General features: G+C 40.9%; 8 protein-coding genes across 8 annotated transcripts; 6 read left to right on the top strand and 2 right to left on the bottom strand.

Annotated features, from left to right (window-relative positions):
• Positions 1-971: 971 nt before the first annotated feature.
• LOC139739289 (lipid droplet-associated hydrolase-like) lies at positions 972-9,726 on the bottom strand. Its single transcript, XM_071649903.1, has 6 exons — positions 9,688-9,726; positions 4,594-4,795; positions 3,662-3,799; positions 2,883-2,999; positions 1,991-2,220; positions 972-1,307 (listed from the first exon to the last, which is right to left on the bottom strand). Exons 2-6 carry the CDS (start codon positions 4,763-4,765, stop codon positions 972-974), a joined length of 993 nt encoding a protein of 330 aa, XP_071506004.1. The 5' UTR covers positions 4,766-4,795; positions 9,688-9,726.
• A 1,589-nt stretch (positions 9,727-11,315) lies between these two features.
• LOC139739303 (acyl-coenzyme A diphosphatase NUDT19-like) lies at positions 11,316-15,095 on the top strand. The gene is made up of 3 exons (XM_071649918.1): positions 11,316-12,014; positions 13,100-13,307; positions 14,872-15,095. Exons 1-3 carry the CDS (start codon positions 11,316-11,318, stop codon positions 15,093-15,095), a joined length of 1,131 nt encoding a protein of 376 aa, XP_071506019.1.
• Positions 15,096-22,134: 7,039 nt separating this feature from the next.
• LOC139739290 (uncharacterized) lies at positions 22,135-51,188 on the top strand. The gene is made up of 8 exons (XM_071649904.1): positions 22,135-22,888; positions 37,998-38,167; positions 38,619-38,850; positions 42,861-43,045; positions 48,708-48,876; positions 49,680-49,718; positions 50,245-50,333; positions 51,002-51,188. The coding sequence occupies exons 1-8, from the start codon at positions 22,405-22,407 to the stop codon at positions 51,056-51,058; spliced, it is 1,425 nt and encodes a 474-aa protein (XP_071506005.1). The 5' UTR covers positions 22,135-22,404; the 3' UTR covers positions 51,059-51,188.
• On the top strand, positions 51,166-85,119 carry LOC139739304 (uncharacterized). The gene is made up of 30 exons (XM_071649920.1): positions 51,166-51,181; positions 51,894-53,978; positions 54,322-54,486; positions 54,892-55,145; positions 55,420-55,603; positions 56,229-56,332; positions 57,011-57,077; positions 58,323-58,495; positions 60,733-60,955; positions 61,928-62,055; positions 62,489-62,714; positions 63,657-63,737; positions 65,281-65,417; positions 66,040-66,198; positions 66,667-66,875; positions 67,156-67,335; positions 67,708-68,111; positions 70,878-71,140; positions 71,451-71,664; positions 72,345-72,482; positions 72,849-73,562; positions 73,979-75,538; positions 76,028-78,328; positions 78,783-78,956; positions 79,736-79,888; positions 80,559-80,943; positions 81,857-82,046; positions 82,639-82,847; positions 84,122-84,300; positions 85,034-85,119. The coding sequence occupies exons 1-30, from the start codon at positions 51,166-51,168 to the stop codon at positions 85,117-85,119; spliced, it is 11,361 nt and encodes a 3,786-aa protein (XP_071506021.1).
• A 127-nt stretch (positions 85,120-85,246) lies between these two features.
• On the top strand, positions 85,247-137,825 carry LOC139739305 (uncharacterized). Its single transcript, XM_071649921.1, has 43 exons — positions 85,247-85,422; positions 87,712-87,903; positions 89,492-89,660; positions 93,903-94,043; positions 95,386-95,541; positions 96,174-96,359; positions 96,786-97,039; positions 97,770-97,948; positions 98,787-98,988; positions 99,973-100,099; positions 100,709-100,936; positions 101,581-101,745; positions 102,355-102,844; positions 104,321-104,459; positions 106,510-106,674; positions 107,269-107,500; positions 107,983-108,173; positions 108,825-108,930; positions 110,990-111,229; positions 112,339-112,518; positions 112,965-113,594; positions 114,117-114,262; positions 114,879-114,990; positions 115,816-116,126; positions 116,579-116,797; positions 117,566-117,829; positions 118,513-118,822; positions 120,267-120,499; positions 122,414-122,564; positions 123,908-124,158; positions 125,552-126,041; positions 126,543-126,652; positions 127,177-127,353; positions 127,938-128,061; positions 128,523-128,786; positions 129,588-130,057; positions 130,759-130,940; positions 131,774-131,999; positions 133,144-133,348; positions 134,048-134,197; positions 134,981-135,195; positions 136,667-137,287; positions 137,754-137,825. Exons 1-43 carry the CDS (start codon positions 85,303-85,305, stop codon positions 137,823-137,825), a joined length of 9,795 nt encoding a protein of 3,264 aa, XP_071506022.1. The 5' UTR covers positions 85,247-85,302.
• Positions 137,826-138,802: 977 nt separating this feature from the next.
• LOC139739306 (uncharacterized) lies at positions 138,803-181,741 on the top strand. The gene is made up of 20 exons (XM_071649922.1): positions 138,803-139,023; positions 140,241-140,446; positions 141,508-145,552; positions 146,349-146,707; positions 147,121-147,313; positions 149,274-149,454; positions 149,977-150,200; positions 150,751-152,649; positions 157,738-157,869; positions 158,365-160,397; positions 160,906-161,080; positions 161,389-161,625; positions 162,089-162,450; positions 162,806-163,166; positions 163,698-163,994; positions 164,500-170,733; positions 171,824-171,945; positions 172,419-172,575; positions 177,817-178,100; positions 180,908-181,741. The coding sequence occupies exons 1-20, from the start codon at positions 138,942-138,944 to the stop codon at positions 181,739-181,741; spliced, it is 18,417 nt and encodes a 6,138-aa protein (XP_071506023.1). The 5' UTR covers positions 138,803-138,941.
• A 364-nt stretch (positions 181,742-182,105) lies between these two features.
• On the top strand, positions 182,106-214,430 carry LOC139739307 (uncharacterized). Its single transcript, XM_071649923.1, has 20 exons — positions 182,106-184,160; positions 184,646-184,985; positions 185,608-185,794; positions 186,318-187,213; positions 188,049-188,222; positions 188,723-189,232; positions 189,928-190,089; positions 190,593-190,982; positions 191,668-191,964; positions 192,579-192,858; positions 193,975-194,098; positions 194,623-202,506; positions 203,038-203,993; positions 204,801-204,898; positions 206,589-206,862; positions 208,209-209,885; positions 210,142-211,946; positions 213,222-213,439; positions 213,689-213,979; positions 214,158-214,430. Exons 1-20 carry the CDS (start codon positions 182,253-182,255, stop codon positions 214,428-214,430), a joined length of 18,744 nt encoding a protein of 6,247 aa, XP_071506024.1. The 5' UTR covers positions 182,106-182,252.
• A 9,163-nt stretch (positions 214,431-223,593) lies between these two features.
• Positions 223,594-234,326, bottom strand: LOC139739292 (tRNA (guanine-N(7)-)-methyltransferase-like). Its single transcript, XM_071649905.1, has 6 exons — positions 234,213-234,326; positions 229,967-230,079; positions 228,264-228,448; positions 227,374-227,487; positions 224,844-224,945; positions 223,594-223,981 (listed from the first exon to the last, which is right to left on the bottom strand). Exons 1-6 carry the CDS (start codon positions 234,296-234,298, stop codon positions 223,844-223,846), a joined length of 738 nt encoding a protein of 245 aa, XP_071506006.1. The 5' UTR covers positions 234,299-234,326; the 3' UTR covers positions 223,594-223,843.
• Between the last annotated feature and the right edge of the window lie 21,302 nt (positions 234,327-255,628).

The following is a 255,628-nucleotide window of genomic DNA, read 5'->3' on the forward strand; positions in this document are numbered from 1 at the left end:
TTTGAATGAAAAGGTAAAACTGATGCATGATCTACCAGTAATAAAGAGTCAGAAGAGATGGCAAGAAGTGTCGTTCATGCACACAAACTAATAGAGTGAAATGTTTGTTAGGAGGTTGGATATAGCGAGATATGCTACACCTGTACAATGAGATAATTTTGCAGATCTCATCCCTTGTACAAGGGAACCTCTTTCATGACGAACTGCTTGGGACTACTGGAATTTCTTCTTAATATTTGGTACCCTGCTACATGAGGGATAAAGCCTACAGATTATAAAAGGAAATGGACAGGCAAAATTACCTCGCTATGTCGAGTATTGCTCTACATGTTGTATATCCGACCTCGTTAAAAACAAGGTTGCACTGTTTATTCCTACAATTTTTATCCCTGATATACATTGTAAGGACAAAATTTCAGTGGTCCAACAGCAGCTCATTTTGACAGGGTTCACCGTGTACTATTTACCTGTCCTCTATCAGTTTGTTTTATATTATCACATTAAGGGTGGCATAATTGGGCAATGCAAATGCACAACAATACTCATCTATCAAATTTGCACTTCTCACTGTAATACTGCCACTGTTGAGTCATACAGCAAATCTTGATTCCAATTATTAATCAGCAACACTGATTTAACCCTGAAGTCAAATTTTGTTTGAAATGGGCATAGAATATGGAAACTGCAGCAAGATTCACAGGGCACAGCAAATTAAGGTCTCACTGCTTTACCTGGTAATGACCCTGTCTGAATGAGGTACTGGTGTACACATCAATGCAATGTCAATTTCAATATTATGAGTCTAGATCTCTGATAGCAAAATGCCTGCAGTCGTAATGGAGTGAGGTTTTGTGACTGACACGCACACACCCGTCGGCACGAGTGAGATGGGTGATGATATATCGGACCACAATGCTCCTTGCACAGGCGGCATCACAACGGAGCAAGGCCTGGTCAAAGGGGAGCCATTGTCAGTGTCCCTCCATCACAATGGTCTGGCTGCACCAGTTCCAGACCAAGTCTGCCACGAGCTCGCTCGACTCCAGGCAGAAAGCGTGCTCCAGTCCGCGGCGGCAGAGCCGAACGTCGGCCCCGGGCAGCCGCTGGCGCATGCTCTCGTAGTGGCTCCGCGGCGCCCAGCCGTCCTTGGCGCCGTAGTAGATGACGAACTTGTCGAGGTGCGACTCTATGGTGCGGTGGTCGGCGTGGCCAATGTTCTCCATCTCCATGGCAGCCATGTACAGGCAGTTGTGCAGGCGGGCAGGCTCGGCTAGTTGAAGCAATGCATGGAACACACATTCTGGAATCTGAACAGAAATGTGACAGACAGATTGAATGGGGACCTAGCGCTGCACACTGGCACTGGTCGGCCAGTCCCTGACAAGTAAAAATCACTGTCAGATCAGGGACTCTTTCAGGAATGACAAAGTAAAAAAAAATGGAAAAAATGGGAACCTACCGGTCTGACACACAGGTTAGAAAAAATGGGTTGGTATGCAACTCTGATTTAACTCTTGATATTGTTGTAGTCTATATCTTCTGTGCCAGGTCTGATTAGCTTCATTAATTGAATATTTCAGGTCTTCTTTATTATTTTCTGTATTGGGAGTGCAATCATTGTCTTGCACATACAGTGGACTCCCGTTATAACAAAGTCCTCGGGACCGGTGTTTGTTTGTTTTTTTCTTTACATCAAAATTTCGTTATAACCGAACAAATAAACAATAAAAATACATAGAGTGGATAATCTTGCGGCCTGAATATTTCCTTCCTTTAACCAGGATTTTGTTAAAACTGTGTTCGTTATTACGGGAGTGCACTGTACAGCATATATTTAATATTCATCAAGTGCTTCCATTCTACTACTGATTGTTGGACTACAGACAGCTTGACATTAACATCGTCCGTGTGACCACACAAACTCGAAAGTGAGGCCTTCACTGTGCCCCCCCCCAATCCCTTTGAAACCGGTCGACAGATTTCTTCTTACTCTTCTGCCCTTGAACCACCACTGCACCATTCTCCACTTCACCCAGTCCGAGAGGTAGTAGTTGATGTGGCACAGCCCCACCAAGGCCCAGCGCAGGTAGACGACCATGTTTCCGATGGTCCTCCCGTTGGGCGTGTCCCATATGTGTTCCAGCGTCGGGAAGAGGAGGACAGCTTTGAGGAGGTTTAGTTGAGGCATTCTTCGGATCAGCTCAACAATGATGTAACAACCTGGAGCAAATAAGGAATGATGAAACAGATTCTTTGGCAACTGAAATGGAATCAAGTAAGATTTTAATGATGTATAGTACAAAGTACATCATTTACACATTAACAAAAGAATAGTGCACAATAACATGAATGATTTTAAAGATTGCACTGCTTCAACTACAAATAATGATATGAAAAACAATACTTCACAATTTTCCTAAATACTAGTAAAACAATGAACCATGCAATGCTTAAACTATGCAACAAATCTCCAACACGTGATGATACGTACTGCTTTTAAACTGCACATGCGAGTTTCGAAATGATCCTTTCTGTTTACTCTCCAAACCATGGTACGTATGAAGGAGGAAAAAAGGATAATCAAAGGCCACTCTCAGCCTAGCCAATCTTCAGAATCATTGTTTTACGCTGCAATCATGTCTTCAGAAATCAGAAATGTTCATTTCTATATTCTCAAAATGAAAAAAAAAAATATTTACAGCTTGATGTGACTCACCACACCATCACCACATTTAGAATTGAAATAATCATTCTCACAATACGTCCATGTCTCAATTCCCATTAACCCGTTGAATGGAGGGACTGATTTTGCTGTAGCATTCATTTTCCATAGACACCTACCCAAGTATTCTCTGGACTTGTCTCCAAAGGGTTAAACTCACCTACAGAATGACCGATGAGAACCAGCTTGACCCCTTCTGGTACGTGGTCATCGATGAATGCCATTTTATGCTCGATCTGTTGTCTGAGGTCATAGATCTCGTCATCTCGATCAACCGCTGCAAAGGGAACAAAAGCCTTGAAGCGTGAATCAACGTAGGAACGTGACTATCAAATAGAAAAGAAAGAAATGAGAAGCTAATGGAAGCTGAAACTGGGGACTTTCCAATTAGATTTGCTGCTCAAGGAATTGCTGTGAACAATTCCTCAAAGACAATGCCATTATTAAAATCAAATTGACTTTGTCATTATGTCATACTCTTGGCAAAATGTATATAATTAAAGGCAAAGTTAGAAAATAAAGCATACTTTCCTTCACACAACTAGAGTATTATTTTCCTGTTTTGTTTTGCTTTGTTTTAAGGTATCATAAGGGCAACAGGCACCTTTTAACACTTTACATAATGCCTGAAAAACTATATATACCCATATTTTTTAGTGATATTGATAGAATTCACTAACTACCAACATTCCATTTGCAGGTTAGTATTTATGGCCCACATTGAAGTTTGTAGTACTTAATATCATCATTTTGTAATTTCATTTTTAAAAAGAAAGTGAAGACAAATATCTCTGATTTCTTCTTTTTTCTTTTCTCACAGGGGTATATTGAGCAATTTGTTCCACATACATTTCTAGGCCCCAGATGCTCAAAGTGTGTTGAGAAAGTGTGATGCTTTGGGGTACTAGTACATTGTAGCATTGTTCAACTTCAACTCACCTTTTAATTTCTCCTGGATACTTTGAGGAACTTCTGCATGTCCAGCATGCGACACCACCCATGCTGGTGTCGTGTAGCTGCTTGCTTTGTAGAGTGTCTGACAAAATATCTCATAGAAATCAGGAACACCTGGATTGCCTTCAAACATAAGAATAAACAAATAAAAAAGAGGTAATTCCTTCACACACAATCATTAAAAAAGAATACAACGAAGGTAATATGATAGAATTAATTAACAAGCAGTGGTGTCATTTGCTTGACTTTTTTTGTGACTTTTCGAAGTGCATTTTACAAAGGATCTTAAAATACAGGAAACAAACTCATTCCTTGGTGTTCCTGTCCATACAATTCTGTAAGATGTTAACTGCCCTTTGCACTTTAATACTACAGCATTATCCTTAAAGTTATCCCAGATGTAATCTCCCTACACCTACAGGTGTTACTTAGTAGCAAGAGAGAATACAATGTGGCCAGATGACAGAGAAATCGATCAATACAGACTGAAGGACAGACGTAAACCCCAAATCAAATGTCTCACATGCACAACATGACAGGAGAGGAGGTTATGCTTTTCAATGACAAGCACAATAATATACGATTTTCAATGATTCCCGCCTTTCCAGTTCTTCAGAGGTATTAAAAACTTCCTAAGACAAGGTGGCTTATTTTTTTTCTATGAAGGTTGTTGCTGCTGGCACTGGTCCGACAGTCCCTGACCATTAAAAATCACTGTCGGACCAGTAACTTTTTTTCAGGAATCGGCCAGTAAAAGATGGAAAAACTGGGTACCTTCTGGTCTGACTTGTCTGTCGGACCGGTATAGAAAAAATGAGCTAGGATGCAGCACTGGATTAAGTACAGTTTTAATGACAAATGAAAAACACAGAGAGGAAGGGGAAAATAAAAGCTCCAAAAAGCCGACAACATCTTACCTGGTATGACAAGGAAAAGTACTTTCGGAGATTTCGTGCTCTTAGGGTCAGAGAATCCCCCGCCAACCTTGATGATTCTGGTGGGCATGCCATCCACTAAGACATTCTCTGTGATGGCAGTGGCATCCTCCTCACAGGACACGCCCGACGACGAGATAGAGGACGATGCCATTTTCTCCCAAAAGATCCAGGTTCGAGATGTCTGGGATACGAGATCAACACAAACATACAGTGAACATTTCAATCAGTATCCTAGCCAGAGCAAAGAATGCGATCATTTTTGAAATGCATGCATGACAACTGCAGTCTTTGTACAAACTATACTCAGTAGTGTAGACAAAGACTTCATGCATTGCAATCTCAAAAGTAGTCTTTTCTTTTGATAGTGAAAGAGAAAGGTTGTGTAAATACGGAAAATAATCTGATGCATAATCAGAGAGACGCTGTTTCATTGTTGGGTGCCTTAGTTTTTTCTTTGCTGGGCTAATTTTTTGGAAGATAAGATAGGATGCGCCGGATATGGATCTGGATGTATAAGATACAGGGCCCTTCAGGGCATAAATGCATTAATGTAGAGAGAGAGAAAGTGTTCTAAAGGTATATCTGTCAATGGCCGTATTGACGGACTTTAAGTAGAAGGCGAGTTTATGACGCTGTCACTTTTAGATGGGGAAATAAGAGTGCCTCAACAACTGATCAGTTCAATCCCAGATGGGATTAGAGCACTTGTCATACGTATGTTGTCGCATGATGTTGTTACTTGTTGTCACTTATCCATCAATAATATTCAATAATTGTAGTTAAGTTTTCAAATTGTTGTTCACAGATATTTTAGGTTGTATGGGGAGAGCACAATTTTGTACAGTGCACCCTTTTATAAAGAACATGGTTATAATGAAATTCCAGTTACAACAAAGTCAGAATTCAGGCTGCAATGTTATCCACTCCATGTATTTCTGTTGTTTATTTGTTCGGTTATAACGAAATTTCTAACGAAAGACAACAACCGCCCGGTCCCGAGGACTTTGTGGTAACAGGAGTCCACTGTACAGGAAGATACAGAGCTGGCACCAACCCCCGACCACTTTAGAAAAGGGTGAGTTTGAGGTGCCTCCTTCGTTTCTTTACTTAGGATTGGGAGCTGGTGTTCATCCAGCTTGCGAGTAAAACTTGGTGTAGAGTGACAGGGCTGAGTATATCATAAGCCTACAATTAGGTAAATCAAGTTGCCCATAATTTGACCATAATTCGGTCCAAAATTGAACTGCTGGCTACATTGAGAAACCTATGCTTTTGCACGCAGTCAAATTTTGGCTCCAGAGATCAAAACTTGGACCTTGTGGCTTGGTCCCAGTTTATTGAGTTTTGTGCTATTGTATTACTAATGGCATAACTGCATCAAATATATCCGTCAAAACTTAGTAAAATGAAGTTCAAACTCATGTGAGTGGTCTGATACACTTTTGAAAATATTTTGTGTGATTTTGATGCAGTTTGGTCAAGAGGAACTCGAGATAAAATCTAATTTTGGAAGTAAGTGGTTTAATCATTTGCTTGTAGAATAGTGAAACTGCTTAAGCTCCTCTTTCGCAAGTTACAGTACTACAGAGTAAGAGGCCAAAACATCAGATGGATAATTAACTTCCTCAAAAACAGAAGAAGGCAAGTCGTCTTAGACAGAACTACCTCATCTGAAGTGGAAGTTGAATCTGGAGTCCCACAAGGATTGGTCCTTGAACCCTACCTCTTTCTCTTCTACATCAACGACTTGCCCACAGAAATGTCCACTTCATCCGCGATCAGTCAGACTAATTGCAGACGATACCATCATGTACATTGTATATGACCATCCAGTCAGATGAAGATGCCAAGCTTCTACAAGAAGACTTGGATAAACTCAGTATCTGGTCAAGTGATTGGCTGACGGAACTCGACCCACTTAAATGCCACTCAATCACAGTCACCAGAGAGAGGACAAGATATCACCATCAATACACTCTGAATGGCATCATATACAGTCCTGGGCATTGTCACATCTGCTAAGTACCTGGATGGCACAATTGAAACCAACCTCAAATGGAACCAAGAAATTTCAAACATCTGACAGAAGGCAAATAACACCCTGGCCTTTCTCTGACGAAATCTACGAAACCACTCGACCCAACTCAAGATGACTGCACACCGGGCACTTGTGTGCCTTCTCGCAAACCATGCACTGTTTGGGATTCCTACATAGCTGGATGTGATTTTGATACATTGATTTGAAATGACCCAGAGACGAGCAGCGCCATATGTGCTAAACCGGTACCATAATACCTCAAGTGTATCGGAAATGCTTGCACAACTTGGCTGGCCTTCACTTCATAAAAGAAGAGAAGTTTCCAGGCTGACCATGTTGTACACTACAAGATGCACAACTCACTGACACTGGTAGACTTATACTTTACTTTACTTTAATCCATCGATGCTAGTAGGTCCGGGCCTGTTCATCGATCGATTGGTAGTCATTTGAATTAATCTTTCAATTACGAGTGGTTCTATGGCAAGGTGTGTGTGTGGAGAGAGAGGATTCAGGACATCTGTTAGTATCCTTCAGGGTCACATACAAATGGCAATTCTTTCCAGTAGTTGTCTGGTCTGTTTTTGAAGGAGTTCACAGATGGGGCACTGACTACATCTTCTGGTAGCTAATTCCATGATTTCACCACTCTATTTGAGAAGAAGAATTTTCTAACATCAAGGTGAGCGAATGTCTTCTTCAGCTTCAGAGTGTGACCACGTGTTCTGTCTTCATTATTGAGATGTAGCAGGTCAGTGTCAGTAGACCTCAACATATACCACCATGTCCGGCCCATCACAAAACAAACAGGAGAGCACATCATCCAGATAGCCATTTGCATACGATATGGCTATCTGGTTCTCATCTCCAGGACAAAGGACAGAGCAACATAAACAGTCCTTCTTTCCTAACACAGTACAGCATGGAATAGCCTACCTCAAGAGCTCATTCTGGCACCAACTGCACTTCTGTCATCGCCTGACGGATTTTACCTGCACCATGTACAATGTACAATTAGCTAGCTAGACCTAGTAATTAGTAATAAATTTACTAATTAATAGTAACTAAAGTCAACTGATCGACCACTTATTTTTAGATTGACCACCCTCGCGCAAATTCAATGGCCTTTTCATGGATTCAAGATATCTATGCACCCAAGATCCAGACACTGTCTTGCATTGCATGCTCGGGATCAGGTGCCGTGCCCTTGTTGCTTTTGCCTGTGGTCTTGACTCGAAGGGTGCGTTCGAGCGCTCTGAAGCGAACCAAAGCGAACTGAACTAAAGCGTACCGTACCGTACCATGCCAATTTTGGTGCGTTCGAGCGCTCTGTGGAGAAAGCGTACCTAACAAGTTATTTTTAGAAAGGTCACGCTTGTTTACAGCAAGAATGTCATTCACCTCTCGCTTGAACTACTTACAGCTGTCCCGAACAAAGAGAATGATGTTTTTGCATTGTGACGTATGCGCTTGATATGCGCATGCTTTACAACGAACTTTTGGTACGCTTTGGTACGCTTTTGGAGCACATCGGGAAGTGGTCCACTTTTGGCTTGGTACAGTACGGAACGGTACACTTTAGGAGCGTTCGAACGCTCCTCTGGCGCGGGTACGGTACGGTACAGTTCGCTTTAGGAGAGCGCTCGAACGCACCCTTAGCCTTGACTTGCATATGAATTATGACATGATATAGATACTCTATCTATGCGTGCACACACATATAGGTCCTACACATACACACACACACACACACACACACGAGATCAGAATTTTCACCTTTCAGGATTGAAGGAGGCAAAATAAACACACTACCAATTTGCTACAGTGCAGAGTAAATTTACTAGGTCTATTAGTATTAACTACGCAATTCAGTTCGGGAAACCCACTCACAAGGGGGGCCCCTCCTTATAAGTAACCCGTCCCCCTTTGTAACCCCGTCCCCCTTATAAGTAACTCCCGGGGCACCCCTTATAAGGAGTCTCCACGCTTTTTTGCAATGCAACGCGAAAATGAAAGGACTGCGGCAATTCGCTTGATTATGTCCATAAAGCTTCACAAGTTTCCTAGTTACTCACGAAATTTGAGCAAAATCGGTTTGAGGCATCATATCTAAAATCATGGATTTAAATGCGATGTCAAACGACCCATGCGAATGCTGAAATGCGAGCGATTACTGGCGTGAGTGTCGCCAGGCGCGGCGGCGCGGCAATGCTTGAGTGCAGATGTGGCGACTGAGTACGGAGACTTTCGTACTCAGTCGCCACGTCTGCACTCAAGCATTGCCGCGCCGCCGCGCCTGGCAACACTCGCGCCAGTAATCGCTCGCATTTCAGCATTCGCATGGGTCGTTTGACATCGCATTTAAATCCATGATTTTAGATATGATGCCTCAAACCGATTTTGCTCAAATTTCGTGAGTAACCAGGTAACTAGGAAACTTGTGAAGCTTTATGGACATAATCAAGCGAATTGCCGCAGTCCTTTCATTTTCGCGTTGCATTGCAAAAAAGCGTGGAGACTCCTTATAAGGGGTGCCCTGGGGGTTACTTATAACTGAAGGGGGACGGGGTTACTTATAATTAAAGGGGGACGGGTTACTTATAAGGAGGGGCCCCCCTTGTCACTGCTTGTGAGTGGGTTTCCCGAACTGAATTTGCTGGCGCTATCCTCGCTCGTAGAAGTTCTCGACATCCCATCTGCTAAATACACTAGTTCTCCTTGACCTTGGCCTATAATCCTATGCTAGTATGCTATACTATATAGAGTCTAGTGATGAGAGTCTAGAAACAATATTGTTCAATTCGTGAATAGGTAGGGCACCTACACATATTGCAAGGTGTGGGACTGTACATTAATAACACATGCCATACCAGCAGCCAGCCATCCCGTGATCCGGTACCTGCCACTGCACAAGTGCACATCTGCTGTCAAATTACATTCATTACCTTTTCTGAGATTCTTATTACATTTCATGAAGTAGTGAGTAAGTACCGTATGTCTAAAAAGTGGAAAGTTTTGAGACCAACTAAATTTACCTTTCATACACCAACCTCACACATTCATCGCATAGCAGGCCGGCAGCAATTACGTAACAACAGTAACACAGCTCAGACAGCTCGACAGTTTGTGCCTTCACTCCGTAATTTACATGCACTCAAATCAAAAGGTGATTTCTTGTTGACATACATCGCGGTTCCGTAAGTTGAGAGGTAAAACAAAATCATAAAGTCATTATACCATCCCAGTATAGCTTCCCACGAAAAGCTGCAACAGAGATAACTCCTTCAAGGTTCAAGGTGCCAGGAAGGACGATCCTAGTCCCATGCGCGCATTTTTATGTTACTGCGTTATTGTAAGTTCGTGGAGCATTCATTGGCATTGCATTGCATTTGCCATCGGCATTGGGCAATCCATGGCCAGGTTTTAGCATTAGTTTAGGGGGCCAAATTACTTCTAACTTCAGTACATCCCCTAACCTAACCCTAAATCTAACCCTGTTAAGCCCTAAAACCATCTAAGTTTAATCATAGGCAAGATACACAGTCTACTACTCTAGTTCTAGACTACACTAGAGTCTAGGCCTAAATCTATTTAAATTTACTTTGAAATATTTTGCTCCTTTTTTTTTCTTCCAATTTTAGCAGGGCAGAGGTAGATCTGCTAGTACTATAAATTATTCTTAATTAATGCATAATGGCAATGGCCCGATGCCAGTGGCTGTGCTGAAGTGAAAATCCTGAAATAATTTGGCATTACAATATTAGGTGGTTAGCCTGCAAAATGTGTTGAGAAATGGATGGGATGTCTGACATCAGACAGTGCAGTGGAGAGCAGGGAGACATCTCTCCCTGCTGGCAGATCTGGGCTACTACTAGTACTAGATGGATAAGCAGCAGTTGGGGAAGTGATATGGGAATCAGCCAGGCAGTATGTGTGACGTGTGTCTGTGCATTGATGAGTGTCGAGTGTCATTTGATAGTTCTTCAGCTGTGTCGGGAAATGTTTCTGCACACACCCGCCCATTCAAATACATCCTTTTGGCTTTGAGGGAAGGAGATAGAGAGGGCCAGAGAGGAGGAAAAAGCAAGATGTCGTGCAGGTTTTTGTATGGATTTGACCAAGTTTTGATGCTTTGAAAAGGAATTTTGATTATAGTCTAGAGTCTATGGCTAGTATAGAGTCTATGGCTTACTCAATGCTGTTTGAGCGATACCCGTAGAGGTTCTCTGCTTTGTAGTTGTACATCTATGGAGATCTCTAACCAGGCACAAGAGGCCAAATAATTTCATTTTTCATTCTTAATATATTGAGTATTGTGCTTGCAACTCCTCAAAACCTATACAAAAGTACTGCTCCAGTCTGGGAGTTGTACATTTGTACAATATATTTTGTGTGACACTCTTCAGGGAGGTAATGACAACAGTTATTTAATGGTGTGGTTGTTTCATTGTTGTATTTCTTTAAACTTGTACAGGAATTAACAGACATGTGCAAGGTGTGTGATATTTCTTCCCTTTAAAGGCATTGATTGAGAATAGCCCTCCCGCCCATTAGATGTTCTAGTATTAAATGTAGTACTTGTACTGGGTATCTGTAAATTTTGCATTGTGTAACAAAGTTCATCACACTGTGCTTTATACCATTAGGTTGATTACACACCACCATGGCGAGTGGCCTAAAGTACTGGCGGGAAGCTGCCACGCTGATTCTCGCAGCCAGAGTCAAGAGCCCCATCACCAGTTACCTTGGCAACAGAAAATTTGTCTTTGACTACCAGATCCTCATGCTTCAGCGAAGCGCCAAAAGCGGTTTCTTTCCATCTGCACAGGTGTTCCCAGGTGGTACGGTTGAGAAGGCAGACTTCAGCTCAGAGTGGCTGGGCATGTTTCGCAAGTACGCAAATGTCCAGGCTCCGTCAGACTTTGGCCCTATGGTGCAGATAGAGGGGAAGCGGCCACCCATGTTTCTGCGAGACCATGGGTCTGAATTGCCACCAGCCGTCGCGTACAGAATATCTGCCATACGCGAGACTTTTGAGGAGTGTGGGATATTGATGCTGAGGGATGCGTCACAATGCAGAACTCTTGCCGGCGTGAAGAGACCTCCACTCGGAGCGAGCGTAACCATGGCAGCGCAGGACCTACGCACGTGGAGAGAACGGATCCACAAAGATGCAGGGAGCTTTCTTTCCCTGTGCCAGGAACTCCAAAGTGTGCCAGACATCTGGTCACTGGAGGAATGGTCCAACTGGCTGACCCCTTCAGACATGATGAAGAAGCGATTTGACACAATTTTTTTCATCTCTTGCCTGGACCATCTTCCCGTTGCAGTTGAAGACAATGCCGAAATTAGCCAATGCAAAGTATGTGAGCAGTAGTGATCCTTCCTGTAAAATGCTACATAACCATGAAAGATTGACAAGAACAGATTTGCATCCCTATCATTCATCTACCATATATGTAGATGACAATCACAAATATTCAAAATTTAAGATGGAAAAAATACTAATCAACTTTTTATGTTTATCAAAAACAATACACTTAAGATAATAGCAGATATGAAAGGATGATGAAAAAAAAAAGCTCAATTGTCAAGGTAATTCATCCTGATATCATGAATATATAAATCATCAAAAATGTTTACATAGATCTGTCAAAAATGTACACCAGCTGAAAAGCAAATTTTTATCAAACTGAGCCTTATACAATGTAACATTCTTCGTAGAATAAGTGAAAAAGTTGATATATTGTAGTAGGGGCTTTGCATGTCTTGTGTCGCACTGGAATATCAAGATCTGGTATCACACACACACTCACGCACACACACTCACTCACACACACAAAATAAACATTTTCTCAAACACCAATGAATTGAAGTCAGAATGACTTCCCACCACTGGTTAAATATTTTTGACTACTTACAATGTATACATGTAGTTGTATTTTTTAATTCTTATTTCTTAGTCTTATTTTTCATGCCATTTCATGCATGTGGAGTGCTTATACAATTATGAGTTACACGCACTAAATGACAAGTGCCCATCACGATGTTTTGCCTCTTGCTATAATATGTGAACAGCCTACTTAAGACAGGGTTGGGGCTTTCCTGATAATCTACCAAAAATGTGTTCTTTTGTTAAGTGCAGTCTAGAATACCAACTTCGTCCAAAGTCTGAAATTTGCATGCATCTTTCTAGGATTTATCCTCATTTGCATATTTTCCTGAATTTCTTCCTAAACATAGGAAAAAAACAACTATGAAAGATTTTCAGAAAATCACTGAGGAAAAAAATCCCTGACTTTGTAAGAAATATCTCCCCAGGAAGAATTTCAGAAAACAACTCTTGGTATTTTAACCCAGATGTCATTTGACAGAGAATTCATTCCACATTACCTTAGAGTACATGTACATCTGAGTCCACTTGTACGTTTCCTCTTCCCTTGCTAGTGGATTACTCCACTGGAAAGTCTGCAGCTGTACTCCGACGGCGTCACCTACCTGCCTCCGCCACAGGTGTACGAGTACAGGAGACTGCTGAACAAACAGCGCTTTGATGACCTCGCTCAGTTCTGCCAGAACAGAGCCTTCCAGGGCATGGAGAGGTTCCTCCCAGTAAGGTGCAATTGCTCCAATGGAGTGGCATCCCTGTTCCCAGGTAATGAATACAGTCAAACCTGCCTTAGCAGCCTCCTGTCTATAGTGGCCACCTGTCTGTAGCGGCCACTGAGAAATCCTCCCAAGAGAAAAGCCCTGTTAAAGACCCTATGTATAGCGCGCGGCCACAAATTTTGTTTCCTGCGGTAGATTTTAACCTGTCTTTAGTGGCCGCAGACCCACATGGAGGGGTAGCCGGAGCCAATAATCCAGTTCACTCTTTTCGTCTCCCTTGGGTGGCTGCTATAGACAGGTGTGACTGTATATACAAATTACTTCTGCTTCCTGGTGGATTTTCAATAATCTTACATGTTCGTCAAAAAGATATTGCAATGGTTTGAAATATGGATATGTCCAAAGTGCCATCAGGAAAGTTATGATTGATATTTTATTTAGTTTTGTCAGTACAAATATGTTTCATAACCAGTCATGCTTTTAGGAATGCTTTAAATGATAGGGGAAAAACAGGTAAAACATATACATTTTTAGGAAATGGTATTACGATCAATGTTTAACACTGCAGTCCTTCTTGCAAGCCATGGTAGAAACTTCACCAAAGTTCAAATTAATCGAATTACCTTTGTGGTTGACCTTGCTAAAATATTTGGTGGAGTGAGATGTGCATTCTCCTGTTTGCAACTCACTCCTGTTATTTTGAATACAGGAAAATGTAATTCCAACTAAGGTAAAAATTCAGCTTCCAAAATAGTTATCCATATTATCATCCTTATCCTGCTTTATTGTTTGGCAATAATGGAATTTCAATATATTGAAAGAAAACTGCTGATACCGATCTAGGACTTTGTTATAACTGAAGTTGTCTGTACTGATGATGATAGGTAGCAATGTGTCTTGCTCTACTTTTAGGTCTCACAGATAAAATCCAGTGAGAGGACACAATATTACCAAGTGTTGTGTATCCAGTTGTCATGTACCATGCCATCTGTTAAATGTGATGCATCCCTTTTGCAAATGCCACAAACTTGTGCATGGTTGAAGAGCAATGTCTCCCAACATTGGTTGTCTGATGTGATATCAATCTTACGGTAATACATTTACATATCTTAGTTTTTCAAAAAGAAAGAAAGAAATGAAAAACTAACCCTGCCACTTGAGAATACTGTAAAACGAGGAATGTTCACGTGCATTTTAATTTCACAAATTTCGCGAGCGCCATAATTCGCAAAATTAAAATGCATGTGAAAGTTCTTGCCTATACAATATGCATTGGATGCCAGTGGCAATTCATGAAAATTTCATGCTGCGAGACAGCCCATCGACTCCAATTCATGAAATGTTCATGCCGCGAATATATCGTGTTTTACAGTACTCTCCCTTTTCTGCCGAGAATGATAGTTGGAATATTATCAGGGTCTAAATAAAGTGACTGGAAATCTGTAATATTGTGTGAGTTGCATGATTTACCAAATTAAAGTTTTCCATAGTTTCATAGAAAGTGATATCAATCACACAAAATAATGTTATTATGTGAAAAGAAAACCATTTACTTTCCCAACTTCATTATTTTTCTTGTCATTGTTGTTGATTTTGTTGCCGTTGCCTAGGAGACGAATATTATCCAGAGCATCCAGCGGAGGACACCAATGAGGGCAACCTGCTGCACTACGACGGCACCGTGGAGGACCACACCCAGTCCTCGGCCCACACGAACAGGATTCTCTTCCACAGCGTGACAGACTACCAGCTACACGTGTCTGGCCCGGAGAGATGCGGGCACCCTCATCCAGTCACTGTCCATATACCAGCTCGGGACTCCTCCAAGATGTGAGGGGTAGTGCTAAAATCTCAGATGCCGTCCGAGTAGATAGGGAGGGGTGGCAGGGAGCTCCATCTCTTCCACATTTCTGGGCCAAGTATTAGAGCTACTGAGTCTGTACAAGTGCTCCATATAATTATGCAATTTGTATTCAAATTGCTATACATATATAAACTGTAAAGCAAGATATTTTTTGCGGCATGAAATTTTCATGAATTGCAGCCGACGGTCTTTTTCTTGGCATGAAATTTTCACGAATTGCCAGTGGTTTTAAATGCATATAGTGTCCAAAAATCTTGGCTTTCAAAAAATTTGCAGAATTAAAAGGCCTGTGAATATTTGTGGTTTTACAGTATCTAAATTGTCAAAATATCTATTAATTTATGAAATTAATCAGAATTGTATAACACATGTTTCTTTAAACTTTGCATGGAGCCAGTGCAATTATTTTGCCATTGATACTCCAAATGTTACAAGCTTGAACTGTTTTTCATTAGAATTGGGTATAAACATAATTTCAAAGGCTTGCATTGCCATTTTTCAGTATCTACTAAAGTCCTTAACTCAAAAATGTTCCAAATAAGTTTATAATGAGGACATTGTAGTGAAGTGGGTAAGACTCCTAGCTTTAAAACAGAGGTCCTGAGTTTACATCCTACCAAGTGCCTACTTGTACATCCTGAGAAGGGAAGATTTACCCACAAATGTCCCTCTCTATCCAGGCATATTGGTGGGTACCAGGCTATTCTTGGAGCAAGGGATAATGATCAATGATAATGGCAGGACTTTTGTGTAGGGCAGTGATAACAGGTTTCCCTTGGCAAATAGGACCATCAATTTTGTCGAGCCCACCGGAGGGGCGGGAAGACTAAGGGATTGCCTGCGGCGTCTGTCCGACTGTCGTCCGTCTGTAATGCTACAAAAACTTGAATAACTCTCTACTGAGGACTTTAATTTCAATCAAACTTGGAGAAAAGAGTGGTTAAACAAAGTTACACAATTTACCAAACGTGAAGGTCACCTCAAGGTCAAAGGTCACAGGCAGGGGTCAATGAACTTTAGGGCCCAATGTTAAGTTTTTACAATGCATTTTGATTATGGCTCATAACTTTTGATGTATATGTCCATTTGTGACCAAACTTGGATGGTCGATGTCCCTTGGGGATTTCAAGGTCACCACAAGGTCAAAGGTCACAGACAGGGTCAACAAACTTTTAGGGCCCAATGTTACGTTTTGACGGTGCGTTTCGATTATGGCTCATAACTTTTGATCCCTATGTCCATTTGTGACCAAACTTGGATGGTAGATGTCCCTTGGGGAGTTGAAGGTCATCAGAAGGTCAAAGGTCACAGACAGGGGTCAACGAACTTTTAAGGCCCAATGTTAAGTTTTTACGTCGCGTTTCGATTATGGCTCATAACTTTTGATCCCTGTGTCCGTTTGTGACCAAACTTGGATTGTAGATGTCCCTTGGGGAGATGAAGTTCATCACAAGGTCAAAGGTCACAGACAGGGGTCAACAAACTTTTAGGGCCCAATGTTAAGTTTTTATGGCATGTTTCGATTATGGCTCATAACTTTTGATCCATATGTCTGTTTGTGACCAAACTTGGCTGGTAAACGTCCCTTGGGGAGTTGAAGGTCACCACAAGGTCAAAGGTCATAAGTGGGGTCAATGAACTTCCGGGATTTAGAAAAACATTAATTTCTTCTACGCGAATGGGCGAGACACAGTTTGGCACTTGCCTTGTTTTTATTTATCCTCCTGGCCGTCATACCAGCTATTAAAAAACAGCAGGGTAGACAAATTGATGTGTGGTGTGAGAGCAAATGACCACAGAAATATTAAATTTTTCATGCTGGATGTTTGATATCTCATGACAGCCTATTGATCTATGCCAAAATCAATTTGTTTTTTGTTTTTTCATAGATTCATGTAGTCCAGCGAGAAAATTCAGGAACAATGTGTTATCAGAACTGTACCATGATGTCGTGAGAAAGTACAATGACTTGCTCACAGCAAGATGTGGGTATTAAAGAACACATCCAACTTCACAAATGTGTAGATTGAGAGAATGCAGCATTATTGGTAGAACACATATGTGAAAGTTTGAGTAAAATTGGACAATCCATTGAAAAGTTGTACATTTTTGAAGTTTCAGTTCCGTGATCGCTGGATTTGAAGACTACTACAGCTTGTGATGTCCTATGTGTAGAACAATGTAAAGAAAACATAAAGAAAATTCAACATATTTTCACTTTTCTCACATAATAAGAGAGCACATGACTTACCTCTTTCAGAAGGCAGGAGGAGTAATACATATTACCCTTAACATAGGTCAGTTACAAGTTGAGGGAGTGTGTACCTTTTTTCGAAAAATGAAATTTTGGGGAATTCTATCTATATTTTCCTGTATATCATTCTACGCATGTGACATTATCAACAGCGGCAGTCTTCTCATCCAGCAGTGACTGCATTGAAACGTTACAGAGACTCCAACTCTCCCATTTTCGACAGGAGATCTCCCGCCGAAAGCCCATTTTTGCAAAATCTCCCGTTCTCCCGCTTGAGATTTGATTTCTCCCGCCCTGGCTCTGTGTCTCCCGTTGGAAAGGATTTCTTACTTATTGCTATCGTATGTTGAAAAAATAAGTCTTAGACGTAGTAGCACCAAAGAACATATAGAACCCTAGGATCGAACTTCGCACACATCAACTTGAGGTCTCCCATTTGCTAAGGTTTCGGGCGGGAGAATCTCCAGATCAGAAGGTGCTTGGGGTTGGAATCTCTGACTTTAACAATTCATAGCTTTCGAACGGATTGTTCATTTATTTTTCAACCTTTCACTGATGTATTTCACCTATATTGCTGCATCATCTCAATCCACATGTACAGTGTATATGAAGGTGAACTTGTCCTTTAACGTGGTCATGCTGTTGATATGGGCTGATAATATTAGTGGGGGAGGAAAGGGTTATAACTGGGATGTTTTGGTCCTGAAGTTGTCCGGGTGAGGACAGATTAGCCCTTTGAATGTGCTTTATAATTTCTTTGCTGATCGGCAACACAAGTGTCTGCAAACCATTTTCAGTAAAATAGTACCTAATCTACCTTTGTAGTACAGTTGTACAGTGCACTCCTGTTATAATGAACACAGTTATACAAAAATAAGAAATTCTGGTTACAACGAAGTAAAAATTCAGGCAGCAGCATTATCCACTCTATGTTCTTCTATTGTTCATTTGTTTGGTTATAACGAAATTTTGGTATAATGAAAGAAAACTGCCGGTCCTGAGGACTTCATTATAACAGGAGTCCACTGTAATGTGCAATACATCACCATGGCCTTCCTGTTGGACTGAGGCACATTGCTAAGCTGGAGTGGTCTCGCTGTAAAACTTTATATGTCGATTAAGTTTGAATATATCACTGAATGCTAATGAACAAGCTTGCCTGGGCATAGGCAAAAGACACACTGTAGTCACTTGCTGTATGCTACCAGAATTGTGCAGGGAACTGTGTGTGATAATGCATACAGTGCTTTTTTAATATCAACAGACGCAAGTTTAACATTCGTGTGCGTTGCAGGGGACCTGTGAAAGGCCATACAAGAACAAAAAGGCAGAGAGCACAACTATTATGACAAAATGTAATAATTAAAAAGTATAAAGAATGAAAGTGATTCTCAATATTTAAGTAAATGCAATGTTTTTCTCCCCAGTTTTGTTAACTATCTTTATCATACACTGTTTCTTATTGTTTCATTTTTTTTTCTTTTCTCATGACATATGGTCCATGTATTATTGCATGACAGTGTCAAGTCATACTGTAATGTCGAGTGTATTCATGTTCACCATTATGTCCAAGTTTATTGCTGCATTTTGCATTTCTTACTTCCATCTGAAATAAAGACGTCGGATTTATGTTTCCACTAAAAAGCTAGAATGCAAAATCTTGTAAATGCCGACTAATGGAGATAGCATGTACTCCTGTATTAACAAACACGGTTTTAATCAAAGTCATGTTACAATGAAGTAAAAATTCATGTCCCTAAATTTTGATCTACAGTATATGTATATACTTTGCTGTTCAGCTATAATGAAATTTCAATACAGTGTATAATGAAAGAAAACTTCCACTCTGAAAGACTTTGTTATAACAGGAGTTGCCTGTATTATCTCTACATGTATTATTGTTTTCATAATTATTATTATGATTACTATTTTCAATTATATTCTCATTAGGAATGCAGTTTCCTCTTGATTGGTACAGTTTGACACTGTTTTAGATTGTCTAAACTTATGAATGGAAGAGCTTGGTCGTATGAAACTGCTTTTTCTGTCACCGTGTGCCTTTATAAAGTCCAGTTCATGTGTTGACGAGCTTCGATGTACCGTTGGTTGGGTAGTTCTGTCTTGATTGGACAAATTTGTATAGATGCATGTATGTGTGTGTGTCTGTGTGTGCCAGTGTCTGTGTAAGCAGCAGACTTCCGAATATACAGTCAACTTTGCTTGAAGTCGACCTCGCATAAGTTGAATAATCATCCAAGTCAAAGGTCTTTTCGAGTCCTCTTTATATTCCATTGCTTTTAATCCCGCATAAGTTGATTTCTCTCTATGTCAAAGCTATTTCTTCAGTCCAAATAGATTCTACTTCTAATGCATGTATAGGTACAACACGACTGAATGTGAAGTATATCATAATTTAATATGTGTATTCCATTCATCTTTATTTGAGCGAGCATCATCTAAATGTAACAGTACTTGTGTACAATGTGGATTAAGACTGCTCTTTGAAATTAAAATTAAAATATTGAAAGAATATATGTTAAGATACACACTGGTTATTGTTTGCTTATTGCAGTATGTCTACATCTAGTCAAAGTACTGAATGTTCAAATGAAATACATGTACACACAGTGTTCTGGAAATCCAAATCAGAAAGAGACAATGAGATAGATAGATAAATAGATAAATAGATAGATAGATAGATAGATAGATAAATAGATAGATAGATAGATAGATAGATAGATAGATAGATAGATAGATAGATAGATAGATTGATTGATTGATTGATTGATTGATTGATTGATTGATTGATTGATTGATTGATTGATTGATTGATTGGTTGATCAACTGGTAGGTAGATATTATATAGGCCTACATGTAGTACAGGTAGATAATACTATTTGGATGAGTAGACAGACAAACATACAGATACAATTGTAGGTAGAACAGAAGGCCCCATTGAAATTGTCAAAAGCTACAAACAAACAGCTACCAACGAACCAAGAAAGACTAATCTGTACCACCCCCCCCCCCCCCCCCCCCACGAACTAATTGGCCCACAACGAAATTGTCCTGATACAGTGGTACATCACAGCATTCTGCTTGAATGTGGGAATAGTCCATGTGCAATGCAGCGACAATGGGGGCGCCCTCAATAATTCTCAACTAGAGTACCTATGTATAGGTATTCTATTCTCAACCAGAGTATACCTATGTAGGTATTCTATTCTCAACTAGGGTCACTTTGTACAGCCTATTCTACCCAGGCTATAATGAGCAGCAGTTGAAATTCCCCGATCAGGAATCAACCATGCAAGACGAAAATTCTATGCATAATTATTTCGCTGCTTTTTTGGGACAACGTGACCCTTGGAGCAAGCTCTTCAGGTCATAACATACGAGTTGGGATTCCTCGGAGATAATGTCAACAAAGTCCCGAATAAAGTCGGTCATTATCTGTTTTATGTTCGCAAAAAAATGGACATGAAATCCTATTTGGTCTATGGTGATCGCGCAAGCTAATTCACGCACTCTGAACAAATAGCGTCCTCTTAATAAATTGTTTATGATCATAATGGACTTAAACCTTGATAAAGTCGGACAAGGGTCGCCTTTTTTCGCGCTATCGAGCCATGGAAGGCCAGCGGTTAAAAAGATGGTGACTTGATTAGCGTATGGGACGGTTTATTACTTCAAGGTGTGTAGGTACCACGCCGAAGTAGGTCTCCACTATATTGTAGAGCACTTGAATGTATTAAATGTGTATGTCCCCAATATGAATCACTCAAAATCAAAGATTATAATACTATGAGATATCAGGAATATCAGAATGAAATTATACATGTAATGCTGCATTAGTTGAAAGAAAGACATACGGGTGAGGGTTCAGGTGTAAGTTTCTTCAATTTGTCTCCCTCTACAAATTGGATTTGTTAAGATCGCAACTGTTGATATGTATTTTTTTCCTGACATATTTGTTAATTTGCAGATGAGCAGTTGCGATCAAAACAAAATTTAATTTGTAGAGGAAGACTCATTGAAAGAGACTCACACCTGAATGTTGCATTAGTGTCTGTCGCAGATAATAATAGTAGTGGCAATACAATAATAGCGGGAACCATAATCATAGTAGAGAACATTATTGTTTACTGCATTATCATTATAGTAATTGTTCATTGTCATCAATCTTTGATTTGTTGATTTGTTGTATTCTTGTGTTAGGGCCTATGTGTGCGTGGGGGGGGGGGGGAGTGGGGCATGGTAATAAAGGGCATCTTACACAGCTGGATGAATATATGAAGAGTTTGTTTGCAAAAACCGATAAGTCCATATTTGTCAAATGGAGATATTGCGATTAAAGGTCAAGAAAAATAAAGAGAATAATAAGAAATGTTTTGCTTCTTTTGACCGTAACTTCAAAAATGTACCTTTATGTGCAGTGACCAATATATCATTTAAAATGTATTATTATGTACTTTATGACAGATACCGTACTTCAAAATCTTCAAAAATGGACTTATCGGTTAACAAACTCTTCATATTCTCAACTCATAGTATTTCCCTCCAAGATTTACACAAGTGCTAACTTCATTACGGTCATTTCAAGTAGTGATTAGGCTCCTCCCGATCCCGTCTTATATCCGGGCCTAGTGATATCTGAGCATGCGCAGGTTAGATACTAAAACGCATCTGATTCGATCTGTCAGTGACAGGATATTATGGTGGGTGGTATACAGCGAGAGACGCACCTTTTAGCTCCTCCTATTGTGTTCGACAAACAACGCCAAACATTTGATTTGTCTCGGCAGCAGTGAATGATTGCGAAGTTAGGATTGAGTTTGCGAAAAGAGCTTCCGACTTGCCGAATCAGTAAAAATCGCAGCAATGTAGAATTAATTCACAAGTTTCATCTTGTCAGCACTGATGTCAGGGGGAAAAAACAACTAATTTAAAAACAGTTTTTCCTATTTGAACGGCAAACTTTTGGGGAAAATTACACATCCAAGCACTGGCTGCCGTTAGGTAGCAATGGATTGGCGAGAGAGGGGATTTCCCCTGATTGAGCAGGGCCAGGGCCGAGTTACCTCCAACGCTCGTGACTTGCCATCGCGCCGTTGCGCGGATGCTCGAAACATTTTGTTCCGTAACGACGCATCGATGTCATTGACTTGGAAACTGATCGTGGTCGCGTCCTTGGTCGTCCTCGGCGTCCAGTCTGCTTTGAGCACCTGTCCGGGGTCAGCTGGAATCTCAAACCCTCATCTTAGCTGCCCAGACTTCAGCTCGACACAGACACCGATCACGGTTGGCGCCAACCAGCGATGCGAACTCGACATCGCACCAGACCTTGGAAGCGCCACGCTCATTGTGGAAGGGGAGCTCATTATCCGTTTCGAGGAGGATCTCGTCGTTGATCAATTGATCGTCGCCTCTTCCGGATGGATTTCGGCTGACGGGCAAGGCTTTACCCCTGGTAACGGTCCGGGTAGAGGCTCTATTTCCGGTTCAGGAGGTAAGAAATTGGACAAACTAAAACAAAATCTGATACTGTTTCCCAGACTTGCAAGACCTACTTTATCACAAAAAACAAAGACAAAAGCAAAACAAAACAAACAAAGACGACGAAAACAACTGAAAGAACCGCAACACAAGCTATGTTCTCACGGATATTAAGTTAAACATGATTGTGTAGATTACCTCCAACAGTTTATTACAGGAAGTATTTGGCATGTGATGTGATTAATCTTTGCACTATTCATGCACAAGAGACTTCAAATGCAATCATGATACTATTATGACTTCATAACTTGCTAAAATGTGTTGCAAAGACCACTGAATTTTTGAGCAAGATTGTTGATGAGACAGGCAATATAAGTTGATTTTTATAATCCTTCATTTTTACATATTTTGCTTTATTTTTAGAACACTAAAAAATTAATGCATTCCCTTATCATGACCTGTACTTATGAACATAAGTGTATTGTCCCGTAATGACAAGGTATAAAAAGTCGAGACACGTAGGACTAAGTCATTTTTAAACGTTTTAAGTCAGATAGAGTAATACAGATGTATTCACGTTTCTAGTGATGCCCTACTTGTAGAGCATAACAAGGAATATGAGTTATGACTAAAGATATTCCGTATTTCATATTATTTCCTCTCTTTTTAAGCAGCTTTAAACTCAAATATCTCAACTTAACAAGAATTGAGTTAGCTTCAAGTTGTTTTGCGATACAACTCGTCAATTGATTATTTTGCTGGCATGGAACCAAACGTCCAGTGAAAATAAGACAACTGAAAGAAACAGCCATAACATTTTTTTTTTCACACACCCAAACAGTTTTACGTGCAAGTATGAATTTAAACACGAACACACATAACGGATCATTTTTTTTCTGTGTTTGTTAATGTGCTATTTACAGTACATATAAACTTACTTTGAAGATTAATTGCCGTCTAGGGCACCAGTTTCTCAAAATAAAATCCTAGTCTTCATCTTTACGGCAGAATTGAACTCGAAAACGCATACACAACAGGATCCTGTGTTTTAACTTTCACCCATCGGATTTCCGCCTGCCATTTGCTGGCCTTGATCGCGGTATAAGGGGAAGAGGAAGAGGAGGAAATTTTGTTGATACGTCCGGAAACTTTGCGGACAACAATACAGGGAGATCAACACACTGAAGTACACCGGTGTGGATTTTTGGTTCTTTTTTTCTAAGTTAATAGCGTCAGATTATCAAGAAGACCGCAAGCAAACAGGGGAAGAAATAAAATGAAATGTAATATGTTTAATGCTTGTAATATGCAACCTAGAAGCAAATTCAAGTGATAACGCTTTTCACAACGCCGACAATTAAAACAATGGGGAATGCTTAAAACTTCACCTATGTGGTTTTCGGTGTACTGTACTTTTTAAGCTCTCCCGTATTTTTATTCATCTGTTTGTGTGTGTAGTTTATATTTTCCTCACTCTATTTCTCTTTATGTTATGAACATTTCTCGACCGGCTCAAAACACGTCCTCTGCCTTCGGTACGTGCTAAACAGGTTGAATGCAGTTTTAACTGAATGTTGCTACCTTTATGCCTGCCCTACTTATCTTTCCTTAGAGCTGTGTGTTGAAATTACAGATGATAACAGAGATCGCGACTGTCGTATAGAATTCCCACATCTGAATTTCCAACAAAGCGTGTGTGTTTTTGTTGTTGTTTCCTTGTTTGTTCGTTGTTTTGTCTTCGACAGTCAAGTTGTATCTCCCAGGAACAGTACACTGTTGTGCTCTATTTGTATTTACATTTTTAATTGTATTGTGTTCATGTGTTGTCATACACTAGTCGATTTCGTGTTAACCCCCGTCCCCGTTTCTTCTTGTATCATTTCGTAGCTTTCAGTTCGGGAGTGTTACATAATGTTTCATCGGTGATATCCATTTTAACAGCATTCCTTTGCGTTGATCTTTTCATTCATGACAATGAAAACAAGGATTGTGTGAACTTAATACAGTGCACTTGAAGGTCGATGAATATTGTCAGGATTATGCGGTGTTAATTCTCACAGAAGATTTTAAGTGTCACCGAAAGAAGAAATTCCTCGCTCTCTTGATCTTTCCTGGTTCGATAAGGCGAGGTGATGAGATGATAATGAGACTCATAATTATTCTCTCGACACCTCGAGGGGAGGGGATTTCAAGAAGAATTTTGTCGGATTTTTTCCTGATAAATCATTGTTATAAACTACTGAAATTCTTGCATCTGACTGGCTGAGAAAAAAAAAATATTGTCAGAAAAAAATATCCAACAAAACACTTCATGAAATACCCCCATGTTCGAGAAAGCAAGAAGGCGAGGTATGAGATCTTGTCTTCCTTATATTGCATCAGTTGTTCCAAGCAAAGGTGAGATGTCACTATATGAGATTTCATCTTCCTGCATCCTTAAACTCGAGTACTCGTAAAGACCCTAGATGAGACCGCTTCATCTCGCCTTTTCATATCAAAGAAAATGAGATGGCAATAAGGAGAATTGTGAGATCTCTTCTTCTTAACATCACGGGTCAGAAAAGAAGGAGAGATCCACAGGACATCTCGGGTTGAAGAAGGGAAGAAGGCAAGATATGAAAATTAATCGAGTCTTTTCAGTATTTTCCTTTCAAAGAAGGTGAGATGGTGAGAAGGAGAATGTGAGATCTTGTATTCTTGATAGGCGGGAAGGTAAGATATGACTATGAGATTTCATATTCCTGCATTCTTGGACTCGAGTACTCGAGAAGACCAGATATGAGATCTCGTATTCTCGCCTTTTCATATCGAAGAATGCGAGATGGCGAGAAGGAGAATTGTGAGACCTCGTCTTTTTTACGGGGTAACAGGCAGGGTAAGAAAAAAATACTAATATAAAAAAATACCGGACGCTATCCGAACGTTGTCGCGGTTACTATATAGTTTGAAAGGCTTTCTTGAAATGGGGATTAAGAGTATGATTTAGTAAGGTTTAGGGGATCTCATTCGAACCGCGGTATATCAAATGTGATTTTATTAGAAATGGAAGTATATTGCTACCTATATTATGTTCTAACATGAGCTGTAACGGAGAGGGGGAAGGGGTCACGCTCAACTGTCATTTATGCTGATATTATACTCCTGTAAAAGAACAGAAAAACATGAAGGAAATTGAGCTATACAAATTAAGTTAAAGTTCAAAGGGATGGTATAGTTTTGGTCGAGATGGGGTTTCAGGCTTCCAACGTTCTTGTGAGATAATGAGAAGCTTCTTATGACGTAATGAAAGAGCATAATACACTTCTACGAGTAATTCAAAGTTTATTTGATGAAAATCGGGTTTGAAATTGCTGAGATATCCAAAACAAAGCGATCCTAGTAAGGGTGGAAACCAACCTTTTATTATAGGATCACTTTGCTTTACTTTGCTTATAGATATCTCAACCATTTCAAAGCCGATATTCAATGAAATAGACTTTGAACTCCTCTTAGAATTTTCTCCCCAATCGGTTGACAAGCGGAAAAACATTAAAAAGACACACAAAATCACACACACACACACGCGCACACACACACACACACACACCACACACACACTGAGTGAGACAAAAAATAAAACGTTTTCAAATTTCTGTTGCCACTCCTCTCCCCAAATCGGCTGACAGGCAAAAAAAAAAATGGATTAATAAATGAAAAAAAAATAAATAAATAGAATAGGCATCCATCACATTCTCTGCTGCCAATTCAAGCAAAACAAAAACAAAAACAAAAAACAATCGGCTGACAAGCAAAAAAAGAAAGTCTTCACTTTTTTTTCCTCTTCTCTCCCAAATCGACTGACAAGCAAACAATACCGTAAACAAAAGAAGGTCTTCATATTTTTGGCTGCCAATTCTGGCGAAAATAAATCGGCTGACTGGAGCTTTTCAATGCACATAACATTTTCACGTGGCAGCCCAAGGGGGGGGGGGGGGGGGGGGGAGGGGGAGGGGGAGTTGAATACATACATTATAATGCACATGCCAGAGTACGCAAAATATACATCATGTCTCCATGCTATGGAACCTGAGTAAGACAGTGGTATACGGTATATAGGAGTAATCATTCAATAGGAATTATTTTAATGTACGCTTGAAAACATTTTGAAGAGATGTTGAATAAATTGTATTGTTATCAAGGGTAAATCATTCTGCTTCTTGCGTTCTTGTAATAATAATTGCATTTACAGCGAAAACTATTCGAGTACTTGGAAGGTGATAGGGCCTCAGTATATATTACTCCGCCGAGCGAAATATGTTATGAGCCCTATGGTTTCTTTTGAACACGTATTATGTTGAAAAGTTGCTGGTAATATTCCCAGGCAAAACGTGTATAGGCCCACATGAAAATTCCAGCGTTGAAAACATCGTGATGGGAAATGTAAACAGTATGGTGCAAATACCTAGATGTTCTAGCTGAATTCATTTGTTCGTAGGGGGGGGGGGAAGAAAAGAAAGGTCTCGCTTTGTGATAGATGTTAAAGGTGACAATGGACAATGGGGAGGGAAGATCGCGCTCTATGACAACAGCGGTCGTCTCAGGGTGAAGGTGGGTTGGAGTGTACCGTATGTCCCTCCCCCCCCCCCCCCAAAAAAAAAAAGAAGAAGAAGAAGAAATAAAACGGTACCCTCCACAACGATAACTTTATAAACAGTGAATCAATCCAAATACAATTTCAGGGTGTGAAAGTATAACTCATTGTCCACACCTTACAGAAAACCCAATTCGATTTGCTTCAGTAGTAAAAGAGAAATGAGGAATTTTGTAGAGATTGTCAGGAATCTCTTCCCTCCACGTTTTGTCTGTTGTGTTTTAATATGCTGTTCCAAGAGCATCCAAGCGTTAAACTTGGAAGAATCAGTCTCATGACATGCTTTACAACGATCCTTACTTTCTCTGTGACCGCTAAACCAAATTGAATGGGGTTTTCTGCTCAATAGAGCTAAGATGCTATATTTTAAGACCCTGGAGTAGCATTTAGACAGCTTAAACATATTGGGTGTTAGCAATGCGAAAATGCGATTGTAATTTTTTTTTTTGACATACTGCATTGTAGAGCACCAACCGTAAGGGCAGAATTTAGTGATGGCGTGACATGCCTTTTGTCATGTCTTTTGAAGTGCTTTGTTTCATCACACGAGATGATAGCAAAAAGACAAACGACAATCAGGACTCAAACAGAAGCTTTTCATTGGTGAGTTACAATCTGGTAACTATGTCAATCTTATATAATATGGGGGGGGGGGGGACAATGAATTGAAGGCCACCTACAATACAGCCTCACATTTTCCATTATCACACCGACTTTGATCAACACATTCTATATTTTAGGCAGATGGAGATGGAAACATAGGAAATAACAACATAGAAAGATTAATTCATCTTTTGGCAAGACGACAAACGGAAACTTATTGATTAATGTAAAATCATGCATTTTCAGTTTTCATTTTTTCCCGTACACATCATACTTTACTTTCACACATTATATATAATATTATATACACACATTGCAGTTTCATGCAGTGCAAAATTTGGGAAATGCTAAAAATTGCCCTATTATAACATTGTATAAATGACAATATCTCTTGCAGTATATTGCGATTGATGAAAATACGGAAATTAATCTGATGTAACAATTTTTGCTCCGTTAGATTTATCTGTTTTCTGATTTTCTAGGCATGGCTTTGAGTTGCTTGAGGCTAATTTCAGCACTTACAAATAACTATCAAAATTTTATACAAGAGACTACATAATACAGTATATAACATTTTGATGTACACTGCACTACATATTCAGTCTTATTGGGGCATGCCCAACAGGATTGGCTGCTCGGTGCACTTATCATATAAATTTGTTTTTAAAAAAAGCCAGACGCTTTCAAATTCATGAAATTCTATAAGGATAAGAACCAACACTTGCTGTCGGGCAGAAGCTCGGTGGTCTATAGTGGAGATGACGCCTGTCCGGAGATCCGGAGGTCGTATAGGTTCGAATCCTACTCGAGTATGTACTCCCATGATTTCTTTTATCATGGCTACTACTAAAGCACTGCAATTCGGTGCTTATTTATGTCGATGTAGGGCAATTTGTCAATTAGCAGTGATTAGTCGCAAGCCAGACGCTATCTCTAAAATCAAAAGAAATAAGAAAACGGGAAAGTTGGCTACAGTAAACTGTACTTCGCAATAGGAATGGTGGAATCACGAAGAATTCCGATTTTGGTCTGGCTTGTAACTCTTAAAATTTGCCACTTTGCCCATCCTTTTACTCCATGATCAGACGGAACATACCGTTTTCATCACTTGATTATATGCGAACATTTTCTCCTATCTGATCTTGCGTTTAGATACAGAAAAGTTTAATCAGCTGCAACCGGAAAAAAAAAAATCGTGCTTTTGATAAACTTTGATATTTAGATTGCTGTGTTGCGGGATGAATTGAAGATTACATCGCAGTCTACATCCATTACTACAGCGCTGTTGAAACCATCATTTTAATGTCACACTTACAAAATTCTCTTACTATGAAGCGTTGCGAAGGGAACAAAACTCTGTTTTGTTAAAGCCATATTCAGTAACAAAACTGGTTTGGGCTTACTTTGCAACACAGGTTTGAAACGAACTGTTTGGTCATAACAAAAGTTTGTCGAAATGAAATCTGTCGTTCCAACTTTTTTGATGTCACAGAAGTAGCCGGTTTAAAAAAAAAAAAGTGTATGTGTATGTGTGTGTGTGCACGAGTGTGTGCATTTATGAGTGTGTTTCTTTTCTTCTTTTTAGCTCACCTGAGCCGAAGGCTCAAGTGAGCTATTGCGATCGCCCTTCGTCCGGCGTCCGTCGTGCGTCGTGCGTCGTGCGTCGTCCGTCGTCCGTCGTCCGTCGTCCGTCGTGCGTCGTCCGTCGTGCGTCGTGCGTAAACTTTTTACATTTTCATCTTCTTCTTGAAAACCCCAAGACCGATTTTCATCAAACTTGGCAGGTAGCATCCCTAGGGGGTTAGGAACTCAATTTGTTAAAATGGGCACCATGCCCCACCCAGGGGGCCCCCAGGGGGGGCCCAAACCCCCAAAAATTAAGGAATCTGTAAAAATCTTCTTCTCTAGAACCAGAAGTGATAGAGCTAAGTTAATAATATGAGTTAGTACATTGATGACTGTAGTTTCAAGTTTGTTCATGGCAGAATCAGGGGTGCCCCCCTTGGGACCCAGGGGAGGGGGGTGGGGAAGGGTTCTAATGGGGCCTAAATTGTACATTTTCATCTTCTTCTTGAGAACTCCATGACCCATTTTCACCAAACTTGACAGGTAGCATCCCTAGGGGGTTAGGAACTCCATTTGTTAAAATGGGCACCATGACCCACCCAGGGGGCCCCCAGGGGGCCCAAACCCCCCAAAATTAAGGAATCCACAAAAATCTTCTTCTCTAGAACCAGAAGTGATAGAGCTAGGTTAATACTATGAGTTAGCACATTGATGACTGTAGTTTCAAGTTTGTTCATGGCAGAATCAGGGGTGCCCCCCTTTGGACCCAGGGGGGGGGGGGGGTGGGGGTGAGGAGGGGTCCTAATGGGGCCTAAATTGTACATTTTTATCTTCTTCTTGAGAACCCCATGACCCATTTTCACCAAACTTGGCAGGTAGCATCCCTAGGGGGTTAGGATCTCAATTTGTTAAAATGGGCACCATGCCCCGCCCAGGGGGCCCCCAGGGGGCCCCCAGGGGGCCCAAACCCCCCAAATGAAGGAATCTTTAAAAATCTTCTCTAGAATCAGAAGTTATAGAGCTGAGATAATACTATGAGTGAGTACAGTAATGACTGTAGTTTCAAGTTTGTTCATAGGAGATCCAGGGGTGCCCCTCTTGGGGGTGGGGGGGGGGGTGGTTGGAAGGGTCCAAATGGAGGCCTGAATTGTACATTTTCATCTTCTTCCTGAAAACCTCATGATGGATTTTTGTCAAACTTGGCAGGTAGCATCCCTAGGTGGTCAGGATCTCAATTTATCAAACTGGGCACCATGCCCCACCCAGAGGGCCCCAGGGGGCCCCAATTCCCCCAAATTAAGGAATCTTGAAAAAATTGGGCCCTTATTGTACATTTTCATCTTCCACTTGAGAATGCCTCGTCAAATTTTGGTAGAGCTGTGAATAATTTAGATTAGTGACTGCGTGAAAGGTGAACTTGCGATACTCAGGTGAGCGCTAGACCCGCGGGTCTCTTGTTTTTTGTTCTATTGGACATGCGCTTTCACATACATAACAGCGTCATGATCTAACAGTCCAACCCGCCTTTGTTCTAGTGTTCACACAAACATGACGTCCCTTTTGTTGAAATGTCTATATAGCTCCCAAGGGTCTGTCTACTGTCATGTTACAACTATGAGTTATAGACCAGGCGGTTTTCTAGTTCATTATGTTCAAGTTCAAAGTTCAAAGTTCAAATGTGTTCTTGATTTCCATCAAATAAACAGAGAAATTAATGTATAAGCAGAACATATTTGTAATAATTGCAAAAACGTAAATTACCAAAAAAAAAAACCCATGTGAAAATGAGTAACAAAATGAAGAAAACATGATTATATAATATATATATATATATATATATATATATATATATATATACATTATATCCATAATATACCGAGTACAAATCAGATAAGAATGGGAATGGAAATGGGTCCCACTAAAAAGCAAAGCTTGTATACTACAATGATTATGGTATACTCAGAAAATACATAAGAAAGCGAATGATGAATTAAAGAAACTACAAACCGATATAAAACAAAGTCAAATGAAACGATTTCAACTAAAATGAAACCAAATTAGGTAGGGGAAAAATTATGTTATACTTTATGTGATATTTTATGATCGACTCAAATACACATCATCGTCTATCATCGGAAGCCAGCGTGATGCTGCAATGGTGTTACCATGATATAACCATTGATAACTGCTTGCAGTTTAGAGAGTTCGACTCTGCATTAATGAACTGACTGCATTGTGACCAGTCGCACACCAGTATTCATGTCGACTGTTTTCCATAATGTCGTAGATTCTATAGTCATGGTAATCAGGAATGTATAGAATGTTTTGACCGTAGAGCTGAATTCGATATTTTGGCAAATGTAGTGTATTTCTCAATTTATAACATTTCAAACCCTTTAGAAGGAACATTATGTTTTGTATACTGAGTATTCACTCCCTCGCCAATCACCATTTACGTCATACTGTGTTCATGCCTTATACCTTATAAGGTTAGGCCTATTTGGTACACGCAGTGAAAACAATCTTGGTCTTTTTTTGACTGCATGCAACTGCATAATTGCACGTAAACGAGCAGAGTAGATTAAGATCTCATATGGAATTGCAGTAGTTTTATGGTTAACCCCATTGCAAGTTTGAAGTCCGGGTTACTGACATTATAACGGGTTCATACATGTTGCGGGTAGCACGTGGCGGGTAGATGTCGACATGACCAGGCACCTATTTCGGTATATCACCATGATCACATTCCACATAATGACTTGCTGTTTGGTTTGGTTTGGCTTATTTCTGCATTTTCTTTCTCCAACTACAACAACAAATGAAAACAAAGTGATATAGAGTATGCAACCAAAAAAAAAAAGGAGAGCATAATATACAAATCAACATAAGAAATTTCAATTTCATAACAACATCAGTCTGTAATAACATATGAATGAGAGTAACATGTTAAGGCATACTGTATTTATATATATATGAACAAAGGAGAAATCAATACAGAGGACCGTCATCATAAACAGAGCTTGACGTGGAAGAGGCCCTATCTTAAATATACGAATATAAATCACAAAATCAATAAACCTACACATAAAACTCTTCTTTTAAATCTTAGCGCTATATTCCAAACACATTTGGCTAAAAACCAACAAGAACAACCGAAAAGAAAAGAAAAACAGTGACTAGGTTCTTCAAAGAAAAAAAAGAAAAGTTGAGGGTCCTATTTGTTAATGCTGACACCGGCTATCTTTACACTTTTTAAGAAAGTTCGCAGAAGACTTGCTGCAAGTAGGGAAGCTAGTTGGAAGTGAATAATTTTATCAATGTGCTCATCAATAAGGTTTGGTATCATACACTACATTGAAAAAATAGCTGGCTGGAAAATACAAACAAATAAACAAACAAACAAACAAAGAAAAGCGTGTCAAAACTTATTATTAACAAATTATACTTAACTAGTCTATGTAGTTATGCTTGTTGTTATTCGGTAGCACACAGAAATAGCGTCAACAGCAATCTTAATCTTAGCTGATGGAGATATGATCTTGGAACCTCTACCATTTCAATGTCATTGGCTAAACTTACAACACTGTCAGACTGTTGCTCATCATTTCGAACATTACATCAAACAAACCCCAGAATTGTCATAGCACACCGGCCAGAATGTTTCGCGAAATGATTTAGTGTAATAATCAAGCGTTGTTTATGGGATGCTGCTCTATAAAATTATATGAACAAAAATCGTATTGACCTAAATTTTTGTTGGTCGAACTAAACATGAAAAACGTGATGGGTTGTGTAAAGAGATTTTTATGTCGCAAAGCAAAGAATCAAGAAGATCTTTCCTGCATTGTAGAGTATAATCGTACACCGACCTTCAGCATGAAGAAAACAGGGAGTTAACAGCCAAATACAGCCTAAAACGTCTAGATACCATGGACCTACTACGCACATGGACTAGAACAACGAAGGTCTTTTTTGATCCCATTATCACCGCCGCCACCATTATGTACATATTAATGTATACATTCAGATTTTTGGACAATGACGATTGTGTAGTCTTGCATAGTCACTGACAAAAGAACCGTTTCCTTCTATGCAATCATATCAATTTTTTTTTGGCTGAAGTGCCTCTTCAGATCTCGACTGCCTTTGAATAAACACCGATAGGGAGCGGAAAACCTGAAAACATGACAATTTTCCTGTCACAAAAGTGTTAAAGGAAATCCAAACCCAAAGAGAAATGTGGATTGAGTGAAAGCAGCAACATTAGTAAAACATATTATCTGTGAACGTTTGAGGAAAATCGGACAATCGATGCAAAATGTACAAATTTTTTAAGTTTTGGTGTTCGAACCGCTGGATTAGGAGACTACTAGAGGTTATGACGTCATGTGTGGACAACAATATAAAGAAAATATTAAGGGAATTCCACAAAAATCATTTTTCATGAAAATTACACATTCCATCAACTTGATACTGACTTATGTTAAGGGTAGCAATTATTATTCCCCCTGCTTTCTGAAAGCGGTTAGCAACTGGTTAGTCACGTGCTCTTTCACTATGCTAGGAAAGTGATTTTTTTTTAATTTTCTTTATATTTTCTTCATATTGTTGTCCACACATTATGTCATAACCTCTAGTAGTCTCCTCGTCCAGCGGTTCCAACACCAAAACTTTACAAATTCATAACTTTTGCATCAATTGTCCAATTTTCCTCAAACTTTCACTGATTTGTTCTACTAATGTTACCAATGTAACAACTGCACATGCATTGTTTCTTGATTTAAGGGAGTTATAATATACTATCTTCTGCGCGTATGGTTTTTAGATTTCTCAGAACGCCGTCTTTTTTTTTTCTTTTTTTTTTTTACTCACGCTGGTTGTCGGCGGTGATAATGACATTAAAGCAGGAAAGCATGTTTAAATGTTTTTGTGGCACTTTTGACATAAACAGATGTTTTAATTAATTAACGAGCGATGAACATCCATGTCTGACCAGGTCCAAGGTCATACTAACATACGCCCTGCGCTCACGTACACACCTTCAGATAGGCAATAATTGGCCCTCATAACTCTTTTATCAAGTCACAGAGCAAATCAAGTAGAGGAAACGAAGAGGGAGAAGAAAAGATTCACTAAGGTTGAACTTTACTACTACTCTTGCCTTAGAGAAGATTCACATTCAGGGTTCAAGTCCAAATCTTACAAAAGAAATCAGGAAAGTAAGCACGTTTAGGCAAATTGCCTGATATTGGTTTAGTTACGTTCAGTTTCAGTTCGTTTTATTTGATCAAATTGCTTCAGCAAACCTGTTCTTCTGCAAATTCGTGAACAAACATAATACAACAATAAAGAAAGGTACAAGGTAACTACAAAAACAACGGAAGATGTACAAGTGCGCAAACAAATGCAACAATAAAAGGGGAAATACCTATACAGTAACATAGAACAATATCAAATAGAGAGAGAGAAAAAAAAATCCTGGGCAGTTGCTTAGGCGATAGTAGAAATATTAATTGATATGTTGATGTAATGGCATCCGACGTCTATATTCGCTTTTAGCGTACAACTCCGCGATAAATGTCTTTTTGACATGAACCTAAAAGGGAATAATGATATCCTTCACATCAAACGGTTAAGTAATTGTAATGTTTCAGCAAAAATTTTGAATACTCGTTTCTTGTGGGAAGGAGATAAAAATTATGATTTGAGACTTTAAGGCATAAAATACACAACGAACGGGGAAGACATGAGGTGATGACCTCATTGCCTTCTATAATGCCTCGTAGAATTTTCATTTGTGTTACAGAGACCAATTTATATCACTAATGGAAATCTATCAAACTACGGGATTCTACGAATTTCTAAATTTCTATGTTTATATGATCATAGATGATTTGGAACAATGTTGACACAAAAATTGATAAAAAGATGATTTCTACAGAATAATGTTTTAAAGGCCAAAGGTATAACTCTGTTAAACATTAGCCCTGGAGGTTCATTACCTCAAATATTTTCGAGCTTTGCAAGAAGAAATTGGTATTGATAGCAATGATTACTTGAGGTTACAAGGTATTCTACATGTGTGCTGCTGTTAAAAAGAATACAGTATTTCAGGTTTTATCAATTAGTGCAGAATTGCAGAAAGTCGTAAAAAAACACTGTCGTCCTTCCAGAACGTTTACGTCTGAGAGCCCGATTAAAGAGCATGTATTTTCATGATATATTAGTAGAATCTTATAATATGAAACGCCCATTAATACTTTAAGAATGCACTCTAATTTCGATATGACACAGCAGGATTATGTAAAGCACGCAAACTTATAGTGCAAGCATTAACAGATGCAAGAAGCAGAGAATTTCAGTTCAGGATACTTGATAACATACATTACCAGTAAACTATAAATTGCTTTAAATCAAGTTAGTATATTCTCATTTATATTCATTTGGATGAAACGGTTGAACACATTATGTGGGACTGTAAGATGTTACAAACATTTTGGAGGAAATTAAGTAAAATCTTTTCTTACGAATATGTATTTGTCATTCCTTAATGTGAAGACAGTGTTAACAGGAGTTATAGAGATCGATACAAACAAATTATTGGTAAACCATATTTCACTTGTCAGGAAAAAAGTGTATTTACACAAGCAGCTGTAACGGTACTATTTCCTGCTTGTCCTTTTTAAGACTATGTTATTGAAATCATACTGTGAAGACTCAGTGTCATATGCATAGTGCAAAGAAGTAACGGAAGATTAATTTACATAACCTGAAATGGGAACCACTCAGCGGCATTATCGAGCTTTGATCATTCAGACCGAATGTTTCGCCATGGCATTTTCTTTTTTTTCCTCTTGATATGGCATATATTGTAGGCCCTATGTATACGCGGACCACACTTTGACATGTTGTAAGCAACCTCTCAGCTATGTCAGCTTTTAACATATTCCTTTCCATAATAAACCCACACACTCAGACAAGACACATCAAAAGAAAATGTGAATGTACAATCAACAAGAAGCCGAATAACATTATTTTATTCACTGTCCAGTTTTTCTCAGCTGTGATTGCATAGGCGTAGCGAGGATTTTTTTAGAGGGGGTGTTTAAGATTAGATCTATTCTTTATTTTAACTGAAAATAATTAATTGATTGACAGGAGAAGCGGGAACGCTTTGGAAGTATGGTGGAGGGAGGGGGTGGGAAGCGGGAAGAAGCTCAAAGGAGTTTTGCCGATGAGCCTGAATTACCAAATACAGCATCATTTGCATATAAAAAGACAGGTTTATGTCAGATTTTGATATACTTTTGTAACTCTCTTGAATTCAGTTTGATCCTGCTCTTCCCATCAGGACAACGGGACACACAGTGAACTTTCTTTTTAAAGATAGTAGAAGGCAGAAGAGTAGGCATATGTGAAACAAACGGAGAGCGTTTTTTGAAAAACAATAGTTTGCGTATAATGTCCTTTTTTTTGGGGGGGGGGGTGAGTTTTCTATAGCATAGAGATTGCCTTACATAGCATCAACCGGCTAGATTTTGTTTTGAATTTCCTCAAAATCAACATTTGATATAATTATAGTATTGACTAAGACTATAAAGGAGTTTTAGTCGCGCATAATAACGCCACGTTGGCATGTGTCACCCCACAGATGACAACTTAGGCTGCTATCAGAATAACACAAAGCACTCGAGTATTATACATGACGCTCTAAAATTGGTTTACTGTCTGTAAGCATGATAGACACGTGTGCGTCAGGTGCTCAGCAAGTTACTAACACACCGCCTTGTAGACAGTCGAGGCAAGCGATTGCACGAAACAGAAATGCGTGCCTAGCTTTCACAGGTTATGCAATATTTGCACGAGCCCTGCACGCATACTTTTCCGTAGGCCTATATTCTTATTTCTCTTTTATCCTCAGAGTCTGTACTTTCCTTTCCCGAACAAATCCTGCCTAGACTTGTTTCAAACTCGGTGAAATTTGCTGAGGCGCACAGAATAAAAAAGGATACAGTTCGCAATTTTTACGATTGCAATGTCAGATTGCAAACATCCAATGAGTTCTAAAAGTCCTTAACAGTTTCTTAGTTTCATTGTTGATTTTCACGGTTGTCACGGGATACAGCGCAAATAACGTGCAGAGCCTACGTGAGCTATGTTTGTGCAGACTGGGATGCTCTATCTCAAGGCAATAAAATTACCATGAACACGAACTAATTCGTACATGCGTCGACGTTTAGATGAAGATGATTACATAGGTGACGTAAATGAAGACATTATCTATCTCTATAGTCTACCATTCTTGTAAAACTATCATCCCTAGGGAGCTTTGGGGGACGAGGGGGAAAATCCACTGGATCATTCTTGGGAGCTACGGATGCCCGTTGCTATGGAAACTCTTCCAGCCCCACCCAAAGAGGCAGTCCCGGAGGAGGTTCAAACGGTGGTAGCGGAGGAGGAGTTGTCAGGATTGTCCAAGCAACACAAGCACAGGTAGGCATTATCATTGTTTTGTCAGTTTTTTCATGTCTAGTCGGTTCAAGCGTTGTCTGCGTATTTATTCCTTGTAAGTTATTCTCTCCCTCTTTTTTCTTGATTTGATTTGATTTGATTTGATTTCATCTGATCTGATTTGATTTGATTTGATTTGATTTGATTTGATCTATTCTCAGTATGCCATTTTCATTACAAGTACACTCAGTAACACTGTACAAAATACCAGTGCTATGACTATTTATCAACAACTATCGTCACATACATCTGTAACATAATCACATGCGTTACATCTTAATTTGCATTCTTGAATTCATTGCTGGACATGGCATGTGACAAAAATACTTTGAATCACAGACTATTCATTGGTTGGAAAAGTGCATTTTTGTGTTCACATGGATAAACAAAGACACATCTTTGATGACAAAGAATCTCACTGTCTTCTCCTCAGATTGATGGGATTGTGTCCGCAAATGGTTGCCCGGCAACATCATCCGGAGGAGGCGGTGGAAGTGGTGGAGGCGTGTTCATCAGTGCCACACGGTTGGAGGGGACTGGACGAATTGAGGCCAACGGTGGTCGCTCAGTGGGATCAGGGGGAGGAGGCAGCGGTGGTCGAGTATCGGTCATCTCTGACGTGGCCACATTCCAAGGAGAGCTGGTTGCTGCTGGGGGTCGTCCTGGTAAGAAATCTGACCTTCTCGGCACTGGCGTAGCCAGGGGGGGGGGGGCGATGGGGGCGGTCGCCCCCCCTAAGATTTGGACCGGGGATTTGGGAGGCGGAAAAAAAAATGCGTGTATACTGTATGCACATGAAGCGGGTCTCCTTTGCAACCCTTCATCAAATAAGATATTTTTTTTTAAATATTTCACTCAAAGTGTGCACCAGATCGTTGAATTTCAATTCAAAATATGCAAAATCTCTCGTGCTTGGGAGGGGTGTCCCCTCCCAAACCCTCCCCCTCTGTACCTCTTTCCCTAGCTAAGTACACTTTTTAGATTTACAAAATATTATGAATAATTCTGAGTGCACAAGACTTATCACTTATATTCCGAAAACTCAAGGTTCCCTCATGTATAAGGGTAATTTCCCCTTTTAATCGACCCTTTCCTCCCTCAGCCCCCCCCCCCATTCTTTTTTTTTTTTTTTTTTTTTTGGGTGATTTCCCAAAGGTTGATTCCATCAAATATGCGTATACGATAGATATCTCAATTTCAACCTTACAAAGGCAAAAGCTCCATCGGAAGGGAAGGGTGGAGATAACACTCGCCAACGCCTTCTCCCTGCTTGCCCCCCCCCCCCCCCCCCCCCCCCGCCATGCATAGAAGTAGACTGTGGCTATATACCGATCGCTTTATTTCAATTCTAAAAACGCAAAAGCTCCGCGTGCGGGAGGGGGAATCCCCCTTCCCCTAAGCTCTACCTCACTAGACTTTATACATACACACAGATGGTGCACTTTCGGAATAAGAGCTAAATTCCGTGATTTTAACACTTCGATGAAAAAGTATTGCACCAAAACTTTGCACCAGATCGCTGAATTTCAGGTCTGAAAACGCAAAATCACCTTCGTGTGGCAGGGTATATGCCCCTATCTACACCCTCGTGTGTATGCTTTTTCTGCTTGATTGCTGAACAGACAGCGTTCATGATATTCAGTGTAAGAATTAATACAAGAAGACTAGTGTATTTAAATTATACCATTTTATAGGCAAATTGTTCAATAATAATCTACACTAAAATATACTGCAACCATAAACAAGTGGGACTGTTTCAACTCGCTAAAACACGCAAAAACATGCATCAAATTGCACCATTTGCAACGTCAAAATGCAAAAAGTTCTCACCGTGGGAGGGGGACACCCCCCTCCCACACCCTCCCCTCCCCCTCGCTCGCTCCACTTGCTCGGGTTCAGTCGCGTTCATGATATTCAGTGAAAAGAATTTAATACAAGAAGTGCATTTAGATTACACCATTTTAAAGGCAAATTGTTCCATGATAATCTACACTAAAATGTACTGCTACCTTAAACAAGTGGGACTGTTTCACGTCGATAAAACGCGCAAAAACATGCATCAAAATGCACCATTTGCAATATCGCTCCGCTCGCTAGGGTTCAGTTGCCTTCATGATATTCAATGAAAAGAATTAATACAAGAAGTGTGTTTAAATTACACCATTTTATAGGCAAATTGTTCAATAATAATCTACACTAAAATGTACTGCTACCTTAAACAAGTGGGACTGTTTCACGTCGATAAAACGCGCAAAAACATGCATCAAATTGCACCATTGCATCATCAAAATGCAAAAAGTTCTTACCGTGGGAGGGGGACACCCCCCTCCCACACCCTCCCCTCCCCCTCGCTCGCTCCGCTCGCGAGGGTTCAGTTGCCTTCATGATATTCAATGAAAAGAATTAATACAAGAAGTGTGTTTAAATTACACCATTTTATAGGCAAATTCTTCAATAATAGTCTACACTTAAATATACTGCTATATACCTTAAACAATGATATTCAGTGAAAAGAATTAATACAAGAAGTGCATTTAGATTACACCATTTTAAAGGCAAATTGTTCCATAATAATCTACACTAAAATATACTGCTACCTAAACAAGTGGGACTGTTTCACGTCGATAAAACGCGCAAAAAACATGCATCAAATTGCACCATTTACAACATCAAAATGCAAAAAGTTCTTACCGTGGGAGGGGGACACCCCCTCCCACACCCTCCCCTCCCCCTCGCTCGCTCCGCTCGCTAGGGTTCAGTTGCCTTCATGATATTCAATGAAAAGAATTAATACAAGAAGTGTGTTTAAATTACACCATTTTATAGGCAAATTGTTCAATAATAATCTACACTAAAATGTACTGCTACCTTAAACAAGTGGGACTGTTTCACGTCGATAAAACGCGCAAAAACATGCATCAAATTGCACCATTGCATCATCAAAATGCAAAAAGTTCTTACCGTGGGAGGGGGACACCCCCCTCCCACACCCTCCCTCCCCCTCGCTCGCTCCGCTCGCGAGGGTTCAGTTGCCTTCATGATATTCAATGAAAAGAATTAATACAAGAAGTGTGTTTAAATTACACCATTTTATAGGCAAATTCTTCAATAATAGTCTACACTTAAATATACTGCTATATACCTTAAACAAGTGGGACTGTTTCACGTCGATAAAACGCGCAAAAACATGCATCAAATTGCACCATTTGCAACATCAAAATGCAAAAAGTTCTTCCCGTGGGAGGGGGGACACCCCCTCCCACACCCTCCCCTACCCCCTCGCTCGCTCCGCTCGCTCGGGTTCCGTCGCGTTCATGATATTCATTGAAAAGAATTAATACAAGAAGTGTATCTAAATTATACCATTTTATAGGCAAATTGTTCAATAATAATCTACATCAAAATAAACTGCTACCATAAACAAGTGGGAGTGTTTCACGTCGATAAAACGCGCAAAAAACATGCATCAAATTGCACCATTTACAACATCAAAATGCAAAAAGTTCTTACCGTGGGAGGGGGGACACCCCCCTCCCACACCCTCCCCCCCCCCCCTCGCTCGCTCCGCTCGCTCGGGCTCAGTCGCTTCGCTCCCTCGCAGACTAACCGCCCCCCCTAAGATGAAATCCTGGCTACGCCGTTGCTTCTCGGCATACACGACATCAGAGCGATATAACCCAAGATCATGGTAGACTAATATTGACTTGAAAGGCAAATAAGAGATGATATACATCAATCACAACTGAATAACGAAACAAAAGAAATAATATGTTAATAGAGTATGTGCGTGTGTGTTTTTGTGGGGGGGGGGCGGTAAAGGCACCATGGGGAATGCATGAAAAGAAATAACTAAGTATCATTTGTTAGAAAAGCCGTCTGTCTCATCTGGGAAATTCCGAAACTCTCCGTTATCTAAAGCAAATTTGGTTAACCTTGTTAACCAAATACTGTGAAGTTTACAAATCCTCTCTCAAGCAAATAAGAGCGGCGCATGAATATGGGGCAAATATTGGTTCTAGAGCGATTATCTTGGCATCAAAGCACTTTTGCAAAATGGGATCTTGCTATTTTGAATGTGATTAGAAAGTTTAAAATTCAGTTTGATTTTATTTCTGCAATTTTTTCAAGAAAATCATACTTGAAAATGACAACACGTGTGTCTGACAGCAAAATAGGGGAAAAGTATTACATTTATATTATAGCAATCACAACAATTTTTAATGTTTAAATTTGATGACAATAAGATCAAAGGAATCGACGATACTCTTGTTTCCAGGTAAAGAGTAGGGAACAAAAAATGCAAGCGCTTGATGGTGATGGCAGCCTCTAAGAGTGAATAATAAACATGATAATACACAAAATTGGGCAATTTCGCATTGAACTGTCTGTGCTAGCATTGTGACTCTACAAGGGGATCCTAGTAGGGTAAAAAGAATGGAAAAAAGAAAAAGCAACATGTGCGGAGCAGTGAATTGTATTGCATATTTTATTTTATACTGTATAAGAATTATATTGTTGTAACATTTCATAAGACCCATTTTATTTCCTATCCCCTCTCATTTGGAAAATAAATTTCAATCTCAGTATATTTGAAGAATATAACGTTGAAGTAAAATTTAGGGAATTTGAGATTGTTTCCTTTTTTGCTTCTAACTCTGCTCAATGCGTCGATCAGATCATGGGACGGATGACGTCATCCTGACAAAGACCATACAATCAACTTCAACTGGGGTTCGAACCCTGAGTGCAGGCAGGCCATTCTACTTGACGGCAATACGAACCACAGGGACTTCAAGCCAGTACGTGAATGACTTCACGATTCGAACCCGTGTTGGCAGTGACCCATGGACTTCATACAAGGTATATGACTCAAATAATTTATTGTCATATTTGCTTGAAGTCTCTAACGCGTTGCTGTATACAGCCGTAGTCATAGCAATGACCCTATTATAACACTGTAAACGTCATGTCTATTCTGGTACACTACCTTACTCGTGACTGCATCTAATGTATTTGCTTTTACATTTTTATTGCTTTCCCCCTTTATTTGTGCACATTTTACAATGTAATGACTGTTTGACACTGCGGATTTCCTGGAATGGGACTGTATGAACAAATATTTGATCATGTTAAAGGGTGTGTACAGTTCTGGTCGAGGTGAGGATTGAGCTTTTAACGTTTTGTGAGATATTCAGATACCACTCTATGAGATGTCAAAGACCATGCAATTCTATAAAGGGGTATCAAAAGTTTGTTTGATGAAAATCGGTTTTGAAATGGCTGAGACAAAGAGATCCTAATCAAAGGCGTGGCCTGTCACCTTCATCACCTTTTTTTGTGTGGATATTTCAGGCATTTGAAAACCGATTTTCATCAAATAGCCGTTGAATCCTTTTTAAAATTACATTCTCTTTCATATTTCACAGGAGGTTTCTCATTATCTCACTTAGGAATGTTCAAACCATGAATCCCCACCTCAACCAGTACTGTACAGTCCCTTTAATGTCTAAAATACTGCGCTCGTTATAAACGCAAATAATCATCGACTGCAAGGGCTAAAGGTACAACCTAACACCACCGAGGTGATCCGCGAGGTGTCTTTCAAGCCGAGCCGCAAGCGAGGGTTTATAGACACCTCAAGGATCATTGATCAGGGGCGTCACCAGCTTTTTTTCAAGGGGGGTGCGTTTTGACACTAAATTTTTACGAGATTTTTTGGACAGACATTTGGAATAAATAGGAAGCTCTCAATCCCTAGACTTTTACTGTTTTTTTAGGGAAACCAAGCGGGGAAAGGGCACCGGCGTAGCTAGGATTTCATCTGGGGGGGGGGGGGGGGGGGGGTTAGTATGCGAGGGAGCGAGCAAGGGTGGGGGGAGGGTGTGGAAGTGCCAGAGGGGGTTGTACCCCCTATAAATGGATTATGGAATGACGATGTGAAACGACAAATTACTGGCAGCGATATCAGGAGAATGGCATAACAACTACATGCGAGCGAGGGGAGCGAGCGAGCTTGAAAATTTTGACATTTTACAGTCCAAAAACTGCCGTTTGTAGCCATATTTTTTTTGCTTTGTAAATTAAGGGGGGGGGGGGCGCACCGGGCGCAACTGGTGGCAATAATTGGCAGCAACATCAGGAGAATTGCATAATGATTGAATGCGAGCGAGCAAAGAGAGCGAGCTTGGAAATTTTGACATTTTACAGTCCCAAAACTGCCATTTGGAGCCATATTTTTTCGCTTTGGAAATAAAGGAGGGGTGGGGGCGCAACGGGCGCAACTGCCGGTAATTACTGGCAGCAACATCAGGAGAATTGCGTAACAATTAAATGCGAGCGAGCGAGCGAGCGAGCTTGAAAATTTTGACATTTTACAGTCCAAAAACTGCCGTTTGTAGCCATATTTTTTTTTGCTTTGTAAATTAAGGGGGGGGGGGGCGCACCGGGCGCAACTGGTGGCAATAATTGGCAGCAACATCAGGAGAATTGCATAATGATTGAATGCGAGCGAGCAAAGAGAGCGAGCTTGGAAATTTTGACATTTTACAGTCCCAAAACTGCCATTTGGAGCCATATTTTTTCGCTTTGGAAATAAAGGAGGGGTGGGGGCGCAACGGGCGCAACTGCCGGTAATTACTGGCAGCAACATCAGGAGAATTGCGTAACAATTAAATGCGAGCGAGCGAGCGAGCGAGCTTGAAAATTTTGACATTTTACAGTAAAAAACAAACAAACTGCCGTTTGTAGCTATGCCGTTTGTAGCTATATTTCTTCGCTTTAGAATTTAAGGGGGCGCATCGGGCGCAACTGCTGGCAAATACTGGCAGCAATATCAGGAGAGCATAATGATTACATTATGCTCTTTTACAGTCCAAAAACTGCCGTTCTTAGCCATATTTTTTCGCTTTGGAAATTAAGGGGGGAGGGGCACCAGGCGGAACTGCTGGCAATTACTGGCAGCAACATCAGGTGAATTACATAACAATTAAATGCGAGCGAACGGAGCGAGCGAGCTTGAAAATTTTGACGTTTTACAGTCCCCAAACTGCCGTTTGTAGCTATATTTTTTTCGCTTTGGAAATTGGGGGGGGGGGGGGGGGGCGCACCAGGCGCAACTGCCGGCAATTACTGGCAGCAGCTTCAGGAGAATGGCATTACGACTAAATGCGAGCGAGAGGAGCGAGCGAGCTTGAAAATTTTGACATTTTACTTTCCAAAAACTGCGGTTTGCAGCTATTTCATTTTATTTTTTCAATTTGGAAATTAAAGGGTGGGGGGGGGGGGGGCGCCCGCGCCCGGTGCGCCCCTCCTCCTGGATCCGCCACTGGTAGTCAAGGGTGTGGGTTTATGTTCATGACTGGGGGAGGTATGACCAGCGATGTGGCGTCGAAGTGACCAAGCGGGTAAAGGATGTCCAAAATCTGCACTTTAGAGCACCCCCTAAACTAATTGTGCGTGTTTGTTTGTGTGTGTGTATTACATACATGGAAAAGTTAGCAATTAGCCCAGGTCAAGCCTTTTTATTGGCAATGCAAGACATTTTTATATAGTATGTAAAGCAACACTGCAAAATCAATGATCTAGCTTTGATATAACGAGCGTAAGGTACAAAGGTGTACATTCTACATCACATTGCGCAACATTGTAGCGACTCTTCGTTCGAATGTACTGAGTACACTGATGCGCACTACATCCTGCTTATATGCAGAATGCCAACCAGGAATCACAATCTTTTGTCGGGTCCGGGCTTTGTGAACAATGTTTCACACTTATTCCTATTTAATTATGGTTAAAAGAAATCATAGAAAAATATCTTATATCTGGATCACCCTTTCATTCAAAAGCAGTTTACTAACACTTGAACTACTATTTCGGTAAATCTTTTTTTTTTTAACCAGCGGATTGGGAGGGGGGCGCAACCCCCCCCCCCCCCCTCCGTAGTTACGCCACTGCTTTTGGGTGAGATAATTGGGCAGATTTCTTGAATTCTAACAAAAAAGCAAGAAAATCTTTTCATCGCGGGAATTATGATTATGTGGGATGGGGCAAATGGTGCGCTTGCCTTCCAATATTTTTATGGGGGCAACGTTTTTGATTTCTTTCAAAAGCAAGAAAATCTTCTCATTTCGGGAATTATTGATTATGGGGGGGGGGGGGGCAAAACTAAAATATGCTTGCCCCTTCATTTTTTTTTTCCATTTTTTTTTTTTATGAGGCTAAGGCTCGCTCTTGGGCTGGCAATATGGATTGGTCAGAAGTAACGTACATAGACCCTACATTTATACTTGTAAGTAGCACACGTACATGCAAACGTGTATAAGTGCTCCGTATATCGTACGGATGTACAGTACGGTCGATAAATAGTAAACACTGTAGAATACTAATAGATATGTATAAAATCAATGCTGCCAGAACCAGGGGTGCGAATTGTTTTTGCCGACGATTGTGTGTGTGTGTGTGTGTGTGTGTGTGTGTGTGTGTGTGTCCCTGGAGCAGACTGATTTTTTTTTTTTTTTTTTTTTAGGATCTGAAGGGGGGTGCGTTCGCACCCAACGCACCCCCCCTGGTGACGCCCATGTTGATGTTAGGTTGTATCCACTGCCCGAGAAATCGGAGATGATCATTTGCATTTTTATCCCACATCGATTGACAAACGTGAAGTTAGTGATTCAATGTATTCTATCAACCACGCAGATTTTTTATTTTATAATCGTGTTTGATAATCACAACACAGGCGGTACAACTGCTGTCAGCGACAGTCGAATGAACGAGACTTACATTAGATTTAAGACGATATAAAGCGATACTGATGTATCTATAATTGTGCGATGTGCTCGGATGTGTGCCGTGAGAACTTGCTAGCTACTGGAGCGCCTTTACCGGCCTTTACCTGGTCTGGTCAAACAAACGTATATGGGATATTATAGTAGGCCTAACCATGTCACAGCTGTCTCAGTCACTTTTAATAATCCCCCTTTTTTATTGTGGTGTGTGTTTTAGCTCTATTAAAAAAAAAATCTATCTATCACTATCATTAATGTATTCATTGTTTGTTTGTTTTTTTGTTTGTTGTTTTTTTTTTTTGCTGGTCTGGTTTTCTTGAAATATACTTCCTTTATAACTAATCGATGTGCTCAAATCGTTGTGTTATGCGTATCACATTCTTGCCCTGATCACTGTTCTCGGTCAATCCGGCACGGTGTCTACAGTCCCTACAGCCCACCCCCCCCCCCCCCGAGATTAGGGAGCTTTAGATTTTTGCGACGATGAAATTCAGAGAGAAAAAGAAAAAAACAATGTTCTGCGCATGCTCACAATATATTTGGTTATAGAAATCGACCTCGCGTCGTCTGAGTTTACACAGTTGGTTCTGGGCCATCTTTTCCGTCCGCATTTAATTCACGCCGCAGCAGAGAGCTACTTGACGCAATGATCTTACGCGGACGCCACTTTACTAAGTACAGTAGGCTGCGTCTCTGCGTTATCTAACGCTACTTTGCAACGCGACGCAGGTAGAGAGGAGAACGACCAATGCAGTCGTCGTCCTCAACGTCCGGGTCGCAAATCTAAAGCTCCCTTTTATCAGCCAGATTGCAACAAGAGCGACGCATCCATTATCAATCCACAGGATGACCGTTTGGTTTCCTTTAGCAGGTATCATTGGTTTCATTCTGGTACATGGGAGAATTGTGCATGAAGACAGTGTACGTCTTGCTCACGGGTAGACCAGTGCCCTAGTGAGTTAAACCAAAGACCTCCTCCTTAACGGAAACAAAATGCAATCACATAGACCGCGACAAAACATCCCCATTCCACATATATATTTTCTGATCGGGTCACTCATCGGAAGTAGAGATATTTGCTTCTGACCACCAACCGAAGTGTATCGGATCGCAGTCTGATGAATCCGACTCTAGTATTGTGGGGCTATCGGGTCAGTGTCAGACATGTCGGGCGGTGATCCGAGGAGGCAAGATCGTCCAATGAGAATCACGCGCAACATGTCTGACACTGAAATGATAGTCGACTAACACAAATCGATTCATCAGACCGCGATCCGATTCACTTCGGTGGGTGGCCGGAAGCAACATACTTTGCTTCCGACGAGTGAACAATGAGAAAAAAGTATCTGTGGGATGGGGTGTACATAACCCTTGTCTTTAGCTTTACATTCGAACGTAGTTTGCAGCAAGCACTGCGAGAATTAAGTCAATGAGACCTCAATAAGCCACCAAAAGTTACTTAATGACCAAAGCTCAGTCCCTTTCCATCTAAGCCGCTCAAGCAGTAATTGTGCTAAACCATTTCATCATCGCCTATGGGAACCGGATGATGCTTGTATCAATTCCGTGCACACTCGTCATGCTCGTCATAAGTCTTAAAATTTGATGATGTTAATAAGATTACATCGAACAAACATACAAACAAACAAATAAACAGGCATGATTTTATGTTGATTCATGTTCCGCCATCTACCATTTTTTGTATATAGCAGTTTCTGTTTTAATTTCCACACGAACAGAGAGTGCAGTCTGCGTCAAGTGCCTTTGTATTTCAAGGAAATACGGCCCAGACAACCTCAAGGACGACGTACTTAGACGTACCACTTCTGGCGCAGAGCCTGATATTTGATCTGGGGAGTCGAACGAACCAATTCTATTTGAGGGCAGAACTTCTGGGTTACTACCCTGGTATGTTTCACACTTTCCCCCTACCATATCAGTATATAAGGTAACATGCTAATCATATTATTGTATTAAAATACTGGTACGTCTTAGAATGAAACCATATTATAGGTACAGACATTTGATAATCATCTCTCATTACAATCATAACGATTTCTAAGTGTTGTGACATTGGATGCTGACTCCATTGAGTTGTTTACTCGGCGGTAACCCTCAGATCTATATCTCTTTTAAATCTCTTAATCGAATTCTGATGGACTTGTTTTGGCTGGTTTGGCTGCTTTTGTTACTTTTATTAAACGCCACTTTGAATAGAGGATAATAATAGTGAGGACTATGTCTATAGTATCTTCTCAAAAGTATTGTTTCAGATTTAGAAGAATAACAAGATAACCTATAATTTAAATAGATTATAATATATCATCATCATGAAAATAAAATTAGATATCTGGTTGGTTTGGCTGCTTTTATTGCTTTTATGAAACGCCAGTTTGAATAGGGGATGATAGTAGTGAGGACTATGTTCAATATCATCTCAAAAGTATTGTTTAAGATTTAGAAGAATAACAAGATAACTATAATTTATATAGATTACAATATGTCATCATCATGAAAATGAAATTAGATATCTATTGAATGTAATGGCAGGGAGCAGTATCAAAGAGATACCACATGTTTGATGAAACTCATTTACAGTCCCGGATATATATAGGCGCAGTGCCATTTCATATTTCCGTACTTGCGTGCTTTTAAGTGTGATATTCGAAATGTTACATAGTGAACATTATTTTTGTTCTCATCCTTTACAGTCACCACCGAAGATATTTCCTGTGGCCAGGATACGGATAGTAAGTGGTGTATGATCTTTGTAGATATATAATAATACCAGTAATGAGAACGTCGAAATAATTTCGACTGCTCGACATGATTTACATCCGTTTGTCTTAACTCATTGAGGTTGAGTCCCAGGTGTGCTCGGGCAAGTGTCTCTGGAAAATGCGTATTGTAGCAAAATCAGCCCGTCCTCAACAGGTAATATTAGGATCGGTATAATTCATGATCCTACAGCAAATGATAAAGATTCTTTGTAATGAAAAGTAGTGTGACCTCGCCTTTCTTACACTTTCTCCCAAGTTGGAGACACCCTTTTGTTACCAAACTACTGAACATAGATGAATGCACTTTCAGACAACGTAGAATAAAGCAGTCTTTGATTTTAAATGTATTTATTAGTTTATCGAATAAACACAAAATAAATTAGAAAAAAAAATGTACAATAGAAAACCACAGCTATAGACACAGATTAAAGTCATTGTACCATGCAATGTATGTTTTTATACCAATGTCTGTCTTCGTACCGATCAACTTTGGCAGCATCCGAGGCCGGAGGTCCGGGTACTGTCTACATCCAGGATACAGTTAACCAAAGTATGGTTATTGACAACCTCGGACAAGTACCAGTGGTAAGCAGATCTCCAAAGAAGCTCAACGAAATTGTCACAACAAAAAGAAACGATAAATGACTAGCAAAATGATTTTCACTTAGCGAAAGAAATCGAATGTACAAAATTATTGTCCTTTTAGCTCTGCATTTTATGAGAGCAAAAATATCCTCTCTACGTTAATTCATTTATCATTTGAAGCGATATTTGTTTTCTTAATTCATATGCGTGTCACGCAGTGAAAGTAGGCCCAACCTAAATAACGTTAAGTTAGCAATCATATGGGAAGATCAAAATGATACTATATGAGTAGAACTATGTGTCTGGAGTGTGACAGGTTGTTGCTGAAATACTGCGCTACACTACAAGTTTCACAGCATTCATTCTGACACTGATGTCGAAGAGTAAAATGGTAATGAGCGGCCACATTTTAATCCCACAGCCATCAGTTTTGGTTGAACTTTGCTTCTGGAGGAAGACATTGCTTTCCCTTGGCCGTTTTATAACAGAAACAAAATATTTCTTTTAACAAAAATGTCCTTATTTTTCTTGCAAATATCAGGATGCAACATCTTGAGCCTCATGATTATAAGAAAGCATCCTAAACTAGTTGCTAAGGTAACAAAAATCAAAAACCTCGATGCCATTTCAAAGTTTCTTACTTTCCTTTCTTAACATTTGCTTTATAGTTCAAGTACTCAGCAGACTGTGAAAACATTCTGTTGTCTGAATCTGGTAAGTTTTAACTTGGAATCACCACCTAGAATGTTTGATTTGCAGTTTTGCGAAGAATATTGCCGGCCGAGAATAGTGGTGTATTGTATAGATATCACTTTGTAAGAGAGTCTGTGCAATGGGATTTCCAAGACGTAGGCCAGTGAGCTAAGTTCATGTTATGTATACCAGGCATATGTGTCCTGTATTATTGTATTGTGACAATTTCCTACATATATTGTGTGACTCAGTCTGTTGTTTACTTCTATAGATTTCCATACTAAAAGTGATTTTAACAGTCAAATATCTGTGATCTGTTTTCTTGTCATCACCCATGGGTCCTGCGCATTCTGATTATGATATATTTGTTTTATACCTAATAGTCATTTTATTCCTAAAAGTCATTTCTTTCTGTTTGTTTCGCCTGACGTCATGATGTCAAAATGTTCATACATGGAGTCCTTGACGGGTCTTGAGATGGCCTTATTTCCCAGAGTAATTCACAAAATCTACAAGTTTATGCTTCTCTTGTTATTTCCTCTTTTCCATTTATATAGAGTTGAAAAATATAAACTTGTATCTGCTTACTTGTTTATTTATCTAAAAACAAATTTTATATTATCATAATTGTATCAATGTTTAGTTGAAGCGTATGTGATAAGTTTCCTAAAATATCATGTACTCATGTAAGCGTTATGAATATTGCTTTGTTACATGTAAAATAAAATCATTTGAATTTGAACTTGAATAGACTAGCGGAAGCTTTCCTCATACAAAGTTTGATATTTCGCCTAATCTAGATTTCGTCTAATCTAATCTTATGCTAGAATTGTGAGAATTTCAACTATCCTCGTGTTTCATTTTCAGGTGCATCAGCGTGGCTTTCCCATGAAGAGAACAACCTTATCTTGTCGCAGGTAACTCTCAATCAGGGAGCACATCTGGCAATCGCCAGTGAGACAACAGTCGACACCGTCCAAGGTTATTCAGAGTCTTCTTTACAAGTCTTAGCAGATGCCCGACTCAGAGTGGAGAGTGCTCTTGATGCTGACGTTGCGACGGAACCACTCTCTACGCTCCATTTCTTCCGCAGGACGCCAGGATCGATCACACTCACCCGGAAGGTTGTTGTGCGAGGATCGCTCCTGACGGAGGGACCCATCAGCTTAACGGTGGGTGGATACGGAGCAGCATCCCTTGATGTCTATCCAGATCCTGATGCCGGCCATACCCAGTTCCTTCAGCTACTCGTTCTTGACGTGAGGCGGGAGGCCCAGGTCACACTCCATCCTTCCCCTGCCAGCTCGGTTTGTGGCTATTCTCTGAGAATCAATAACCTGGATGAAGGTAGACTCGTAATGGCACCTAGATCTTCCCTCAAGGTAGCTTGTCCATCGGAAATCATCGCTAGGACAGTGGCACTGGCTGATGTGACATTTGACACAGTTGGAAGCAGGTCCCCATCTCACATAAACACTACAGAACTAGAGGTCATTGGGAATACGGATGCCGGAGTTCTCCAAATTGATGGTGATGACTCATACAGCATCGACGTCACGCAAGATGGTGTCCTCTCCTTTCAGCCAGTGAACCCTGACTTTGTCTTTGGACAGATTTCTGTGGATGGAAACATCACATCCAACCAACCCCTTCACGTAGTGACCTCTGTACTCTCTATTGGTCCAGGAGGAATCTTTCAGTGGCCGGGTGTAAGCAATTCCATCATTCAGTGTCCACATGTTTCCGTAGGAGGAACTCTCTACCCGGGAGAATCCGTTGACTTTCTTGATGGAATCAGAACTTTTAATGTGACATCGACAGGAAGAATCACTGCCTCTCTTGTTGCTCCCTTAAGGGTAGAGCACGTGTTCGTGGACGGAATAATGAACATTCTCACACCAACACTCTTCATTCCGTACGATGACTCTGAAACGTATATTGGTGACTTTGTAGTTGGCCCCAATGGTGTTCTTACGCTGTCTGCCCAGCCAGGTAGTTCTGAGGTTCATTCCATAAAGGTCAGGGATTTAGTCATTGAGGGTTCAGTTATTGCAGAGAACTTTGATATTGGGCGAGATGGGTTGGACAGACTTGTAATCACAAATGGAGGTCTTCTCTGGTTCAGACCAGTTGATTCCCTCATGCAAATTGGTCATATTTCTGTCGACGGAAATATTACCGCATCGGTCCCACTCCATCTGGACTGTTCCTCTCTGTCGGTCGGTCCAGATGGAATCTTGCAGTGGCCGGGCCAGGACCAGTCCATCCTGGAATGCCACAACGTCATCATCGAAGGAGTTCTGTCTCCGGGAGCAAGGGTTGACTTTGGTCGTGGCATCTACTCGTTTGAAGTTGGAGCCGGAGGTCGGGTGACCCTGACTCCAAACTCTCCATTCTATGTAGAGACGGTGTACATAGACGGAGTCATGGACATTCTAGAACCTGTCTCGTTTGTGCCATATCCCGGTGAGGATGTCATCCAGAAGCTCAAGATTGGACCGGATGGGATCCTAACACTGGCTTCCAAACGGAGTGATACCTTGCCAAAGATAAATTCTCTGGACGTGGAGAGCCTCCTTGTAGAGGGTACCTTCAATGCTGAAAACCTCGATATCGGGTCGGATGGCATCAACACCGTCAGCGTCAATGGATCGTTCACTTTTACTGCTGAGGATGTGTACCTCATACACCAGATGGATGTGTCTGGCTATGTCGAGTGTAGCAACGCGCTAACCCTGGTTGGTTTGCTCAATGACTCATATCTGGAGGCATATCGTGGGAGTAATATTGTCATCAACAGCGGACAGCTGGCCAATTTGTCATCATCCTTTGATGTTGCGCTTGACCGTCTAGCAACTAACGGTGCCTTGACTGTGATAGGAAGAGCTGATTTTCATCTTTCAAGTTCCTTTCAGATTGACGATGATGGAGTTGTTCAGTTTCAAGATCGAGGTGAGTTGCATCTTCGTACCAGTACCAGAGTTTTATATTATTTGCAACCATGTACATAGACGAGTTCCTTGTTAGTTCTCTTTTGAGTATCAGGTGGAAACGAAAACAATAGTGTATTTTATAATGTAATATACTTGACTACCTTCCAGGACTTATCAACGAATTAATGTTTGTTGTAATGTTTTTCTGCGATGCGTGAAGTACTCCACTGGTAGTAAACGGACACGAATAAGGATGGTTAGGCTTTTGCATTCTCCTTTCCCTTTGTGTTTTTGAGATCTTGTTCATTTATTATGCTCTCGTACATATCTTTAGTGAACAATGTATGCATTCACAATTACAGGCATTCCATTAGAGGACGCTTCGTCGAATATCTCAACGGGGTCTCTTGAAGTTGATGGTCAATTTTTCAGCCCCGCTCTGAGCATCAAAGCGGATAGTCTGTCCTTAGGGCCAGATGCAGTCATATCGGTCAGTGAAGGTGGTCATTTGTCCGATGATGGTCCAGGTAAGTGCATGCATGTTTAAAACAATGCTAATGAAGCACACGCACACACACTCACACACACGAACACATAAACACACACGCACGCACAGACACACACAAACACGTGCGCGCGAGCGAAACAATTTATTTCTGATTATGTATGTACACTTTGGTGTCCATGCCCTATTTGTCATTAGCAAATGTTTGACATTGTTTTAAAACAATGTCAAACAGTTTTCAAAACAATGTCGAACTGTTTTCTCAGGATATAGTATTTCTAGGAATTTAGCTCATAAGCAAGAAACAGCTAGGTGTTAAGGCTGAATTAGGGAAATGTGAGTTGATTAATGAAGATGATAGATAATGTCCTTGGCTTTGTATTTGGCGATTGTGTAACTTGCTGTTTACATATTTTGGACTGAACAGGTGCGGGAGCAATGAGCTCCTCCGGAGCCTCGGGGGCCAGTCATGGTGGTAGAGGCGGCCATGGAGGTGGAGCGGATGCTACCCAAGCTGGAATGCCCTATGGAAGCCTGTATACCCGGGGTACCTTGGGTAGTGGTGGTGGTAGCGGGACCACCGATGGCTCAGGAGGGAGGGGTGGCGGTTTCATGCATGCCATGGTCAAAGGAGCTGTGACCATCTACGGTCAAGTCAGGGCCAATGGTCAGGCCGCCAAGGCAAGTAAATGGTTCTCTCCTGCCACCTTTCCACTGATTTACAGTTTGTCTGTTGCTGTTTTATTTTCTTTTTCTTTTAGGACCACACCGTTACTATCTTGCCAGTGGTACAATGTGCATTCAAATAGGACTGACGTACATGAAATTAACATCGAAGCAACGACATAAAAAATCGACATATGAAAGCGCAGTATCCATTTACGAGTTATAGCACAGACGTCATAGTGCATGCGTGTGTTCGTTTGCTTATTGAATTCATTGATTTAATATGCAGGGTCTTCATGCCGGAGGAGGCAGTGGTGGAGCCGTTTGGGTATCATGTGACATTTTCCAAGGAAGTGGGCGTGTGTATGCTGACGGTGGGAGTGGCCAAGGACAGGGTGGGGGAGGAGCCGGAGGGCGTGTCTTCGTTCAAGCACAGACGATATCTTTCGATGATGCGAACTTTGGGGCAGCAGGTAAGGCATGTCTCTTTCGGCCATGTTAAACATGTGATACTAATCATCCATTTTATGAACTGTCCATGTAATTGCTTGTGTTGACTATAACAGGGGCAAGGTACTTTTTGTGCGTTTTTATTTCCCTTTGTTTACTGGATTTGTCCACTGAATGCAGCACAATTCATTGCACATACTCGCACACACTTACATGGAAATCTTTTTCTATTATGTATATAAAAACTTTCATATCAAGGAAGCAAGAGCATACTGGAGTACTACAAGAATACATAGAAAAAACAGTGTATGTATAAGAATACCACGTCATCCAGCAGTTATAAGACCATGGCGGCGTTATGCTTCATTTCCACATAGTGAAGCATTTCTTTTTCTTTTTACCACGACAAGACAGATATAGAAGATGCCTTATCAGTTTGAGCTTCAAAAGACGATACAAGAGAAAATTCATTTTACTTACACCACAATATTTCGATAGTCAAGAAAGATACCAGTTACTTCTGACACCAAATCAATGTGTGTTTTACTCCCTTGTAAAATTATTCTCCAAGTGCATTGTCACGTCACAATAGGAAAAGACACACACACACACGCGCGCATAACATTTCTCATGATCCTTTGCCACCAGGTGGAGATGGTGCACATGTCGGAGGCCCAGGTTTGACCTACATAGAGAGCTCCTCACCTTCCATCCGGCTTGTCCGTGTTGATAACAAGTGCAGGAAACCCGTGGTAAGTTTGAAGGCTACTATCAATGACTACGTGATGGTAAGGTTTGGCACAGTATATGTATTTCCTTTCAACACTCCACCTTGACTTCTTGTAATGTGTACTCCCACCTCTCTGGTACATCACAGTGCACTAGTGCAGTACATCTTGATCTAGGAATTGAAAATGCATGGACCTTATGTCCACGGAATTCACTGTTTTGTCACCTATCTAGATTATACAGTTGAAATATCTGGAAAAAAACCCGATAACATTGACTACCGCTCGTTTTCACTGTGCCATTGGCCTAATGAGTAGAAAACAAAGCATGATATGCACGTATATTTTACACCAATGGAGGTGAAATATTATATACAAGATAATTATTCTCTTCCATTAGACTTCATGGAATAAGAAAATACGCGTACACCTGACTTGTTTTGCTTACTTTAGTTTTCTTTCCAAAGGTTAAAATTTCGAAAAGAACAATTTATTTTCTGAAGCTCTTTCTTTGATACCTGGATGAAGTAAAATGTGTCATTATTGTATTTTTACACAAAGAGAAATGTATTTTTATATTACAGCTCGGTCTCAATTTAATGCAAACATCGTGCTGCTTAGTAGTCCGGAGGTTACATCTTTGTATGTCATTTGAAAATGATAGTGATACAATGTGTATTTTTTTTTGTCTGACCGTGACAGGTTGACATGCCAGACCCCTCAGATGACCGAGCAACAGCAGAGAGTTACAACGACTTCACTCTTTCTAGTGAGTTCCTCTTCTTACTCATTGTCGCAAAGGCGTAAGAAATGTGTTGGGAAAAGTGAAAACAAAATAACTAGAAAAGCACTCGGAGAGCACAGACCTCCGCCAAGCCAACAACTCATATCAATTCCACCCTTGCACGCATGTAACTCCCCCCCCCCAAAAAAAAAAAGAAGAAGAAAAAATAGGAGCATTGTTTACGTCAACGCAAGCCAAGTTAGGCGTGAACCCCAAGTTCGTTAACCTAGCTTAGATGCCAAAAAAAGAAGAAAAATCCGTCAGAATAATCCATGAAAATTCATGAATCACTACCAAAATTGAATGAGGTTTTTCTTGTGCCAGTATCGACTATTCATGCAAGTTTCATTTTAATCCGTAAACAACTTTTTGAGTTATTTTGCAAGCAGACAAACCAACGCCGAAGATCATTTAACCTCTTTCCTTGATGGAGGTAATAATCGCCGCTCGTTACGCAAGAATTGGAGCAGGAATGTTCCTTTCTGTACGTTTCATTATTGTCTGTATATTAAAGACGATTTGGGATGAGTGGACAAAATTAACACAACCTTTCCCCTGAATATTTTCACGATGCCACATAGCATCAAATGATTTGTATTTGATATTTCTTTGCTGCATCGAAAAAAAAGATGAAAAATTAAACCTTGATCAACGTTGATGGTGTACATTCATTAGATTTGAGTCCTTTTCTGACGTCACATTGTATTATTATCATTAAACCAAGCATGAGATTAATGACTGTAATCCTAGGGTGAACGCCTAAAGCAATTGTGTATACTCGTTGATCAAATTTACAAGTTATTCTCGAACTCAGTCAAAAATTGTTTTAATTCATTAGAAAATTGCTTACATACGTGTATTGCTGCTTTAAAACAAAGTCTCAATACGTTCGCATCATTCATACTAAGTCTTTGTTCAAGCATGAAAGCAAGATGTATATTACCGGGAAAGTACCCGCCCGCAACCTTACAAGACGGCCTTTTGAACGCATTTGTTGGAAAAGACATACAAGTCCGGCATGATACCCAGTTTTATCTAATCTAATCATCATCTACGAAAGACCTCAAGTTCCTTGTATTTGAAATTCGAGAGTATAAGAATTCAATTCCTACATGCCTATTTGAATTCTGATCTGCAACCATAAATTTTACAGCATTCTGTTAAGATGATTCATCTCTCGTCAGTTTAAATGTCGTGTTGATGGTATGCGTTGTCGGTATGTATTATCAGGTGGCGTGGCATGGCTTGATGAAGGCTTTCACGACCTTACGGCGATCAGAATCAACGGCAGTGCCCACCTCGCCATCTTTGGCAATGGAACTGATGTGAATGTCGGCAACATTGATGGTGACGAGACCGGCTACATTCACGTGGGCCCCACCCAAACTCTTAACATAACAGATGTGAGCATTATTGTAATATATGCCATATGATGTTCCATATATGCCGTATGATATACTATAATACAATATGTATATATATATATATATATATATATATATATATATATATATATATATATAAGATATGAGAAAGGAAGGAGAAATCGGTGCGTAGCTTTGACATCATTATTCCTCTTACTGTTCCTCCTTTTCGGAAAAGCGCAAGAGTTGAAAATTGGTCTCCGCCAGGAATCGAACCCGGGTCTTTGGCATGGAACGCCAACGCCTTAACCGCTCGGCCACGGAGACGTTATAGAGGTTCAGGCAGACCCAAAGCTCGATTACCCGACGGACCAACCTTTCAACTCTTTATGCGCATGTTCCTTTTTGGGGCAGAGAGTATATATATATATATATATATATATATATATATATATATATATATGATGAAACAAGGAAGGAAAAACTGACCAGAAACAATTGTAATAATAAAGAGCGAAAACTTTGAGCAAAGAAAATGGATTTTCATCGGGATTCGAACCCGAGACCTCCGGACTACTAGACCGGTGCTCTACCGACTGAGCTATTGAAAGCCCTAGATCGGTGTTCGTCCCAAACCCTTAACTCTCTTTGCTCGTGTGGTCAGAAGCTATAGTGTGTGTATGTGTGCCACACACACACACACATTAACCTGACATAAACCCAAATGATGTAAATCAACTTTGGAATAAGTAATGTGAGGGATCGCCGAAGCGATGCAGCTTTTTGTAATATATTTTGAAACAAGGAAGGAAAAACTGACCAGAAACAATTGTAATAATAAATAGCGAAAACTTTGAGCAAAGAAAATGGGTTTTCATCGGGATTCGAACCCGAGACCTCCGGATTACTAGACCGGTGCGCTACCGACTGAGCTATTGAAAGCCCTAGATCGGTGTTCGTCCCAAACCCTTAGCTCTCTTTGCTCGTGTGGTCAGAAGCTATAGTGTGTGTATGTGTGCCACACACACGCACATTAACCTGACATAAACCCAAATGATGTAAATCAACTTTGGAATAAGTAATGTGAGGGATCGCCGAAGCGATGCAGCTTTTTGTAATATATTTTGAAACAAGGAAGGAAAAACTGACCAGAAACAATTGAATTAATAAATAGCGAAAACTTTGAGCAAAGAAAATGGGTTTTCATCGGGATCCCGATGAAAACTCACATTTATTCCAAAGTTGATTTACATCATTTGGGTTTATGTCAGGTTAATGTGTGTGTGTGTGGCACACATACACACACTATAGCTTCTGATCACACGAGCAAAGAGAGTTAAGGGTTTGGGACGAACACCGATCTAGGGCTTTCAATAGCTCAATCGGTAGAGCACCGGTCTAGTAATCCGGAGGTCTCGGGTTTGAATCCCGATGAAAACCCATTTTCTTTGCTCAAAGTTTTCGCTCTTTATTATTACAATTGTTTCTGGTCAGTTTTTCCTTCCTTGTTTCAAAATATATTACAAAAAGCTGCATCGCTTCGGCGATCCCTCACATTTATTCCAAAGTTGATTTACATCATTTGGGTTTATGTCAGGTTATTGTGTGTGTGTGTGGCACACATACACACACTATAGCTTCTGACCACACGAGCAAAGAGAGTTAAGGGTTTGGGACGAACACCGATCTAGGGCTTTCAATAGCTCAGTCGGTAGAGCACCGGTCTAGTAATCCGGAGGTCTCGGGTTCGAATCCCGATGAAAACCCATTTTCTTTGCTCAAAGTTTTCGCTATTTATTATATATAATCATATATGATATATATATATATATATATATATATATATATATATATATGCCATATAATATGCCATATAATATTCCCATTTTGAGTGGAAGAGCTGTCAGTTTAGAAGTGGGGAAGTGTTGAGAAGGGATTTGGGGAGGGTTGGGGTGATCCATAAACAAGAACACCAGTCAGAGCAATGTTGCAAAGACTGCATCGAATCTCATGAATGCCTACTCTAGTCTAAAAATCATCATACCATATTCTTGTCAGCGGAAGCAGTAGATATTTAGCTTATTATGAACTTTGCAAGTTATCATCTTGATGTTCCCAAAATATTGCTTTTTAGCTTTTACACTGGACACATTTTCACTTTTTTATTTATTTTTCCGTAATATTTCTTTAGCCATGTCCTAGTTTTTAAGTAATGTGTTTTTGTAAATTTCCTTGGAGTCTGTTGGGTACCACTGATCGCGATTTTTTTTTTTCAGGTGTGGCCCTACAAACGTCACAAAGCGTCATGGCAACCGGTGATTTATGAGAGTGCCACACTAGTACTTCCGGAGGCTACGTTTGAGGTCAGAGCTCCTTTTGATTGGAACGAATTCGCCTCGACGTCACCCTATGCCTGTCCGGCCGGTCATCGCCGAGAACCGGACGTGACCATCTGGGGCATTCTTGATGGTGGCAGAGGCCATCTTTTGGTTGGAACTGGTACGTCTGTGCTTTCGATGGTCACGTCTATATAAGTGGTATTCTATATTTGATAGGGAAAACAGAAGCCTTCTTTCTGCGCCTCTGACTTTGTTTTCGATAGTATTTATGCTGCCTTCTAAATTTTAATATTGGCTTATCATATCATCCAGTCTGTTTTATTTGTAATATTCATACGGAACAGAAGTTGTATGGAATGATAGTCGATGCAATCCTAGTCATGCTGACAGTCATGCTGACTGGAGAATGCCTATAGTGATACGATTGTGAACGAGTGGAATAATTGCAATGGTATACACTTGTACTACAATTATCATTTCTTTACAAATCAAAACCGGAGTCCATGATGACTATCAGGTTCCTCAACTTAGATTCAAATGCAAATAAATATCTGTCTTCCACTGTTAGCCTGAATGAGGGCAGGTAGCCACTTTCAGTGGCGGATCCAGGCAGGGGGGCACCTTTATGTTTTTAAAACAAAAGAAATAAAAAGACAAAATGGAGGGGGCGCGTATGCCCCTTAATTTTGTAAAGACGCCCCCCCCCCCTTTACGGGAATTCCTGGATCCGCCCCTGACTTTGACTTTATTTGCCATAATCACTGTCCAGTAGTTGTCATAATCGTTATGATGTCTTACAAGATTGACTGGGGATGGACACTTGCAGGAGTCATGGAGGTCAAAGAAGAAAGATGCTTAAACCATTTCGAACAGTCAGTATACGATTAATCTCATTATGATTCTTAGAATAGAATAGTAGCTGCATTTTAACGATTTCTAAACTTACAAAAACTGTGCGTCGATAAGGGCGAAATAGCTGTACACTCAATGTGCTAAGATCTGGCATTATCTATGACGCATGCAGCAGCTGTAGGACCAAACATAGCATAGTTGCTATTACTGATTATTTGAAACGAGGCAAGTGGGGATAGTATTCGAGAACATCGACGGAGTATATATTATTTTTCCCCAGGTGCCTTGATCCGTATGGCAATGCCCAGCTATCGTAGTCTCCAGTTTGTCGGCATCACTATCCAAGATGGCGGAATTCTTCAGCTGGACAGCCAGTATAACAGCACTCAAGATTCCTGGCACATTACGGTAAAAAAAAAAAGTTTGTTTCTAGTTGTTTGTTGGATTGTTTGTTTGTTTTTGGTAAGAGGGAAATGTCGATCTATTATGTTTGAAATGCTCGCTGTAGTTACGCTATGTAACAACGCCTAACAGTACTTTTTCTATAAGGAATTATGTAAAAATTATGTAGGCCTAGATATAACCACATACAGACCTATATAATACATATATATATATATATATATATATATATATATATATAGCTATACATAGAGAGATGTCTGGGGTACTTAGAAAAAACACTGCAGAAAAGACGATAACAATTACATTGTGAACTTTTCGAGTGGTTTGTGCTGCCCGTTATTGGGAAAATTAGGTCTCAAGTGTAAAGGTATAGTCAGACAATGAATTCGTAAAATGGCTAATTAAATCCAATATTCTTTCGTTTTCGGTTGAAAAGGTCTCACCTGGTATTGGTGAGGGTCAGAGGTCAGGGACGGTCACTGTTGAAGGTGGTGGACTACTGACGGCGAGGGCGCTAGTCCTCGAGACTCACTCCCTGGTCATCGATGAAGGTGGCCTTCTGTCAGCTGAGGGGCTTGGCCTCTCGGTGGGACCAGGCTCTCCGGGGAGTACGACCAGTGGTGCTGGGCATGGTGGACAAGGAGGATGGGGATCAGACCAAGGTAAGCTCACAACACTTGCTTTTAAGTGGGTAGGCCCCATCTCACTGGCTTGATACGAGGTGGCAAGCTTATGGCGAGTCAGGTCTGCATGGTCGCAGAGTGGTCGCCGAGACGTCACCGGGACGTGTCCAGGAGACTAACTTGGTCTCCTGGAAGTCGCGGGAGAATCGATCATGTTCGATTTTTTAGGAGACTTTCTCCAGTCTCTAGCTGGCCTTGGAGACGTCTCCGGGACGTCTCCTTAGTCGCGGAAATTGATTTTGTCTGCGAGGTCCCTAAAACGTCTCAGCGACTTTGCGGAGACCGATTGGCGACCTAATGGAGACATCGCTGAGACGTCTCCGCTACTGAGAAGAAATCCTGGAGACGTCGCGGCGACATTGCGGCGAAGTCTCAGAGACTTTCCAAAGAGTAATTTGTCACCTTGTTTGGAGACGTCTCGGACGTCTCTTTGTACCCTTTAGATGGTGAGAGCACAAGCCATTTCTTGGTCTTTAGAGTCGTGGCGACTGATCAGTGACGACAGTCGTGGCGACATCTCTTCCAGTGAGATAGGTCCTTTAAGTTATTATAGATACAAGTGGAACTGTTGTGGTCTTGTGGATTTAAGAGGGCACGTTAGCAACAAGACACAAGGTTCAAGTCACACCACGAAATATGTGTCCTTTCAGCAGGATGCATTTTCCTCAATTCTTCTTTTCCCCTAGCTATTGTTGTCCACACATGACATCATAACCTCTAGTAATCTCCTCATCTAGCGGTTCCAACACCAAAACTTTAAAAATTCATAACTTTTGCATGGATTGTCCGATTTTCCTCAAACTTTCACTGATGTGTTTTACTAATGTTGCTGCTTTCACTCAATCCACATTTTTCTTTAGCATTTGGTTTCCTTTTACTGTAGACCAAAAAAGAAAAGACATTTTGTTGTTAAATCTGCAGACACCGAGGTTGGGACTGTCTATGGATCTCTTCGACATCCCTGGGAGTTTGGCAGTGGAATCGGTGATGACAGTAGAGCAGGTAATGAAAATCTTATTGTACAATATATAACACCAGCTTTCGTCAACCAAGAGATAAATAAACTTCTTCTCATTAGTAGGCCTTACGTGGAGTGTCAAGTTTTAGAGCAACTACTGGTGATAAAAAGTTTGTCTTTATCTGTTTATCCGCGGGGGTAAGGGGGTTCAGTTTTGCCACACCTACATTCACTTAACAACCATAATAAACGGGTAGTTTAAACCAATTCTATTCGAAATTGTCCCTGTGCTAGAGAGAGACAGAGAGAGAGAGAGAGAGAGAGAGAGAGAGAGAGAGAGAAAGAGGGGGAGAGATTTCCTCTGGTACTGAGTAAGTCTCTCTAGTTTTATAGTACATGACATACTTCTTAGACAAAAGTGCTATGCTCATACACCTGCATTGTGACGATATTTTTTAAAATGTTTGACTTCGAAATGACGTAAATGTGTTCAGGTATGCGACAAAGAGACGATTCTATCTTTCTGGGAGTGTGTCGAGCAGTGCTGCTTCCAACATCACTCAAAACTCACTACCACATGGATTAATAAAACGTGAACAGCTGCTTTACAGAGGTTATTATAGCAGTCTGTATGAGGAGCTTGAAGATGGGGTCACAACAGTCTCATTCACTTTGAACCATTTTGAAATACCGCCACTGTCTTCTTAGAAATATCTAACGTGTATGTCAAACTGGATCTTCATCATAGATGGGAATACAATGGATTCGTGTCTCACAGCATAATGAACAGTAAGTGTATGAAGAAGTGTCATTATAATGGTGATTGCTTTTCACCATTCCTAAGAAGATGACCGGTACATAATGGTAAAGACATAGGGATGCGCTAATAAAGAAATTGCGCAAAATTGATAAAAAAATAACAAAGGAAATCACCCGACTGGACATTTCTTGAAGCAAATATAATATATTCCTTTATGAAAAACCAGCCTTGAAGATTATACCATGACAGGAGTGTTATTTTGTCGGAATTGATCGGAAAGGTGATGCAATCGGCTTTTCAAGAAGGTATAGTTTTAGACACTTCCCATAATATGCATCTCAGATTTTTAACACTTTTGCAAATAACACTTTTTGTTTGACGAGATTTTTTTTTGTCATGTGATTTTTGTTTAAATTAGCTAATATTTCATTTCAAATAAACAAGCAAATATACCTCGCATTATATAAGAGTTAAAAAAATATATATTTTCAGATTGCTAAAAAAAAAATGGGGGCATCACCCCCACCCCCCCCCCCCCCCCATCATCACAGGCACACATGCACCTGTGGAATTCTTTTGTGCATCCTTAGAAAACTGACAGCTGTTTGAATAATCAAAGCCATTAAAAACTTTAGATCTTACACATCCTTGGCGTGCCGATTAAAAGAACTTGTCTGTATTATCATGATTGTAGCCATGTGAAAAACCGTGTATATTCAAGCATCTCTCGAACGGGGATATAAGAAATTCAGACAGATGCTACCAAACAGCCGCCCAGAACGTTGCAATATTTCTTTTCTTTTTTTCTCCTTTTGGTATAAACTTAGGTGGTGGAATGCTAAGACTGATAGTGGATAGTGTGCTGACTGTCGACGGTACCCTCCAGGCGAATGGAAATTTGGGTTGTAGTGGCGGCTCTGTATGGATCAATACAGAAGAGCTTGAAGGATCTGGTGTGGTTCAGGTACAGTAATCCTACTAAATAGCAGTAACTCGAGCCATTGGATAATGTGTGTTAAGCAGCCCCACGTGATACAAACTTACAAGAAAAATAGAAATAGAATCCATTAAAGTGTTAATAGAAGGGACTTTAGAATTTTCTTTTCAATGAAATCAATTCGTCGAAAATATTCTGTAATATGATGTATTCGCACATGCATTGTAATATCCTTGAGATCATTCTTATATGACATCGATTTTGAAAATATGGAAATATAAACAACAGGACAGCAAATAAGCTTTTTTCCCCCTAATTGACCCCCCCCCCCCCCCGGCCCACACACGGACACACAGACATTTTTTTTTTTTTTTTTTTTTTACACAGGCATATGAAGTTCATAAGGACTACATACTAGGTGACATATCGGTAGTAGAGAAACCACATAATTGAGTCACTCTGCATCTTTTCTTTTTTCATTCTTAAGGTTGATATTCGAGTAATTTTTCTTCAGGGTCTATGCCTTGTGTTCTGAACTAGACTGAAACATCATGCTCGCCAAGAAACCCTCACGTCTCATTTAAACTTGGCAACAAGTGGAAGGTAGTATGATTATCATTACCTCATACTGATGCTTGAATCCCCGCAGGTGAATGGTGGAAGTGGCAGCACCCAGGCCGGAGGGGGTGGAGGAGGAGGCCGCTTGGCGGTGTACTATCAAGAGAAGAGTTGGTGGTTTGGTAAACTACAGGCCTACGGCGGCACAGCAGCTTACGGGAATGGAGGCGCTGGAATTGTCTACCTGCAGGTAAGAGTAGACATCTTCGCCTGGTTGAAGCTCAATTAATCTTGCGTGTCAAGTTCTATGAAGATGGAAATTTGAAGAGTATTTTGAACTTTACACAATCTATTTGCACCTAGTTCATGTGTGTGCTCCTGTATAGCGTTTGATTGAAAGAGGCAAACATCTCGTCTTCGATTATTTTTTGCCTCTCTTGAATCTGGAATTTGGATATTATTAGCTGAATTTATCCCAGACGTAAGACATAAACTAAATACATAATCCAAAACCTACCTGGCTTAACTTTAGAACAACAACAGCTCTGACCATGTGTGTCTTAAAGATATCCTCCCAATAGTTTTAATTACATATACAATATAATAAGTAGAAGGGGGAGCTCATCAATACTACAAGAACTGGGGAGGGGGGGTATTAATCCCCTCTTGTTTTACTCGTGATATCACATCGCTCTCGATATGTATTCATTCAACACAGGATGTAACACCTGGTGTTAGCAACCAGACCCTGTACATCTCTAGCAACAATCGAGCCCCACCTTCAGAAGTCGTCCCCACGCCTGGCGAAATATCCTTGGACTCGAGCCGCACCTGGCTCTCAGATGAAGAGTCCAATGAGACGGTTGCTGTGGATACATTGATGCTTGTTGATGGCGCACATTTTGCAGTCCACCCTGACATTGAGCTGTAAGTGTGTGAATGTCATCAGTACACCAGGGTGTGTTCACAGCTGTGTTTGATTATCAGTCTTTTCAGGGAATACATAAATGGTTAAGACCTTGTCTTATATCTCACTGACTTAAATTGGATACATTATTTTTGCTAACCTGGTGCTGATATCCTTGCTTTTCTAGGACTCATTACGCTATCAGCAAAACACTGCACTTCGAACTTGAAGAAATCAAGAAAAAGAGAGTCAGTTCATTCATTTTACTTCAATTTGATGTGATTGACTCCTCCTACTCAGATTCCACGCTGGAAGATTGATCGGCGACCAATCATCTTTCTTGCACGTGGGACCGGGCCAGGTGTTCGTTGTCCACGTGACCGAGTGGGAGGAGCTTGAAGCCAACATACACATCTACGAGGGAGGGACTCTGCTGTTTCCGCCTTCTTTTACCTGCTACAATGTGGTCATCACCATAAGGTACTGACTGATGTCAACTGATAGACACTGATCTCCATGATATTCAATATGTGGATGTGGATGAAACAAAAAAAAAAGTTTATTGATATAGAATTATGACTCGCGTGACACTGTGTCATCAAAACACACCAAGTTAAATATCTTTCTAATTAGTGTCAGATCATTCTTCGTCATGTAGAGGCGTCGTAGAAAATATTTCGGTTTCCTGAAATGGCAATAATTGAACTAATGTTGAAGTGATGTATTTCAATTTTTATTTGCTGTACTTGATCTTGTGACTTCCTCAACAAGTTGACATCTGCATTTTATAGGAAACGGGCAGTGTAAAATTTTTTAGAGTTTGCCCTTATTTTGCTTGTTTTGTTTTGTCAGGGGAACAATCAGTGCCCATGACATCACGGTCGGCTCTGGATGTCGTCTGCTCTTCTCAGAAACCGGAACCTCGAGTCTCCTTGGCGACGATCTCCAGACATCCCTGGATGTTGGGGCTGGCAATCTGGCCGGTCACTACCGGTTTGACTCCCTCATCGTTGCCGATGGTGGTGAGGTCACGATGGTCGACGACCTGCCCGCCACCAATCGGAGCTTCACGCTGACCGTCGACACGCTGCGTATCAGGGGAGGGGGTCGGCTCCACGAGGTGGATTTCATCATCAACGCCAACCGTCTCATCGTCGATGACCTCGGGATGCTGGTCGCCGATGAGCACGACATTCCCTGCGTTCAACCCGATGGAGACGGCTCAGAAGCCTCGCAGGCAAACACGGGTGCTTCAGGTTAGTCGTACCTATCTCGCCATTCGTGACATAAAATCGCAAAAGTGAAACGCCACACTTAAGTTGACTTTAATAAAGATTAATAGATAAAATTACATACCTCATTTCTAGAATCCTCTCATCTGATTGGTTAAAAGGGGAGTCATGAAAATAGCTGTGCCCTATTTTTGAGTTACTGTGACCGGGGCCCGGGCACATTTAGTAAATAGGTTTGGAGACAGTCGCGACCCCGTACACATAGATCGCTCATAATGTACGCACCAATGATACCACCGCCGCGCATTCGATGAGCGTGCTGTAAAAGAGACTAGCGGACTGGTTTGGAGACAGTCGAACCCCCGCACCCCGTACACTTGCACTGTACACATAGATGATCACTCATACATGTACGCACGAATGATACGACCGCCGCGCTGTCGATCAGCATTGATTACGAGTGCTGTAAAAGAGACTAGAATCTATATTTTCGGTATCTATATTTCGGAATCTATATTTTCGGTATATAAAACAAATAATGACTGCTTGATATTCGGGGTACAGTTAAAATTACGTAGGCCCTCGGTGATGTGAAAACCATAACCATGCCCTCAGCTTCGCTTCGGGCATGGTTACGGTTTTCACATCACCTTGGGCCCGTAATTTTAACTGTGCCCCTCATAGCAGTCATTATTTGTATACTATAAACACAAACTTGGAACAGTAAATGTTCAATTAAAACCACAGAAAACCTTTAAGATCATAGGATTTTCAGACGACACAAACTTTCCAAAAACAATGATATCGCTCAGGGGTCACAATGTGCAGAATATAAATTGAGATGATGACGTCATATTTAGATCTCCCCTTCGTGTGCACGCAAATCTTCACTGAACTTCCTTCATTGATCTACTGTATGAAGAAAAGTATTTTACTGCACATCAAATTCTTCCATTTAACGAATAATCAACGATGGCCTTAAATTGCAAAGGGTGCCTAATTTTCCTGTTCAAATAGTATGTATAATTAGTAACAAACTAGGTGGTGTTTAATCTTTGAACCAAAACTGATTTAGAATTGTGAGGCATACTGTCTGAGTAGCTTGCCGTATATTAAAGGGCAATATTACAGTCTTGTGAAGACAGTCTCTTCACTTAGCTGTCTAATTTTTTGTTGTCTGAGATAATGAAACTTTCCCCTTTACAATTCGATTTCCGTTCCTTTTCTTACTTTCCCCATGAAACAATAAACTTAACTCAAAATGGAAACTAGATCTTACTTGGTTCTATAATAAAAATAAGTTGGACCAAATCGGAAATTTCCCTTCATATGAAACTCGATTAGGGGGACGATTATGAGGTACGATGGGTAAAATGATACTCGATGGCTTTCATACGATTGAGGAACGTGTATAGAAGCTAACGTTTGATGTTTTCGAAAAGTGATGAAGGTTTCAAAAAATGGCATAGAAATATGCACAACATCAACACAATAATGTAGCGACCTTGGAAATAGGTAAGCCTGACGGACATAGGTTTCGCTGCTGATGAAGGACATAGAAAGCACAGGAAGGTGAACAGGAAAGAGCCGTAGAACAATGGCGTCAAATTATTTCTGTCCAGATGCGTTTGTTTCGTGTTCGGCATGTTCGGGTATAAGTGTTAATGTGTGAAGGCAGCATGCTTCCGTTTGGATGTGTGCACGCCGTGTGCTTGGTACAAAATGATTGTATCTGACCACTGACGTGATAAGAGGAAAAGTGGAAGATTAAGTAAGTCCACACACATCCTCACCGAAAGATCACACACACGTGACTGCTAGTATGGTCCTAGAGAGACAGTAATGTATTCACTTTGTTATTCTTATGAGATCAAAGCTGCATTAGCTTCATCACACTATGGATTACAGAAAGGAAAGGACTTGTTAAATAAAGGTTAGCACGACTAAGACTTGAATAACAATCATCCTCACGTCAGTAAACTCATCAAACATTGAAATGCATCACATTAACCAAACTCTTCTGTCTATGTCTCTTCCGTCTTGATGGTGCCAAAGAGCTCAGAGTTGTAAAAGAAGGCAAGAGTATTCTGTCTTCGTGTATTGGAATGAATAATGCCGTATTGGATATGATGATCTGAACATCGATAAGATGAAAACAAAATCATGACAATATCATTCGATTATAATTATAAATTTGAGCAGTGTTGGTTAGAATGCTCCCGGTGTATTTCCGCAATGCGAAGTGATTCAATAAAGTAATGAACGCATGAAACCTTTAGGTGGCAAAATAGTGGTAAGTGTTGATACAGGCTCTGAATTTAATTTGTGTCATACCCATACGTGAGAAAACCCTCAAACTTCACCTTCACTCATGTTTGTGTGTGGGATATGGAAATTAGCAGTAGCATACACGTCCGAGAGAGGATTATATTCTTTTGAGATACTGATGAACGCATCCCTGAATATGATTGCACTCACGTACTGATGAACGCATCTCTGAATCTGATTACATTCACGTACTGATAACGCATCCCTGATCTTAATTGCACTAACGAACTGATGAACGCATCCCTGAATTTGATTGCACTCACGTACTGATGAACACATCCCTGATCTTGATGGCACTCACGTACTGATGAACGCATCCCTGAATAAGATTGCACTCACCTACTGATGAACACATCCCTGATCTTGATTGCACTCACGTAGGCCTACTGATGAACGCATCTTGAATATGATTGCACTCAACATAATGATGAAGGCATCCCTGATTTTGATTGCACACCACAGGTGCTGGCCATGGAGGGAGAGGAGGGCGTGGCACTGGCCAGCGCATCACTGGTGCCCCATTCGGTCACCTCTTTGAGCCATCCCATCTGGGATGCCGAGGAGGGGGCACGGGAGGTGGTCTGGGAGGGGGTAGAATGTTGCTGGTAGTCAACGACACCCTGAAAGTCGATGGAGAGGTCAGCGCTGATGGTGGAGCAGGAGCAAGTTACGCCGATGGAGGAGGTAGCGGTGGATCCATCGAGATACACACCAGACTAATGCAGGTAAGACATTGCCTGCTGGTTGGAAATTGGACAACAAAGATTTGATTCCTAATAGAAACTTGATTTCGTAGGGATCAAGCCATTTAACGGTTTCTTTTTTTCTTACCAGTTGATCACCTGGTCCCGAGAAAGGTCTGTTGATTTCGATCTTATGTTTTTTTTTCTTCATCGTGTTTGTAGCATCCATTTACAGTAGACATCGAATTTCGATCATATTCACGTTTTCCCTATATAGATTACACGTTTGAATGTGCTGATTCAGCCATATCTTTTTTTTAACACTATATGAATATTTCTAATATACACATAGGGTTATGGTAGAGTGACGGCCAATGGTGGGGACGGACAAGGCTACACCTCCAACTTCATCACCTACTACGGTGGGGGCGGTTCAGGAGGGCGCGTTGCAGTTTATTTCTCCCTGAATCGGACGTTTTCTGGCTCCTTTGAGGCCCAGGGTGGATCATCCGGTGGCTCAACAGCAGGACACGGGGGTCCGGGAACCATGTTTTTCTACCATACAGGTACAACCCATCCTGAACCGGTTTTTCAAACTTCTTTTTTAGGGTGGTGTATCTTACTCAGCAGCGATTGTTTGCAGGCGTAGCGAATTCTAGGGAATCTTAGGTTTCGTCAAGATTCGTTAACAGTTGTAATAAAATTCGGAAACAATAGCAATCAAATTCGCAAAAAGTTTTCATTGTCATAAACAGTTTTTCTTGTCACAAGGAAATGAAGAGTTTGTTCGCAAAAACCGATAAGTCCATATTTGCCAAATGGAGATATTTGCGATTAAAGGTCAAGAAAAATAAAGAGAATAATAAGAAAATTTTTGCTTCTTTTGACCATAACTTCAAAAATATACCTTTATATTTAGCGACCAATATATCATTTAAAAGGTATCATTTCGTACTTCATGACAGAGACCGTACTTCAAAATCTTCAAAAAAATCTCCTTATTAACTGCAGCACGAATCACCGTGCATATAAAGTATATGTCAGTAAGCATGGCGTGGCGGTTATTGCCACAATCGTCCTTTCATTAGAAGTACATGTACTACTATTATTTATTTATCAACTATATTGAATCTTAATTTTGTCGTTTTTCATGTACTGTTCACATGCATACAGTTTTAAATGTCAACCAGTTTTGTCGGGACTAATTTTCACTCTATGCCCCCTTCCCTCTATCCACATGCACCAGAATTCAACCATCGCACCCTGATTATTGACAATAAAGGCAAGCCTCCCGTCGAGGACGACATCCAGAACTATTCGGACCTGAGTGAGGACTCGGGCAGGGCGTGGATTTTGCCATCTTCCGGGAATCATAACTTCTCAGGTAGGGACAGTAGCAATGCTGAGAAAGCAAAAGCACTTTGATCAGAAGTTATGTGCCTCACGGTCATAAATTCGGGAGGAGCACACATAATTGATGAGAAATTTTGTGACGTGGGGAGTCTTTGTTTCCCTCATGAAAGACCTGTTACATTATTTTACATCTAAGTGTTGTGCCAATTACAATTTGCTAAAGAAGTATTATGATCAAGTCTTCAGAAGCAGTAATATTGTATCTGTACTTTATGGTGGAACTGTCATAAATATAGACGAGATGACTCTTTGCTTTATCAATTTAATAGGTGAATGCAGACAATTTATCTTAGACTGTCATGGTCAAGGATTGTTTTCTTTTTCTTTACAAATGCAGGGAACCATGAGTACTACTTTGAAGAGTTTCAGTTGCTTGGTAACGCCCATCTTGCTCTCAGAGCTGAAAACGAGAGCCAGACGACCAGTCTCTATTTCGAAAATATGATTGGGGATCGTACTGGCACCCTCCACATCGGACCCAATCAGGTCATGGACCTCTATCGCCCTCAGATTGACCTTCCCTTTAACACGAGGGTCTACTCAAGTGGCACCCTTGGGCTTGCCAACGACACCATAGTACACGGCGTCACCATAACTTTGGATGGCACTCTCGTATTTGTCACCGATATTGTGTTGCACCACGGTGGGCGTTTGCTATTGAATCGCGGCGGAAAAACCGCCCTTGCTCCAGTGGATGGTCATTATGAGTTTAACTCAATCCATGTACAGGATGATGGGTATATCCGCATGACCTCTGACCCCGTGATTGACCCGGGGATGACATTTCGTGTGCGATCCCTCCAGATAGACGGAGGCGGCATTGTGGAGGCCACACACCTCTATATCCATGCGGAGAACATCACCATCGACGCAGGAGGTGTTCTGAGTGCCGATGGACAGGGCTACTCGCAGGATGACGGAGACCCTCGATACCCTAATGGCACCTTCAGGATGGGTCTTCACGGTGTTATAAACTTTGGGAAAGGATTTGAGGAACCTGGTGCTGGGTCGTCAGGTGGTGGACATGGTGGCAGTGGTGGTCATGGCATTGGTAAGTTAACCCAAGCACATGCTTGTAAGGACGATTTGGATATCAATGCTATGATTATAAGATTGCTCTTGAAATTGTTTTGCAAATCATTTTAACCTTAATAGTGGAATATGATAGGAAAGGGTGTATTGTGAGAACACTTGTAGATTATGTGAATGGAAAAGTTTATAAATTGATATTGACTGACTTACCAAAATGCATCTGGAAGCTTGAAATAGCGCCCGTCTTTTCTGTGTTTTGTGAAGATTCAGTTGCTCCCTTATTGACATGTTTTTTTCTTTTTGTACTGCTTTATTTGCATTACTTAAATCTATTCACAGACATCGCCATATTATACGAAATTTCTTTTTTATAAAACACTTTAGTACGAATCGAACAGAAAAGATGTTACACTCGTCTGTTCATTTATAATGCAGGTGTACGTCGAACTGGAAGACCTTACAGCGATCTCTATGAGCCTACGGAGTTTGGGAGTGCCGGAGGGGGCGGTGCAGGAGGCGCTGGAGGCGGACGGATTTGGTTCAATGTCACTGACACTATTCACATTGATGGGGTGGTGTCCGCCAATGGTGCAGTCGGTGGTGAATCCAGTGGGGGTGGTAGTGGTGGCAGTATTTGGATGCACTGCAACCTCATCAAGGGGTATGGTTCCATCGCGACAAATGGTGGTGGAGGGGGTTCTCAGTCCGGAGGTGGAGCTGGTGGAAGAGTGGCCCTGTACTTCTGGCAGAACCGGACATCAACGGGCTTCAAGTTTGAATCTCATGGAGGTGCTCCTTCTCAGTCAAGCCAGGAATGTGAAGGAGGAGGCCCTGGCACCATCTTCCTTTACCACATGTTCCATGATCATAGATCACTGTTCATAGAGAATGGAAATCTTGTACCCAAACAAAAGCTCATCGACTGGCAGAATCTGGAAGAGGATGGTTGCCGAGGTTGGATCCTACCCATTTCAGGATCTCATGATTTTGCTGGTTCCAACAATGAATTCCTGTTTGAGGAGCTCCAGATCTATGATGGAGCTCACGTGGCCATTTTGCCACCTAATCAAACCGAAGACTCACTGGGTGTACAGCATGAATTCTTTAGCCATCCATTTGGAGCTCTGTCGACTGAAGGCTTCACTGTGTCATCTGCCCCAATCCTTCATTTCCTGCACATGATTGGAGACAGGACGGGAGCCGTTCATCTGGCTGACATGCAAGAAATGGATCTTGAACGAGAGGACATTGACCTTCCATTCAGTGTATATGTCTACAGGGGTGCACATCTTGGTCTTGCGCCCAGGACCGTGGTTCATGGTGTTGAGATTTACAACGCTGGTACACTCTCCCATATTGTAAACCTTACACTGCATCACGGAGGGTACATGTGGCTGAGGCATGGCGGCCATACTACTGATGAACCAGAAAGCCACTACCAGTTTGAATTTGTCAGGATACAGGACAGTGGCTGGTTGAACGCTGTCACGGATCCAATTCTTGAACCAGGCATCACTTTCATTTCCAAAGCATTTTTCATCGAGGGTGGGGGAAGGATGCAGGGTTCGAGACTCACAATTCTCTCCCAAAACATCACAGTTGATGATGCTGGACTCCTCTCAGCTGATGGCACAGGGTACTCGTGGCACCATGACAATGTCACCCATGGTAGTAATTCCTTACATGGAACAGTCAACCCCGGTAAACCACCGGATGACCTGGGGTTCCGAGCAGGGGGAAGCCATGGTGGTACCGGAGGTCGTGCTTTCTTGCCCAGTGGCGGATCGGGTCAACAAAACAGTAACTCACAAGGAACCTGTATGTTTGACAATTCTGGCTGCCAGCAACACATGGATTTAATGTCTGTGTCGGGGAGGGCAGGTTTGCCGTATGGCGACTTGTATGAACCCTACGTGTTTGGCAGCTCCGGTGGCTTAGGATCGGAGGACCAACCAGGTGCTGCAGGAGGTGGTATAATCTGGATGAATGTCACAGGTATACTCAACAGGATATGTATATCTCTATTTAATCTTCATTTTTTTGTTTGTTTTATCAGGACTCAAAGAAGAACTTAAATAATCAAAACATGCCATAAACGAAAAACCAAAACTGTTATGAAATGTTAGAATTCTCAGATGTCTAAAGAATGATCAAACTTAACACTTTTGATTCAGGAACATGTTACCATGTTTTCTCGAACAGATTAACCCTGGACAAAAACATTCATCATTGAAAAATGACTTTTAGAACCTTTTGCCAATGCTTTTGTCAGTTGTCAGTTCGCGATATTCAGGAATATGGCAATTTACAATGAAATAGGAAAGACCTGGCAATAATGCAAGAAGTTGTAGGCCTAAATATAGAAATATAAAAAAGATTGGAAGTGATTATTTTGTTGTTTAAGGAGTGAAAACACGGGAGTGGAATGAATTTCGCTGTTTTCCCCATTTTCTTAAAAGTTAAGTCTTTTTTCCCTATCCACAGATACCTTGCATATCGATGGTGAGGTGACTGCACGGGGATCTGATGGTGATGGTGGTGCAGGGGGAGGAAGTGGTGGGAGTATGTGGATCTTCTGCACCACTGTCAAAGGCTACGGAAGGTTCTCTGTGGACGGAGGCAACGGTTTCATTGACTCGTCTGCTGCTGACATTTCAAGTGGAGGAGGGGGCGGTGGAGGACGGTTTGCACTTTACTTCAAGTTCAACCAAACTTCCACAGGTTTTAGTTACCACGCTAGGGGAGGAGAGGGGTGGGCCAGTGCTAGTTCACAAATGGAAAATGGGGGAGCTGGAACTGTCTTTATCTACGACATGACTATTCAGCATCGGACATTGATATTGGACAATGGAGGTTTGCAGCCGCGGACTCCTCACCACACTCTTTGGAATTACGCAGAGATAGCCTTGGATGGTTGCAGGTCTTGGATCCTACCCCAGTCCGGGCGTCACTTTTTTGCCAATGGCACCTACACCTACCACTTTGAGGAACTTCAGGTGAATGGTGCTGCCCATGCTGCTGTCCTAACTGATCCCGTCGACTCTGAAGCCACCTTGTTCTTCCTGTACATGATTGGGGATCGAACGGGCACACTACATATTGGTTTCAATCAAACCTTGGATTTAGAACGACCCGAGATTGATCTACCATTTAGCACCAGGGTGTACCATGGAGGGTACCTTGGCTTGGCACCAGACACCACCGTGCACGATGTCAGCATATGGATGCATGGCACCCTTGGCCACATAATTCACTTGGTGATTCGCCACTATGGGGTGTTCTCTATGGAGCATGGTGGCCATACCGAAGGTCATAACAGCAGTTTCTACAGTTTCAAGACAATCGTTGTTCAGGATTTCGCTTTGATGTCTAGTAGAACTTCAACAACCCTCGATCCAGGCATCACTCTGAATGTTGGAAGTCTGGACGTAGAGGGAGGAGGAGAAGTGAGATTCTCCCATGCATTCATACAGGCAGAAAATCTAACAATCGACGATGGAGGGCACTTGCATAGCGATGGATTCGGCTACAACACTACGAACATTCTAAATGCAACGAATGGGGTCAATATTGGTAGAGGAAATTGTCACATCAGTGGGAGTTCCGGAGGTGGCCATGGCGGCACGAGTGGGCGGGGTGTTGGTGCTGATCAAACTGGTCAGCCGTATGGAAATCTCTACGAGCCCTTTGACTTCGGTAGTGTAGGAGGCGGAGACTGCGGTGGAGGTGGCGGAGGATTTCTGCTGCTCAACATCTCTGACACGGTGAAGATCGACGGTGTCATGAGTGCCGATGGAAAGCCTGGAGGGAACGGACGTAGCGGAGGAGGTAGTGGAGGAAGCATCCTCATGACATGCAATCTCATACAGGGCCGTGGGAAGATCACCGCAAACGGTGGCTCCTCAGGGGACATCACCCAGAGTGGTGGGGGTGCAGGTGGAAGAATTTCGGTGTATCTTTGGAGGAATGAGACCTTTCGAGGCAGATTCGTGGCTCACGGTGGAGTGGGATATGAGCCTGGAGGCCCGGGAACTGTGTTTTTGTACCATCTCGTTCACGAGCATCGCACACTCTTGGTTGATAATGATTTCCTGTCGAGTAGCCATGTCTCTGCGGTTGAATCCTACGCCGACATCACAACGGATAGCTTTAAGGCGTGGGTTTTGCCACAAAGCGGAGAGCATCACTTTGCTGGCGGTAAACATGACTACCACTTCGATGAACTGCAGATCTATGGCAATGCTCACTTTGCTATCCTGATGCCAACTCCCAATGACAGCACCTCCCTGCACTTCCGTCACATGATTGGTGATCGTTCAGGAGTCATTCATGTCGGACCTAATCAAGTGGTGGACCTGAGGCGAGACTTCCTTGACACGCCTTTCAGCTCCTATGTGTACCAAGATGGCTATCTTGGCCTAGGGCACGACACGGTCCTCAGTTACGTCTTCGTCCACATTGCTGGCACGGTTGATCACATCCACAATCTTACTCTTTACAATGGTGCGGCAGTACAAGCGCAACTTGCAGGTTCAACAAACCGTCTTCCAGCGAGACAGTTTAGATTTAATGGCACAGTGACTGTAAAATCGCGCTCCGTCTTCAATTTTTCTTCTCCCTTTGCCCACGGTGATGCATATCTCCTGAAGACGGGGGATCTGATTGTGGAAGGAGGGGGAAAAGTATATGGCAAGAACTTTGTCCTAGAAAGCCTGAACTTGACCGTTGATGATGGTGGCTTTGTGGACGTAAGTGACGGAGGATACCTCGCAGAGCGTGGTCGAGGTAAGCATTTGCTGACACCAAATATAACCATAATATATATATAACCATAACTACTTCCAAATAGTACGCAAATCAAGTCAAACATTTTGTCATTTAGAATATTCTGTGAGTACAGCAAAAGCCTTTATAATATCAAGTATTTCATATCCCACGAGGGGACTTCATCTTTTAACCTTTGATACATCAACTTTTATGCATTTGTAGTCTTCACGCTCCCAGAACTTGGACATTGCCAGTATTAATGGATATTCCGCCACCATCTAAGGTTTTTTGGTTTTTTTATTCATTTGCTTGTTATTAACTTCTCCCAAGACCTGAGACTGTTAGAATAAATTCAGCGGCCAAGAGCCTGGAACCTGAGCCTTTAAATTCAAGACGGGACCGGCCATTCTGTAGAACACTTGAGGCCAGCTAAATTGTGGCTGTCCTCTTATTTTCCCATGTCATTCGGCAGGTGCTGGAGTGCTGCATCATCTAGGGAGCAGCGGCGCCTCACATGGCGGGCTCGGTGGGAGAGGGGAGTGTCGAAACTTCACAACATGCTTCCTACCCAAAAACCTACCCTACGGCTCTGTCTACTGGCCAAGGGACTTCGGCAGTGGAGGTGCAGGAGCTGATGGTGGTATAGGTGTGTTGAAAACCTGTGCAAATTATTACATATATAATATACTTACCTGGAAGTATTACCTCCTCAATCTGCATCACTACCAAAGACTTCTACATGTTGTTAGCGGCCTGCAGACCCGCTCAGATGAATCTGTTTGGAAAGTTGTGTAATGCTATATTATCTTATTTTGGGAGGAGCTTATAGGGCTCTGGCTGAATTAGGACTAGGCCTAAAGGATATTAATTTTGGTGGTAAAATATATGAATAAAGTCGACAATTTGTTTTATGTTACTGATGATTCTTCAACCCAGGGTTCTTTCAGTTTATTACATGCTCCTACAGATGCGTGTAACCTAGGATTTTTTTAAAGAATTTTTTTTAATCATGTAGATATTCAGACAAAAGCATGATATGTTGACCGGTCCATTACCTTTACACAGCTGTAAACATTAACAATTGACTGTATTACAACATGAAAACATTAATGAAAGTTGATCGCTATAAGGATGCACGATCATGTATCGTTGATAAACGCTAAGTGGCTTGATAGTTAGCCTTAGAGGAATGCATTACATGTAACTGTCTTACGGAAGCACAAAACTCATTGGTCTGTCAGTTTAGCTCACTTGGTACCAATGTGTTTGAATGATTCTTCCTAGCCAATGTGCGCCTTAGTCATAAGATCAATCTGCAAGATTTTGGCATGAAGTCTGCAGTTGTATGGTCGTTGATTGTATGTCTATGGCCGTGCTGTAATATACTTTTCAAATACTTCTTAAACCTTTGCGCTTTTCGTTTAGGTGGTGGAATGCTGCACATCATCGTAGAGGACACTCTCCGCGTTGACGGCACGATCGCAGCCAACAGCCTTGACCTCCCCTTGTCCTCCGTAGGAGCCACGAGCTCCGGCGGGAGTGGAGGAAGCATTCTGGTAGAGACTGGGGCCTTTGTGGGTAAGACGATCCACACATCCAACACACACTGACACACGGAACATAAAAACATAGCCGCCAAGTAATCACATTTCTTGATTGCCATAAGTCACTGGCTTTGCTTTACATGATAAACATTATGCCTTGAATAATAAAAACTATTCATATTTCAGTGGCCATGAAAGAATCGTGGACTCCTCCCTCTCCGCTTCTGCAACTCCAAACCATGAAATTAATTCAAATAAATGCAGGCTTGAGAGAATTTTAATGTTTTAACTCCAAGAGTGGTTCTCGTTTTACATAGATCATTAGGTTTTTTGTACTAGTTCGTGATTAAGTAGATAAATATCTTCAACATGTGAAGATATAGAATGATCATAATTATCGAGAATGAGCAGGATTGCGCCCGTTCATCGGTTGTAGAGAAGATGTTGAGGGCTGACCACGTATTGTGGATGTTGAAATGTTTTATGAGTTGTCCATAATCACATCGATACAATGCTTATTTCTTTATAGGGGTGTTGAAGTATGACTGTAATGTTGGGACCCAACATCTTTGTTGATGACCTTGACTGATGATTGCATAGAAGTGGTTTGGAATGTTGCTACTTCATATTGATATCATTTATCGATGTCATTCATATGGATATCGTTTAGATAAATGCGGTGTATGCTCTCCGTTTTACTTCAGGTGGTCACACTGGTTCCATAGAGGCAAGAGGTGGTGCAGCCAGGTTCACTAATGGTGCCAGTGGTGCCGGTGGAAGGATTGCCATCTACCACCGGAGCAACGTCACCCACGGAGAATATCACGGTGCCTTGATAACCGCCGGTGGTGCCATTGCTGCTAGTGGTGCCGAGGCTGGGGCAAGTGGCACTGCGTACCTCCAGCACACAGTAACAGGATACTCTGTCTTGCAGGTGGACAACGCCGGGAGGAGGCCTGTCACGAAGGAAATCGAGAATATTGGGCGCCGTCTGAATATGGACGGGGGCGCCAAATCCAAATCTCGGTTCTACTCGGCGCCCTCCGGCGTAACCGTTACCTCTACCGTCAGTGCGTTTGATGATCACCGGTTAGTGACTAATTATTATTACGAAGAAGAGTCAGGAATAGAAACTTTTGTTGTTTTGTTATTTCTAACCGGTCTGTTCCTGTCTTTCAAGTATTCAATAGAGGAGTAAATTTGTAAGATAAGCCTATTTGCGCGGGACTCACTTTCATCACTTTCCACAGTGTTCTATAACCTTTAACCCCGATGTACATGAGGACTCTTCTTAGAATTGGAACGATGTGCGAAAGTATTTCATAACTCAAGATGACTTACAAGGACGATTTATAGCTCTTTAACCCTCAGATAATCAAATTCAGAATGAAACAAAATTCATCTTCTCTTAGGCAATGTGACCATTGAGACTGGTCTGCATAGTATCCCAGGTGCTCTGCTTAAAGCAAGCCGCCCATAATTCGACCATAACGCCGTCCAAAGTTCGACCGCCAACAAAATGCAAAACCTATGCTTTTGCGCGTGGTCGAATTTCGGCACATGGTTTTTACTGCTATTCCATTTTCAAAGATTGCAATGATAGCCATTTCCATGATGTATGAAAGTCTTTAGAATAATAATAGTAATTTTCTTTGAAAGCAATACTGCACTTATCATTCAATCACCTAGTGAATGTGATAACGATAAACTTGTGGAAGCAGAAAGGCAGTTCAGACATCTTTGCACGTACGGATCATCTCGTCCTAGTCGACCTCCGATAAGTAAAAAAAAAATAATAATTCGAAAATAATGGATGGATATTAACAAGGGTTACTGTAATTCTAATGCGTAATTCGAAATTCACATAAGTCGAAGATTTTCTCAAGTCCTTTTAAAATCGACGTAGGCGAATGTGACTGTATATTCTCAGAACACGGTTGAACCTACAATAACCTTTTTTTTTATCCAGGTTTGAATCCTTGTCTCTGTTTCTGCCCCACAGGACGCACACTGATGACCAGTTCTACTTCCTAGCCTATCTCTTTGACCAGACCTTCAGCAATGACGCCAGGTCATATTATCGCAGTGATTACTCCAGTTCTTCCCCAGTCTTGACCTTTGACCTGGGTCAAGTCTTCTTCGTCAACTTTCTCAGGGTGCACGTGGCTTGCGCTGTGCCGTCAAGTTTCCGGGTAATTATGAGATCAGCTTTGAATTTAGGAAAAATGATGAAATTGTGTGCTCGATATCTACACAAAGAAATCTAATCAAAGAATATTTTACGTGTCGTTGCGGAATTATGTTATACAATTTCAATCTTGATAAATAGTTGTTGTTTTTTAGTTTGATTTATCTATCTGTTTATCAGTCTGTCCATTTATTCATCTATCCGGCTATCTATTTATGCTTTTATCTATTTATTTTGTGTGTCCGGATGTTTTGATCTCCCTCCGAAAATTGCCTTGAGAAGCAGTTGCCTCCAGAAACTAACGATGCATTCGTTACGTATTGGACGTATTTGAAAGTGTCCAACCGTAGAAGTAAGAAGTAACCGACTTCGATAACTCATCGTGATCCAGCTGTAAATGTCATGTGAGACTTTGAACTGGTTTTTGTAATGGCAAACTGTCGAATATTTCAGCATAATTGGCGACTAAGGATACACATTTACCCCATAAAAGTATGGCATTTTAAGGGTTTAGCTTTTACCTCTAATTTCAGATGGAGTATCTAGGTTAAATATGGAGAAGTTCATGTGTAAGTTTTCATAATAATATAACACAGGTTACATCTGCATTATCCGGGGTGTCCCATCCGGTAACCGAAACATGGGTGAGTCCCCCAAGTCCTTGCGAGGGGTCCGAGCCGTTCATTGAACTTCCGGTCAAGCGCAGAGCAGACACGCTGATCATCTCCCTGCAGCGGAGCTCGTCTAGCACAGCAGCCCTGTCAGAGGTTGAGATCTACGTGGGAGAATCACACGTTCACTCCAGGTACACTTTGTTGGTTACTTACAGAGCCTGCATGATTGTACCTCGATGTGGGTAAACACGGACTGTTTTAGGTTTTTCCATGTACCTACGTAATCAGTCATACACCTAAGAATCATCATATCATCAATATCATGAAATGAAAAGAGATGGCATTATATTTCTCTACTAAGATATGAGCTGAAAGCTTCACGCTACTTTCCCCTCCTCAACAAAGTTTATCACAGGCAACTCCCGTTCTAACGAAATCCTCTTTCCTCTCGTTGTATCGAAACTTCTTTGTAGGCAAACTATATATAAAGATAATTATAGAGATAGTAATTTCGGAACCTGAAGTTATACTTCATTGTAACAAGAGTGCAGTTATAACCGTGTTCGTTAATAACGGGAGGGGACTGTGTGCCTAAGTCACCTTCCACCTGGGAGGTGACTTATTATTCCTTTCTTTTTTCCTATGTTCCACCACAGTCCCCTTTGGGACTCGTCAAGAGAGAATAACCTGTAGTCATCACCTAGTGTCTCTACCTTTCTTTTCACCTATTCCTCTGCCTTTCCTCTATACTCTGAGAAAACTACGTTCAACTTAGCATCTTTTGTCACACTTGGAGCACCATTATCATGTTGATTACCCGGTGCAACCTACTTTGCGCCTTTCAGACCAGAAAGGTGCGAAGTTGCACCTTTGAAGGTGCTAACTGGTTTGAAAGGTGCCAAGTTACACCCGTAAATGTGCTCCCAGTGTGACACTGGTAAAGGTACAAGGTTGAACCTATTTTTCTTAGAATATATACCTAACAGACTTACCAGGTTTACCATCAGTTCTTTAATGACCTCTTAGAAAGAATGCATAATTTGTTTATCTGTCTTCTCCTTCTCGCCACCTTTAGTTCTTCCGCTTTCCACTTATTTTGCCTTTTTTTTCTCCGTCATTATCTCCGTCGTTCATCTTTCCGTTCAAATCTTCTCACTCCCCTTTCTTTATCCAAACAGACCTTGTCAGATCTACTCACATGGTGAACCGTAAAACTCTACATCTTTATGTCTTGTTTATTTTCCTCTGTTAATGTCTTTATATAGTTCATTCATTTTATCTGTTTGTGTCTGCCTTTATGTTTCAACTTCTGTTTTGGGCAATTCTTTAGATCTACTTACCTATAAACTTGTTGTATGTCTTTTCTTCATTTACCTACATTTCTGTTTGTATCTGTGTTTGTGTTTGTCTTTTAGTTTTTATTTCGTGTGTCTATTTTCCCCGTTTGCCTGTTACATGTGCGAAGGTATGAGTTCCGCGAACTGGACAGCGCCAGGACCTGGATAGAAGGCGAGAGTGGGACCAACTCTCACATGTTTGACAAACTTCACATCACGGGTGGCGCACAGCTGGCGTTCATGCCAAACGGGAACCTCATCGAACCTGTCACGGTACAGGTTGGGGAGCTGCTGGGGGACTCGACAGGTGGGCGTGGTTCTGTTTCTTTCTCAATGAACATAGCTATATTTTGAGAATAGTTAAACCCTAATCAGGCTTTTTTTTCTGCTGTGCTACGGGGGGGGGGGGGAGGGTTAATTACAGTATATCCTGCAGATTTCGCCCATCGGTGGGGCGATTGCAACAAAATTTGTCACGCACGGCACCCACGTCAAATCTACAAGATTGTGTTGTTGAATTTTTCAAGTTATCAGTTTCTAATTTTGAATCATTGGTTATGCAAATTAAGCCCATGATAAGATCGTAGTTTAGCTTACGAAACAATAAGTAAACGCACCAAGAGTCTAAATTTTTGTTCTTACATCTGCTTAAACATATTGTAACTATTGTACATAATAAAAATATATATTGTTGTTGGAAGATATTATCTATTTCCTTGTCTTCGACGTTTGTTATTTTCTTTGTTTTTCTATCAGAAATTGTCACCGCTTTTCTACCATGTTTAGCATAGGATTCAATCAAAGTGATTGATAGGAAAATGATGATTAAGCTTTTTGAGTTTCATATATGACAGAGCACTATTTCCCATACGGTAAGAAATGTATAAAAAAAATGCGCCCGCTTTGGGGTGACATGCATTTACAAAATGGGCATGGCTTCGGAAGGATACTTACCGACGTCGTAAATTTGGTCTGAAAAGTTGCGCGAGACTTTGGAAAAGAAACAAGAAGGCTCATGTCAATGTCTCCTCTGCTTGCAGAATTGTTGCACCCAACTCAAAAGGGAACTGATTCCGCCCACTCCCTTTCTTATGACTGGTGCAATATGATTCTCTGTGCTGTGTGACAAAACAACAACAACAACAAACAAAGCAAACATCCAATAAATAAACTTACAATCTTAAGCGAATAACGGAAGACAATTTTGATTTTGAAACTTGAAATATATCGCATCTAGTCAAACCTTTAGAGGTGAGTGTGCTTGTCCCCTTTCTACTCAGGCCGTCTTCATCTGGGCTTCAAACAGACGATGAGCATCAATGTGACCCACCCCGACATTTCCTTCAGCACGCGTGTGTACGAGGAAGGTGGACTGGTGATGCCTTCTCGGGCTTTCTTCAAGGGAGTGGAACTTGTGTCTTCTGGCAATGTAAGGTCACCAGTTTCTGTGAGATTAGATTTTTAGAGAGAATTAAGTTCTCCTACAAATGTCATGTTTGTTTCATATTGCTTTTATCTAATGCTTTAAAGCATCGATTTGCATTGCACCCAAGAAGCACCTATACGCTAGAAAAGTTCAAAACTTTTTTTTTTTTTGTATAGGAGACTGAATGAACATTATTGGCAAAAGGAAGCAAGTGACATCGAGTACTAATGCTACAAATAAAGAAAATATGTTTTTGAGTAGGCCCTTCAACATGGAAATATGTGATGAGAAAAATTGCCGGTATTCGTGCAAGTCATATGGTGATGAATTTATGAGAATTCGAAGAATTTTGATATTTCCATAGAAACTCATTATTATGTAACTTGCTTCCTTTGGCCAAAGTATTATAGATTTGTAGCAAACATGAAAAATTGGCAAAAGGAAGCAAGTGACAATCATATCATAAGGATGTTACTTGCTCCCTTTTGCCAAAGTATTTTAGATTGTGTGTAAATTTAAATGATTTGGCAAATTTGTTACCTCTTTATCACGCTATAGTCTTGTTTCCTCTTGTGTCGTCAAGTCATTTTTTTTTCTTGTTTTTCCTCCTACAAGTAGTCTTGTTGCTGTCCCAGTCCTGTTGCATGTTCATTACTCTGTTTGTAGTTGTTTTATGTATATAACTGTTTGTTCGTCTGTCTCTTAGTGGGCTGCCAAACTTTTTTGTGACGAACTTTTTGTGCGGATTTTTTGCTGTTTTCGATTCAATTTTTACATCGGACTTCTAATAAAAGAGGGGCCCACACTCTACAAGATCTGTCTTTTTAGTGGGTCCCTCCGTTTTTTTCACACAGTGCATATATTGAAAACTATTTCACTTTCGTTATCTTAGCAACTATTGCAATGTATCGCTACTGTTAGTTTTTTTTTTTGCTATTATTGTTGTTTTCTCTGTACAATTGTATGCATTGATTTTGTCACTTAAGAAAGTGAGATTTATGTTTGTGTTATATATTGTGGAAAAAACGAATAAAATATGAACTTGAACTTGAACTTGAAGCACGTGACAATCATATCATGAGGTTGTAACTTGCTTCCTTTTGCCAATTTTTTTCACGCAATTTGTGCACTTGCTTCCTTTTGTCACTCGAATATCTCAGAAATGGGCCAAAATTGTAACTTTTGGATTTTTCAGTTAAATAGAGCATGCCTCAAATATGCCAAATCGATAAAAAAGTCAATATCCATAAAAATGTCACTTGCTACCTTTTGCCAAAGTAGGGCAGTACAGTTGTCTTGTCTGATCTATTTTTACTACGTCTATGGTACCAATGAGACCAAAATCTCAATAAGAAATGCGAAAATCAAATTGCGTGTTGACACCTATACTGCTTATTGATAGGAAGCAACGCAGTTAAAAAAAAAAAAAAAACGTCCTCAAATAATGTGATATTGTCAGAGTGTTCTCATGTTGTATATTCTTTGTAAATTTGGCTATAGAGTAAACGCATTCTTCATTTTTTATCTTATTTTGCTTCGTTTAATCAATTTTCTACCTTGTTAATCCTCGTCTATGCCCACGCAGCATAACAGTTAGAAGAAATGCTACATTTTTGCAAATCGCAGTCGTTAGGATTTCGCCATAGGTTCACTGGTATCTATTAGCTGTATCAAAAACAACAACAACAACAACAACAACAACAACAACAAAAACCCAACCGTCATATGATGGGTTGCCTGAACATGAATAATAATATCCACTGAATTATCAAATGCATTCTTCTCCATATCTCTCCCTATACGTCCTTTCCCGCATAACAACGAAAATGAATTATAATATGTGTACTTCCTTGATAACAGCATTTTCGAATGCTATTGATGTAAACGTTTTTTTCAGAATAAATGCACTATAAAGTTAGAGGTACACGTAATATTCGGGATTCAAGAGAGCGCTTTGGATGGCGTAATGACCACGACACGTTCATTGAGAAGATCGACGATGTAAAGCGCTAGTTTACAGTTAATCTTGGGGATCATGGATGCTCTATTAATGCGTGCACAGTTAGCCGACACATCCAGTTTTGTTCCGATGCGTCCAGATGCGTCCAGTGCCGTGATTCGTCTATGCAACAGCGCCCTCTAAAATCCCTAGTCTGTGTACCTTCAAGCTAAGAAAATTTAGACCCCTGTCGTGCGACCTTGTAATTATGAAGCAAAAATGTATCTTCTTCATTTACCGTTTATTTTATTTTATTGTTACTTTTAATCATATTGGTAATGTGCCTCATCCAGGTTGCTGGCATCGACGACTTGTTCGTATTCGATGGCGGGTACGTTCACATCGACTCAAATGGCAGCATGGGATTAAACAGCGCCCCCAGTGAGCACGACCTGTCTAGTCTACACGTGCAGGATGGAGGAACTTTATGGCTTGAGGGCACCACTGTCTATGATAGAATGCAACTCAGTGCCACAAATGTTACAGTATGCAGCTGCTTCTTTAACCCTTATACAGTTGCACTTTGTTAAATTTTGCAAACCCACCTTGATTGCCAGTGGTATTTAATGAATTCCCCGTGCAGTGTTCCTATCATTCTGTCAGAAAATGAATCTGATAAAAACAATGCGACACCGTATAAAAAAGGGGAGGAGGCAGGGTTATCATGATACATTGCAGGCCTCATTGTATAACTATTCTAGATTCTTAGAAAGTGAATCTTTCTTTTACAATACAATAAGGCCTACTTAAAGGACAAGTCCACCTTCATATACATGTGGATTGAGTGAATGCAGCAATATTAGTAGAACAACTCAGTGAAAGTTTGGGAAAAATCGGACAATCCGTTCAAAAGTTATGAATTTTTCTATCTGCGTAGTCACTGCTGGATGAGAAGACTACTATAGTGTATGATGTCATATGCGTACAACCATATAAAGAAAATAAAAAGAGAATTTCACAAAACTTTACTTTTTGATTTAAGTGCACATTTCTTCGACTTGTTACTGACAATATGTTAAGGGTAATATTATTCTCCCTGCCTTCTGAAAGAGAGAAGTCAAGTGTTCTTTTGTAATGCTAGAAAAGTGAGAATATGTTGAATTTTCTTTATTCTTTCTTTATATCGTTGTACTCATGTGACATCACAAGCTATAGTAGTCTTCTCATCCAGTCTTGAGTGAGCAGAAACTTAAAAAATTCATAACTTTTGAACGGATTGTCCGATTTCCCTCAAACTCTCAATGATGTGCTCTACTAATATTGCTGCATTCACTCAACCCACATGTCTATGAAGGTGAACTTGTTCTTTAAGTGTTCGAGTATTAAAGCTGATTGCATCCAGTGACGTTCCTTGCCTCCGCACTTTACTTTATTCCCAAGCTTTTGTCCTTTGGTCTTGTACGTTATGTGTGTATGTGGTATAATGACAAACGAAGCTACATTTCTGGGGGGTTAGAACAAAACACATGACATATACTATGAATATAAATGGATATATACGGGATACATTCATTATATAAATAAAAAAATATATACGGAATTACGAAAATTCCTACAACAGTATAAATCAAGTGATGAGTGTGAGAAATGCTCATACCTGCCAACCTGCCTCTCGTGCGTTTGTGTCTCTCCTCGTGTGGTTGCATACGTGATCAGCTGTATAATATATGCTAGCATAATTACACATTATGCATTATATATATGTATATAATATGCGTATGTAAGTGATGTATTAATATACAAACTGTTTAATTTATTTTTGTGTGATTATAAAGATTATGCAGGTATGTATTTCGACAGATTTAAACATGTCTGCTTTTGATACTGCATAATAACAAAACATTTATCTAAATTGCTAGAAAGAGCTCATAAATACAAGAAATTTAATTCTATAGGCCTTGAGTTGTGTGATTTTTTTTTCAATTTACTGATAAAACAATATTTAAAACTCTATTATCTAAACGCTTGCATCGACCAATATGAGGGGGGGAGTGTCGGAGGGGGTAGGCCCTATCCCCTTCCACATAAGGTTCGCGGCTTTTTACATCCCTTACATTGAATTTTGCACTTCAGGTGTACGGAGGTGGCCACTTTCAGTCTAATGTGGGCCTGAACGTGACCTGCTCTCATCTCTTTGCTGTCTACTCTGGAGGTGAAATCAACCTAGAGCACTCTGGGTTCGGCATTCAGCTCTCGACTGAATCTGGGCCTACAGCAGTTAGAGGACCCGGTCAGGGTTATGGTAGGTTGGGGCTTCTGAATTTTTCATGTGTTCTAAGTGCAGAATCATGCTCAGAAAAGAGCAGCGCTTATAAATCCATATATTATTGTCACCGCCGAACGAGTTCGAGCAGGGGACTATGAAACGAGCTCCGTACGTGTGTGTGTCTGTGTGTCCGTCTGTCCGTCTGTCCGTCCGTCCGTCTGTGCGTCCGTGTGTGATCAAAATGTTCAATTTGCTACTCCTTCGCCATTTCTAACCCGATTTTGATTCTGTTTGCTTTATATGATAGCACTACATGGGAGCTTTGAAACTTCTTTGACCTTTGACCTTGATTTTTTACCTATATTGTACATTTTGCTACAAAATGCTACTCCCTCGCCATTTGTAACCCGATTTCAATTCCGTTTGCTTTAACCCTAACTTACCTGGGGGGGGGGGGGGGGGGGCATAATGGCCCCCCCTCGACAAATTCCGCGACCATTCCGGCGCGCAAAATTTTTTGACCGCGCCGCTCGCTGACTTTTTACTTTCAAGTCTCGCGCAACTTTTGAGACCAAATTTGTTGCGCCCGGGCATACCGTTCCGAAGCCACGCCCCTTCAAAAAATTTTCGTCAACCCCAAAATTGCTCAAAAACGTGATTTTGTGTCCAAAGTCAATACAAATTGTGTTTTTTTCAATTAATTCATATAAAGATTCATATTTTTAATTTTAATGGCTGAAGTCAATTTATTTCAGTATAATTATGCTTCAAAAAATATGTATGACAAATTCTGTTAAAAAACAACAAAAACAAAAGTTCGAAAAAACAAAGAAATACATAAAAAAATGATAAAACAATAAAAAACATAAGAAATTAATTTTGATACTGAATTTTTTTTTACACACAAATGTTTGAAATGTCACTAGAAATATTTACACCAAAAATCAGCATTCCATAAGCTTTTATAAGCCAATTACAGACGAAAATGAGATTTTTTGCATATATTATTTGCATAATTAATTGATTTAAAATAGAAAATGCAAATTTTTTTGAAAATTTAACTTAGCAGACTTGTAGATTACATCCGGCTTTATGTTCATGCAAAATTTTGCGGCGATCGCGCGATCAACGGCCGAGATCTGAAGGGGGGGGGCATAATGGCCCCCCCCCCCCCCCCAGGAATTCAAGCTCGCTAAATAGCCTAGGTAAGTTAGGGTTAAGTGATGGCACCAGGGGGGTGTTTCATAAAGCTGTTCGTAAAGTTACGAACGACTTACGAGCGACTGGTGATCATTTCTTGTGCTGAATTATGGAAATTCTGATAAGTATAGCATATCAGAACTGATCACCAGTCGCTCATAAGTTGTTCGTAACTTTACGAACAGCTTTATGAAACAGGGCCCAGGTGAGGGCTTCAAAACTTCTACACAAAATTTTGACCTTTGACTTCTTTGACCTCTGACCTTGATTTTTGACCTGTTTTATACATTTTGCTACCAAATGCTACTCCTTCGCCATTTCTAACCCGATTTCGATTCCGTTTGCTTTAAGTGATGGCACTAGGTGAGGGCTTCAAAACTTCTACACAGAATTTTGACCTTTGACTTCTTTGACCTTTGACCTTGATTTTTGACCTATATTGTACATTTTGCTACAAAATGCTACTCCTTCGCCATTTGTAACCCGATTTCAATTCCGTTTGCTTTAAGTGATGGCACCAGGTGAGGGCTTCAAAACTTCTACACAAAATTTTGACCTTTGACTTCTTTGACCTCTGACCTTGATTTTTGACCTGTTTTATACATTTTTCTACCAAATGCTACTCCTTCGCCATTTCTAACCCGATTTCGATTCCGTTAGCTTTAAGTGATGGCACAAGGTGAGGGCTTCAAAACTTCTACACAAAATTTTGACCTTTGACTTCTTTGACCTTTGACCTTGATTTTTTACCTGTTTTGTACATTTTGCTACCAAATGCTACTCCTTCGCCATTTCTAACCCGATTTCGATTCCGTTTGCTTTATGTGAGGGCACTAGGTGAGGGCTTCAAAACTTCTACACAGAATTTTGACCTTTGACTTCTTTGACCTTTGACCTTGATTTTTTACCGTTATTGTACATTGCCTACAAAATGCTACTCCTTCGCCATTTCTAACCCGATTTCGATTCCGTTTGCTTTATGTGATGGCACTCGGTGAGGGCTTCAAAACTTCTACACAGAATTTTGACCTTTGACTTCTTTGACCTTTGACCTTGATTTTTTTACCTATATTGTACATTGGCTACAAAATGCTACTCCTTCGCTATTTCTAACCCCATTTCGATTCCGTTTGCTTTAAGTGATGGCACTAGGTGAGGGCTTCAGAACTTCTACACAGAATTTTGACCTTTGTCTTCTTTGACCTTTGACCTTGATCTTTTTACCTATATTGTACATTTTGCTACTAAATGCTACTTCCGGCGGGGACATATATTACGCACCGCGTAATTTTTACTTTTCCTTGTCATTTTTGTGATGACCTCGATGAGACTGGAACGGGATACGGGAACTTTTGAATCAAAGTGACAGCTAAATAATTATGATGAACAATTTTTGCTGAAATATTACTGGTATGACATTTTTCAGTCAACCAAGTTTACTAAGTGTAAGCCTACAGAAAGCTTAAAGACGTAGACCCTAATTCCAAATAATAATAAAAATAGTCACGTTCAGCGGCGTCAATCCGTTTCCACGATTGGGGGTGGGAGTAGGGGAGGCAAAACCGGGAGTTAGAATATCTGTGCGAGGAAGCGGAGCGATCGGCCGGGGGGGGGGGGGGGGGGGAGGCCCCCCTCCTACGCCAGGAAGATTGCGCATTTTCAGACCTGAAATTCAGCGATCGTATGCACATTTTTGGAGATTGTTTTTGATTTTTTCCCCACATCAAAAAAGTAAAAAAAAAATAAAAATGATAGATGTCTACAGATAATTGGATGACTATAAACGCGGCATCTCAGCTCTTCCGCGTATTATTTATGCGACATCCATCGGCCTACATAGTTGACGGGTGGGGTGTGGGAGGGGATAGCCTCTCCCACACGACAGGGCTTTTCCATTTTTAGAATTGAAATGAAACAATCTGATGCGCACTATGGTGGAATATTGGGGAAATTAATTGTCAATTAAATTTCCAAAATGTGCCGACTCTAAATCTATATTAGATAGGAACCGAGCGGGGAAAGGTATGAGAGGATACGGAAACTTTTGAATCAAAGTGACAGCTAAATAATTATGATGAACAATTTTTGCTGAAATATTACTGGTATGACATTTTTCAGTCAACCAAGTTTACTAAGTGTAAGCCTAATGGAAGTCGCAGTGGTGGGTCCAGGGGTGCACTGGGCGCCTGCGCGAGCCCCCCCTTTTTTTTTTGTTAAAGCAAAAGAAATAAAAGAAAAAAAAATGAGTGGAAGGGTATGTGTTCCCCTCCCCCTTTAATTTTGTATATAGCCCCCCCCCCCCCCCCTCTTTACGAAATTTCTGTCTTCGCCCTTGGAAGGGGACCTCATGGGGGAAATCGGTGGAGGGCGTATGATATCCCCCTCCCACGCGAGGGGAGTTTGTATATAATATTCAAAATTGAATACCTGCATACCTGATATAACGAAGTGACAGATCTAGTGCAAAGTTTTGATGAAACATTGGGAAATCTGTCAATCTAAAAGTGTACTAAAATGCTAAGCCTATAAGAAAAGGACCGAACGGGGGAGGGATGGTGTGGGTATCCTCCCCCCCCCCCCCCCCCCCCCCCCCCCCCCCACGCGAGAGAGATACCGGTAATTAAGTTACGGAGAATTATTGCATTTTCAAAACTGAAATTCAGCAATCTGGTGCACACTTTCGGTGGGCAGTTTTCTATCAGGAAAAAAAAAAATCTTCTCATCTCGGGGATCGTATGGGGGGGGGGGGGGGGGGGGGGGGGGATGGTGGGGCAAAATGATGTGTTTGCCTCCCCCACATTTTATTAGGATCGACGCTTCCCTGGTCACGGACTGACATGACGCAATCGAAGTACCGGTAGTCTCTTCTTGTCGTGTTAATGTGTGTGAAGAAGAGAAACGCACGATCGAGAGAATTCAGATGCATGACCAACATCCGGCAACATAGTGTAACTTTTTACTGTTTATGAGCTTCGATTGTCGTGGACACGAACTGAAAAGTGTGAGATGGGTAGGCCGGTATGTCCTCGTGCTGGCTTTAAAATACACGTACTATTTTACTCGTACCCATTCATTCAGGTTCGGGAAGTGGTGCCAGCGGAGGAGGACACGGAGGAAGCGGTGGGCGGGGCTCGGGAGAGTCCCGGGTTGGCCTGGCCTACAGTTCCCTCTATCAGCCAACTGAGTATGGCAGCGCAGGAGGCTTTGGGCGGGACTACGGTAAGGAAATCACATCTTCTATTACTTCGTTTTCTTCTTTACTGAAAGCCTGCACATGGTGTCTGTATCTCATCAGCCCGCATGATTATCAAACGTTATGTCCACTGTATCCAAGATTAAAGTCCAACTATGGTTTAAGATGTAAATTACGATTTAAAATTGTGACTACAAGTACAGACACAGTTCTACACTACAACTCACTAGATCAACACCTAGAATAGGGCCTATATTGTCTCTAGATCTATTCAGACTGCAAACTTAAAGGACAAGTTCACCTTCATAAACATAAGGATTGAGAGAATGTAGTAATATTAGTAGAACACATCATTGAAAATTTGAGGAAAATCGGACAATCCGTTCAAAAGTTATCAATTTTTGAAGTTTTTGTGCAGTAACCGCTGGATGAGAAGACTACTGCAGTGTATGAATAACTTAGATGTCACATGCATACAACAATATAAGGAATATACAAAGAGAATTTCTCAAAATTTCATTTTTTGAAAAAAAGTACACATTCCCTTGACTCGTTACCGACATATGTTATGGGTAATATCATTCCCCCTGCCTTTAGAAAGGGGCAAGTCAAGTGGTCTTTTATTATGTTAAAAAAGTGAAAATATGTTGAATTTTCTTTACATTTTCTTTATACTGTTGTACGCATATGACTCACAAGCTTTAGTAGTCTCCTCATCCAGCGGTTCCAACACAAAAATCTTAAAAATTCATAACTTTTGCATCGATTGTCCAATTTTCCTCAAACTTTCACTGATGTGTTCTACTTATATTGCTGCATTTTCTCAATCCTTATGTTTATGAAGGTGAACCTGTCCTTTAATTCTGTCATTATGAGTACGTGGTAAATGACTAAAAGTCTTTAGCTGATTGAAGGAACTAGATCGACAAAGGAGAATAACAATAAAAAGAAGGAGGAGATAAGAGGAAGAAGAAGAAGAAGAAGAACTGGTACACAAGTGGTAGAAGAAGAAGAAGTAGAAGAAGGAGGAGGAGAAGAAGAAGAAGAAGAAGAAGACCCCCCCCCCATTGCAGCTGAACATTCACTGTGAAAGAAAGATCTGTAGAAAGATGGACAGATGATTTATTGTGTGTATTTGTGTAGACCTATTTGTGATTATGTTTCTGATAATATCTGCAAATACTTTTGAGTGTATGGTCTGCACTGCAAGTCTGCGGAGCAGATTTTTATGATGTGCGTTACCAGGTTCTCAATTGCTGAGCTGTGTTTAGTGCCACATAAACATAGTATGAAATCTTTTGGCACAAATTTCCATGTGATCCAATTTTATCTCAAACTGCGTACCGGTACAATGCCCTGTTTCTGCAGGTCAACTGTACTTTGGCTCCCAGCCGTACAAGAACACTGTCCAGCTGCTTGGGAAAGGCGGAAGTGGAGGAGGAGCTTTAGGAGTGACGTCACGTCACATGATCATTGATGGAGTGATTTCAGCCAATGGAGAATCAACACAAAGCGTTGGAGCAGGTATTGTCTATGACAAATTTATTATTTCGTCAGTTGAGAATAATAAGTGCGTTAAAAACCCATAGTGTTCAAGACAACTTAACGCCTTTCTCATTCTCAATAGACATTTTAACCTGATCCCAACGGGAACATGGTGACCTGTGTACCAAGTCTGTGGGGATTCCAGAATTCACTATGGAACGGGTTAATAATGATAGTAACAATTCCTGCAACAATTATCATTTACAATAAAAACTCATAATAATATACTTTATGATAATGTGATTTAAGTATTGATAGTAGCAATAATCATCATTATTGTCCGTGATGATCATCTAACAGTAACAGTAAAGACGGTGAGAGACCTTCAACTTGCCGAGTACATAATTACAGTATGTGCTTTAACAGATTATTTTCATTTCAAGTTTTGCTTTTTAAATATTCAAAAGCAAAGGTCAAAGGACCTATTCCCATTCGGTTTAGCTCTGGTGTAGTACTTATAAGCACAATGGAGTTTAGGGGAATTATCATGTTCAGCATATTGACGGATGCTGCTGTTTGAACATAAAGTTAGTGTTTCTAGTCATGACATTTTCACTTTTTTATCAATCTTTACATTGTAATCCTGATTTTCTGTCATCTCTGCTCTATAGGGGGCGGTGCAGGAGGTAGTGTGTGGATTGAGTGTGAGGACCTCGATGGCTACGGCCGCATCACCGTGAATGGTGGAGATGGTTCAAAGAGTAGCAATGAAGGAGGAGGAGGAGGTGGTGGAGGAAGGGTTGCCATTAGCTACCAGAGGAACGTCAATTTCAACGGGACAATCAGTGCCACTGGTGGTAGGCCATGTTGTTACGGCTTTTTTAAAACAGTTTTTGAAAATAGTGTCATTGTGTGCGCATTAATTTTCACTCATTCTTTCATCGGTTACCTCTTCATTTGTACACAGTATGCATTTTATGGGACTTTCTCTACTTAAATGCTTTGTAGTGCAACATTTTTCCATGTTTAGCTTAATTCTTGTTTTGTATAAACACTTGATCAAAAACAAATCCGTGCGGATACTTTTATGACTTAATAGCGCCTACTCTTTGTTTAATTTCATTTCAAGTTTTGTATGTATTTGTATGAAATCAAGTTATCAAACACAGTCTAAATATGTAGGCAAATTATCTGTCACATTACTGGATTGTATTGGTAAAAGTTGATTACAAAAAAAAAAAAGATCTATGAAGTATTCAAATGGATGATTTGTTTGTATTTAGGGTCGGGAGGTTTTGAAGATGGCGGAGCAGGAACGATTTATCTTGAACAGCACATGTATGTCAACAATGGCACTGAAAGACAGATTACTCACCGCATACTGAAAGTCAGCAATCGAGAGAACAATGAACCACTTGCAGACGACTGGACCCAGGGACCACGACGCAATCTGCTCGATGGTCGCTATGACGATATCATGGAAGCTGGTGGCATAACATGGCTCTATCATCCTAGCAACCAGTATGAGTTTGATGAGGTGAGAGGAAGGAAAGGTTACAATGAGATTCACAAAATGGTTTCGGACAAAGTTCTCAACACATGATTAGAAGGGGTAAAAGTTTATGATTTGATCATAATGGATATTGATATTTCATGGTGGTTGAAATCTTTATGGCGCCTTTTTCACTGGCTACAACGATTTTTGGCACAGTTCATGTTTTTCAACTTTTGATATGGAGCTGCCCGGCATACACGTTTCATATCTATGTCCCTGCCTAGCTCACGGCACTCTACTAGACCAAATATACGGTTACAGAGTTGAAAGCTGCAACTTCCAAGTTTTGACTTGAGATCCTTTCTTCATGACAGGTCATTTTTTTTTCAAGATGATGCTATCTGAAGAGAAGATGCCGCAAATAAACAAAGTTAAGCCAATGAGAAAAGTAACAGTATCTGAGATTGTTCCAAAGTTAGAAATTAAATGAATATTGTAAAGAAAAGAAAACAACAAATATAACAATTACTGCATCTAGGTATTCTGTGTTGTCACAGCAGTGAGTGGTGTTTCTGTGGTGCAAGATGTATAATGATTATCTTTAGTAATCTGTCTTCAAAAAAAAAGTTTCCTTTGGAGGAGGAAAGTCAAGAAAATATACACTATTTTGCCTAATAGGTATTCCCTTTGCAATGTTTGTCAATGAAGCGAGCCTCAAGTATACCAGATACATTACTAATAAGTTTACCCCCCCCCCCATCTATTTCCATAGGTCCATCTCCATGGTAACGCTCATGTAGCCATTCTCAGCAACACATCCCATGAGTCTGTGTTGGTCAGCGGAGGAGAGTTGTATGGGGACAGATCGGCAGTTCTTCATATCGGGGTGAACCAGTCCGTAGACTTCGACTTTGTAGACGTCTACTTTGCAGCTAATGTCCTCCTATACAGGTTGGTATCAAAATGAGGGATAAGAAGAGCTTATGATTTATGTACTGCAGACATGGATAGGATGGCATCTTTTGTCAGTGTATTGTACAGTTACTATATGTTGTGAATGCAGACAATATGCATAAATTTTTGCATGTACATGTGTGTTTACATATATGACACCTTGCATCGCGAAACCAACAAAAATTTTCAGGCTCCAATTTTACATGAGGACTCAAAATAGGTGAGATGGTCAACGTGGTCAATGGTTAATACCGGTAAGTGGTTTGTTTTTTTTCTGAAAGAGCAATTCTTCTTCTACCTACTTATTAAGTTGGGGATCATAAAGTGATTGGTAAATTGTGAATTGTGAAATGTATGATTATGCATATTTTTCTGCCCCATTACATATCTTAAAAACCCTCTGCACACTCTTCTCTTTTAACTCTAATAACTTTTGAAAGGATACTGCTTCTTCTTCTAAAGTTGGTAGTAGTCATGAAAATGTAGCCTGAACTTAATCATGTCTGTCTCTCTCTCTTCCCCTCCTTGCAAATTATTTGTGTTCAACAGGCCTTTAGAACGAATCTATTTCTGCTCTATTAATTTAGAAAGTGAAGGGAAAACTATTGAATCCTGTTGCAAGGAATTAACTGCATAGATATAGTTATTTCATGACTCAATTCAATTGAATACTGGTAAAAGAAAGAAAAGAAAATGAGATGTTTTCTGAATCATTATTCCTGTATTTTATCAAAGCTGGCATTCATAGATTTGTGCAGTTAAACAACCACTTCCACTTTTTTCATTTTCTTTTTCTTGAGAAGCATGGATAACTTGTAAACATCATAATTAACAGGTATGGAGAATTGACGGTTCCCCCACGACTCAGTCTGCGAGAGGTATGGATGGACATAAAGGGACGGTTTAACGGAGTCGACGAATTTACTGTGGACAGCCAAGGACAGCTGACCCTGTGGTCAGTGGGTCACTCAGATGGTCAGCGGGAGGGGGTGTACGATGCAGTCAATGTGACTGTGAGAGCAGGAGGAGAAATGAAGGTAGAGTGTCCAATGCATTCCTACAGGTAGTCCCTGTCAAGTACAAATAAGGATATTGCCAAATCCTTGAGGTCGGGGTTGGATATAATCACATGTATCAGTGAACTTCTGTGTTAGTGAATAAAATCATCATTTAACTTCTCTGAATATAAGTGAATAAACTTTATCAATAAACTTGTCTGAATATAAGTGAATGGCCACCTATTCAAGGTAACATGTTCTGATCGTAAGAGAAGACGGAGTTATCTTAGCTTAATTGCTCCTCTTATTAAATGAAATGAAGGAAAATGATTGCCTGTCTTGCTGTCAGATCCAGCACCAGATGGAATGACTTGAATGCTGAACATTTATTCATAATTTTTTTTAAAGCAAATTGTAACTAAAGACTGGTCTTTTGGACATGGTGAATGGGATTGCACAATGGTCAATAGGGTACAAATTCAGTGCTACAAATGGGGTCACAAGGACTTGAGGCATCATCAAGAATATATGCCCCAAAGATTTTTTTTTCCATACTGTAATAATATTTTGTATGTGATTCCATACAGAACATGCATAAATGAATCAAGATGACAACATCAAGTGTCAAAGCTGTCATGTGATGTTTTAACATCATCACACAGATAACATGATGTTATACTTGAAGCAATCTTGCCGGATGTTTTCAGTTAATGTGTCAACTACATCAGAGGCGGCTGTAGAAAGCAATAGTATGATTTGATGTCATTCTCCTCAGTATATGATTTTTAACCCATTGAGGATGAGCTGATCTTATTATAGCACACGCTTTCCATGGAACCTGCCTTTAGTATACCCTGGGCTAGTCTTCATTGGGTTCAGTTCACTGATCTGATGTATTTCATATACCTGTTAGAATTAAATCTTGCCACACTCCCCCAAGTAAGAAGTTCTCTTGTTATGCTTTTCTGTCCTTTTTTTCTTGCCTATATCAATACCTGATACAATGAACACCATTCCCACCAGCTCTTGGCAGTGGAAGAAGATGACGACATCACTTTCCAGACCGGACTACTCACGATACACGCCGGGGGTGTGGTTGAGACCAATAGATTGATCCTCAACGCCCAGTTTGTGACCATCGATGCTTCCGGTATCTAATTCATCATACATTCCTTTAAATAGAAATTTCTGTGAACCATTTTTAATACACATTGAAATCAATAGGTGCAGTGGCTTGTATTGGACTAGTAGCGTGCAGATTTTGTGGATTTTCCGACCTGGGAATCCATAATGCGTAGTTGAAAAACACTGCTCATGTGATTGTAGTGAGACTTTTTCTATAAGAGCACAGGACAAAGATGTTTTGTTACAAGAGATTTTGTTGTGAGAATCTCAAGGTTAAATTGTGTATTTGAACTGTATAGTCTGCCAAGTATAATCAGTTATGCTTTGAGATGTTGAACATGAGAGGATTAAGAATGTATTGTAGAATACACCTGTTGTTCTTTGACCTGAAAGTGTAGCTGTAACAATCAAATATGAAATGAAAAATTATGTAGATGTATTGTAGTCTAGAAAGTGATAGGAAGTTACCAATGTAAGTTTTTACTCAATGTACACTTATGCAGATGTTGAACTTCTCAGGAGAAATAAAAAAATTAGTGTACTTTACTCTAAGATTCTTGATGAAGTCAAGTTACATTGTATATGGGAGTTATGTCTTGAGCCGACGGTCATGTTTGCTTTGCCCTTCTCTCAGGAACCTTCCATGCAGACTCTCGGGGCTATCCAACAGGGAATGGTCCTGGAGCGGGACTGTCAGCCTCTGCCTACCCTGGACTCCGGGGAGCGTCGGGGGCAGGGCACGGTGGACGGGGTGGCCGGTCCCACCATGGCATCTATTCATCAGTGGCCTATGGCTCCACCCACTGGCCTAGAGAGATGGGTAGTGGGGGCGGAGTTGGAGGAACTGGTGGTCGTGGGGGAGGTGAGACCATGCCCCTTTAGACTTCTTGCATGCAGATTGTGCCGTTTTGGGCTGTGTCATGAAATTTCAGTTGTTTAACCAGTAAGAGCTGTTTGTATGTTGTAATGTAATGTGTAAATTGGTCCCATTACAGTACTAGAAGTTTTGCACCTTCAAAACTGTCACATTCATTAAAATGTTTTACCATGGCCTGTTCCAAGTCTTTTACAACAAGTTGTGAGATCAACACAGAAGCCTTCAATATTGAAATTCAGTGTTTAAAGAGAAAAGATAGCTAATAAAGTCATTAGCTCTTCACTGATTATGAGTAGAATTATGCACTTTTCAGTCTGAAGATTGTTCAAACATGCATTTTTTACATTAAATATGTTTCCACATCATTTCATATGACAAAATATATCATTTTTCGTACATATTCTACTCAATTGTGTAATATCTGTGACTGGTTGAGTTGCGTGGAAAATACATTTTGTATCTTATTTCTATCTAATGTTTACGGGTCTGGGAAAATGTTTTTTACCGATGTCTGCACCCAGCACTGATAGTATCCCTTGTATCCGTACTAATTATAATTATTGTTATTTTCAAATATACGTACAAATAATCTCACTCTACTTGTCAATTGTTAACTCCCTGTCACCAAGGCACTATGATGCTTCATGTAAATGATACACTAAGGGTCGAAGGTCGTCTCCATGCCAATGGAGAGGATGGCCAGGCAGGAAGTGGAGGAGGCGCTGGCGGCAGTCTTCTCTTAGATGTCTTCCACCTAGATGGGTCTGGGAGCATCGAGGCCAGGGGTGGAGATGGTAAGATCACTGTGTCAGTGAGAACACGATCTCTTCTTCAGCATAGTGTTGTGTGACCCCTATTTCATTTTGTATATATCTGATTGAGTAGAGCTCAAACAGTTTTTAAAGAATGTTATTCTAATCAAGACTAATGTATATAATGTTATAACAGCTAAGATGTGTGGTGCTTTACCTCTCTTGAATTCAAAGAGAATGAAAATAGACTTAAAGGGATGGTATAGTTTTGGTTGAAATGGAGCTTCAAATTTCCAACGTTTTTTGATTGATTTTTCAAGATAATGAGAAACCTCTGATGAAATATGGAAGAGGATGTAGTGGTAAGAGGAATTCAAAGTTTATTTGATGAAAATTGGTTTTGAAATGGCTGAGATATCCCCAAAAAGCAATCCTAATAAAAGGTAGGACCCACCTTTTATTTAAAGATCGCATTGTTTTACTTTGTTTTTGGATACCTCGGGCATTTCAAAACCGATTTTCATTAAATAAACTTTGAATTCCTCTTAGAATTGTATATGCTCATTAACATACAGTATCTTGCCCAAAGTTAAAAGCTAAATCCTCACGTCAACCAGTACAAACTATACCATCGAATAATATTCCTGATAGGTGACTCTGACAGAAGTGGTGGTGGCTCAGGAGGACGTGCAGCTATCTACTACCAACACACCAGCTTCTCGGGGAGTTACATCCTTTGGGGAGGGGATGGCGCAGAGCAGAATGCCGCTGCAGGAACGCTGTACCTTCAGCAGAACTCCAGCGAGGGAATGCCAGTCTACCGCCACCTAGTGGCAGACAATGGACAGGGAGACGCACAATCTTCTTCCATAGTGGAAGAAGAATCCCTGAGCATGGCTGGACCAAGCTCAGGTAGTGGGAGGAGCTACTCCACATACAGTGGAGCACAAGTAACTACCACGGCTACACCATGGTGTAGCATCTTTAACGGCTACTGTCGTAGATACGAATCTCTCAGCAACATTTTCAACTCGGTGTCGGCCGCTTACATCGCTCCAGCCAGCTCTGCTGTAACTATCACTGTCTCCCTCCCTTTTGCTGTCTTCGTTCGTGCCCTGAAAGTTACACCAGTGTGTTCAGGGTAAGTCTGAAAATTCATTTTCGTAAAATACCCAGGGACTTCTGTACTTACCAAAGACGTATGGATTGTGTGTGGTCTTTTCAGAGTACCTGCTAAGTATAGCACGCCAAAAGGCACATGGATATAAAGATGTTTGCATTGTTCTACTATCTAATGGGGGGGGGGGGGGCATGCAGGAGGACTTAGCTTGCATTGATTGCTTCAGGAGAAATTTGCTTTCACAGTAAACTGTAAAAGGCAGAAGAAATGTTGCTCTTTATCTTTTTAATTGAGTACGCTCATGTACAAACTTAAATTCCACAAAGTATTAAAAAGGAAGACATCCTGTTAAAATGTTAAACTAGCAATGTGTGTAAACATGGGATGTATACAGAGCGCTACTGGTAGACACAATATACTGAGGAAAATCAAACAAAATTGAAACAAACCACACATTGCCAGGTCTCTTTGGCATGGATGATACCCTAACCCTAACCAGGCCGGGCTTTTTTGGGTGTTCTGTGGCCGGGGAGGGGTTGATTCATCCCCCCCCCCCCCCCCCCCCCCCCCGAGATCTCGGCCGTTGATTGGGCAATCGCCATGAAATTCGGCACGTACATTACCTGTGGCGTAATCTACCAAGCTATACAAAAAGAAATGAAATTTTTTGTCATATTAATCAATTATGCTAATATATGCATAAAATCATACATTTTGCTCTAAATCAGAAATTAAAGCTCTTAGAATCCTAATTTTTGGTGGAAGCATTCTTTGTAGCATTCCTAACAATATACTTGAAAAAAAAATTGGTATCAAAATCAATTTCTTATGTTTTTTATTGTTTTATGAATTTCTTATGTATTTCTCTGTTTTTTCGACCTTTTGTTTTATCATTTTTTTTTCCGCGAAATTTATGACAGAACCTATTTTAAGCATAATTATGCTAAAATTAATTAGTCTCAGCCTATGAAAGTGAAACTAATCATATTTTTATGAATAAGAAGAGAAAACTCAATTTGCATAGACTTTATACACAAAATCACGTTTTTGAGCCATTTTTGGTCTGACAGGCATGTATAAAACATTATGCAGCGTCGTAACGGTATGCGCGATTTTCGCGAAAATGGTGTCAAAAGATGTGCGAGACTTGAAAGTAAAAAGTCAGTGAACGGCGCGGTCAAAAAAGCGAAAAATGTCGAGGGGGGGGGTTGATTCAACCCCCCTCCCCCAGCCTTTTTAGGGTTAATAACTAAACTACATCTTGCCGACTTGGCTGCATTCAATTTCTTTTGGAACATACATTTATTTTCGTCATGCTTTTTCCTTGTTATCCACTGCTTTCGTCGTAATACAAGTTCAATATTTACATTATTAAAATACATAAATGCAATAAACACTAATGGTTGATTACAAATGGAGACATTACAATGAAGGTGTAGTTTTGTGATGTAATAATGTAATTATGCTTCATTCTTGATATCTGTTACCTGATGGAAGGAATGGCATGGGAACACAGTTCAACATCAGATACAGCTTTGGCTCACAATCAGTCGAGGTTACCGAGGGTTTCGTCCAGACAGTTGGCTGTGTGGGTTCACCCCATGCCACGTACAACATCAACGGATATGTGGAACAGGTGAGTATTCAACATTCAACCACTCATAGAAACACAAAATAAAAGAAGCAAGGCAAGGAAGAATGAACAGCAGGGAATAATGGGAAAAAAAAGGAAAGAAGTATGAAGTGAACCTTCAGAGTTGAAAGCCTTGGCAATATTCAAAGTCAAATGAGAACATGAAGAATGTGAACAAAAAAGAAATTATTCAAGACATGCCTGTTTATGATAGTGTTGTCTTATACCAAGTGACTCATGATACGAAGTATATGCAGGGTTTGACATTAGTCATGGCCTGGGGCCACTAAAAATTGGTATCGGACCACCAAATTTATCTTCTTGTGACCCAATTGGGCAACTAAGATTCAAAATGAATTGTTACCTTTGCTTTTTAGCTCACCTGAGCCAAAGGCTCAAGTGAGCTATTGCGATCGCCCTTCGTCCGGCGTCCGTCGTGCGTCGTGCGTCGTCCGTCGTCCGTCGTCCGTCGTGCGTCGTGCGTCGTGCGTAAACTTTTTACATTTTCATCTTCTTCTTGAAAACCCCAGGACCGATTTTCATCAAACTTGGCAGGTAGCATCCCTAGGGGGTTAGGAACTCAATTTGTTAAAATGGGCACCATGCCCCACCCAGGGGGCCCCCAGGGGGGCCCAAACCCCCCAAAATTAAGGAATCTGTAAAAATCTTCTTCTCTAGAACCAGAAGTGATAGAGCTAAGTTAATACTGTGAGTTAGTACATTGATGACTGTAGTTTCAAGTTTGTTCATGGCAGAATCAGGGGTGCCCCCCTTTGGGACCCAGGGGAGGGGGGTGGGGAAGGGTTCTAATGGGGCCTAAATTGTACATTTTCATCTTCTTCTTGAGAACCCCATGACCCATTTTCACCAAACTTGGCAGGTAGCATCCCTAGGGGGTTAAGAACTCAATTTGTTAAAATGGGCACCATGCCCCACCCAGGGGGCCCCAGGGGGGCCCAAACCCCCCAAAATGAAGGAATCCGCAAAAATCTTCTTCTCTAGAACCAGAAGTGATAGAGCTAAGTTAATACTATGAGTTAGTACATTGGTGACTGTAGTTTCAAGTTTGTTCATGGCAGAATCAGGGGTGCCCCCTTGGGACCCAGGGGAGGGGGTGAGGAGGGGTCCTAATGGGGCCTAAATTGTACATTTTTATCTTCTTCTTGAGAACCCCATGACCCATTTTCACCAAACTTGGCAGGTAGCATCCCTAGGGGGTTAGGATCTCAATTTGTTAAAATGGGCACCATGCCACACCCAGGGGGCCCCCAGGGGTCCCAAACCCCCCAAATGAAGGAATCTTTATAAATCTTCTCTAGAATCAAAAGTTATAGAGCTGAGATAATACTACAAGTTTGTTCATAGGAGATCCAGGGGTGCCCCTCTTGGGTAGGGGGGGGGGGGGAGGGGGGGGGGTGGTTGGAAGGGTCCAAATGGGGGCCTGAATTGTACATTTTCATCTTCTTCCTGAAAACCTCATGATGGATTTTTGTCAAACTTGGCAGGTAGCATCCCTAGGGGTCAATATCTCAATTTATCAAAATGGGCACCATGCCCCACCCAGAGGGCCCCAGGGGGCCCCAATCCCCCCAAATTAAGGAATCTTAAAAAAATGGGCCCTTGATATTGTACATTTTCATCTTCTACTTGAGAATGCCTGGTCAAATTTTGGTAGAGCTGTGAATGATTTAGATTAGTGACTGCATGAAAGGTGAACTTGCGATACTCAGGTGAGCGCTAGACCCGCGGGTCTCTTGTTATTTCTGGCCACTACATATCTTTTTCAGGCCACCAAATTTCAGGCTTAACAGAATTAATTGCTTGAATGGGCTACCAGAGAGAAATATTAGTGTCATGCCTGGTATTGTTTGCGAAACAGAAACTAGAATCATTGCACTTCACATAAACATAATCTAACTTTGAAACAGACTCATCTCCTTTTCATCATAATTCTTCTATTTTCTCTTTACTGTATTGGTCATTCTTCCTCTCAGCTCTTATGTTCTCCTGTTACTGTTCCATGAGGTTATTTTCTGGCTTTTGTTCGTCACAGATTGAGATGAGTTTGCTGCCCTCTGGGGGCTATGTAGGGATGCGATACCTGGAGATTGTTGCCTGGGAAGAGCCTGAATCGTCCAATCAGATGCCGTTTGCCACCCTGCCCGAAACTCTCGTTGTGACTGGAGATGAAAGGGAGTCTGTCTTCGAGTATGAAAAAGTGAGTTGCACTCATGGGCATGGTTGAAATTTATAAGTGCACTTTGAATATAACGGGGTATCAGAATCAACAGGTTATTTATAAAGTAATGATTATCTAATTGGTGTGTTTGCAGTTCTTCCCCAAACTTGGTTATTTGCAATTTTAGAAAGCCCTAACAAACTAAAATTTTGCATAATAATGAGAATGAATCTTAAACGCCTGTGTGATAGTACAGGACTGCTCTACAAAGGTACTGGTAGTGCCAGGATTGAAGATGATACCATCGTAAAAACTCTAATTATGTCATCACAATATTGATGGTAGTGATGATTATACTAATAATATAAATGATGATAATAACAACAATGGTAATGGTGATAAAAGTAATAATGATAATAATAATGATTTTAATTACTATGGTAATGATTGTAATAACAATATTTGTTATTATTGTTACTACTACTACTACAGTGTATTCTTTTTATCTTACTGTAATTATTCTATTTTCTACCATCTCACGTACCTTTTAAAGCATTCCCCTCAGCCACCCCCGCCCCCTCCCCCCAATAAAAATACAAACTTGTATTTTCCAACTCACTATCATTATAAAAGGTGACTGTGAAGGGCCAGGCAAAGCTGAGGTTTACATCAAACTCAACACAAGTGACCATACAGGAATCATTGACGGGAGACCACACCGGTCAGTTCAGTGTCTGTAGCGGTCAGACTCTGGACATCCTTGCCTCCCGCATGTTTCTCGCTGTGTCTCTGCTGGCCAACCCAAACAGCGCCATCACTTTGTCCAAAGTGCTGGAGTGTCGTCGTGTCGGGATGAAACTCTATGGTTAGCTTGGAACATTATATATATTAGTTTACACAGTACATATGATTCATGTGAACATTTCTTTTTTTATAGTTTCTGTATTTATTTTCTTGCTAGCTTGAGGGTTTGTGGCTTTTTATACAGTTTTAAAACTTCAGTTTATGTGCCATGTGTGTAGTCATAGTATCCATTTAAGATGTAATAATCTCTGTACAAAGTATATATGAGCTTGTTTGAGGTTCAAATAAAGTCCATTATTATGTGGAAAAAAAATAAACTCCACTTTTGTGTAGGTTTATTTGAACCAGACATAGGTCTAGTTGGTTCCAAGTGAACATTGCCCAAATTTGTATTGTTGTTTAATTATTCTCCGCTGGATAGGTCTTCCAACTGTGTTGTTTCTCTCCATGAAAGATATTGCCAAATGCAAACAGATTTCTAGGTATTTGTGTGGTCATTCCTCGGCCCATTCCATAATTCCTCAATGGTTCTTTGTACTTCAGGTGAACTTCATGATATGGACAGGATGACCATTGGTTCCCAGTGTAGCGTGAGTCTAGAGAACCCTGGCCATACTCATACAGCCATTGACCGACTGGACATTAAGACACGAGGTTCCCTGGACATCAATGATGAGAGCCAAGGGTTGACCGCCATAAATGGGTCAACGCTGGACGTCAGAAGTGGCGGATCGGTCAGTTCCAAATATTCTTCGTTTTATTTTGCATTGTTCTGACCAGTTGAAGATTAATTATTTTCTCTTACTTCCCCAAACAATGATATCATCAGAGTAAGTACTTAGAATGATTGTGTATGTTCATCACAGAACCAACAAAAAGTCACATGCCCTGATTTTTCATAAGAACTCAAAATAAGAGAAACTGAATGACCCAGCCATTCTTGAGTTTTTCTACTTTTTTTTTCTCAGTAAACACCTGTCCAGAAAGTGTACTTTCTTTCAATTTGTTAGATGGGTGAAAGTCCATTTGTATTGAGTTGTACATCCTTTAAATGCTTAGAATCTGCTCTTTTAGAAGATACCCTTTGCTAAAAATCCATATGTGGTGATGTGCATCGATCCTGAATATTTTTTGGTGATTTGTATATACATGATGTATATTCTCTAGTGAACATTACTGACAGAGTAATTGCAATAAGTGAATGAGAATGAACTACAGTAGTAATCATTTTTTATTTGTTTCCAAGTTAAAATAGAAGAAGATATCACAGATGTACATGTATTTGTAGTGACAGTCGTCTTTTTGCATAATCGAAATCACATCTTCTCCATTGAAATGCCAGGGAAATTCAATAATTTGTTTCCCGTGTACTGACAATGCTGCAGGTACGGTGTGGAGATCTGAAGCTACACTTTGACAGAGTTAGCGTCGAGCCATCTGCAACTATTCAGGCTGGTTTTTCACCCGAATATAGACACAAAAGTGAAGGAGGTACTTACTAATGAGCCTTTTTATACAACAGACACTTTTTCCTCATTATTTCGATCTAAATGGCATTCCGTTTGTATTGCTCTTTGGTTAGCCACATAAATCATTTAATTTTTACGCCTCCGCTGCCAAGTGTCACTGGAGGTATTGTTTCAAGTTTTCCGTCCATTTGCCTTTTGATCATTGGATGCACATGCTCAAGGTCAAAGGTCAAAGTCAAATACTTATAATCCACTATTTCCCCCATGTCTTTGCAATGCTTGAAGGTATTTTTATGAAATGTAGCATATATGTGTACATGTATTACCAGATGAAGAATTGCTAGGGAAAATTTTGAGCTGTTGGGTCAAAGTTCAAAGGTCAAGGGTCAAGTGAAAATGCTAAAATAACATTTTTTTTTTCTCCATATCTTTTAAATGGCTGAAGATATCTTTATGAAACTTTGTATGTATGCATGTGTTGCCTGACAATGATTCACTTTAGAATGTTTCAGTCATTGGAGTCAAAGGTCAAGGGTCAAAGGTGAGGTATACACCCAGAAATTTGCTATCTAATGCTGAAATTACACAGCATTTTTCAATACATTGAAAAGTACCCAGTGCATACACTTAATTAAAATACATATAATATCACACAGTGATTCTTTAACCCGTTGAGGACGAGTCCAGAGTATTCTCAGGCAAGTGTCTGTGGGAAATGCATGTTGTAGCAAAATCAGCCTGTCTTCAATGGTCAAGGAAAGAATCTACAACGTAATAGAATGATTCAATATGGTGGTGGCATATCTGTCCCTATAGCTACATTTCTAATTTTGAATATATATATTTTTCCTGACAAGGGGGTTAACATGCAGTCATGTCAAAGTCATACAGTGAATTTTTTGTCATTATTGATTTGTCAATTGTTTCATATCTAAGGTAGATGTGTTTGGTCATCTGAAAAATCTTAAAAAAAGAAACAGAGTTGGTATGATCTGGTAAACATGAACACATTTATAAACACCTTTTTTTGCAAGATACCTAAATGATCATTTTAAAATAAGCTATCAAGAACAGTGTACTACCAATGTAACCATCCGTACTGAGCAACCATGTTAGATGACAAAATAGCCGCACAACATTTGATAAGGAAATACACATGGACAGTGTACATCTGTGTTGTTTGTGTTGTGTGATCAGTGTTTAAACTCCTCAAAGCCTATTACTGTGAAGTGTTAATGCTTATTTCCCCTGCTTTTGTTTTAAAGCCCTGTATTTACACACACGCCCTGTACATGTACATTCATTGTACGTCCGCCTATGGATTTGTGCTTTTATGTGATATCTATTCCTATACAGTATGATTTATATTTTGTCTCACATTGATGTCTCATGTACTTTGCATTTGTAAGTATTGGCCCTCATTCTTTTGACACTGCTTTACACCAGTTTTATGGCTCTTTGCTTTTACCCCCCCCCCCCCCCATCATGCTGTGGTCATTTCCCCCTTTTCCTGTCCTTTTGCCTGTCCTTTACCTTTGAATTGTTCCTGATCTTGTTTGATTTTGCCTCCCTATTCATCTATAGCCTTCACAGGTTGCCCTGGATGATCCTTGGGATCATCAATGGACCACCTCTTCCCTTCGTTTGTTCACCCCTTTGTTTGGTTAATCCCCCCTCCCTTTCTATCTGTTTGACCCCCCCTGCCCACCTACGTCCATCGTTTTCTTTGTCACGTGTCCCTAGCCCCTCCTAGCCCCTCCTAGACGGTGCATGTTGATTGTTATGTGTAGTCCATGTGTCTGCAAATCCTGTATGCTTGTCATTTTGCCTCTGACAAAGATTCTGTCAGGATCAAAAGCTTTGACCCCTTTTAACCCGTTGAGGACGAGTCCCGAGTACACTCAGGCAGGTGTCTATGGGAAATGTGTGTTGTAGCAAAATCAGTGCGTCCTCAACGGGTTAACTCCAAAGTGAAAATGTTGTTTTATTTGGGAACACTAACTGTCCTTTGCACATTGTAATGATATAGGAATCAATAGCATATCCACCACCACCTATTCATTACTTTTTCTTTGTTACAGCAAATGGAAATGGTCTGTCCGGCAGCACTGGAAGCTCGGGGGCGGGGCATGGTAGCAATGGGGGTCAAGGGTCATCGCAGCCCATTGCTGGCGTTTTGTATGGTTCCTTCCTCACCCCAAGCTCCTTTGGTTCGGTGGGTGGTTCCTCCATCTTTCCTCATCGAGGCGGGTCTCCAGGGGGTCGTCTGTTCCTCGGCGTATCTGATACCTTGCACGTAGATGGCACCATTAGTGCCACAGGTAGGCAAACTCACTCTTAGGATATTAGGTTTAGAGGTACCATGAATATCCTCCTTTGTCTCTTATTTCTCTACAAATACAAAACAAAACAATATTGTATAACACTACAGGCTGTATGCTATACTGTACTATACCATACTATACTAGACAATGCAATACAATAATTACATTTGTATAGCGCTCAAAGAAACTATTCATTGTTTCACAGCGCTTGACGTCAATGGTCTATAGCAAACTTATATCTATACACATAGACTGTATATTTATTTGATTTCTCTGTAATTGTATATAACCAAAACAATTTCAAATTTACAACCAAAAACAACTTATCCAAATTAATACACCATTATTCAGAAACACATAAACTGTACCAAAGAGGCAAAGGGAACAGGAACCCCCTATATCAGCACCCGGTACTGGAGTGCGGGGATACGAATGTGCGCGCCTCTCTATTAATTCATTTGTAAAGAAACCTTGATTGGATCGGTGCAAAGTTCTGGTACACAGTGACTGACTAGTTTAGAAACAAAGGTCTTTGTCATTCAACCTTGTAAGTGGAGCTGAACTTGAGAGTCCGGCCATCTGATGCAAAAAATCAGACCAATTAAATCCATGTGTAACAGTGCAACAGGACAGGGCAATAACATGAACTTTTGATTGTAAAATTGTAGATGACTTAATTTCTCGTAATGTTTTATACACAGGGAATAATTTTCCTGGTATCGCATAGCGATTAGCAATGCATTTTGGTGTGACTGCTATACAAAATATTGTTTGTGTAGCAATTTTATTACATCGAAGTGTGCACTAGTTTTTTGAAAATCTACCCCCCTCGATTAAAATTGCTATTCAATTTTGAGAAGGTAAATTATTCCCTGATAAACACACAAAGTTGTGAACATCCACATTGTAGCAACCTGTTCCCTCTATAAAATGGTTATTCCCACAACTCTTACCTCTGGTATACCAAGTCCCTATGAGTAAAGTGTTAACCCATTGAGAATGAGCTGATTTTGCTATAACTTGCGTTTCCCGTAGACACTTGCCCGAGTATTATCTGGACTAGTCGTCAAGGGGTTAAATTGGGGTATCTCATCTTCTTCCTACAGGTGGGGTGGGGGATTCCCCCCATGCAGGTGGAGGCAGTGCTGGCAGCATCTGGCTGGAGACGGAGACTCTGAATGGAGACGGGTTAATAGACGTGGAGGGCGGGGCAGGAGCGGATACCGGTGGAGGAGGAGGGGCAGGCGGAAGAGTGGCAGTCTACTACACCTACAATCACTACTCAGGTAAACTATTGAGTCACTCAGTGAAGGTGTTGTCAACTGTGAAAAAAAAATTGATTCATTTCAGTCCTCAGCTTTGATACTATAGCTTCATTAAGGTTGTAATAAAATGATCTGTTGATGTTTCTGATTCAACAAATTGTTTGGGAGTAGGCCTACCCTCAAACTCGACAATCATGGAACTAAAATGCAGAGGGCCTTGAGGTGAGGGACATTGGTTGCTGTTTGAAATAGTTGCTTATTTTCAATGTACATTCTATGCCACCCACTTTACACCAAATCTTCATTAAATTTTCTCCGTGCACATCATATGATAAAAACTTTGGCAAAAACATGTAGTCAATGCCATTCTCTATTGTGTCCATAGGCTTCGTACAGGAGAAATCAGTTTCCCGTAGGTCAACCTGTTCTTATTTCTTTGTGCTCTCTTTTAACTGGATGCGTCTTAGGATCCTTTGTAGGAGCAGGAGGTGACTCCCAGTTTGAACCCGGTGGTCCCGGCACCATCTACCTCCACAAGCTCCAGCCGCTGAATACCAGCACACTTCTTGATGCTACCCTACCCGAGGCGCAGATCACCCACGATTCTAACGTCACCGCACCCCGCACCAATCGCACCTTGTACCTGAACAACCTCGGGAGACTGCCTCGCGCTTCCCACCGAAATCTGACGGAGTTTTACTCGGCTTACGAGAGGGCCACGACCGTAACGTGGCTAGAACCTGGTCACGTGGCTGACATTGCGCGATGCCTTTGCAATGAGTCCAGTGATTACGAAGCTGATTTTGTCATCGATGAGTTACACATCTATGGTGGAGCCGAACTGGCCTTCATTGACCCCGCTAGACCAAGCGAGGGCCTCCATATGAGGCTCGGGACGATTGCCGGAGACAGGTCGGGACGGATGCTGATCGGGTTCAATCAGACCATGTTCGTTGCGCAGCCGGACTTTCCCCTGAGCGTGGACGTGTACCGCGGAGGAGACATAACATTGAACGGGGAGCTCATTGTGAGTGGCGTGACATTCAACATTGAGGGCGTCCTTCCACTGGCTGAAAACATAACAATAAGAGATGGAGGTAAATCATGTTTCTGAAAAAAGAAAATAAGTTTTTTCCTAAGAAGTTTGATGTTGTTTTTTTTGTAGATTTTTAAAAAGCCTGTCATGTTTGAAGGTGCAAGCAAATTGCTATTTCACTGTTTTTCTTTGTGAAGTAAATAAAACAGTCAACTTTGTAATCTGGATATCTGTTTATCACCATTATTTGATTTGCAATTTATTACTGTAGTAGAGACTATTCCTACATATCAGTTGATGAAATATTAGTTGTAAGGACTGTTCACAATGCAGACTTTACAATAATTGAATGGAGCATGAAATTAAAGGTTGAAATGAAAAAATGTCTGAACTCGGCTATTGTGCAATGCCTATATCGAAGTCTATTGTGGTACCCTTTTGGTGCAATTGGTGCAGTTGGACTCAAAAACATCAACAGTTCCATGGCATTGCGCCAATACTCAATTATGAAAACAAAAATATTAGAATGTGTTTGATATTGGCAGTCACCTATATCAACGTAATTCCTGCTAATATGTGCTAGGGGTACTCAACATGCATGAGATGGTAGGATTGGACGGTGAGGCCACGGAAGAAGTCGAGTTTAACGCCATTAGCATCAGGAACCATGGTACGCTCCTCTCTCACAATGGGGAGCAGAGACGGACGCTATCCGGAAAGTTTCTACAGGTAAGTTTTTGCACTGTTGGGGACATAGCCAATTATTTGTGGTGCTGTGGGGTGAGGTGGGAGGGGATGAAAACACACCTTCCATTAGTCTGTAAGCACAACAATATAAACATGGGCTTGAAATAGGACTCATGATCAGGCATAAATAGTCATCATCTCTTTCTTGCTGCGTAACTGTGTAAACTGGCATAATGTAAAATGCATATGAAATGACTTTGCTGTGTGATTTTTTTAATTTTTTTTTTACCAACATATCCTTATCCTACAAGATACAGATATATTCTGGATTAATGGGAAGGTTGTCCTGGCATCGCCCGAATGCACTTTGCCTGTATCAGTTGTCAGGCTATGTCAGGAAAGCCTCATACAAACTTGTTGGGTGTCAAGGAAAGTATTTGTTATCTACAAAGGTTTTGCATAAAATTTGCAAAGGAATACAAACGTATGTTACTAGCTGGTATATTGAATGTACATGCTACTTGCTCCTGGGTATGAAAGGTATAACCTTGATAGATATGAAGTTATCAGTACATCATGTATTTTGACGCCTCCTTGACTTACATGTATTGTTGTCCTAAGAATGCCTTTGACCCTTGGTACAATATGAATCCAACAGGTGTATGGTGGTGGCGAGTTGAGGTCGAGAAACCTCCATCTCGAGGTCGAGAGAGCCATAGTGGATTCATACGGCAGCATCTCCGTCAACGGTGGCGGCTACGATGCTGGAGGTAAGGCTATTGATGTGTGCTTTGTTTGTCATTAACCCGTTGAGGACGAGTCCTGAGTATACTCGGGGAAAGTGTCTATGAGAAATATGTGTTGTAGCAAAATCAGCCTGTCCTCAACGGGTTATTGATAGTAATTATCATTGATAGACACGTAGGCACCTGACGGGATTTGAAATCTGGACCTCCGATTAAAAATCAAGAATCTTATCCTCTATATCCCATTGCCCTTAGTTGGTTCATCGACTGGCTTACTTTCCTAGGTGATTGTCATAGGTGTCTAAAAACTGTCCCACTTGCTCTCTGTATAAAATCAATGCAACCCTCTTAACCCGTTGAGGACGGGCTGATTTTGCGAGAACATGCATTTCCCATAGACACTTGCCTGAGCATTTTCAGGACTCGTCCTCTACAGGTTAATATCCTTGTTTTATTCCTCTGAATATTATGCATGACTGTTGCACTGTTAAGAAGCAATGGTCTGTGTTTGAATAGTCAAATTATGGTTGAATTAATCAATGTCAATGCCACTAGCTTGGCAAGTTACAGCATAGTACATGGGACCATAAAGAGTAAAAGAAATATGAATATGACAACCTATATCATGCTTCTCAATTGTGCTCATAATGAAATGATGATATGCTTATATCATCCAGATTGTTATGTTACTATTGTCCCTTATGTGAGTCTTGCCACACTCCCATGTGCATGCTGCCATTTCCAGCCTTTCCCCATGCAATGTTAATGTCATTTTCAAAAGATGGCCACACAATAGTTAAATGGCACTGAGATTACTGTAAAATTTCTTCATACTGTCTTGACTGGTAGAGGGACTGGGGAGAGCCTATGATTCAACTGGAGCATCCCATGGTGGTGAGGGGGGTGGTCAGCATTCCTCAGACATCGTCCCTCCAGCGTACGGCTCCTTCACCCTACCAGGGATGTTTGGTAGCGGGGGAAGGGAGGGTTCTGGGGCCTCCGGAGGGGGAATCCTGTCGGTAAGCGTCAGCGACGAACTGAGAGTTGAAGGTCGCATCTCTGCCGATGGTTCGGACTCGCCTTCCGCAGAGGGAGGGGGAGCTAGTGGTGGAAGTATTCTGATTCGAGCAGAGACCATCCATGGCACTGGAACTATCTCGGTGAGTAACTATGTGATGAAACATCACAAAAGCTTGATGAAGCTACGGAAGATTGACTTCCTTCTTCTATGTGGTAAATGCAGATTGTCCACTCAAGTTTTCATGTGATTAATGACTTATCTGGCATTATTTACCACCCAAACCTGCTTCAAATAGGAAAGAAAGACCGTAGCGAAAAGCACGTGGCTTGGGGAGGAGGCGCTGCTGTTTCCCGCTCTCCCCTCCCTCTCCGTTCTCTGGCTCATGACTTGAAGTCTGCAATTCAGGTAGAAAATGACTGCGCTATCTAGTAACTACTACATGGGTATAACTCAACCTGTACTCTTACGCTCAGAAGTTTGCAGAAAAGCGATACAAATGTATTACTGATCTCTCCGAGACATGTGTAGTACACTAGTAGTGTGTTGAACTGTTTGATAAACACACTGTATGTGTTTGTTTTATACCACTAGTCCAATGGGGGCGCTGGTCAAGGTGGTGGCGGCGGAGGTCGTATGGCACTCTACTACCAGTACCTCAGTGAGGGAATCGCTCACCAGGTCAAGGGAGGTGCCTGTAGCGGGTTGACGTGCGAACATGGCGCGTCAGGAACGGTCTATCTGAAGCAAGAGGGTGACGTGGAGAGGAGAGTCCTAAAGTCGTACAATAACTTTCCAACAGCAAGCTCTCAGGTATGACACTAATGACTGACTACTGACAACACATTCTTGATGTTTAGGTTAAATTATTCTTCCACAATTACTAACCCTGCTATACCAAAAGGCAAAACAAGCATGTGTAGTAGCAACGAAGCTACAGTCATTAGATGAAGCTATATAAGACAGCAGTCCCTACAACTGTATGTACAGAGTTTACCATGATCTATGCATTTGATTTCATCATGTGTTGTGCATACTTCTGCAAGTGATCATAATCATATGAATTTGAATCATTGTAAAAGATTATACTGTATCTTTGATTCAAACATTACTTTTGTCACTTTACTGCTTCCACCAGAGTTTAGTAGTGACTTTACTTGAAAGTTCTAGGTATTCTAATTGCTATGGTCACATTATCTGTAGCTCAAACATCATCCTCAGAAGAGAATTGGACTATCTGGGTGAGGTAAACCCTCAGACCATTTGCAAGAATCGACCTCTGCTGGTTACATTCCAAGAGCAAGATGTTATATTGTTGAAAAATGTGGTATTAAATGTCATTATGTGATACCTTCCAAACTTCTTGGAGGAAAGAGTTGTTGTTTTTTTTAATTTCTTTTCTTCCGTGCAAATAACAACACAAGAGGAAATCAAACTATTACAGAAGTTCAATGTCCACAAAATCAATGCCAACATAAGCACTGGTATCTAAGCAAATCATATCAGTAGGCTATGAAAATAATGGGTCTGATAGAATAGAGCGAATTGGATATTGACTTATCCCTGAATTTTCTTGGCCAGACGAGAAGGACGGTCATTCCCCTCCCACCTGGCTCCAACCCGGACCACGATCTCGACCTGCTGGACATTGGTCAGTATGCCCATGTGGAGGTAGAGGCGGTGGACATTGGCGGGGAGCCCGAGCCAGATGCCTGGCAGAGGAGTCTACGTGTGTCGAATGTCGCGGGAGACTTCCGGGGCACGCTGCATGTTGGAGAAAACGACACTGTGTGGATTGGGGAGAATTCTACCACAAGGATTCCTTTTAGTGTTGTTGTGTATCAGGTATGCACTCTGTTAACTGTGAGGTCTGCTCTTATTTCCTATGGCAGTTTCTTTTATTATTCTACATCTATTCCCCACTACACAGCACAAAATGATTCATTCGATAATTTACTACTTCAAGTACAGTTGCAATTTTGTATTGTTGAAAACCAGAGCAGTGATTTGACTCAGTCAGTACGAGCATGTGTGCCTCCTAATCCAAATGCCCAGCTTCATTTCCCCAAGTCTACATTGTACCTTGATAGCAATGTTGTTGGTAATTATACAGTCCCCTCTGGTAAGAATACAAAATACTCTGTCCCTCAGTTAGGACATAAGATGGAGGTTCCATGTGCGAGAGAGTCATGACAACTCATTCATTCATCTGTCTTAAAGAGCATTCACAAGACAGTTTTGTATTAACCCGTTGAGGGTGAGTCCCAATTATATGCGGTCAAGTGTCTATTGGAAGTGTGCGTTATAGCAAAATTGGCCTGTCCTCAACGGGATAAAATTAGCTTGCCTCACGCTTAATTGGACCCCAAGGAAGACCAGCTAGTGCAGATGAATATGGGCTATTGTAATAGCCATAATTGCAGATGAAAAACAAAACCAATCAAATCAGATTTTCTACTGGGTTTTTGATCTCGCAAGTAAAGAGGAAAATGTATGTCACCTGCATGCATCTATCTGTTTTCAAACAGAATGGCACGGCCCATTTGCCACCAACTTCCCTCTTCCAAGAGGTAGATCTGACCTTGCTCGGGGGTAGCGTTGAGGGTGTGGCTACCCTGGAAATCGGCAAGAATGCCCTGCTGACCTTTGACCCCATGGCTCGTGTCAATGCTGAGGCGGCCAGCGAGATGTACCTCGACTCCTTGCTAGTGCTCGGGGGTGGAGCGCTAGAGTTCACGGGAAGCGTCTCGGCCAATCAGGAGCTCCGAATGAACCTCAGTGGGAAGCTGTTGGTGCGAGGAGGCGGAGTCATGCAAGCCAACAAGCTGTCAGTCACAGGTTTGTTGATACAGTCTGGTGTGAAAGGATCATCACTACTGTGGGATTTACTTGTACATTGTATGTTTGTCTTTTCTGCAAAGCAGAATCAACAGGTTAAGTTGGCTTAATTAACACATGCCATAAAAATTTGTGTTCATGCTGGACAGATTTCCTCACCTATAAGGTCCTAGTATAAGTATGAGCCATATATACTTGTTGTTGATTTGAATAGCTCTTGCATGCAGACACAATTTTCCTGCAATTTTCATATTGTATGACGAGGCACTTCCCCGTGGTACATTGTGTAAGATGAATATTCAATCTAGAAGAACATTATCATTGAATGTGTGTGTGTTACAACATTATGTTGCCTGTTCTGATATTGTACACTTTGCAGAATAAACTTTTTCAGAAAACTTTTATTCTGAAACAAAAGAAACTATATCTGATTTTTTAATGAAAATGAATATATATATCAAAAGCAAATACAACAAAAGCATTTGCAATTGTAGTTTCTCAGCTTACAAGTATCATTTCAGACTTCTCCACTTCAGATAAGATGTTACCTTCAGTATTTGTGAATTCATTCAGGACAATTGATGTCTGGATACCAACCACCAAATATGATTATTTGGTGCCTGAGTATTGATAATGATCAAATATCTTACTCACTGAATTGACTGGGTGTGAATTTTGGGATATTGAATTCTGGAGTCAAAGGGGCCTGAGCTTTTGATCCTTGCAGAATCTTCGTCAGAGGCGAAATGACAAACAGGCAGGGACAGCAATCACATAGAAGGACTACACACAACAAGAACAGTCAGGGGAGGGCTAGGTACCCATAACAAAAGAAAACAAAAGGAGTAGGTTGGAGGTCATGGGCATGGAGCCCAACAGGTAAAGGGAGGGGGATTAAACGAAGGTGGACAGACAAAAAGAGGAGGGTCAGTGATGATCCCGAGGGGGGGGGGGGGGGAACCTCTGAAGGATAAGGATGAATAGGGGGGCAACATCAAACAAGATGAGGAACAACAGAGGGATAAAGAAAGGAAAAGAGTGAAATAGCAATGGCAAGAGTGGGGGGAGGGGCTGAGCAAGCAGCAAGCCCTAACCTGGTGTACCAAGGAGAGACAACAAAATGAAAGTAAGAGTCAACCAACAAATGCAAGTTGTCAAACATATCAAAGTGTACATATAAAAAATATTGAATTCTGATACATTTCCTTTGATACATTGACTCAAAGAAAGCTATGCTATGACACTGTCTAACGATGTGGTTTATTGAAAATTTTTCCCATGATTTCAGCAGATGAGTGTACAGTAACAACTTGACACTAATCCAGGAGAAGTTTTAGTTTTTATATGACTCTAAACAAGATTGGAGTCTATGTAACAAGCAAGTAATGAGTACAAATTGTATGAGGCAAGGTATGCAAATGAGTTTTTGCTTTGATTTGAACAGCGGGAGACATTGAAATTGATCAGGATGCTACAGTGGACGTCAGTGGTCGGGGCTGGCCAGCGGGTATGGGCCCTGGGCTAGGCATCTTTGGACTTCTTGGAGGATCAGGTGCCTCTCATGGGGGCCGAGGTGGCAGGGGCGCTGGTACCGGGTCCAGTAGCCCCGCCTATGGGGATGTGACACGCCCCTTAGAGTATGGTAGCGGGGGAAGTCTACTCAGTGGAACAGCTCAGGTGAGTCATGGATATGGTGTGGTATTAATATGAAGAAATATTTACTTTTTTCTTCAAATTTTGCCTACAAAGATTTCACTAAAAGTCTAGAAGGTTTTCACTCTGTCAAATGTCCTCTATTTACTGGTGACACAACATTTTTGTTCCTGCAACAATAACTATTACTATTATTAATTAACTTAGGGTTAGAGTTGTGATAGCCAAGTTATAGGTTTAGTTTGATGTGAGGATTAGGATTAGGGTTAGGATTGTGTTTGTGGGTAGAATTTATGTTTGGCTTAATAGTGTACAGATATTTTGCGTGAGCAGTTGTCACAGGAGTAAATGTCACGGAACCATGGAGTATGTACTTACATCATGAATTATTGTGAACAATTGTCACAGGAGCAAATGTCACGGAACTATACGTACGTCATGAATTATATTGATAGCTGCTTTATAGACAACTAGCTTGTTATTTTGATTTTAAAGGGATCGTACAGTTTTGGTTGAGACCTAATTTCAGGTTTCTAACATTTTTTTGGTGAGATAATGAGAAACTTCCTATGAAATATGAAAGAGCATGCCTGTAATTCTATGAGGAATTCAACGTTTATTTGATGAAAATTGGTTTTGAAATGGCTGAGATATCAAAAAAAGAGCGATTCTAATAAAGTGTGGGACCCACACTTTATTACGATCACTTTGTTGTCCCCGCTGAACGAGTTCGAGCAGGGGACTATGAAACGGGCTCCGTACGTGTGTGTGTCCGTGTGTGCGTCCGTCCGTGCGTTCGTCCGTGCGTCCGTGCGTCCGTGCGTCCGTGTGTGATCAAAATGTTCAATTTGCTACTTCTCTGTCATTTATGAGCCAATTTTGATTCTGTTTGCTTTATATGATAGCACTACGTGGGAGCTTTGAAACTTCTGCACAGAATTTCAGTTGTGACCTTTGACCTTGACCTTTGACCTATATTGTACATTTTGCTTCAAAATGCTACTCCTTCGCCATTTCTAACCCGATTTCGATTCCGTTTGCTTTATGTGATGGCACTAGGTGAGGGCTTCAAAACTTCCACACAGAATTTTGACCTTTGACATCTTTGACCTTTGACCTTGATTTTTGACCAATATTGTACATTTTGCTACAAAATGCTACTCCTTCGCCATTTCTAACCCGATTTCACTTTCGTTTGCTTTATGTGATGGCACTAGGTGAGGGCTTCAAAACTTCTACACAGAATTTTGACCTTTGACTTCTTTGACCTTTGACTTTGACCTTTGACCCTGATTTTTTACCTGTATTGTACATTTTGCTACAAAATGCTACTCCTTCGCCATTTCTAACCCAATTTCGATTCCGTTTGCTTTATGTGATGGCACTAGGTGAGGGCTTCAAAACTTCTACACAGAATTTTGACCTTTGACTTCTTTGACCTTTGACCTTGATTTTTTACCTGTATTGTACATTTTGCTACAAGATGCTACTCCTTCGCCATTTCTAACCCGATTTCGATTCCGTTTGCTTTATGTGATGGCACTAGGTGAGGGCTTCAAAACTTCTACACAGAATTTTGACCTTTGACTTCTTTGACCTTTGACCTTGATTTTTGACCTATATTGTACATTTTGCTACTAAATGCTACTTCCGGCGGGGACATATATTACGCACCGCGTAATTTCTACTTTTCCTTGTTTCACTTTGTTTTTGGATGTTTCAGTCATTCCAAACCCGATTTTCATCAAATAAACTTTGAATTCCTCTTAAAATGGTATGCTCTGTACTATATCATAAGTGTTTTCTTGGTATCTCACAAAAAGTTAAAAGCCCAATTCTCATCTCCACCAATACTGTACTATCCCTTTAAGGCGCGTGTCATTAAATTGTTGATATTTCCGCCTCAGCAGCTAATAACTATTGATAACTGATTTACAGACATCTAGTGGTGGTGGAGTTGTCAGTTTCCATGCAAGGCGTAATTTTCTACTGGATGGTGAGATTCATGCTAGTGGGAGGGACGCCAACCAGGTGCGGACGGGCGGAGGAAGCGGAGGCAGTGTTTGGCTTTCAGGGGCAACTGTCACAGGTATGCACTACAGTGTACATTTATATATGTACATTAACCCATCGAGGATGGACTGATTTTGCTACAACACGAATTTCCCATAGACACCTGCCCGAGTATACTCACGACTCGTCCTCAAAGGGATAATGTGTACATGATATCATATGTATACATAATTTGTAATATCATATATGTACCTTGGAAGTGGGCATAAGTTATACCAAATTTTTTGCCTCTCTGCACCAATAAGAATGATTAATTTCTGTGTGGTAGGCTCTGTGCAGCTGGAGTACAATGTACATGGACAATATTGAAAACTTCATCCGAGTTAAAGTCATCTATCTTACTTGCCCAAAATTTCTTTAGATTTTATTTTGAATGTGTTGATTGAAGAGATCTCTACTTCGTATCAAGATGGTGGACAGTTACCATATTCCATTACCACTCTGAGAAAAAGAGGATCAACCCAACTTTTTTGCTTCTTCAAACCATTAAATTGATGTCCTCCTGTTTGGCTGCTGGTGGAAGAGTCAAAGAAGTCAGATGACTAAAAATCATTTATATACCCTGTACAATTTTAGAGGTTTGTTTCATTTCTGATCTACGACGTTTGTAGACCAGTGAAGGTACAATTGTAGCTTTAATTAAGTGTTCAAGCTGTGATGCATATTGCAGACATTGGAGGGTGTGCACTTCTCACATAATGTCCATGTGAAGATATCTATTTCCTCCAATAATAATATTTATGAGGTAAAAATGTGTACATTGTATTTAGGCAAAGATAATTGATTTTAATGTGACCAATTGGCTTTCAAAGTGGTGCTGTCCAACTAGTTTATTGAGTAACTGTGTATCTTTTTATACTGGAGTTAAGTTCCCTGTTGCACTGTTTACCTTTGGAGCATTTTTAAAAATGATTTTAAACCTCATTTCCTGAACCGTTACAAGCCTTAATAAGCAAATGCATGCAGGCATCTTGGGGTTCTTTTGTCAGAGCAAACAAGCAAACAAGAAGAAACAAAACCAGACAAAGAAACACAAACACTCCAAACAGCAAAAACAAAACTTAAGTTTTGAGAAATGCAAACATTTTCTGAGTGATAGACATAACAAATCATTATCAGTGATTTTCAGTGATAAAGGAGAAAGAATGAGGGGATTGTTGTTTTTCACTTAAATTGTTAGAACACTAACTGTATGTCAGTAGGAATCAACAACTCCCCTCTGACATTTAAACACGTACAAACACACACACACACATTCTCCCTCACAGAGCAGACCATATCAAGAAGTCACGATCTTGTGCTATTTTTGCTGTGAATTTGAGCCATGTCATTTTCATGTCTTATCATCACTTCGTGTAGGTCGGGGACTCATTGTGTCAGACGGCGGGGACGCCACCTGCGTTCCAAACTGCAACAAGTGCGACGCCGAGCTCCGCTGCCTCGAGTGCACCAACTTCAAGTTCTGGATAGACTACAACTGTGTCGACTCCTGCTCCGACCCAGACAACGAGAGGTACATTTCTAGTCGGTGGTACTGTTACAGGCATTCTTATTTGGATGGATGTGAGGACGGAAGGTACTGCAGAGGAGAAACTGATGGTGGCATAAAGGTACGTCGACATGAAAGCTGTTGTTTTGACAGATTAACACTCCATGTTCCACATTCGCCTGACCGACTCAGACGACAGCGTGCCAAGTTTGCATATTTTGTTCAATCATGCGAAAAAACCCACTTAAACCGATCAATAAATCACCAAATGCCACAATGCAATGAAAGCACCACTCACAGCTTCATTCCTGTTGATGTACAGGTGTGTACTAGCTTACATTATGTGGTGATTAAATATCAAGCGGTGCTACCTATTGGATTTGTGAATAAATTCTAAGTTTTTGTCACTGTCTTGAGTACAAAAGTCATGCCAAGAAAATAATGTACAGTGTAGCTACTGGTCATTTGAAAAAAAAAAATCATATCTTTGCCAAAAATTCACATCAAATCAAAGCTTGGCAATTTCCCTATAACTTTTTACGTTACATGTCAGGCATAGCAAAAATTAATTAAAAGTTACATAGACTGGAAAAACAGAATGTTTTCGTGAAGCATACCTTTGTTGCAGTCTCAGAATAATGTGGCACACAGGGGGGTTACACTGGTGTGTGAAGAGTTAACCAACTATTTGAAATGTGATTACAGCAGCACATACAAAATGTGTACTATAATCACGAAGCCAGAAATGCAGCTGCTACAACACTGCAGTTATATATTTGCATTTTAGATATGTTTGATGAAATGACCATGTAACATTACCATGCAGAACTGCCAAGGCTTTATATTTCCTTATTTCATCCAAGGGTGTTGAGAAAGTGTTAGATATGAAGGTACATTGCAGATATGTGTACAGTTAGCTTCTCCTAAATAGAGCCCTTCATAATTATAAGCTCTTTGATGTCAACACTGCATAGAGAAATATGTAGGATCACTTTAAACATCTGTTACACCAGGATCCTATTCAAAATCAATATTGGGTTTGATTCAGTAGAAGATTGAAATAAAACTGAACAAAATTGAAGTCCTTTGAGGTGTAATTATATATAATCTACATATTAGGCAACATGTTCCTTTATGAGGTTTTTGCCTCAACTTACATGTCTGCTTACATTCTTGACCTGTTTGTGAGGCAAATAGTGTCTATACAATGTACACTGTATATACATATGTGAGTATGTTCTTCCAATATATTTGTCTTACATAACCCCTGGAAAATGTATTCTTGGGTTCTGGATGAGTAAGAGTAGATATAGATATATTGAATCATCTGGGGGGTCATTGTTAATCAATTTGTAATTTGTGCTAATTTAGTGACAGTCAATGAAATTGTGAAGCCATTGAAGAGGATGGGATATTCCAATGTACAGAAGTTTTTGGTAAGGAGGTTTATAATGAACTGAACTCCACTAGATTTGAAACACCTTTGCCTGGCTTGCATGCACACACTTTTGTAGGAAATCGGAGGTGGTGGATCGGGTGGACGCATCGCGGTGCACGCAACCGTCAGAAACACCTTCCGCGGCGTCCTGCAAGCCTACGGTGGCCAGAGCCAGCAGGAGCAGGGTGCAGCGGGCACCATTTACACCACCACGGTCGTCTCAAATGTCACCCAGGGAACCCTCCTCATCGACAACAAAGATTTCCAGCCAATCCAGGAGTTTCTGCCGGCCGATCGAGATCTGGACAGCAGTCGCACGTACGTCTTTGCCAATCCCGACGACCCGCCCTTGCGTTTGGAGTGCCTAGATGTCAGAGGTCATGCGCACGTGGTCTTCGGGAGTACCTCCGATGAGGCAGGGGAGATCCGGTGCAGTGAAGTTGTCGGCGATGGTTCTGGTCTCTTGCACATCACTCCAGATGCTTCTCTGCACATCTCTGACTCAACTTCTGTGTTTCCTGTGTCGTTCAGGAGCTACAGAAACTCGTTCCTGGGCCTTCCAAATGGTGCGTATGGTGCTATTGTGATCCTGGAGGTGCCTTATCATGATTCGTTCAGTAGTTTTTCCACTTCTGCAAACTTTATGCTATAATAATTTCAAGGGTGTTTCATTTTAATTCAAATTTTCATCAAGCATAACAACAATCAAATGCAATCTGAGAGTTTTAGAATATTAAATAATGCCTTCATATAAAACAAGAAACATTAGAGTTCAGACCCATGAAATATCCTCAGATTGAAATATATTCAGTGTGTTGCTTAGTTTGGTGGTAATCAGAGCATAACTCTGAAAATGTGTAGATTAAGTTTTTCTTCAACTGCAAGCAGACATTACAGCTAGATAACATTATCTGTTCAGCCATCCCAAAATTTGGAAAAAGCTCAAAGGAGAGGTTGTGATATTTTGTTGTTGTTTGCAGGTTGGTTGTGAAGAGTTATTTACTACGATGTGTGAGCTGATTTCCATCTTATGTTTACAAATGTGGCTTTGGCATCTGTATTTTCAGTAACATATCTGAGTGACCTGGTCCATGATAAGATCTATGTGGAGGGAACTCTTGATGACGTACAGGATTTGACCATTGGATCTGGACTCCAAGTCCTTGTCCAAGATCAGGTAAGCCCATTCAATGTACTGTCATTGTGTGTATATTATAGACATTGTCAAGTAATACTGAACTTACTTATTTTGAAAGAAAAAAAAAAGTTTATCAGACATTAAATGCATAATTCTGTCAAGAAAGAACATGCCAATTATTTTTTACAGCAATCACAATATTGTTATAGAATTCTTTTTACCATAAGGTTCTTTGAGAAAACAAGGATCTGTAAAAAGAAATGCTCTTAGTCCTTGTTTATGAATTCCATTCATCATTACAAAATGTGTATGTAATCTTGCTACTACCATTCTATTTCTATGTGGTTCACTGTTTTTATGTGTGCTACATGTTTGTATCTACCACTTGTATGATGTGTAAGAAAATATATTCTCCTTATTCTCTGGCAATAAGGCCACACCTCTGCATAGTGACCGGTTAATACAAGAGATAATGTAAGACTGCAAACAAGACTGATTCTAATGCACTCTTACATTCCTTTCATGATAACCAAATCCTTTATTTTGCATCATGGTCTGAATAGGGGAGATCAGCGGGACTCCCAGCCCAGAGTCTAGGCATGAACTCACTGCGGATCCTTGCCGACGGACTGCTCAGTTCTCACTACAAATCTTCTCTTGAGTTTGACGATGTCGACCGTCCGTCCTTGACGCTGGAGCTCACTGATTCTCTCCATCTTCTACCAGGTGGACAACTTCAGGTGAGACATGCTGATGGTTGTGGGAGAGGGGGGGGGGGGGACTAGTCGTCACCTTGGTGCTCATATTGAACAGTAGCAAAATATGAATGTGGAAGTTATTCAGAAGCAAAACAAAGTGCTACACTACAAACAGCATTAGCAGTTCAAGTACTTGGCTATGCATGGTTCATTGTGTCTGAATTCTCCATCGATTTGATAGTATGAACATCTTTGCAGGTGAACGCAGCCACTTCAATCTACCAGTCATCTACAATGCGAGAAAAAAAATATAATTATGTATTCGTGTGACGTGCCGACAAATAAACGTTCTACCAAGGAGGTATCCTTGGTTCTACTTCTGTGGCTGCTATACATGATAGAATATTCCCACTTGGGACTATTGGGCTGCTGGTGTTATGTAACAGTATGTAAGACATGTTTTTTTTTTTTTTTTTTTCTAGTGGAGATTTCCCTAGATACCACAGATGTGTGGTTTAACGATACTCGCTCTAGTCTGTAACTATTATGATAGCTTTGTATTAAACACAAAGAACAATTGTTCGAAGATTTGGAGTAGGAACTTCAGTTTTTCCTCTTTCTGGCAGGGAAATTGGATCGACGTGACAGCAGGCCGAATTGTAGAGGTCGATTCCGCCGGGGTCATCGACGTGAGTGGTCAGAGTCCTGTTAGGCCCACAGACTTTGAAAGCGGTTACCACGGAAACACAGGTATTCTGTCATTCCTCTTTGCTGTCCATACATATTTCTTTTTCAGTTTCTGAATCAGTAACTCATATTAAGATAGTATTGTACAAGACAGCTACTGGCTTGGACAGAAAACTTTGATGAGAAATGAAAGTTAATTCTCCTGAAAAGAAAATGAATTGCATATATCTTCCAAAAGCCCCAAATCTCCCATCATTCACCTGACACTGAATAAACAGAAAATTGTGTTCACTGAATGTCGCACAATTTTCCAGAAAGCAGGACAAGATTTAGAAATATACAGCAGACATGAGTGACCTGAGTTTGTGTCATTCAAACTTGCAACATCACACTTTGATGATATGATCCAGTTGACGTATCATGGAAAAAAACACCTCCCTGATCATAATTCATAACTTTGCCTGTTAGCAGTTGGAGATTAACTAGGTCATGTACTTGTTAAATTAATTTCTCTTTGCTTCCAGGATCATCCGGTGGCAGTCTTGGTGGGACTGGAGGTCGTAGCTATGACCAGTCCATCCCGGCTCCTCCCAGGGGGTCTGTGTTTTACCCCCGGGACTTTGGTAGCTGTGGAGGGCAGACCGATGAGGGAGCAATTGGCTATGGAGGGGGTGTCATCTCCTTGAGTGCGAGGAAGATTGACCTCAATGGCAAACTTCTAGCAGATGGTGCATCGTCTACCGGTGGCCGAAATGGTGGAGGAAGCGGAGGCTCCGTTCTTGTTGACGGTATCAGCAAACATTTCTGAAAACATTTTCATTTTGCAGTAACAAAAAGTTATGAATGGACACTGATTGCCACCTTGAAGATTGATGGAAATGAAATGAATGGTTTCCCTTTCGATAAGACCAGATTTGGAGTTGATCAAATGTTGAGCAGGTAAATGGCACATGTACAATGCAGATCTTATACTGCTGAAAGAGTTTTCCATCTCTTAAAGCAAATGGTGCTTCTGACCAAAATATCTGACCTACCAGAAAATTAGCACTGTAGAGTTATTGTTGGGAACATTTATGGAAAAAAAATGTGTGCTTCTTAATTTATGAGGCATCCAATATATTGCTATTCTTCTAAAGCCAATGCTCAGCTAGTGGGCCATGAAGATCTCTCAAGTGGGCTGTGATGTCAGCCAAAAATGAAATAAAAATGATTCGTAAAATATATAAATGAAAATATCTATTTGATCTATTTGATCTAATTGGGCCTAAAAAAAAATAGCAGAAGCCAAAGTGGGTCTGGGGAAAAAAGGCTGAGAAGCGTGGTTCTGAAGCCAGAGGGCCATCCCAATACTTGTACATCTTTCAACGTACTTCATGGGCAGGTGTCTTTGGATTGACAAACATTTATTTGTATAACTGAGTTAAGGAGAATACTGTCTGCTTGTCTCCTATCTTCTCCTTACGATGATTGTATTGCCAAGAAATAAGATTCTCTCACACTCTCTCTTTTTCCTGACAGAACAAAAGCCTTATCCACTGAAAAACCTCTCTCAAATATTAGCACTGAAATTTGATTCGATTTTTCAACAGCTGGGGTATTCAGCGGACAGGGCTCGGTGTCAGCCAGTGGTGGTAGTGGAGGAACCCACGGTGGAGGAGGAGGTGGTGGTCGCATTGCCTTCCACGTCGGCAACAGCACCTTCCACGGCACCAAACTTGCCACAGGTGGTGCCAGTGGGTACGAGACTGGAGGTGCTGGCACCGTCATGCACCACGACAAAACCGGCGACTGGTGGTCCCTGACGGTGGACAATGGGCATGCCTCTCCGGGCCCACTCCGGGAAACCACTGATTACGACATCACAACGAGCGAGGAGAGCTGCAGGACGTGGCTCCTGCCGTCCTACAACGAGCAGCCGTTTGTCTTCGACGAGCTCAATCTCCAAGGTGGTGCCCACTTAGCCATAGCTGGAGGGGACTCCCTGGACCAGAATACAAGTATCTCTGTAGGCAGAAGCTCTGGAGACTATAGCGGAGTGTTTCATGTCGGCTCACATCAGGTGTGTACAGCATTCAGAAGTTAGGCCACTATTTGTACCACATATATCCGATAACCTTTAAACCATGAAGGATGAATCCTGAGTATACTCAGGCAGGTGTTTATGGGTAGTGCGTGTTGTAGCAAAATATGTCCTTCCCAGTGGGTTAAATGGAGGACACATATAATGCCTGACACTGAGTGTACAATCTTTGTCCTGTTGCAATTTACATGAATATTCTGTGTGGTTGAGTGCCTGCTTGAAAAAGAAGAAGAGAAGGATGGTGGCAGTAATTTTTGTGGTACATTGTATGATGATTGTATGTGTGAGAGAGAGAGAGAGAGAGAGAGAGGGTCTTGGAATAGAGACAAACAAACAGACAATCAGACAGACAGAGCAATTAGTTGGCAGATAGAGAGAGAGGGAGATAGGTCAACATACAAGTTGTTTCTGATTTCTATTTTTTGTTTGAATCTGTTTTATGGTGCTTTGCTCTGATTTATATGACCACAGCCATAACCAGATTTTAAATCCATTTTTTGTGGACTGTGTATGGCACTCTATATTCAGTCTTCATGATCTCACAACCTGTTGGAGGGAATCAGTGAATAGGATATGTTACTTGTGCTACATCACTTTGATGAATAGCTAACATATATTGCTTGAATATGAGAGAGTGGTGGGACATAATACTAAAAATAAGTTTAATCTCTTTTCTCCAGGATCTTCACATCGATCTACCACCTTCTCATCCCCGCGCGTCTTGGGATGTCGTCGTCTACCGCCATGGCGACCTCCACCTGCCTGCCGACATCGAGATACACGATGTGACCTTTGAACTGGATGGTCAGCTGCATGGAGTGAGGAATATCACTGTGGGTCAAGGGGGTGTGGTCAACATCCGGTGGGTCATCTTGCCATTTCATTCGTAGTTTCTATGTGTATTACATCGTCAAAGCAAAAGCTCCATCGGCTGTTGTTAGGCAGAGGCTTTAGCTGCAAGAATTTGTGGTTGACTTGGAAAGCTAAGAAGGATTTGATTTGATGTACAATTTTGTATTTTTTCTATATGAATTGATTTCTTTTTCAATTTGTTACCCCTAAGAGAGCATTGAATGTTCAGATGCAAAAAAAAACACAACAACACAGAACCAATGGCTAGATGTCTCCTCGGGAGGACCAGGAAAGTAGAAAAAAAAGTGTTTTTCATAGGGGTATAAATGGGGAATGGATTGGAATCAGGAACCTTATGGTTGATAGTCTATTGTCTATCCACAACACTTCCTCATTAATAACACTGCCACCCATTGTGTTGATAGTATTTCTCCCCGAGTACGTACCTTAAATCCTGCAAGAATCTTTATAGTTTTTGCTGGCATGCTGAAACCATGATCAACAGATTCCTCTTTTGGCTGGGAGAACAATACCAAAGGTAGTCATTACATTCACACTGTAGTTCATGTCTGGTTCAGCTTGCCACTGAATCAGATCTGTCAACAACTAACAATCTTTTGTTGTAGATGAAAAGTGCTGTCTGAAATATCTACCAGGCAGTAATCAAATTGGTGTGTCTTTGGTACAATGGTTAAGAGTGTTCTAGGTGACCACAGTATTCTTTTGCATGCCTTAAACGAGGCATCCATTTAAAGGAACTTATTCATTGTTAGTCGAGGTTTTGTACCACAAGTGATTTTGACATGTTTTTTTTTTTCTGCATGTTTCCTTGATTCGTTGAAGGCCTTACACCAATGGCTCAACAGACGTTGTTCGTACTCTAGCTTTTGACACCATCATCATTCGTGGCGGAGGCATGATGGTGGTGGAGGGCGGACTGGAAGGCATTTCTCTCGACGGTAATCGTTTCATCGTCCAAAGTGGTGGCATCTTGCAAGCAGACCATCTGACCATCACTGCAGCTGAAGTCACTGTGGAAGAATTGGGTGTGGTCGATCTGAATCACATGGTGGGTGAAGTGCACTCTAAGGATAGTTACATTTATACTGGATGTCACGGTAACATAGTTGGCATCTAGTATTGATGATAATCATATTCTCATATTCTTAATATCTTAAAGATTTAATTTCCTTCCGCTCCTCCACTTCAACCCGTTCTCTCAGTTCTTCCTCCACTCTCCAATTATCATATGGTCCCGCACCTGTACACGTTATGGTGATAGGGCCTTTTCAGTTATTTCCCCACTTCTTTGGAATAAACTCCCTTTTTATATTTGTAACGCTGAAAATGTTGATAGGTTTAAGTCATTGTTGAAAACTCATCTGTTTACACAACCTTAATTTTGCTGTTGTTGTTGTTGCTGTCGTTATCATAATATGTACATAATGCTGTATTTTGTTTTTACGTTATATACAAACGTGTATATTATTTTTTCCCCGATTTGATGCGCTTAGAAACATCAGTATTAAGCGCTAAGTATATAAATGTTATTCATTATCATTATCATTAAAATGTCATTGTCAGTTGTTTTCATTTCTATTTCTTGGCTATCCTTTTACATTCATCTTCCATTGCTAAATCTAATCAGCTCCTCATGCCTATCTCTATGAAAAGCAACCTCCTTCTCAACTGAGAACCTTACAAAAGTGTTTGATATGATCCCAACATCTCTCTATTTTCATCACTTTGCAGATTCGTGAGGATAAAGTACAGTGTAGGCCTACTGTGAATTCAATTCTCACATGACTCACATTTATTTGTACTCTTCTCCGTTAGTGGAACATTTTAATATCATGAAGTATATCAGTAAATCTAGTCATATGGATGACTGAGAACATTCACAGGCATAAAATTTTAGTATGTCTTCCTTTTGAGGAGTACTTGTGTGTACTGTATGTGTGCGCATGCATGTGGATGTGTGTGTATGTATACGTGCGAAAAATGATTGAACAATCATGATATATTCAGAGTAATCAAATAAAATTCTCATTGTTTGTGATTCAATATACATAGGAAAGTGAATAAAAAAATTAATAAATGGACACTAGTCACAGGCATATAAACTTCCCAAACATAAGTGGGAACACGGGCAACAATTTAATGGCAATTACATACGAGACATTTTTCTTGTCATTTGTTTTTCCCATTTTCAGTCAGTGATTTCAGGTAGTGGGCATGGCATCAGAAGTTCTGGCGCAGGCCACGGTGGTTCCGGCGGAAGCACCAATGACGATCTAGGGGGCGCGGCCTATGGTGATATGCTCCGCCCATCTCACTTCGGCAGCATTGGTGGCAGCGAGGATGTAAGAGGAGGGGGTATTCTGCACGTCGTGGCCTCAAACAGAATCACAATTGATGGTGGGTGTGGTCACTTCAGGCACACTGTCCAAGACTGATTCGTTTTCTATAGTTTGCTCATGTTATGGTCATTAGCAATTTTGTCTGAACATAAAGTGCACGATCTTTGCTGGATATGAAAGGACTACTGTAAAACAAGGAATGTTTGGGTGCATTTTGATTTTGCGAATTTCGTGAGTGCCAACATTCGAGAAATTTAAATGCGTTCGAAAGTTCTGTCCTGCACAATATGCATTGGATGCCAGTGGCAATTCACAAAAAATTTTATGCTGTGAGAAAGGCCGTCGGCTCCAATTCGCGAAATTTTCATGCTGCAAATATAACATGTCTTACAGTATACGCTACGTCTGTGGTTTTTCGTTATGTTAACCGTATAAAGTGGATGTTTATGATCTATGGCTTGCTGAGGTATCTTAGAGTAGTTTTACATCAAAGAGAGCCATCGTGTAAAGAGTGTGTGTGCATGCATCAAACATTCTGAATAGAACAAGGAATAGGACGATTATACGTCCTATTTTGTCAACAATTCTTGAATGAAGTGCACACACACAAACACATGTTATGTTTACTTATTCAATATTCTGTTATTGGCTGTAAACTTCTACTTTTTACACAATTTAGGATGATTTGTGTAATGTCATAGGATGCTTTGATTTTCAAATGAAGATCTCTTACTTGATGTTGCATTCACTTGTGTAGGATCCATTGAGTGTGATGGCGCCCCAGGTCTGCATCATACCGGGCACCCAACATGGCCCAGTCGTGCTGGGGGAGCAAGCGGAGGGAGCATCCTCCTAGAGACGATGGTGCTTGCAGGCTCTGGGAGTATTCATGCCAACGGAGGAAGAGGTATCTTGGGACAGATGTGTTGGAGATTGAGATGTAACCGGGTCCTTTTGTTAAGAGAAACAGAGAGAAATGAATTTTGGATATATTCCTACAGATGGATTGACCTCATACACACAAAGACAGATGGGCAGAATTACAGAGAGACGGTTATAGATAGTCAGACAAGCGCTTACAGAAATGGTTAATGGATTTTAGGTGATCATGTAAAGTTTAGATTGACCTGGATAAAAAAAACCAACTACAATTAAACAATGTAATGAAAAAGATTGAAGTAAACATCTCAGTTAACGTTTGCAGCTTGTACAATGTATTGAATCCATGTAAACTATTTTCTATTTCATAGACCTGAAGCCACAGTGTAAAGGATCTTAATCTGATACATCTGATGCATGTTTGTTCCTCATATATTATGTGATACAGTGTACACATGCACAGTTTTAGAAGAGATGGGTTAAGATTGTAGATAAACGTTGCAGACATCATTACCACTGGACTTATGGTTCATGCCTGCAATTTACTTCCAAAGTGTTTCTGGATGCTTTATCACTCCATTTTGTGAATTTACAATTTTAGGCTTAACTCTACTGAGACTTTCAATTTTAGTTGAGGTGAATGATTTCTACTGATATGCTATTCCTGAGTGCAACAGTGATATAATACTCATTTTCAACAGACAGACCAGCTTATATCATAGAGCATGTAGGTGGCATTTTATTTCAGTGGTTAATCACAGGATAAAGGATTATCTATACACCTGCCAAATTTCAAATTTTCTTTATTCAGGCTATGGCACAGAGGGAAGTGGAGGAGGGGGAGGACGTATTGCGGTCTACTATTGGGAAAATTTCTTCATTGGACAGATGGCCACCTACGGGGGGCCATCAAGTTCCCAGGAGCCTGGGGCCGCAGGCACCATTTACACGTTTCGCGAGTCCTCGGAGGCGTCGCAGAGAATTGGCAGTCTTCTTGTCGACAACAATGGACAGAATGTCAGAGACGTAAGACTGGTTGTTTTCATCTTCAGTCTTTCATCTGTCGATTAATTCTTTGTTGTTAATGCCGGAAGAAAATCATTTTGACATTGTGTTTTGTCCTGTTAAGAATGATTTTGAGTAGCATGTGGGACTATTGTTCCTCAGTTTGAAGCATTGCTGTAGACTTATGCATTGCATTCGTCTCTGTGCAAGCATTTGACAGTCAGATATTTCCAATGGATTAGGCAGTATTGATAAGGTGTTTTTTTATGCCTCCGCCAACGAAGTGGCCGGAGGCATGTTTTCGGGTCGTCCGTCCGTCCGTCCGTCCGTCCGTACGTCCGTCCCATTTTGTTTTTGTCGATATCTCAAGAACCGTGAGGTGGTTTTGCATCAAACTTGTTATGAGGGTATATCCTGGGGGGATGATACTTTGTTTGGATTTTAGGGTCACGGGGTCAAAGGTCAAAGGTCACAGGTTATTTTGTGAAAAAAAGGTTGAAATTTCATGTTTTTCTCCATATCTCGCAAATGGTTCAAGGTATCTTCATGGAACTTAGTATATATGCATGTACCGATGGGCAGTGATTATCTAGGGAAGTTGGGGGTCATGGGTCAAAGGTCAGGGGGTCAAAGGTCAAGGTCAACTCCTCAAAATATCACTACTTTCCTTATATTTATGCAATGCCTGAAGGATTTTTTTTTAACTTGATGTATGCATGTATAACCCAATATATATTCTTTGGGAAGTTTCTTGCCAAAAGGTCAAAGGTCAAAAGGTCAAAGGTCAAGTGAAAGTGCTAAATTGCACTTCTTCCTCCATATCTCAAAAGTAACTCAAGGTATTATCATGAAACTTACATATTTATGCATGTTCTACCTAACAGTGATTCTCTTTGGAACTGTGAGGTCAAAGGTCGAAGGCCAGGTTTAGATAATACTATTTTACCATTTGATACTGAAATTAAACTTTTTCTCAATACCTTGAAAATTACTCAATGCATAAACTTATAAAAGGGTCAAAAGTCAAGTAAAAATCATCATTTCCCCCAATACCTGCACTCTGACGTTTTAATCATTCATCCAATTGAACCTAGTTCTAAGAAAGTGAACATTCAGCACATTTGTGGCAAACCTGTCATTTTAATATTTTGCCAATTGTGTGAAACTGTCATCACACATTGTCAAGACATTGTACTATAGACCTATTAGGAGAACCATGCATTATGGTGGAGGCATACACCAGTCGCCGTAGCGACATTTCTAGTTTTCACTTAGATTTCTACACTCATGCTATGTCCTGACCTGATCCATTGTTCATACATTTGTATTAAAGTAGCCATCAACTGGCTTACTGTGTCCAGTTATGACTGCATACAATTTGTGGCAATTCAGTTGAATAGCCTGAATAATATAAAGTTGTACATTGTAGGTATTAATTGTCAAACTGACTCCATCCTTTTGCAGATAACATGTTCCTTTATTTTTCAAACAGACTGAGGTAGAAGACTACACAAACGGAGAGAGGTTGGGTGCAAAGACCTGGGTACCCGTGGTACCAAATACCCTAGAATTCTCTCTGGAAGAACTGACACTGTGTGGATCCGCCCACCTAGCCTTTGAGATAATCGACAGCCAAGGATTGACATTGGAGGTTCGGAACCTTGTCGGACCTGACGTTCACAAGTCTGACACATTTGGAACCCTCCACGTTGGGCCAAATCAGTTTGTGCGCCTGTTCCAGACGCCGACGTACCTGCCCCTGAATCTACGGCTGTATGACGGTGGGACCCTCGTACTCCCTGAGGTTGTCACCTTCCAATCCAGTCACAGCACACTCGATGGGGCTCTAGGGGGCGCCTCGACTGCCACAGTCATCGATGCCCAGCTCTCATTGGGACGAGGCGCAACGTCGCTGCCCGATGTCACGCCCAACACGGTCAAGTTTGAGGTGTTTAACGTCAAGCACGGTAGCGTCATATCAGTTTCTGATGATGATGAACTTTTCACCCTCGAGGCAAAAGAGATCAACATATCTCCTGGAGGCCAGCTGGTTGGACGCTCCCTGTCTATTGTGGCAGATAGCATCATGGTCGAAGATACCGGCATTTTGTCGGTAGACTACGGGGGACCTGATTCTGTTACCAGTGTTTCAGGTATCATTGAATCGAACCCTTCTGCATTCATAAGAAACTCTAGATATACATGATATTTCAACCACTGTCTTATCCTTTTAGTGTACCTGATCCAAAGCCTCCTAGAGTTCGATGTTTATTACTGTTCTGTGTTTATCGTGCAATTGTTTCAATATAGCACCTACAGTTTTTGTACATTTTGTAGCAATCATTTTTGTCTTCCTAAAAAAAGAAAGGTTGATGTTAACCAACTTCAGTAGTTGTTGATCATGGTGGAAAGGAATTTGAGAGGGACCATGGTCAAGGAATGGGACCCATGTGACTATAACTTAACATGTTGATAGAGAAAAGAGAAAAATGTCTGTATTAAAGCACATAGACAAGAAAAAGCATAATCATAAATCACTTGCATGAAAGGTTGTCTATTTGCTCTCCTGCGTTGATTAGATTTTACTCCTGGTGTTGGAGGAAGCCTCGGAGGAGAAGGAGGATATGGGGTTGAAACCAATGTGGAATTGAGTTTGTTGGACTACAGAAGGACAAGCTTCTCCTCACCTACACTGCCCGGTGAAGCAGGCCACTGCAGAGCCACTATAAACAACCAAGATTCCTGCATTACTGGACTAGCGCCCTCTGGTGGTGGAACACTGCAAATTAGGGCATCCGACATCGTCAACCATGGAACAATAAGTGCGAAGTTAGTATGCCAGTATTGTACTGAACCATCAGTACATATATGTAGCAAATATGAATATAAGAAATATCAGAAATATATCTAGCAATATACTGATCTATGATATCAGTATACTGTTTTGTAATACACTCACAGCAAACAAGTCCATACCCATACTGAAAAACAGTCAGGATGTCAATTAACCTTCGTTTGCACATCTGTCGCCAGTTGAATGGTGACAAACACAGATCATTCGCAAATATGAAAATATATATCGTACACCGTACTCTACATCCTTATTTGAACACTTGAAATATTCTTTTTGAATTGTTTCATTGTCTGTAAAGTTAGTATTATCAATTTAATCTAGTTGCAATGAAAATCCCTGAAATTGATGAGATATTAATCGCTAATTTCCAGGGTAGTTGCTCTTATGGTATTAAAGTTGATATGATGAGAAATGATTTGCGATTGCATCCACATTATAGGTTAATGATATGGAATTGTGATGAAGAAAGGTGTGGAAAGCAATGCAGATGAGCCTTAATTGAATCCTGCCTACAATGGGAGTTAATCAAATCTTATGTCAGCACCTACATGTATGAGAAACAACTTGAGTGGGAAATCAGAACTTTTAATAGCTGAAAAGGATACAAGTTTCTGTGTCAACCAGAAAGTTGTCTACAGATATAAATATGAATAAGATTTAGGGTCCAGTCTGAAAACTCAATCCCTATAACCAAAGTAAAGTTCTGATTTCTTGCTGATATGCTTGGAGTAAGAAACTTAGAAATGCCAAGTGCCTTTATCTTTCCCATTTTGCTTGTTTACTCAATCCCCAACCAAAGTAATGTTCTGATTTGTTGTTGGGATGTTTTGCAGTAGGAAACTTACATTGTAGGAACACAGAGTGCTTAATTATTTCCATATTTTATTTGTTTCACAGAGGAGCAAGCGCCACTATGCCGTATATCCACTTACATTCGGGTGGAGGATCTGGGGGTAGTATCTTTCTTGTTGCCACTTCTTACATGTATTCCACAGGTAAGGCACAGCATTCTGTGAGGAAAAAATGTACCATGTCAGTTGTATCTCGATCTACGTACCAAAAGAACCTGACGGACTGTTGCCATCTGATTTTGTGACGGATGTTCTTTCACACAATTTTTGAACAACCCTGCTGCCTTCATATTAACAAACTTCCATTCAACTTCAGATTATTGTATCAGCATGTCCATTTGATTCTATTTTTGTAGACACGTCCGTTATACAGATATGTAAATCGATTTTAAGTCTCAAATTTTACCCCAAGGCCTCGATCCATGTCAAGCTGCTGCTTATGATCGCGGTCTCCTGCTTTTCTTTTATTATAATAACCAAAAAATATTGAATTTTAAAAATCAATTTATTCAAATCCCCTCTGTTATATTCTTTTTTTTTTTAAATTCGCTTAATGAAATGACGTGATATACTCCGAATGAATAATCAATTATCTACATACTCTACAAGTGTTGATTTAACGATTCGCCTCCGAACTTTTTTTGTGTGAATGATATGCTACACGTCTTATACATCGAATACTGTCATGTTCATAGTGTGTGTGTATATGTACCTTGAATTAATTTGCAAGACAGTATATGCTTGCTTAAATGTCATGTAACTTTAATTTCTAAATATGTGTATTCTTTTGTTATGTGTGATTTGGAAAAAGGCAGAAATAAAAATCAATCAATCAGTCAATCAATCGATCAATCAATTTGCATGACGTACTCTGTATATTGATAACTGTAAATGGACATAAAATGTGTCAAATACAAAACAAGGTTAATTAGCCAAAAGAAAAAGAAGAAAATATGACATCATTCAAAAATTCAAAGTTGTAAATCTTATCCTCTGTAAATTTTAAAGTCTTAGAATACTTCCTCATTTCAAAACTTTTTGGCAATTTGAGACATGCCGTAGCAATATGATTTGAACTTACAAATCAAGTTGAAATCCTTTATTGCTGTATGTCCCACATGCTTGGTTGTATTTAAACTTCAGAGCTGATTTATTCAACACCTTAATTGTCTTGCGGTCACTTTAGCTGTCGAGTGAAAGTCTTCTGAAAGAATGTTGAGAAAAAAGACATGTAATGTTCATTTCGAAGAAAAGATTATGACAAATTTAGCCGTACATTAATTAGACTAGGTTTGGGAGCTGTATCAGACTTTGGTGTTGATTAGTCACATGATATTCTCGACCATTCACTGTGTCTCAAGGTGTCATCGATGCTAGCGGAGGAGACGGTTACCAGGATGGATCCACGTACACCGGTGGTGGAGGGAGTGGTGGCATGATCACTGTTTTCTATGCAGACGGTGCTGTGGAGAACACCCCGGTGTCGTGTGGAGGGTTCGGACACCAGTCTGGCGGAGCTGGTATTACTCTGCTGAGGAGGGAGGAGATGGGAAGTCTGGTCTATAATGTAGGTCTTGAATTTCATTGCATTGCATTGCATTGAATTGAATTGAATTGAATTGAATTGAATTGAATTGAATTGAATTGGATTGGATTGGATTGGATTGGATTGAATTGAATTGAACTAAATTGAAATAAATTGGATTGAATTGAATTGAACTGAATTGAAATAAATTGAATTGAACTGAATTGAAATAAATTGAATTGAATTGGATTGGATTGGATTAGATTGGATTGAATTGAACAGGTTTTATTTTAATTGTTGAGGATGAGTCTTGAAAAATCATGGCCTAGAGAAACACTTATTCCTTCCCTTTCCTTTGATCATTTACCATCTAACTTTTGGCAGATGATAGATGAAACATTAGACTATAAAATTACATCAAAAACAGAAAGTCAATGGTTTTAACCGATTTGGATGATCTCACTTTAAACTTGCTTTTCTCAAGTCAGCTGTCAGCAACCTTTGGATCCTTTTGACGTGGCAGGTCACTTATCATAATCGTTGCAGCACGCACTGCATATTTGTATGTACCTACATATAGACTACCTCGACTGCTATCATAGCATTTCAGTGCTTGTGGTGGCATTGTAACCCTAGCATTAGATAATAAAACTTTGGGGGTGACTAGATTAGAATAAAAAGGAATTTTACTCAGAGAGGTGCATATGTGATGAATTAAAGTATTCATGTAGAAACAACAGGAGAACAACAATATTGTGAAATTAGATAAGATTGAAAATCACCCTCTCAATGATAATGTTATCCTGTTGGGACCGTAAAAGATCCATTGTCATCCTGCCTAAAAATGTCGAAAGTATTAAAGTTCATTTAGGGGACGTGAATGCTTTAACAATCTTGAGGTTTTACATGTGTGTTAGTAAAGTTTTTCATGAAACTGGCATGACATTTTATGCATAAGACAACTGCCATGCAAATGATACCACTGTCAACTGGAAAAAAAAAAACATGCCTAAAACTACCATTGACAACTCAATGAATTTACTTCTTGGGACGTGTAGATGTGTGATTAATGCACATTTACGTTTTATTTTTTTTAATTGCAGATTGTCGTCGAAAATTGCAATAAACAAACAGAACGATCTGCCCAACTATTCCTGGAGAACCCCTCGTTCAGTCTTGAGACCTTGATCGTCAGAGAAGGAGGTAACATGAATATTCATAGGAGTCCGTATACAGGTCCATCTGACATCGACACAGGCACCATGATAGGAGATCGATCTGGCACTGTACACACTTTTGATGGTGTCATATTAAACATCGGCACTTGCAGTTCTCCCCCCTGTGTCTTTGGGATGCAGACAGAAGTCGATCTAGCAGCCAGCGTGGTGATTGACCCTGGGAGTGTGGTGCGAGTACCCTCTCACTTAACTCTGAGAGGTGGCATTACCCTGGATCTCTGTGGAGCCATTGATGGCATCCAGGATGGACGTGTTGATGTCCGGAATGGAGGTTCCTTCTTGGCAAGTTACCCAGCCGAGACAGGGTTGCTTACGACGGAGATTGGAACCCTGCGGATCAATGAGTTTCACATATACCAAAACGGTGTCTTTCGGGCATCCTCAAGGTGTGACCCAACCAACGAGGAACTTCACCTTGATTTTGCAGTATTTGAAACACTGTTTGGAGCCCAGTTTGACCCCTCAACTTTTAACCTCACAATGGCACATCCTACACTGGAGCCCTCTGGAAACTTGCTAGAGAATATAGAATGTCCAACAAGTGGACATTTAACACTTCTGTCAGGCCAGAACTGCTCTTTGCCAACGGGATCCTTCACCTTTGAGTCTGTCACCGTCCATGGAGGTGCTTTCATCTCATTACAAGGAAATGTCAATGGAACAGTGCTGACTGGGATCACAGCTACAAGCCTGTATGTTTATCCCGGAGGAAGAATAGATGGCAATGGTGCTGGGTTAGCACACTCTCCCTCCACTGCTGTGAACTCTGGGGGCAGCCATGGTGGGTATGGTGGACTGGCTACTGAACCTCCCTTTGGAAGCATCATCAGTCCAAGGGCTTGTGGAGCACCAGGATATGGATCGCCAGGGGGAGGCCAAATTATGATACAGATTCTTGACTGCATGGTGGTTGATGGCATAATTTCGGTGGATGGTGCTGATGCAACTTCTCCTGGACATGGAGGGGGAAGCGGTGGTAGCATCCTCATCGAAACACCGTGTTTGCAAGGCTTTGGAATGCTGTCCAGTCAAGGAGGGGATGTTTTGTCTGGGTCTGGTGGTGGTGGAAGTGGAGGCCGTATTGCTATTCATCTCAGTGAAGACAAGTATGACTTTGATGGTTCCATTGTTGTTGATGGTGGGGATGGCTCTGAGGATGGCTCTACTGGGACCGTCTTCATACAAGATTCACGTGAACAAACTGAGCTGATCCTCTCTGGGCACACACCAAGAGCAACAAAGCTAGAACAGGCTGCATTAGGAAACCTTCGAAGAATCGACAATCTTCACATTACCTCTGGATACCAGCTAGAAGTAAGTTCAAAACTATCTATTTCAACACTACATGGAGATTCAACTGGACAAGTATTTGTCACCAGCAATGCACTCCTTGAAGTCGAGCGTGCACATGATCAACACCTTGGTACCCAATGCTCCTTTGATGTTAGTGAAAACAGCACTCTGCTTCTTCCAAACAATACTGCAATTTCGTGTTCTGTTCAACTGTGTTTGAATCTGAGAGGAACTCTGTCAACAAATCAGCTTGTCCTTGCTAATGGTGGAAGTGCTCTAATATCTGGTGATCTCCAAGTGACCTCAATTGACCTCAGACGAGCAGCATCTCTTCACGTTCTTGATGGAGCAATTGTAGGTCACATGAGTGAGACCCAAGCACTTAATGTGAGCAGCGTTCAAATTGGAGTACAGGCACACCTCAGTGTGGGAGGAACTCTTACCGTCTACACTCAGGAGTTGCAAATACGAGAAGACTCGATGCTGACTTCCGATCTTCCTCCCGCTGCAGATTCTACCTCACTCTCCATTTATTGCAAGGAGGCCTTCATCTCGAGAGGCGCCGTTGTGTCCGTTGACTCTCAGGGCTTCGTGGATGGCATTGGAAGTCCTCCAGACTCAAGATCAGGAGCTAGTCACGGTGGCCAAGGGGGTGCATTCAGTGGTTCTGTAGGCAACACATATGGGGCCAGTTACATACCCCAAGAACCTGGAAGTGGTGTCCGAGCTGACAATGGCATATCTACAAGAGGAGGAGGTGCTGTCATGTTGCAGGTCGAGGGGAATTTGGTGCTTGATGGTAGGATTTCTGCCAATGGTCAGGATGGTTTTCCTGATGTTGGAGGAGGATCTGGAGGAAGTATCTCACTGATGGTCGGAGGAGACTTCAGTGGTCATGGAAGTGTTAGCGCTAATGGAGGAGCAGGGAGTGGCAGTTCTTCATCAGGAGCTGGAGGAGGGCGAATCGCAACCGCTTCTTCCCAGAGTGCAGGATTTTATGGAGTTCTAACAGCATTTGGTGGGGTGGGTAAAAGCAATGGTGCTGCAGGAACAATCTACATCACTAACTCATTAGCAGATACAGCATCTTTGACTGTGGACAATGGTGGAGCGGCAACAAGCAGCGTGACTGTCTTTGATTCCTCAGAAGATCACACTTCCTTAGACATGCTTGTGATGAAAGGAAATGCTCAGCTCCAGCTGGAGACCCCTCCCAGTGCAAGGATCACAGTTCGAGAACTGGACGGGGACAGGACCTGCGCCATCCACATCATTGATGATCAGAAACTATTTCTTGCAAAGACCCAAGCCACATCCACAACCTACTATCTCTCCTGTGCAGTTACCATTGGAGAGCATGCAGAACTAGCACTGCCACCTGTAGTCTACATTAGATCGTCCCATGCAATGGACACTTCGTTAAGACTCTCTGGCCGCTTGACTGATGTGAGTTCTCTCACCATTGGTGCAGGTGCCAGTGTGTTGATAGATCCCACAGCCCACACTGCTGCCTATGGTACTGGAGGTGAATACCTCTTTGTAGATCCGCAGGGAACACTATCAGTTAGTACAATTCAGTTGCATGGCCATTCAGAGCTTGAATGTGCGCTCTCAACCAGCACAGCTGTTCGTCTCATTCTCGTGTCAGAGCTTCATGTCAGGTATGGGGCTTCGATAAGGGGCGGGTGGCTTCAGATAACAACGCCGATCCTAGACGTGGAATACGGCGGGCAAATCTCAGGTGACGGAGGTGGCTACGAGTCAGGACAGGGTCTTTGTCCAGGTGTGTCTGACCCAGGCAGTGGCTCAGGTGCGTGTCATGGTGGTGCTGGGGGTACCTCTTCCAGTAGTGCAAGCACATCTCCTCTAGTCATAGGGAGTCTGTATGGCACAAAAGAGTTTGGAAGTGGTGGAGGTGATGGAAGTAGTGGGACTGGAGGAACAGGTGGAGGTCTGGTGTCCATAGAATCAGAACATTTAAGACTGGATGGTACCATCAGTGTCGATGGCCTTTCTGCGAATGGTACGAGTGGTGGTGGCAGTGCAGGAGCGCTTCATATATCTACACAGTCAATGTCTGGGTCAGGATCAGTGAGGGCTGCAGGCGGAAGTGGGGGAGATGTTGGTGGCGGAGGTGGAGGAGGGGGCCGGGTTGCTCTCTTCCTAACTTCAGAGAGTCAATTTACTGGCAGCTTTATTGTTCATGGTGGCAGCACTGCAGTGAACAACCAAGCTGGAGCTTCAGGCACTGCATTCGTTTGGACATCGTTGGGAATCACTACCAGGAGAGAGCTTTACATTGACAATGATGGTGCTCTTTCACCCTCGCCACTTCTGACCATACTCAATGAGACGCTGGAAGAACCCCACGTTTTCTCGAAACTCAGCGTACGCAATGGTGTTATCTTGCAAGCAGTAGGAGAGGATGTTGCCATGGTTGTAGACATCCTGGATAGTGATTCGTCATGTACCATTGACGTCCACGACGGCATGATCCTGAGCGTCGAGGCACAGCAACACAGCTCAATCTTTCACTGCAGCTTTGACGTTGAGTCGGACGGAGAGCTGAGACTTCCGTACAGTGTCATGTTCATGGGACCTAGCAATCAATTTTCAGGTAAATTCTGCATAAGTTATGTATGCTACTGGTATTCATTTATGTAATTTATTAAATTCTCAGGGAAACTCCTAATATGTAAACTTTTCAAAAGCAATCAATCATCCTGTGATCTGACTCAGGAAACATGGAAGAACATTATGTGACCCGCTACAACAAAAGGATCCTAAAGTCGCTGACGGGTGAGCCGAGAAAATCGAGTTTAAAGTCAATTCAACAAAATCTGTCAAAACGTTTGGATTTCTGTTTTTAACATAATTTTGTTGTCTAATGTATCTTCTATCATCTGCCAAAATTTTGGAGATAAATGATCAAAGGAAAGGCCTGAAAATAGCATTTTTCTGGGCCATGATTGGCTCGCCCGTCAGCGACTGTAGGATCCTTTTGTTGTAGCGGGTCACATATTATACAACATGTAAAAAACTTTAGGATTTCATATTTCCTAACGGCTTGAATATAAATCTCAGTGAATTGTACTCATAAAGAAATATCAGGCTTCTACAAGGGCACCTTCCAAATTTCGATATATATTTGTCAGTTGTGCACTCATACAAGTAGCAATGTATGACAAGTTAGACATGAAAGAAAATGCATATTTAAAGTGTTTTTTTTTTTTCAAACAAATGATTCTAGTTCTCGAAATATGTGTATTCACACCTTCTGATCAATAGAACAAAATAAGTAGTAGTAATACTTTCTTGGCCATCCTGCACAACACAACAATGTAACGTCTGTATGTCCTTTGCACATCATGAGATAGTCAATGCACTGTTTGTGTGAACTCCCTAACCTGCAGGAACCTTGACAAACATGTTTGAGCTCATCGTCGGTTCCGGCCAGACGCTCTCCCTCTCACCCCTTGCTCGCACAGCAGTGAATGTCGGGGGCGAATACACTTTCATCTCGGAGCGTGGAGTCTACAACCTGGCGTCAATTGTCATCCAGGAGCACGCAGCTCTTTCCTTTGACACCTCTGTGGCAGCAGATCGACCAGCCAGGCTGTCTGTGGGACGGCTACAAGTGGACTATGGGGGCGTCCTCCGCGTTCCCTCCTTAATTTTGGAGGGCAACGAGATTGCTCTGCATCCAGGAAGTTCCATTGATCTGACAGGGGGAAGTGGCAGCTTCTCTACGGAGGGACCAGGTGCTGGGATGGTATGTTCACCAAAACCTCGACACTTGAAATGTACATTTTCATTCTACCTACAACATACAGTGTACCTCATGCCATTGATATGGTAAATTATTGAAGACAGAAGACGTGGATTTGATCAGTTTAATTTCCCAATATGCTCACTTTCCTGCCACTACAGATATTTAAAGCTTTTCCCAAATTTGAAACACTGTTTTGCATTTTTCTCTCCTTTGCTTTCCACCATGAAATTAAAAAGAAAAAATTATATATCAGCGGTACTCTCAACAAATAAACAGATCACCCTGAGCAAGTACTACCATTTGTGTTGATATCACTGACAGCCTCCAATCAGTTTAAACAGTTTAATAGCTTAATGATTAGAAATCTGTAATATGTTTTACATGGCCTTTCTCTTGGCATTGCTCTTTGCTAGAATGGGACTGGTGGAGGACATGGCGGCCTCGGTGGGTCACGGATGGGTGAAACACTTCCTGGTGGTCCGGGGTACGGAGACGTCCTCATGCCCAGCGTTGGGGGCAGCAGGGGAGGTGATGGGACAGTAGGATATGGAGGAGATGGCGGAGGATTTCTGTCAATCACTCTGAGCGGATCAGCATCAATTGATGGTAATGGTTATGATGTGTGTAGTACAGGGTTTGGTGGTGTTATCTATGCCAAACATCTTACTCTCCATTCTTTTCCATAATATTTGCTCCTGTGCCAATTTCTCCAATGAAATATCTGCTCAGTATGCCAAACATACCTTCTGCCCGCAAACATAATTCCGTAACCCTAATCCTAATCCACACATCAAACTAAGCCCCAAACCCTACCACAACTCCAACTCTGACCCTAATTTCTTGGAGAAAATATAAGGGTAGCAATTGTTGCAGGAGCGAATGTCATGTACGGATATCCCTCTATTTGCTTCAATTTTCCTACACAACACCTTTCCCAACACACAGACTTGACACACACCCGCCATGATTTTACATCTTTATACATGCGTAGTTAATCATCTGCTTTGAAAGTAATGCATCATTTTCCTTATGTTTGATATTGATACTTTTAGAGGTATCTAATATAAACTAAAAAATGAAGAATTTGCACTGAACAATCATACCCCCTTCATGTAATGAGTATAAGGATTTTACCTACTGATCCATATGCTCTTTGATTGCCATGCAATGAAATACACGAAAGAATGCTTGTGAGATTTCTAAGTAACGAATGCTCTGATTTACGTTCTTAACAATTTTCCATACTTCTGAAATCACGTTTCATCTCTGTGCAAGATTTCAGCTGTTTGTACAAATATTGAATTCAAAACCACTAATCTTTTAGACAAGTTTGTATTTGGATTGACAGCATTGTACAAAATGTTTATTGTGTAATAAAAGGCCAAGGCAATTTTTCTGTTCTTGTCTTTCATTTCAAATGTTTTAGATGACGATAAGATTAGAAAACAAAAGATGAAGATTGCAAGACTCTTTCCCTTCAGCTAGACTTTATGTGCCACACACAAACATTAAAAAGTCCATAATATTATATTTCTACTTTGCAGACTCCTCAGGTGTAGGTATACACACTAATAGTATGTAATTGATTGGTTAATGGTTGTTGAAACTAAGTTTAGTGGTTATTTTGTAATCAAGTGTACAAGATTCATTTGATATAAGTCATCATTTAGTGGTGTCATATTCAAATTAAGTTGATAGTGCCAAATTAGTTCTGCTGGGCATAATACAGTAGATATTACCTTTCCAAGGGTTCCTCACTAGTTATGTAGCTGCTGGTTATTGCTACTGACTCTTATATGCTGTAATGTATGATACCCGGGCACCTTGTGTAATCTTGGGTTGGCTCTTTCTTATCACGCCACTCTTCCGCCGATCCGTCTCCCGATTTCCACTTCCATTCACACTTCATCATCCGATCATCACACACACTGATGCTCTGTACACACTTGCGCTGCTCTGGCACGGTACGGTACTCACAAACTTGCAGCGAATCACAATCAAGTAACTGTGCTGTGGTATTGTCCACTGTGTTCTTTAATGCATCGTTTCACGTCTGACTCACTATTTTCTACACTTGGACACTTGAGACACGATCGAGCATCAATGAAGGTCAACACGATGAATTCTTCACTTCCTGTCTGTTCTACATCCTTACATAATTACCGAGCAGAAAAGGTGAAAAGGTGGAAAAGCGGTACAAAGTGGGAAAAGCAGGTTGAAAGATTGTGCGCCTCCCCCGGGTCACAATCACAGCATCCCTCCCTGCTTCTGTTAGCCAAGTCCTCTCCTCTGTTTCTATGTACTGCCTATTATACTAGTGAGATACTGTGATGCATTTTTAGATTCGACCACAAGGTGGCGCTATTCCTGTTAAATCTGCAGTAACAAGTTACATTACAAGGAATATTCTTGAAGTTATGATCAAAACTGTCTCATGTTATCTTATTATTTTCTTTAGGTTTTTTTTCAGCAGTTCAATCCGAAATATCTCAAATTAGCAAATACGGAGTTAACTCGTTTTTGCAATCAAACTCTTTAAGTGTACTCTGTCTATCCATTTTGTCAGGTTTAATATCAGTGGATGGGGGATCAGGAACTGGAGACAGCGGAGGAGGTAGCGGTGGTGGGATATACATCCAGGCCCAGGACGTGATTGGTGTTGGTACAATACGTGCCATAGGAGGGGCTGGAGCAGGCATCGGTGGTGGAGGATCAGGGGGAAGAATAGCACTCTACATGCAGAATAGGTTCATTTTTGTTTTGTTTTGTTTTGTTTTATTTATTTCTGTTTGTGTGTGTGTATGTGTGTGTCATTGGTCGACTGATGTAAAAGCTCTGTATTTCAATTGTACTATAGTGTTTGTCAGTCACCATGATTATAATCTTTATAGAGGGAAGGCATAGTTTAGAAGGTTGCAACGACTGGTCCCAGTGTGTTTGAAAGTAAAAAGTGCTCCAAATAAAGAATGTAGATGATGTATTTTATGAAGAGGTACTGATGTTTCAAATTCCCTACCCCCTCAAAGAAAGCGAAAAAGAAAAAGGAAGAGTTGTTGGAATGGTGAGCTTCGTTAGGAAGTATATTTTGGAAACCATCAGTAGCTGTGTGCTGACTGTAGTAGAATCTTCCCTCAGATTACTTAGGCCATGTTTTGTTTCATATTGTTTGACTCTCTGCTCTTGGATCCAATATCCAACATGGTACAGTGTACATCTTTCCCAATTCAATGTTATATCCTACTTGAAATTCTCTTTGTATAATTCATCAGGCTCAGTTTTGCTGGTGACATTGACCTAGCTGGAGGCAACAGTGAAGTTAATGAGCCACAGACTTACAGTGGAGCAGCTGGAACTCTCTATGTCACCGACAATCTGGTTGGGATCCCAAGGCAAAGACTTGTGGTTGATGGCCAACGGACGAGCAGCACCCCAAAGCAAGCTTCTACCATACTTGTATCTGGAGACTTTGAATTTGATGAAGCAGATATAAGAGGTAGGCCCCCTATTATGCTAAACTTATTCTGCACTATCATGTAACTGGTAATCATTCATCTGCCGTAATATTAACTTGGCTGATGTATTGCAGCAACATAGGAACCATTTTGCAAAATTCAGCTCGTATACCGCAGGGTTTTTTTAGGTGAAATGTTAGTAGAAATGATGAGAACATTGCCTAGTTTGGCTGCATTTGAGATGTGGTTTGTGTGGGCTGTAAGGTTATGGTGTTAAAGGCCAAAGGAGCTTAGGCTTTTCAGGATAATAATAATGATAATGATATGTAGTGGCTACTTGTGTAGTGCACAGGTCCACTTTTCAGTGCTCATGGCGCTGATTTTTTGATGATCAAAAACGGAATACAAATCGAAACATCTTACAGGAGCTTTATACTCAAAGAACTCCAATAATCATTGTGTGTACCTGGGAAATTTCCTCATGTATACAAAATGGATAACTTTGCATCCAGCCTGATTATGTTGTGAAATGCCTTGAGTAAAGAAGCGAATTGATTGTAAGAAAGTCGTTTCTATTCATTTGTTGAATAGGGTATGCCATCCTTGAACTTGAGTCCTCATCAGCAATGGCTGTTGGCTCCCACCTTGGGGACAAGTCTGCCACAGTCTTGGTTAAAGATGGACAAGTTGTGCAGGTCGACACATCATTCCAGAGTGATGAGCATTCGGTGACTCAGTGGAACTTTGAGGTCGAGCAGATGGGAACACTCACCTTCCCTGCCAACCTCTCAATTGATCAAACCTCACTGAACGCTGCTGGAAGATTGGCTGTGGAAAATATTGCTGTGGAAAGTGACGGCGTGCTGCAGTTTACAAACTCGAGTTATGTCGTTCGACGCAATGGAACCGGCTTTGTGCCTGTCTCCGATCCCGGCGAGTACTTTTTTACATCCCTGACTCTGAAGAGAGATGCCGTATTCAGCACCCAAGGGGGCCTTGCATTGAGGGGAGGACTCTTGCATCTCAAGAGGGGGGCAGAGATTGAGTCAGACTTCTACCACATTCAGACCAGTGAGCTTCATGTAGAGGATGGAGCACAGATCAGCGTCACAGGTCGGAGCCTGGAGGAATCACTGGCTGAAGGATGCGGTGGCGGTGGCTACGGCGGTCCAGGAGGACTGGCAGATGGTGTAGATTCTTCTCGTGCCTCTCCATCATTTGGGACCATCTACGAACCTACCCTGCACGGACTGCGAGGAGGCGCTGGTTCCGGAGGCTCTGGGGGAGCTACAATCCTGGTAGCGAGTGACAACATCAGAGTGGATGGCGCACTGGTTGCCAATGGGGCAGCCTCGGATGAGGGTGGGGGAAGTGGTGGATCCATATGGCTCACTGCTGGACGGTCACTCACTGGAACAGGCCACATCTCTGCAGAGGGGGGCCCTACCAGCTCATCACTTTGTGGGAGTGGTGGTGGTGGACGCATTGGAATCTACGCCTTGTCTTCCTTTGAATACTCGGGAACCTACAGTGCTGCAGGTGGTTCCGGTGCAGGTAGCAAAGGGGGTCCAGGATCCATATACCTTAATTGGTATGGCGGTGAAGGCTCTGGTTACCTGGAGAAACTCATAGTTGACAACAGTAACCTCCAGACTCATCTGTACTTCACTCTGAATGAGACCTGGACTGCAGGCTCTCTTGATACCCTAGAGTTGAATGACAACGTGCTGTTTCAGATGCTTGATGATAACCTCTCAAGATCCCTTGATCTCAGGAGGGTCGTCGGAGATGGCACCGGTCTCCTGCACGTTCACTCTAACCACATTGTTCTCTACGAGCAGACTCTTGGAGAAAATCAAACACACGTCACAACCAACGTAAACCTGGAGATTGACCAGGGCGGGGTCATCACTTTCTCACCCCTGACCTTCATTGCAGGTCAAGGGTCAGTTCACACTGCTTTAGATCTGAGGGGCAGCATGCTGGGAGTGCATGACCTTGTGTTGACGGAGGGTCGCACTCTGAAGGTTTCTCCATCGGCCATGTCGAAGTCAGAAGTAGACTACAACGTGACGGCTGGTGTATCAGGTGAATTCACATTCGGAAGTGTCGTGCTGTATGCAGGAAGTCAATGGTACTTTGAGACTGACATGGGGGCCGTTCTTACCGTTGGTTCCCTGGATGTGAAATTTGGAGCAACCCTGTCCGCAGATTTCATTGATGCTGAGGTATCATTTCTGGACATGGAAATTGGGTCGAAGATGACGTGTTCTGGAGGAGATAGGCCAGACTCCACGCTGTCTGAGACTGCTGGGAGTGGGCGCACCTCAGCCAGTGGCGACTCTGGTGCAGGACATGGATCCTTCGGCGGGATTGGGCTCAACAATGACGTTCTTGGAGGACATCCGTATGGCTCCCTCTACTGGCCAACCAGAAGAGGTAGCGATAGCATCACTGATGGGAACAGTAACAGAGGAGGCAAAGGAGGAGGTGAGAGTGCATCTTTCTTTTAATAGCCAAAACAATGTTCCAAGCAACACTGTCAGGCGCAATGGAAATGTAGCATTTTGAGAGAGTCGTTTTCAAATTAGGCACTATATGGAAGTGGTTTGTACTGATTCCAATTGAAAAGTAATAAAAAGCAGTTAAAATCCATTCAAGACAATAGAATTAATGCAATACCATGGATATCACATTTACTTAGTTCAAAACTACTGATTTGTCTAAGAGTTATACAATTAGTAATGACATAACACTCGAGTAAATGTCTGATCATTACGAGGTGACTGGTACAGGTTTGTATAAGAGTACTATAGGAACTTTGCACAACAGCTACCAGTATATACGTAGGCATTCCACCAAGTCATACACAATACGTGATGACAAAGCTAGTGGGCTTTGAATTAGTGTTCAGTGTCATATCTTATGAAATAGTTAGTGTCAGCTGATCGAGTTCCATGTTTCAAAAATTTCATGTCAAATTTCCAAAAGGCTGATACCACGAAGGGCACTTAGTCTGGATGCCAGAGGCTGAACCTTGTTTTACCGTCCACCCAATGTTTTTCGATGGTTTTACCCTATTTCGGGGGTGCTGAATCCGAATCTGGACGATGCAACTCTTGCATCCTTGAGGGTTTTGAGATATTCAAGATGGCCGCCAAAATGGCTGCCAAAACCGGAAATTCCCACGTATTTCATTCTAAATGGTGAGATATTGAAAAAAATTGATGGTTTTACCCTATTTCGAGGGTGCTGAATCCAAATCTGGATGATGCAACTCTTGCATCCTTGAGGATTTTGAGATATTCAAGATGACCGCCAAAATGGCCGCCAAAACCAAAAATTTCCACATATTTCCTTCTAGATGGTGAGATATTGAAAACAATTGATGGTTTTACCCTGTTTCGAGGGTGCTGAATTCGAATCTGGATGATGCAACTCTTGCATCCATGAAGCTTTTGAGATATTCAAGATGGCCGCCAAAATGGCCGTCAATTAAAACCGAAATTCCCACGTGTTTCCTTCTAAATGGTGAAATATTGAAAACGATTGATGGTTTTATCCTATTTCGAGGGTGCTGAATTCGAATCTGGATGATGCAACTCTTGTATCCTTGAGGATTTTGAGATATTCAAGATGGCCGCCAAAATGGCCGCTAAAACCGAAAATTCCCATGTATTTCCTTCTAAATGGTATGAAATTGAAAATAATTGATGATTCTACCCTATTTGGAAGGTGCTGAATCCGAATCTGGATGATGCAACTCATGCATCCATCAAGTTTTTGAGATATTAAAGATGGCTGCCAAAATGGCTGTCAATTAAAACCGGAAATTCCCACGTATTTCCTTTTAAATGGTGAGAAATTAAAAAACAATCGATAAATTTACTCTATTTCGAGGGTGCTAAATCCGAATCTGGATGATGCAACTCTTGCATCCATGAGGTTTTTGGGCTATTCAAGATGGCCGCCAAAATGGCCGCCAATTAAAACTGAAAATTCCCACGTATTTTCTTCTAAATGGTGTGAAATAGAAAACAATTGATGGTTTTACCCTATTTCGAGGGTTCTGAATCAGAATCTGGATGATGCAACTCCTGCATTGATGAAGATTTTGAGATATTCAATATGGCTGTTAAGATTTGCCGCCCAAAACGGAAGTTCCCATGTATTTCCTTCTAAATGGTGACAATTTGAAAGCAATTGGTGGTTTTCATCTTATTTTGAGTGTGCTGAATCCGAAGCTCAGGATACAAAGCTTGCATCCTTAAGGGTTTTGAGATGATAAAGATGGTCGCTACAAATGACCGCCAAAAACGGAAATTCATATGTAGACCCCCTATTTCCTTCTAAATGGTGTAAAATATAACAGTTGGGGCCCGTTGCATAAAACTCCAACCGGATTTTTTTTTTTCCGGTTGAAATCACAAAATTCCGGTTGGAAGCTCCCAACCAGAGTTTTTATACAACGGATTTTACATTCTTAGGTTAGCAACCTTAAAAAATTCAGGTTGGGCAAATCCCAACCTGAATTTTTTAAGGTTGCTAAGAAAGTTTTATGCAACGGAACCTTGGTGGTTTTACACTATTTTGAGTTTGCTGAATTTGAAGCTCCAGGGTACAGCTCTTCCTTCCCTTGAGGGTTTTGAGATAATAAAGATGGCCGCCAGAATGGCCCCTAAATGGCCGTCAAAAACGAAAATTTCCATGTAAGCCCTATATTACCTTCTAAATGGTGTAAAATTGAAAACAATTGGCGGTTTTACTCTATTTCGAGGGTGCTGAATCCGAACCTGGTTGATGCAACTTTCGTGTTCTTTTTTAAGGGTTTTGAGATGTCCAAGATGACCACCAAAATAACTGTCAAAAATTGGAAAATTCCAGACCCTATTCAGCACCCTCGAAACTTGGTTGCTGAAATTCGTCAATTCTTTAGGGTTTTTAGACGTCCAAGATGGCAGCCAATATAAGTGGCAGAAATTCCAATGTTAATATATTTTTCTTAATGGCAAAAACTTTAGAATAAATTGATGGTCTTACCTTATTTCGAGGGTGCTGAAGGTCTTTGAAGGTTTTGGGACATCTATAAATGTCCTGCATGAACGGAAACTCCTTAACATTTGCTTATACTTAAATGGTGAAGTACTGTGCTCTAACGCTTTTTAGCAGTCCCCCCCCCCCCCCATTTCCGACCTTTTCTTTGTTATGATTCAGTCACATTTTGTCCATGTATTTCTTCAACTAAAGTATGTTTATTGATTCATGTAAACATATGACGTGTATCTAAATTTCATTTGGAAATGTAAAAGTTACATTGTACTTAATTTGTTTATATGCAATTGTCATATTATATGCTTTGGCCGGAAATGAAATAAAAATGAAATGAAATGAAATGAACGCGAAGCGGGGGATTAAAACCATGCAGGGTGAAAAGCAATAATTCGTATTCTTAAATTCAACTCAGTTAAGCGAATTTGTCAAATCAGCCAAAAGTTATTGACATCCAAAATGACTGTCACAATGGTATTGTAATATACTGAGATATTCCGATATGTCTCATACGGAACTTTAACACGTACTGCAAAAAAAAAAGAAGAAAAGAAGTGATATTGACATCATACTGGAACGTACAAACACAAACATACGAGTGAAAATTTCTTTATGCATAATTGTTATAAAATAATGCTTGTGGTCGCCAATAATATGGCTCCACAGATGTGAAGTTAATCCTTTTCGGCTATCAATAGAGTAAAATTAAATTATGGCATGTTGGTGTTTGGTGTTGAAGCTTGTCTTGTATTCTGACGAGTCTCGCCTCGTATTCTTGTGAAACTTGTCGCATATTCTGATTACGTCATTGGAAATGGTTACATCCATGACCACTATAGTAGATATCAATAAGGGTAATTTCAAAAGCACTCTCTGCGATTATGATACTCGTAAGTACTGGATTATAAACTATTACCCTCCATGTTGTCGTTTTTTTTTATTCAGTTTTTTTTTCCCACGGCGCGTTACCTGTGATATATATATATATATATATATATATATATATATATATATATATATATATATATATATATAATCCATATATACATTTATAATGTTACATCATATTGCCGAAAAAAATTGAAACGTAACTATAAAAATGTCCCACTCGTGTCTTCAACAATGTCATCAAGACCACCAATATAAATCAAATAACCAATTTGAGTGTTCATGGATGAAGAGATCAAAACTGCTCATGGATTAAGACAGGTAATGTTGGGTAATTTCAGTACACTTCTCTACATCACTATCACAATATGATTTAGATGAAAATGTCTTATCCATTGATTGTTAGTGTTCAAAAATTATCCATTATATGTAGAGGAAACAGTGTAATCTTGCAATTATTAAAAAGTATCTGTAGTCTTGAAAGGTTCATTGCTGGCACACTGGTATCGTACCAACTCAAAAGATATCCGGTATAGAGCTGGTTTCACTGTATATAGACTGTACAGCAAGTTCAAAAAATAGGGTAAAACCATCAATTGTTATCAATTTCTCACCATTAATAAGCACGAAATACATAAGAGTTTCCGTTTTGGCGACCATTTTGGGTTCCATCTTGACTATCTCGAGGTGCATCATCCAGATTCGGATTCAGCACCCTCGAAATAGGGTAAAACCATCAATTGTTTTCTATTTCTCACCATTTAATAGCTAATACATAGAAATTTCCGGTTTTAATTGGCGGCCATTTTGGCGGCCATATTGGCGGCCATCTTGAATATCTCAATACCCTCAAGGATGCAAGGTTTGCATCATCCAGACTCGGATTCAGCACCCTAGAGATAGGGTAGAACCATCAATTGTCTTCAATTTCTCACCATTTAGAAGGAAATACATGGGAATTTCCTGTTTTAATTGGCGGCCATCTTGAATATCTCAAAAACGTCATGGATGCATGAGTTGCATCATCCAGATTCGAATTCAGCACCTTCCAAATAGGGTAGAACCATCAATTATTTTTAATTTCACATCATTTAGAAGGAAATACGTGGGAATTTTCGGTTTTGGCGGCCATTTTGGCGGCCATCTTGAATATCTCAAAACCCTCAAGGATGCAAGAGTTGCATCATCCAGATTCGGATTCAGCACCCTCGAAATAGGGTAAAACCATCAATTGTTTTCAATTTATCATCATTTAGAAGGAAATACGTGGGAATTTCCAGTTCGGGCGACCATTTTGGCCGCCATCTTGAATATCTCAAAACCCTCAAGGATGCAAGAGTTGCATCGTCCAGATTCGGATTCAGCACCCCCGAAATAGGGTAAAACCATCGAAAAACATTGGGTGGACGGTAAAGCAAGGTTAGGCCCAAAAAGTGGCTTTGGCACCCAGACTAACTGATATTATGACAAACATTCAAAATTAAACAAGATTTTAATTCAATGCCACATAATGTGTGTATTCATCACATCATATTTGTTTATATGGTATTGCTTGTGGTGCGTGTGTATGCTTTCGTGTGATTTGTATTCACTGAAATAACTAAAGTGTGTCTATACACGTGACAACGAATCTTTTCCCAGGAATCGTGCATCTGCTATCTGATGAAGCCATCATTGATGGCGCCCTCTCTGCCAGCGGGGGTCCAGCCATGGCAAACAATGGTGGCGGTGCTAGTGGAGGAAGCATCATTGTGCAAGCTGTCTCCTTGATAGGTAATGCAATATGGCAATGCTGAAATTCAGTGTCAGGGTATAAAGCAGTCACTGTGGTTTGATACCAGAATGGGTCTGTACAGTACTTGTAAAATGTTATTAAAAGCTGTGTATTTGATAAGTTTTCTTTCCTGTAATTGATATTATTTCTGGTTTTTTTTTACTACATTGTGATATGTATGTGCACAATATCTGATATGGCTTTTACTTTGTTTGTACATCGTACATACAGTATTCATCATTAATGAATTAGGAATATTTCATTCTTAAAAAAAGATTGACTTTTCCCCCTAAGATTTTCCATTCTATTTTGTCGTTACCTTGTTTTTTACTCCATTGATATCTGAAGCTGAGATTATTCAGCTTTATTGTGTAATACATACTAGGTACTCTAAAACAAAAATGTTTTCTCTTGTATTTCAATGTGTAAGTCTTTATAGTTAGTCAATTCATTTGAGTATCTTTTTTAAATAATGTTCATCATATTCTCTTCAGGGAGTGGTGAAATTGCAGTTGCTGGAGGTGCTGGACTTGGCAATGGTGGTGGTGGTGCCGGTGGAAGAATAGCAATTTATACCAACCTGACCAATGGGTTCTATGGCTCATACAATGCTGGTGGAGGATCAGCCAAGGATGAGACAGTGGTTCCCAGAGGAGGAGGCAGTGGGACTGTGTATCTATGGCAACCAAGGAACAGCTTTCCGTACCACATCCTCCAAATTGATAACCAGAATCGCCTTCATTCTCAGTTTGTGACTCTCGACGAGCAACGGGAAGTTTACGAATTTGATGAAGTTCACCTGCCGCGTCATTCGTCGCTCGATGTCAATGAATCTGTCTGGGCCGATATCGTGATTCACAAAGTGGTCGGTGATCGCACGGGCCTGATCCAGTCTCACCATGGCCAGAGATTCCTCCTCGAGGTTGTTGAGTCGATCCCAACGGTCAGCAAAATTCCTTGCAACTTTGTCATTGATGACCAGGCAGAGATGGTGTTTGCGCCTACCTTGCACGTCCTCGGTCTTGGTGTGCCCAACCCCGATGGTAGAGAAGCTTCCCTGAATGTCGACGGAAGGTTGACTGACGTTGTTAACATCGTTGTCACCCAGCACGCGACAGTGCTGTTCCGAGCAAATGCTCACACCGCAAAACGGGAGAATGGAGAATATGTTGAAGTCAATGCTCCAGGCAACTTTACCTTTGGAACGATTCAGCTTCTCACAGAGTCCACAATGTACTTTGCTGCAGATCTTGGTATGCGCTTCCAAGTAGCTGAGCTTCATGCACGCTACGATTCAGTGATATCTGCTGAGCACATTGAACTTGAAGCATCCTCACTTTACATTGAGGATGGCGCTCTTTTGACTTGCTCTGCTGCAGATAGGCCAGAGGATACTGTTTCTTCCATCAAAGGTCAAGGTGCAGCAGCGACTTCCACATATGCTGCTGGTGGGGCGGGGCATGCAAATGCTGGTGGCAACAGCTATGTTGATGCAACCACCGTGGGTGCGCAAGGTGGCCATCCTTATGGGAGCATCTATGAAGCACAAGAGCGGGGAAGTGATGGTGGTGCGGGTAGTAGTGGTCAGGAAGGTGGAAAAGGTGGCGGGTTCATGAAGATCACTGTTGGTGCTGAGTTGAGGCTTGATGGAGAACTTCGACTGGATGGATCCGATGCGGAACAGGGCACCGGAGCAGGCGGTGGCAGTGGAGGGTCCGTGCACCTTCTGGTGAGTCATCTAGATGGGTTAGGATCTATCACCGCCCATGGTGGCAGTGGGGATGGCATATCATCCGGAGGGGGCTCAGGAGGCAGAATATCGGTTTACACCACTAGTGTCAACAATTTCCAAGGATCACTGGATGCCCATGGTGGAGAAGGGTACTCAGGAACAGTTACAGCTAGCCAGCAATTTCACGGCAGCCCAGGATCTGTATATCTCCACGACAGTCCGAATGGCTATCCATACACAAAACTTTATGTCAATAACCTAGATCGATCTTGGGTCCACTACTTTATCCTGAGAGAAACCAATGTCTCCCGGTATTACTTTGATGAAGTGCACCTCACCAACAAGGCTTCCTTGCAACTGCTGGACAATGACAGTGAACAAGAGCTTGTTATACACCATATCATGGGAGACCTGACAGGGCTCCTCCACATCCAGAACCGTCAAAAGCATTCCTATGATGTCATAGAGGGTGAAGTGACGACCATGAAGCTGCCGGTCAATCTTCAGATCGACCCCGAGGGAGTGGCTGAAATGGCAACCACTGTTGACGTGGTTGGCCTCGGAGATCCTGCTTTCAACTGGAATGGCCAGCTGCTCGGTGTTAGGAACCTGCGGATATCAGCCGGAAGGGCAGTGACCATAGGAGCTCACGCTCATACCGCCCTCATGGTTGACAATGAGTATGTGTTCCTTGATGCTCCAGGTACCTTCCGCTTCTCAAGTCTTGAGTTTGGGTCCGAGACTACCATCACCTTTCCTCGACCTTTGGGGGTCACATTCACAGTCGGTTTTTTGGTACGTACACTTACATGCAACTGAGATAATGCACAATAACTGTTTTCAATGATTACATATTTCAAACTCACAATAGTCAACATTAATTTTGCTTATAACAGAAACCACTTCAGCTTAGAAATGAAAGAATGGGTTATAGTCTTATGTTATTGCCCAATCAGGATATCAACCTAGGAAAAGTGTTAGACACACACAGTGTTTCCCAATAATTAATGGTGCAGCGATTTCCGCGGGATGGGTAAAAGTTTGCGCCCCCGGAGGTGAGAAAAAAAAAAATTGCTGGAGTACCTATAGACTTAGAAATCTATGAGAAGTCTAGAATAATTTATGCCCTTTGTTCCTTAACTGGAATGTCAATGATGGCCTTGTAAATGTAAAAATTGGAGGTAAACAGTCGATGTGAAGTAAGAACTATTGCACCCCCAAAATGGAATTTGATTGGGTTGTCAATGAAATTTGACATTCAGTGTATTTTATTCACTTGATGAACATGTGCTTCCAAAAACAGGACATCAAGTGGGCATCCATCTTCAGCGCAGAGTATTTCAACATCACCTCGTCAGACTTCAACCTTGAGACGGCTGCCACCCTCGATTGCCAAGGGCGTGGCCTCGAGGATGACAGCCCTGGCATGGGGCACTACCTTGGAGCTGGGGCGGGGCATGCAACAACAGGTGGCTCTGGTAGGTTGCTTTGGCTACGTTGTATGTCTTGATCCGTATTGGCAGGAAAAACTAATCACTGTACTGACTAAACTCACTGTAACTCTCCAGACAAATTGATTGAAATTACCTACAAATGGAAAGGAGAAATAAACATTCAAGACAAATTTTAGTCAAGTATGGTTTCATTATTTCCTAATAAAATAAATGTAGGTTGTAATTTTTTTATCCCAACTTCCTTATATTTACCTTCTACTTTTATTAGAATGACCTATCAATCTGTAGTGGCAGTAATAAAATGTGGGTACATTTAATTCACTCACATGTAGCTTCAGATGGAAGCAGAGGTGGCAGAGTGTACGGCTCGCTGTATGAACCGACCGACACGGGAAGTCAGGGTGGGATGAATCGCCATGGCAACCCAGGACCGCGAGGAGGAGGACACATACGTCTTCGTGTGGGTTCCATCCTCCATCTTGATGGCATTCTGAATGCAGATGGTCTTGATGGTGACTCAGGAAGTCGTGCAGGAGGCGGAAGTGGTGGTTCGATATGGGTGTCAACTGGTAATTACGTGACAGTCTGTTTTTTTCCTTGTGTTCATTTGTTTTCATGTTTCATAAGTCTTCAGATATTGATTATGTTTGCCTTTATATCATGTATCCAAATTTGTTTGTGTGTATGATTATGTATGTACTGTAATCATTGTGGAGCATACTTGATATCATGGTTTGAGAAAAAGTGCAATGTATTCTCATAAATGGACAATTACAACTCAAACAGAGCATGTTGCAGTGTTCGATAATGAGATGACAGTTCTGGCTATCGGCTCTTTTGATTTCTCAAAAAATAGATTGAGGCAGTGAAGGCATTTTTCCACAGTTATACATCTCATTCAGGCTGCAGTATTTGTACACCTCTACCAAGACTGTGCTCTAGTTGTATAAAGTCTACTTGCTTGATGTATAAAGCAACTCCTACACATGAATTTGATGGCTTTCTTAAACATTATAATTATGTCCAATTAAGGTAACTTCAGAGGCCATGGTTGGGCCACTGTGTCAGGTGGACAAGGTGACGGATCGTCTGGGGGTGGCGCGGGTGGTCGCATCGCAGTGCACATATCACAGAAAGATGAATACCGTGGTGCCCTGGTAGCTCTTGGTGCAGGTGGCACCGATGGTAGTGGTGACGTTGGCGGTACAGGCACCGTCTATGTGGAGGAGTACAAGAATGGCACGGTGTACACACGATTGTACCTGGACAACCAGAATGTGGTGCCGGCTAAAGAATTTGTCTTGACCGAAAGCAATCCTCGGATCCTCTATGAAGATAGCGTCATGCACAGCAATGCACCGTTTGCTTTCGATGAAGTCACCATACAAGGCGGGGTCAGTATTATCAGTATTTGTGTCAATGGTACATTGTGTCTATTTGAGTAACAATATATTCATGTTTTCTTCACTCATTAAATGGAATATGTACTCATTGATGATTGATAGGTTTCTTCATTTTCTGGATTTCTATTGAAATATTTCATGGTTATATACAATGTACTAGGGTTTTACAACTTCTGTCCTAGTCAATGATTATAACAAAGAATAATGTCACTTCTTACAGAACATAATATATATTACTTTTATGTATTCATTCAAATTGACATAAATCTGAATGTGCATACCAAATTCAATCTGAATTGAATCTGATTTCAAATGTAACTGAATTCCAAATGTATCCTCGCTTCAGGCGGTGTTCCAACTTGCTCCATCTGGTCATGAAGATCCTTCTTTGGCCATCCTGACAGTACTTGGTGATTCCACTGGCCTCCTTGACATCCTGTCCAATCAGACATTCTATGTGGAGTACACTGCAGCCGTAGAAAGACGCTCAATCCCACCTATTAACTTTCGCGTGAGCCATGGTGGCCGGGTCTTCCTCCCTGCTGACTTTCGCATCATCGGGGACCGGAGCCCTCCCTTTTTCCTGGATGGCCAGATGATAGGAGTGTACAACCTGACGGTGGGTGAAGATAGGGAGTTTGCACTTGGACGTCACGCCAGCAATGCTCAAATCAACAATGGCTCCTTTGTGTCTCAGCCATCTGAAGGTAATGTGGTTCTTGGGATAAACATATATACACAAGATACAAGAATGAAAGCTAAAGTACACTGCGCCTCTTCATATTTCTCAAGAAAACACTTTTTTTTTCTCTATCGTATTTGTCTACTAAATTACATCATTCACATATTGCAGAGGAGTTGACTGGTGCAACTACGTCTGTGTACTCGAGTTCTAATTGTGTTTGCCGACGTGAAGAAATGTGACAGTGTGTTTTAAACATTCTGTGTTAATAATATATTTTTTAAGAATAAGCCTAAGAAGTTTAACAGATACCTTTGTTTGGACAGTGGCAGTGTTTTAAGCGAGTGTATGTGGCATACATGTACATTGTATATGATAACCTTTTCCCTCTCTTTATGAGCTGACTTAGATATATAACATTTCCAGACGATGTCCGTGGGCACCCATATGGCTATAGCAATAAGAGAGTATATTGTACAATGTAAAATATGTTTCATTTCGATTTTGCTCATTCTAAGCCATTGAAATATGTTTATTTCTGTTCTGAATTTTGCAGGTCAGATTCGAATGGGTCATCTCAAGTTGGAGTCCAGCGCGCGACTGACGTATCCAGCCGAACTGAGCATGGACGCAGCTAACATCATCATGCACTACCAATCCTACATCACCGCTGAAGCCCTGCACTTGAGGGTCAATGACCTGTCAGTTGAAGGAGATGCCCGTTTGGAAGTATCAGGGCGGGGCCCCACTGCGGGCCAAGGCCCCGGAGCGGGCACCGGCGATGGAGGTCACTTCTATGGAGCCGGCCACGGTGGTTATGGGGGTGGAGCCAATTTGCAGAACTATACAACTGGTAAGAAGTTTGGCAATTAGGCGAGTTCCTTTATCACTTTCAGCCGGGGTAATACTCTCATACCGAAGATATGAAATGGCATAAAGTTTACCATTGTGCTCTCATTGATTTAACATTTTAAGTGATTGACTTTCCACCTTTTTGTTCCTACTAAATGCCAGTACTTTTTAACTTTCGTTAATAGAATGAGCATGTGATATATTATGCAAATCATCATCATTGTTTGTTTCATGATTACCGTCTTAGTCTGTTCAGTTTGTTAAATGCATGAGAAAAAAAAGTTTTCTTTTTCTGTGGTTTCTTCAGTTATATGAGTGACATCCAATTCACCATCCTGAATGAACTCTAATATTGAACTCTCTCTATCCAAACTGTCTCAAAACATACAATTCCCAAAGCTATGCAATAAAGATATTGCTTCACTAGTGAAGAATGGATTATTGACACATCTGCATAGTTTGAAGAGACTGTATCAGATGTACTTGATTTCTCCCTATTATTTCAGGATTGCCGTACGGCTCATATATATCTCCTTCGCATCGTGGAAGTGGCGGGGGAGGCAGCGAGGGCGGCAGTGGTGGAAGCACCATCAGACTTGAAGTAGGCAATGAGCTGCACGTCGACGGATCCCTGCTAGCAGATGGTGCAGACGCAGGCGGCTCCGACGGCGGTGGTGGGAGTGGCGGAAGCGTCTGGGTATCGGCACTGCGGTTCTCTGGCCATGGCACAATTTCTGTGAATGGAGGGCGTGGTAGCGGGCGTGGCTTTGGTGGTGCCGGTGGTCGCATAGCGGTGCATGTGTCATGGCTTAGAGAATTTTCTGGTGCCTATACCGCCCTTGGTGGGCTTGGAAGAGCAGGAAGCGGAACAGACAGCGAAGAGAATGCTGCTTGTGGAACCGTCTATTACACTGACACCAACCAGGGACTGACCTATCGGCAAGCATTCGTAGATGCAAACAACAACACTCTCTGGGAGGATGGCTTTACCAAGCTGTTTCTTGACAACCAGAATCGCAACCACCTCTTGCCAACTGTCATCGAAAATGACGATGGCACTCACTTCTACGAGTTTGATGAGGTAGAGACTGTGAATCATGTCACTCTGTGGCTATCTGAAACAGATGCGATCCTTGTGGTCCATAGCTTTGTCGGTGATCGCACAGGCCTTCTCCATCTCAGGCCTGGACAAACAATGTACAACGAGTTCGTCGAGTCAGAGAGTGGCATTTCTGTTGCTCCTGTCAGTTTCCTCATAGATGACGGAGCTGAGGTAATTTGTCCCTCCACCTTCATAATGCTGGGTACGAGAACTACGGTACTGGGTCGCTTAACTGGAATACTGAACTTGTTTGTTGCAGCAGGGGCAGATGTGACGTTTACGTCAACAGCCACAACTGCCTTGCTTGCTAATGGGTCATATGTGTCTGAGACAGAAGCAGGAAATATCTCAATCAGTCAAGTTACAGTGCAGAAGGATTCCAGTGTAGATTTCCTGGAAACGGAAGATAGCTTTACTTTGACAGCTGGCAAGTTTGTGATCAAGTACCACGGCCAGGTAAACATGAACAGGGGAAATATCCACACAGGAGATGCAGTAATTGAAAGTGATGGTAACTTGAACCTGAATGGAACCGGATTTGGCCCGGAACTCGGTCCTGGTCGAGGCTGGACCAACGGACAGTTTGTTGGTCTTGGGGCAGGCCACGGTGGAGCCGGTGGAGCACCTGAGCCAGGTGAAGGCGGTAGCTTCTATGGCTCTCTGTACCAACCACTGCATCTGGGAAGCGGTGGAGGAAATGGTACGGGAGTCGGAGGATCTGGTGGTGGGAAGCTACACTGGAAAAATGGCAAGACGATGGTGATCGATGGCTTTATCTATCTTGCAGGATCAGATGGTGAAGGTGGCAGTGCTGGGGGAGGTAGCGGAGGTGGAATCCTGATAGAAGTCACAGACTTTGCCGGTCATGGTGAGATCAACACTCAAGGGGGCAATGCTGCAGCTGGTGGTGATGGCTTTGGTGGATCCGGAGGACGCATTGCTATTCACGCCAGGCAATCGTTCCTATTCCCTGGGAACTTCCAAAATGCAGGTGGCAACAACAATGGCACAAATTTTGGAGCCGCAGGAACAACCTATGTTGAGGAGACAGACCGTGGACCTCAGTATGCCGACATCAAATATGACAAGGACACAAACACAACATATTCAGTGGCTGACCATCGTTACTTGGAGGTTGATAATAGAGACCAAGTGTCGCCCTGGACCTTTACCATGCTTTCTGAGGGAGACCTGGCTGAATGGGAACTGGATGAAGCCCATGTCACAAGACACGCCAATGTTAGATTTGACCACCCAACAAATGCAGATAGTGTCATCGTCATCATCCACAAATTCCTTGGCGATCAGACCGGACTTGCACACATCCGCGTCGATCAGAAAATATACGTAGAGTTCGTGGAGACAGAGAGCAACTTGACAATTGCACCCTGCAGTTTCAGGATTGATGAAGGCGGTGAAATCATTTTCCCCACAACAGTCAGCATGTTGGGAACGCGGTCATGGTTTGGTGGCCTGATAACTGGGATTCACCATCTCAGCATCGCAGAGGGTGGAACAGCTATTTTTATGTCAACTGCGCAGACAGCTCTTTTAGAGAACCTTCAATATGTTGATGTCACTCCCAAAGGAAACTTCAGCTTTGCCTCCTTTACTGTAGAACGGAATTCCGAAGGGAACTTTTTGGTAATCGTACATCCCCTGGGACTGTTTGTGAGCAAGTTCCGGGTGAAGTACGAGGGGCAGCTGTACATGAACACCGCAGAGATTGAATCTTCGGAGGCTTGGATCGAGAGTCAGGGATGCTTTCACATGGATGGGCGAGGCCATGCCGCAGGAACAGGAAGTGGGGCTGGAAACACCACTCTTGATGGTGTCGGCACTGGAGGAGGACATGGTGGTCAAGGAGGTGGACCCCACCCACAACTTGGGGGTGCATCTTATGACTCTGTTTATAAACCACATGGTACCGGTTCTGGTGGTGGCAACGGCGCAGATGAAGGTTCCATAGGTGGTCATGGAGGAGGATTTTTGTGGTGGAAAGTAGCCGAAGTGCTGTCACTCAATGGTGAACTAGCTTTACGTGGTAGTAATGGCAGCGGCATTGATTCTGGTGGCGGAAGTGGTGGAGGACTTCTGATTGAGGTCACAAACATGACGGGTCACGGGATCATAGATATCAGCGGAGGTCATGGCACTGGGCGAGGTGGAGGAGGCGCTGGAGGAAGAGCAGCAATCCATTGCAGGTGGCGCTATCAGTTTGGAGGCAAGTTTATTGACCATGGCGGTCTCGGCAACGATGGAACTATACTCTCCCATGGCGGAGCTGGTGGAACAATCTACAAGGAAGAAAATATGCGACCGCTGGAATATCGCATTCTCAAGAGGGACAAGGTGCATAACCACACTTTCTTTGCTGTAGATCACACATATGTTCACAGTGATAATGATGGATTTCTTGTTCCTCCTGCTGCTCTGATTCGTGAGGAGGGGAATGTGAACTATGTCTTTGATGAAATGGAACTCACTGGTGCGTCACGACTTCTGATCTATCACCCAGATAACGAAACGGAAGTCAATATCACTGTTCATCGCTTTATAGGGGACCGCACAGGACAGCTCCATCTCCGCTACAATCAAACAGCCTTTGTTGAGGTTACAGAAACAGAGACAAATAAGACAGATGCACCATGTAGCTACATTATCGACCCAGGAGCAACTCTTGTTCTGCCAACAGAATTCCATGTCCATGGAACAAACAGTACGATCAAAGGTCTGATTGCTGGGGTCCACCACCTGTACATTGAAGACAAAGCCATGATAATCTTTGAATCCACAGCAAATACGGCCTTATGGACACAACGACAGTTTACAGATGTTACGTCACCTGGCAACTTTTCATTTGCAACTTTAACTGTAAAGGAAGGTGGACTTGCTGGCTTCCAGAAAATCATGCTCACTGTCACTTTAATGTCAAGTGAAGTAAGAGTCAAATATGGGGGCCAGCTTTTCATGAATGATGCCGAGCTGTTTTCATCGTATGCTTGGATTGAGAGCCAAGGAGTTTTCCACTTGGATGGGAGGGGCTATGAGGCTGAGTCTGGTCCCGAGAGAGGATTTACAAGGTCTGGTATTGGCTATGGTGCTGCACATGGCGGCGAGGGAGGAGGCGCAGACATCCATGCAGTGGCTCAACCGTATGGTTCTATGTTCACGCCAGTCGTTCCAGGAAGTGGAGGTGGGAATGGGCGTGGCCAGGGCGGCAGAGGTGGGGGCCTACTCGAGTGGCATGTTGGTCAATACCTCGAGCTGAATGGCCTATTTTCGCTGAAGGGCCTGGATGGAGATGGGGACGATGCGGGAGGTGGAAGCGGTGGCAGCGCAATCATTGAGACAACCAACATGACAGGTCATGGCGAGATCAACGTTCAAGGAGGAAATGGTACTGGGCTGGGTGGCGGTGGAGCAGGTGGTCGTGTTGCCATACTCTGTCGATGGAGGTACACTTTTGGAGGAACGTTCACAGACTTTGGAGGCAGTGGCGGGACTAACTACGAACATGACCGAGGCGCTGCTGCAGGAACTATATACAAGGAGGAAAACATGCGTCCACTGGAGTACCGGAAGAGCAAATACATTAAAGTTCTGAACACCACCTTGCTCGTTGCCGATCATACATACTTGCACGTGGACAACGCCGACAGGATTGTTCCCGTGGCAACAATGGTTCTTGAAGAGGACACAACTTCATATAAATTGGATGAACTAGAGCTCTCTGGACATGCACGTTTAATTGTCTACCACCCGTCCAATGCAACCCATGTGACTGTGACTGCTCATCGCTTCATAGGAGACAGAACTGGACAGCTTCACCTTAAAAGGAACCAAACTGTGCTTGCCGAGGTAGTGGAGTCTGAGACAAACCACACCGAAGCTCCATGTAGTTTTTTGATCGATTATGGAGCTGAAATCATTCTCCCGTCTGAAGTCCATTTGCATGGAACGCGCACTTTTCTTCATGGTCTGGTAACAGGAATTCATGATTTGTACATTGAAGCGGACGCCTCCGTTACGGTATCTTCCACAGCACAAACTGCACTGATTGAAAGACAGGAGTACATACACATCTCATCTGAAGGCAACTTCTCTGTGGCAAGGATCTATATCAAGCAAGGTGGTAGCATTGATTTCAGACGAGTCTCCCAAGACATCATGATCGACGCATCCTTCCTTGAAATCAAATATAATGGTCTCCTGGAGATGAACCATGGGCTCATCGAGTCCGATATGGCTGACCTTGAGAGTGAAGGTGTTCTTAGTCTCGATGGTAGAGGACATGATAGTGCAACCGGTACTGGAGGAGGAATGAAGGTTTCTTATCTTGGCACTGGAGGAAGCTATGGTGGTATTGGTGGTGGAATTTCATCTGTGAATGTAGCTCCATCCTACGGGTCTGTTTTTCAACCTCACCATAAGGGAAGTGGCGGGGGAAACAGCTACTACGGATCTGGTGGTGCTGGAGGGGGTGTATTACATTGGAAAGTGGGTAAGCTGATTCACATCAATGGCCTTATCACTGCCAGTGGTGTTTCCGGTGGACTTGATGCAGGAGGGGGTAGTGGTGGAAGCATCTTGATTGAAGCCATGAACACCACTGGTCATGGAGAGGTCAGGGCTAACGGTGGTGAGGGAAATAGGAATGGTGCCGCTGGCGCAGGAGGAAGGATTGCCATCCACATTGATCACCAGAACAACTTTGGTGGAGAATACAATGCAGTAGGAGGCCACCATGGAACTGACCAATCTCCAAACCATGTTGGCCATGGAGCAGCTGGGACCGTCTACAAGTACGAGTCTAGGAGAGGGCCACAGTACAGAGACCTGAAGTACCATGACCCGGTGCAAAACATCACGTTCATCAAACCCGAACACAGCAAGCTGTTGGTACACAATGGCATCATTGAAGTTGACCATCCTGCAGTAGTCATGGAAGAAGAAACCTGGTTTTACGAGTTTGACGAGGTGCAGGTTGAGGGGCATTCGTACGTACATTTTTACCATCCCGGGACTGCTCACAATGTCACTGTAGTCATACACGAGCTGACTGGCAACAAGCGTGGACTCATTCGAGTTCAGAGCAGGCAGCGTCTGTATGTCAACATCGTGGAGGCCACTCACACCTACCTCGATTCCCCTTGCGGCTTCCATGTTGATTGGGGTGGCGATTTGGTGTTGCCAACTACCGTGATTGTGTTGACCGAAAGGATCATCGTAGAAGGCCAACTCGCAGGTGTAGAGGAACTCATCATCGAAAGAACTGGAGAGATCGAGTTCCGAGGACGTGCTTTCACATCAATCCTACCACCTAGCTCGGAATGGTACATCGATAAACCATATGACACTAGAGATGAAGGTATCATCAATGTCGGTTCCATAGAAGTCAATAACGAAGCTGTGCTGCGATTGACAACTTCTGTCGCTGAGTCAGTGGTTGACGCGAGTAGCCTTACCATAAGGAAAGGTGGATCCATGATTGCAATGTGTCAGAAGGTTGTAGTGAGTTCAGGCACCATTTCATTGGAGAGTGGTGGGCTTCTATCAGCAGATGGGTCTGGCTATTCAACTGGGACAGGACCTGGAGCTGGAACAGGGAGAAAGGGTGCAAGCCATGCTTCTCAAGGTAAAAACAAATTCTAGCCTTATGATGTCCTTCCCTCACTATCTCGTTTGGGACATATTGCCTTGGTACCCTCATAAACTTGAAATCCCTCCACTGAGAAATACAATGTACAAAAATTGTAGGTCAAATGTCTTATCCCTGGACAAATCATGATCTGAGCTTTGATTTAATTGAAAAGTTTGATTTACAGGTGTAGCAACTTGTGTCTCCTGTGTGAATTTTAAAGTCTTAAAAGTCTTCAAACGTTTTTGAATTGCAAAACATCTCGGTACTGTTTTCCTGAAACATTGTGTCATGATCTTCAAATTGAACACATTCTCTTATCTCCTACACATATGGTTGTACCCTAACTTAAGAAAAATTTCCTTCTAAATATTTCAATGTAGCTGCAAAAATCCCCATATTTACCTGTGTTCCCCAAGATTTAATTTCTCATTTTGTTGTTGTTTTTTGTTGTTGTTTATTGTTCTTTGTTGTTGTTCAAAAATTAGCATTGGCTGTATAGACACGTTGTACTTGTCCCTTCTTCCTTTTTCCTTGTGTCCTACCTGTGTGTGGGTGCGTTAGTATGCATGTGTTCGAGCTATGGTGTTTAGTTCATTTGACTTTACAAAAATTGTCTGACATGGTCTGTAATATAGTTTAAAGAGTGTAAAGTACATTATTTTCATGTACAAGGTATGGGCAACCTACGACAAGCATGAGATACTTCAGTGACACCTGGCTGTTATAGTTAGTGCCAGATAGACATACTTTTGAGCTTCATTTTGCCATAACCTCAATATGTATATGCCTCAATCATAGTTCTCAGGTATAATTAGTAAATTATTGGAGATGCACATCCCCTGAGCCAGTTTTGTTTTTAGAATTGAGTTGTTTCATTACCCCTATGTGCCATTACAAAGAGGTTGCTAAAATTGTAGTACACATGTAGGTCTATCTTGGGTGGATTTAGTCAACATAATCTCCACATCAACAGGAGTATGGTGTGTCATCGGCAAAGGTTGCTCTGACTTCATGAATTTTAAGGATAAAGGTTAAAATGAAACATTCTGAGTGTCAGGTGCTATTGTCATTTAAATGTTCACAGGAGGCAACAATGGAGGATCTGCATATGGTGATCTCTATCGGCCAATCACAGGAGGGAGTGGAGGGGCTTCATCTTATGACGACTGTGCAGGGGGCGGAGTCATTCATATAGAAGTGGGCGGGGTAAGTCTGTGCAAATTGACAGAAAACCATTGAGGATGAACACCTCTGTGATGTGTATCCATGATGTGTCTTTGTTACTATTGTCGCTTGTCAATTGCTGGAGGGCTGAGTGAGGAAAATTATATGAATGTCACCACATTTTGGAAGACAATACATTTTGTACCAAATTCATAAAACTCACATATACATTGTAAGAGCTGCATAGAAGACAGCTGTGCTACGTGTTAATGCAGTGTAGAAAATTTATGATGAAGAATATGCTTTTCATCTTTGGTTTTAGTGGGAATGCATACAAAAATTTATTCATTGTAAATTGATATCATTTTCAGTCAAAAAGTAAGATGATGGAAACTGTTGAACCCATATTTTGCAATAGGTGTTCTACAAACTAGTTTGCAAAATACCAAGGCAGATTATAAGTTAGCATTTAATAACTGGATTCAAAATTGTTTGTATTATTTGCTATAATCAAGGAGCTGACATGCGATGGGTCCATATCTGCCAGCGGACTTGGACCAGTCAGTACCTACTATCATGGTTCAGGAGGAAGTGGGGGCAGCCTGCTCATACAGACCAGCAAGTTCAGAGGTCGTGGTCAGGTGACAGCCAATGGCGGATCAGGAAGGGGAGGTATGTGTGATTGATCTCATTTTCAACAGACATTTTTTAACCGTTGAGGATGAGTCCCAAGGAAAATGAGTGTTGTAGCAAAATCATGCCGTCCTAAACGAGTTAAGTGGGAGCAGTCATAAATATCCCATTGCATTCAGCATAAGTACACTGTATGTCATTTTCTGATCTGTATCAAGTTACTCTCTAATACACCAATGCTATAGATTGCGATATCATCATTAATGTAACTAACAATACTTGACAAGATTTATACTTTGAGCTTGGTGGTCATAATTATGTTTTGAATTGATTTTCTCAGAATGTGGAAAAATATGTTCTTACAGACAGCACATGTATGTACTACAACTTGATGATTAAACTATTTTAGTGGTCACTGAGCAAGGGTAGAAACAGGTAAAAACTTAGTATGCTTTTTTTACCTGATAATTGGATATCCTTTCTGATTTAGATATTCCAGTGGATTTTTTTTTTCCTTTCCATGTACCTGTATTAAGACTTGTTCACAAGTTTTATTTGACTAAACCTAGTTAACATTTTCACTGTCAAGCAGACTTTAACTCGAATATAGAGAAAGCAGTCGCCAAAGTTGTGGACTTTAAGTTAAGTGCACAGCATGGTGTTGACATCGCACTTTTGTAACGTATCTCAGATTTACACTAATCTGTCAACACTTATATGCTTGCATGTACAGGCACTCGATGTTTGTTCTACAAACAGCAATCAGCAAGAATAAATTTAAAACAAAATTTCTGACATGTACAATGTACATGACATTCAACAAGCTTCATGTGATATCAGTGCAGCTTGGTATTCTTTCATCTTATTTGTATAAAACAGAACACACACACACACACACACCCACACTCATTTGTGCTGGATCGATTGTTACCAATGAATATGCACAATAATTATTTGAACAAATAGATTCAAATTGACAGGGAATGCGTAGATGCTCAGAAAAGTATTCTTTTTTTTTGCATTTGCTTTCTGATTTTGTCTGCAAGTCAGGCCATATACATTGTATGACTCTTGTTCATTGTGACCAATATATGGGTGAGAATTTTGAACGATGTACAATTGCCAATTTTCGCACCTTATGACATTTTTTCCCTTAGAACACGCCAGGATGATCTAAGAAACCAGATTTTTTCATGTCATCTCAAAGATTGGTAAATTTCCTTTCAGGAAATGTATGGTTTGGTTGACTTTTGCCTGATATTTTTCATTTGACAAGGACTTAAAGCGTAAAAATACGGTAAAAACGCTATTTTCACAATAATTTTTGTTTTTCAAACTAATGATGTGTCTTTTTTATGATACGTGGCATCTAATATCTGACCATGTTCTGGATCTGACATATCATGGGTATGTACCACAAAATTATAAGAACTTTATTGGCACGTATAAAATCACAGAGAACAATTGAAATATCAAAGCCCTAAACAGACAAACGTCCGTGATGCTTTTATTTCTATCGCTGCTGCAAATTCTACTTTGTTGTCCCAACTGTAATGTATGCGAAAATTTGGTGTTCCACCTAATGAACATATCCTGCAAAATTTGTACGTCTGCTGGCTGTACATGGGACGTAACATTCTTTTATGCAAAATTATACTCAGTTTATGTCACGGACGTGCTTCAGCTATTTTCTGATAAAGATCGTAGCCCATTAAACGTTATTGGCGATATTGTTCTGAGTCGTAATCAACTAACATCTAGCCACACGATAATATGTTTCTTTTGAGTTTCTGTCCATCCTTTGTCAAATAGGAACCGAAATTAGATTTTTGGACAAACCTCCGAGAAAAAAAGAACGTCCATGAAGATTAAAACGTTTTCGAGTGGGACACCATCTTGCTTTGATGGCGAAGGTACATTTTACCTTTGGCTCTCTAGCCGAGGAGCTGCATGTAATTTTTGGAGCTAACAGAGGCTCGTCCGCAGTTTTTGGACCCTGCAATTCACCGAAAACCAAGCAAATAATTAATATTTTCTCTGAAAATTCACCTCCTGATTCCCCTCTGAGCAATGCATATGTTGTAAGGATGTCAAATTTCTTATAATTTGCATTGACAATATCTTTTCAAATTTGTGAAAGAGTTAGGAAGGCTAGGTACACTTTGCCGATTAGTTATCCGTCCTGGAACATGACCCTAGTAGTAGAACGAACGTCCGTGACAATTCCAGCGAACGTCCGTGACGTGTGCAATCCCACCGATAGGGATAACTTGTCCCGAAAGTGTCCTGTATTCTTTAAAACTTTTTGCTCCAATAGCGACAAATAAAGTTTTACAAAGAAAACAATGAGTTCAGAGCAGTAGTTTCAAAATTTTTAAGGCGCTATGTGATCATGATGAACAAACAGTTGAAAATTTACTCACAATTTTACGCTTGTTTTCCCTCTAATTATACAAAAAACAGCTTAACACTGAAAACAAAGTTATAGGAAAATGGAATTTTGTGTAATCTGTAATTTCTGTGCATTTGCATTTCTTTCTAATGAGGTTCTGGAGACAATTTGTACTGTTACAAATTCTGAAAGTTTCGCTCACGGACGTTCTGTCCGAGAAAGGAAATTTCTGATAACTACAAATATATCACTGCACATTAAGTTAATGTAACTTTAAAATATTACCAAATCACCGAGTCGCTCATACCCAAAAGTGAATAACGTTCAGCACTCAATTTACCTGGAATAACAAATGGAAAACGTTTTGGTCACGGATGTTCGTTGGTAGAATAAGTCAATGGATTACATAGTACGAGAAAGAAGAACAGTGCCACTTTTTAGTGACAGATGCTCCAAGTGTTTATCTTTTGAGTATGGTAGCTGCCGTCTGAAACAGAACACATCCAGTTTTGGTCTCCATAACGGACGTTCGCTGTATTTGTCATGATATTAAATGCCTTAATTCATTCTTATTTTTCTCTTCACGACGATTTTTCTCTCATTCCCTAAGTAGCCTGAACATGCTGCAACCAAACAGAAAACATAAACAAAACAAAACAAAACAAAACAAATCCGAAAAGCGATACGCAATCACATTCAGGATAATGACGGAAGAAGTCTGTAATGGGCATGTGTTGAAGAAGAAACGGACAAGTTTCAAAAGGACGTGGAAGCAGTTGAATGAAAATGAGAAGAAACAGAGAAGGGATCGAGCTCCAACACACAGAGAAAAGAATTGCCTCCCTTTATACCAAATTCCTCTGGAGAAGTTTATTTTTTTGTTTGTTTATTTTTTTATTCATCGAAATGCCGTCACAAGCGAACAGATATAATGCAGTATACAATTATTATCTGATGAACACACGCAATTCCTCCGCTTATCATGACATGGTGTTTTTTATACTCATCAATGAAAAGCAATGTTAATTTGTAATTCTTTCCGAGATTTTTTTTTCATGTTACATTTAAGAGACAGAGAGATCGTCAAATTGTTTGTGCTTTTGTGCTTACTTTGAAAACACATGCTAAAGAAGTAATGATTAAGAATAGGTTTAAGGTTGCATTTTGATACATTCGCTCTTCCAAAGATTCGTTACTCCGAATGTCCAAAGGTTTGTTATTCCGAAAATGAAAGAAAAAATGTTCGAAGATAATTCAGGAGGTTTCTCATTAAAAATGTTCTTATTCCGAAAGTTTGTTAGTCCAAAAATTAAATACTAAGGTTCATTATTTTTAGGTCCGTTCTTCTAAAAGTGGAATGGGCCTGATATTCGTTTAGGTGAAAACGGTTATCATGAGGTTTTGAAATTTGGAGGATTTGGTTGTTAACTTGTTTCTCCACATTTGGATTAAAGCGAACCTGATTATTCATGTTCCAATTAATAAACCTTTCGATTAACCTTCGGAGATTCCTATCATTTACCGAATAAAAAAGCTTCAGCATTATACGAACTCTATCAAATTTCGGATTGACAAACTGTATGAATAACGAGCCTCCGAAATGACGCGCTACGAAATTTTTGTTATAACAAACCATATTGTATAATATCGAAGTCCCAAACATCCATCCAATTTATATGGACTTATTGTGTCTTTTATGACGAAACTTCGCAGTATCAAACCTAATATCATATCTGACTAATATAATAACACAAATTCTCCTTGGTAACAATATGTAACACAAGGAGCAAACGCAGAGGGATTTCTTCTCAACGTATTCGTTTGCCCTCACCAGCTAAACTTCATACATTTCTATAACGGAGCACATTTCTTTTGTTTTTCTATGTTAATTCTTTGTCATATTTAGCTGTGATCATGTTCGTCATAAACAAATTTTGCATTGTAGACTTTAGATAACAAATTTAGGACCTGAATCTTTACTTCGTGATAACGAAATTTTGATAAATATATTCATTCTCAAGGATGGACTACGTCACTAAGATTACACGTACGTTTGTACTTTCATTTACGAGAGATGGAAAAATCGTTTTCGTTGATTCCTCAGTATGAGAAGATAAACAAGCTTTTGTAATTGAGAATTGGTAATATCTATTCAGTATTTTGCAGAGGAGTTTGTTCTCGACATGAAATTGCTGTTTGTTGTTAGAAGAATGCATTTCCAACTCAAGAGAGCTGCATTGTTCAATATCTTGTTTGTTTCGAACGTCCGTGAGCTATATACAAACCTCCGTGATGAAAACTATGCTATGTTTGTTGGGTTATAATGACTGCCTAGACCAGATACATCTTAAAAAGGTATGTTATTATTTGGGAGTGAGGATTAAAGTATAGGATAGTGAAATATGTGGTCAAAATATTGAGTTTCTGTAAAATGCGCATAAAGTGGAGAAAGTGTTTAGCAGAAGAGCAATATTTCAACAGAAATGACGAATTTGGTTAAATCATCAGTTGTCTATCATACGAACAGGTTAAGATTACAAGCTTAATATTCTACCAACACGTACACATGTCCCGTAAGATATTTCGGTACGATTTTGAACTGAATCAGATCTTTGCAAACTATGTTAAATGGTATTCAAATGTATGTGCAGTACTATTCCTCACGGACGTTCGCTGCTCTGGACATGGTAAACTTCCGCGGTGAATAAAAACGTGTTCCTCAGGGAGAATCCTAGTATAATTGGGTTCATATCAAAGCTTGAGTTATACTCTTTCAGGTAAGATAAATGTTTTGGAGAATTTCTGACTTTTTAAATTTTGCCTTGTTTTGACTCAATTGTACATCGTTCAAAATTCTGACCCATATACATTTGCACTCTCTGTACCAGTTAATCCTGACTATGGTGGAGGAAGCGGAGGACGTATTGCTGTGTACACACATGAGTTGTACAGGTTCCAGGGAACTGTGAAAGCTCTGGGCGGTTCTGGTGACAGTGCTGGTGGGCCAGGTACTGTGTACAAGCACAGCACAACTGCAGATTTCATCAGGGATGAGCTGGAGGTAGACAACAATGGTTACAGCAGCAATCCCAGCACTGTGACTCTGATGGATGGAATACAACACAACTTCTATGTGGTTAGACTTCTTCGAGGAGGACGACTTAATATTCAGGTTTGTTTGATTTTGGTTTCATTGTATTCCATACTCACAAGATTTATCAGTTGTGCAATAATGTTACGCTTTCCTGTGTTTTTGTTTGTTTGTTTGTTTGTTCGTACAGGTGTACATTCATATTTTCGTGTTCTTGTATCGTACATATGCTGTGTGTCTATGATTTTTGTAATATAGATGTGTGTATTGAATGTAAAATGTGTGGATGTGTATTTGGATGTTGATTGATTTTAATAACAGACATTGAATTGCCCTAGGTTCAGCAATAATGATGATAATAATAATTTGCAGTACCTATCAAGTGCTTATCTCATTAAAACTTCTCAATGTAGCAAAAAAAGCTGCTGAAAACTGCTTATCCAATAAAGGCGAGCCAATGGAGTAAAATGGAGTCAAAAGGGGGCCTGAGCTTTTGATCCTGGCAAAATCTTTGTCAGAGGCAAAATGACAAACAAGCAGGAAAAGCAATTACATATTATAAGGACTTTACAGAACAAGAACAGACAGGGACAGGCTGGGTACACAGAACAAAGAAAACAAAGGAGAGGGTGGGAGGTCATGGGCAAGGAGCCCAACAGGTAAAGGGAGGGAGATTAGAGCAGGAGGGTGGACAGACAAAAGGCAGAGGAGGGGGGACAGACAAAAGGCAGAGGAGGGTCAGTAATGATCATGAGGATCAAGGGGGCAACCATTGAAGGAAAAGGATGAATAGAGAGGCAACATCAAAGAAGATAAGGAACACCAGAGGGATAAAGAAAGGGAAAGAGTGAAAAAGCAACAGCAAGGGGAAGGGGGGGGGGGGGGGGGCGCTGAGCAAACAGTGAGCCCTGAAAAGTGTACCAGGAGGAGGCAACAAAATGAAAGTATAATCAAACATATCAAAGTATATATACACACACAGTAATGATAATAATGACAACTAAAATGACAGTAGTGAAAAAGATATCGAAAAAAAAAATAAAATAAAGCACATATGAAAAACGGGGGGGGGGGGGGGGGGGGGGGGGGCAACATCCAAAGGAGAGAAATTTGTATACATTGTTTGTTGATAAGCAGGCGTAGGCATAAGAAGCACAAGTATGTCCATTGTATAAACAGACAAAACCAAGTGTGTGTATATGTAGGTGGAAAAAGGCTGTATAAATGAGACTCAAACTAGAGGAAGGAATCAATTGGGAATAAAAGGGTCTGCAATTGGAAAAAGTGCAAAGAAAGAACGACAATAAAATAAAGGTGGTTAGTCATTTCCCTCCTGGATGTTGAGGGCATGGGGTTGGATGGTGTGAAGTCGTCTCATCCAGAGCTTCTCTCTGCTGGTTCTGACTGTGTCTGGACGAGTGCCTAAAGATTCAATGCCCTGTAGATTCATATCAGTGATGGAATGATTGGGAAGATTGAAATGATGGTCCACTGGAGTGTCGAGCTTGGCTGTGTTGACAGATCTGTGTCCATAGAAGCGTCTTTTGAGTGTTGTCTTGGTTTCCCCAACATACTGGATCCTACAAACTCTGCAAGTGATGAGATACACAACATTGGTGGTAGTACAAGTGATGTTGCCTTTGGTGTGGTGAGAGAGGCCAGTAGAGTTGCTGGTGAAAGAGTCACTCATGGATGTGTATACAACAAATGATGCACCTACTGGCTGAACATTTGAATGTGCCATGCTGTAAAGGAGAAGAATTGTCAGTGAGGGAGGGTACTTCAGCACGGACGATGAGATCCTTGAGGTTGTGGGGGCGTCGGTATGCCAGGATGGGAGTATCTGGGACGGCCTGTAAGAGACGATCAGAGGTGTGAAGGATATGGTGATTATCACGAAGGATATTGTGGAGAGAGGGTATAATCGGTTGGGATGGAAAGTGGTCACGAGGGGTATCTGTCAGTGGTGTCCTGCTTGTTGGTTTTCGGTTTGAGAACTTCAGATCTGGGGAGAGAACGAACTTTGTTGATGGCTTGTTGAACTCTCCTGGTACCGAAGCCCCTGGCTGCGAGATGTCTCTTCAGGTTCCTGGCATGGAAAGAAAACTCAGAATCCTCAGTGCAGATACGGCGAAGTCTGAGGGCTTGACTGTAAGGGATACTGGTTTCCTCAAAGCGCTGAGAAAATATAGAAAAAGAAAAGAAGAAGGTACAGTTTCAGTATGTTCAGACACATATAACACAATTACCAGCTGCTGCACATTCTCATGCATGAGACTTTTCATTTAACAAATAGGTTATTAACAGAGATTTGAATTTTTCTTTTGAGTCAGTTTGTTTTATACATTCAGATAGATTGTTCCACAGCTGAGGGGAGTACAGAGCTATTTTGAAGCGTGGATCTAAATCTAACAAAACAGAATAAAATATGCATACATTCACTGACAATAGTTGTGTTCAGACAATGATCCCTAACCTCAAGGATAGCTATCCTTGAGGATATAGGCTCTAGCCCCTTAACTATGATGCAATAAAGCCTATCCTCAAGGATAGGCTCACTGCCCCCATAACTACGCTTATCTACAAGTCCCTGTTAACAAGTTCTGTCCACATAATGCCGAACTACAAGTGGGGACCGCCTGCAGCTCATTGACAGAGAGGACTAACCCTGAGATATCTCGTGGATAGCTATCTTTGAGTTAACTTCAAAATACGTAGCTATTCAAGAGTGTGTCTACACATGCCTTACTAAGAGCCTATCCTCGAAGATAGCTATCCTTGAGGGTAGGGATCACCGTTTGAACATAACTAATATTCACAACCAATTGGTTATGCTGACATACATTCGTCAAAATGGTAGTCTCTTTGATGTACCCCCTTTGTTGCAGGGAGCTGCAGACTCAATACAGTATGCATCTGTGCATAGACTTGATGGAGACAGGACTGGGGTAATGATTGTCGGCCGATATGCTCAGGTGCACCTTGCTTCCAGCGACAGGCGAACCCGACCTCAATCGAGCATCTCAATTGAGTTTGAGGGCATCTGTGTACTTCCTCGCTACACCGAAATTATTGACACACTCAGCGTAAATGGAGGGATTCATGGTATGGAGAAGCTGGTTGTGAGTGGAACCGTAAATCTTGCTAACCAAGGATTCACAGTCTGCAGTAATTGCTCAACCAATTCCACTGAACTTGGGCAGTATCGTCTTGCCAGTTTGAGAGTGCGCACTTCCGGTGTCCTACACACTTCAAGCGGGAGCTATTACATTGGACACGAGGATGGAGTGCGTCTTTACCTGTCAAGAGACATGGAAGTGGAGTACCGTGGAATGATCAGAACGGATCGCAGTCTTGCAGTGTACACCAGAGGAATAAAGATAGAGCAGGCAGCATCAGTAGATGGAATCGCGAGAGGGTATGGTGTATCTGCAGGTCCCGGAAGAGGCCGCTGTGGTGGCAGTGGCGGTGGCTATGGAGGGTATGGTAACAGGAGAGGTTGTAGTTATGGAAGCGATGTGTACGGCACCGCATGCCTCCCACTTGAAGCAGGGAGTGGAGGTCATCCTTCTAGTGTTTGTTATTCAGCAGGTGGCAAGGGCGGATCGGCAGTGAAGTTTGTTGCTTCATACCTTGCTCAATTTGAAGGGGATGTCATGATGGATGGAAGCAATGGAGTATCTGCTGGTGGAGGTGGCAGTGGGGGCGCCATCCTATTTTGAAGGGCGTGGAATTCTGTCGGCCACAGGTGGTAGTGCGAGCGGGAGAACAAGCTGCTCATGGCCCCATTCCTCCTGGTATTATGGTGGCGGAGGAGGAGGAGGAAGAATAAGAACATACTCTCCTAATGACTACCTGATCCTTTCTGGAAGGAGGACTGTAGAAAGAGGACATAACACATACAGTTCTGTCTATGACGGTGAAGATGGAACACTCTGCACCAATTCTTTGCAATGCAGCAACCATGGCTTTTGGAATGTTACTCGGCAACAATGCACTTGCGTTGTTGGATATGTTGGAAGCAGGTGCCAAGTTCCTTGCTCGTCTCTAGACACTTGTAATGGTAGAGGTTTGTGCACAGACACTGGTGACTGTGAGTGTCATGCAGGCTACGTTGGCTTCCGATGTGAGCACGAGTGCAGTCAAAGCCAGACATGTAATGGGCACGGGGAATGTACAGACTTTGGGGAATGCCTCTGTGAACCTTGTTACCATGGAGAAAACTGTTCAGTGATGTGTGGAGATGCTGGGGTTTGTTCCCATTACGGAAGATGTGAATGCAACAGCTGTTTCTCTGGAGAGTTCTGTGACTCCTTGTGTTCTGGACATGGGAATTGCAATGACGGTCTCTGTTCTTGTGAGGAAGGGTGGAGAGGAGAGCTGTGCTCAATTGCAGGCTGTCCAGGAGAAGACATTGACTGCTCTGGTAATGGTGTTTGCAATGCAGCAATCCACCTGTGTTACTGCAATCCCGGTTGGGCAGGAGCAGATTGCTCTGTCCCAGACTGTGCAGGAGATCCAGACTGCAATGGAAACGGACAGTGCTCGCCCGCCCGTGACCCTCCTGAGTGCGTCTGCTCTACAGGGTGGATGGGGCGGGCCTGCGAAGAAGAATGCCTGCACGGTAATGCCACAGTGATAGATGGAACATTCATCTGTATGTGTGAGCCCTGTTGGGTTGGTCAAGGCTGCAATGTCCTCTGCTCAGGGTATGGTGCATGCAACAGTGAGGAACAGAGGTGTGACTGTGATCCCATGCTCGGCTGGAGAGGAGACTTCTGTCAAATCCCGGGATGTCCTGGAATTGGAACCGACTGCTCAGGACATGGTGATTGCAACAGTGCCATTCACGAGTGTACTTGTTATCCTGGCTGGTCCGGAGTGGCTTGTCACGAGCCGGACTGCCCCGGAGAACCAGACTGCTATGATAGAGGCTTCTGCAACACAACCCGGGACCCTCCAACCTGTACGAACTGCTCTGTCGGGTACATGGGTTCTGATTGCAACGAGCCATGTGTAAAGGGAATCCAGCAGCCTATGGACAGTGGGATTTGTGTGTGTGATCCTGGATGGGTTGGTACAAGCTGTGACTCTGAATGCTCGGGACATGGAAAGGTTGTGAATAATGTCTGTCACTGCGATTTTGACTCGGGTTGGCGAGGAGAGTTCTGCGACAACCCAGGCTGCCCCGGCATTGATGTGGATTGCAGTGATCATGGAAGCTGTGACAGTTCACTTCATATTTGTACTTGCGACCCTGGCTGGAGGGGCATTGGCTGTCATGAACCTGACTGTCCAGGTGAACCAGACTGCAATGGCAGAGGTACTTGCAACGATACCTTCGATCCTCCAAGATGTTTAGATTGTGAGCCTGGAGTGATGGGACCAGCATGTGAAGATCCTTGCATTCATGGAGTACAAGACCCTCCCAACAGTGGCTTCTGCAACTGTAGTCAAGGATATACGGGTGTCGGCTGTGATGCTGAGTGCTGTCTACATGGGACGGTGGTGAATGGCGAGTGTCAATGTGACCCTACGTGGTGGGGTTCTCTGTGCTGTGATCCAGGATGTCCTGGTGTTGGATCACCATGCAGCAACAGAGGAGAGTGCAATGCAGCCACACACATATGCCAGTGTGACATTGGGTACAAAGGAGAGGGCTGTGAACACCTTGACTGTCCTGGTGATCCGGATTGCTTTGATCGCGGCACGTGTACTGATGACTCTGGAAGTCCTCGCTGTGTGAACTGTTCTTGGCCGTACATTGGCCATGACTGCAACAGCTTGTGCCAGTTTGGCCGGGAGGAACCTGCCGATAGTGGCAACTGCGTCTGCGATCCTTGCTTTGCTGGCAGCGGTTGCAACTCGGAATGCTCAGGAAATGGCCGATGTTACACCAACCCTGATACCAGTGAACGGGAGTGTTCCTGTGACTCAAGGTGGAGAGGACCACTGTGCAACATCCCTGGTTGTCCTGGTGAGGGGAAAGACTGCAGCGGGAACGGCGACTGCAATACTGCTGTGGGCATCTGCTTCTGCTTTCCTGGCTGGACTGGAGAGGGCTGTGACATACCTGACTGTCCGGGGGAGCCTGACTGCAATGAACAAGGCCAGTGTCTGGTATCTGAGGAACAGGAAGCTGTAAGTATCATGCTTTGCTGCGAAGGTAAATGATACTTCTCAAAACCTGAAGTGCTTTTCACTCATGTTTTGATTCTGAGAAGCGTAGGTGAAATATCAAACATATATTTCTCCTAAAGGTAGAAAAGGAAATATGGAGTTACCAGACATTGTTTTGAACATTGTGTAAAAGGCTTGCTCACCGAAAAGAACTACATCACTTTTTTTTAAAACTTCTTTCCTTTTGCATCTGAATGAAACATAGGAGATTATTTTCAACATGAAGTAGCTTTCTGATTACAGTCCACCCAGTCACAGCCCATTATGCCTAACCTAACTGTATGTAATGGTTTTTCATGACTTCTGAATAAAGAACATTCATATGTTTGTTTTATGTGCTTTAAACTTATTTATATCTATTAAATCAACTTCGTTTATCTTATAATCAGTCAGAAGAACATTGCTCCTATTGATATGAAGGTGCACCTAATTTTACCAATCCACAGATCTGTGCTTGCTCTGATAACCACTTTGGGAGTGAATGTGAATTCCGCTGTGCACACGGTAGTGTGGAGGACTCGGTATGCACCTGCAATGAGTGCTACACTGGCTACGAGTGCAACGTCGAGTGTTCTGGTAATGGGCAGTGCGAGAGTGGTCAGTGTCAGTGCACCAACCTTGCCGAACAGGCCTTCGTGGGACCACACTGCGAGTTCCTGGGGTGTCCCAGCTCCTGCAGTGGGCATGGTTCCTGCAACTCTGGAACACAAGAGTGTACCTGCTACCCTGGATGGTCAGGAAAGGACTGCAGTACTCCAGATTGTCCTGGAACACCCAGTTGCTCAGGTAAGTGGAGTGTAATACCCTTGATAACTACATTCTTTTACAGAGCTTAAGATACCTTGACACCAGAAACTTAAATTGTCAAGTTTAGATGTGTGATACAATTTTCTCTTCTTTTTTTTTAGATCTTAACAAGATATTTTGCCAGGTTTAATGATAGCATTGTCAAGTGTTGGAACTCATTATGTCATCAAACTGTAAATAAGGAATTTTTCAGGTGTTCGTCGTCTTTCATTGAGACTTTGATCATGCATCTCATATTTTAGTATGAATTATAAGACAGCACTGTGATTTATGATATATCTTATGACCAAAGGAGTGAATGTGTAACAGCCAATTTTCTTTCTCTGGTTAGAGTAAAGAATGTTCACTTTTTTTGTGTGTGTGTAGCATCAATGACAGCTTCTATTCATGTCAATCCATGTAATTTGGTTTATTGCTTAGCTAATGATGCAAAGTACAATGTAAGTAGTGAAATGAGGAGAAGTTTCAGAATTCAGCATATTTTGACTCGTTCATTACTAAACCATAAAATAACTATAAAAGAATGTAACTCATGGAATGCACCATGTTTAAAGCTAATATAATTATAACTGATAATTTGACTTTGTGTGTCATATCACAGGTAATGGTGTCTGCAGAGACACAATACCAAGAAAATGCAAATGTCATCCAAGGTGGACAGGCACTGCCTGTGACGTTCCTTGCTCCAACGGAAACAACACGCATGGGATGGGATGTGTATGCAATCCCTGCTTCACTGGTGTGGGTTGCACAGAGATCTGCAGTGGGAATGGACTATGCGAGGATGGGTGGGTGATTCCCACTTTCATTTCATATAATTCCATTCATACACAAGAACTTTTATAGCCTTTAGAACCTACAGTTTATGTAAGGATTAATCGGTGTCAAAGATATGTTATTGTCCATCTCAGTTGAATAATTTGATTTCTACCAGATGATCCTCAATCCTTTCATGTTTAATGACATACACTTTCCAGCTATATAGATGGATAGATAAGATACTTTGATAGATATTAAGATAGTAATGGATATGATAGTAGCAGCAGATAGCCTAAACTCATGAGCCTTGCTGGCATGGTGTCTTAACTTTATACATACACATAGTGACAACCAAATAGACATTACAAGTGAATTTACACCAATGTCTATTGGTGTCATATTTATATGGTTTTCACCATAAATTCATGTACATACAGTGTAAATATATCTTTTGCAATTTGATGAAATAAATAGAGTCAATCCAAACTTTCAGTATAGAGATTGTTGCACAAGTATTCAAAATTAGCAATATGCTACATCCTTCCATGACAGGAGGTGCGCCTGCCACTTTGAAACAGGTTTCCGTGGCGATAGATGTCAAATTCCAGGATGTCCTGGTAACATGACAGACTGTAGCGGCCATGGCAGCTGTAACACAGGCAGCTGGGAGTGTCTCTGTGATCCTGGGTGGAAGGGAGTGGGATGCCAGCTACCGGACTGTCCAGGAACTCCAGATTGCTCCGGAAATGGGGACTGCCCTCTACCGCCTGTAGGAGAAAACCCTGTTTGTCACTGTCACGACACTTACATGGGCCACGCCTGCGAGCTCCGATGTTTCCACGGAGTGCCTACCCTGATCAACTCCACGTGGGTGTGCGCTTGTGATGACTGCTACGCTGGACTCGACTGTGGGTCCTTTTGCAACAACCAAAGCGAGGAGTGTGTCGATGGCGTGTGCGACTGCGGGTTCGGAGGGTGGCGGGGCGAGCGTTGTGATGTTCTCGGTTGTCCAGGTATCGGTGCCGACTGCAGCAACCACGGACAGTGCAACCTTGCTGATCGCACCTGCCTGTGTGACGGGGGCTGGACGGGAGCAGGTTGCCACCTCCCGGATTGTCCAGGGGAGCCGGACGACTGCAATGGTAGGGGGATCTGCCTGGAGGATTACCCTTCCCCACGCTGCGTCAACTGCAGTGATGGCTGGATGGGACCTGCCTGTGAGATTCCGTGTGTCAACGGTGCCCAAGATCCACCAAACTCTGGTGTATGTGTCTGCGAGCCGTGCTTCCATGGCGTGAGTTGTGATGAACTGTGTTCTGGTGTTGGCAGATGCTTTGACAATGGCACGTGTGACTGCTCGAATACCACTGGAAAAGGCTCGTACTGTGGGCACTATTGTCAAAGTCCAACTGGATTGCCATGTATGGGAAGAGGTTCTCTAATAAGTGGTAAGTAGAAAAAAATAACTTGCTTTGACTAATGCATTCTCTCTTTTCTCAGCTTAACTGTATATTGGTTTTCCAACTGTTCTACATTTCTCTTTTCTTGAACAGTAGTGGAGTAAACTTTGAAATACACAGTGTATGAACAAGAATTGAAAATAGTCATTTGTTTAATTTTCAGCTCATAGGGACATTATCACTCTGTGTTATGTGCTATATAAGCACTGTCAAAGATTGTTATCATTTTTTTAGATTATTTTCTTGCATTAATTTGGTGACAGCCTTCTCGTCTATTACCAAGTTATATACTGTATGATCACATACAGGTCGATGTCAAAATCTGTAAACGTACTTGCAAGTGTTTACATGTAGCTGGAGGTACACTGTATGCCTTCACCATGATGTGCTTTCAAGACGGTAGATTACTTGATAAATACAGACTTCTGTTCATGCCCCTCATAAAGGTGCATCTGTGGTACCATAGAAAATGTTTGTCCTCCTTTACAAACCTACACAAGGCAACACATAACTTTTTGCAGTATAAACTATAATGGTTTGTATATCAATGTAGCATTTGCTATCATTTGATAAAATTTGCTCCATGTATGGCAGTTATGTTTTGAAATATCAGAATTAGTTTTTCTCAAGGGGTAGCCAGGATATTGAGCAGTAGCCATGACTTCTTACCCTATCACTTTGTGCATACTATATCATAATAGTAACGCAATACAAAAGATAGAAGTATACACTGTATGAGCCTGTATTAATCACTGACAAGTCTCAAGGATATATTCTTTTAAATGGCATTGGGAAACCCTCTTGTGCGCCTCTTCCTTTATAGGTGAATGCCTGTGCAATCAGGGCTGGGCAGGTGATTGCTGTGATCAGGCGGACTGCCCTGGGGATCCAGACTGTAATGGGCGGGGCGACTGCTTTGCCGAGGTGTTGGTTCCTGAATGCAGGAACTGCATGGTTGGATGGATGGGAGAAGCATGTGAGATTCCATGTGGACCAGGTAAGACATTCAGGATGGTATCCCCTCCCCCCAAATATTATTTGGTGATTACTTGTATTCAGATTCAGTCTAGAATCTGATCACTGATTTTGGCATGGAGTATCGGGCTACAATAATTGTGTGTTGTTTGAAGATTTGTTATTATTACAATTATACATAACGTTAGATTATTCATGATGGTTAATACATCAACGTGAAATTCATGCATTTTGTAATACTGCCTTTGCCAAAAAGCATTTATGCAAGTATAAAAATGATACACTTTCTGTATGGTATGAATCGTGGATTTGTGCAAATATCAAAAGTCACACACATTATATGCTGCCAGTGATAGTGATTAGCAGAAATACAATATATTGTCCTCTGTAATGTTGGCTCTGTGAGGTCTTCAGAATCCAAAATTACATAAGATAGGAAGAATTTTTTGGGTCAAATTACTTCCATTTTGATTTTTACCATTACTAAACTGATTAATGTTTATTCCAAATTCCTCATCCAAGAACATGGTATCCAGAGGCCAATGGACAGTGGCATCTGTGAGTGCACTGACCCCTGTTGGCATGGTCTCAGCTGCTTGGACCTCTGCAGTGGACGTGGCTCCTGCAACAATGCCACCGCAACCTGTGACTGCCTGGACGGAGCCTGGGGAGATTTCTGCGAGATCCTCGGTTGCCGTGGTGACGGGATGCCCTGCTCCGGCCATGGGGTGTGCCAGTCCGACAGAGCGTGTCTCTGTGATGAGGGCTGGATGGGGGATGGTTGCCAGATTCCTGTGTGCCCGGAGGAGTGCAGTGGTTACGGTGTCTGCAGCGGTGCTTCCGATGTGCCAACCTGTGAGTGCGACGCCCACCACTTCGGCACCGACTGCGGCTACTTGTGTCAGAACGGGAGTGTAGTGAACAGCACTTGTCAGTGCGACCCGTGCTACGCAGGACCGGCCTGCGACCAGGAATGTGCAGCGCATGGTCAATGTGAAAATGACACATGCCTGTGTGAGGCTTCATGGTGGGGTGAGATTACTTGTCTTTGTTTTCAGCTTGTAGAACAATGGTCAAATTATGTGAACTTTATTATTTGGGGAGAGTTTCATCACTTCTTCCCATGGTCAAAGTGTTCATGCATTTTCTTTACTTGATACCATGCAGAAGTGCTTTGACATTGCTTTGACATTGAAGAATATATTAAAATGTTCCCCCAAAAAAGCACATGAATTCAGAATGAAAGAGCATAAACATTGAAACACAGTGTCATGCTCTAGGATTTTGTTTTCTCAGAGAACTTCTCAGGTGGATTTATCATTCTTGGAATATAAAAACGAATGTCGCAAAAATGATTGAGTGTCTTTTTGAGAGATGATAAGCCTAGAATCTACTCAACTATTGCGAAGAATTAAAGTCTCATTGATTTTGCCTTGTTTGCTAGCTGACTGGCAGGGATTATTAGACCAAAGGATTGGAATAATATCATTATTTGATCTAACTTCTGGTCTTTTGTGAAGGAGTGCTTGCATTTATTTTTTTTGTGAAGCATTATTGTATGAGAATGATTGCAGATTATGTGCATAAGTGCCATCTGTTGTAGTTTGTGTGTGCTGTGCGTGTGTGCATAATGTGATAGTGCAAGTCAGTGACTAATGAGAATCAGTATTAAATAGACATTAATCAAATCATACAAGAGTTCATGAACTTTGAACTTGTAATCTTAGGTCCAGTGTGCAGCTACAGGGGCTGCCCCGGGGAGGGGACAAACTGCACTGGCCATGGGTACTGCAATGTTCTACAACAACAGTGCTCCTGTGAGCAGGGCTGGAAGGGAGTCGGCTGTGAGATTCCAGACTGCTATGGTGAACCCGACTGTGGAGGAAACGGTAAGGGCTGCTGACTCTTAAATTAGTCACAATCTTTCTTTGCCTCTTATACAAAATGGTGAGGAAGGCACAAGTTCTTTCTCAACTATGATCATTTTGAAGAATCTTACATTTAGAAAAAATGCATTTAGAAAAATGACCCTAAGATTTATGGGATAAATGCATTTCATAGGCATATGTGTACATTATGTGAAGAGGAAGCATCTCCTATTTTTCATGTATTGGAGGGGGAAGGGAAGTGGATATCTAGATGTACATTTGTTGATAGTACATTGTAAATTGCCAATATTAAATGGGGGGGGGGGGAATAATTGTTCTTTACATCCGAGTACAGTATCACATTACTGAACTCTACTGAACACGAATGCAAAAAGACACAGGCAATCAAATGTACGGCAGTGTTCTGTGCAAACTCGAATGCTGTAATTAAATGCTGTAGTTATGACCCAGATGAAATGTTATGATAGATGGCGTTATCATCATAGTTCTTGTTTTCGATGAAGGATATTGTGACGGGGAGAAATTCGTCCCACCCCAGTGCGTGTGTTACTCCGGATGGATGGGAGAGAACTGTGACACGCCTTGCGTCAACGGAACGGAATCGCCACCAAGATCTGGAATGTGCCAGTGCCATGGGTGTTTCTCTGGGCTTAGCTGCAATGTAGAGTGCTCAGGCAGAGGGAGCTGTCTAGAGAACGGTGTTTGCACATGCTCGGAATTCTTCAAGGGAGAGCTGTGCCAGGAATACGACTGCCCCGGCGAACCGGACTGCTCGAGTCGAGGGTCGTGTGTTTTGCGAGACGAGACGGCTATCTGTCTGTGTGACCCGGGATTCACCTCTGAGAACTGTAGTGAAATCATCTGTCCTGGAGAGCCTCAATGTTCTGGCCATGGTACGAAAAGATCTTTTTTCTTATGTATTATGTATGTCATGTATATACAATTTATCACCACCACAAACCTAATTAGAATCCTGCCCCACTTGAAAAGTCAGTAGATGTCTTGAAATTGAACTATTTCAGTGTTTATAAATGATTTTTTTCTATGGTTTCTTGAGCTAACATAATTATGTATATATGTCTCAGTCAGTCAACACTTGACTGCATTTAACATGATCTCAAAACTGCTTTTTTTCCTGAAAACTGTGTTAAACTGGTGACCAGCTTCCATAGAAGTAATAGTTATAGGTAAAATGTGAGAAATAACATGTCAGTGGAAATGTATACATTGCTTCTTTCTTTTATCAAGCAATTTATAGGACAAGGTAGGCCCTACAGGTCATTGAACCCATGCCCTGCTAGTCTTAATTTATTTTTCAACTTGCTCATTTCAACAACACAAAGCAGGATGATATGTTTTATCTCATCATTCATCACTCCATAGAAGCTGCACGTTCTCTTGTGGATATTCAAAGAGTAGATGAAGATTCACTCTTAAAAAGATTACTCTAAGAATGTTCAGATACGTGAAATTCTATTAAATTTCATCTCTCAAAGATTTTATTCATGATCAATCAAATTAAATATGCAAGGGCACCTCCGATAAAAACTTTCTTGAAATACTTTCATCACTAATTAGGAACATGTACATTGGTTGGAGACAAGCCTGTCTGCATCTGTGACCACGGATTTGATGGCGACTCATGCGACACGTGCCGCGAGAGATTCACCGGCGACAGCTGTGAACGTTGCGTCGAGAACTACATCGGATGGAACGCAAGCTGCAGCATCTACTGCCTCAAGGGGGTTGCCTCGGAGGTTGGCGGTGATGAGTGCCGCTGCCATAGCAACAATGAGCTGGGGTACTGGGCAGGCGTCAGCTGTGAGCGGTGCCAGGATGGATACGCTCTGCCGTACTGCAGAGCATGTCAGACAGGTAATAAAGCACCTCTATGTGAGCTCTTTTAAATAGTCGACATACATGTAGAGTGTATCTGCTGATGCACGCTCTGTCTGTTTACTCACATTCTGAAATTATACAGTCAGTGAGTATAGGGATGTACTTAAAAGTTTACCTTCCTAGGCTGATCCTTATCAAGTGGGAGTTTAAATGTTAGGTAGAAACACTTTCATTCGTCAAATTAGTAAAGAGCAGTAAGGACCACAATGAATGGACACAGCTCTCAGTTAATGTGTGTTCTTGTTTGTGTGTGTGCTATAAAGCCTAGTCAGAGTAAGAAGTATTAACCCACTGAAGATGGGCTGTCTTTGGTACAACACACCTTTCCCATAAACACTTGCCCGAGTATACTCGGGACTCTTCAACAAGTTAAATGAATCCAAAACCTAGTTTGCTTTCATCATCCTCCAATTTCATTCTATGTCTAGTGTAGTAGTATTTTTATGGAATGATAAATGCAATTTTTTTTTTAAATAAACTTATTCTATTTAGTTTCAAAGTACAGATCTGTAATACATAGCAAGATTCAGTGCATGCTGCCAAGAATATTGAATAAAATTTAGTCTCCCCCCTCTGTTGTATGTTCCCAGACTATGTAGGAGACTGCACCATCAGATGCATTGAAGGTCAAGGTACTTACAGTGACCCCAACGATGGGTCGGGAGGTCGTGGGGTCTTGCGACCTTTCTTGCAGTGTGTGACCCCTGGGAATGAAACCGATGAAGGAGAGGCCTGGTTTGGCTATGAAAATGATAACTGGCATAACATCTACATACCCATCGGCCCGGCGAACCATTTCAATCAGGAGGATTTTGAAGGTCAACCAACTAAGTTCAAACCTGGTCTGCATTACAGCGCAGTGAGAGTCAAGTAGGTGGACCTGTCACTATTCTCTATTGTCTCATCCTATCAAGTTTGCTTATTAGTTTGCTAAGAATCTTGTGAGTACACCATAATTGAGGGGGAGCTATGAAAGTTTTACATTCTATTTCTGAGAGTTATGCCACAACATCATGAGAATTCATCTCCATGTGTGACGTCCATCTTTATGTTTCTAATTCATCCAAAGTGTTGGGAATGTGTAATGCAAAGGTAGATGGTGGAAACCACAGTCTAAGTAAGAGCGAAATAACCAGTAACAGTTTGTTTTACATGTACTTCATCATGGTATCTGAAATGTAGTGCTCTTGTAGCTGTTAGAAGTATATCTGAAAATCATGAATCATGCTGTGTGTTTTTATCATGGCAATGATTTCACTGATGAGATCTGAACTTGAATATTTGCTGTGAGCAAACTTTGAAAAGGGGAAATTATCAAGCACCTTTGCATTGGCGTTTTTTGAAAGCTAGCCACATGAGGGTATTTTTATCTCGGATAGGGGAGGAGTAATACATTTTTTTTTTAAAGCAGAGTCCTTGGCTTTATCAGTATCAGGGCCTTCAGTCCTAAATTAGAGACACTTCTGTTGCAAATTATTCACTAATTGCGCTACATCAACACAAATAAGCACCAATGATTCAGTGTTTTAGAAGTACTAGTAGCCATAGTAAAAAAATCAAGAGCATACATTGTACATACTCAGGTGGACTCAAACCAACAATCTTCTGATTATCATGGCTACTCCTAAAAACACAATCAGTGCTTACATATGTTGCTGTAAGGTAATTTGCCAATCAGGTGCAATAAAGAGTCGAAGTGAGAATTCTTAATTTGCATTGAGACACTTCATCCATTGCTTTTTATTTAATCCTGTCAAAAGCAGGAGAACCGCTGCTAAGCCAAAGGTCTTTTTAATTGAGACTGTGTGTGTTAAAAAATGTCAGCCAGAATGGAATTTTCTACAGGAAGTTGAGTGAGTATTTTAGTTTCCAGTTCATTGTAAAATGATGTGTTGTAAAGTTCAGTGAGCACCAGTAAATGGAAAAAAAAAAATGTGTTGTGGGAAAACTGCAGCCCTAATTTCCTCCAACTTTCCTTAATTTCAGATTAAACGAGAATGAAGAAGCAGCATGGTTTTTGACTTACAGTCCTTCCAACACACAATTCAGCATCACCACATCATTGGGCCCAGTAAGGCATTGCTCAGCAGTGGATGAGCAGATGGCAGAAGTGAGTGCAACCATATCTTAGAATTGCATATAAAACAGATTTTCTTATTGGGTTTGTTGTGCCTTCGTATTGGCTTGTGCCTGCATCGCATCATGTTTTCGTCAAAGAGCTAAATTGTTTGTATTAGAGGGAAAATCAATTGTTTAATAAGCTTGGGCACATCTTTTTCTCTTACAACCCTTCTTAATATACAAAGAAAGAAGTATAAACAAGCAAAGTGAGGATACGCTACAATACATGTACCTAATCATGTAGAAAAAATGTAAAGCTGAAAAGGTTATTTTTAATGATGATGGAATATTAACCTCACTAGCCACATTTCTGTATACATACTATAAAGTTATAACACACTCATTGGATTACAAACTTACAATGTATTGTGGGCAAGTGATAACATGAGAATAAAAAATGTACTGTCATAGGTCAATTCCTTTACGTGGCCACGATATATCCCCTGTCTTGCACATCACACTACCAAATTGGCTGTGTTTCATGACAATATGAAATATCTGTCAATCTTGCAGGAAGAGAAGCAACAAGCAGCCAGCGACAACCAGTGCCTCTGCAAACAGGGTTACTGGGGTCCAGCCTGCGAGTTTGAGTGCATCGGCGGAGCGAGCAACCCTTGCTATGGCAACGGCGCATGCAATTCTTCAACAGGAGCGTGTGATTGTAGCAGCGCAGTGAGTCCAGACTCGGCCAACTGCACCACCTGTGCCGCAGGTATGTTTGGTGTGGACTGCTCCATTGGCTACTCTGTGGGACCTGCAGATCTTCTCCTGCACTTTGCAGCAGCGTACGGGCCTGGACACTTTACTACTTTTGATGGAGCACTTTACACCTATCGAGGAGAAGGGATACACACCTTGATCAGAGGGTCTGTTAGCCTGCAGGTGCAGCTGGTGACCTGCCAGGCCAGGATGTATGCAACATGCATCAATGCAGTGGCATTTGCTCCCCAGGGAGGACGATCTGTTGTCATCCACGCTGGCTACACAGATGATGAAGTTGAATTCCCAATGTGGCTCGATGGAGTAGTCGCCAACATCAATAACTCCCCTCATCTTGGTGGCAGTTTCTTCATTGAACAAGAATCTTACAACCACTTCTCGATATTCAAAACTGATCATGTGCACATTGATATTCATCTAAGGGGCAGAAGCCTGGATGTGTATGTAAGGGTTGTCAGCTTGGTTTGCAGTGCAACCGAGGGACTGCTGAGCAGTTGTGATGGAGATCCATTCAATGACTTCAGCCTTTCAAGTGGAGAAACACTGGTTCAGGACAGGAACAATATTTTATCTTTGGATCAGAGCAACATTCACACAATATTTGGACCCTCTTGGAAAGAAACAGGAACATCTTTGCTGGAGCCCATCTACGGTGCTGGAGATTACAACGAGGTTAAGCTGTCGGGCAATTCTGATTCTGGCTATGCTTTGTATTTTCAAGACTCGGCCATCAAAACAACTACCCAGGTACTTACTTTCACAGGCCCGGATGTCACTCTGGAGTTAGATCTGAAGCCAGCAAGGGCATCCTCTGAATGCGTGGCAGTCCTTTCCTATGTACTGCAGGACACCTCAACACTGCTTCTCTGCAACAACTATCTCGCTGTATCCATCGGCTCTGACTTGATATGGACATCTCAAATCGAGCTTCTGGTTGACACTTGGTATCGTGTTGCTCTTGTCTGGCAGAAGTCCATAACCACGCTTCGTATGTATGCCTTCCAGTCTACTACATTGTGGTCAACAGAGATATTTGTCTTCAGTGATGCCGACTCTGAATTCTTTGATCCTGGTGGAACCTTAGTCTTAGGCCAGTGGCATCTGCCTCCAAATTACAATGGACCGTACCTCTACCAAGGTTTCCATGGATGGCTTGACGAAGTCAGGATTTGGAATACCTTTTACTTTTCTGAGGATTTGCTTGCACGTGTCAATGTTGCAGCGGATGTGCCCGATCACGCACTTTGTAATTACTGGACATTTAATGAAGGGCAGGGATCTGTCATCTATGATATCAAGTCTGCCATTTCCATGCAGATGTTGCCCGATGCATGGAATCCTCCAATATGGAAGTTTTCATCTGCCCACATTGAACGATTTGAAGTTCTCACTGTCAATGCTGTGTATGGTACTTTCTGGTCAGGCTCTCTGTCACAGCCAGAGGCAAGAGACTTTTGCCACAACCTTATTACTTCATCATCATATGACGTCTGCAACAATATGGAGACATCCAGCTATTACCTCTCGCAGTGCATAGCGGATGCTGCACTTTACGATACAATTGCATTTACAATGGAAGTGGCATTGGTGTATGCAGCTCAGTGTGAGAACATTAACAGAGTAACTGCATCACCGGCCCAGTCACACTGTAATGACTTCCCGGGCAGACGCTTCCAAGGCTGGACTGGCCCACAATGCAATGTCCCATGCCACTCTGGAGAAGGAGCTAGTTCATGTGTGTGCTATGCAGGATACTGGGGTTCAGCATGTGAGAACTTCTGCGACGGTGGCGGTGGATCATTTGCCTGCGGTGGTGTCGGCGTTTGCAACAAAGACACAGGAGACTGTTCCTGTCCTGTGTCACACGACTCACACCTGAACTGTTCGTCATGCGGCGTTGGCTTTTATGGGCAAGACTGTTCTCTAGCCATTGTTGAGACTGTGAACATTACATATCCTGTCTGTTCCCTGTATGGCTATGGACACATCGTCACATATGATGGGCTAGCCTTCACCCTCAACATTGCAGGAGAATACCACTTCACCAAAGTAGAGGACATTGATGTATTCATTCGGCTAACTCCATGTCCAGGACATCCAACCTGCCTGACATCTGTGTGGCTTATGCTAGAGGATGCCAATCTGACCATACAGATACCAACATCTGAGAAGGAAGAACTGATGGTCATTCTAAATGGAGAGAGGATTTATCCGACAGACATAGTTTTGCCATCGCGACACAATGTCAGTGTATCATTTGACAGCTTTACAATCTACAATAACATCTCTACCATCCTCATCACATATCACCTAAAGTATTTTGACATCCAAGTGACAACTGGTGAAAAATTGTGCCAAAATTTGACGGGACGTATCATCAGTGGCAATTGTGACAGAGATCCATCAAATGACATAGCAACCAACAGCTCAAACAAGGTCCATGCTAGCAATGTTACATATGACTTAATCAATGGTCCCTGGGCAGAGTATATGGCACTGCCAAGAACAATGCAGACACAGTTTGTTTACAGACTGACCAACCATATTGATGCTAAAGAAATTACCCCTGCTGGATATGGTCTGTACTTTAACAGCTCTAGCTGCATCAGTGAACCAATCTCAAATTCTACATTTGACCCAAACACAGATTTGACCATTGAATTCCTGGTTTTGACCCTCAACAGTGAGCCCGGGTGTATCTTCGCTTATGCTGATGGAGAAACATACCTCACTGTCTCAGTGAGTCAAACTCTACTCCTCCACTTTTCTCCTGGTGTTGAGTTTGACACAGAGATCTCACCTGAGGCAGATAACTGGGGCTTTATATCACTGATCTACCACAGAGATCTTGGAGGCTGCACTTTGGCATATGTGAGCACTGAAAAGAACATAACTGGGGTGTCCATCAACATTGGAACTGGATTCTTTATGCCCGGAGGAACCGTTCTATTTGGTACCTGGCCCACCACTCCAATCTTTGCAGTTCCTTTTGATTCTAGATTTGAAGGATACATTGATGAAGTCAGAATATGGAGGAAAGCATTCGATCTGAACACTGTCTGGTATAACATCGATCTGAACCTCCAGGGGAGTAACGAAGATATTGTTGCCTTATGGAAGTTCTCAGAAGGTGCTGGGTTGACTGCTGCAACTGATTCTATCCATGGATCCCAGCTGGTATTTTCAAGTACTGCTGCCCCCGTGTATGCAATATGCGGGGCTCCTGTTGAAAAGCTAGACACATATTTTGACTTTCCATCACAGATTTACCACAAGTTTTCAAGTGCAGACTCTTATGAGGAAGCATATGGCCACTGTAAGAGGATTGTCTTCTATGAAGGTATTATTGAAGCTTGTAGCTCTTTAGGTCCATCCATTGGGCAGTTCTTCCTACAGAACTGTGTTTACAACTCATCAGTTCAGGGCAGTGATATTACAGCCTACATTACTGCAAGGATGTACTCTTCATACTGTATGGCGACTCTTGCACTTCCCATGTTACCGAGCGCAGCACTCTGCAAAAACGTTAGTACAAACCCCGAAGCCTTCTTTGCTCTTGGCTGTACAGTTGGATCATGCAACTTTGGAACTCGTAACTTGGTAAGCGGTCAATGCGATTGCCTAGAGGGTTACTGGGGCACGGAATGTGATGGTGTCTGTCCCGGTGGACATGAGAACCCGTGTAACAGGCAAGGTTTCTGTGACAGAGACACCGGTGAATGCCAATGTCTCCTGACCTGGTCACAGACAAGTAACTGCACGGAATGCGCTGGGTCGTGGACTGGAGACAATTGCTCCATTGCCCTCCCGGATCCAAGTGAAACAATCGCAAACAAAACATGTTCCGTCTTTGGCCAAGGTCACTTTGTCACGTTTGACGGTGCTCAGTATGACTTCAAGGAGTATGGAGAATATCTGTTCTACCAATATCTGAACGTTAATCTGGAGGTGCAATTGAGGATCATCCCCTGCTATCAACAAACGTCATGTGTAGTGGGTGTGGCTGTGTCATATCAGGGCGATGCACTCATCATTCGCGCTGGCTACACATCGGAAAGTAATGCCATCTTCTGGTTCAATGCCAAAGAGACACAGTTGACTCATCTGCAGCAAACATTTGGCAACATTATTGTACAACAGCCAGCTTCTGGGGAATACCACATCAAAGCCCTTGATGAGAGCTGGGATATCCATGTGCGCACAATTGATCGCTATCTCAATGCAATCTTTTCCCTAGTAGTTGCTGATGAGTGCGCCACGTCAACAGGCTTGTGTGGGTCATGCGACAATGCTGACATGAATGACTTCTACTCTGTTGAAGACAGTAGAAGGAGGTGGTGGATATCTGACAATTCGCTGTTCAACCCAATCTATGAGTCCACAGTTTACAATGAGAGACGTGACTTGACAGGAGCAGGATATGGCATTTTATTTAACGATTCATTCCTGCAGTCACAAAGATTGAATCTAGAGCTTAGCGCGGAAATCACCCTAGAGTTCTTCTTTACAAGTATTGATAATAATGGTGTTCTCCTCTCATGTGGTTCGCAGATAACTTTCTCTTTATTCCTTAATGGCACTCTTCGAGTAGCCGTAGGTCTAGAACTGATCGACACAGGACTTGTCCCATATGCAGGGTGGAATCGTTTGGTTTTTGTGCTGCAGCCTTCTCTCCTACGGAGAGTCAATGCTTTCGTCATCAATGTATACCTCTTTGATGCAAATGGTTTATACCATACGTGGGAAGGAAGTGTTTTTGGCAATCCTTTCACTTCAGACATGTACTTGGTGCTTGGCCGTTGGCTGCCCGGTGAGGACACATTTCTTCCATCTCCAGTGTCCCTCCCTTTTGTTGGTGTCATCGATGAACTCTGCATCTGGGACAAAGCCCTGTCTCTCCATGAAGTACTGACACGTATCAGTGCTGGCATTGAACCTGGTCGCAGTCATCTGCTTGCTTTGTGGAAATTTGACGAAGGTCAAGGTTCCGAGGCCGTGGACTTGATTCATCATCGAATACTTGATATGAGCTTTCACACATGGATGAGGACACATTCCCAGTGGCAATTCTCATCTGCTCCAATCATTTTACATCCTCCTGTGTACACACTGGCAAACCCTGCCTTGTGGTCAGAATCTTGTGTGCATTTGTTCAACAAAATGTCCTACCAATCTCTATATCTGCGTGTTGATGTGTTCTTGGTTGCATGTGCAAGAGATTATGCGATGTCAATCTCTAACTTCTCGCAACTTGCAGTGATACTAGGGTTCTCAGATTTGTATCTTCTGCACACAACTCAGAAAGCCTGGCCAGCCCAGAGTCTGTGTAATTCTTTCGCAGATATCAACTTTCCACTGTGGCATGGACCAACTTGCAATATGATGTGCTACTTTTCCAAAGCAGCATCTAACGATGTATCAGTGTGCACATGCTTACCTGGTACTTGGGGTGATGATTGCTCTAAGGAGTGTGACGGAGGCATATCAACTGCTTGTAATAACCATGGAGTCTGCTCTGTAAGCACAGGATTGTGTCAATGTGAGCCAAACTGGATTGGTAAAGACTGTAGCCAGTGTGCACCAGGATGGTTTGGAACTGATTGTTCCATATCCTCAACTTCCACTCCTGGTGTTGACACATCTCGATGTTCCTTCTTTGTCAGTGGATATATCACAACCTTTGATAGCTCTTCTCTCCAATTGCCAGTAACTGATGACTTCAATTTTTACACAACGACAGAGCTGGCAATTCATATCAGACAGATTCCTTGCAGTGGATTGTCTTCTTGTGTGACAGCCATTGGCTTTGACTTCGGTTCAACACAAATGCTGATTGGTGCATCAACATCCCAAGAGTCAGATCCAGTCATTCTTGTTGATAACAGCACTCTCTCCCTTGAAGCACAGCTACATGTAGGGTCTACAGACTACTCTCTGGTGAGAGTGGCCATAGGGGAATACAAACTACATGGTCCCCAGGACTTCTTGCTCAACATCTTCAGTCCTGGAGCATATTTCAACATTGAGCTAGTCCAAACTGGATGCACATATTCTGCGGGCCTGTGCGGGCCGTGTAAAACACACCAGACTTCCTGTAACGATTCATCACCAATATGCGCCATCAATGCCATGGGACTAAAGAATTATGCATCCTTGTATCCACTGAGCCATGAACTGTCACTGCAGTACTTTGCCAGTTACCATTTGCAACACTCACATAGTGTCATTCAGAGAATGCTCAGGGCTCACCCTGTTCTCCCACTCTTCCCCTCATCTTCTGGTTACAGCCTACGCTTTCGGGGGACAGGTATCTTTAGCGATCCATTACCAGACACTTTCCCAATAAATACTGCTGTTACAATTCAATTTTACACCCGAATAACAGACACACCAGGTGGAACTCTTTTCTCTGTGTCTGGCAGAACGACCCTGGCATTGGTTATTGGAGATGATGGCACATTTATGATATTTGAGGGAACCACGTTTCTAACAACAACCATTCCTGTACCAGTTGGTGACTGGCTGTTCATTACTCTTTCTGTACCAAACCTAGCAGGTAGACTTCTTTTCTATTGCATTGATTCCTTAGGGATTGTTGCACAAGCATCATTTTATGTCACTTTCAGTGAATCGCACTTTGTTCCTGGAGCATCAATGAGTATTGGGTCATGGGTGTTGCCAACATCTGGGATTGTCCCCTTACAAGTGGGATCATTCAATGGCGAGGTGGACAGTTTCAGCATGCTTGTAGGTCTTACTATGACCTATAATGAAGTGCTACTTTCCTGGATGAATTCAGGATTTCATACAGATGTATCTGTGTCATGTTTGTTGACCTTCAACAGTGGAAAAGGAGGGGTCGTTGGGGGTGGCACATTGGGAATTGCCTGGCATCTTCCTCACACTTCACCAAACAGTCCGTACTGGACGGCATCAACTCTTGCCATAACGGGGAATCAACTTCCAACCAGTTTTTCCCTCATTGTAAAGTTTCCTAGTGGAGAGTTTGAAAGTGACACAGTGGCCACCTGCACACGTCTTCTGTACTCGGGTCCGGTCAATGACCAATGCGGCAGCCTGACTCAATCAGCTCGCTTCCACTACCAGTCTTGTCTTCAAATCTGTGCTTCGTCTGAAATGCTTCACCTCTCAGTGGACAGTGTCCTGGATTTCTCAGGTCAGTGTAAGGAAGATCTAGATCTATTATCATCCCCAGCTCAATTTCTTTGCAAGGAGTTCACAGAAGAACTTGCTTGGCCCTTCGCTGGAGACCAGTGCGACGTACCTTGTATCTACGGCTCCTACACAGACCAATGTCATTGTCTCTCCGGCTACTATGGAAGCCATTGCAGCCAAACTTGTCCAGGTGGACCAAACAATCCTTGCTATGGGCATGGTCTTTGCCATACAGAGACTGGAAAATGTCTATGTGAATGGGGTTGGAAGAGCGAGACTAACTGTTCTACCTGTGCTGATGGTGTGACAGGGAGGGACTGCTCCATTGTCGATGTCGGTGCTCCAAATGGCACCATGGACACCGTGACCATCATGCCTGGAACTGTGACAAGCCACAGAGGGCTCATGTTCCCCTTTAACCAGTCTGGAACATACCAAATTGCACAAACTACACACACAAACGAACAAACTACTGGCTCTCACTTAGCCGTATCTTACCAAGTAAGTTGAAATTTCATGATTTTCTGGTTTTCTTTGAGTGATAACTAATGAGGCTAATGTAATAAGGTAGAGGAAAAGGTTGTAAAACATGCATTCTTGAGGAGTCTGACATTTATTCAGCGATGATTTGTCATTTCTGCACATATTGATTGTATTGGGTTCAAAGTTTTTGTATCATTGGCTTCAACTTAAATTCCATGAGGATAATCACAAATATACTCAACTAGTTTTTTTTTTTACTTTAGATTATTAAGTCTTTCAAATCCTGAGCTCCTGTTTAGAATGCTTCAGAAGTATCTTTAAAATAAAAGCATTGATCAACATAGACGATGTATATCTGTACGTCCTCCACTAATTACCTTAGTTGAGTGCAAACAAGAGCATTGTAAAAAGTAAGAGTAAGAGTTTTGCTGTTTTTATCTGTTTATACCTGAATAATTAAATTTCTTTCTTTTTCAGAGATTTGCATTGATAAACCAGGAAATGTAACTGAAATGAAACTGACATGAATTTTCATCCTCTTTCTCCAAGGTGCGACAGGTATATTTGGGTCAATCCCCAGCAATCAGCACTGTCTCATTTCAACAAAATGAGAAAGAGGTCACCTTCTACCATGACATGCGAACGCAGGAAGTAAAGGTAGTCTTGGATGGCCATGAAGTCCATTTTGATGAAACCCTACAAGAGGTAGATGACTTCGGATATACCCTTGACATTACACAAGAAAGTCCGGGCCACTATGTTGTTGCGAGTTCAAGTGGCCTCGGGTTGACGACAGAGTTAAGCGAGGGCTCTCTTGGGACAACACTGACGGTGGCCGAAGAGGCATGTTGCCTTGGCGGAACCTGGACTGGATTGGCAGGACCCTGCACATGCCAGGGTGCAGTTCTGAACTCCACCTACGAAATCACACCATCTGATTCTGATGCAGATATTGCAGAGAAGATTAAGAATTTCACTGTCACCCTTCCAGAGGCCTTCATCACCAATAATGACTCGGTAGAGTATGTTGTACCTGGAGGGTATGCAGGCTTTTCCATCCTACTGAACAACTCCTTGGCTTACTCTAACCAGGTAGTATTTGTAAATGCCAAGATCACCATATCGCTGCAGGTGAGGTTTTGCGGACTTAGCTGTGGTGGTGTGATACTGTCCTATGCCAGCACCTCTACACTGGTCCTGTCAGTAAGGAACAGTATTACCGTCTACGTCAATGATCTAGCCTATCCAACAGATCTGGTGATTGCCGCCGCAACCTGGACCCAGCTCAGTCTGGTGTATGATCGGGCTGCAGGCATCCTGCAGGTGTTTTTGCACGACAGCAGTGGTCATGCTGCTAGGAGGAGATTAGAACTAGTAGACAGTGACATCATGGAATCGCATGGGACTTTGGCTATTGGCCACTGGCTGCCAGGAGGCAATGGAGCGCCCTACAGCACGCTTGGACACTTTGTTGGAGAGGTTGATGAGCTCACCTTGTGGAGCAGGTGAGGGCTCTTTCCAGTAAATTGTCACATAGAGTAGCAACAGCTCCTTTCATTGTGATTCTGATATCATTTATAAGCTAGAAAAAAATGTTTGTTGTCACTGTTTTTGCTTATTTTCAATAATCATATGTATGTCGCCTGTAAAATGGCCAATCATAAATTGTACTTCGGTGACGAGAACAAGGGATACCCTTTATGATTACTTGTCCAGTTGTTGCTGTGACCACCTAGTCAGATATGATTATATGATAATCAAAAAGAAGACCATTTTTCCCAATGAAAGCCCTGTGCTACACATATGTCCAGTCTCTATGATGAAGTTTTAAACAGTAGCACTTCCATTATTGCGGCAGTTCCTCTGACAAATCTCTTGAAGAAAGTATCATGACAATAGCCTTGCCAAATTTCCTGCCATCATTTGTTAAAATCTCAGTCCTTGGATTTTGAAAGACATCTTGCAGTACATCCAGCTTCAAGCCACCATGCCCAGCCCTTTTTCATTTACCTTTGCCCTCGCCATATATTGCTTGGCTATCAATGCGTCAGGGGGTTTTAGCTGGTCTACAGTTGTACCTACTAGTTGTGATGTGGCAGGATTGTGCAAACCCATTTTGTTAAATTGTCTTGAGACTAGCAAACTCTTTGTCGAATAAGTGGCAGGAAGATATGTAATTTTGTGTGATGGGTGCATGAAATAGAGGCTAATGAGTAAACTGTCTTAATGTAGCAACTTGTATTCTTTCTATGGCATATACAATTTTGTACATGTACAAGATGATCAAGGGTGAATATCTTAATTTCATTTAGACTGCTGGATGACACAGAACTGCAGGATCTTCAGAGAGCCAGTCCATATTCCTGCACTCCCAATCTTGAAGCTCAATGGCGCTTTGATAATGTACAAGGTATTACTGTATAAATGTATCCTAATTTTTAAAAATCTTTTCTTTGTTCTATGGAATGTATAAATTACATGTAAATGATGTTCGGTGCAATGAAAATCTATATCTTCTCACTTTGGAACTCTAGAAATGTGTCTAGAGATAACAATATGGCTATTGCTGTGAAGAGTTAGAGAACTCCATGTTGTGACCACACATCCACCCATCTTTTCTCTGGCTTTCCTGATGATTGTAAAGGAGTTTGATTTTACCTAAGATACCATGCCATTCTAATGAAAACTGAAAAATTTAATAGTTGAGAAACAATGAAAGATTGATTGACTAATTAATAATCTATGTTACGAAGTATTCACATTTTGTTGTGTTTTGCTTCAATGACCTTGAAAAAAGTAATCCTAGAGAATGCTTCTTTCTATCATTTTTCACCAGTCTCTAGCTTAACTTGGTGGCTCATCTTGCTTCTTGCAACACCATTTATGAGACTTTCTCTTCTGCTAGTAAGCTCTAATGATCTATTAGGGCAATTCCGCAGTTAGGTGGACATGACATGGATAAAAGAAATGTGCCTCTTTATCATACTCTTTAATTTAGGTTTCAACTAATGCCATGGATGTTCACCAATCATTAAGGTCTTTCAAATTCAGTAGATTTTATTTTTCATATTTATTGATTTTGCGAGATCTAAAACCATCATTGAAAATGTACACGTGGGACTGGGGACGCTGAAATTCACTTAAATGCAAATTACAGTGGGTTCCTTTGAAATTTTTTCCTAAAAGTTTTGCTAAAGGGTAAAAGATGAATACATTTAAGTACTCCAGAAGTCATGTGACATTTTGTCAATTACAAAAGGGTGAAATGACCTGCGGAATTACTCCGGACAAATGTAACGTTACTAACCGTAACGTTACTAACCATACTTTTGGGGGTCTAGCTAAGAAATTATTGGTCGAACTGCTAAAAAAATTTGTGTGAACATTTGTCATGATGCGATAATTGAAAATAATGCAACACTTTGTTTGAAGTAACTTTAATTTTTGCACACTTTTTGTTACAAGACATTGATTTTTTTGTCATGTCCTTTTTTCGTAACGTTACTAACCAGCCTTTTAAGTTGCCATAGCAATTCTAATATTTCGTGGATTGTATCCATTTTTTTTCTGTATCATAAACCTGGGAAAGATGAACATGTTTTTGTCATAATTTTGACTTGAAATGAATAAATGGTAATTTAGTAGTAAAAACAAATATCTAAATTTGTTCAAATGTAACGTTACTAACCGCGGAATTGCCCATTAACTGTTAACGTAGAAAAGTGGCACATGATTGATATAATTGTGCACACTACATTACATCATTTTCCGATATTCCCTTCTAATATCTGGCAGATCGCAAATCTTCTCATTTTCTTTTTCAACAGGAAAGGGTATACATACAATTGTAGGCAATCATAGTGTCTCAGTTATGCAAAGCTACAAAATCACACACTTTTTTTTAATGTAAATATCTGTATTGCAGATTTATACACTGTCATACATGTAGTAGCTTACAGGACAGTTATAAGCCATTGGTGTCCCTATGATAGAAAAATATTTGGATATTATTGAATGCCTATAATTGGCTCTCCATAATAACCGTTTTGAAGCAGACTGTATTTTTCAGTAAATGCTTAATGTATTCTTTGTGCCGACAGATGGAGTGGTCACCGACCTGGTATCTGGTTTGGCCCTGCACCTGTCTTCTCCTGGGTTCTCTCCAGCCACCTTGCAACCCTCTACTCTGAATTTGGGCCCTCCTGGTTCCGGTATTCTACCCTCTGACACTCCTACTCTTGATTTCCAGCAAGCTGTGGTGGGTGATGATGATGATGGAATGGCATTCATAGATGCTTGTGGAGATGAGAGTGAAGTGCCGTCATGGATTGTGACTTTCTGCACAGATGTCATTCTTTCTGGTCCAATAGCAGCGTGAGTATTATGCGTTGTACTTCTCCATGGGGAAGACAAATTACAAATTATGAACAAAGGGAAACATTAACATATGTTTTATGTGTTGTGTACATAATGGTATCATAATCATACAGGGGAAACTCGGTATAACGAACACTGCTATAACGAGATATCGGTAATAACGAGGAAATTTTCCCGGTCCCAAATTTCCTTCCACACAAGTCTATGTAAAATGCTACTCTTATAGCGAGATCGGCTATAACGAAATAACTGCTATAACGAGATAAATTTTGTGACTTCCAAACAAAGAAAAACATAGCCAATCAAACCTGCTATAGCGAGGTAAAGCAAAATGCCTTCGGTAAAGCTTTACTTCGCCTGTGCTATCATCTTCCGAGATTGTAAAGCTTGATGCACCAAACACAGTCTTGTACACTAGTCAGTGCACTCCAGCTAGCACTGCATGTTGTACGTGTAAGTGTGTGTGTGCGTGCACACTGATACATGCAGAAAATGTGGTGGGACGGCCATAATGTATGCATGACATCATCATGACGTTTAGCAGGAATGAGACAATCTGATGCTGTGATTGGCTTTCTACATAGGGAATTCCCCATCTTCACACACACGCAGTCATAATGTACATACAGAATGTGTCACATACACACACAACATTGTGCAGCCCATATTCAAGCTTCCATACAACACACACCCATACGATAACCACATACCAATCCACATACGATCTTGATACAATCGCAAGCTTTATAAATTTACAAATTCAAACATCTACAATTAATAAGAAACACATTCATGACTTGATATTGGATTTCCTTGGCGAAAAACATCTTCTTACCCATAAAGGTGAGTAATTCCCTCACACACAATATCAAGTTATCAGTATTGATTGAAATATGATGGGTAGTCCCACATGTGCAAATTAATGTCTTTATGTTATGCCTTCTTTTATGCCTACTGATATAACGAGATATCGGCTATAACGAGGAAAATGACTCGGTCCCGACCATCTCGTTATATCGAGTTTCCACTGTATTAAAAGAAACATGAATAGTCCATGAATTCGCACAACGGCGTAGATAGAAAGATCATTTCGGGTCCATTCATTCGGATGGGGGTTTTATATCAGTTCAATGTAAATGTTATGATTTGCTGGAAATTATAGATTTAAAAGCAAATGTAGACTGAAATTGCCAAGGTAGTTTTGGTTGTATACGTAGATTAATAAAGTGGAGTGTTTGAATGTCCAAAGGGAAACAGTAAACAGCTGAGATGTTGAAGCATAAAAGAGTTGGAGAGTTTTGGAGGAGTGTGATTTCTTATTCTTTTGTTGTTGTTCCATGCAGGGTTTGCCACCTAGGACAAGGAGTATCCAGGGAGGTTTACAGTGATTGTGTCTCAGTCTCTGTGGAAGCAAACAGCACGGATGCTGCTCTTTCTGTGGTTGTCCAGCACGCAGACTTCTGTCAGAGCTCCCTCTCCCTTACTCACTGGCCTGCAAGAACACTCTGCAACAAGTTTGGGGAAGCCCCTTTCCCACTGTGGATTGGTGACAATTGTGACATCAAGTGCATCTATGGCAAGAAAGCACCACATAATCGTAACATCTGTGTCTGTGACAGGGGCTACTGGAATAGATCTTGCGATGTTGTGTGTCCTGGTGGCTCTGATAACCCCTGCAATGGAGTGGGAGAGTGTGACATCTCAACAGGGGAGTGCCATTGTCCTGTGAATTGGCAAGGTGCACCGGACTGTTCGTCCTGTTCTCCTGGTTGGACTGGACCAAGCTGTTCCTTTGCTCTGGTTAACATCGGAGTCAACGTTAGGATCAGGATATCTGTGGTAGGGTTGTCCTACATCTCAACCTTCACGGGTGTTACATTCCGCTTCAATGGCATGGGAGAGTACCACCTCCTGTCTATTGCTCAGAATAGATTCATTCTGCAAGCCAAATTTGTTCTCTGTTTTTCTGGTCTTTCTTGCATGCAGCAAGTTGGACTGGTGTTTGGGGATAATACCCATGGCTTTGCCAGGCTTACAATAAGTGCTACTGGCTACAGAGGAGGTGGTATGACCTTCAGACTAAATAACAGGCCATTCTACATTGACACCAGTGCAACATTTGCTAATGTTGGTTACACCTTCACAAGATTGTCCCTTACAGAGATCCAGTGCGATGGACCCAGTGGCTTATCATTCGTTGTGACGTCATCCCAGCATCATCTCACACTGCAGACCGAGTTTCCCAGTGAACTTTGCCCACTCTCAGAAGGACTCCTTGTGGGTGGGTGCTGCACCTCACAATCTATTACTGTTCCGATCCTGCCGCATGTTTGTTTCAGAGACAATAGCACATCACAGCTAGAGCCATCTTCTGGCGATCCAGGCAACCAACGATTTTCTTCTGGTGATCCTGCGACCAGTCAAACTTGCAGAGAGGACTCCTCCACACCAGTGACGTCTGACAGTCTTTCGGAACTAACACAAGCATGGACCATTAATGACTGCGATTCAGTCATAGATTATCTAAATGAACTGGAAAGATCTAAATTACGCTTGGAATTCAGTCTTCACTTCTCTGCATCAGTCATGTTCACACACGACCTTGTCCTCCTCACTCCAGTGAGAAATGATTTGACATTTTCCCTCACCGTGAAGATCCAGAGGGCCACAGGGGTGATCTTGTCGCTTTCTCACTCAACTACATTCTCACTGTACGTCCATCATGTCCTCCAGCTCTACATTGGGGGAGAAGTGTACTCAACAACACTCAGGCCACAGTTAGAGGTATGGAGTCACATCGCAATTGTGTACACCTCATATAATAACCGTATAGACATATACCTCACGTCCACTCATCAAGAAACTGTCCGGGGAACAGTGAGACTGCGAAGTCATTTTGCTTTCTTCGAGCAAGCTGGATACCTTGCCCTTGGTTCATGGCTGCCAGGATGGAGTGATGGGGAGGTGACAGCTTTGGAAGGCTTCTCTGGGTTCTTTGGTGATCTCAGTACATGGAATAGGTGAGAATTTCATTTTTATTTCATGTTTACTGGTAGTCAGCAAATTAGACCAGAAATTGTCCTTTGATGTCATGTCAGTGCGGATGATATGCATTGCGACAAAAGAATAAAACATTATGTTTGTAAGGCAGTCTTAAGCATTTTATAGTCATTCTGTTGTAATATGATTTCATATAGAAACCCAAGAAATAACCATGCAGGAAGATGAAGGAAAGACTAATTTGGAATCTTTTACTTTCTTTCTTCTTCACTGCAGGGCATTTACTCCTGGAGAGATAGGAACCCTTTGGCAAGCATCACTTCCTGATGATGAAGACTACCTTACACATTACTGGCCATTGAATGAAGGAGAGGGAAATACTGCTGTTGATGCCATGGCAGGCTTAGAGCTGACCATGGCTTCAGGGCCCTGGCCCCAGCCAGAGTGGGTGGCATCAGATGTACCCCCAGCATATGGTGGAGTCGATTTGTCTGGAGGGCAGAACGGGCATCTCAATGAAAGTCTTCAACTGTGTCAGAGACTGTTCTGGTCAGATCCCTTGGCAGGTGCGTGTGACCAGCTGATGGTGTCCACCAAACAGATGTACCTTGAATTGTGTTTGGATGTTGCTGATGGTGCCGGCGATCACGAGGCATACAGTGTGGCCTTCGCCTATGCTGATATTTGCCAGGTGGCCTTGAATCTTACGACATGGCCTGCCCAGCCACTTTGCTTGGAAGTGCCCTCCCTCAGGTCTGGGCGTCAATGCGAGGACAACTGTGTGAATGGCATCAAACGCTCTGGAACCTGTGACTGCGTCAAGGGTTTCTATGGCAGCGCCTGTCAGTATGTTTGCCCAGGGGGGCTGGCGGCTGTATGCAGTGATCATGGGGTGTGCAGATCCTCTGGGCACTGCCTCTGTGAGCTGAACTGGAAAGGAACAGCAGACTGTGGAACATGTGCAGAAGACTGGGTAGGAGAAGACTGCACAGTTGTGGAGCAATCCTTCAGATCTGTAACAATTCTCCACAGGGTATACTTCACTGCAACAATTACAGTTCATGCACAATACATTGTGTTTGATGGACTTCTATTCTACTTTGGATCTGTTGGGGAATTCTACCTGGTCAGAACATCTACTTTCACCCTGCAGATACGCCATGTCCCCTGCTTTTCGCAAGGAACATGTATCAATGCAGTTGCAATGAATTTTCACAATGACCTGATCGTTTTCCGTGCTCCATATAGTACCGGTCAGATGCCTGTCTTGTGGCTGAATGGGAAACATGTTGACATCTACAGCATAACAGTTGAAATTAGTCATATTTGGAGCTTGCGTCAGCTTTCACCAGGAAGATACAGATTTGAATCATCCCTAGACAAGAATGTGGTCATCGATGTTCAGATCATTGGACTTTTTATGCAGCTCAGGATTGACCTTCCCGATGAGATCTGTCATTTGTCTGAGGGTTTGCTTGGAAATTGTAATGGCCTAACTGATGATGATCTCCTCGAACTACCAACCAATACATCTCAAGAAGCTATCAACGATGTCCTGGCCAAGCACTGGCTTGTACCAGCTGAGGAGAGTCACTTCATCCTTACCTATGGTGTCTATGCAGAAGTGTCAGTGCCAACTGGAGCGGGCTACAGTTTGAGAATTGCAAATTCAGGTGCTCTCACTGATCCAGTAAATGGCATGTTTGGCAACGTGACGGCACAGTCAGCATTTACTCTGGAATTCATGGTTAAGGTTCAGGAGCACAAAGGAGTCATCCTGTCATTTTACCTGGACAAAACACTCACTCTTCTTCTGGATGGAACATTGAAGCTATCATTTGGGGACCAGACCTTTGATACAGACATATTCTTTCCTTTGAGCTCATGGTCCCATATATACCTTGTCGTGAGAGCCAGCGGGTTGCTTCAGCTTTACTGCTACTTTGACAACGGAACTACCAGTGCCTACAGAGTGTCAATTCATCCATTTTCAGTTACTATGGGCACATATATACTCTCACTCGGTCAGCACATCATCCAGCCTGCACAAGACAACATCCTTGTTGTATCCTCATTCACTGGTGAGATAGATGAGCTCCGTTTGTGGTCTTCTGCAATTCATCCAGCTCTCCTTGATTCGGGAAAAACATTAAACATGATTGCAAACTATGATGGTGGATCACTGGTAGGGCTGTATAAATTTAATGACAATCACGGCACAGGCTTCAGGGACTCTATTCATGATCACAATATTTTCTCACCCAGCTATCCTTGGCCACATCCCGAGATGGTTCCATCAGACGCACCTATTGCCTTTACAGTGCCAGATCCGTTCATGTCAGCCTTTACCAACCAGAGCCTTGAATCTTTGGCTATGGTTATTTGTAGTTATTTTGATGACAGTATGAATAACACTATACAGACGCTCTGTCCAAACACAACATCTGCATACACAGACTTCTTCTATTTGTCATGTATTCAGGCAATTGCCGCATCTGGGAACACAGATGCTGGTTTTGCTTTGATAGTAGCCTCTTTAGAGCACTGCCTAACACTAGCTGGAGAACCCTTTGAAATCAGTCAAATATGTGAACTACTACCCAATGTGCCATTACCAAAGTGGCTGTCAGAGGATTGCACGCCGTCGTGTGTATTTGGGAGCAATGACGACACTGGAAACTGCATCTGTCAGGATGGATTCTGGGGAAGAACTTGTACGTATGAATGTCCAGGTGGATATGCAAGTCCATGCATGAACAATGGAAAGTGTCTGGAAAATGGAATGTGTGAGTGTCTGCCAAACTGGGCTGGTGCAGCTTGCAACCTGTGTAGAGAAGGCTGGTATGGACATGATTGTGCTCTTGGATTTGTCAAGCTTTTGGATTGGAGGAACAGTGCAAGTGTGAGTGCATACTTCACCATTCTGGGAAGGGTCACAACTTTCGATGGTGCATCCATCTTTCTGCGCCGTGGCTTCACCTACAACATCCTTACTCACACAACCCTACACTGGAGAATTTTACTGAGACCTTCACACTGCGTCAGTGTTCATAGTTTTGATCTGTGCTACGATGCTGTCGTATTCCAATCAGGAGAAGACAGGGTTACCATTCGTGCAGACGAGCATAGCCTATTTGGACTGATTACGTGGCGAAATTATGAGCGAATTTATCTCGACCATGTCACAAGAATTTCTAGCACTTTGGTCATCACCAGACTGAATCTTTTGCAGTACCACATACACCTATCCCCAAGAGTGACAGTCATTTTGACCGTCCACCAATCAGAGATGGGTATACAGATCATTGCAGATACGAATTTGTGTGATGACTCATCCCTATCTGGTTTGCTTGCAGCGTGTGATACTGCGGAAGAACTCCCTACCTCCGAGTGTTCGAATGTGCCTTCTTCTATTACTACAGAAACCTATTATAACAGCAGTCAGCCCATCGGCAACACAACTACATCATGCGTGTTTAATGGCACACAGAGCGATGTTGATGATTACACATCAAGGTTCATTGCTCAAGATCTCTTCAACAGTGAATATGAAGCATCAGATCTGTTACTGCCGGTCAGAGGGGGCGGATATTACTTGTATTTTGAAGACAGTGTCATTGTATCAACACACCTTTGGCATTTCCCCACGCAACTATTCACATTGGAAGTGTATGTGCAACCTCTCAGCACTGAGGGAGTTATTCTATCGTATGGATCTGAAGGAAATGTGTTCGCTTTACTGCTGTCTAATTCAAGCCTACAGATAAGCACCGGTGTAACATTCTATGAATTGGATCTCCATGTCAAACTGAACATCTGGCAGCAAATAACCGTGGTGTGGCAACAGAGCACGAGAACGGTGGAGGTATACCTTTTTGACCAATATGGCGTGGCAATTGCCAATGCTGTTAGGTTGGATCCATCAACCTTCCACCCAGGAGGTCACCTGGTGATTGGACAGTGGTACACTGTGATACCACTTGTGGCCCCAAACCTACCTGGAGGTGCTTTTGTAGGCGGTATCGATGAAGTCCGACTCTGGAAGAGGCATTCCAATCCCTCAGTTGTAATTGCAAGCTGGAAATTTAATGGACCATCAGACACCCAAGGCTTGGTAAATGTCTGGAAAATGAATGCAGGCCATGGTTCGACTGTTTTATGACACCACAAATGGTGACCATCTGAACCCAGTCGATGACCATAATCCAGTGTGGCACCTTGCGGATGATCCATACAGTGACAAAAACATTCCACCATTCTTCTTCCCTACATTCTCGGATGAACATCTGCAGGAACAAGCAGAGCACGTCTGCCACAACATCTTCCTGCGGGGACTACTGCATTCACGGTGCAAAACCCTTGGATCAGCACTGCTCCAGTTGTACTACACTCAGTGCTTATATGACATTGCTTTCCACTCGGACTTGGATGCTGCTATTCAATCAACTGTCGCATTTGGGGACATCTGCCTGACAGAATTGTCTCTTTATACCTGGCCAGCGCAGTACCTGTGCAATGCCTTCCCCAGTCGTGAATTTTCCATATTGGATAGGACCGCAGTGTGACATCCCATGCATCTTTGGTAAAGAGGAGCAGCGAAAACAGCACAATCTGCATCTGCAATGAAGGATACTGGGGTGATGCATGTGATGCAGTTTGTCCATCAGGCATACTCTCACCTTGTTCAAATCATGGAGAATGTCTTTTGGACACAGGGGAATGCCAATGCGACAGTCACTGGTTGGGGTCAGGGGTCAACAATCAAGACCAGTATGCCTGCGATGAATGTTCTAAAGGGTGGATTGGTACCGACTGCTCAGGATCATCACTGTTTCATAACCACACTGACACGAGACAAAAAAGCTGTGGCAATATTATCTGGCAATGCCCACTTTACGTCTTTTGATGGAATCAGTGTCGTTATTGACATTCCTGGACTCTACAGCCTGTTGGTCACAGAACGTACTCGCATTAGTGCATTTGTGAAACCATGCAATGCACGGATTTCCTGCAGAGCGTTAACAGAAGTTCACATCTCCAGTGGCACACAGGAGATGTCTATCCAGGAGACCAACAGTAAACTGAAGGTGATGCTTCATGATCAAGGAACGTGGAGAGGAATTGACATTGGACTGAGACAATCAAGTAAAAATGGCATTGGGTTCTTTTTCAGAGAAGAGACCTTCATCTCCATCACATTACTGGATGATATTGAGATAGAGCTATCAGCAAGTTCACATTTCATTTCTGCAGTGGTTTACCTCGGGAGTGGCGTGACACTGGGGTCGAAGTCAATGCTTGGGTCCTGGGACAATGACTGGATGAATGATGTCAACATTGGATTGCCTTCTCAACATAGTGAGGGACACTGGATCCCTGTAAACCAGACATACTTCAGGGATGTTGTGCTGAACCAAGCATACATAGACACCCACTTTGCCTCGCGCTTCCAACTATCCTCAACTGAGATCGATTTCCAGCACCCAATGGTCTCACCCTTTGCTAGTGGTGGCTACATGTTGCATTTTGTGGCAGGTGCAATCACATTCAGCAACTGTCCTTCAATCAGCCTGGACCAATTCAGTCTTGAAATGTGGATGAGGATTCTTGACAAGATTGCACTGCAGCAGACATTCATATCATGGACTGGGAAATCTCTTGCCATTAGCCTGATGGAGAGTAACTTGAGATTGATCGTAGGTGGACTTACCATTGATACGTCATTGACTGTTCAAACGGGTGTCTGGTACCATGTTGCAGTGACCTGGAGAAATTATGATGGCAGGCTGGCTGTCTACCTGCACGAGTCAGAGGTCGACGTGACAAGAACATACACAGTTTTCAATCTACTAGTTGCAGGAAGACTAAGGCTTTCCGATAACTTGTGGATTGGACGGAGTCCTGATGATCAAATGGGAACACCCCAAGTGTTCAGTGGAGACATTGATCATATTGTGATGAGGAATCAGTACCGAAGTCAAGAGGGACATTAGAAGAGCGAGTATGAAGTACACTGAGAATCTCCAAAGTGATATTATCCTTTCCATACCAATGGAAGAAGGATGGGGTAATGAGACCATGTCTGTGTGGAAAAATGGATCCAGCACAAGAAAGATTCTGGGGTATCTTTCGGGAGATACCCTGCCAGAGTGGATGCCATCTTCTGCTCCAATCTCCACAGAACCAGACTACAGGCCTTCATTTGCATCATCTGACCTTCAAGTAGAGGCACTAAGACTTTGTCAGCTGCTGTTTTTCGATAGTCCTCTGTATAACAACTGCCGTGCCCTAGAGAGTACTCACCTTTTCTACTACGAAGCCTGCCTTAATGATATTGCTGCAACCAGTCGCCGTGATGCTGGAAATGCATCTGCTGATATGTTTGCTGTTCTGTGCAAGGAAACCCTGACCATCGACGACAGAGAACTGTGTGGATTCTACACCTTCTGTCGTTACGCTTCAAAAACAGTCTTTCCTTGGTATTACATTCTTGTTGCAGTCTTGGTTGTCATCATCATTATGGTGTGCATATGGAGGTATAGGGTCTGGCGTGAAGGAAAGTTGAAGGGGACGAGGGTCGCAGCAGATGAGAATGATGATTTACAGCTTGGCGCTGTGGATCATAGTCAAGAAAGTGGAAGATTTACTCCTGGACTGAGTCAGGTGACCAAAATCTGTGGACCAACACCCGACCCCGACCGACCAGAGTCTCGCACAGCCTGGAATGACTACCAATTTGATAATCGTACTCTGGAGATGGAAGATGAATTTTAGCATGCTTTCAAGCTTTAGGTATACTCACATATCTCTTGCAGCCTTCAAACTTTAGGAAACAAAATTGTATGTGCAGTATTGTTAACTTCATTTCTAATCCATTTCACAGACTCTCATTTTTACCCATATGAAACAAGATGAAAAAACAAAAGATGTCAAAATAGAAATTGCTTCTCTTCAGGAACAATGTGGGTTGTGCATACAAACGATGGTTTGTTAGGCAAGCCTGTCGCATTCAATCTATGCTAACACTGGCAGATTGAGTTAAAGAAATGGAGAAAATCGAGAAGGCCCATACTGTTTAATATGTATTTAAGATAAAGGAATGTGACGAGGATTGTTAGTTTTTCTTCAGCAAATTTATCATTACACTGGATTTTAAAATCTGTCATACCAAATGGTGCCTTGGCAGTGCCATCAGCTTGCATTTTTGTGTTCTTGGGGATGGACCACATTCAAACAGTTTTAGGATTACTACTGCAATTTCCAGATTTTCTGCAAGATTGCCAGTAAGTAGCAATGTTATGTCTTGTCTCAAATTTGTATTTGTTGAGCACATAATTATGTTTCACTTCCAAGCTTTCAAGTATGGATAGCACCTGTACATTTTTTCACAGATATTTCACTTAATATAATGGATGATGTTGTAGCATCATGGGTTTTAATCTCGTAGTACCTCATGACATGAATCTGTGATTTTCACATAACCATCATTCCCATAGCATTTTGTGAGCTGATGGTCCATTATTTGTTCATCTTTTTGAATGTTCCATCATACGTAGATACGGTATGTACATTATTGGTTGGTTTCGTGATGGTTATCGGACACATACATTATACAGTCGCCTCACCTTACATTTTAGGTAGTTGTAGTATATTTGCTCAGGTACTCAAGGAATAAGCATTTGTTTCTTTGTAACTTGTTGATCACCTATTACAGATTTTGATAAAATGAATTGACAAATCTGTGTTAAAATCTCTGAATCACCTTCTTGGGGTTTGTTGATTTTATTAGTGATATATGAACATTGAAATTTTCATATTTTTGTTTTCATGTATCATAATCATTACACAGACATTCTTTGGGTATTATGCATATTTAAGACCTGAAAGTATCATTGTTATCGTTATCATTATTAGTCATCATAAGTTATTGCATAATTCCCTGTCTATTCATTACTAATAAAACAGTAATAACTCTGCTTGTATTTTGGGCAAGACGGGTCAATACTGTGTAATCTACACACAGGGATAATGCAAATTGTGGGCGATAAATTTTGGCATTAGTTTGGTGATTTACTGAAATAATGTGTCCATACAATGAATTTATATATGCCAGTGCTCATGAAATAATTTATATAATACCTGTGCATCCAGTGAGAATTGGTCTTATCGTAGCACTGCTTGTAAATAATAATACATAGTAGTAGTAGTAGTACAATAGTACACACACATACACATGTAATAGTAGTAAACTGTCCTTCGTAGTACACTTTATAGTACAGTAGTCTTAACAGTAAAGTAGTACTATCAGCTGTAGCATATACAGTCCTACTGTTAAAGAGCTCAAATAATTCAAAGTATAACAATTGGAAATTTTGTCAAAGGGTGTGTTTTCAATTTCTTGAGATTTGTAGCATATACTAGTACATGTACATGTAACAGTGAATATACATCATCTTGACATAAACCATGCTATAACTTCCTCAACATTTTCATACTGTATTAACATTTTATTGACATTGTACAAGTTTTTCATTCCAAGCCATTGTAGCACATGTGGTGTTATCCAAGATCTTTGTTACTTTGCAATGTAGTTCAGATAAGTTCAGATACATTGTTTATTAGTACACTGTAACTTGTGAATTTGAAGTACAGAGAGAAAAAAAAAAGTAGTTCATCAACGGTTTATTTATTCAGTACAAGAAAAAGAAAACTTAAGCCATCATGTTTTGGTGTGTGACATATCTACCCAGTATAAACCTTGCTATATACGTTTAATTCTCAGCTTTCATATTGACAGCTTGCAGCTCTGTTTTGATTCCTTTTTAAGATCTCAGACCTCATCTTCCTGTATTGAATTATTTGATGACATCTTTCACTTGTAATTTAGAAAAATTGCAGTTTATCCAAATCCTCAAGGAAGCAGATAAACTGCGATTTCATTTCTTGTTGTGATCTCATTCCCCAAAGATCTCATTTCCCGTAGTGCAGAGCCTTCTATCACAGAGTTTGGCCAACCCTGTTATGAGTTTTTCGATCTACGGACGCCATTGTGTGCCCACCAAAGAGGTTCTATAATATTATGTAATAGAGTAAGTGCTCACCATTCAGTGCGTACAAATGAAAACGGGGCCAACTGAACAGTGGCGTGCAAGTAGGTATTATGTGTGGTACCTTCGCGAATGCTCGACTTCTTGACCTCTTTGCTAATGGTGGCGGGTCGTTTAACTGTTAAAGAGGCTCTGCTGTAGTGTTCATTACCCCAACAGCTCCTGGGGAAATTTACAGCAAAAATCTATAATATTCTAGTCACTGAATTCACAACTCTGATTTTACTGCACGTCCTATATTGGAGAAATGTTAGATGGACCTCCAGTCAACCTTGCATAAGTCGAATCTATTTGAACTGAAGACAAAGCTTCGACTAAGAGAACATTTGTAAAGTCAATAGAATATGAAGATAAAAGGATTTAAAAAGACCTTTGATTTTTTATAGGCGAGGTCAACTTAAGCAAGGTTGCCTGTAGTTAGTATTTTATTGAATCTGCCAAAAATCTAGATTTTTCTTTTTGAATGTGCTATAAATCTTACAATGTAAATACATGAACACATATCCTCTTGAATAAGTTGTTAATTGTAGAAGCAGTTATGAATTAAGCATGCATGAGGCTTTTTGATATTCATTCAAAATGAATAGATTTATAAACATTACAGTGAAGTTCTATTAAAATGAGCTTGCTTACAACACTGGATGTGCATTTAGCTCGAAAAAAGTTGAAAATGATTGTCTAAATTTCCATAGTTTCCCAATGCATTTGTACATGTATGAATATGCATATTATGCAAATTTGTATAATTCATGCAGATTGCAAAGTGTCTGGAGAAGGAGATTGTACACATGGAACTTGAGTAATAAAGTCAATTCTTAAAGTATTAATTCCTTCAAACATTTGATGGTGACCTAGCTCCAATTATTGTTCAGTGTCACAGAAATGATGAGTGTGTTATTATCACTGTCTTCTCCTGGAGGTTATACAGTGCACTCCCATTATAACAGACGAGGTTATAACAAAATTCCGGTTACAACAAAGTAAAATTTATGGCCTCAGCATTATCAACTCTATGTATTTTTATTGTTCATTTGTTATAACGAAATTTTGATACATGTATAACAAAAGAAAATGATGGTCCCAAGGACTTTGTTGTAACGTGAGTCCATTGTATAACGGTATTTGGCTGTTTTCTACTGGGTATTTTTATAATGGAGTACTGGTTATATTGAGGTACCAGTACATGTAAAATAAGCGGTTGCAGCAACCTTGTTTGTTATACACAGTAATTGGGTATGGGTACCCAATTGTAAAATACTAGTAAGTGTAACATTAAAGGAGACCTCAGGATGATTTTCAGACTTTTACATTTGAATTTATGATAAAGTAGTTATAGCCTACTGAGTACAAAGTGTCAAGAATTTATAGTGATTGGGATGAGGAATGAGAATGTTTTCAAAATTCATAATAAATTGCAATGAACAAGGATGATGACATTGCAGCCTCCCCATAAGAATGCACTTGTTGGGGATCAAGGAAGCAGGACAAAAGAAGAAAGCATGCATAATGAAATTACACAGCTACATTTCTGATTTATGTGAGCCTCCTATGTCATCAACATGTTTAGTGTACATGTAATTTGTTAAAAAATTTTGATGTATTGGTTTCTAAAATTCCACAAAACCACACATGGAGCTGTCAATTTACAACATATGTACTAGGTGTACATGATATGAAGTCATGAAAATCATCTGGATTACCCCTTTAAGGGGGAATGAAACCCAAACATACATGAACACTATCCATGTGGATTGAGAGAATGCAGCAATATTTAGTAAAACACATCAGTGAAGGTTTGAGGAAAACTGGACAATCTGTTCTAAAGTTATGAATTTTTGAAATTTTGGTGATGAGACAGCTGGATCAGAAGACTTCTACAGATCACAATGTCTTATGCACTATCATATAAAAGAAAATATTACGAAAATTCCCAAAAATATTTGGTTTGAAAAATACACATTCCCTGGACTTGATACTGACCTGTATACAAACCCCATAACATACAACGTAGTACAGTGCACTCCCGTTACAACGAACACGGTTATAACGAAATTTCGTTATAAAGAAGTAAATCTTCTGGTCCCAAAATTATCACCATTTAAGTCTATGGTACAAAATTCGCTTATAACGAACACGGTTATAGCGAAATTTCCGTTATAACGAAGTCTTTTCCAAGCGCCACAGACAAAGAAAAACAAAAGAAATGTGCTCCATTATAACGAAACGCGAAATGCTTTCGAAAGTACGTGGCGAAACGAGCATTTATAACGTCTCTGCATGGGTGAACGCTTCACACCACTGTGTTTGCTCCTTGTATCACGCACAGTTTCTGAGGGCAACTTGCGTTCATTATTGTAGTACAGTTATTCCATCACATTTCACGTAGCTTTCCAGTGTATGATCAGGGAGGTGACACCTCCCTGGTATGATGAGCAAACAGAATATGATATACGTGGTTTCCTTGTTTTCATTATGTATTGTATTTGTTCGGTTATAACGAAATTTCGTTATAACGAAAGAAAACTGCCGGTCCCGAGCATTTCGTTATAACGGGAGTGCACTGTACAAATTTTCCTAAGTCCGAGGCACAGAAAGGGTGAAACTGGTTCAGTACTACTCAATATCGAAGGTTTTCTATCCTACAAAGTTGGGGAGACTTCTCGTCCCTGCATCATTGAAAGACCACAGCATACTTGCCAACTAATAAGATTTTATCAGATTCAGTAAGATTTTTTTACATTAAAAATAGCAAAATAAGATTTTCTGTCAGAGAAATAAGATTTTTAAAAAAAAATTAGATATACCTTTCATGTGTATTTTCTGAAGATTTGACTGAAAGTAAGATTTTTAACTTCAGTTTGCATATAAAATAAGATTTTTGCAATCCACGAGTAAGATATTCCATCTTGAAATGTTGGCAGGTATGCCACAGCAGACAACAGGCATGTGTGCACATGTATACAGTCACGCACGCCTCGCATGAACGAACACACAAGCATGCACATACACACGTACAATGTTGTACAAGTACACATAACATCTACATACACACATGTACAGTTTGACACATTTAAGATCTGTTCTACACCAACATACACACGTATACACTGTAATCCAAATGATGGGGCACAGATGAGATTCAAAGGAAATATATATTTACCCACTGTACAATACAATACATGGATTATTATGAGTCTGACGTTTGCACATGAACACAGGGATAAACTAAAGGCACCACATTCCAATACCCACTGTGACATACAGTGGACTCCTGTTATAACGAAGTCCACGTGACCAGCAATTTTCTTTCGATATATCAAAATTTTGTTACAACCAAGCAGATAAACAATAAAAACACATAGAGCGGATTATGTTGTGGCCTGAATTTTTACTTCGTTTTAACCGGAATTCTGTTTTAACCGTGTTCATTACAAAGGAAGTGCACTGTGTCTGCCTTGATGCAATAAACATCTTCATGTTGAAAAAAAATGTGCAAACACACTGACTGATTTCTGCTTGTAAATCTCAGTACATGATTTGGTGAAACTGCACAGTACCAAGAAATGACTGCCTGATCACAGGAATGTCATTAGTCCATCCCTATGAAAGTAAATTGCAAAACATCCGTGGAAAAACCTGGTACTGTGGAGCCTGTGGGACAGCAAATTTTTAGTCTTTACTGCAAACACTTTACCATTGTAGAAACCAAAATGCAAAGAAAAAAGTGCATTGGGATTGAACAAAGCAAAATCTGAATTTTGCTCACACAGGTGTTCCAATGGAACACTTTGCACAAAGGTTTCATTGTAAACAAATTGGGTCCTCACACTTTGGCATCTGCACTTAGGATTGCCCTACTTTTTGGTTGTGAACCAATGTGGTGTATATTCATGTCAACTTGGTCAATGTCCCACCACATTTCATGAGGACAAAAAATTCAAGCAGGTTTTTTTTTTCTTTTTTTTGGAAAAAATGAACAGATTATATTCATAGACAAAACTCTAATCTTTTGATCAAAGTCATTTACAAGTGTATGTGGTTAGGATAGCACAAGTAAACATGAATTCAGGCCACAAATGCTGTCATGCTTATCAATATTGTAGGAACCTGGTATACCAGGTTCCCATATAAAGGAATACATGTAGGTTAATAATTAGGTCGTACTCATTTGTGTATCATTGTACTCATTACAATTTCTGCTGCTGTATGTCCAAATAGAATTGGAATATTACAGTCCAGATCAGGTGAAACAAATATGAGTCAATATACCATAACATTGTATGACACTTAAGATGGAAATGCCCTTAATGCGAAAACAACGAAAATCCTGTTTTGAAAAAGTAATGACAACAAATTCTTAAATATCACAAGATTGGGTATCTGATCCAAAGTTAGCATTTGAATCTTGTAAGCAGTGAGGATGTGAAATCTGTGGTTTGGGAGGAAAAATGAATGCTATGCTGTTCCTTAATCTTTTTATTATTTTGTTATATATATCTTTACTCTTCCACATCCACATCACTCAAATATTACAATGATATTTAGAACAAATCAAACACTTTGACATTCGTGAAAGATGCATTGTCAATTCATGAATTTTAACTATTACAATAAGCCTGTTTCAACTTCATGATGCATCTACCTGCCATTCTCCTAACATTTACATATTGCAAAACAATACATACTGGGTGATCCTTCACTTTAAGTGTCAGGATAAGAATGCTATTAGATCAAACATATGAACATGATAATGTATCAAAAATATTAACCTTTTATTTCTTCTCTTTTATTTTAACTGCCCACAGCAGGCAGAAATGTCACATAAATACAGATGAAACATAAAGACATGTATTACGTTGATAGGTGAGCTGCTATGAATTACTGTTTGATGTGACGTATGGGTCTGAAATTCGACGGAAGACGGCTGGAAACTTATCTCCATGATTACGTGTGACCTTTTGACCTTCCTCAGTACTCTCATAGAGTTTCTTCACTACAGGATCCTCGTTCTGTAGAAAAAAAGGAGCAAAACTGATACCAGATGTAGGAAAATCCAGAACAACCATACAGAGCACAACCTCTTCATGATAAAATGTTGCTAAAGTGAATTCTTCATGTGTAGGATACATACTATAAGAATACCCAACACTGCGAAATGATACAGTTAAATGCACGTATTGTACATGTGAAGACTTCAGGATAGAAGGAAAATTTAGCATTCTACATAAATGCAGAATCACTTTACAGCAAAGTAATAAAATGTTCTAAGATATTACTACTATAAAGATAAACCAAAATAAAATAAGTTTGCTTATCACTCCTGTCTTTGTCATAGTTCCATTTGTTTATTCAATAGATTATAATGACTTATAATATGTATATACTTTGCAAGAACAACAACAACAAGGAAAAGTAGACATTACACAGTGCGTAACATATGTCCCCGCCGGAAGTAGCATTTTGTAGCAAAATGTACAATATAGGTCAAAAATCAAGGTCAAAGGTCAAAGAAGTCAAAGGTCAAAATTCTGTGTAGAAGTTTTGAAGCCCTCACCTAGTGCCATCACATAAACCAAACGGAATCGAAATCGGGTTAGAAATGGCGAAGGAGTAGCATTTTGATAATGATAATTTCAAGTTGATTTTAGAATTAAAGATCACCTTGAGTTCTTTCTTAAACATTGCCCAGGAGTGCAAAGTTCAGTCTTTGGTTTGGTTTGGGTTTGTCATTGAAGACATTTGCATCATTCTCTTTCTTGGGGGGGGGGGGGAGGGGACAAGGTGTGCAAACATTGTTAGAGTTGTTATACAATGCATCTCAAAGTGTGTAATTCCGTGGGATACCTACCAATCAGTTATATGTAGACTTACCATTTCTTTATCCGAGAGTCGTTCAAACAGTGGGTGTTCTTCAAAGTGCTTTGCCATCCATTCATGCATCTCCTGAACATCAGTTATTGTGTAAACAAGCCCCTACAGAAGAGATGAAAAATGAGTATGATGTATGTAAATTGTAAGTACATATTATGTGTTATAATAAATGTATCATAATTCATACAGTGCAGTCCCATTCTAACGAACATGGTTACAGCAAAATTCCAGTTACAACAAAGTAAAAATTAAAACAGCAACATTATCCAATCTGTTTTTTCATTGCTAAGTTGACAGTTGACCAATCAGATAGCACAAATCCATTTGGTGCTGCATAGATTGAAATGGCATTCCTGTCTTCAAAATTGTTGTTCATTCACAACTCATCCACCTGCACCATTACAACAGAAATTTCTTTTCAACAAAGTAAAAATTAAGGTCCAACAAGGCAAGTGCCATAATGTGTCTCACCCATTCGCGTACAAGAAATTGTACGCGAATGGGATATAAGAGATTTTTTTAAAAAGAGATGTAACAGATTAAAAGAGATATACCAGTAAAAGCGTAAAAATTTATGGCAAAAAAGAAACATGCCATAAAAACTGAAAGGCAGCCGATCGCCATCCCTAATGGTACGTAAACTCCGAACGACCGAAGTTTGTGCATGCAATTGCGCAATGCTACTACTGAGACAAGTGTGTGTGTGTGCGTGTGTGTGTACGCATCATACACAAACATTGTCACCGCGAGCTGCGGTGATTGGAGGAGAGAGGCCAGAAGACGCTGCGGCGTGTGTGTGTGTGTGTGTGTGTGTGTGCGTGTGTGTGTACGCGTCATACACAAATATTGTCACCGCGAGCTGCGGTGATTGGAGGAGAGAGGCCAGAAGACGCGTGGCTCTTTCGGCCTCTCTTCATGTGCATGCGCACTGAGAGTGTGCGTCCATTCGGAAGCTCTCGTGGCTCGCTGGGACAGCCATTTTTGGTTAGGAGATAAGCACAGGGAGCTCTCTTGTAGCCTATCGTATTTTCGCTGACCCATTGAGCCAGCGCTATTCTCATTCGGGGGTCACTACATTTGATACAGAATGGGGGAGGCAGCGTGTTGCGTTCGTCTCCGTGCCGCACAAACCACTCGCCACGACTGAGTGTCTTTAACATTGGGCCCTAAAAGTTTGTTGACCCCTGCCTGTGATCTTTGACCTTGTGGTGACCATCCACTCCCCAAGGGACATCTACCATCCAAGTTTGGTCACAAATGGAATTATGGATCAAAAGTTACATGTATGACCCATAATAGAAACGTGCCATAAAAACTTAACATTGGGCTCTAAAAGTTTGTTGACCCATGCTTGTGACCACTGACCTTGTGGTGATCATCCATACCCCAAGGGACATCTACCATCCAAGTTTGGTCACAAATGGGAGTTATGAATCAAAAGTTATGACCCATAATAGAAACGCGCCATAAAAACTTAACATTGGGCCCTAAAGTTCATTGACCCCTGCCTGTGAGCTTTGACCTTGAGGTGACCTTCATATATGGTAAAATATGAAACTTTGTATGACCCCTCTTCCCTCGAAATTTGATTGCAATTGAAGCCCAGAGTAAAGAGTTATTGAAGTTTTTGTAGCGTTACGGACAGCCGACGGACGGACGATGGACGGACGGACGGATGGACGACGGATGGACAGATGCCGCTGGCGATCCCTTAGTCTCCCCTCACCTCCGGTGGGCTCGACAAAAATTACGATAATCTCAGAGACTCCAACCCCAAGCACCTTCAGATCTGGAGATTCTTCCGCCTGAAACCCCTGGCAAACGGGAGACTGCAAGTTGATGTGCGCTTTGCGCACATCACAAGCGCGAACTTTGCGGCCGGGGTCCAAGGCCCACTTAGGGCCCTGGAAGCTCTAGGGTTCTTCATGCTCTCTCATGCTATCTAAGGTTAATTTTACAACATACGATGGCAATAAGTAAGACTAAGAAATCCTTTCCAACGGGAGACACAGAGCCAGGGCGGGAAAAATTAAATCTCAAGCGGGAGAACGGGAGATTTTGCAAAAATGGGCTTTCGGCGGGAGATCTCCCGTTGAAAGCGGGAGAGTTGGAGTCTCTGTAACCTATTCCTCCGGCAAATTCTCACAGAGCCTCCAATGCTCCCAAACCAGATTCTTTTTGCCCCTTGAGAAATGAATGGACAGATTCTGTAATCTTTACATATTTCATCATTTGCCTATAAAAAAATTACGATACTGTAAAAGTGGAAATTTTCAAGGTGTTGAAATTTTCGTGCATTTCGCGCAACCAGAAACTAGCACAACAATAATAGCACACAAATATTTTTGCTTGCCATGTGTTCCAGTAGCTGATGTCTTGATTCTGCGGAATTAAAAACATGCTAAACTCTTATTACTCGGCCAAGCGTGAAAAATTAGTCGCATGAAAATATTCACTTTTACAGTATACCAAAAGAAATCTGCAGGTCCCGAAGAATTCATCATAATGGGAGTCGCCTGTGGACTCTTACCCCTTCAGAGAGAACGTAGGCATACTCGGCTATCAGGGTTGGACTAACTATCCGCCACTTGTGTTTGGTCTTCTTGAAGTGGGGGTCTGGAAAGAGGAAGAACATCTTCTTCAGCTGCGAATAAAAGTGGAACGTGCAAAGAACAATTCAGACACCTTAGAATGATGTAAACAGACTGGAGATAACATCATATGCTGAGTATCACACTAAGTTCATCTACTTTTACCTCACAACAGACCATCGCACTGATGCATCAACCTACGTAGGTATAAATACTATTGGTGCAACATAAATTTCTGTAAATTTTGCTAATTAAAAAACATTCACAAAATCACAGCTTGATTACATTGTCTTCTGTAACAAGAATGCATTACCCGCCATAAAATCTTACATGGGAAATCCAAAGTTCTCTCCAGAGAAAAGAAACTATAATTCATTTTTCATTTTATCACCATGGTTCTTGATCACAGGTTCAATCACAAGTAAAATTGTCATTAGTAAGTCCCAATTAGTAACACATTATACTCAAGAATCAAACCCGTATGTATTTGTAAATGGCATAAATCAGCCAATCAAAATTAAGAATTTATAGAATTATGTTTGATTTTCTTCAACTTATGCTTGATATATTAGTTTTATGAAACAGGGCCTTGGAGCACTACATTCCACTGGTCCTCTGACCAAACAAGTAAGATTTAGGATATGAATTACAATAAAAAAGAATTACAGAAATACATTGCACAATGTACATAAACTAAAACACACACTCTTGTCCCTCTGCCCTTTATGTGAACATCATTTAACCCATTGACAACTGGGACTTGGCAGTTCCCATACAAATGCAATGATAATTTGTGAAGCTGGTAGGGGAAGGGGGTAAAGAAACCCACCTGCCCTTTCTCAAAGAAGTTTGGCAGATGTTTCATGGCATTGCAGCGGATGCAGGCGATGTTGTTGTATGAGTCCTGGTGATTCTGTCTGAGGGCCTCTATTCGCTGCTGCACGTAGTCAGCCACCTTGATGCGAATCTCCATGCCCAGAATGAGAGTGTCCTTGAACATGGGGGACAGCGAAACTGGCAAGGGAATGGAAACCAGGGAGAACAGACAGAGTGAAGCTGTACATGTCTGGATACGAGGCAGTCCTTGCAAACTAGTTAGAAAAAGAATTACCTTTTTTTACCGTAGTTTGTGCAAATTTAACATAAAATACAAATAAAAAAATCAGTGTACGTGAGCACAAAGCACCAATGTCCTTGGATGCCACAGAAAAAAAAATTGATAACAGGAAGAATCAGAACAAGAGGAAAAATAAAGCCCACAAGTCTAGCCAATTTAAATCATTCGTCTGCAAGCGTCATTGCTCACATTTATAATGACTATGAAGCCACATGAAGAGACATCAAAACCCTTGGGAAGCCTCATCGTGTACAAACTGTAATTGGGTCCCAAGACATCTTGCATTTTCTGGGAAATACATTACATTTGTACTTTCATAATTCTCATTGCCTTGTCTCAACAACTTGCTGTGCGTCATGAAGCCCCTAGATGCCAGACTACTGTTTCTCAATAGCTTTAAAACCTCACAAATTTCACTTTACTTGCTGATGAGCAACATGAAACATTGAATTGCTCATGGGCAATTCCGCAGTTAGGTGGACATGACATGGATAAAAGAAATGTGCCTCTTTATCCTACTCTTTAATCTAGGTATCAACTAATGCCATGGATGTTCACCAATCATTAAGGTCTTTCAAATTCAGTAGATTTTATCTTTCGTATTGATTGATTTCGCGAGATCTAAAACCATCATTTAAAATGTACATGTGGGACTGGGGATGCTGAAATTTACTTAAATGCAAATTACAGTGGGTTCCTTTGAAATTTTTTCCTCAAAGTTTTGCTAAAGGGTAAAAGATAAATACATTTAAATACTCCAGAAGTCATGTGACATTTTGTCAATTACAAAAGGGTGAAATGACCTGCGGAATTACTCCGGACAAATGTAACGTTACTAACCGTAACGTTACTAACCATGCTTTTGGGGGTCTAGCTAAGAAATTATTGGTCAAACTGCTAAAAAACATTGTGTGAACATTTGTCATGATGCAATAATTGAAATTAATGCAACACTTTGTTTGAAGTAACTTGAATTTTTGCACACTTTTTGTTATAAGACATTGATTTTTTTGTCATGTCCTTTTTTCGTAACGTTACTAACCAGCCCTTCAAGTTGCCATAGCAATGCTGTTATGTCTTGGATTGTATTCATTCTTTTCTGTATCATAAACCTGGGAATGATGAACATGTTTTTGACATAATTTTGGCTTGAAATGAATAAATGGTAATTTAGTAGGAAAAACAAATATCTAAATTTGTTCAAATGTAACGTTACTAACCGCGGAATTGCCCTCAAGGTTTTTTGGGTTTTTTGTTTATTCAAGCAGCACAAATATCAACCAGCAATAATTTTGGCTGACTGTCTGCACTAAATATAAGTTTAGGGAAAGAAAAGGTTTATTATGGGCTGTATGTTACCATTACACACATTTTTTGTTACACAAGCTTCAAACAAAAAAGCAACAGATATTCACCTAAAAGTCCACCGTATCCACAGCCAACATCCAGAAGCTCTACCCTCTGGTTCAGTCTCGTTTGCTCAGTGGGATAATACTGCGTCCAGTCCATTTCTGATGGCTTGACAGGGCTACATGAGGAAAAACATAATCATATCAAGAATATGAAGAATATATCCCCTTCGATAAAACAATGTGACTAGCTCTGTTTGCAGCACCAGCATTATCATGACCATTAATTATTAAACAAATAATTCATGAGTTGTGAATACATTGGGCATGAATAATGCATGAGGTGGGAAAAATTTAGGCCACTGATCTAGTCAACAAGGCGCGTAGCCTATACCCATGCCAGGGGCATTTAATGCACCTGTCTCTGTCAAGGAGTTTGATAGGTATTTTCTATCAAATGTCATGTGACATGTTCCTGGCCAATCACAATTTGATATTTAATTCTTAGGTGTCGTGCGATATGGGCCGAATTTATGAAGGTGGTACAAATGAAAACATGGTTTAAACCATGGACAAAACCATGGAGTGCCAAGTGTTGCACAAAATATTTTGTTACAAAATTGGTCATTTCGTCAACAAAATGACCATTTCGTTAACGAAATTATTATTTCATGGACGAAATGTTCACTTAGTTACAAAATGTTGTCATTTCATTACAAAATAATTATTTCATCGATGAAATGACTGAATTCGGAACGAAATATTCCATGCGACACTTGGCGCTCCTTGGTTTTTGTCCATGGTTTAAACCATGGTTTCATTTCTACCACCTTCGTGAATTCGGGCCAATGTGTTCAGTATAGCTATGAAAGGACATTGGGCAAGACTTCCTTATGTCCCCCTCCCCCACTATCCCACCAGCACCACTTTGTGAGTGCATCATGCACACATAAGGAGGCCAACAAAGGCTGGGTATTGTAGAGTGGTACAGTGAAATGTAAAGGGGGCAGGGGCTAAAGGAAGTCTTTCCAAATACATCTGCATTGTGGAATTAATACAAATAAGATAAATTGCATATTTTATGGACCTATTTAGATGAGCATGTTTTGTCTAATGGTTGTGAAAGTAGGCAATGTGAATTTTCTTGAAATCCTGAATAATATGCTAGGGGCAGTATGTCACATGACATATGTCATATATACAATCAGTGACTTAGTATGTGTCATTTACAATCAGTCAAAGCCTGTAAAAAAAAAAATAATGAAATCATTTTTTTTTTAATTCAAATCAAACCTAACTAGGGCCTACACCAGGTTTACCAAGCTCGAAACTTTTGAAGAAGAGGAAGAAGAAGAAAAAAAATCTTAACTAAATATTGAATAAAGCTCCAGTAATAGCAGTCGTAAGCAACAGTCATTTTTTTTTTCATTGCACTGAGGCATGTTGCAAATGATTATTTACAGGATAATATCGATGTCACATATCTAGTCTATAGGTCAAAGCCCAATCAGTCCAAGACTCTTCTTCTTACTCTTCTTCTTCTTCTTCTTCTTCTTCTTCTTCAGGGTTGCTGTCCAACATCAACACCCCTAACGTTAAACTATGCAGGGCCCAACCGGACAACCGGGGACTCCTAGAGATCTACAAAATGTACATTCATTGGTTTTTATTAGTGGAAAGTTGAGCAAAGAAAATGGGATTCCATCCCGATGTAATCCTATATGGTCAATAGCACAATCAGGGTATACATGCAATTGTGTAACAGGGGAAAAATGAAAAAACTTGGTGAAAATGTTTTTTTTTGCTGTTTGTTGTAGCTTAGTGTTCAAATTTTCATTTCATGTAAAGAAAGAGTTAAAATTTTGCATTAAACTGTGCATAAATTAGCATTTTAATTAGGGGTGTCAAATTACATTGAAATGACTAATATATTGGAAAAATTCATTAAAAAAAAGGAGAATGTTTTTTTTTCATCTGATATTGCTGTTAGATATTCCTGATAAATATCCCTTTCATTCACCACCAGCACATAGCCATGACATATCACAAAATATGAATAAATGTCATATTTTCACTTTTCGAAATGGATGATCAATTTTGTAGGCATTATTTTGAATTCAAATAAAACCACTTTTACATATTTTATCATATTTCACTTTTGCCAAAGAGTGAAGAGGTGAAACTTTCAGGAATAGGAACAGACATATAGTGGCCATTATTACAAAGTTTTATGAAATTAGGGCTGGTACTTCGGAAGATATGATATTTTTCATCAACAGTTTGACCTTGAATGTGCGCACAGTGTTTGGATCCATTCTCATATTTGTAAACACAGAGAGAAGAATGAATGCGAGATTTATGATGACTTGAGTTGATATCCAAGCTGTGACACTCAAACAATGACATATTAAGCCAAAATGCTATGTTTTTGCTTATGATATCTTTAGAAATTCAAACAAGAATTGAAATATGAACACTGTACACTTATCATATGACCTTCATGCAGTATAACATGGGCGTGGATCGGTCTTTGTTTTTTCCTCAGCAATTTGTAAAAATATAAAAAAATAAGTTCTTATCGCTCAAATTTGCTAAAATTTTCACACAATAGATTTCTACATTTCATGGCTAAAAAAAACAAGGATATTCAATAAGGGGAAAAGATTCATTTAAGTAGTCAAATTAGGATATACTTCACTGAAAATACTGAAAAACGGCTGCACTTATTTTCCTCAGCATTTGAAAATGGCTCAAAACTCAAAACTGGCTGAACATTTATTGGCAAACAGCACACCATAATATTATTGTAGTGTGTCTGCAGTACTTTAAGGAAAAGCAGAAAAATAAGCTGTTTCTCCATGTATAGCTGTACAGCATGGGTTAAAAGGTCACAATGTCACAAAAATAAGCCAGCATTACACTCCTACCAGGACGGGACTTCAGACCTCATAACTTTCTCCAGCTGAAAGAACCACTGTTTTTATTGCATGCAAGCAATGCCATGAAAAAATCCATTAATTTGATACGAAACACATAGGGGTAGACTTAAAATATGGACCTCAAATCTTGATTTTACGTAAGTTGTAAAACGCTTTTTTTGAGGCATTTGGGTTTTTGGGGACTTTTTGGTAATTAATCTTTAATAATTAACAGTAAATGAGAAGAAATTAGATATTGTCTTACCACATGTGATTACTGATGTCTTACAATGTAGCATGCTGCATGTGAATTTCTAAGTCAGTTGGTGCATTCGGTTAGAAGTTACAATTTTTTAAAGTGAGAAAGTTATGATTGCATACCCTGATTGTGCTTATCACCATTTTCTTTGCTCAATTTTCCACTAATAAATAATATTCATTTCTGGTCAGTTTTTCTGTTTGCGTTTGTTTCATTAGTTTTTGTCAAACTCCGAAACAAGTAACAAAATATCACTCTTTTCTAATTAGATCATGGATTAATTCTTCTTCAGATAAACATTTTCAGCATTTTGTTGTTGTTGTTGTTCTTCTTCCCTTCCTCCGCCTCCTGGTTTGTCTGTTTGCAAAATACCGGTAACTCAAAAAGTGGGGAATGGATTTGAGCGAAACTTGCAGGAAAAGTTGATAAGGACACAAAGAAGAGAGAATTTGATTTCGGTAGTGATCCAGGAATTTTCATAGATTTTTCAAGAATTTTTTTATCTCTTTGCAGATAGGGTCAATACGACAATAATGTCTGAACTTGGGAATTGGGAATCAAGCTGCAGTGCAGTATTGAGCAGGTTTGCACAAGCGCCCTAAAAAGCTTGCTCTGCTCGGGCGAGGCACCACGCCACGTAGCTGGAAGCTGATGATGTAAACAAAAGGCTTTTATATCAGGAAATTGGGCAAATTTCAGTATGCATGTAGACCCATCGTGGGTGGAAATGAGCTGCTTTTGCTTGGCGGTCAGGTCTGTGCTCCGCAATGTAAATTTACAAGTGTTTTGGCGAGTTGCCCATGATGATGAGGACATAGACCCTAAAATATCTGCCAGATGTGTTCCAAATTCGTTTAATGAATATGCTGAATATCCAACAAGTGGTTTATTCCACTTATTCTTTATTGAACAGTTACACTCAGGTCTAACACAACACTCTAAAGACGTCATGATCAAACTTTCTTGAAGTCAGCGCTACTCGTACACATGCACATTACACAATCTTAAAGGTGTGGGACTGAGGTACAAACAATGCGGAGCATAAGATTCTCACGGTGTAACTATCATCCTCTAATAGTAATACTTCTTGAATATAACGGTTCCAAAAACAGCTTATTTCGAAAAAATATCTTACTACTCAAAGGTGTGATCCGACATAGGATTCGAATGAGCTCTCTGTCTGTAATATTTCTTCTGAGGTAGTTTCAGAGGCCCTGCCATCTTGCCGTGCACACAACTTCAATCAGCGGGATATGTATGCATGTCACGCCGCTGCGCCCCCGTCCCAGGTCTGCCGTGTCGGTAAAGCGCAGCAGCTGCAGCAGCACTCGAATGAATGAATGAATGAATGAATGAATGAATGAATGAATGAATGAATGAATGAATGAATGAATGAATGAATGAATGAATGAATGAATGAATGAATGAATGAATGAATGAATGAATGAATGAATGAATGAATGAATGAATGAATGAATGAATGAATGAATGAATGAATGAATGAATGAATGAATGAATGAATGAATGAATGAATGAATGAATGAATGAATGAATGAATGAATGAATGAATGAATGAATGAATGAATGAATGAATGAATGAATGAATGAATGAATGAATGAATGAATGAATGAATGAATGAATGAATGAATGAATGAATGAATGAATTATGAACGACTAAATGAATGACATGAATGAATGAATGAATGAGTGAATGAATGAATAAATGAAGGCCTGGGTAGATGGGCCCTAGATAGATAAAAAGGATCTAGATAGATAGATGGATAGATAGATGGATAGATAGACAGATTAGATAAATGGTTAGTCAGATATTAAAATAGATTCAATTCAATTCAATTCAATTCACATTTATTTCGGATATCAAAACAAGGTAAATATTACAAGGATTCATTTGGGTAACACCTATAAGAAGCAAACGCTTGTCGGGTAAGGTGCACCCTATTGCAACTGTATAATAAACATAAATAATGATATAATATACAACATAAAAGTGACTAAAAATAAAAAAAAAACATACAGCGTACATACATACAAAATACATTCACAAAGACAACAAATAAAAAAAAATAATGGATATCGGGTAAGTGAGGTATCAAAAAAAAAATTAATGTTGGTTGAAACGTACGTTGACTCAAAAGATGTGAAATATCAGATTACTGCCGAGTAAACAGTAAAAAATCATGCAATTAGTCAATCAGCATTCGAAATATATTACAAGCGTCAATGATATAATTCGTTTGATTTTTGTAGAAAAATAATAATACTAACGTTAATCAACACTAACATCTAGTGATAATTATTAAAATGAACTTTGAACAGTAACATAAAAAAACAATATAGCATGCAAAACATTAAAGCAGATACTTATTCGAACTTATACAAATGAAATATAATGTCAATTTTTAAAAGCATGCTTATCATGTAAAAACAATTAGTCAGTATTTCATATCATAATTTGCCAGATAAAAAGGAAGTGTAGATGGGAAACGTTGATTTTTGTTGCAGAGTCAAATCGGAAGAAATCATATGATTGCACGTGAATTCAAAGAAATGTATTGCACAAGGATCATGATAATGTGAACTAATAACATATGTAAAATACGTAAAATGCATGCGATGAAATACTATTGTGACACTGATAAATTATAATAAATAAGGTAATAATACATTAGAAATTATACTCAGAATGGCAAACAAAAGAAGAAGAAAAAACGAAGCACAGTATTGCACAAAGATCATAGCAATGTGAAACTATAGTATGATATAATAATGAAATGCATGCAATGTGATACTACTTTATGAGATTTATGAAAATCTACACCCACTGGTAATGGGACAAATTAATTACGGAAATATAAATTGAAGCAAATGAACATAAATAAACTCAATTAATGATACAGCGCAATAAAATGATATAATAATAGTGAATGGAAATGATGAAAATCAAATTGCATTGCATGATAAATCATAGTAAACAGGGCACTTTACATTGAGAATTATACACAGTATTGCAACCAGGGGAAAAACGAAGCACAGTATTGCACAGAGATCATAGCTATGTGAAGCTATAGAATACATGAAATGCATGCGATGATTATGAGACTATACGAATGTCTACACCCATGGTAATGGGACATATTGATTACGAAAATATAAATTGAAGCAAATAATCATATAAACGCAATTAATCATACAGCACAATAAACTAATATACATGTAATAACAGTGACTGGAAATGATGAAGATCAGATTGCATTGCATGAGAAATCATAATAAAGTGGGCACTTCGCATGAAGAATTACTCAGCATTGCAACAACAAAAACAAAAAACAGAGTAAAGTTATATACTGTGTTAATGGTAATGTACCTATTCATCGTTAATTGCAAAGGAGGAACATCTTTAATGTCTTCTTAAAAGTAGTGAGCTTTAGAGACTTGAGCGAACTTTCTAGATTGTTCCATAACATGGCGCCGTGGTATTTTATCGATTGAGTTTGAGCAAAGGATGTACGAAATATTGGTAGTCTGTAATCATTATTGTGTCTGGTGTATTTTGAGTGAATTTTGTTTTGTTGGATGAAATAGTTTGAGAATATTGCGGGGAGGAGTTCATTTTTGAACTTGTACATGAATATGCCTGTTTTAAAGAATATGAGTTTTGTAAGAGGGAGAGTCCCAAGTGTCTTAAAGAGCGGCTCGCAATGAGCTCTAAAATGTGCACCGGTGCATATACGTATAGCTCTTTTTTGAAGTATAATAAGTTTGTGCAATCGGCTCTGAGATGCTCTGCCCCACACAAGGCTGCAGTAATTTAAGTGGGGTATTATCAGGGCGTTGTATAGAGAATATAATGTGGTAGTTGGCAAAAAAGACCTTACACGACACAGTATACCTATTGCCATGCTAATTTTCTTTGAAATGTGAGTTATATGAGAGTCCCAATTTAGTCTGTTGTCAATGAGCAATCCAAGAAAGTTGGTGTATTCAACCTGAGGGATTGAAACGCCGTTCACATGTAATTCAATGTTGGCATAGAGTGGCTGTTTACTTCCTTTGGGATTGAATGTCATGAATTTGGTTTTTGTGGTATTCATGAGTAGTTTGTTTGTCTGAAACCAGGTTGCTATTTTCCCTAATTCTCTATTGGAGTTTGCAACAAGTGATTGAAGATTATCATCGGAAATAAATAGCGTTGTGTCGTCTGCATATAAAATGTACGAAAAAAGATCAGACGCATTCACAAGGTCATTCACGTATAAGATGAACAATAAAGGGCCAAGGATACTCCCTTGTGGCACACCTGTGGTTATCAGGGTTGTAGCAGAATCAGAATCTTTGAAGTGAACGTATTGTCTTCGATCTTTTAAATAGGATGTAAACCACTGAAGCTCCAAGCCTCTAATTCCGTATTGAGAGAGTTTTTGCAGAAGTATGTCGTGATTAAGGCAATCAAATGCTTTGCTTAAGTCAATGAAGATTCCTAACGCTTTCTTTTTGTTTTCAACAAAGGACAAAAATTGAGTTCTGTGGCGTGAAGAAGCGCCATCTCGGTTGAGTGCTTTCTACGGAAGCCGAATTGTTGGGGAGTGATGAAAGCATTGGCAGTGAGATACTTGTAGAGCCTAGATAGGTATAATATATAGGTAGATACATAGATAGACAGATAGATAGATAGATAAAAGTACTTTGTAAATGTATAGACAGACAGACAGCGACATAGATAGATAGATAGATAGATAGATAGATTCAACACCATTGTTATCTTTGATACCAGTAATATGAGATTTTTGACTACCGATATACCCTTCGACGATTACACACGCCACCATGTTAACTATAGGGCTATCACTAATATTTAATTATCATAATTTTTTCTTATCATCTGGCCTGCCGATCAGCATTACTTTACCATAATCTTTATTAGTATATTCTTGCACTAGAATAATAGAACCTCAATGCATTTGATATATATATGGTCTCCTTCCCCATCTGCTGATAATGCTCCTACAAGTAGTCCGTTTTTACCCCCCCCCCCCGCCAAAAAAAAAAACCAACAAAAATAACAAACAAACAAACAAACAAAACAAAACAAAACGGCAGGTTTTCTTGGCTGTCACGTGCTCAATAGTAACAGTCCTTCTGCATAAAGTTTTAGTTGATTATTTGCAAATTTGGGAATACAATTTAGAATTAATTTTATTAACCGAATTAATGTAGAGATTTGTTTTCTTTCTTTGAACCATATATTGTAAAATTGGATGTTTTCAGTAGTACACGTGTATTACTGAAAGAAATCGTATTTGCATGGAATAATGTTTACAAAATAGAAACAAACAAACGAAAAGAAGCACGTGTACAAGAACATGTCAACATACACACGCACGAAGAACGCATGCCCACATCCTGTGCTTCTTGTACAGGATGTTATCAATCTTTTGGAGCAAATAGGTTACAATTGATAATGGGGATGAAAAAGAAACACTCTTTGTAATGGGGCTAATCGATATGGGCTACTGCAGTGTATCATAATCATATCGATGTTGGCAGTCATGAAGGCTATAGATGAAGCTATAAAGAATGGTGTATGGGGTTCGTACAACGTGCGTTAGCTAATGATTTGTTCATTAGTCGTTAGACGCTAATGGATTATAAATAAGAGAGAGTGGAAGACGATTGGATGGATTGGGTATTTCATCAATCTTCGTGTGACTTTCATGATCAGCTGACTTGGGCTCGGAGCGGGTTCAAAACCAAGGCTAGATATGTTCTAGAATAGATTAGCTACTAAATTCGTGATGTGTGCATTGTGTGTGTGTGTGTGTGGGAGGGGGGGGGTAGAGATTGTTCTTTGTAGCCTGTTAAATCAAATGTTGATGTTGTCCTAGTGTTGCTTTGTGCAGTGTTTTTTTTTTTTGGGGGGGGGGGAGGGGGTATGATCTGAGTACATGTTCCTGTATGTTCCTTTCTATCATGTCATTTAAGGTTTTTTTGTTTTTGTTTTGTATTTAAGATGCACGGACTTCAAATTCAAATTCAAACTTTTCACTTTTTTTAAACAGAATGTACAAAGAAATAATACTGAACAATATGACATACGTGTCGTTGAGAATACACATAGCCAGCCAAGGATAACAACATGTTCATGTCTACATGATCAGTACAAAAAAGAGACGTACAATCGTATTTATACACTCTGCGAAAAAAAAAATGTGGAGGTACCCACTCAAAACACTATATGCTTGTAAACTTGTGGAAGAATAACCTGTGGCTGAAGCGAGTGACCGTGTGGAAATGAAATGAATGAATGAATGAATGAAAGAATGAATGAATGAATGAATGAATGAATGAATGAATGAATGAATGAATGAATGATGAGTGCATTTGTGTTCACATTATTACAGATCTAACACAACCCTATACAAGTATACGATTATATCAAAAGTTGAAATATTGAAAAGTAAGTATAAACAGATCCACAAGATATTCTCTGTTGTACTGAATCAAATATTCGTCTCTAGATGTAACGGGAGCAGCTTCTTCTATACGTCAATGCGAATCTTTAGAGGAATTCAACATTACGCAGTTAGGTCATCAGTGTTTATCTGGAACTCAATAAGTAATTCCTGAAGTCACACACTATGCTTGAAGACACATGCAACAGCGGTGACGTTCAACACATTAATTGATACACAGGATGTTTGGCGCCAAGCGAACCGTGTCAGCCATGCGTATATTGTGCACGTACGCCACGTTCGAATGGTTTGGTGTGAAACCCGCCTCCAGCGGTATGTTTTTTCCGCTTAAAACGTAGGCGACAGCTCTGGTGTACATCTCTTCCTTCCCGAGGGGTCAATTATACGTGTGTGAATCATAAATAGGGGACCAAAATATAATTCACCTCATAGGTGTTTCTGTGTCCTTGTGTTTTCCTTTTATTGTAATCATTTTTATCATTGATAAGAAACCTTGTGGTAGGCGTATAACTGGGGTAGATCAAAACCAACAACTTTGTTTCGGAATTCGTCATAAAATTTAAGACATTATTGTATTTCAGTTTACACTTTTTTGTGTTTTTTATTACATTATTGTACTAATTTATTGTCATCGTGTGTATTCAAACGTTTCATTGCATCTTCATTTTGTTTGAGATGAAATTAATAACTTGAACTAGATATTTATGTGGGGATGCCGTTTTCAGTTTTGAAAGTAGGCCTACAACTTTCTTGTCGGAAAACGACCACCTTTACAGTGGGCCCTATACCTAATCCGCATCGACCTCCTCGACCTGAAATAAATCTAATATAAATTTGCAGTGTTTTTTCATTAATGGAAGTTTCCCACGTCGTCAATTTTTTCGCAGGAGACTCGGATCCATGTAGGCATACGTAGATTTTTATTTTCACAGATTAACACAGATTATCCCGTTGGTCGGTGATTCCCGGAGATCGGCATTACGTCACAATTCAACAAAGAGGGCACCGGGAAACCTTTTTTTCAGTTGGTCAAGTAATGGTCCAGTGGTTAAAGGGGATGGTTAGTAACTGATCAGTGGGAATCAGTGGGAATGCTGGGGGGTGATTGTTCCAATCCTTGTGGGATTCATTTAAGAGTACATTAATCTATTGTTGTGTGAAAATTATTTGCTTCAGAATGGTCTCATATTCAAGTAATGTGCAGTTTAATGTTAACGATTTCCCGGTCACTGTACAGGCATGCTAACCTGGAAACATTTAATTTATACAATTAAAAAAATAAATTATACAATTAATACATTTATATTGTATCTCATTGCTACGATCTATAGAATGTAGGCAAATTACACAAATATGCAATGCACTAGTACAAAGTCTGTGTAACTAATGTCCTTAGTACCTTCAAATCTGAGTTAAAGACGTAACTTTTCTTACAGTAACTTTGTGAATAGTGTTTCATTTCATGTCATTTCTCCATTTTATTTTGTCCAAGTTATGTATCAAACATGGGTATGGAAACAGCTGGAAAGAACATAGTGTACCACATTGTAAACCACAATGTGAAACACAGTGTGACCACAATAGTCAACACAGTGTGATGTCTCCCCACTCGATCGGTTTAATTGTAGTGTTTTAAAGTTGTGAACAGATCTTGAATCATCGATTCACAACTTGAAAAAGAACATTGCTTTTTGAAATTTCTGTGAAAAAAAAACCCACACCACAGTGTGACATCATCGTCACACTGTTAAATTCACTTAGTGGACTATTGTGAACACATTATGAACACACTGTGGGACACTGTGTTCTTTCCAGCAGGAAATGCATGAGACTGCAGTGTGGTCAACATAATCATGATCAGTTTCCTTCTCGACATAATCTCTCCCTCCTCATCACTCAGAGTCCATCAGCCCCCTCCCCATCCACCACTCACTCTTCGTTCCTTTGCCTCTCCGTACCTCCCCGATCCCATGTCTACCTCTCCCACTCCCCCTCCATTTCCCTCTTCTTCTTCCTCTCTTACTCTCTCTCTCTAAGTAGGTTTAATATTGTGTCATTGAATACATATTTAATTGTCACTTTCTTAGAATGTGAATAACGATCATCTGGATGTATGATAATCATCTACTTATGATATAGCGCTGCGATCATGAAGGGAGATAAGATAGGCTAATCGGCCATTCAAACGGGGGCCTCCAGCAGTTTGGAAACTGACGAAGCTTTTTAAACCGGGTCGGAAATCGCCTCAAGATTGACTGCCCTTGCTGGAACCACCAGAGGGCGGTCTGCCTCTCTAACATCACTAGTGTCCCTGTATACAGGGACACTACTAACATCGAGTGCCGTATACTAGTATAGGGCTCACACCTGTAAATAAAATGGAATGTCCCAGTCCCCTTCACAAATTCGTACCAAAGATACCAAAATAAATGAAGAAAAAAATAATTAAAAATCATTAATGCAGTTTGGCATAAAACTGAATAGCTGCAGATACTGAGTATGAATTCTTCTATATAAACTGTATTTTGGTTTGAAGATGAAAGCTTTTCTCATGGAATTTGAAGGGACTATATTTCATTGGGTGCGTGTACGGAAAATAGGTGATTTTTTGAGTGACAAGAACTCGTAGTCTGGCTTTGCGGACCCTTGGACAGAGTTTGAGCAGTAGAACCTGCCTTGGAAATTTGATGGATGACAGGATATAGATCACTTATCCAGGTTAGTGAAGATGAAACACCTCATTTCTCCCAGCTATTCTACAAAATTTTTTGAAATTTGAATTCTAACACACTACTCTATGGGGAATTATTTACTCGTGTGAGCCCTATAGAGAATGCACACAATGCACACAAGTCAATGGGAAGTATTCATCCCATTTACAAGCTCTGCTGGTTTATGTTGATCTATTCTGTCAAATCCCTCCCTCCCCTCCCCTTCCATACCTCTCCCTTTACCCCTCCACCCTCTACCCCCCCCCCAACTCTGCTTAACTATAATTTGGTTTCTTATCATGTTCTTGTGGCACGAGATCTTGGTAGAAACTAGTCATCAGTATCATACAACTTTGTATGATTGTGTCATTTTAATGTTTTTTTTTTTTTTTTTTTGGGGGGGGGGGGGCTACCACTGAAACAGCTCAAAGTACATCAAGTTAATCTGTTTGATAAATAAAAGTGTTTAAAGTACTTTGTAGGCAATAAGGTGATGATGACACCCCCTTAATCAAGGATAACCACCTGCATCTATGTATTCATCTTATGAAAAACTAATCAAAACTGCAAGATTTATTTCTTAAAAAAATCCTCCAAATTGCATCATTTTCAAAAGTGTCTCTTTGAGAAGCTTTATAACCCTTGAATATGCAATTTTCCATATGATGTAGGGGCAAATATCATCAAAAACACATTTATGATGTTGAAAAGTCAAATAAGAAATATGACCTCCACTATAAAGAGAGTCTGGCCAACTCATAAATTGGACGCGATGTCGTTACCCAGTGTACAGTGCGCTTATGGTTTACAGCGAGTGGCTTGAGGGGGAGCTAGCATGTACTAGTGGCATAACAACATGTACTGTAGTATGCGCAGGCGTCCCAAATGCGCAAGGCACATCTAGGTACTGTCTGTGTTGCTTGACATTTTTTTCCTTAGAGAGGGAGAGAGAAAGGGGGAAGGTTTTCTTTTTCTTTTCTTTTTTTTTTGGGGGGGGGGGTAGGACATTCTTTCATTCCAACCATGTTGAACATTCAAATAGACACAAACACACAGGTACATAAACATGACAAATAATAGGGAACATTCAAATAGACACAAACACACAGGTACATAAAGGGCCGAATGCATAAAAGCAATTTGCTTACAAGCAATTGCTTGTAAGCAATTGCTTCAAGCAAAAGCACAAGCTCGTCTAGCAAAAGGTCTAGCTCAAGCAATTGCTTAAATCCATATGCATAACCTTTTTCGCTGGTGCTTATACCTTTTGCTTGTCCCGCACAAGCAATTGCTTGCGTTTTCAACAAAAGGGACGTCACGCCTGTGCGAACACAAGAACAAAGGCGAGTGTGGCAGCAGGTATTTGAAAGGGCATGTGTGTGCGGAAACATTTCCTGACATAGCAGAAGAGCTATGAAGTGACACTCATAAATGCACACACAGTGGCACACACAACTACACACACACACGCATTACTGGCTGATTCCCATCACTGCTTGCAATTGCCCGGATCTGCCAGATCGCACGTGGAGATAGGGCTCCTTGCTCTCCACCGAAGTCAGACATCCTACATGTTTTTCATCACATTTTGCATGCTAACCACTGGACATTCCCGTTGTTGAAATGAAAAATTTCTTACTCTATATATGAGTAATTTCTTGTAGATTTATACCACTCCTTCACAAGTGTGGTCTTTCTTTCATGAATATGAAAATCATACTTAAAAGGGAACGTTCCAGATAAGCGAAAGCTCAAGCTCATTTTACAGAGCTTGGAAAAGCGTAAGCAATTGCTAGCAAATGATTGGCCTCTAAGCAATTGCTTGTGCTTGCTAGCAAAAGCTTCTGCTCACAAGCAATGGCTTGTTTTTATGCATACGGATTCGAGTAAAAGGCTAGCACAAGCGATGGCTAGCACAAGCAATTGCTAGCGTTTATGCATCCGGCCCAAACATGATAAATAATAGGGAAGCTATCTAAGGACATAATTCCTTTATAGGAATATATGATAAATTGCTGTGAAATAGAAAAATTACAGTAAGCCGTGTCGTTAACTACCACCAGACTGTATGCTATACTGTATTTAGCAAGTTGTCCAGGTAACAAGATTATTGCATAACACATTGATACATAAATTTACAATTCTAGCTGTGCACCTGTAGACGATAGCAGAATTCCACATCCTATTTACCATCCTATTTACTCCCATAGAATTGACATGAAGGCCTACTAGTAATTCAAAATGAATACACCTATATACAATGTACAATATGACAACGTCATCGGCAAGTGCGTATTAAGTTATGTAAATTAACCTCAAATTGTTTAAAAATATATCTAAAAAGAAAGACCTGAAATTGAACTAAAGCACAGGACAGTACCTAGATTACACTATGATGGATATCCTCGGTGACATCCGCACCAAATTAGAACTATGGCCATGATTAGGATATTGAATAGATAGATGAAGTAAGTAATTACAAAAAAAACAACAAATGAAAATGTCCGAATGGCGACTGGTATACCTCCGCCATGTTACATTGTTCTCTTAACAGGTCTGGAAAACGTCTTGACAATGTTACACGACAGTTTCACATACTTGGCAGAAAAAAAGAAATGACATGTTTGTCACAATAATAAATTATTGCGTCGAGTGTTAACTTTCCTTAAACTAGGTGTGAATTGATGGACTTTTATTGCTAAAGACTCGTAGACTGAACAATTTCACTTTGACCAATCAATTTTTATGAAAATACTTTGAGCGACCACTTTAAAAATATGGGAAAATCCTGTCATTATTTTAAGTACATGTATTTCACTTGACCTTTGACCATCATAGCCAAAATCTTTCCGTATACGTGTTATTGTGGAGTAGGCTAATGATAGCATGCAATTACCGTGTTTGTTTGTTTTGTGTGCATTGCGTAATCTCCAAGGTATGGAGGAACTGTAATGTAATAATATTTCAACAATAGATAGTGGAATTTCAACATTTTACCTGACATTGATCCTTTGACCTGTATAATATGAATCTCACCTGGCACAGAAACGAGTTGCTATACACGCTGACCAATTCTCTGGTCATGCTCTAATTTTCCACATTTTCCTTCCTTTTGGATCTGCTTTCTCGTCGCACTCCGATTTCCCACTTTTCCTTCCTTTTAGATCTGTCGGAAAGCGGTGCGTCTTTACACGTCTTGTGCCAGATCATTTCATGCAACGCCATGCTGCGCAGGAAAGCATTTCAGTTTATCGCGGTAAGGTATCAAAATATCTCCTTCGTGTATACACTGTACCTTCTACTTCAATGAAGTAGACAACAACAATGACAATTATTATCCACACTGTGACTGTGACCAATATTGGGGACGTCCCCAAGGTAAGCAATATTAGCGAGTAGCTGCGCGGAAGGTGAAGTATGCTCGCGAATGTATGTTATCATTATTGGATTACTGTTTCCTGAATTATAGAAAGAAGCTTTTAAAGTTATCAATTAAGGGTGCTTGTGTGATGAGGTGTGTAACCTTTTCAGGCGATTAATTAACCCTGAAATGACGTGACCAGCTATAAGTGACTGATGACTTAGCAACATTTGATTATGTGTGCTTGAAATATATGTGCTTATCTGGAGTTTTCTCATATATATATTTTTTAATTCTATTTTTTCCTCTTTTTTGTGCCAATCATCGGACTATTCACACTCAGTTGTTTGTCTTCCCCCTCTGTCATATATCTAAAAAAGTTAGCAAAAACTAACAAAGGACGAAGAATGTTGTTCCATGTTGGCAAAGTGATTTACGTCTTTCTAAATTCTAGCCCTCATAAGGCACATTTACCACTGTATTATAGTTCTTTATCACAGAGCTATAACCTGCCTTTAGCATGGCTGAAAATCAGATTTGAGTATTCCCACACAAACGAGTTACCAAGATGCGTCATCATTCCATCCTGCCTATGGTACTGCTCCCAGGGTTGAACATTTTAGTCCAATACCATGTAAAGGATGTATTCTCTGCATAAACATATGCCTCTATTCATTTTGTTCCACCTGTGTGTGCCTGAATACTGTGAGGAGCATGGTGTAGTAAAGGGGAGGAAAGTAAAGAATACAGATGAAAAGAGAGAAAGCAGAGTTTATGTAGATCAGATAGATGAATCAGAGAATATAATTATCATGTATATATAGACATACATACATGTACATGCAGAGAGAGAGAGAGAGAGAGAGAGAGCGAGACCAACAAATAAAGGCAAGCAATATTAGCGAGTAGCTGCGCCTGATGAACAATGGGCACTGCGTGTGAGCTATTATGCTCGCGCCCGCGTAATTGACTTTGGTAACGACATGGCGCCTGTAGATCATGGGACCAGCTTTTGACCAATCACAGGCTTCAAAGCTCATAAGCCGAAAACCGAGTTGGCCAGACTCTCTGTATACACGGCACTGCCTAACATCCAGAGCCTTCTAAGTACATGTGTACTTAATAGAAGGCTCTGCTAACATCTTCCAGTATCACAATCAGGATTGTACTGTCCTGCCACTGATCTGAACGTATGGAAATAATTATTTTTATAGAGATCAGTGCGATCTGTATCGGTTCTTTAACGGTGTCTGCAACAGTGTAATAATTCTTGAATAACCCTTCGTGTATATGGGAGCCCGGTAATCTTACCTATCGCTAAGTTTAGGGAAATCTCAGCTTAGCCTGAAACAAACTATACTCAACGCAAAATGAAATCCAAGAACGAAGTATTCCTGAAGAAAGAATGACATGTATTTTGGTGTAAGAACATTTTGAAGATGACAGATTCAGTGATAGCAAACATTAAGCAGGCCTGCAGCATTGGCTGTCAGTTTTGATTAGTAGGTCTATTTTTCTCAGAGGGTGTTGCACTATAGATGAAATCCAACTATGAATCAGCCGTTTTACCGCGTATCATGACATTTCAACCGATATTCTGCTTTGTATTTTACCACACTCTTTATAGTCATTTAAATCCAAATATGAATCAGCTGTTTTGCCGCGTATCATGACATTTCAATCGATATTCTGCTTTGTAATTTTAACTCACTCTATAATAATTTAAATCCAAATATTATGAATCAGCTGTTTTGCCGCATATCATGACATCTTAATCGATATTCTGCTTTATAATTTTAACACACTCTATAGTCATTTAAATCCAAATATTATGAATCAGCTGTTTTGCCGCATATCATGACATTTTAATCGATATTCTGCTTTGTAATTTTAAAACACTAAATCCAAATACTGTGAATCAGCTGTTTTGCCTTTTATCATGACATTTAAATCGATTTTCTGCTTTGTAATTTTAACACACTCTATATAGTCATTTAAATCCAACTATTATGAATCAGCTGTTTTGCCGCGTACCATGACATTTCAATCGACATTCTGCTTTGTAATTTTAACACAATCTATAGTCATTTAAATCCAAATATTATGAATCAGCTGTTTTGCCGCGTATCATGACATTTCAATCGATATTCTGCTTTGTAATTTTAACATAATCTATAGTCATTTAAATCCAAATATTATGAATCAGTTGTTTTGCCGCGCATCATCACATTTCAATCGATATTCTGCTTTGTAATTTGAACACAATCTATAGTCATTTAAATCCAAATATTATGAATCAGTTGTTTTGCCGCGTATCATCACATTTCAATCGATATTCTGCTTTGTAATTTTAACACACTCTGTAGTCATTGTAATCCAAATATTATGAATCAGCTGTTTTGCCGCGTATCATCACATTTCAATCGATATTCTGCTTTGTGATTTTACCACACTCTATAGTCATCAGACCGCTCAGTTCTTGTGTATAATGAGCTTACAAAGAGTGATGCATCGGTTCAGAGGACAGAGTTGGTGTCAAGTTAAATTATTATCATATTCTGAGAGACTCTTGGGGATTCCATTCCTAGAGAGTCGACGTGGACGTGCAGATATAATTCAAGTATTCAAGCGTGATTCAAAAATTATGATTCAAGTGTAAACCTTACGGAAACTGAACTGAAAATGAAGTGTTCAAGATTTTGTATGATATGAAAGATTCTTGTTCAGCCTTTATCCTTGTGTTTAATGACCAAGTTACACGCTGTCGTATATAAGCTTAAGTTGTATTAAGGAAGGTGTTGCACCTGCCAATACAAGGTCAAACTCTTTCAGCCAGAAAATAGTAACCTACTGGAAAAGTCTTTGCGCTGATGCTGTTGAGGTATCCTTCAAGTCTAAGCTCAAAATATCAAACGGAAGTCAGAAACCAGATTAATATTCCATTTTTATGTTCCTATATCTTAATTGTTGATAATGTTAAGTAAAATAATTATTGTAGTTTGTATTACGGTTGATTTCACCTTTATTGTTTTATATTTATCCTAGGAATTTTCAGTGTGTAATTCAGTGTAATTGTTCATCTCTGGAAAGTATTTACAGCAATTCAGCCTGTATGATGGCTATGTTTTACTGTTGGGCCTATATAATTATGTTTATAAGATGCGAGCTTCTTCACTTTGTCTCCCTCTACAAATTAAATTTGTTAAGATCGCAACTGCTGATCTATAAATTAACAAACATGTCGAAAAAAAAAGAGGAAACAGTGGGACTCGAACCTGTCATCTATGTGCTTTCCGGGCAGCAACACTACCCCAGGCAGTCCCATGTTTTTATCAAAATAAATCACTTCAATTCAATTCAATTCAATGATCACTGGAAACCATGAAGCATAACAAATTTAATCGAGATTTCATAACCCCGTGGATACATCACATTGAACTTATCATGCTCAGGATTGGATCTGTTGAATGGCACTCTGCAAGTGTTTGACTTAACCGGCGTCATTCAGGTAAATGAGAAAAGGACTGTTAGTCTGGGTGCCAAAGGCTGAACCTTGTTTTACCGTCCACCCAATCTTTTTTGACGGTTTTACCCTATATCGGGGACGCTGAATCCGAATCTGCATGATGCAACTTTTGCATCCTTGAGGGTTTTGAGATATTCAAGATGGCCACCAAAATGGCCGCCCAAACCGGAAATTCCCATGTATTTTCTTCTAAATGGTGAGGAAATTGAAAACAATTGATGGTTTTACCCTATATCGAGGGTGCTGAATCCGAATCTGGCTGATGCGACTCTTGCATCCTTGAGGATATTGAGATATTCAAGATGGCCGCCAAAATGGCCGCCAAAACCCGGAAATTCCTATGTATTTCCTTCTTAATGGTGAGAAGTTCAAAACAATTGGTAGTTCTAAGCTATTTCAAGGGTGCTGAATCCGAATCTGGCTGATGCGACTCTTACATCCTTGAGGATTTTGAGATATTCAAGATGGCCGCCAAAATGGCCGCCCAAACCGGAAATTCCTATGTATTTCCTTCTTAATGGTGAGTAATTGAAAACAATTGATAGTTTGAAGCTGTTTCGACAGTGGTGAATCCGAATCAGGATAATGCAACTCTTGCATCGTTAAGGGTTCTGAGATATTCAAAATGGTCGCCAAAATGGCCGCCAAAACCGAAAATTCCCCTGTATTTCCTTCTAAATGGTGAGAGATTGAAAAACTGTTGGCCCAAATGGCCGTCAAAAACGGAAATTCCCATGTAGGCCCCCTAATCCGTTCTAAATGGTGTAAAATTGAAAACAATTGGTGGTTTTACCCTATTTTGAGGGTGCTGAATCCGAACCTGGTTGATGCAACTCTTGTGTTTTGGGTTTTTTGAGAATTCCAAGATGACCGCCAAAATAACTGTCAATGTTGAAATTTTTGAGACCCCATTCAGCACCCTCGACATTTTGTTGTTGCCATTTTTGCATTCCTTATAGGGTTATCAGATGTGCACGATGACCGCCAAAATAATTGGCAGAAATTGAAATTCCAGTGTTAATATTTTTTTTTCTAAATGGTGAAAATTTGAAAATAAATTGATGGTCTCACCCCATTTCGAGGATGCTAAAGGCTTTGAGATATTTACAAATGTCCTGTATAAACGAAAATTCCTTGATATTTTCTTATAAATTGTAAAATATTGTGCTATAACGTGAAACGAGGGATTAAAAGCAATAATCCGTATTCTTGAATTCAACTCGGTTGAGCAAATTTGTCAAATCAGCCAACAATTAATGGCATCCAAAATGACTGTCACAATGGTATTGTAATATACTGAGATATTCCGATATGTCTCAAACGGAACTTTAACACGCAATGGAAAGAAAAATGATATTGACATCATATTGAAACGTACAAACACAAAGATAAGACTGAATTTTTTATGCACAGTTGTTATAAAGTAATGCCTGTGGTAGCCAATAAGAGCTCTGCAGACTGATGTGAAGTTAATCCTTTTTGGCTATAAGAGTAATATCAAATTATGGCCTGCTGGTATTTGGTGTCGATTTTTTTTTTGTATTTTTATGAGTCTCGCCGCGTACTCTTATGAAACTTGTGGCATATTCTGATTACGTCACTAGAAATGGTTGCATCCATGACCACTATAGTAGATATCAATATAAGGGTAATTTCAAAAGCACTCTGCGTGATTATGATATTCGTAAGTACTGGACTATCAACTATTACCTTACATGTTGTCGTTTGTTTTTACTGCGAGTTACCTGTGATTTTTCCATCCCCTCGTGTGTATATATGATATCGTCGCTTGGTCGACAAGACCCTGTATCTGAAATTTTAGTGAAAATGACTTTTTTGAATAAACAGTCAGATAATCAGTTAATGATGTCCTGTCCAAACCTTAGCTGTCTTACCCCAAAAATAAAGCTACCATGGCATGTCAAAGGAAAAGTTCTCTCATTTGTTATAGTGCTTTGGCTGCCATGTTTGTTTGCTTTTTGTTTTTGTTTTTGTTTTTCTCTCCTGAACATGTGACATTTTGTAGATACGAGGTTTGTCGCCACATTTATTATATATGATATTACATCATATTGAAGAAAAATTTGAAGCAGAACTATAAAAATGTCCAACTCTTGTCTTCAACAATGTCATCAAGACCACCAATATAAACCAATTAACCAATGTGAGTGTTCATGGATGAAACGATTAAAACTGTTCATGGATTAAAACAGGTAATGTTGGGAATCTCGGTATACTTCTCTACATCACTATCACTATTTGATCGAGATGGGTATGTCTTGTCCACTGATTGTTAGTGTTCAAAACGTATCCATGATATGTAGATGAAACAGTGTAATCTTTCAAACATTCAACCGCATCTGTAGTCTTGCAGGATTCATTCCTGGCACAGCTGTATCTTACAAACTCCAAGATATCCGGTAAAGCTGGTTTCACAGTACAGCAAGTTCAAACTGGGATGTACAATATGCGTTCGTTTATCAGCAGAGTATGGTTGGGTTTAGATTTTGCCATTGACGAAAACCTGAAATAGGGTAAAACCATCAATTGTTATCAATTTCTCACCATTCTGGCGAGCATTTTGGCGGCTATCTTGAATATCTCCACACTCTCAATGATGCAAGGGTGGTATCGTCCAGATTCGCATTCAGCACAGTGATCGAAATAGGGTAGAATCATAAATAAAATTGTTCTCAATTGCGAAACATTAGAATTGGAATACGTGGAAACTTCCGGTTTTGGCGGCCATTTTGAAATCGGAATAGGATAGAACCATCAATTGTTCTCAATTTTAAACCATTGAGAATAAAATACGTGAGAATTTCCGGTTTTGGCGGCCATTTTGGCGGCCATTTTAAATATCTCCAAATCCTCAAGGATGCAGGAGATGCATCATCAAGATTCGGATTCAGCACCCTCCAAACAGGGTAAAACCATCAATTGTTTTCAATTTCTTACCATTTAAAAGGAAATACATCGGAATTTCTGGTTTTAATCGGCGGTCATTTCGGCGGCCACTTTGGCGGCCATCTTGAATATCTCAAAACCCTCAAGGTTGCAAGATTTGCATCATCCAGATTCGGATTCAACACCATCGAAAAGGGTAAAATCATCAATTGCTTTCAATTTCTCACCATTTAAAAGGAAATACATAGGAATTTCCGGTTTGGGCGGCCATTTTGGCGGCCATCTTGAATATCTCAAAATCCTCAACGATGCAAGAGTTGCATCATCCAGATTTGGATTCAGCACCCTCAAAATAGAGTAAAACCATCAATTGTTTTCAATTTCTCACCATTGAGAATGAAATACGTGAGAATTTCCGGTTTCGGCGGCCATTTCGGTGGCCATCTTGAATATCTCAAAATCCTCAAGGATGCAGGAGTTGCATCATCAAGATTCGGATTCAGCACCCTCCAAACAGGGTAAAACCATCAATTGTTTTCAATTTCTTACCATTTAAAAGGAAATACATCGGAGTTTCTGGTTTTAATCGGCGGTCATTTCGGCGGTCACTTTGGCGGCCATCTTGAATATCTCAAAACCCTCAAGGTTGCAAGATTTGCATCATCCAGATTCGGATTCAACACCATCGAAATAGGGTAAAATCATTAATTGCTTTCAATTTCTCACCATTTAAAAGGAAATACATAGGAATTTCCGGTTTGGGCGGCCATTTTGGCGGCCATCTTGAATATCTCAAAATCCTCAACGATGCAAGAGTTGCATCATCCAGATTTGGATTCAGCACCCTCAAAATAGAGTAAAACCATCAATTGTTTTCAATTTCTCACCATTGAGAATGAAATACGTGAGTATTTCCGGTTTTGGCGGCCATTTTGGTGGCCATCTTGAATATCTCAAAATCCTCAAGGATGCAGGAGTTGCATCATCAAGATTCGGATTCAGCACCCTCCAAACAGGGTAAAACCATCAACTGTTTTCAATTTCTCACCATTTAGAAGGAAATACATCGGAATTTCTGGTTTTAATTGGCAGTCATTTCGGCGGCCACTTTGGCTGCCATCTTGAATATCTCAAAACCCTCAAGGATGCAAGAGTTGCATCATCCAGATTCGGATTCAGCACCATCGAAATAAGGTAAAACCATCAATTGTTTTCAATTTCTCACCATTTAAAAGGGAATATATAGGAATTTCCGGTTTGGGCGGCCATTTTGGCGGCCATCTTGAATATCTCAAAATCCTCAAGGATGCAAGACTTGCATCATCTAGATTTGGATTCAGCGTCCTCGAAATAGGGCAAAACCATCAATTGTTCTCAATTTCTCACCATTTAGAAGGAAATACATGGGAATTTCCGGTTTGGGCGGCCATTTTGGCGGCCATCTTGAATATCTTAAAACCCTCAAGGATGCAAGAGTTGCATCATCCAGATTCGGATTCAGCACCCTCGAAATAGGGCAAAACCATCAAAAAACATTGGGTGGACGGTAAAACAAGGTTAGGCCCAAAAAGTGGCTTTGGCACCCAGACTATGTTTCATGCACAATCACAGTAGATACTACGACCGGAAGAATCCGCAGGAGTGGGGGGGGGGGGGGGGGGGGGGGGGGGGGTGTGGTGCGAGAGCATTCATGTAAAGAGATTGGATTCCAGGCGTGATTATGTCCTTGGGTGATGGTGAAGTTAAAGAAGATGCCAGTATCTATCAGCTGTGCAAAAATGTACGTCATCATTTAATAGTCTAGATATGTTTTCCCCTTGATATTATTTTTTTTTTTTCAGCATCGTTTCGGCAAGGATTCACCAATTAAATGAAACCTTAGTCTTCCTCCAAGGCTGTCTTGGCGAGGCTTTAGCACTTAATCCATTTCACTTAAATGTCAAGACGGAGCCGTAACGAGTTGCTTTGTTTGGATGCCGAGCTACGAGCGGAGAACAAAATTTCAATGTCGAAAATAATCATGAACAGGCTGAAACAAAACTTTGGAATCTTTTATGTCTTGGATATGATTTGTGGGGTTTGGGGGGGGGGGTGTTTTTGTGTGAAAATACGGGTGTCAGCTATAGACCCGCATGTTTTCCGAATGGCAAAAAACAAAACCAAAAAAAAAAAAAAAAAAAACAAGCAAGCGATTCTCGCCTCTGTGATTTCGACTTATTGCGACCTGTTGGGTGATTATCAATTGAGGTTTGGGGCAAGTGTCGTCAAGTAATCTTCAATTATTGTCGATTGTTTGTAACCATGTCCCCATTTCTGCCTTAGAGTCACGTGGATGTTCTAATTCTCGTTGCGCGATCCTATTTGTGAGTTCTCATCTTACAGGAATTAACCATGACGCGGCTGTAATTTGCTTTAGGATGCGATTTCTTCATGCTCTAGGCGAGAAACTGAATGAAACCTCTCAAAAGTTAGGCTTGCATGACAATAAAACTGTGTCTTGCGCTGCTACACATGACTTGTGATAATGTTGGCTTTCCCGGGGATCAATGCTTGACATTCACCACCGGTTTTCCAGATCAGCAACATCTCAAACAGGCCTATACCTTTGGGAGGTTACAAAAAACATGAATGTTCCACCATGATTACGTCTGCAGGGCATTATAACACAATCGATTTTTGCATGTCATAGATTTTGTGGTATGTAAACAGATTATTATTCTCACTCTCTCTTTGTTGTTTCCTGTTCAAAATTTTGGCTTGAGTGGATTTCGCTTTTACTCTTACAAGATAAATCTATCTCTTCGGTTTTTCAACCTCGGACACGGCGAAAAGGGACATACAGTGACTCTAGAAAACGGGGACTTCTTCGAATAAGCAGAATAAGCAGCAAAATATTGATTGGAGAGAGATTAGATAAAATTGACCGAGTACATTCTAATTGAACTAATCAGAAAGATATTTACAAAATTTTGTCATTTTAGAGAGAAACAATAACTTTATCTAAAATGTGTTGCCAATGGAGAACCAGTCACAAATTAAGGGACTATGAGGATTTTGAAATGTCTTTAATCCACATAATCTTTATGATAATTATAAACTTCTTTGGGATCGAATTTATTTATGAGAGAACATTTCACTCCACCTTGTGAACACTACACATTAAGCCCCGTGTATTGTAATGTCGAACTCGTGGGCTGTTTGTATCCAAGTGTCGAATAGTACTCATAGGTCTCATTTGTCTCGTGTAGAACTCATCGACTCCATGACTCATGGGTTGTATGACTCATGGGCCTTTTTTTTTTTTAAGTCGAACTCGTGGGCTGTATGACTCGTTGGTGCCGGTCCCGTGGGATGACCCCGTCAGCCCGTTGCGAAGGCCGGATGATATTCGTTATTCCAAATGTTCGTTAATCCGAAATTTGAGTAGATGGGGAGGGGAAAGGGGGCAAGTGCCCACTGCACCATTTCAAACATACAAAAAAGTGTCCATTTTTACTGAGTTGAACATGTCTTCTTTTCTTCCTGTATCCCTGACTGTCATATTTATTTAGAAG

This window comes from Diadema antillarum, unplaced genomic scaffold (genome assembly GCF_040938485.1).
Source record: "Diadema antillarum isolate AM-2024a unplaced genomic scaffold, OU_Dant_1.0 seq00000793_RagTag, whole genome shotgun sequence".
Lineage (NCBI taxonomy): Eukaryota > Metazoa > Echinodermata > Echinoidea > Diadematoida > Diadematidae > Diadema > Diadema antillarum.

What these genes read in the sequence shown, in the direction of transcription:
- LOC139739289 (XM_071649903.1), bottom strand. Translation starts at nt 4,765, where the DNA reads ATGGCATCGTCCTCTATCTCGTCGTCGGGCGTGTCCTGTGAGGAGGAT. An exon ending in ACTTTTCCTTGTCATACCAG is followed by an intron (nt 3,800 to 4,593) that starts GTAAGATGTTGT and finishes TTATGTTTGAAG; the next exon opens with GCAATCCAGGTGTTCCTGAT. An exon ending in TATCCAGGAGAAATTAAAAG is followed by an intron (nt 3,000 to 3,661) that starts GTGAGTTGAAGT and finishes TTCCCTTTGCAG; the next exon opens with CGGTTGATCGAGATGACGAG.
- LOC139739303 (XM_071649918.1), top strand. Translation starts at nt 11,316, where the DNA reads ATGGCGAGTGGCCTAAAGTACTGGCGGGAAGCTGCCACGCTGATTCTC. An exon ending in CCGAAATTAGCCAATGCAAA is followed by an intron (nt 12,015 to 13,099) that starts GTATGTGAGCAG and finishes TTCCCTTGCTAG; the next exon opens with TGGATTACTCCACTGGAAAG. An exon ending in AGTGGCATCCCTGTTCCCAG is followed by an intron (nt 13,308 to 14,871) that starts GTAATGAATACA and finishes GCCGTTGCCTAG; the next exon opens with GAGACGAATATTATCCAGAG.
- LOC139739290 (XM_071649904.1), top strand. Translation starts at nt 22,405, where the DNA reads ATGGATTGGCGAGAGAGGGGATTTCCCCTGATTGAGCAGGGCCAGGGC. An exon ending in TCCAAGCAACACAAGCACAG is followed by an intron (nt 38,168 to 38,618) that starts GTAGGCATTATC and finishes TCTTCTCCTCAG; the next exon opens with ATTGATGGGATTGTGTCCGC. An exon ending in ACTTCTGGGTTACTACCCTG is followed by an intron (nt 48,877 to 49,679) that starts GTATGTTTCACA and finishes CATCCTTTACAG; the next exon opens with TCACCACCGAAGATATTTCC.
- LOC139739304 (XM_071649920.1), top strand. An exon ending in AAACTCTTAACATAACAGAT is followed by an intron (nt 58,496 to 60,732) that starts GTGAGCATTATT and finishes TTTTTTTTTCAG; the next exon opens with GTGTGGCCCTACAAACGTCA. An exon ending in CTGTGCCGTCAAGTTTCCGG is followed by an intron (nt 82,047 to 82,638) that starts GTAATTATGAGA and finishes AATATAACACAG; the next exon opens with GTTACATCTGCATTATCCGG.
- LOC139739305 (XM_071649921.1), top strand. Translation starts at nt 85,303, where the DNA reads ATGAGCATCAATGTGACCCACCCCGACATTTCCTTCAGCACGCGTGTG. An exon ending in TATCCGGAAAGTTTCTACAG is followed by an intron (nt 114,263 to 114,878) that starts GTAAGTTTTTGC and finishes TGAATCCAACAG; the next exon opens with GTGTATGGTGGTGGCGAGTT. An exon ending in AAACTGATGGTGGCATAAAG is followed by an intron (nt 124,159 to 125,551) that starts GTACGTCGACAT and finishes ACACTTTTGTAG; the next exon opens with GAAATCGGAGGTGGTGGATC.
- LOC139739306 (XM_071649922.1), top strand. Translation starts at nt 138,942, where the DNA reads ATGCCGTATATCCACTTACATTCGGGTGGAGGATCTGGGGGTAGTATC. An exon ending in TTTGCAGAACTATACAACTG is followed by an intron (nt 163,995 to 164,499) that starts GTAAGAAGTTTG and finishes CTATTATTTCAG; the next exon opens with GATTGCCGTACGGCTCATAT. An exon ending in TTCATATAGAAGTGGGCGGG is followed by an intron (nt 171,946 to 172,418) that starts GTAAGTCTGTGC and finishes GCTATAATCAAG; the next exon opens with GAGCTGACATGCGATGGGTC.
- LOC139739307 (XM_071649923.1), top strand. Translation starts at nt 182,253, where the DNA reads ATGTGTGGAGATGCTGGGGTTTGTTCCCATTACGGAAGATGTGAATGC. An exon ending in GAGCTCACCTTGTGGAGCAG is followed by an intron (nt 203,994 to 204,800) that starts GTGAGGGCTCTT and finishes AATTTCATTTAG; the next exon opens with ACTGCTGGATGACACAGAAC. An exon ending in GATCTCAGTACATGGAATAG is followed by an intron (nt 209,886 to 210,141) that starts GTGAGAATTTCA and finishes TCTTCACTGCAG; the next exon opens with GGCATTTACTCCTGGAGAGA.
- LOC139739292 (XM_071649905.1), bottom strand. Translation starts at nt 234,298, where the DNA reads ATGGCAGGGCCTCTGAAACTACCTCAGAAGAAATATTACAGACAGAGA. An exon ending in ACTTCTTTGAGAAAGGGCAG is followed by an intron (nt 227,488 to 228,263) that starts GTGGGTTTCTTT and finishes TTTTATTCGCAG; the next exon opens with CTGAAGAAGATGTTCTTCCT. An exon ending in CCTACGTTCTCTCTGAAGGG is followed by an intron (nt 224,946 to 227,373) that starts GTAAGAGTCCAC and finishes TCTCTTCTGTAG; the next exon opens with GGGCTTGTTTACACAATAAC.